Below are 288,358 nucleotides of genomic sequence, written 5' to 3' on the forward strand. Positions count from 1 at the left end.
AGCCGCTGGTTGCTAGCAATTCAGGACGCACTCGTGGCTCTACTCCCGCTGCTGGGGAGACAGTATCAGCACAGCGATGCGGTGAGATATCACTGCTGACACTTGGCCAAGATAGGGTTGTGCTGTAGCTCGGGTCTCGCTGTTGAAAAAAATTCTGTATAACGATACTGTGTGATATCGCTGCAGCTGTTAAGCCGCTGGTTGCTAGCGATTCAGGACACACTCGTGGATCTACTCCGGCTGCTGGGTAGAGAGTATCATCACAGCGACGCGGTGAGATATCACTGCTGACACTTAGCCACAATAGGGTTGTGCTGTAGCTCGGGTCTAGCTGTCGGGGAGAAAATCTCTGTGTAGCGATAATGTGTGATATTGCTGCAGCTGTTCAGTTGCTTCCAGGTCCGAGCAACGATCTCGGTCCCTGGATGTGTGATAAAACTGTAGTGAAAAAGTCTATTTATATGTCTAGATGACCCATTCACAAAGGTCAAGCTAGGCAACCTGGAGTGGGCTTGGGTAATAGAAATAAATATAAAAAAATAAAAATATAAAATACACTATTCAAGCTCCAATGAGCACTCCCTCCTTAGTCCTGGTGATACAGACACAACCTGCCACACAGGAGGGTATCTAAAATCACTGGGAATTGAAAAACACAATTGAGTAAAAACTACACAAAATATACACAAATAATAATATGCTTTAAAAAATAAAAAATAAATTGATAACAAATGAAATAAAATAGACAATCTCTTAGTGCAATTTAAAGGGGACATTGCATTAAAATTTCTTTCCCTATTTAATTGTCGGTTTCAATACTTATACTAGTTGAAGGCGACCCAACATACAAAACAGTCTTGCCCCCTTTCTTCTTTCCCCTACCTATAACTTTGTGTTCTGATTTGTGACACAATACATATTAGGAAGTTTATTTAATTTAGACATGGAGTATTAGTACAAAAATTTTGTATCCCTGGAAAATCCTTTAATGTACTTGTGGATGAGATTGATAGCAACGTGTCAGTTTTTGTTAAGGATACAAAACTTTGTAGGATACTTAAAACTCAGCTTGACTATAAAATATTACAGAAAGACCTAGATAAGCTGGCAGCATGAGCCAAAACATAACAGATGAAATTTAATGTTGATAAATGTAAAGTAATGCACCTAGTATGCAATAATAGTATTAATGTATACACATTAAATGTAATACAACTGGTGATAACGGAATAAGAGAAAGACCTGGGTATTCTGGTTACAAATAAGCTAAGCAGCAGCAATGTCAAGCAGCAGCTGCAAAAGCATATAGGATTTTAGGGTGTATAAAAAGAGATAAAAACCTGTGATTCAAATGTAATATTACCTCTCTATAAATCCCTTGTAAGACCACATCTTGAATATGGAATTCAGTTTTGGGATCCACATTGCAAAAAGGATATAGGAGAACTGGAGAGGGTTCAAAGGTGGGCAACTATATTATTAAATGGGATGGGAGGTATCGCTTATAATGAAAGACTAGAGAAATTGGGCTTGTTCAGCTTGGAAAAAAGATGCCTTAGAGGTGATCTTATTAACATGTATAAATATATGTGTGGTCACTACAGAGAACTAGCACATGATCTGTTCTTTCCAGGGACTCTACAAAGGACCAGGGGACATTCATAGCGTGTGGAAGAGAGACGTTTCAGACATCAATAAAGCAATGCGTTCTTTACAGTTGAAGTGGTCAAGCTATGGAATGCCCTACCCCAAAAGGTAGTGATGGCAGATACTACGCCAGAATTTAAAAAAATGCTTGATGATTACTTACTGACAAATGGCAATGGCGAGAAATTGATGGAGAAAGGTTGAACTTGATGGACCTGTGTCTTTTTCCAACCTATGTAACTATGTAAACTAAGAATTCTTGTGCATTAACTAATTTTTAAAAGTAATTGTTTAGCAAGTAGCCACTTGACTTAAAAATTTGCTCTTACAATGCATTTAGTTTGTAGAAAAAAAAGTGTTCTTAGAAAATTTTTCCTTGATGTCAACCATGTACTTCACATTCTATTCTGGACTCAAGGGGAAAATAAATTAGTGTAAAGTAATGTTTATTTGACGTGGAAAAGGATAGAACAAAACCAGCCAGAGATGGTTATAAAACAGCTTCTTGAACACTGAATATATTTTATAATGCACATGACCTTTGGCTAACTGTTCTCCTGTATGCCAAGTCTAAATATCTAGTAAATGTAGTCAATTTATTAATATGACAAATGCACGCTCACAGATATAATAAGCTGTATTTAGCCTCTTGGGAAAAAAATGAGCAATGAAATGCAACATTTAAGCATTGCTCAAGCACATTCTGCCCCAGGAGACCATTAATATTGTTTATTTGTAAAGCACCAGCCGTGGGTAACTTGTGGAAACTATGGTCAAAACTCAGATACATGCAGGGGGGATCACAAAGGAGACTTTTTGGTGGAGGAGGGGGTGTAAAAACAAAAGAAAAACACAATTTACATAATGTGTTCTGCATCCAGCCTAGATTACAATGCCGCCAGCGGATCTTGCATTGTTCATTAAACCACATAACAGTCACATTTTTGGGGGAATTCATACACTGTATAACTATAGGATAGTCATAAATATAGTTCTTTAATGCAATCTTAACCCCTTCCCTGACAGAAATCCAATTTTTTAAACAAAATTAACTGATCAAATAGAAAGAACATACAGGAAAACAGAGACATACAAACAGAGATTGGTGAATTTCAAAGCATCCAAATGAATAGTCTACTATAGGAGGAGCTGGACCCAGGAAATTGCTGAACCTTTTTAGACACAGGATCTCTCCTTCACACAGCAAATCACAGTGATGACCTCATTGGGTATCTTGTAATAGCAGCACACCAGTTATAAGTTCCATTTTCACAATATTGGCCCCTGAACCGGGCATAGCGTTTATAAATTTGTATAAATTTACACACTTCCAGCCTGTTTGGGGGGCATTCTAGTACAGAGTGGGGGACCCGAACGTTGGGAGGTATTAAATAACAATACTGTGGCTCTGCATTGTGCAATTTCTCTGTTGCTCAACTTAACAAGAGGGTGTTACCATTCATCTTGTCAAATGGGCAATTCCCTACACCGTCTGGCACTCTCAGAACTGATTGGACAGTGTCAATCTTTGTGGGGACTGCCTCCCAACTAGTAACACCCAGCTGTCAATTTATTCACAAATGTATAGCTGGAATAACAGATTAACAACACAATGCAGAATTGTAAGAAAAGATGCGCCAGAATTTTTATATTATGGGGTATGCAAGTATTTACTAAAACAGATATGTCAGGAGAGCGGACAGCTCCTCTTTAAATAGCGATCTCCAAATGGACTGGCTATATAGAGTTGGGAGAATAAATTCATATTCTATATGTTATACATTAATATCATATAGGTGGGCGACGGCAGCACAAATATAAAAATAAACATTGTTAAAAGAAAAATACACTGCTGCTGTCGCCACCGCCTTTTTTGCTTCAAGCTCTGACACTCCAGAAGAATATGCAGTAAAAGCTCAAGCCCCTTCTCCATGATCTCTGTAAAATCACTGGACTTTAGGAACCAGTCTTAATGTGTGAGGAAACAGGAAATGCCACAACATTTCTTTAAGAAAACATTTTGGACGGAAGACAAATTAGAAAAAAATAATCCTTGCTGTGCGAATAATCTAAAGTGACTTTTTTTGCACAATTCACTGCTACAGAAAATTATATAACAAATCATACCCCTAAATATAAAACATTTTTTGAACCCCTATATGCTAGCCCTGTAGATTTAACAGAAAAACAACTTGTTCAGAATCACATAACAAGTAGACCAGGGGTAGGCAACCTTGGCGAGGCAGAGATCTTGTCATGATCTGTGGGTATGTGGATCGTACCGCCGTAGTGGGATAGCAGCTGGCCAAACAGTGTACCAGGTAAAGTCTATAGTCCGAACAAGGGTACCTGTAGTAGTACAGACAGAAGCGATGGCTAGGCTCAGATGGGACCTTGGCAGCAGAAACCAGGCGTGATTTACACAACACGACTCTAACTCTATTAAGGCACAGGAACAAGTTTGCACGGGATACAGCATACAGGTAGCAGGAACACTGGGAACACGAAAACACTAATAGCCCCTTTGCTAGACTGACACGGGAAAACACAACAATACTCAGGCAATGAGTGAAGGGGAGGGCCCTTCTTAAAGTCCAGGGTGATTAGACAATTCTAAACATGTGTGTGCTGGCCCTTTAAGGCTGGGACTGAGCTCGCGTGTGCACCCCAGTGGTCACTGCAGGCCAGGACGACTGCATGTGCTGGCATCTCCGGGAAGGAAGGCATCAGCAGGATGAGAGGAGTCTGCGGTTGCGGACGTTACAGTATCCCCCCTCTTCTTGGGACCAGAGCGAGAGAGAAAATACTTAATGAGGCTAGGAGCATTGAGGTTCTCCTTTGGCTCCCAGGACATCTACTTTGGACCAAATCCCTTCCAATCCACTAGATAGAAGGTTCCTCCTCCTACTTTTTTGGTGTCCAGGATCTCCTTAACTTCAACTTGTGTGACGGCACCTTCAGCCAGATATTCCTAGAGGACAGCCAGACCTTGGTACCTGGAAGAAACTGAGGCGGCTCTCTTCTCCTTGTGTCCGCCTTAGGCTTCATGCGTTCGACCGCCAGCAGAACAGAGGATCGGGTTTGCTGCCAGATCTGCAGGAAGTTCCTGAATGCAGAGTTCGCTGCAGGTACCTGGGACGCAACTGCCACCGGGAGAGGAATTCATGGGTGTTGGCTGTAAACGATGAAGAACGGTGTGGCAGCAGTGGAATCGCTTGTGTGGTTGTTATAAGAGAACTGCGCCCTTGGAAGAAGCTGAACCCAGTCATCATGCAGCCTGGAGATGAAGTGTCGTAGGTAGTTCTCCATGATCTGATTGATCCTCTCAACTTGACCATTGGACTGGGGGTGGTAGGCTGAGGAAAAGTCCAACTTCACATCAAGGAGTTTACAGAGGGTTCTCCAGAACGTTGAGGTGAACTGAACGCTCGATCAGACACGATTTGCAGAGGTAAGCCGTGCAGGCGGAAGATGTGTTGGATGAAGAGGTTGGCCGGTTGAGAAGCAGAAAGTAGGCTGGTCAGTTGAACGAAATGAGCCATTTTCAAGAATCGGTCCACCACCACCCAGACCATGCTGCATCCAGCAGAGGGGGCAGGTCCGTTACAAAGTCCATTGCTATATGCTTCCAGGGGACATTGGGAACAGGCAGAGGCAGGAGCAGAGCAGCAGGCTTGGAGGAACCTTGTTAGCCGCGCACACCGTGCAGGACGAGACAAAGTCCACAATGTCTTTGGGCAGCGTGGGCCACCAGAACTGACAGGCAATCAGTTTTATGGACACCCGCGTGCCCCACCAGTTTGGAGCTGTGTCCCCAGTGAAGGATTCTCCTCCTGTCTGCCAAGCATACAAAAGTGCTCCGGGGATGTCTCTAACTTGCAGGGGATTAACAGAGATGATGCAGGACGGCTCAATGCTATTTTGCGGAGACTCCACGGTGTCCTCTGTCTCGAACGACCTGGACAAGGCATCGGCCCTCACATTTTTGTTGGCAGGGCGATAGTGGAGCACGAACTGGAACCGAACAAAGAGCAGCGACCACCTGGCTTGACGGGGGTTCAGCCGTTGGGCCCACTGGAGATAGGTGACGTTCTTGTGGTCAGTATATATCAGGATGGGGTGAGCTGCGCCCTCTAGTAGATGTCTTCACTCCTCCAAAGCCAATTTGATGGCCAATAACTCCCGATCTCCAATTGAGTAAATGCGCTCTGCGGAAGAAAAAAGTCTAGAATAATAGCCATATACCACTGCCTTCCCTTTGGAACCTTTCTGGAACAGAAGTGCGCCTGCACCAACAGAGGAGGTGTCCACCTCCAACGAAAACTGTAGAGATACATCAGGATGATGGACGGTTGAGGCAGACGTGAAGGCACTCTTAAGGCTATTAAATGCAGATTCTGCCTCTGGGGTCCCCACCTTGGCGTTCATACCTTTCTTAGTGAGGGTAGAGATGGGAGCCGTCAATGAAGAGAAATGTGGGATACACTGCCGGTAGAAGTTGGTGAATCTCAAAAATCACTGTATGGACCACAAGCCTTGAGGACATGGCCATTCCAGGATGGCCTTTACCGTCTCAGGGTCCATCTTGAGGCCTTGATCCAAGATGATGTAGCCCAGGAAGGGGAGAGAATTTTTATCAAACACGCACTTCTCCAGCTTGGCATACAAGCGATTCTCCCAAGGTCGCAGCAGAACTTGAGGGACATGTCTCCGATGAGTCGTCGGATCTGGAGAAAAAATTTAAATGTCATCAAGATAGACTACAACACAGACATAGAGTAGGTCTCGGAATATGTAATTGACAAATTCCTGGAAGACCGCGGGAGCGTTACACATACCGAAGGGCATCACCAGGTATTTGTAGTGCCCGTCTTGAGTGTTAAATGCCATCTTCCACTCATCACCTTGACGGATTCTAATCAAGTTGTAAGCCCCACACAAGTCCAGTTTAGAGAAGATATTGGCTCCTTGTATGCGGTCAAATAGTTCGGAGATTAGGGGTAACGGATATTTGTTTTTGACTGTGACTTGATTGAGACCACAGTAGTCAATGCAAGGCAGAAGAGATCCGTCTTTTTTCTTGACAATGAGGAACCCGGCCCCGGCCGGAGAGGAAGACTTCCATATGAAACCCCTCTCCAGATTGTCCTTGATGTAGATCGACATTTACTGAGTCTCTGGCAAGGAGAGAGGATATACCCGGCCATGGGTAGGGGACACATCTGGAACCAGTTCAATAGGGCAGTCATAATTCCGGTGTGGAGGGAGCGTCCCAGCTTCCTTCTTGCTGAACACATCCGCAAATTGAGAGTACCCAGGAGGCAATCTTGCCAATGACTGAGGCAAAGGAGACTGGACTGGATGGACCTGCAACAGACAGCGATTGCGACACTTGAGACCCCATTGGAGAACCTCTCCGGAATTCCAGTTCAGAGTATGTAGTCGAAGCCAAGGCAGACCCAGCAGCACAGGGTTAACGGCTTTGGGCAGAACGAGAAATGAGATTAGCTCAGAATGAAGGGCTCCAACTTTGGTTTGGTCTCAGCTACGATTGGGTCAGGAGGAGGCAGTCCGTTCACCGAGGCAACAGCCAAAGATGTCCCCAGGGGGACTGTGGGAAACTGAAGAAGATCCATCCACTAGGTCTTTCTGGATGAAGTTTGCTGCGGACCCTGAGTCCAGATATGCCGGGACCCGGTGCATCTTTCACCAGACACTATGGTCACGGGAATGGACAGGCTCGAGGAGAACTTTCTCCCTAGCGCCATTCCACCTAGGGTTGTCTCTACAACCAATCCTAGGCACCGGAGTTCCACCATTTTTTATAATCAGCCAGATACAACATAGCAGCAGCCTAGCATTGCCAGGATGGGAAGGGCTGTTTTTTTTGCCCTTCCCAGCCTAAGAATACCAGCCTGTGGCCGCCACAGTACCTGTCCATCCTAACAGATGGTCCGGTATTAGATTGTACCCGACTCTTCCCAGCACCGCTGGTGGCGGTGTGTAACGGGGTAATAATGGGGGTTACTGCTATCCCTTTTTCTGGCTCACACTAAGCCCTGCCTAAGTAATGGACGTTGCCAAATAGACAACTGCCATTATCAAGGCACTAATAAAGTATTAAAAAAACATAGACATAAGAAAATATTTTTATTGAAATAAAAACTCCCCCACACAATCATTGTTAACCATTTTATTAAAAAAATAAACGCAGATCATTGCAGTAGTCCAATAGGTCCAGTAGAACCTGCAAAACAAAAAATATATAAAGTTAGAAATATGAAAAATATAAATACTTATACTCGCCTACAGCGACTTCTGTCTTCTCCCCTGTGCCACAATAAATACTAGACGTCAATGAACTGTAGTTTCTATTGTGTCGCACGGGACCTAGATATGAGCCAGAAATATTAGTTATTAATAATTCTGCCGCATCATGGAGCTCCACCCTACATGCAATCGCTCTGCAAACCCACCCCACACACACAGACAGACAACACCCCTACACACACCCCCGCAAACCACCACACAACCCCCTCCACATACATCCCCGCATGTACCCACCACACACGCACGCTGCACACAATCCCCCCCATAGACACCCCCGTACGAGCACCCTGCACACAATCCCCCCACAAACACTCCAGTGCAAGCACGCCCCACACATTCCCCCGCAAACCACCACATAAACCCCCACAAGCACCCTGCATGCACCCCCCCTAAAACCACCACATAACCCCCCACAAGCACCATGCACGCACTCCCCAAACACCCCCACACAATCTGACACCCCAGCAAACCAACACATAACCCCCCCCCCCCACACAAGCAACCTGCACGCACTTGATAGATATGAGATATGTACAGTAGGGAGATAGATAGATATGAGACAGACAGACATGCAGACAGATACATGGATAGATATGGATAGATAGATATTTGAAAAAAATAAGTGTTTTATTATTACTATTACACTGTTCCCCCTCTCCTCCTCCTAGCAGGCTGTCTGGTTATAGCAGGTCTGCAGGGGGTCGTGACGGCCGGGGCAGTGCCGAGGGTGGGGCCGGGGTGCCACACACCGTGTCATTCCCATGGCCGCGGGCCGTCAGGTTTACTCACCTCCTGACGCCCGCCATGGAACTGTGAGCGCTAATCCCCAACCCCTCCTCAGGAGACGTCAGCGCTCACTTCTGCTTCTCCCGGCTGGGTCCCGTAGGGTGCACCTGAAATTAGTACTAAATTAGCCCATGAGCACCCTGGACTATAAGAAGGGCCCACCCCTTTCCTTCAATGCCTGAGCGTTGTTTTCGTACCCGAAATTTGTCTAAGTAAATGGTCTCCTAGTGTTTTCCAGTTCCCAGTGTTCCTGTACCCATGTCCTGTGCTATCCTGGTCAAGTGCCGTGCTGAAGTCGTGCTCTGTTGTATACCATGCCTGTCCTGCTACACCACGCCTGATGTCTGACTAGTCCCAGCCGAGCCTGTCTTGCCACTGTCCGAGCTGCCACAGGTACACTATACAAACTATAGACTGTGACCTGCGTCCTGTTGGCCAGCTGCCATACCGTCAAGGCGGTACGACCCAGTGGGTCCACATAGCCAATGTGACAGTAAGCTCAGGCCATGGACCCCGCTGGTCCATTCAAGACCAAAATGACGTCACAAGAGATGCGGGCGGATATGCTAGACCTCCGGTCTTAATAGGACCAACTCCTCCAGGCCTTGAACATTATCGCAAGTTGGCAAGAGGTGAAAGCTGCCGTTCCTCCTACACCTCCTGGCAGTGTTGATCCTCTCACTACACCTCCTGGCAGTGTTGATCCCCGATTTTCATTGCCACTTCCTGACTGTTATGATAGAGACGCAGGGACGTGTAGTGGATTTTTGAACCAGTGCCATATCCACTTCAGCCTGTATGCAAGGGCATTCTCGTCTGATGGCGCAAGGGTCGCTTTCATCATCTCTCGCCTCACTGGCAGGGCCCTTGAATGGGCGAATCCTATCTGGGAGAGACAAGGACCAGAGACCTGTGACTTCCAGGGGTATCTCTGGACATGTCGCACAGTGTTTGAGGAGCCTGGACGAGTCTGGTTTGCAGCCGCCTCCTTGCTGAACCTACGCCAAGGAGACACCTCTGTGGGCGAGTACGCCATCCACTTCCGCACCCTGGCGGGAGAACTGTTGTGGAACAATGAGGCCCTGGTGGCTACATTCTGGCAGGGACTGTCTCCTAAGATTAAGGACAAGCTTGCCGCCCGAGATCTACCGCCTACCCTGGATGACCTCATCCTTCTGGCTACGCAGATTTATATAAAGATCCGAGAACGGCTCCAAGAAGCTCGTTGGGAGGAAGGACTCCCTAGTCCGGTCCCTACTTTGCAGCAACCCCTGCTGTCCTCAGATGCCGATCCTCCTAAGGAGTCGGTGAGGATGGACCAGTTTAAGCTATCTACCCAGGAGAGACAATGCAGATGCATCTAGGGACTCTGTCTATATTGCGGCCTCGAAGGCCATCTTGTGCGTCTGTGTCCCCAAAAGCACCAGAGCCTAGGGTTGGTGGGAGAGACAACTTTGGGTAAAGAAGGACTTTCGTCTAAATTGTCCATTCCCGTGACCATAGTGTCCGGCGATAAAACGCATCGGGTCCCTGCGTATCTGGACTCTGGATCCGCTGCTAATTTAATTCGTAGAGACCTGATGGATCTTCTCCAATTGCCCACTACCCCTCTGGAGAGGCCGTTGATGGTTGCATCTGTAAATGGACTACCTCTGCCAGACCCAGTTATAACTGTGATCAAGCCGCTGAGGCTCCAAATGGGAGTCCTCCACTCCGAGCTCCTCTCGTTCTTTGTCCTGCCCAGGGCCGTCAATCTCGTGCTGCTGGGTTTGCCTTGGCTCCGACTACATGCCCCAGTTGTGGACTGGAATTCTGGAGAGGTTCTCCAGTGGGGCTCCGAGTGTCTGAACCATTGCCTGGTACAAATTTGTTCGGCTCAGCCTCCTCTGCCTCGGTCCTTGGCAGGATGGCCTGGTCATTATTCAGCATTTTCGAACGTCTCCAGCAAGAAAGAGGCGGAGACGCTGCCCCCACACCAGGCGTATGACTGTCCTATCGACCTAGTTCCTGGTGCTTCCCTTCCCCGTGGTAGGGTATATCCTCTTTCCTTGCCAGAGACTCTGTCCATGACCGCCTATGTTAAAGAGAACTTGGAGAGGGGCTTCATACGGAAGTCTTCCTCCCCGGCAGGAGCCGGGTTCTTCTTCGTCAAGAAAAAGGATGGATCTCTGCGTCCTTGCATCGACTACCGGGGTCTCAACCAGATCATGGTGAAAAATAGGTATCCGTTGCCATTGAGCTCTGAACTGTTTGATCGTATACGTGTTGCCAAGATTTTTTCTAAACTAGACATGCGTGGGGCTTACAACCTAATCCGGATTCGCCAGGGTGACGAATGGAAGACTGCATTTAACACCGTGACGGACATTATGAATATCTAGTAAAGCCCTTCGGCCTGTGTAATGCTCCCGCGGTCTTCCAGGTGTTCGTTAATGACATCTTCCGCGACCTCCTCTATGTTTGTGTTGTGGTCTATCTTGATGACATCTTGATTTTTTCTCCAGATCCAATGACTCATCGGAGATATGTCTGTCAAGTTTTGCTGCGGTTAAGGGAGGATCGCCTGTACGCCAAGTTGGAGAAGTGCGTATTTGAGAAAGATGCTCCACCCTTCCTGGGCTACATCTCGAATCAAGGTCTCAAGATGGATCCTGAAAAGGTAAAGTCCGTCCTGCAATGGTCACGCACTCAAGGCTTGAGGGCCATACAGCACTTCCTGGGATTCGCCAATTTCTGCAGACCGTTCATTCCAAACTTCTCCTTACTGACATTTCCTATCTCTAACCTCACCAAGAAAGGCATGAACACCAAGGTGTGGACATCAGAAGCAGAGTCCACATTTAATAGCCTGAAGAGTGCTTTCATGTCAACCTCTATCCTCCATCATCCAGATAATTCTCAACAGTTCTCATTGGAGGTGGACGCCTCATCTGTCGGTGCTGGTGCAATGGTATGTGGCTATTACTCTAAGCTCTTCTCTTACGCAGAACGCAACTACTCGATTGGGGATAGGGAATTACTGGCCATCAAATTGGCTCTGGAGGAGTGGAGACATCTATTAGAGGGCGCAGTTCATCCTATCTTGATATTTACGGACCACAAGAACCTCACTTATCTCCAGACGGCCCAACGACTGAATCCTTGTCAGGCCAGGTGGTCGCTGTTCTTTGCCCGGTTCCAGTTTGAGCTCCACTACCGTCCGGCCGACTAGAATGTGAGGGCCGATGCTTGCCCAGGTCATTCGAGACAGAGGATACTATGGAATCTCCACAGAGTATCATTAATCCATCCTGCATCATCCCTGTCAACCGTCTGTAAGTTAGAGACATTCCCCCGGGGAGGACTTTTGTTCGTCTGTCGGACAGAAAGAGAATCTTCCGCTGGGGACACAGTTCCAAATTGGCAGGTCCGTAAGACCTGAGACCTGATCGCTCATCAGTTCTGGTGGCTCGCGCTGCCCAAAGACATCACAGACTTTGTCTCCTCCTGCACGGTGTGTGCAGCAAATAAGGTTGCCCACTCCAAACCCACGGGCCTGCTCCAGCCATTGCCTGCGCCCGATGCCCCCTGGCAACATATTGTTATGAACTTTGTCACAGACCTGCCTCTCTCTGCTGGTTGCAGTACAGTCTGGGTGGTGGTGGACCGATTCTCCAAAATGGCTCATTTCGTTCCACTGACTGGCTGTCACGAAGGGTGTGTACCCACTGGGCCATACCGCCTTGGCGGTAAGGCAGCTGGCCAACAGGGAGCAGGTGAGGGTCTATAGGTACCTGTGGCAGCTCAGACAGCAGCAGGGCAGGCTCGGCTGGGACTAGGTAGCAGGCGGACGTCAGGCGAGGTGAAGCAGGTCAGACGTGGATGCAGCATGGCACGACTTTGTCACAGCACAGTGCTAGACCAGGAAGGTATGGATTGCTAGGAACAGGAACTGGAAACAGGTATAGGTACAGGGACTGGAACAGGAAACACACTAGGAGGCCATCACATAGACAAACTAGGGAACACAACAACGCTCAGGCATAGAACTAGGGGGCTGGACCCCTCTTATAGTCCTGGGTACTCACGGGTCAAAGTTCATCAACGAGGTCCTGTGTGCGCGCTGCCCCTTTAAGATCCCTACGGATCCGGCTAAGGTGAGTGGACACGAGCGCTGGCGTCTCCTGAGGAGGAGGCTGAGACCAGTGCTTGCCAACTCATGGCTGCGGCTGTCAGGGTGAGGTTGGAGCTGACAGCCCGCAGCCACGGACATTACACCGGCCTACTTTTGGCTTCCCGACTGGCCAATCTCTTCGTCCAACACATGTTCCGTATGCACGGCTTACCTCTACATATTGTATCGGATCGGGGGGTTTAGTTCACCTCGAGTTCTGGAGAGCCCTCTGTGTACTCCTTGGTGTGAAGTTGGACTTTTCCTTTGCCTACCATCCCCAGTCCAATGATCAAGTCGAGAGAATAAACCAGATTATGGAGAACTATCTACGACACTTTATCTCCAGGCAGGATGATGACTGACTGCAGCTGCTTCCCTGGGCTGAGTTCTCCTACAACAACCATACTAGTGAGTCCACTGCTAAGAGTCCATTCTTCATTGTCTATGGCCAACACCCTCGTATACCTCTTCATGTTTCCACTACGTCCCAGGTGCCTGCAGCTGACTCTGCATTCAAGGACGTTCTACAGATCTCGGAGCAGACTCGATCTTCTATTCTGCTGGCGGTCGACCGCATGAAGAGAAAGGCAAACACAAGAAGACGAGAGTCTCCCCAGTTCCTTCCAGGTACTAAGGTCTGGCTGTCCACTAGGAATATCCGGCTGAGGGTGCCATTGTACAAGTTTGTTCCCAGGTTCTTTGGACCCTTCAAGATTTTGCAACAAATCAACCCTGTTTCCTACAAGCTTCGGCTGCCTCCCTCAAGATGCCCAACTCCTTCCATGTCTCCCTGCTGAAGCCGGTGATCTTGAACCGCTACTCCAAGACTTCCACTCCTACAGTGGCTCCCAGCATTTCATCAGAGACTTTTGAGGTAAAGGAGATCCTGGACACCAAAGGAGTGGGTGGAAGAACCTTTTATTTGGTGGATTGGAAGGGGTTTGGTCCTGAAGAGAGGTCCTGGGAGTCAGAAGAGAACTTCAATGCCCCTACCTTCCTGAAGAAGTTCCCCTCTCGTTCTGGCCTCAAGAGGAGGGGGCGTAAGAGGGGGGATACTGTCATGCCCATGGCCACAGGCCGTCAGGTTCACTCACCTCCTGACGCCTGCAGCCATGGAACTGTGAGCGCTGGTCCCCATCTCCTCCTGAGGAGACACCAGCGCTCATTTCCGCTTCTCCCAGCCGGGTCCCGTAGGAAATTAGTACTAAATTAGCCCATGAGCACCCTGTAGTATAAGAAGGGCCGAGCCCTTTCCTGCAATGCCTGAGCGTTGTTGTCGTACCCAAATTTTGTCTAAGCAAATGGTCTCCTAGCGTTTTCCAGTTCTCTGTGTTCCCCGTTCCTGTAACCATGTCCCGTGCTATCTTGGTCAAGTGCCGTGTTGAGCTGAAGTCGTGCTGTGCTGTATACCACGCCTGACGTCTGCCTGCTGCCTAGTCCCAGCCGAACCTGTCTTGCCACTGTCCGAGCTGCCACAGGTACTCTATATGAACTATAGTCTGTGACCTGCATCCTGTTGGCCAGCTGCCATACCGTTAAGGCGGTACAGCCCAGTGGATCCACGTACCCAATGTGACACACCCCCTGCATGCATGCACACACACCTTACCTTAAGGTGGCGCCGGCTTTCCCCCACAAACCAGCTTCTACGCTGGTCACTGTGAACATGCACAGTTCAGAGTTAGAACATCAGAAGCATAGGATATAGGGACGGGAGCCGATCCTATGTCTTATGCCCAGTAGCTGCCGTAATGCATCTGTGTATGTGTCGTGAAGGGACACATAGACCGAAGCAATAAAAATGGCAGCGCCCATAAAAAAAAGTGTTAATAAAAAAAAAACTGCAATGTAAAAAAATATATAAATTAAATATAATATTAAAATAAATAAAAACACATAAAATAATAAAAATCATTTTTTTTAATGACACCTTTCCTTTAAAAAGGCTCTGTCACCAGATTATGAATTCCCTATCGCCTACGTAATCTGATCGGTGCTGTAATGTAGATAACAACAGTGTTTTTTATTTTGAAAAACTATCATTTTTGACCAAGTTATAAACAATTTTAGATTTATGCTAATTCGTTTCTTAATAGACAACTGGGCGTGTTTTTACTTTTTACCAAGTGGGCGTTGTAATGAGAAGTGTATGATGCTGACCAATCAGCGTCATACACTTCTCATTGTTCCAGCCCAGCTTCTTTCACTGCATAATCACGCTGTGCTGTGGATCATGCTGGGCTGGAACAATGAGAAGTGTATGACGCTGATTGGTCACTGATTGGTCAGCGTCATACACTTCGCTTCACAACGCCCAGTTGGTAAAAAGTAAAAACACGCCCTGTTGTTATTTACATTACAGCGCCGATCAGATTAGGTAGGCACTTAGAATTGATATGATGTAAATGTCATAACAGTATATCCATAATAGGGCATAGTCTGGGTATTAGAGGTGGCAGTTTGGATGAAGCTCTCTTGAAAAGAGAGAGTCAATGGATTTTCCGTATGAATTCTGTCAATCCCCATGGTCTGAATGAAAGCTTTAGTTTTGGTTGTTTTTTTGTAAACAGTTCATCATAATTCCACAAGTATTACTTATATCCCCTCTATTGGATATATTCATTCTCATTTTTCCACTTTTATTATATTTCTTTTAGTCTAATTTTTATTTTATTTGTTATATTTTATTCCTATATCTATTCAAGAAATAACAGAAAAAAAGCCTATAGGAGATTATTTTGTACTATAGCATTAAAATATTGCACTATTATATATTTTCAAATAAACATATATTATGGATATACTATTATGACATTTACATCATATCAATTCTAACCTAACAAATTTTAATACACAAGTGCTTTTCCATAGATCCATTGTAATTATTTTTTTTTTAACTCCTTTTGATTGGCCTGACAAACTGTCTATCACTCAGCTCACTTACACATCACACTGACACATCGTAATCCATTTATTCCTTCTTGATTGGCATGGTCACCTGTCAATCAAATAATACTCCTATTCGAGGGCCGCATGTTTGGCGGTCGTCACTCCTAGAAACTGGAAATGCCGGCGAAACGCGCATCGGGTGTTTCAAACACTTTTTAGTTTATCCAATGTCAATTCAACCTTAGCTCTAATCGTCCGGCTCTGTCAATCAGTGACACGCACCGTGTGCCTACTCCATACAGCAAGCCTAGCTTGTAGCCGTGTATGTAAATTCATTATATTCACCGGCGTTGCACTCCACGATTACCGCTACATGGGTTTTGTGGTGTAAGGTTGAATGCATCCAGAGCATACTCACCACTAGATCTGCTATTTCTGTTCTTTGCACTTACCCCAGCACAGATGATATTGTTACTGACTATGATCTCACTGCTGTCAGAGCGGAGTGCTCAATAGCACTTTTCGCTAGGTTCTTTACCTGCCATTCTCATTGTGCGCCCGAATACGGATGATACTGCTGCAGACAATGCATCCTATCACCTCACAGTGGGGCCTCTCCACTGCTGGGCTTTGATATTACAGCCCAGTGGAGAGACTTTGCTGCATTGCAGGCATCAGTTGCATGTTTGTTTATTATTTAAATGATGGAATAATTCAGCAATTCCTAGATGGTGTCAATGCATTTGTATACCAAGTGCTATGTCTCCAACCTAGTGCATGTACAGGATTTAGTTTTACAACACACTCTACAATATAGTGTCAATCCTAGGCAGGTCACATAAAAACTGACAATCAATACTGCATCTAATTCTAGATAGCCTCCAGGCTCTTTAGCTGTAGACAAGGGACCAAGATATTTTGACACTTGTTGAGTTGTGAAACTGGTTGACTTACGGAAGAGGTTCTGTTAAATTGGACTCACCAGTCCGTAGTGCAGAAATAGGGAACACCGTTTGACAATTGATATTTAATTGATTACAATAATAAAATATTTTATTTTGTGAGCCACACAATTTTCCCTCCTTTCCTCCCTTCCTTAATAAATTGATATAATCATTTTGGTGGTGTACACCCAGCGTGGCTCTTTCTGTTGCTATTTTTTATTCTATTTACTCTGAGGGCAGTTGCCTAGTTTATCAGTTTAACTTTATAGATGTAACACGACACAACTTGTTAGTACAGTAAATCATCTATTACAAAGTAATACTACTTCAAAGCCCTAATTTAATTAAGCGTACCTATCATTATAATATTTTTGCATAAAGCAGTAGTACATATGAATACATGAAGCATGCTATTATATATTACATGCAGTTACTCTTTCACTACCTGTTGAGAAACCTCCCCAGTCCCTTAAAACATATATAACAATACAAGAACTAGTAGAGAGGGAGGAAGGAGATGCATCTACAGTTTCTTTCTCTCCGTGATACGACTTGATGTGAGAGACATCTGGAGCAGTCCGTCCACTCAACACAGGTTAGACACATAGTAGGGAAATTATTAACAGCTTTATGGCATTTTTGTCGCGTTAAAAGTCACACGTTTTTGCAGCATATTTGCGCAATGATTTGCAACTTTTTGAAGTTTTATGCTTCTCGCCACTTCTGAAAAGTGGCCAGAAAAGTCAACGAGATTTAGCAGGAGGGGGCAATGTCTATTGATTGACAGATTTACTATAGTTTAAGACAGAAATTGGAGTGAATTATAGCGCAAATCTGCGCCTGCTCGTAGCATTCGTAGATTTGTTTTTCTGGCAAACGGAAAAGAAAAGATGCACCAAATGTATTAAGAGGAATGCATCGCTTAATAAATTTGGTGTATTTTACTCCGTCGCTTAGTTTAAGGTCGAAAGCGCACGTGGCAGATTTGGCTCATTGGTGTTGTTTTGGTGGAAAAGCACATGGATTTCTGCAAGTTACATTCAGGAGAATAGGCCACTGCCGCGTGTGAATTCAGCCTAATGGTATGTTCACACGCTTAGCAAAATACGTCTGAAAATACGGAGCCGTTTTCAAGGGAAAGCAGCACCTGATTTTCAGCCGTTTTTTTTAGCAACCCGCGTTTTTCGCTGCGTATTTTACGTCCGTTATTGGAGCTGTTTTTCAATGGAGTCAATGAAAAACGGCTCGAAAAACGTCCCAAGAAGTATCCTGCACTTCTTTTTTGCGGGCGTCTTTTTTACGTGCCATATTTTGACAGCGACGCGTAAAATTAAGCCTCGTGGGAACAGAACACCGTAAAACCCTTTGCAAGCAATGGGCAGATGTTTGGAGGCGTAATGGTGCCGTTTTTTCAGGCATAATTCGAGGCGTAAACGGCCCGAATTATGTCTGAAACCACTGTGTGTGAACATACTTTAAGACTGGTGTATAAAACAGCAGTCCTAGCAAATTCCCCCCCAAATTTCTTGCTGCACTACATTCAATATCCATCTACAGTTGACTTTTCTTATAATAGGAACACTTTAATGCTTTCCTGCCATGGAAAGGAATCAGTGTTTGCAGTCAAAGTCAATTTTGTACTAACTACAACACTCGATCACAGCTGAGGCTAGCACATTTAACTTGATCTGATTTAAAAGCCAAAAATTTTAACATTAAAATAAGGGAGCAATTTGGAGACCATGGGGCCAACGCTAGCTCCCATTAGGCTACCAAAGCAAAGAGTCACATAGCATTATAGCTCCCTCTTTCTGCTGCATGGGAGTTGGGATACGTTCTGTACACAGCGCAGGGACAGGATCATGGCCTGTGATGCTACATGTGAACTTATCCTTAGTAGTAATAGATTAGGTTTCAGGAATGGCAAGTATGTACTAACATTGGGAAAGTGTTGCCCTGGTACAATAATGGCGGCCTCTGTTCCAGCGTAGATTATGACAGTTTGGGGCAGATAGGATTGGCCCCTCTCCTTCCAGACTCCCAGATATTAGGGCATTGATAACACGTAAGCGCTATACAATGCCATCTATGCGATGTACACAGCCAGGTTTTTGTACCATGGGACATAGCCAGAGTATTGCTTAATATACAGCTTTTTCTCTAACCCCATATGCAGCACAAGGCCCTAAACGTCATCATCTCCACCTCATCTATGTTGTTAAGAAAATTATGACGTGGGTTTTGGGCAAAAAATTGCTGTACGCATAAATTACTGCTCTCAAAGGCTACCATTGGTGCGGTACAGATGGCAATGGAGGTCAATCCTTTTTAGCGATGAGCCTCGCTTTTGTCTCGGATGCAATGATAGATGGAGATTAGTCTGAAGACCACGTGGGCAACGCCATGAAGAGGCCTTCACAAGGGAACGCCACACTGGTCCTACTCCCGAGATTATGGTGTGGGGTGGCATAATGTACGGTAGCTGGACCCCTCTAATCTTCATTTCAGGTACACTAACAGCTCAGCATTACATTGATTTGGTCTTGGAACCAGTGGTACGGCCATTTCTCCAAAGAGTCCTAGAAGCCGTTTTCCAACAGGACGCCAGGCCACATATTGCTTGTGCTACTATGAGCAGCCTGCATGGCCTAAATGTGCGATCATGGCCTGGCGCGTCTCCGGACTTATCTCCCATTGAATAAATCTGGGACGTCATTGATCGGCAATTGCAAAGGGAGCTGCCAGCAGCCAATTTTGATGATTTGCGTGCCATAGTGCATTCAGCGTGGCATAACATTCCTCTGACAACTATTAATAACCTCATTGATAACATGTCAAGGCGTGTAAGTGTGTGTATTTCTGCGCGCGGCACTCATAGTTAATACTGAATAACTCAAGATGTCTGGAATATTTTATTTCCAATTTTTTTTTATCATTTACATATCATTAACAGGTCTATCAATCCTGTGATTTCCACAATTCCAAAACTTTCCCTTCTTTGTTGCAATTTCAGTGTTTCGGAGTATATATTGTGTGTGTGTGTATATATATATATATATATATATATATATATATATATACAGGGTGGGCCATTTATATGGATACACCTAAATAAAATGGGAATGGTTGGTGATATTAACTTCCTGTTTGTGGCACATTAGTATATGGGAGGGGGGAAACTTTTCAAGCTGGGTGTTGACCATGGCGACAATTTTGAAGTCGGCCATTTTTTATCCAACTTTAGTTTTTTCAATGGGAAGAGGGTCATGTGACACATCAAACTTATCGAGAATTTCACAAGAAAAACAATGATGTGCTTGGTTTTAACGTTACTTTATTCTTTCATGAGTTATTTACAAGTTTCTCTTTGTTTACAGCCATTGACATGTCGCAGAGGTTAACACGTGAGGAGCGGATAGAAATTGTGTTGATGTCTGGTGAACGCAGTACCCGCGTCATTGCAGCAGATTTCAATGCAGGACACCCTACGAGACCACCCATCTCCCATGCTACAGTTTCCAAACTGCTTGCCAAGTTTCGTGAAACTGGTTCAGTGTTGGATTTGCCCAAATGTGGACGCATGAAAACTGTCACTAATGAAGAAACATCAGTGGCTGTCCTAGCTTCATTCAGCAAGAGCCCACAGCGTAGCACTCGCCGCATGTCACTGGAGAGTGGCATCAGTCGAACATCCCTTCGGCGGATATTAGCTACTCACAAATGGCACCCTTACAAACTCCAGCTGCTGCAGCATCTCAACGAGGATGACCCAGATCGGCGCACTGAATTTGCAGAATGGGCAAAACAAAAATTGGAACAGGACCCTCAGTTTACACAGAACATTTTGTTCAGTGATGAGGCAAACATTTATGTGAATGGTGAAGTTAACAAACAAAACCACCGCTATTGGTCTGACACTAACCCACATTGGATAGATCCCTCCAAGACTGTTGGAACACAAAAATTGATGGTATGGTGTGGTATATGGGGTACAAAGATAGTGGGGCCATTCTTCATCAATGGAAACCTCAAGGCCACGGGATATCTGAAATTGATGATGATGATGTGTTTCCCTCTTTATGCACTGAAGCTGGCACGTTCCCTGAGTTTTTCCAGCAAGATGGTGCACCACCACATTATGGGTGTCAGGTCCGAGCATTCCTAGATGAAGTTTCCTGGAAAGTGGATTGGTCGTGGTGGGCCAGTTGAATGGCCCCCTAGGTCTCCCGATCTGACACCCTTAGACTTTTATCTTTGGGGTCATCTGAAGGCAATTGTCTATGCTGTGAAGATACGAGATGTACAGCAACTGAAACTACGGATACTGGAAGCCTGTGCTAGCATTTCTTCTGCGGTGTTGCTATCAGTGTGTGAAGAGTGGGAGAAGAGGGTTGCATTGACAATCCAACACAATGGGCAGCACTTTGAACACATTTTATAAGTGGTCAGAAACTTGTAAATAACTCATGAAAGAATAAAGTAACGTTAAAACCAAGCACACCATAGTTTTTCTTGTGAAATTCTCGATAAATTTGATGTCACATGACCCTCTTCCCATTGAAAAAACTAAGGTTGGATACAAAATGGCCGACTTCAAAATGGCCGCCATGGTCAACACCCAGCTTGAAGTTTCCCCCCTCCCATATACTAATGTGCCACAAGCAGGATGTTAATATCACCAACCATTCCCATTTTATTTAGGTGTATCCATATAAATGGCCCACCCTGTATATATATTTGGTTTTGGGGTACAGTCATTTTTTGGCTATTTATTCCCTTCCACATTGTTACTTTCTCCAAGTTGTATGACAGGATATGTCATAAATGTCAGATAGATGCGGGTCCTGTTATAAATATAAGATAGATGCGGGTCCCACCTCTGGGACTCGCACCTATCTCTAGAACGGAGCCCCTAAAGCCTGTTCTACCTCTGTGCGTGTTGGCTGATTTCCGAACATGAAGGTGAAAACAGCGTAGCTCGCTGAGATACGCTGTTTTCGTAAGCCCCATAGAACTTAATGGTTGGTACGGAGACAACGTAGCTCGCATGCTACGCTGTTTCAGTAACTGGTATTCACTACTATGGGAGCTACGGAAACAGGGTAGCTCAGCGGGCTACACTGTTTTTGTATCTCCCGAACATGATGTCAGGAAGTGGCTGGGAGTCCGTGATAGCAGACAAAGCTAGAACGGGGTTTAGGGGTCTAGAGATAGGTGCGGGTCCCAGAGGTGGGACCCGCATCTATCTGACATTTATGACATATCCTGTGGATATGTGATAAATGTCCCACGTGGGAAAACCCCTTTAAGTTTTATTTTCTCCTTTTTTTTTATTTTTATAAGGTGTTGCTTGTGAGTGCATGGCTCTGGGTAGCATTTTAACAATATGCAAGGTGCGAACTTTCAGAAAGTATGTGGGTGTAATATGATTTCTTTTTACTTTATAATTCAGGTTATTTGTCAGTCAGACACGTGAAAAATATTCCAGCTACCAGAGATGCAATATATGCTGAAACCACGGACAGCGAAAGGGTTAATCAGGGTCATTGCTCAGTTTCTTCACTATAGAGCACCAATCCTCCATTCTCCCAGACATTAGCTGATGAGGATTCTGATCTGTATACACTTGAATAAGGCTCCTACCAAGGTCAACAGGAACCATATAAAAACGAAGCAGAGCTGACTCTATTAGGGTATGTTCACACGTAAATGCAAAATACGTCTGAAATTACGGAACTGTTTTCAGGCGAAAACAGCTCCTGAATTTCAGACGTTTTTGCAAGTACTCACGTTTTTCGCGCCGTCCATTACAGACGTAATTGGAGCTTTTTTTCAATGGAGTCAATGAAAAATGGCTCCAAGAACGTCCAAAGAAGTGACATGCACTTCATTGACGCAGGCGTCTTTTTACGCGCCGTTTTTTGACAGAGACGCGTAAAATTACACCTCGTCTGAACAGAACATCGTAAAACCTATTCCAAGCAATGGGCAGATGGAGCCGTCTTTTCAGGCGTAATTCGAGGCGTAAAACGAGTGAATTACGTCTGAAAATAGGCCGTGTGAACATACCCTGAGGCTCGTCTCATGTCATTACAATGGGGGAGAGCAATACAAGTATGCTGTTTTTGTCATAATTGCAGAGAGAAAAAAATTGTGTTAAATGATCCCTACCACCAAAAAACGAGGAAGATGGGCTCTCCCAGTCAGTGTGCAATTTATAAGGGAAAATGTGGCAGCACAACCTGAGATTTATCAAAACTCGTGCACAGAAAAAGTGTAGTAGTTGTCCAAAGACAATAAGATTGCAGCTTTCATTAACCCCTACCCGACGTATACTAAGCCCACTCCATACAACACGGGTGTTGAATTTATGTTACAGCCGATACATCACGTTAAGGAGCGGGATCGAGGCATCTAAAGTGTTATAAAGAGGGTGGTGACCTCCTGACAGCCCCTCTGACATGATCGCGGTGTGCCAATAGTTAATATGGCAGCCTGGGGGCCTAATGAAGGCCCCCAAGTCTGCCATCTTTGTATTCCCCCGGCAGGGCTTAATGGGTGCCTGTCAAACACGATATACTGAAATACATCAGTATTGCAGTATATACACACTACCGGTCAAAAGTTTTAGAACACCTCAATTTTTCCAGTCATTTTTTAAATTAACAGTTCTAGTACAGCAAATAACGTGAAACAGTTCAAAGGTAAGCTGAAAACAAAAAATAAGAATTTTAACCTCAAACGCAAGTGTCTGAATTTCTGATTTTAACCAATGGGGTTTTTTCAGGGAAGACATCAAGGACAGCGGCTCTGCAGCACAGAAAGCAAATTATGGTTTGAAATTGGACACAAACCATTCCTACAGGTGTCCCAACTTTTGGGGATTACTTTCAAAATCTCTGATTCCATATAACCAGTGTTGGAACAGACTGCATTACAACACCTTGTAGGGCAGGATTCGGACAATTTTGCTCTTCAGGACAGAGCACATTTCTATCATAATGGCAAGAAAAAGACAATTAACAAAAGACACAGACAGAATTATAACCCTCAGGGTATGTGCACACGCACGGTTTTCAGACGTAATGGAGGCGTTTTACGCCTCGAATTACGCCTGAAAAGACGGCTCCATTACGTCGGCAAACATCTGCCCATTGCTTGCAAAGGGTGTTACGATGTTCTGTTCAGACAAGGTGTAATTTTACGCGTCGCTATCAAAAGATGGCACGTAAAAATACGCCCGCGTCAGTGCATGTCACTTCTTTGGAGCCGTTTTTCATTGATTCCATTGAAAAACAGCTCCAATTACGTCCGTAATGGATGCCGCAAAAAACGCGAGTACTTGCAAAAATGTCTGAAATTCAGGAGCTGTTTTTGCCTGAAAACAGCTCCGTATTTTCAGCCGTTTTTTGTTAAAGAGGCTCTGTCACCAGATTTTGCAACCCATATCTGCTATTGCAGCAGATAGGCGCTGCAATGTAGATTACAGTAACGTTTTAATTTAAAAAAAAACGAGCATTTTTGGCCAAGTTATGACCATTTTTGTATTTATGCAAATGAGGCTTGCAAAAGTACAACTGGGCGTGTTTAAAGTAAAAGTCCAACTGGGCGTGTATTATGTGCGTACATCGGGGCGTTTTTAATACTTTTACTAGCTGGGCGCTCTGACGAGAAGTATCATCCACTTCTCTTCAGAACGCCCAGCTTCTGCCAGATCACGCTGTGACATCACTCACAGGTCCTGCATCGTGTCGGACGAGCGAGGACACATCGGCACCAGAGGCTTTAGTTGATTCTGCATCAGCATCGGCGTTAGCAGGTAAGTCGATGTAGCTACTTACCTACAAACGCTGATGCTGCTGCAGAATCAACTGTAGCCTCTGGTGCCGATGTGTCCTCGCTCGTCTGACACGATGTAGGACCTGTGAGTGACGTCACAGCGTGATCTGGCAGAAGCTGGGCGTTCTGAAGAGAAGTGGATGATACTTCTCATCAGAACGCCCAGCTAGTAAAAGTATTAAAAACGCCCCGATGTACGTACATAATACACGCCCACTTGGACTTTTACACACACCCACTTGGACTTTTACTTTTAAACACACCCACTTGGACTTTTGCAAGCCTCATTTGCATAAATACAAAAATGGTCATAACTTGGCCAAAAATGCTCGTTTTTTAAAAATAAAAACGTTACTGTAATCTACATTGCAGCGCCTATCTGCTGCAATAGCAGATAGGGGTTGCAAAATCTGGTGACAGAGCCTCTTTAAGCATGTGAACATCGTCTTAGAAGTGTAGGTCTGTCCTACAGAGAAATTGCAGAGAAAGCCAAGGTGGCACTCAGTAATTTCCTATAACATCAAAAGGCACTTGGAAACATCACGCAGGGTTTTTGTATTTCGTCGAGCTCGTGAAAGGATGTATAACACCAACTGTCAAACATGAAGAAGGAAGCATGATTGTCTGGGGCTCTTTTGCTGAATCCAGAGATGGCAAGTTGCACAGGGTTACTGCCACACTGGACAAAAAGGGCTACCACAACATTTTGATGCGCAATACACTCTGGTTTATGCTTACTTGGTTAGGGTTTCATATTACAGCAATACCGATTCAAAACCTACTTCTAGATTACGTCAGAACTACCTAAGAAGACAAGAAGAAGCCGATAGGCTTCAAAGAATGGAATGGCCGGCACAGTCTCCAGACTTAAAAAACCCCATTGAGCTTGTTTGGCATGAACTGGACAGAAGGATGAAAGCAAAGCAGCCTCCAAGTGCAGCCCATTTGTGGGAACTTCTGCAACAACGTTGGGAAGAAATTTCTGAATGCAATTGTAGAAAGAATGCCTCGCTTGTGTGCAGTGGTTATATCAGCCAGTGGTGGCGACTTTGAAGATTCAAAAATAGAGATTTAATTTGTTGAAACAAAGTTAATCCATTATTTCTATTCATCTTAACTTGTTTATTTCTTCTATGCTTTCAATTCAAAGTACATTTGAGACATTAACCCCTTAATGGCCAGCCTTTTTGAACCCTTAATAACCAAGCTATTTTTTGCATTTTTCCATCATCGCATTAAAAGAGCTAGAACTTTTTTATTTTTGCATCGACATGGCTGTATAAGGTCTTGTTTTTTGCGGGACAAGTTGTATTTCTTAATAGCACCGTTTTGGGCTACATATAATTTATTGATTAACCTTGATTAACTGTTTTGGGGGGGTAATAGAAAAAAAAACACCATCCATTTCGCCACATTTTTTTGCGTCTTAGATTTACGCCGTTTATTCTGTGGTATAAACAACATAACTTTATTCAGTGAGTCATTACAATTGTGGTGATACCAAATTTATATAGATTTTTTACTACTTTTACACAGTAAAAACTTTTTTTTCAAAATTATTTGTTTTTGTGTCTCCATGTTTTAAGAGCCATAATTGTTTTATTTTTACGCCGATGCAGCTGTATCAGGGCTTGTTTTTTGCAGGACAACTTCTAGTTGTTACTGGCACCATTTTGGAGTACATGCGACATTTTGATCACTTATCACATTTTTTTTGAAGGCAGGATGAACAGAAAACAGCAATTCTGGCAGTTTTTTTATGGCGTTCACTGTGCGGGTTAAATAACGTAATCGCTTTACAAGTGGGGTCGTTACGGACGCAGCGATACCAAATATGTGTAATGTTCTAAAAAAATATTTAATTTGTTTTTTCGTATTATATAAGGGAAAAAGTGGGTTTTTCATTTTTTTTATTTGGTATTTTAATTTATTATTAACTTTATTTTTAGTCCCACTAGGGGACTTCACTATGTGATCTTCTGATCGCTTTTATAATACACTGCAATACTTCTATATTGCAGCGTATTATTGCCGGTCAGTGTAAAACGGACAGACACCTGCTCGGTCATCCCTCAGGCATGGCTTAGTAGGCATCTACCACAGGCAGACCTGGGGGCCTTTGTTAGGCCCCCGGCTGCCATAGAAGCCATTGGCACCCTGCGATTGCAGGGTGCCGATGGGGTGGGAGAGGGTGCTCCCTCCCTCCAAAACCACTTGGATGCGGCGCTTGCTATGGAGTGCAGCATCTAAGGGGTTAAACGGGCGAGATCGATATTGAAATCTATCCCACTCGTTAGAGCAGGTGTCCGGCTGTCTTCAGACCGTCCGACACCCGCTGTAGACGGCACAGGACACCTGTGCCGGGCCTATGTCAGTGCGCCGTGAAGAGGGGGCACTCTGGCATAAGTACCCTTAATGGCCACCGTGAAAAGGCGTATTGGCGGTCATTAAACTGTGTAAATATCAATAAAAACTGGAAAAATTGAGGCGGTCTAAAACGTGACCGGTAGTGTATGTAGTGCAAGCGATCGAATGGTACAAGCCCCCTAAGGGGACTAGTGTAAATGAAAAAAAAAATTAAAAAACGTAAAAATCAGTTAAAGGGGTTTTTTTTTAATGTAGAAAAAAAATATTAAAAAAAAAAAAAAGTTAAAAAACACTAAACTTTTCCCATTTTAAAACAAAAATAAACATAACTGACATCGCCATGTTCATAAAAGTCTGAACTATTACAATATAACTTTATTTAACACACTGAACGCTGTAAAAAAAAAAAAGTTAAAATGCCATATTTTTTTGGCCACATCCTCCCACAAACAAATATAATAAAAGAAAAACGACAATTTATGGCTCTCAGAATTTAGCTTTTCCCTTTTAAAAGTAGTAAAATATAAAACGACATAAATGTGTCATGGATGTAAGGGTATGTGCACACGTAGTGACCAAAAACGTCTGAAAATCCAGAGCTGTTTTCAAGGGAAAACAGACCCTGCTTTTCAGACGTTTTTTGACCAACTCGCATTTTTCGCGGCGTTTTCTACGTCCGTTTTTGGAGCTGTTTTCATTGGAGTCTATGAGAAAACAGCTCCAAAAACGTCCAAAGAAGTGTCCTGCACTTCTTTTGACGAGGCTGTAATTTTACGCGTCGTCGTTTGACAGCTGACGCGTAAATTACAGGTTGTCTGCACAGTACGTCGGCAAACCCATTCTAATGAATGGGCAGATGTTTGCCGACGTATTGTAGCCCTATTTTCAGACGTAAAACGAGGCATAATACGCCTCGTTTACGTCTGAAAATAGGTCGTGTGAACCCAGCCTAATTGTAATGACCCTTAGGCCTGATTCACAGGAACGCTGCGCATCTCGGACGTGAAAAAAGGCAGTTTTTCACGGCCGAGGTGTATCCGTGCTCAGCGCTGCGGGACGCGATGTCACGCATCCACCATAGTTGAGTCTATGGGGGGGATGCGTGAAAAGATAGGACACGTCCTCTTTTCCCACGGTCCATTGAAACATGTTTAATACGTTCGGGTGAATCAGGCCTTAGAATAAAGTTAGTCATTTTAATTGCACGGTGAATGCCACAAAAACAAAGCCCAAAAAACAACGGAGGAATGTTTTTTTTTTTTCACCCCACAAAGAAGTTTTTGCTGCTTGATAGTACATTATATGGTAAAATAAATGGCACCATAAAAAAATACAACTCGTCCCTCAAAAATTAAGTCCTCATAAAGCTATATAGACGGAATTTTTTTTTTCTTTATGACTTTTGGAAAGTGGGGAGGAAAAACCCGAAAATCTGAAAAATAGCTGCGACGGGAAAGAGTTAAATAAAGGGGACACTGAAAAGAGCTGGAAGCGGATTGGCTGCTATAGGCAACTGCGGCACTTTTCTTTTGCACCAGTTTTAATAAATCTTCAGCAGTGACGGCCATGTGCCCCATTGAGTTGTCACAGTGGTTTTCCCATAGTAAGAACTTTCCAAGGTGCATAAAAGAAACAGTTCAATGACACGGTCAGCTCTGCTACGCCTGTACATAGACAGCGCCACATAATAATTACTTATTATACATTAATTCAGCTACAGTAAGTAACCACACTGGCAGCTCTTGGCAGGCAATCCAGCAGCTGGCGGACATTGTCAGACCCCGGCGAGCCCTCGGCTGAGGTAACAAGTAGCTGACAGAGACCGGGCCGCGCATGCACGACGTGAGAGCGGCCCTGCGCGCCGCCTGGAAGAGGAGGAGGATTAAGAGGAAGGAGAGCGCCGGGTCCCCCCTCTCCCACCACCACCGTCTCCGCTGTTGTTGTTTCTAGCACCGCTGCCCTCGCAGTGACGCAGAACCCGGCTTGTCAGCTACTCCTTTTCTTCTGTCTGTGGTCGGAGCACACACCCGGAGCTGCCAGTGCCCGGCGAGTGGATGATGGGGGGGGAGGGAGGGTTTGGGGTGATTACCGGGGACAGGCTCAGCATGTAGTGCATTACTACAGCCTGGGAAGCGTTGGTTTCGTACGTGTACGTCCCCGGTTCTTGCACTTCAGGCAGATGAACACTCAGGACTAGACCGCAGAGAGTTCCACAAGAGAACACGGCGTAACCTGCCTGGAGCGCGCGAGGCGTGAATCCCGCACAAACAAGCAGGTCACGGCGTAATTACCAGTCTGGAACTCGTCTCCGCCCCCGTCCGGGCTGTGGAAGGGGCGGGTGTTTGGAGACTGGACTTGCTTTGACGGGGATGACGCTGCCCCCTGCGTCCCACATAAAGAAGAACGAAGAGAGTGAGGGAGAAGGAGAGCTGGACAGTCTAGAACTGGCAGTGGAAGGGAAAAGTTCTACTCGCAGACTTTAGGACCCTATACAGTAATATATAGGAGGTTATGACTTGTGCTAGCCATACTCCTGCGCTCTAGTGGAAGGGATCCCTATCTTATTGCAGGGTAAGTTGTTTTTGTTACCTAGGGTCCAAGGGTCACTGTCTAGTAGTTGGGTGACCAGGACTTCAGTTCTCTTATTATGTGGCTTCAAACTGGTGACCAGGATATACTGAGAACTGCTACCGGTGTGGACTGTAATGGTACCAAGGGGGAAGATATTGGGAAGGTTCTACCCACTATTGAGGTGTATTATTGGGGAGTTACTTATCACTGAGTTGGGCATACTATTGTGGGGGATAAAATCACTTACGGGGGTTCAATGAACTCTTCGACGATACATTCTAATCAATATGTATGTCCTAGTAGTGCACCCCAAGAAATGGCATGGTGGCCCGTTATTAGGAAGGTGCTATCTTAGACCATTCCTTGGGAAGGCAGTATACCAAAACATGGCACGTTATTGTACTTCAGTATGGTATAGTATTGGAATGGTATTATCCTGGTGCATTATTGGAAAGGTACTATCCCAATGCATTGTGTGTTATTGAAAAGATATCCTGGTGCCTTATTGGAAAGGTACAATCCTGGTGCATTACGTTATTGCAAAGATACTATCCTGGTGCGTTGTTGGAAAGGTACTATTCTGGTGCATTTTGTGTTATTAAAAAGGTGCTGTCACAGTGCATTGTGCGTTGCTGGAAAGGTACTATCCCGGTGCATTGTGTATTATTGGAAAGGTACTATCCCGGTGCATTGTATATTATTGGAAAGGTACTATCCCGGTGCATTGTGTATTATTGGAAAGGTACTATCCCGGTGCATTGTGTATTATTGGAAAGGTACTATCCCGGTGCATTGTATATTATTGGAAAGGTACTATCCCGGTGCATTGTGTATTATTGGAAAGGTACTATCCCGGTGCATTGTGCGTTGCTGGAAAGGTACTATCCCGTTGCATTGTGTATTATTGGAAAGGTACTATCCCGGTGCGTTGCTGGAAAGGTACTATCCTGGTGCACTGTGTATTATTGGAAAGGCACTATCTTGGATTGCACCATGTTATCAAGGAAGGTACCATAACTATTTAGGCTTGTATTTTAGCTTATTAGGTAGTTATGATCACTAAGTGGGGTAAATTGATCAGTTTCTGTCACAGGGCTTTGTTATTGACTCTTCTAAAACACCCCTTAATGCATGTACCTCATTCCAGAAGGTGACACCCCCCCCCCCCCCCTGCCCGATCAGTAAGCTAACCTACTGGTAATGCCCTCAACCCTCCGACTACTGAAAGTAACTCCACAATAATATGTAACTGTCCACGAATATGCCCCTCAGTGATAGGAATACCATCTATGAGGGATAGTGACTCCCCAATGATGGCCCCTGCGCAGCTATAAGTAACCACCATGAATGGGGCACACTACTGAGGTGTTACTATCGGAGATTGGGGTGTTTTGCTGGATAGTTGCTTATTGCTGAGTGAGAGCCAGCATGAAGTTACTGTAGTTTGTTGGGGTGTATGATTGTGTTACAGCCACTTATAGAGGTTTCTTATCGCCCCTCTTTTAGCCTGACCTGCATTGGTTATTGGCTTTATGATGTATTCATTGCTAGCTGTTCTGCAAATAGTATAAAATATCTAGTCTCCATGTACAAGCCATACAGTGGTTGTAGCCTGCTTAGCATGATCTATGATGTACCAAGTTCTTCGTGTCTCTATATAGTAGGACTTGTTCTGTCTAGTAGCATTTTCTATATCTGGGTTGTTCTTTCTGAGAATTTGGCTTAGGTTCTTATTCCTAACCTAGTCGGTAGGTTGGCTCCTATGAATAGTCCTGGGTGTTTGACTTGTCATTGTAAACCCTGCACATTATTGGAGAGATAAGGATCCAGACATAGAAGTCCCTGCTACAGAACAGAGTAGTTGACTTCCTCTTGTCCTATTCTCCCTGCCACATATACAGCTTCTTTCCCCGCGGTCTGTGTTTTGGTAATCATCTGGACAAGCGAGCCGGTTAGGGATTGTTACTTTGTATTGACTGGACGTCCTGCTTTCTTCTACTTATCTGCCCTGACAAGCCTTCCTCATATCCCCTATTCTAAGAAAAGTGTTTTATCCTGGACTTGTTACTGGAAAAGGAGAAGAACTGCTGAATGTAACCTAATGTGAGGGCTACAGTAGTTTATTTGGTCCCGTTTACCCTACACTCCTTACTAGATGTGACATTGTTGCGTTATTATTACTGACTGCCATACCATTGAGAAGTTCCGCGTGTGTTGCTGCTTTGTCAGGGAAGTCCAGGTGTCTAGGTGAGATACATGTGTACTTTATAGCCCAGGGCTGGACAAACCCCAGGGACCGGTACGCTTAGAAACCGGCTGTTTTTGGTTTTTTTTCTACTGTCTATTGAAAGTCTTGAAACTAGAACCAAGTACCTAGGGTGATATGTCTAATATTTGCAGGGAATGCAGAAAATAACATTTGTTTTGTGTTATACCTTACAACTAAAGACTATCCATCCCCACAAGACACTGCCAAGAATTCTCCAGACCGTCCCTTTTATAGTTACATATGTTTGGGCTGCACAGTGGTGCGAAAGTCTATTCATTTTCGTATTAAAATAAGGTGTTTGCTTATTGTGTGGACCTAATGAAGTAATGCAAATCGGTCGCTGAGGCTATCGGTGTGACCCTAAAGTTCTGTTCATTAAATCCTGTAGAATCGGATATCTTTCCTACTTCTTTTCTTGCAGTCTGGAGTGCATTCACATGTCTTGGTTTTCTTTAGTTGGCAAAGGGAATGCAGTATATGGTAGCGGTCTAAATAGTCTGCCCATGCAACCCAGCAGACTTTACTATGATGTCTATATGCCATAATGGGGCATATGAAAGTGTTGTGTTTTTTATTTATTTGTATTTATTTTTTTTATATAAGGTTAGGCGAGAAGAATTTCTGCCAGACTCCAGTTCCTTTAGGCCCTGTTCACACGGAGTTCTTTTGATATGTTTTTTTTTCCCCGGAAACCACAGCAAAAAATGGTCAAAATTGCGTCTAATTGTTTTCAATTGGTGGTGGAGGCATTTTTGTTTTTTCCCGCGAGCAGAAAAAAACGCTCACAGGGAAAAAAAAGCGGCATGCTGTATCTTGAGGCGTTTTCCACCTCAACAGCTCCTAGAAATAAATGGGAGACGGAAAAAACGCCACAAACGGCTGACGCGTTTTTTACGCGTTCTATGTCAAACCGCTCGCGGTTTTTCCCTTTGCCTGTTGAAGAAATAGGTTAAAAAAAAACCGCCTGTGGTGCAAAACCACATAAAAAAAACCAGAGCTGGGTTTTCCAGGCAGAATTTTCTTCTTGCAAAAAAACTCCATGTGGACACAGGTTTTTTTCAGGCAGAATTTCTGCCTCAAATTCCGTTTGGAAGTTTGAGGCAGATTTTCCTCTCCCTTCACGTCGATTTTTGCGTCGTTTTTTGCCCACGGACATTGACCACCGCGGGCATAAAAAGCCGCGAAATACGCTTTCTCCTCCTCCCATTGAAGTCAATGGGAGGTCAGAGGCGTAGACGCCCGAAGATAGGGCATGTCACTACTTTCTCCTGCGAGGCGGTTTTACCACTCGTGGGCAAAAAGATGCCTCCGCATCCCATTGAAATCAATGGGAGGCATTTTCGAGCTGTTTTTGACTAGTTTTGTGGCGCGGTTTCCGCGTAAAAAAACTTGTAAAAATACTCTGTGTGAACATAGCCTAAGGGGAACCGTGGCATTAGGCCTTAGATATCTTCTGCGTCTTAAGGACTGGCATGTAGCGTGTCCGGCTCCTTTAGTACAGAGACATACAGCCTCTGTACTGTAAGGCTGGGTTCACACGACCTATTTTCAGACGTAATGGAGGCGTTTTACGCCTCGAATTACGCCTGAAAAAACGGCTCCAATATGTCGGCAAACATCTGCCCATTACTTTCAATGGGCTTTACAATGTACTGTGCCGACGACCTGTCATTTTACGCATCGCTGTCAAAAGACGGCGCGTAAAATTACAGCCTCGTCAAAAACAGTGCAGGACACTTCTTGGGATGTAATTGGAGCCGTTTTTCATTGACTCCAATGAATAACAGCTCCAAATTACGTCCGTAAAAGACGCCCCGCAAAACGCCAGTACTTCAGAAATTTAGGAGCGTTTTTCTCCTGAAAACCTCCGTAATTGCAGTTATCGTGTGCTCATTCACACATTGCAGATTAGATCAGTATTTTGAAGTGTATGCAAAGAGTAGAACTATAAATCTTTCCATTATATTTCCCCTGTGTTTAGGATCCAGTCCTGGTTTTTGCATCAAAATGCGGATTCAAAATACTGATTAAATGCGCAGGGAGCGGACTGTTTCCTACTCTGCCGTAGTATTCAATTGTATCTATCCTGCGGACGTGGATACAAGTGAATATGGCAGTTGGCGGGACAGAAATTTGCCGGGACGTTGGCAACTGTGGAGGTTCCTGAAGTTGATTTCTTATTCGGCCCTGAAAAAGAAACTGGATGAATAAGAAACGCGCACCCCCTCTTCCTTTTCTTCGTTGTGCCCCGCCTGCCCCCCCTAACTACGCCCCTGCTCTGACACCAGATCCAGATAATAAAGATCGCATCTTATTTCATAACTCCGATGTGATCGATATTACCTACATCCTGCGTGTCAGAAACACACAGGACCCGCTCTCAGCTGGGCTAACAGCCCAGCTGACCTAAGGGGCCCCAGCTTTGACAGAAATATACAGCTTTTATGTATACAGGTTACATAAAAGGACAGATATCTTAAAGTAAAAAAAAAAAAAAATGTAAAAAGTGATTTGGAAAGTCCCTTAAAACACTAAATACATTCATTTAATAAAAAAAAAAAAACAATAATAAATGAAGGTGTACATAGCCTTTTAAAGAGGCTCTGTCACCAGATTTTGCAGCCCCTATCTGCTATTGCAGCAGATCGGCGCTGCAATGTAGATTACAGTAACGTTTTTATTTTTAAAAAACGAGCATTTTTGGCCAAGTTATGACCATTTTTGTATTTATGCAAATGAGGCTTGCAAAAGTCCAACTGGGCGTGTTTACAGTAAAAGTCCAACTGGGCGTGTATTATGTGCGTACATCGGGGCGTTTTTACTACTTTTACTAGCTGGGCGCTCTGATGAGAAGTATCATCCACTTCTCTACAGAACGCCCAGCTTCTGGCAGTGCAGACACAGCCGTGTTCTCGAGAGATCACGCTGTGACGTCACTCACAGGTCCTGCATAGTGTCAGACGAGCGAGGACACATCGGCACCAGAGGCTACAGTTGATTCTGCAGCAGCATCGGCGTTTGCAGGTAAGTCGATGTAGCTACTTACCTGCAAACGCTGATGCTGCTGCAGAATCCACTGTAGCCTCTGGTGCCGATGTGTCCTCGCTCGTCCGACACGATGCAGGACCTGGGGCAGGAAGTGAGTGACGTCAAAGCGTGATCTCTCGAACACGCTGTGTGTCTGCACTGCCAGAAGCTGGGCGTTGTGAAGAGAAGTGGATGATACTTCTCGTCAGAACGCCCAGCTAGTAAAAGAAGTAAAAACGCCCCGATGTACGCACATAATACACGCCCACTTGGACTTTTGCAAGCCTCATTTGCATAAATACAAAAATGGTCATAACTTGGCCAAAAATGCTTGTTTTTTAAAAATAAAAACGTTACTGTAATCTACATTGCAGCGCCGATCTGCTACAATAGCAGATAGGGGTTGCAAAATCTGGTGACAGAGGCTTTTTCAGGCCTGGTCATGAAGGGGTTAAACAATATGCCATTGTCCCATAAACAATGACTTGTAACAATATAACATCCTTTGATCGAGTTGAATCAGAATTAATGGCAGCATGTTCAATGGGCCTGTGTAAAATATTATGACGCCGTCCAAATACACTGAGCAATGTTTAAAAGTGGTGTGTCCATCCACCACTCGCAGTATTTATTATAATTTACGCTACAAAATGGTGTAAATTATAGTGGTGTTAGCTGGCATAGACTTCATTCAGTGGTGCATGGACAGCCGAAGATGTGAGAAAGATATTAAGAGGTGTGCTTGATTGTTATTAAGGCCCCATGCACACGACAGTATTTTAATCTGTTCCGAAATACTGTCCGTAAATACGGATCAGTAGGCATCTGTATTTCATCCGTATATATGGAAGGGTATCCATAAATACGGTCAGTATTGCATCCGTATATACGGATCCGTACAAAAAGAGGGAGGTTGCAAATGATGTCATCAACATGTTGCCTAGCAACGCTTCCGTAAATACGGATGCACAACAACAGCCGGCCGTATTTACGGAAGCTTCCATAGGCTTCTATGGGTGAGTCCTTGCTGTAATTACTGACAAGAATAGGACCGGTTCTATAATTTTTTCAGCACGGACACCCATCAGTAAAAATACTGAAAGGTGTCCGTGGGCAATAGAAATGAATGGGTCCGTAATTACTGATGAAAAATACTGTCGTGTGCATGGGGCCTCAGTCTTACGGCTTGTCCACAGAATTGCTGCAGAAATTCCGCAGTGGAAAAACCGCATTATTTCCTTAATTTTATTTTTTTTTTACTGCAGAAAATGGCGTGGATTTTGCGTTTTTCTCAATGCTGGGAGATGGTGACATCTCTGAAAAATGCAGCAATTCAGTCCACTTTCCGCAGCAGGAATTTACATGCTGCAGTACGAAAAATACGCACCAGAGGTGAATTTCTGCACGAAAGTTTTACGCAGCATATGGAGGAGACTTGTTAAATCTCACGCCCTTTTCTGCTGTCTAATTTCCGGACAGAAAATACACATAAATTCCGTTACGTGTGGACAAGCCCTTAATCTCCCTCATCGATCTGATCTTTTGATATTCTCCAACTTTGTACTGAATAGGGATAAGGACAAATAATGGAGGATTGATGAATCAGTCAATTAAAAGTTAATACAGTAGCATATAATATTCAGGCGCCTGCCCCAAAAGCAGATGCTACCCACGCACCTTGGCTGTAAATCCAAACATTTCAAGCTAGGTTTACACGACCTTTAGGAGTTCTGTTCGGCAGGACTGTCTGCCTAGCGAGTCGACTTTGTTTGCCTCACTTTTTTTCGACTTTGTTTCTCACTTTATACGCCAAACATTCGCCCCAAACGTGATGTGAATCTAGCTTAATATATATTCCTAATTGTATCTGTAAATGAAAAACATGCCAAGTAACTTGGGCTACACAGTTATTGATTTGTTTGTATTTCTATGTTAGAACGATTATGTTGTGGCCAGTGCTCCGATGTATTTGTGTCTGTCTCTTAACTTGTAATTATGGAAAAATGTCCTGTCTTTTAGGGGCTTGAAATAGTAAGTGGCTGAAAATCTGTTGCTCCTCTACTATTTGTCTGCGGTAATTGCATAAGAAAACACAGTCCTTGCTGTGTGTCAGGGTCTTTGTTGACCTTTTGTGTCTTGCAGCATATTTTCTGGGTTTCTTTCAGGTAATCTCCATGACAGCGCAGAAATAGTCCAATGGGAGACCTACTCTGTTCTGCACCTCCCATTTATTTATTTATTGTTGCAAAATACGTTTGACATGAAGTGCAGATTGTTCCAGTTTGTGTGTACTCCTCTTATCTGTTACACCACTTCAGCAGGATAGTGTTTCTGTGACCGCCATCTGCGTGTGTTCTTGCCCATTTTTATTTCTATTTTTATACTTTCCTTATGCAGTCTGTTGGTCTACTGCCAGTCAGTCGAATCTACTGGAGATAAGAAAATAAAAATCAAAAAACACCCCTCTAGACGTTAGCTGACTATGGCCAAAGATTAAAGTGGTCGTCCCAGAATTAAAAGCTATTGCCTGTCCTTAGGATAGGTGATAATTGCCTGATTGCTGGGAGCCCCATCAGTCATGAGAATGGGGGTCCTGACCCCCCCCTCTCCCCCCTGGTCCTCCATGCTAGACTGCAGTTCGGAGGACACTGAGTGGAGTGGGGGTCAAGCATGCGCACAGCCGCTCTATTCAGTCTGGAAATGACAAACAGCCGACTATTTTCATAGACATTGGAGCAGATTTACTAATCCGGTCTAAATTTTAGACCGCATTAAAGTGTAGCTACATGTTTGACAAACTTGTGACATGTCAGAAGTTTTGATTGGTGGGAGTCAGAGCATGGAGACCCCCAACAAATCGCTCAAATAAGCGGCAGAAGCGCTCGTGTGAGCGCCCAGCCGCTTCATGTGTGTTCAGCCTTTTCCGGAAAACCGATGTATCAGAGTACGGTCTTATTGACTTTCTATTGAGCCCGTACTCCGAAACATTGATTTCCGGGAAAAGCCGAACAGACATGAAGCGGCTGAGTGCTCACACAAGCTCTTCTTTCTACTGCTTTGTTTGAGGGATTGATGGGGGTCTGTGCTCGGACCCCCACTAATCAAAACTTCTGACATGTCACTATGAAATGTCAGAAGTTTGTCAAACTTTTAGTTACCCTTTAACTTAAACAAGGCAGTCAGAAAATGCGCCACATTTGTCATAGTGGTGCTTACAGTATGGTAAATTTGGCCCATATTTCTAGCAATGTTCCCTCTAAGGGGGGATTTACACGAGTGTGCGTTTTTGCCCCCCAAAAACAAGGCGTTTTGCGTGCGCAAAAGGTACTTAACAGCTCCGTGTGTCATCACATAGGATGTGCGGCTGCGTGATTTTCGCGCAGCTGCCGCCATCATTATGACACTCTGTTTGGATGTTTGTAAACAGAAAAGCACGTGGTGCTTTTCTGTTTGCAAACATACTTCTGACTGCTGTTGCGTGAATCACGCGCGTCCCACGGAAGTGCTTCCGTGTGGTGCGCATGATTTTCACGCACTCATTGACTTCAATGGGTGCGTGATGCGCGAAAAATATAGGACCTGTCGTGAGTTTTACGCAGCGGACTCACGCTGTCCAAAAATCGCTGACTATGCACTGCACCATAGACTGTTATAGGTCCGTGCGAGGCGCGTGAAAATCACGCGCATTGCACAAGCTTATATCACGCTCGTGTAAATCCTCCCTAAGGCTATGTTCACACGGAGTATTTTGCAGGAGGAATATCTGCCTCAAAATTCAGTTTGGAAGTTTGAGGCAGATTTTCCTCTCCCTGCACGCCGATTTTCGCGGAGTTTTTCGCCCACGGCCATTGAGCGCCGCGGGCATAAAACACAGTGAAATACGCTTTCTCTGCCTCTCATTGAAGTCAATGGGAGGTCAGAGGCGGAAACGCCCGAAGATAGGGCATGTCGTTTTTTGTTTTTTTTTCAATGGGAAGCGTTTTTGACGAGTTTTGTGACGCAGTTTCCGCGTCAAAAAACTCGTCAAAATACTCCGAGTGAACATAGCCTAAGGGTAGAAAATTCTGCCTGGAAAAATCGGCTCCGGTTTTTCACCACACGCAATCTTTGCCGCGTTTTTTTTTTAAGCTATCTCCAACATGAAGATGGATTACACGAGCGTTTTTTGCCGAAAAGTCTCCCATTGATTTCAATGGGGTATTTGAGTCGGAAAACGCCTCAAGATAGGGCATGTCGCTGCCTTTTACTGCAAGTGTTTTTTCTGCTCGCGGTAAAAAAAAAAGCCTCTGTTTGAACAGGGCCTAAGTCTTGGCAGCTCCTGAGCGGATCAGTCAGGCTGGATTCACACGAGCACATTACGTCCGTAATGGACGGAACGTATTTCGGCCGCAAGTCATCATAGTTATGTACGACGCTAGGAGTCCCTGACTCGCTGCGGGACAACTGTCCTGTACTGTAATCATGTTTTCAGTACAGGACAGTAGTTCCACGGAGAGGCAGGGACTCCTAGCATCGTACATAACTATGATGCTAGGAGCCCGGCTCCCTGCACTGAGTTCAGTCTATGACTTACGGCCGAAATACGTTCCGTCCATTACGGACGTAATGTGCTCGTGTGAATCTAGCCTTAGGGAGCAGGGCAAGTCTCCATCAATGGTGGGCGATCTAATTACCAATAGTAATACCCCCAGTAAACGCAAATATAGCGTACTAATTAAGAGAATAAGAAAATCTATTTTAAATTCGTTTTAATTACTTTTTTAAATACTATAATATTACAAGTCCAGCAGTAAAATAGACTGTTCTAAACACTAATTATAGGCATCAATGAAAGAATCCCTCGCTCACCACTGTCCCTATAGATAGGTATAGACCTACCTGTGTGTGGCGCTGTCTATGGGGGTGTGTGCGATGCGATCAACAGGGGCTGTGTGTGACCCCCATCAATAGCGCCACACACAGCTCTCCCCCTATCGTGGATAGCGCCGCACACAGTGGCCCCTCTTGTATATAGTGCCATACAGCTGACCCCCTTGTATATAGTGCCACACAGCAATCCCCCCCCCCCCCCCCCCCCAAAAAAAAAAAAAAAACAGATATAAGTGAATGTGGCTGTCGCAAGCACCGGGGCCCACTCTGGTGCTGGCGAAACCACTGGGACGCCCCTCATGATCTGTCCGTGACACTGTGCGGGCTTTAAAGTTTAGTGAGCGTGGGACCATGGAAGGTGCGCTGCCGTGCACCTTATAGGGAACACTGCTTGCTAGAGGCTCTTCTTTTCCTTATAGCACCTATTAGTTGACTTCGTTTCTGCCAATGTACGCCAGAATTCTGGCCCAATTTGATACAGCATTCTGGTGCATTTTTGAATGGTAAATCTGCCCCATCTAATGGAGGGGCGGGCGCATGCTCGTCCGCCGCTCATTCAAGCTCCTTCTCACTGTTTGGTGCAGTGAGGAGGAACGGGGGGCTTGGCAACCCTATTGTCGCGATTAGTAAGGGTCCCAACGATCAGACAATTATCGCCTGTCCTATGCTTTTTTTTTATTTTTACAAATTATGCACTTGGTTAATGGATTAGAAAACCGTTTGTAAAGAAATGTCTGTGGGTAAAGGTCATCCAGGTACTCCCTCATTATAAACTCACTATAGTGAGGAAGGTAAACACTTGCCTTGGTATGTATCATATCTGTAAGGGCGTATTTATGAGTCGTTTTTTGCTTCGTTATAATAATCTCTTGTTTATATAGCGCCAACATATGCCGCAGCTTTTTACAGTTCAGAGGGAACATGTACAGAAAATATCTGACTAATATATCCCACCCTTTGACAGATGCCGTCGTAACAAGGTAATCCATGTTTTACACTTAACCTGTCAGTGGTTTTAATGATATGGCTGAATGGTGTATTTTATTATATATATATATATATAATATTTTTTATTTTATTTTTTTTTCTTCTCTCGCAAAACGTGGAAGCTTTAAAGGGGTTGTCCGGACAGGGTGTTTTTTCATGATGACCTATTCACAGGATAGGTCTTTATCAGATGATCGGTAGGGGGTCCAACACCTGGACCCCGCTCCAATCAGAACTGCTTCTGGTGACCAGAGGCAGCTGGAACAGCTGATTGGTGCGGGGTCCAGGTGTTGGACCCCCACCGATCATATAATAAGGACCTATCCTATAGATTAGTAATCGGTAAAAAAAAAAAAACGCCCCAGCCCTGGACAATCCTTTTAAAGCTTCCATGTTTTTTGAGCAATAAAAAAAACTAAATCTACACGGTTCAGCCATATCATTAAAACCACTGACAGGTGAAGTGAATAACAGATTATCTTGTTACAATGGCTTCTGTCAAGGGGTGGGATATATTAGGCTACAAGTAACCAGTCGGATCTTAGGCCTAGTTCACACGTCTCTCAAAGAAACCGACGTGTAAGGGTGTCAAAAAAGTAGCGTCTTTGTAAAGCGCCTTTTAAAATACAGGTGTTTGACACGTAATTAGGTCTCCCATTGACTATTGGAATCGGCGCCACTGAATTGACCTGACTCCGCTTTTTTGTTGTAAAACATGTCGAATACGTGCCGTGTGAACAGGGCGCTGGGGTATGTTCACGCAGGGCGTATACGCTGTGTAAAAGTACACGCCCTGGGCTCCGTAGGGCATTCCGGCCGAAAGAATGCACCAAATTGTGGTGCGGTTTTTTTTGGCTCGAATATCTGCTGTGGAACACAGCAGGGAAAAGTCTGCTTACCCGTAGCCCCTCTGACGCCTTGCAGCCCAGCCTCCTGAGAGGAAGTTTCATCCAATGTGACCGCTGCAGCAGTCCCATGGGATGAAATATCGTCCCTGGAGGCTTGGCTGGACGCAGGAGCATAGAGATCTGTCTATCTTACAATTATTATTTTTTCCAGGGTTGCATTTTTTTTTGGACAGAATCGCAGCTTTTCTGCTGCAAAAAAAAAAATCGCAAAATCTATTTGTTGTGGACCTAACCCCCCCCCCCCCCCATTGAATTCAATGGGGAAAACCGGCAACAGAAAAGCAGCGATTCCACAGCATAAAAAAACATACCGCAAGTCAATTTATTAGCGGTTCTTCGAATATTTTTACGCTGCGTGTAGAGGAGTTATTCAAACGTCATCCACTCTGATTCTATTGTATTATGCTGTGGGTTTTCCGCACTGAAATACATTGCGGGAAATCCACAGTATTTACGCTACATGTAAACACGGCCTAACAGAGAGCGAGGCAAAAAATTGTACAATCTTGCTGGAAAACTGGGTTCCAGACTGATTTTGTGCCATTAGAGTTGCTCTTACACGCTGATTATTTTTCTCTCTGATTTTACAGCAATAATTTAAGTGTAAATTGGCAAAATGATTTACAAAAAGGAAATATTTCTGACCTGCTTGACAATCTCTTCAGCTATCGGCTAGGTTCTCATCTGTCGTGAGAACAGTATGTGCAATTGTTTTAATTTTGCTACAAATGAGTTTTCAAAATAAATAAATAAATCAAGACCTTTCTAAAGCATTTTCCTCCAACAGCAATATTATGCCAAAAAAATTGAAAAATCAAAACCGTAGGAAATTAAAACTATTCCCAGTCCAAACAATCTGAGACAAAGGCTAAAAGCTAAAGCACAAGTATGCGAGTTATTTTAAAAGTGTGTAAAATTGTTAATCCTGGCATGTCTGTACACGGTAAATGTGGTCTCCGACTGACTAATTGGGTAGTTAATACCATTAGGTCTCACTGGGTGCGGGGCCAGGGTCTCGTCCACACTGAAGGGTTCAAAGCTGGAGCACGGCTGCAATTTCCTTTCCTCTAGTCATTTCCTTACTTTCTAATTGCTACTTGGTGAACAGTTGTAATAGAACAGTTTTTTATTTCTATTGGTGTGATATATATTTGTGGCGCTCAGTGGCGGATTAAGTAAACCATGGGCCCTGGGCTGTTCCACAAGCTTGGGCCCCCTTCTCCACCACCGCCCTGCCACGTCATGTCTATATTAAACACCACCTTTCTGTGTGAGCATTGACAAATGAGTGCTACGATTCCCCTTGTCAAAGGGCTGTGTCCCTACACACTGACAGTCTCCAACCATCGCTGACAGTATCACACTGTGTAGGGACACTTCCTCCTGACAAGGGGAATGGTAACATGCATTTGTCTATTAGTCCTGGGTACACAAAGACTTTATGTGGAATACAAGGATTTCCGATAACAGACATGTCAGGAGAGGTGACAGATCTATAAATGCAATGACTCACAGGTGATGTCTTCACTGATGGGTCGTTCTCTTTTCTTCTCCATCTGACACAGACCGCTATGGTGACTTCTCCTGATGACTGCAGAGTTTCCTGATGATACATCTTTTCCCCTTGATTCTGTAGCCATTTTCAGCATCTATAGCAACATAAAAATTCAGAAATAAACACCATAAATTGTCTTATACCCCAGACCCCTAAGCAAATTAAGACCCAGGCCCATACATTAACTCAAACCAATAAATTCAGTCCCCAAGAGGTAACTAAACTTTTAAAAAACATTTGGCGTGTCATAGTGAGAGTGATATGTCAGAAGTTTTGATTGATGGGGGTCCCAGCATTGAGACCACCACCGATCACTAAAACAAAGCAGCGGGAGTGCCCGGGTGAGCGCTGTTTCACTTAATTTCTGACTGTCTTTTCTCGGCGCGGTGTACGGACTCATAGACTTTCTGTTGTGCCCATACACCGCATGCTCGGCTATCAGAGGAAAGACGATCAGAAACAAAGTGGTAAAGCACTCACCTGAGCGCTTCTGCCACTTTGTTTCAGCGATTGGTGGGGTCTCAGTGCCCGGACCCCCACCAATTAGAACATTTGACATGTCACTATGACATGTAATTTTTTAAAAATTTTCCGTTAGTTACCCTTTAAGCAGTCAGACACCCCTCCCCAGTGCATTTGACTGACTGCTGAGTGCCCTATGGGAGGGTCTAAGTGTCTGACACTTAGGGCGGATTTACATGAGCGTGTGCGCTTTGCGCACGCAAAAAATGTGGCGTTTTGCGCGCGCAAAAGGCACTTAACAGCTCCGTGTGTCATCACCATATGATGCGCGGCTGCGTTCCTTTCGCGCAGCCGCCATCATTATGACACTCTGTTTGTATGTTTGTAGCACGTGGTGCTTTTCTGTTTGCAATCATAGTTATACTGCCGTTGAGCAAATCACGCACATCCCACGGAGGTGCCTCCGTGTGGCATGCGTGATTTTCACGCACCCATTAACTTCAATGGGTGCGTGATGCGCAAAAAACGCAGAAATATAGGACATGTCGTCAGTTTTACACAGCGGACTCACGCTGCGCAAAAATCACTGACAGTCTGCACTGCCCCATATACTTGCATAGGTCCGTGCGACGCGCGTGAAAAGCACGCGCGTTGCACGGACGTATTACACGTTCGTGTAAATCCACCCTTATGGCTCTTGGGGGGGGGGCAGGAGTTATTCCCCTATAGAACCCTGAACAGTCAATCAAACGCTCTGACCCCCCCCCCCCCCCCCTGCAGTGTAATAACTACTGAGGGCTCCATGGGGGAGATTATACTGCAGGGGGGGGGGGGGTTCTGAGCATCTGACTATGGGTGGGAAATTATTTTGCACACAAAAAATGTTACATTAAACACCCTATATACAATTCACACTAACACCAAACACTATATATTCAAACCACACACACTATATAGACTTACATTATAGACACTATAAACACAGCACACACTATATACACAGCACACACTATATAGACTTACATTAACACACACACACACACACACACACACACTTACCAGCCTCTTCCTCTGCGGTGCTTGTCTCTGGCAGCCTCCAGGACCTTAATCATGTGACTGTGACGTCACCACAGGTCCTTCACCCTCTAGTTTCAGTTTTGCCGTTATCAGGCAGCTGCTGGAGGTTTAGACAGGAGGGAGAGTGCACAGCAGCACAGAGGAGCAGACTGTCAGGGAGACTCCAGCACCTGCCCATCACAATCTCTGACAGTCTGCTCTCTACAGCTGATGTGCTGTGCCCCTGTTCCCTGGCCGCAATTGACTCCCCCTGCACATTCCCCCCGCCGCAGCAGCAGCCCTGGAGAGTTTTGGTTCACTTGTGTGCGGTGTGGGAAGCTATGGGCCCCCTGCAAGCCTTGGGCCCCGGGCGACCGCCCGAAACGCCCATATGGGGATCCGCTACTGGTGGCGCTCATAAGATAGGAGTGGTGAATGGAATTCCTGTATACGTGATCATCCGAAGCAGCTTCCCATCGACAGGATGCAAGGGCCATAAGTTCTGTCAGGGGCATGGGGGAGGGGGGAGCAGCTGCAGGGAGTTGGACTTGCCTGCACCTCGTCTCTCCTATTAGCAGTATCAATCCTTAGGGTATGTGCACACGATGAGAGGCATTTACGTCTGAAAAGAGACTGTTTTCAGGAGAAAACAGCTGCCTCGTTTCAGACGTAATTGCTCCTCCCATTTTGCGAGGCTTCTCTGACAGCCGTCAATTTTGAGCTGTGCTTCATTGAGTTCAATGAACGGCTCAAATTACGTCTGAAAGAAGTGTCCTGCACTTCTTTTGACGAGGCAGTCAATTTACGCGTCGTAGTTTGACAGCTGTCAAACGACGACGCGTAAATGACAGGTCGTCTGCACAGTACGTCGGCAAACCCATTCAAATGAATGGGCAGATGTTTGCAGACGTATTGTAGACCTATTTTCAGGTGTAAAACGAGGCATAATACCCAGCCTTATTGTAAAGGACCGTTTTTGAGTTATAGGTTTTATATAGTATGTTTGACACCCCCCCCTCCCCCTCTCTACACATCTTACATATTGTTCACGCTGAATGACTTCTGACTTTTTTAAATAGAATGTCATATACGGCAAAAAAACTGTAGTAAACGGAATACATTTTTGCATTTATTTATATAAGGCTACACCCTTATCACCAGTAGGGGAAAACTTAACTTGTAGCACCACCTTTTTTTTTAGCAGTAGTAATTAGTACCAATGAAATAAATGCACTTGTAATTCAAAAACTGTTGGGCTCTGTTCACACAGGTGTTTTTTGTCTGTTATTCTCATCCATTGTTTTTACAGAAAATTGGGAATCTTTCCATTAACTGCCCAATTGAACAACTGATTTGCCGTTAAAAAAAAAACCCTATAGGCTTCAATTAGCCTCTGTTCTGTACGGTTTCCAGTCGTCTTGGTGAGCAGAATAGTGTAGTTTGTTATATTCTTCTTCCCAGTGGGGAAAAAAACCTGTAAATACATAAATGGAAAGCTAATGAACGCTACCAAGTGAGTTAAGGGTGTATTCACATGGGGTGGTTTGGCAAAGTTTTTGCCGCGTGGTTGCAAACCGCGCTGAAACGCATGCATTTTTACCATGATTTGCCGCCGGCCATGCAGTTACATTACAGAAAAAGCAATGCATGTTTGTTTTTAGGAGTGATTTTCGGCCGCGCAGCAAAAAACTTTGCAAAACCGCAGCACCTGAATACACCCTAACAGAGGAGTTTAGAAAGCAGGCAAATACTTTTTCACAGCGTTTTATTCAGGCGTTGCTGCGAGTGTATTTGTTGTAAGTACCGGGAACCGTTGTTGCCTCACCAACTGTACTGCCCAGCGTGCTCCTTGCTTTACAACTCTATTTTGTACAGTGCCACCATAGGGGTGCATGAGCTCTTTACTGTACCGGAGGCATGTCATTAGACTCCCTATGTATGGAGGTGTCCTCCTCTAGAAGCATTGCTGCGTACTAAAGGAGCCATACAGGGGCTGTGCTCAGGCCTCTGCCATTTGCATGAGCCCTAAACTATCACTGTTTTGAAGTGTCAAACCAGTCCTATCTTCCTCCTCCACTACGGAAGGTGTTTTGAGAAGAAAACCACTTATGGTGAGGCTACACCCCGTCATTTTAGGCTTTCTAATAACTGAAGAAAACTGTTCGCCTAAGGCTCTGTTTAAAGCATAGTGGTTGCTCAGAATGATTTTCCATTAGCAATGGAAAACTAAGGCTGGGTTCACACAAGCACATTAACGTCCGTAATGGACGGACGTATTTCGGCCGGAAGTCCCGGACCGAACTCAGTGCAGGGAGCCGGGCTCCTAGCATCGTAGTGATGTACGATGCTAGGAGTCCCTGCCTCTCCGTGGAACTACTGTCTCGTACTGAAAACATGATTACAGTACGGGACAGTAGTACCACGGAGAGGCAGGGACTCCTAGCATCGTACATAACTATGATGCTAGGAGCCCGGCTCCCTGCAGTGTGTTCGGTCCGGGATTAGCGGCCAAAATAGGTTCCGTCCATTACGGACGTAACATGGTCGTGTGTGAACCCAGCCTAACCATTGAAATCAATGGTAATGCTAACTGAAAGCTATGGTTTCCGTTGATGGAAAGAACCATGAACCGAACCTAACGCTGTTGTGAACAGGCCCTTATCCTATGCTCTTTCATCCCAAGCTCTTTATCTGCCTCTTCAAGGTTAAAACCTTCTGTTCGTGTAACTATTCTATTAGACGTCTTCATATAGGGATTTATTTTTGTTCATAGAACAATTTTTTAAATCTTTTTATTTCTGTTCTGTCAATCACTACACAACTGTATTGTACAGTTTCTAATGACTAAATATCCAGATTATTTTTGGGTCTATATAAAGCCATGTTCACACGTTCAGGATTTAGGCACGAGTTCCATGCATAAATCCTGAAAGAATCCGCTCGCATACCGCCGGCAATATTTAATATCTCAAGAATTCGGTGTTGAATTTCTGCTGCAGATTTTCTGATCATTCTTCGCTGGGTCGGCTTTGGGCTACTTTCATGCGCCAGTATTATGGTTCATTTTTTGCTTTAGTATCTCTAATCCAAAACATGGCAGAGGAGCAAATCTTCCCATTATACGGTTTTCTTCTTGGTTTAGGATCCACTCCTGGTTTTGGCTTACAGATACTGAAGCAAAATACTGCCTTGCAAAGCATGAAATCGGCGACCGCATGCCCTGAAGATGGAGATGCAGAGATAAATAAATAGATAATATATTTATTTATTTTTTGATACATACTGATTGGATTTTGAAAACCTATCCACGTCTATTGTACTGTAAATTGCTGCAGATTTTTGGTGTGGCGTTCATGGTTAGGCCTGCCTACTCATTGCTTGGTTATTTACTTGGCAAAAGTATGTTTATGTATAGTTTTGAGTGTCTACGTTTTGAGAAACCTACTTAACTCTTTCCCTACCTTTGCTGTAACTACGTCATAGCTGGCGAGTGGGAGTGTGGAGCGGGTTCATGGGCTAAGCCTGCTCTGTACTAGAGGGTGTCGGCTGTAAATTACAACTGACACTTCACTGTAAGGCTGGGTTCACACAACCTATTTTCAGACGTAATGGAGGCGTTTTACGCCTCGAATTACGTCTGAAAAAACGCCTCTAATACGTCGGCAAACATCTGCCCATTACTTTCAATGGGTTTGCCGACGTACTGTGCCGACGACCTGTCATTTTACGCGTCACTGTCAAAAGACGACGCGTAAAATAACAGCCTCGTCAAAGAAGTGCAGGACACTTCTTGGGATGTAATTGGAGCCGTTTTTCATTGCTTCAATGACGAACAGCTCCAAATTACGTCCGTAAAAGACGTGGCGAAAAACGCCAGTACATGCAATTACGTCTGAAATTCAGGAGCTGTTTTCTCCTGAAAACAGCTCCGTAATTTCAGACGTAAATGCAGTTATCGTGTGCACATACCCTTAGGCCTTATTGACATGAACGTTGATTACGTCCGTGTGGCGTCTGTTACACGGACCTATGTGTTTCAATGGGACCACTCAGTGTTTCAACAGGACATGTTTTATTTTTATGCGCTTCACGTGTCCCTCCATAGTCTGTAGTCTCCACTATCGCTGCAGTCTTGGGGTATGTTCACACGGCCTATTTTCAGGCTGAAAACGCCTGAAAAATGGCTGGAAAATCGGAAGCAGAACGCATCCAAACATCTGCCCATTGATTTCAATGGGAAAAACGGCGTTCTGTTACGACGGGCTGTTTTTTTTGGGGGTTTTTTTGCGCGGCTGTTTTTGAAAAACAGCCGAGAGAAAAAAAAATGTCCCCAGAAAAAAGTGCAGGTCACTTCTTGGGACGGTTTTTGGAGCAGCTTTTCATAGACTCCATTGACAACACCTCCAAAAACTGCCGAGAAAATCGGGAGCGGTTTAAACGTCTGAAAATCGGGAGCGGTTTTCCCTTGAACAGCTCCGTATTTTCAGACTTTTTTTTTTAGTCTAGCGTGTGAACATACCCTTATTGACCAGCAACATAAAACTAACGTATTGTTTTAGCCACACCACAAAACAATGGAGGAATCCATTCGGTTTTTTCCAAGACCACCCCATAAAGGAATTTTTTTTTTCTCCAGTTTCCCAGTACGTTAAATGGTGCCATTAAAAACTCGCCCTGCAAAAAAAAGTTCTCATATGGTTGTCAGCAGAAAAAAAATCTAAAGATACACCTTTTTGGAAGGTGTGGAGAAAAAAAAAAAATGTCTGCAGCTTCAGGTGTTAAATGACCACTTAATTGTGGCTAATGGGTAGGTGGGAGGCATGGAGCATTTCTCTATCTGCGCTTGTTTGTATGCAACCCCATTGCCCTCTGGGCTTAGTTTTGCAGGCTTTGCTATGACTAGCACAGAAGTGGTTAACCTCTTCCAGACCCCGGCATGTCGCTACCTGCATGAAGTAGAGACAGGCTGGCTGCGGTCCGTGCACGGTTTCCTGCACATGCTGTGACCTCATGCCACATGTGTACTAGAAAAGCCACGCAAGTTATAGTGGGGATCTGAACACCCTTCCCTGTGGTCAGCGGGGGTACAGTCTTGGTGAGGGGTCTATCAGGTCATCCGCTTATGGAGGCCTCTTAGATCAGCTAAATGATTCTGCTGAGAGCAGCTTTGGCCTGACATCTACTCCTATGACTTATCCTGATGGAACTTTCCCAGGGAGAGGTGTAGCTCATTGCTCTTCCTTAAATGACACATCAGTATTACCCAGTCTGGTGCGGTGTTCACACGACCTGAGGAGAGGACTTGTATATGTGGTCTTTAGTACTGAACACCCAGTCGCTCGTCAGCAATACCTATAGAGTGAACTTGCTGCCTTCATCAGTTACACATGAGCATGAGAGCATTAGAACTATTGTGTGACGTGAGTAAATATCTGTTCTTGGTGATGTTGCGTCTGGTTATTGTTCTCTCTGTATGACCTATCCAATAGAAAGCCCGTCATCGCTTGTTGGGGTGAAACTATTGTTGCTGTTGCTCTGGACATCTCCCTATTCTCAGTCTATTCGATCCACTCCTAAAGATCGTTTCTTGTGTATTTCTCCTTGGCAATAAAAAGGGTATGTTCTCGGTGTCCTAAACTGAACAAACAGCCGGTCATGTGCGTGTCACTTTATTAATTCTAGGAGTGCTGAACATGATGATTCTCCTCTTTAACCAATTAGGTGTCTAAAGCCGGATGCCGACAGGACTATTACATTGGGTAATTTACAATACCATATCACAATAGTAAATGGACAAGCTCCGTTCTTAATTGGGAGAAAGCTTACCCCTGTGAGGAGGCAGGTTTAACGTTGTTTTTTTATTGTCGTGTTTTTTTTTTTTTTTTTTTTTTTTAATGTTCCGGGCTGATAAGTTACATTTTATCTGCGAAAAGCTCTACTGACAGAGAAATACCGCAGAGAGTTTATTACAGGCTTACGATAAGCAACTGCACATGTGGAGATCAATTCATTTCCATAGGAAAAGTATGGTGAAGTCCTGTGAGTTTTCATACATTTTATAGAATTGGCTTTTTTTTTTGTTCTCCTAATAAAATAGGGCCGCAAAGTGTCCAGCTATTTCAAAACACAGAGGCTGCCAGACAAATTATTGGCAGCATAATCGGCTTGCTATGCCTGCTACATGTTAATGTTCTCATCTGTTTAATTTTTGCTTTATATTTTGAGGCTGCAGAGCTTCTCTGAGCTTACAGTATAACAAAATGCTAGAATTTATGTAGATGAACAGATATATATAATTTGTATGTATGTGTGTCTGTTTCTATTTATCACAGTAATACTTTGCAAAAATATTTACTCTGTTTTTTTTCTTTTTATAGGGCCAACTATGGACACTTTCCGGTCTAGAGAGCCTTCTGCTGCATAAGGAGGATTTTTTTTTTTTTTTTTTTTTTTCTTTTCTGCTAGCACTTAAAAATTTGCTCTAGGACCCCATGATCCCCAGGACTCAACTAAGTTCCTGCGTGGAGGAAGCAGGTTGTGTGGAGTCGGGGATCTGATCTGCTTTTATTCGTAGATTACATCGCATTTATCCAAGAGCATAAAGCTTTGTCATGGATCTGCGGCCTACTATTTTCTTTCTCTTCTGGACTTCCCTGTCATTACAATTGCAAGACTTGACTGGACATAAAGTATATACAAACACGTGGGCAGTCCATGTACCAAGTGGTCCTGCAGTGGCTGACCGGATATCCCAAAAACATGGCTTTATTAACCATGGGCAGGTGGGTAACTAGAGGAAACTAAAATACATTCATCTGCACAGATTACTGGTTCTCCTTCGTCTCCAGTGACATTGTTGTTAGGAGTTAAGTGCATTGTTTTATCATGTGCAACTAAGAAGCTTCCTCACTGGTACGTGTGTGTTGCGTGAGAATTGCTGCATGTAGTGTTTGTATAGAGCAAGTGCACTCATGTAAAAGGAATTCAGCATCTCCTATTGTACAGTTATTGTGGGACGGTAAACAAGTCTTTGAAGGCTGCATCTCTAGGGGAAGATGAGAATGGGAAAATCTGACTCGCTGCAAAAAAATGGCACTAGAACGTTATCAGTAATGTTCCCTTTAATCGTGGCTTTCTTGCAAAAATCAAATCCAGTGCTTCAGAGAATGGAACAACCCCTTCCCATGCTTGCCCAGCAGGAACGGTCAGCAGGCTGGACTTTAAATGGCATGTTGATAGGCTATGGTAAAACAACCTATACTTGCTGTCAGTTCTGCAGGGCAAGTGGGTGGAGTTCGCGTGTTTGCTGGAATGTTCCCGCAGGGGAGCATTTCTTATAATGTTCGGGAATAATGCTCTTTAAAGTGTCTTTACAAGATGCACTATATGGCCAAAAGTATTGGGACACCTCTTATTCTGGTGTTTTTATGCAGTCCCATTGCCACAGGTGTATAAAATCCAGCACCTAGCCACACAGTCTGCCTTTAGAACAACCCATTCTCTTACAAATGTTTGTAAAGAGCTCACTTAATTACAGTGCGGTACTGTAATAGGATTCCATGATTACAACAAGCCAGTTTGTGGAATATCTAGAAGGGAGGAAATTTCACAATCGACTGACTGCTATACACTTCAACTTTGCAATAATACCAACCACAGCAACTCTAACTCTACATGGTCTGCTACTTTGTGTCAAAGAGCGGGGTCACCGAGTGCTGAGGTTCATGGTACATAAGTTACCAACGCTCTGCTGACTCAATACTACAGAGCTGCCTAAACTTCTTCTGGCATCCACACAAACATTCCGCCGGGAGCCTTATGGCATGGGTTTCCATGGCTGAGCAGCAGCATGCAAGCCTTATGTCACCACGCTCAATGCCAAGCATCGGATGACTTGGTGTAAAGCACGCCGCCACTGGACTCTGGGGCAGTGGAAACATGTTCTGTGGAGTGACAAATCACGCTTCTCTATCTGGCGGTCTGACTGAAGAGTCTGGGTTTGGCAAATGCCAGGGGAATGTTACCTGCCTGACTGCATTATGCCAACTGTAATGTTAGTAGAGGGATAAAGTTATGGGTTTGTCTTTCAAGGGTTGGCCTAGGCCCCTTAGTTCCAGTGACTGAATCTTAATGCTTCAGCATACTAAGACATTTTGGACAATTGGTTTGCTTCTAACTTTATGGGAACAGTTTGGGGAAGGCCCTTTTCTATTCCAGCATGACTGTGCCCCAATGCACAAAGCAAGGTCCATAAAGCCATGGTTGGAGGAGTTTGGTGTGGAAGGACTAGACTGGCCCGCACAGAGCCCTGACCCCCCCCCCCCACCCCGTTGAGCACCTTTAGGATGGAGTACAATGGCGATTGCGAGCCAGGCCCCCTAGTCTAACACCCGTTAGCTGACCTCACAAATGCTGTTCTGGATGAATGGGCAAAAAAATCCCACAGACACTCAAGTCTTGTAGAAAGCCTTCTTAGACGAGTGGAAGCTGATTTAGCTGCAAAGTGGGGACCAACTCCATATTAATGCCAATGGATTAAGAATGGGATGTCATTCTAAAAGTTCCTGTAGGTGTCAAAATACTTTCATCCATATAGTGTATGTCCACCTTTTTAGGCCCTATTTTACAGTTTATGGAATTATTTGCAGAAATAGTTCAGTTACTTTGTAATACGTTGCATTACTTATTTTGTTGCATCCTAGTCCGGAGCTGCATTCCCAATTCTCCTGCCTTCAGACCTGAAATCTCCAATCATTCTTTGCTGGTTCATGTCTGTACAGTGCTTGCTCTGGTGATCTGTATTCTAGAAAGTGTCATTTTTTTTGCACCAAATCACTATACACTGCTCTGATTTTGGAAAAGTTGTCCCACTGCACTAAGGGGAGCTCAAATAAGTAGTCTGTCATTGGAAGAAGAAAGTTTGTCATCAACCAGTAGAATTGCCAATGCAGATTTATTATATTCTGGCTTCAACTCGAGATCTGTACAAGATAAGTTCATTTACAAAATTAGTCTATTTTATGCAGATTATAATTTTATATATGCTGTGAAATGGAGTCCAAAGGTGGTCACACCCTATGTGCAAGTAGTAAGTGTGCTATATGTGTGCATTTAATTTTGCTTATACACTAGATCAACCTTTTTTTTTTCTTCTTCCTGGAAGAAAACTGCCCTGTTTTTAAAGTGGTAAATGATCGATCGGTGTGGGTCGGGCTTCCGCACCATTCAGCCTCTATGGGAGTGATGGAAACTTTTGAATAGGTCATACATTTTGGGACTGGAAGACCCTTGTTAAGGCATACAGTGTTGAGGTGTTTTTTTGTTTTTTTTTGTAACTAGGCGTAGGACTTGCGTCCATTTTCTTTTAATGTGCATGGCCAGCTTTTGACCGAAATATTCATATTTTACGTGGCAACATCATATACATTTGTATCATAATCATATATTACAAATAAGAATTTTTTTTTTTTTTTTTTTTAACATTACTTTATTTTTTACTTCTTTATTTTTAAACTTTAATGTACTGGCATATATCTATATGCCAGTACATTAGCCTGTGTGCTTATAGTACACAGGCAGTTGTTAGTGCATACTTCGGTATGTCCTAACAGGAAATCTGGTCAGACACCTGGGGTCCTTCAATGGACCTTGGGCTGTCTGCCCATATATGGTATGTCCCTCGATCGTGTCACAGAGATTCCCTGTGATGTGATCCAAAGGGCATCCCCCTTCTCGTTTACCCCTTGAATGCAGTGGTCAGCTTTGATCGCAGCATTCAAGGGAATAGCGGAGGAGATGAGAGGTTTCTCTGATCTTCTCTGTTCTCAGCCATTGCCCCGCTCCTGACCAGAAACGTGTGCATGCAGTCAGCATAAGGTGATACGGCCGGCGCTGCACTAATGAACGGCGGCACGGTCACTGAAGACAGAACATTGGTGTGTTTTGTAGTGCGCCCACCATGTTCTGTCTTCAGTGCCGGCAATCATTAGTGCAGCACCGGCCGCATCGCCTCATGCTGACTGCGTGCTCACACTTGTCAGGAGTGGGGCATCGGCTGTATCACACAGCCGCAGCACCGCTCTAACAACTTTAATTTGTTACAATCTTTTTTGCTGTGCAGCGGCACAGCTTGCTATCGAAATACATGAATTAACGGTATTGAACCGTTTGAGGGAGCACGGTATTGAAACAAAATAAATAAATAAAGTTTTCGATGCATCGTGCAACCCTATAATAGACTATGGGTGACAGATGCCTCTGTTGGGCAGTGTTTTCTATTGTTTATTCTGGCAACCATTTAACCCCTTCCCGCTCCTTGACGTACTATTACGTCATGGCAGCTGTATCGTTCGCGCTCCATGCCGTAATAGTACGTCTCGGGAGTAACGGCCGTTTCGGCCGTCCTCCCGACACATACAGGAGCTGTGACGCTGCTGTCTTGTTCAGCAGCTGTCACAGCTCCTACAGCGGGGACCGATCGCTGTGTCCCCGCTGATTAACCCCTTAAAAGCCGCGTTCTATAGAGATCGCGGCTTTTTAGGGGTTAAGCTGCCATCGCCGGCCTGCTACGCGATAGCGGCCGGCGATGGTGACTATGGCAACCGGACACCAAACAATGGCGTCCGGCTATGCCATAGACGGAAGCCTAGTGGGTCCTGACAACGTCAGGACCCACTATGCTTGCTGTCAGTGAGTAGCTGACAGTTCTAATACACTGCACTACGCATGTAGTGCAGTGTATTAGAATAGCGATCAGGGCCTCCTGCCCTCATGTCCCCTAGTGGGACAAAGTAATAAAGTAAAAAAAAAGTTAAAAAAAGATGTGTAAAAATAAGAAAATAAAAGTTTTAAAAGTAATAAAAGTAAAAGTCCCACTTTTTCCCTTATCAGGCCTTTATTATTAATAAAAATATATAAACAAACAAATAAACTATACATAATTGGTATCGCCGCGTCCGTAACGGCCTGAACTACAAAATTATTTTGTTATTTATCCCGCACGGTGAACGCCGTAAAAAAAAAAATTAATAAACCGTACCACAATCACAATTGTTTGGTCACTTCACCTCCCAAAAAATGGAATAAAAAGAGATCAAAAAGTCGCATGTACCTAAAAATGGTACTGATGGAAAATACAGTTCGTTACGCAAAAAATAAGTCCTCGCACGGCTTTATTGATTGAAAAATAAAAACGTTATGGCTCTTAGAATAAGGTAACACAAAAAGTGAATGATTGTTTACAAAACGTATTTTATTGTGCAAACGCCATAAGACATAAAAAAAAACTATAAACATCTGGTATCGCCGTGATCGTATCGCCCCGCCGAATAAAGTTAATATATCATTTATAGCGCACGGTGAACGCTGTAAAAAAAAAAGTATACAAAAACAATAGTAGAATTGCTGTTTTTTAGTCACCACGCCACCTAAAAATGGAATAAAAACTGATCAAAAAGCCGCATGCACCCCATGAAAACTACAATGGATTCCTCAAGGGGTCTAGTTTCCAAATTGGGGTCACTTTTGGGGGGTTTCCAATGTTTTGGCACCACAAGACCTCTTCAAACCGGACATGGTGCCTAATAAAAAAGAGGGCTCAAAATCCGCTAGGTGCTCCTTTGCTTCGGAGGCCGGTGCTTCAGTCCATTACCGCCCGAGGGCCACATGTGGGATATTTCTCTAAACTGCAGAATCTGGGCAAGAAGTAAAGAGTTGCGTTTCTCTGATAAATCCTTTTGTGTTATAAAAAAAATGGTATAAAAAGAGTAAATGTCACCTCTACTTTGCTCTAAATTTCTGTGAAACACCTAAAGGGTTCATAAACTTTCTAAATGCTGTTGTGAATACTTTGAGGGGTCTAGTTTCTAAAATGGGGTGTTTGATAGGGGTTTCTAATATATGGGCCCCTCAAAGCAACTTCAGAAATGAACTGGAACCTAAAAAAATAAATAAATGAGGCAATACTTTGCTTCTTACATTATACTGATAATGAGCCGTGCCCACTCCGAGATGACCCCAGTTTTGACCGTTTGTATAAACGGAGACCCCTATTAGACCGTTCCAGTGCCCGGTTTTCCCAAGCATACACCCCCGAGAAGTGTTTTTCTATTGATGAGTCCCTGGTACATTTTAAAGGGAGGGTTCAATTCCGCCAGTACCTGCCAGGTAAGAGGGCAAGGTATGGCGTGAAGATGTATAAGCTGCGAGAGTGCATCAGGGTATACCTACAGATTTAGGATATATGAAGGAAAGGCCACCCCCAAACCAGACTGCATCCTGGACTACAATAGGTACATGGGAGGGATGGACTTGTCAAATCAAGTCCTGAAGCCCTACAGCGCCATGCGGTGAGGTATAAGAAGCTGGCCGGGCACATCATACAGATGGCTTTGTACAATGCGTATGTGCTACGTCGATGTGCAGGCCAGAGGGGAACTTTCCTGGAATTTCAAGATCTAATCTTTAGGGTCCAGGAAGGGGGGGCGCATCGTACCAGGGCAACACTTTCCAGGAGAAGGTCCCCAAACCGGTGGAAAGGGAAAGAGTCAAAAGAGGTGCAGAGTCTGCTATAAGAGGGGGATAAGGAAGAACACAATATACCAATGTGACACGTGTCCCGAAAAACCAGGGCTCTGTATAAAAGATTGTTTTAAAATGTATCATACATCCCTTGATTTTCAATTTACCCTGATGCACTCCGCACAGCTTACCCCCCTCATCTTTCCCTTCTGAGCCCTGCCGTATGCCCAGGCAGCTGATAACAGCCACATGTAGGGTATTGTCGTACCCAGGAGAACCCACATTACAATTTAAGGGGTGTATATCTCCGGTGGCGCATGCTGGGCACACTATATTGGACACTGAAATGGCATATACATATCTAAAATTGCAAATCTCACACTGCACCATCTGCTGCGCATTATCTTTTACACAGTACCTGTGGGGTCAAAATGCTCACTACACCTCTAGATGAATGTCTTAAGGGGTGTAGTTTTTAAAATGGGGTCACTTCTCGGGGGTTTCAACTGTACTGGTACCTCAGGGGCTTCTGCACACATGACTTAGCACCAGAAAAGCTCCAGTAGGCCAAATGGTGGTCCTTTCCTTCTGAGCCCTCCCATGGGCCCAAAGGGCAGTTTATCACCACAAATGGGGTATTGCCGCACTAAGGACAAATTGGGCAACAAAATGGGGTATGTTGTTCCCTGTGAAAATAAGAAAATTTGATCAAAAATGACATTTTATTGGAAAAAGTATCATTTTTTTCATTTCACAGCCCAATTCAAATAGGTGCTGTGAAAAAACTGTGCGGTCAAAATGATAACAAAAACCATAAATGAATTCCTTGAGAGGTGTAATTTCCAAAATGGGGTCACTTCTGGTGGGTTTCCATTGTTTTGATACCTCAACGCCTCTTCAAACCTGGCATGCTGCCTAAAATATATTCTAATAAAAAAGAGGCCTCAAAATGCACTAGGTGCTTCTTTGCTTCTAGGGCTTGTGTTTTAGTCCACGAGCGCAGTAGGGCCACATGTGGGACATTTCTAAAAACTGCAGAATCTGGACAATACATATTTAGTAGTGTTTCTCTGGTAAAACCTTCTCTGTTACTAAAAAAAAATTGAATAAAATTGAAATTCAGCAGAAAAAATGAAATTTGCAAATTTAATTTCCACTTTGCTTTAATTCCTGTGAAATGCCTGAAGGGTTAAAAAACTTTCTATATGCTGTTTTGAATACTTTGAGGGGTCTAGTTTTTAAAATGGGGTGTTTTATGGGGGTTTCTAACACATAGTCCCCTCAAATCCACTTCAGAACTGAACTGGCACCTTCAAAAAAAGGCTTTTGAAATTTTCTTAAGAATATGAGAAATTGCTGTTTATGTTCTAAGCCTTGTAACGTCCAAGAAAAATAAAAGAATGTTCAAAAAACGATGCCAATCAAAAGTAGACATATGGGAAATGTGAACTAGTAACTATTTTGGGTGGTATAACCGTCTGTTTTTCAAGCAGATGCATTTAAATTCTGAAAAATGCTATTTTTTGTAAATTTTCTCTAAATTTTGCAATTTTTCACAAATAAAGACTGAATATATCGACCAAATTTTACCACGAACATGAAGCCCAAAGTGTCACGAGAAAACAATCTCAGAATCGCTTGGATAGGTTTAAGCATTCCGACGTTATTCCCACATAAAGTGAAATATGTCAGATTTGAAAAATGGGCTCTGAGCCTTAAGGCCCAAACTAGGCTGCGTCCTTAAGGGGTTAAAGAGGCTCTGTCACCAGATTTTGCAACCCCTATCTGCTATTGCAGCAGATCGGCGCTGCAATGTAGATTACAGTAACGTTTTTATTTTTCAAAAACGAGCATTTTTGGCCAAGTTATGACCATTTTTGCATTTATGCAAATGAGGCTTGCAAAAGTCCAAGTGGGCGTGTATTATGTGCGTACATCGGGGCGTGTTTACTTCTTTTACTAGCTGGGCGTTCTGACGAGAAGTATCATCCACTTCTCTTCAGAACGCCCAGCTTCTGGCAGATCACGCTGTGACGTCACTTCCCCAGGTCCTGCATCGTGTCAGACGAGCGAGGACACATCGGCACCAGAGGCTACAGTTGATTCTGCAGCAGCATCAGCGTTTGCAGGTAAGTAGCTACATCGACTTACCTGCAAACGCCGATGCTGCTCCTAGCATCATAGTTATGTACGATGCTAGGAGTCCCTGCCTCTCCGTGGAACTACTGTCCCGTACTGAAAACATGATTACAGTACGGGACAGTTGTCCTGCAGAGAGGCAGGGACTCCTAGCATCGTACATAACTATGATGCTAGGAGCCCGGCTCCCTGCACTGAGTTCGGTCCGGGACTTCCGGCCGAAATACGTCCGTCCATTACGGACGTTAATGTGCTCGTGTGAACCCAGCCTTAGTTTCTTAAAGACCAACTGGGTGTGTTTTTACTTTTGACTAAGTGGGTGTTGTAAAGAAGTGTATGACGCTGACCAATCAGCATCATACACTTCTCATTGTTCCAGCCCAGCATGATCCACAGCACAGTGTGATTGTGCAGTGAAAGAAGCTGGAACAATGAGAAGTGTATGACGCTAATTAGTCACTGATTGGTCAGCGTCATACACTTCTTTACAACACCCACTTGGTCAAAAGTAAAAACCAATGCAGAACGCTCGTTGACGATAGACCTGTTAACAGGGCAATGATCAACCGATGAATGGGAAAACGCTTGTTCATCTGCTGATCGTATTGCCTTAAAAGTGAAAAATATCGTTATCGGCAGCACCTCTCCCTGTAAACAAGGAGACGCGCTGCCGACATGATACAAATGTATGGGGATGAGTGATCGGAGTAACGAGCGCTTATCCCCATACTAGCTCCTTGTGAAGGGAGCGAACTAGCGCCGCTCAACGAGCTGTCTAGTTGATCGGCGCTCGTTTACACCGCCCATGACGGGCTGTGTAGGAGGACCTTAGTTGATTGGCTCTGTGCTAACAACCGTGAACCTGGGGGGGGGGGGAGCAACTTGGATAGCCGTGTTATTTGCCATACGCTAGTGTGTTTTTTTTCTTTGGTATACTTCAAGGAATCATGACTTCTTACCTGTTATAATTCAGAAACTACTCCACTCGATCATCTGCTGATCGTATAGTTTTAAAAAAGTAAAATATTATCGTTGTCGGTAGCACATCTCCCTGTGTAAACCGGAAGACGCGCTGCCGACATGATGATAATGTATGGGGAGGAGCGATCGGAGTAACGAACGACTGCTCGTCCATAGCTCCTTGTGACCGGAGCAAATGAGCGCCGATCAACAAGGTCTCGTTTATCGGCCGGTGTAAGGGCCTATTCACATCAGCGTTGGTGTTCCGTCAGAGGTTTCTGCCGGGTGAACCCCGCAACGGAAAGTCAAACTGACCACCGCTTCGGTTTGTCGCCATAGATATCCATGGTGATGGAAACATTGCTAATGGTTTCCGTTCGTCACCATTCCGGCATATTTCCGTTTTTCCGATGGAATCAATAGCGCAGTCGACTGCGGAAAGCCAACGCTGATGTGAACAGGCCCTAATAGGTCCTTAACACTCCAGGAAAAACTGTTGCTGTTATCCTGGAATGTTTCTTTTAATTGCAACCCTTGTGCTTACTCTTAAGGGTATGTTCACACGCTTACTAAAAAAAAAACGTCTGAAAATAGGGAGCTGATTTTTAGACTTAGATTTTTAGACTTTTTCTATAGTCAATGAAACTGCTCAAGAAGTGACATGCACTTTTTACAGGGCGTCTTTTTACGCGGCAGTCTTTAAAAATGGCCACGTAAAGAAATGGCCCGTCGGAACCGAATGCCGTTTTTTTCCATTAAACTTAATGGGCAGATGTTTGGAGGCATTCTGCTTCCCATTTATTTATTTTTTGGCCCGAAAATAAGCCGTGTGAGCATACCCTAAGGGCGGATTCACACAAACATGATTTACGTCCGTACAGCCCGTGTGGTTTTCACGCGGTTCGCACGAACCTATCCAAGTCTATGGGGTAGTGCAGACTGTCTGATTTTTTTGCGCAGGGTGAGTCCGCTGCATAAAACTCACGACATGTTCTATATTTGAGCGTTTTTCACGCATCACGCACACATTGAAGTCAATGGGTGCGTGAAAATCATGTGCACCACACGGAACCACTTCCGTGAGACACGCGTTATTCGCGCAACACCAGTAAAAGAATGAATGTAAACGTGCTTTTTTGTTTACAAACATCCAAACTGAGTGTCATAATGATGGCGGCTGCGTGAAAAGCACGCAGCCGTGCATCCATATGAACATGGCACACGGAGCTATCGCTGCTGCCACGCGCGCAAAACGCAGCGTTTTTTGGGCGCGCAAAACGCTCACGTTCGTGTGAATCCGGCCTAAGAGTGCTGTTACATCTATGGTGTTGGTCAGCAGATCTTGTAAAGACCACATCCATGTTGTTGCAGTCTTTTTGTAAACCGCTGCTAAGACCACCTGTGGTGGGTTAAACCCACTCCTTGCATCAGCTTGGCCTGAGGAACTAAAAGGCTGCACGCGCCTGGTGATCCCTCATGTTCATTGTCCCAGGCACAGCAGGAGGCCATGCAGATCAGCTGCATTCACATGATGTATTCTGCTGGGAAAAGACAGACGCGAGTCATTAGTGTAATTCTGTGCTTGGGGTCCCCACACTACATTACATCCTACGCTGCCCCTCCTCAGAACCCTTGGAGCCAGTACTGCACGCATTTGTTTCTCCTTAAATTGTAACAGATTATCTGGTCTGCACTCTGTCTCTTCAGCTGTGAAACAACAACTCCCATAATGCCCAGCCTGCCATAGCAGAGCTACAGGTTGTGGACCACTAACTTTAGAGATAAAAATAGTGTGCTAAAATCAGGAAGTTCTGACTTGTGGTTTCTTTATTCCACCTTTAAATAAAAATCCAAAGCGGCTGCCCTTTCTTATTTATGTGAAGAACACGTCTGTTACCACCCACGTGCTGTGGGGATGAGCGGATTTTGGCCGCAGTTCTCTAACCACAGGTTCTGGTTTTAACTTTGGATATAATTTAAGGGTAAAACCCAAATAGCTATAGTAGTAACTCAAGGTGGGTGGGGCAAGGCCTGTGTTTTGATTCATGAAAACAATCCTTGTAGATCACTAGAAGCCATCTTCATTTTTCAGGAACTTTCTAGACTGTAGTCTGGATGTTCACCCTTGTACCATGGCGCAGGGTTTCTCTGATGCATTTGAGTTAGGGGGTACTTTGTTTAGAAACAAAGTACCTCCAAGGCTAAGATAATACACTTTGTTTCTTATTAAGGTCTAAGTGCCCACTAGAGACATGGCATGTACCACAGATTGAGAACCTAAGCTGTAACGTGTACTGCCACTTTGGAATCACAGATGAGCACATTTATGAGGTTTTTTTTAGTGCCCATTGCTTACGTACACATGTAGAGCTCTAATGCTGTTAACATTTGGCCCCCAAGTGCTGATCCTCAAGTGTGGCTCCTGCAAGATTGTATAGACCTTTTGATGCCCAACAGGTTCCTCTCTAACTGGGCAGAGCATTCAGAGACCACATGTGCTATTGCTAATGGGTTCTGTTTTCTCTCCCTCCTTCACCAAGAAATGGACAAAAATGGTGCCTCTCACTACTGCCTCTGGCATTCGGAGTATCTTCATCTTCGAAGAGGATTGGACAGCACCAGAACTTCAAGTGTTTCCATGTGACTGGTTATTATAGGGAAGCACAGTATTCCTGTGCCAAAACCCCCTACTCAAATAATTTACTTTGCAGTACCACCAAGTTTATGATCACACACTGTGCTCTGCCAATTCAAATCAAAGCACATAGGGTGGGTACCCCTCAGACATAGCTTGTATTCCCTGGTGTACAGGCCCCACAGGTTAAGAACCTAGGTGCTAGGGCATGGGCACATACACTTACCTGGTTTGTGCTGCTGGTTTTGCAGTCTGATTTGTATATAAATTTGCAAGAACAAGAGTAGATTGTTAGAAATAGAAAACCTTTAGGCTGAAGACAGAAGTAGTGTACATTTTGTGTTACGTGCTGATATTGCTGCCAGTTTCACCCCATGCAATGCTCAGTCCTGGCCCTGGCTAAACATGAAGTGTAGCTCTCATTTCTCAGGCCACATTGGAGGCCTTCATAAAGTATTTGTTTGGGCTTTAAACACCGCTCCGGAATTATGAACCGGTCACCAGCATTTCACCTATTGAACTTATCCCTCACTGGCCAGTGCTACGAAACGTTCATTGCCATTATCCCCTCTCCTTAACTTTTTTCCTCCGACTGTAAATAACGGCCTGCAAACATTTCACGCCTGTTATTGTAATAATACGGTGTACGTTTGTGCGCACACACCAGAAGAGGACATCCATTCACAAGCTCAGGATTTTGTGTGCTGGGGAAAGGCAAGGAGCTGTCAATCAAAAGTAAGGAGGCGGGGCAAACTCAAAGACTTGAATGAAGATATTACCCTTTTATGCGCCTTAGCATACGGTGTGGGAACACTAAAGAAGTGAATACTAAAGCCACAGAGCCGACTAAAGGCCATTATAGGTTTACATAGAAATAATTTTTTACCCACTACTATGAAATGCTGGTGACAGGTTCCCTTTAATGCATCTATGCAACACACACTTCTACACTTCCCTTTTTTTTTCAGAGCTGTGAAACCTATCCTAGTATTACGAGAGGGTATTATGGCTCACACTGAATAATCTTGAGTTTGTGTGGTTTCGTGATATGGGAGTTGATTTCAGTGTGTTACTTTAGAGTAGTACTGGATTTCTTGTAGTTTTGCTTTTTCTCACGGATGGCTATTGATTTTACGTCTGACTATACAGGTGTTTTTAACCAGGACTCAATATGCGAGCGGCATCTATTTGGCAGTCCATTAAAAGCCTGAATTTCTCTCTAGTTTGGAACTGTGACTGCGGCAGACTTCTGCTCCTGACTTTTGCAGTTTGATTTAAAGAGGCTCTGTCACCACATTATAAGTGCCCTATATTGTACATGATGTGATCGGCGCTGTAATGTAGATTACAGCAGTGTATTTTATTTAGAAAAACGATAATTTTTGACAGTTATGACCTGTATTAGCTTTATGCTAATGAGTTTCTCAATGGATAACAGCGTGTTTTTTTACTTTTTGGCCAAGTGGGCGTTGAGAGAAGTGTATGACGCTGACCAATCTACGTCATACGCTTCTCTCCATTCACTTACACAGCACATGGTGATCTAGCTAGATCACTATCTGCAGTCACTTACACATTAGCATTACTCAAAGTGTCCTGACAGTGAATATACATTACCTCCAGCCAGGACGTGATGTGTATTCACAATCCTGACACTTCTGTAGCGTCTGTGTGATATTTACAGCAAGGCAAGCGTAATCCCGCGAGATTACGATGTAACCTGTCATTTAAAACGAGATTATGCTTGATGTGCTGTAAATATCAGACGCTACAGAAGTGTTAGAATTCTGAATACACATCACGTTCTGGCTGGAGGTAATGTATATTCACTGTCGGAACACTTGAGTAACGTTAATATGCTGTGTAAATGAATGGGGAGAAATGTATGATGCTGATTGGTCCGCGTCATACACTTCTCTCCACAACGCCCACTTGGTCAAAAAGTAAAACACACCTTCAGATCTCCAAGATATATCCAGGGGCTAACGCGGAGTGCTGGAGGGGGTGTGGAGGGCTGGGGACCCTACATCATATATTTTGGGAATGTCCCATTATCGCTTCGGTGTGGGTTTCAGTGTTCAATCTGGCCTCCAGACTGTTGGAGGTTCAAGTGACACCAAATGCAGATCTAGCCCTTCTGTCTCTAAATATGGGAATAATTTCACCGGAAGATAGAGCCTTGTTTTGCCATATTTGTCTGTCGGTTAAACTATTGGTGGCCAGAAACTGGAAGTCCGTCTCGGTCCCGTCTTTGAGGGAAATTATAGAAGAAGTCTCATCCCATTGTGTATATGAAAGATTATTTGCACTCCGTCAGAATAGAATGAATAGATTCGAAGCTCAGTGGCAAAGGTGGACTGACATGTTCCCAGGTTAGGATAGACGAAGGTAAAATGGGGACTCACACGTGGGTTACAAAGCAATAAGAGGAGAAGGGGTTAATAATAATGGTGGAACACAATAAAGGATATGAGAATGTTCTGAGAAAGCCTTCCCTGTTTCCCTATCCCTCCCTTTCCTCCCCACCTTCCCTTACGAGATAATGTTTTCAGGTTGCCTACCTCAGTTGTACAGGATAATATTACTCTGTTTGGTGAACATCTTCTTGATGATATAATTTATTTGCTTCTGTACAAAAATGTTTTCTATGTTTAAAATCAATAAAAAATTTAATGTTGAAAAAAAAAAAAAAAAAAGTAAAACACACCCAAGTTGACCATTGACCATTAGCATAAAGCTAATATAGGTCATAACTCCGTCAAAAATGATCGTTTTTCTAAATAAAAAAACGCTGCTGTAATCTACATTACAGCGCCGATCACATTATGTACAAGATATGGCACCTATAATGTGGTGACCGAGACTCTGTGGTTTTAGTTTTCTCATTGTGAAGTCCGTTGTTTGATGGAATGTGATAAGCAGAGAATGGGGCAGATTTACTTTGATTTGTGGGTCTAAATTTTTTTTTAAAATGCGCACAATTTTGATGCAATATTGATTGCACCTCACTACCCCCTGTAGGGGGTATGGCTTAAGATGCGCTAAACACCCCCCCACACCCCCCACACACACACACACACACACACACACACACACACACACACACACAATTCTAGCGTAAAATAAGCCAATTCATAAGTAGTATGAAGACAAAATGTCTAACCGGTCATTCAAGGTGCACCACTAATTTTCGCACGTATTTTTTGCCTGTATGTTTACGTTGTCTATTTATTAGACCGCATTTGTAAATGTGGGCCATTATATGTGCATTTATAAATGTATCCCTACTTTAGGACCGTGCAAGTGTTGGGATTTCACAGCTCTACTGGGTGCATGTACTGGTAATGAAAAGGCTGAGTGTCATAAAGTTAATAGGGTGTATTCATTTTACTGCCATAAAGCTTCCAGTAGCCGCTTGTCTGCAACGTTGCACTTCTTTAGCAATTCTAGGTCATATTGGAGATCCCTGGAGCATGTCGTGTTTGTTCAGGTTAGTCTACTCTTCACTTGAAGAACAGTCCTATTGTTAAAGTCCAATCACTTAACGTTTTCATGACTTTGCAGTAACAAAATACACAATGTTAATAGTGTTTAATGGGGAAAATACATTTTTTTTAACTGCAGTAAGATCTAGAAAGCGTCATGCGACCAGTAGAAATAATTGTGCGTAACGTGACAATACGCTCCGCTTTCCAGGAGGAAGAAAAAGCTTTATTGTTTTCTGGTTCCAAGCTGCAGTTTATAATCTCTTCAATTTAAACTTTAAGTCTATACTGTGTCCTTATTTCGCTAATCTGTGATGCGGTATGTCTGCGTGGAGAAATCCCACCCGTCTGTCTGAAATGGGGAACGTTTACTGACCTGTCAAGGTTCTTTGCTTTGTAGGATTTTGACACTTTGCAAGTGTTTTGTTAAAGTGTTTGCAGCTCTGAGCCAATGCTGGGACTGTTCCAAGCCTTGTAGGTGCCAGGGAAGTGGCATAGAACATATAGTGACATTATCTGGTGTCCTAGAAAGCTGTAAGCTTGTTCTTCAGATGATAATGAGGCAGAATAGCTTGCAGACAGGGCAAACACTGTCCATTCTATCCTCCAGTACCCCACAGGAGTGCTAGTCCTTACCAGGACTGTGTGCCCGTATAGTACACTTTGCTTTATATTCTAAGTAATGTGATGCTAATGTTCGTACTTATGTAAAGATTGCAGCGTTAATGGTATTTGTGTAGGACTACATCATAGTTGTGGCACTAATATGGCAGCGTTACTTTCCTGGCAAGTCTGGAAGTCCTGTTGTAGCCAATGTCTTAAAGCACATATCTGCCCAAATAATAAAACTTTGTATTGTAAATGTATTCATGAATGTCCCTCTGTTGTTCCATAGCTGTTCCTCCTTTTATTGTAGGCAACCATTTTGCAGTTTGCCTTGCAGAACTCGACCAGGAGTTTTTAGGTTATCCCAATGTTTGTGTTGGTTTCCTCCCATACTCAAAATTATCAGTGTTTTTAAAGGGTTTCCCATGAAATAAGCGCCACTGTGTTGAATTGTGTGCCCCACTGGGGACCCCTGAATTAACTGGCGGGTCCATCTCTGTACAACACTGTGGAATATGTCGGGCTGGGAGCGCTACATCATTAGCCATTACGGCAGACCCGAGCCATCCATTAATTACATAGTACAGTTGAAAAAATACATATGTCAATCAAGTTTAATTAAGGGATGGGATATGTGGCTGAAGGGAATGGATATGGGTAAACTATAGAACTTTTTGTTTTTACTGCTCTCGATCCAGATAAAAGTAAGAAATCCATAAGGTATGAACCAATCTGCCCTGTAAGGATAGGAACACAGTGTTCAGGGCGTCAAGCTGCACATCCGAAAATCTGCACCACATTGTAGTGCAGAAAAGAAACATTAATACTTGTCCCCTCCCTCCTATTCTGTGCATTAACCGTTCTCCTGGGATGACGTTGCAGACAATGTGACCGCTGCAGCCTGTGACTGGCTGCAGTGGTCACATGGGATGACATGTCATCCCAAGAGACCAGACTGGAGAAGAAGCAGGGAACTCTGGGTAAGTAACTTTTTTCTGTCGCAACACACACCACTTTTTGTTGCAGGTTTAAGCCCCCCCCCCCATTGAATTCAATCGGGGAACACGCAACACGAGAGCAGCGATTCCGCAGCATTAATTGACATGTTGCGGCTGAAGAAACCGCACCGCAGGTCACTTTATGTGCGTTAGTTTTTCTGCTGCTTTTTTCCACTCCGTGTGGACCAGATTTGTTTGAAATCTCACCCACACTGCTGCTAGTGTAACACGCTGCGGATTTTCTGCAACTAATCCGTTGCAGAAAATCTGCAGTGTCTACGCCTAGTGTGTTCCTGCCCTAAAGGAAAATTTTTCCCTCCTGCTACCAAGTGGTGATCAGACTGGATCAACATTAAGACAACAATTCTAAACCTACTTGGGTGCTGATTTTTGTTTTTTTTTTTGTTTTCTGAGAAATTATCTAAGGCTATATTCACGTGAAAAAACTGGCCACTAAAATTTGTAGGCACACTGATTCAAAAAGTCCTTGAAATATGGACAGTTAAGTTTTTAATCAATTTGCCATCAGTTTTTCACCTCCCTTAAAAAGACAGGTAAATTTCATTTGACGGGGTGTTTTTTTGTTTTGTTTTTTTTTGCCTCCACCGCCTTCAAAATACCACATTTCCCATGTAGATAGCGCCTGTTCCTGCTCCGTTCTCTCCTCCAGCGATGCAGATCTTGTCTCTTCTGAACAGAACGACGCAGGCAGTGCAATGACTGTATCGCCGCGTGAATACACCCATAGAACTTCATTGTTCTGAAACTGGCTGTTTTTCACTGTGCGTTAAGCCTTGTGCATGAGACTGTAGCAGTGTGCACGGCCCGTTATTGCGGCACGGACGGCCGCGGAGTGTCCTCTGCTGGCCGGCCGCAAATCATGGGAAGTGCACACATTGCTTTCAATGAGCCCGGGCCGCAAATGACATGCCCTGTCTTTGCTGTCTGGGCTCCCAGCCAATGTACAGGCCATTTATATACTTTTACAAGTTAATCATGCCCCTGCACCCTTTAAAGAGGCTCTGTCACCAGATTTTGCAACCCCTATCTGCTATTTCAGCAGATCGGCGCTGCTATGTAGATTACAGTAACGTTTTTATTTTTAAAAAACGAGCATTGTTGGCCAAGTTATGACCATTTTTGTATTTATGCAAATGAGGCTTGCAAAAGTACAACTGGGCATGTATTATGTGCGTACATCGGGGCGTTTTTACTTCTTTTACTAGCTGGGCGTTCTGACGAGAAGTATCATCCACTTCTCTTCACAACGTCCAGCTTCTGGCAGATCACGCTGTGACGTCACTTCCCCAGGTCCTGCATCGTGTCAGACGAGCGAGGACACATCGGCACCAGAGGCTACAGTTGATTCTGCAGCAGCATCAGCGTTTGCAGGTAAGTAGCTACATTGACTTACCTGCAAACGCTGATGCTGCTGCAGAATCATCTGTAGCCTCTGGTGCCGATGTGTCCTCGCTCGTCTGACACGATGCAGGACCTGGGGAAATGACGTCACAGCGTGATCTGCCAGAAGCTGGGCGTTCTGAAGAGAAGTGGATGATACTTCTCGTCAGAACGCCCAGCTAGTAAAAGTAGTAAACACGCCCCGATGTACGCACATAATACACGCCCAGTTGTACTTTTACTTTTCAACACGCCCAGTTGTACTTTTGCAAGCCTCATTTGCATAAATACAAAAATGGTTATAACTTGGCCAAAAATGCTCGTTTTTTAAAAATAAAAACGTTACTGTAATTTACATAGCAGCGCCGATCTGCTGCAATAACAGATAGGGGTTGCAAAATCTGGTGACAGAGCCTTTTTAAAGGAACAGTGTCACCACAAAAAAAATTTTCATGTCAGTTTAATGTTAGTGTTTTATTAAAAACGTTTTTATTTATTTGTGTTACTTTTTTCTATTTTTTCACTTTTTTTTCTTCCCTATGGGGGCTGCCATTTTTTTTTCCATTTATGTATGTGTCGCTTAACGACACATACAGACATGGAATACGGCAGCCACAGTCTCATAGGGACTGCGAACGGGTCCCGTCCCATCCACTTCTGTGTACGCCGTCTGTGTGGGAACTGCGCATGCGCCGCTCCCACACAGTCCAATTTGAAATGCGCGCCATTTTCCTGTGGACCGGAAGTCGCGGCCGGACAGTAAGATTACTACTTCCGGTCGCGGCTTCCGGACTTGGACCAGCGGCAGCAGACGGAGCGGACGGGCCGGAGGGAGCCGCGGCGGCAGGAGCAGGTAAGAGATTTCTATGTATGTTCGTGTTTGTGTGTGTTTACTACTGTATGTAAACCTACTACACTGTGTGTTCGCTCAAAAAATGGCGACACACAGTGTAGGAGGTTAGACCGTTTAATCCCCTCGTTTATCCCGGCACTAGGGGGATTCTCAGAGCTCACTAGAGCGAGGGATTTTTTCCCAATTTTGCAGCAAAAAGCAATGTGGTTGCTTTACCACATGCAATTCTGCAATTTTGGGAATAGCTCCATCTAGTGACCAGCAATGGGAAATATTATAAATTAGAATCTAATTTATAATATTTCCTGACTCGTGAAAAAAATAAAAAAAATTTGAACAATGTTTAATCGCCTACACACTAAATGTTTAATTAAAAAAAAAAAACATGTTTTGCTGGCAACACATTCCCTTTAAACATCTTTTTTTAGAGTCTAAATAAATCTTTTAATCTTTCCTCAGTTGCTCATTCATTTTATTGGCCTGCATGTGATGCTGTATTGCCGCTATCCGCTTACTGCTGTAATGGCTATATTTTATAGAAGGGGTTGTCTGCCTGAGATGACGCCTTTTAAACTTGTTCACATTAGGAAGGCACTTTTTTTTTCATGTAGGTCACTTGTAGAAAAAACAATCTATTTGAATAACCGTACCATCAACAAAGTAGTAGCTTCTACTTTTTGGTGGTTTCATTGTAAACCTGTGACCTCATTATGACTTTATGGAATGCCCAGGGGCAGCGGAGACCTGTGTTTGTGGACATAATGGCTACTCCAGAAATTAGCCAAAAAATGTATATTTGGTACTGTTGTACATTTGGCCTATTATAGATGTGTCTGTCCTCACTTTCTCTCTATAGCTGACGTAAACAGAGATGTATGGTGCGAGATGTTAAAGAAACATAAGAAAAAAACAAACGTACACCTCCGATGAAAGTTGGCCGTGGACTCCTGTGTTTAAAAAAGTTATGCATCACAGCCATCCAGTAAAAAAAATGACATGCGTTACACGTACACGCTTCCCATGTGGAAAAAAGACATTTAACGTGTTTTGTTTTTGTTTTTTTGTTTTTGTTTTTTTTGTTTTTTTTCAAAAACTGGGTGGCGCTAGATTGAATTGGTATCATGAAAAATTTAATAACTTAATTCAATTCTAGAAAAAGTAAGGGTGGACATCTGTAGATATATTTTTGGGCAGTAAATTCTATTGATCCAACTGTGTTTGGCATGAATATGGAGGAATCGATGGCCTGGTCATGAATCGTATACATGCATTGAGCTAAAAAAAAAAAAAAAGTGGGTAATTACGCGTTCTGAACTTATTTTTATTTTTTTCTGGGATCTCTTTCGTTGTCTTAGCGTGTTCTATGAATATTTTTAGAATGACAAACACTGACCGAGCTGCTCTAAATTCTTGTCCCGCGGTTGATGCAAATGCCAGAAAAAAAACATACCTATCTTGTGTGTTTATAGCCCCCTTTTCTCCCACTTCTTCCCTTAGTCCCCAATGTTGACATCTTGCGTAGAAACATCTGTCTTTGCTTAGTAAAATAGATTTTATTTCATTATTTGTTTTTTTCTGTATTTCTGTAAAGCCTCTTACAAAGTCCCATTATTCTCTGAGCGCTCAAAGCCTTAAAAAAAATAAAAATGTGCAGATCCCTTGCCAATTCCCTGCAACATGTTAAAGCTAAGGAATCTTTGTGAAATCTAGTTTAATCCCCAGCTGTTCGTGGAAGCAGCAGCTGTACCTGGTGTACATGGACCCTCAGGTCCTGGGGCCCCCCTCTCTCAAATTTGAAACTGAATGGAAGCGGTGTCCTTTATTCACCCAATCTTCTGCATTTGGTGCTAGATACGCTGCCTTTATCAAGAGCATGGTAAAGCTGGAAAAAAAAAAGCTGACCTGCTGCTGTTACCTATTCCTTTACCCAGGCAAGAGCAAGTTGCCAGTGCATCTAGAAATTTACTGACCCCTAACTGGCAATTTTTTTCTTTTTTATGAAGTTCTCATTGGCAGACAACTAAAAAATGTTTTTTAAAAAAAAAAAAGCACAAAAGTCAGGGAGGGACACTTAATGGGATAAAAATAATAAAACAAAATAAAATGACACAATGCTGTGCTTCCAAAATAAGGTGTTGGCACGGGAGCTGCTGGTAGTTCAGAATCTTTTTTCACATGCAGTTAAAGAGCCTATGACCACATTATAAGTGCCCATTTCCTACATAAGGAGATGGGCACTGTAATGTCACTTACACTTACAGCAGTGCTTTTTATTTAAAAAAGCGATCTATTTTCACCACTTTATGAGCGATTTTTAGCTTTATTTTAATGACTTTCTTAATGCCCAAGTGGGCGTGTTTTTACTTTTAGACCAAGTGGGCGTTGTACAGAGGTGTGTGTGTCGCTGACCAATCAGCGTCATACACTTCTCTCCGTTCATTTATACAGTAATAGAGATATTGCTATGTGCAGCCACATAAACACACTATAACGTTACTGCAGTGTCCTGACAGTGAATATACATTACCTCCAGCCAGGACGTGATGTGTATTCAGAATCCTGACACTTCTGAATCTTTTCTGTGAGATTACAGCAAGGCAAATGTAATCTCGTTTGAAATGACAGGTTACATCGTAATCTCGCGAGATTACGTTTGTCTTGCTGTAAATATCACAGATGCTACAGTAGTGGTCAGGATTCTGAATACACATCACGTCCAGTTTGGAGGTCATGTATATTCATTGTCAGGACACTGCAGTAATGTTATAGTGTCTATGTAGCTGCACATAGCGATATAGCTATATCGCTATCTGCATTGTAAATGAATGGGGAGAAGTGTATGACGCTGATAGGCCAGCGTCATACACTCCTCTGTACAACGCTCACTTGGTCTAAAGTAAAACCCGCCCACTTGGGCATTAAGAAACTCATTATCATAAAGCTAAAATCGCTCAAAGTGGTAAAAATAGTTTTTCTAAATAAAAAAAACACTGCTGTCACCTACATTACAGCACCGATCTCCTTATATAGTAGATAGGGCACTTATAATGTGGTGACAGTCTCTTTAATAGTATCCACTGTGGTTGTCGTGTTTTTTTTTTTTTTGTTTGTTTTTTTTTTTTTTTTTACTTCTATAGACAGTTGTTCAGTTGCTGACGCCTCTTTGCTCTTCTTTTTTGAATTTTTTTTTATTTTTCTTTGCCTTTTTGAATGACCTAAAGGGGCTGGTGGAACGTGATCTTCTGTGACACATAGAACAGTCTCAAATAATTGCAGGTGTATTTTCAGGCTTGGCAGTACTGCCTCCCTCTGCAGGGATAAACAGTCTTCATGCTATGAATCCCACATTGATGAAAAGCCTCTATTTTGATCCTAAAAACAGGTTTTTCTTTGCGTGATGAATAGTGACATGTTGCTGTCGTCAGTTGCTCCCTCAAAATATACGAATACAATGAGAGCAGGAGGCAGGTGGGGGCCTTTGTAACATCAACCTGTTCTCTGCACACCAGGGAAAAACGAATGCTGTGAAATATAATACGTTTCCAACAGGATGCAGATCATAAAGTGCGTCTCTGGAGATTTGAATAACCAGGTCTTTTGTACAAAAATAAAAAACAATATGCCTTACTAAAGCACTGAAATGAGACAATCATACATTCAGAACCGAAATGGGAAATGGTAGCGTACAATTTTTTTTTTTTTTTTTTTAAATACATGCTTATTCAGATAGAATTGGTGTTTTTCAGTGTCCATACGTGGATGTGTCTGGATCGTAGAATAAAATAGTCTGCAGCAACATCCACAGTGAAAATGTACCTACTTGACCACTGTTTTGGTGACCACCATTGGCACTTCTATAATTCCATGAGTGATGTAGTTGCAGAAAGTTTTTTTTTGGTGTAAGTGTACATTTCGACTCCATAATGCACATGCTTTCTGTAAAAGTGATCTAATACAAGCCTGAGCGAAATGTATAAGAACATGCAGAGAAAAAACATACAAGGCAAAAAGATGCAGGAAGAATGATTGAAGCCTGTCTACTGTGAGGGAAGCTTGCGAGACGTTGTAAAGTTTTGAATCCGACATTTAATATAAAGTGTAAATCAATCTAAAAGTAGAAAGCACTTTGCAACGAAATGTCTATCTTCTATAGGTCTGGCATATTAGATCTTTACCTCTAAGGTACGTTAAGTTGGACTAAAGTTTGCATGACTAGCTTTTCTACTTTGCTGCTATGTTGTGGCTGACGTAGTCCAAATAATAGTGATGTGGGCTCCACATAAGTGAACTTTTGCCTATAAAGATCAGTACTGTAATCTGACAGCAGTTAAGTGGTCGATACAACGTCTAGTACAATGTGTTTAGCATGTAATTAGACATGGGAGACGGATTGACCTACAGTAAAAGGTCCGCTCGTACTTTAGAGCGAGGCAAATCTTCCTTTAACAGTAATGTATCGCAAAGGATGTGTTCCTGAGGTAATACATGTCTGTCCGGCTTTCTCCACCTGCTATTAGGTTCCCATCAATGGAGCTGTTTAAGCATTTGTCAGGCTTACAGACTTTTAAATACAGTAAATTGAGTTCTTGAAAGGGGCAAGTACAGGAGCGTGTCATATGTGTGATTTTAATAAAGGATCATAGACCCTGTTCACATGGAGGATTTTGCAGGCAGAAAGAATTTGCTTCAAAATTCCTTAATTTTGAGGCAGCTTTTTGACCTGCCTGCACTTTCTTGCCGCGGTTCTCGCTGTGGGATTTCCCAGCAGCCATTGAGGGCCACGGGCAAAAAAATGCTGTGAGAAGCTCTTGATCTGCCTCCCATTGACTTCTTTGGGAGATATGAGGCGGTACCGCGTCAAGAACATATATTTAAAAAATTGGTTTGTTTTTTTCCCGTGAGGGGCCAAAAGCCGCTGCTGAAAACCCCCAGGTTTATTTTGGCGCGGATTCCGACGCAGTTTCCGTGACAAAATCTGTGCCAAAACACTGCGCGGGAACTGCGCCTTAAAGTGGTTTGGCTAATGAATTTTTACAGTTGCTTTAAAGAGGACCTGTCCCATAGTGTAATCATGTTTTCAATACAGGACAGTAGTCCCGCGGGGAGGCAGTGACTCGCGGCAGCATGGTTGACTATGATGTTAGGGCCTGGCTTTCTCAACTATGTTGGATCCAGGAAAAGCGGGTGACACGGTCCGTATCTCCACACTGAACACCGCCATGGGAGTTAACCACGTAATTTCCCACACACATTAACCCAATCGTGTCCATTATAGTGTCTATAGTAAGTGATCCCATCAAGTACCTAGCTCACAGTTTTAATGGGCAACATTGGGTTAATGTGTGAGGTACATGATGGGGTTGTTAATGTGAGGCACATAGTTATTACATTCATAACACCATGTGCCCCACATTTAATACGCGACTTCATAATTTCCCTCGCATAATGGCATCATTGGGGTTAATGTGGGTCACATTAAGCCTAATGTTCCTCAATGCTGGCTGCGTAAAATACTAGTGCCTTTATTTCAGTCTTTTGCTCTGCTGTAATACCTGCCTGGGGCCGATCTGTCACTGTGTGCACTGCAGCGCGAGCGGCACGTCATCCGGAAACCAGTGCTGCTCGCGACAGTCCCCTCCCTCCTCTCTCACTTTCTCAGCTTATCAGTGGTGGCAGTAGAGAAAGTAAGGAGGAGCGTCCCCCCCCACTGTGATTTGGTCGGCACTAATGACGAGCGGGTCGGTTGCTGAAGGAAGAGTACAACTCTGGTGCTCTACAGTGTGCGCACCATGTTCAATTATTCCAATGTTAAGCTGTGTGCCCACATGGTTTTGAAAAGTTTCAGGGTGCACAGTGTCTAAATGTTGTTGAAATTTTGATGCTTCGTGCAACCCTCGGTACAGGTCCTCTTTAAGAATTGTAGAGCACTTGATCCATATTGTAGGTTGACGCTGGATTTCCCGTTTTTGTTTTTTTTTGCTAAATATTTTAACAGGGCTACAGTAGAATATTCGGTACACTGGTCAAGGTACTTTTACAATTACAGCGGTCTATACATGATATACAGAAATCGGGCACAATTTATAGATTTTACATATGATTTAGCTGATGGCTGTCTAGAAATATTCTGTGAATAAATGATCATGATGTCTAGTTGGAAACATCACATCGTTTCCAGCCAAAAATTTACTGCAATGGTCAGCGACCTTCGGCCCTCCAGCTGTTGCAGAACTACGATTTTCCGCAACGCGCTGACAGTCAGTCTTTATTTCAGCCAAAGCATGTCAGTGCGACCATGTAGAACTATTCTTCAGTTAGTTTTGTATGTGCTTTTAACTTGCCGTGCATTGTATTGTGCTGACCATGTAGGGAGGGTAGCCACTGACTTGTTCGATTCTCTTGGCCGGTGAGGAAGGGTAGACTTTCTTTCTAAGTTAGCCAACAACATTCGAGAGAAACACACACGCACTTTCTGATAGTTGGGTCATTGCATGCCAAGAGGGGAAATATACAGGGTGGACCATAATAGAATACCGGCATCTTCTCGCCAACTGCTTTACATGGCATTTGCACATTACAGATCAGATGTGGTTATGATGTTGGGCTAGTAGTAAAATCTTCTGGGATAACCAATTCTATTTTATTACTAGTAGTAAAGTTTGGATATGAAAATGCTGTAAAGGCCAATTACATTAAACTGCTCTACGATGCCTTTGACATAACCATTTCTTCAAGAACTCTACTGTTCTACATTTAATTAAGGTTTGCAGCTTGTCCGCATTCAGAGCATAGAAGGCTAGTGCAGACGGGCATGAGATGATGGGTTTTAGCAGTTCTGGTGATGTACTCTTGGGGCATTGTAATCCCTTATGTCTGTGCAGTTGTCTCGTATACATCTTACAAGCGAAACAAAGTCCTATACATAAAATGTAAGTTGTTCGAGCTAGTGAGTCGGTTTGCAAAATTGATGTGCATGGTTGAGGTTATTCCTTCCCTTTATCTAATGGTTGTCTTGTCAGAGCTCTGCTAAAGAATACATGCAACCGTTAATCAACCTGAAGAAATGTTAATGTGGCCATGGCTATAGTGGTAATTTTTTAGTTTTTCGGCATGACCGTTAGGAGATGCTGCTTACATGGTTGGTTAGGTTCCACGCTAATGTCTGCTACCCATTGACTTCAATGGGAAATCGGCGTCTCTGTTCAGACTTTGCGGAAATACACATTGCCGGTAAAAAAAAAAAAATATGACACATATGAACATTGCCTTATGTTAACACACTGCTTTTTTGTAGTTGTTTTTTTTTTTTAATTACTGAGAAAATTGTGTGATCTGTGGGTCTAAATGATGTAGTGTAGACTGTTGATGTTTGGTGAATGGTTGTGTTTCTTAGAACCTGATGGGAATGTTGGTGAGATTATGGACAAAGATTTCTAGCCATTCCAATGAAAGATACAAACACCTTCGTATTAGGACATAGTCTCTTATAATACCTAGAAATGGTGGTTGCGTGCACAGCCATCAGTTAGACTTTATAATCTGTCCTCCGCTCCATCCACATTACATCATGTCTTGTTATTACAGTGCTTTATTAATGGGCTGTGACATTCTGTGCCTCATCAATTGCTGATGTTGAAACGCTGGTGTCTTACTGTGAGGTTTTTATTAAATAAATCTGTTTTTATGGTTATAGATGCCAGAATTTGTTCTAAAACAGACCTTTCATACTGCACTGACACCGAAGGTTATATACAGTATGTGAACTTTATGAAACATACGGGTAGCCAAACAGCAGTGGCTAACTAAAATGCAGATGCTTGACTATAGGTTCCAGACTGCTCATTACAGTGGACACACATTTGTTTATTTTTTTTCCATACACCTCCTCCTCCTACCCATCCCTTCCACACTAATTTGCATTGCATGTTTGTCATTTGCTTAGTGAAATATGACTTCCTGCACATTTAACTATTCAAATTAGAAAACCTTAGTTGGCAAATAAAGCATGGATGCCTGGAAAAAATTGTGTATATGTATATATTAGGGTTGGGCAATTTATTGCAATTAATCAACGTCTTTTTGCAAATTTGTAGATTTTTTTTTTTAATTTTTTTTTGTGTTTAAATATTTTCTCCCGGTTTGAACTGTATCTGCATTTTCACGACACTGATACATTTGAATCCAATGGTAGAGCAGGGGACCGTGAGGTCCCTTGATAGATGTGAAGCAGTGACGTTATCGCGCCTGTCTGCGCAGAGCTGCACAGACCGTAGGACTGGAGGGATCTCCTCTACTCGTCATTAGAACAGGGTTAGGGGAGTGTGTATATCTTTATCTGGCACTATTCGGGGCAGCTGTGGGGGCATTAAACAGCGTGGGGGCAGCTATGGGGATCTTTATACTGTGTGGGGTGCAGTTATGGGGGCATCATACTATGTAGAGGCAGCTATGGAGGCATTATACTGTAAGGGAGGGCATTTATGGGTGGCATTATACTATGTGGCGGCAGCTATGGGGAGTATTATACTGTTTAGGGGCATTATACTGTGGGGGGTATCCTACTGTGTATAGAGCAACTATAGGGACATTACTGTGTGGAGTCAGTATAATGCCCCCATAGCTGCGTCGGGAGCAGTATGGGGCAATATACAGTGTGTGGCAGTGTCGGGGTATATTATATACAGTGGGATAAATATTCAATGGCGTAGCATGCAAATAGGGTAGTGTCATGCAAGGGGTGTGGCCTAAATCGATCCATCATAATCAAGGTTACATATTCACTTGATTTTGATTTAGGTCCTAATGGCCATAGACAAAATTGTTGGTAGCCTTCCGTTAAAGAGAATCCCACAATGGTCACTGAAATAACATGGAACTGACAAAAGTAATAATACATTTTAATTTACTGAAAATCAACCAATGTAAATCAGACATTGCTTATGAATTGTCCAACAGAAAATTGTTAAAGCAAACTTATGAAACTGGCCTGGACAAAAATGATACCCTTAACTTAATATTTTGTTACACAAATCGTATGTTTGAAGTGATTGCCTCAAAAGGTTGTGTAACTCTGAATGAGACTTCTGCGCCTGTCCACAGGTATTCTGGTCCACTCCTCGTGAGGACACTGCTCCAGCTGTCTCAGGTGTGAAGGTGCCTTCTCCAGACTGCATGTTTCAGCTCCTTTCACAGATGTTCAATAGGATTTACATCAGGGCTCATAGAAGCCACTTCAGAATAGTCCAATGCTTTGCTTTAGCCATTCTTGGATGGTTTTAAGCTGTGTTTTGGGTCATTATCCTGTTGGAGGACCCATGACCTGAGACTGAGACCAAGCTTTCTGACACTGGGCAGCACGTTTCTCTGCAGAATTCCTTGATAGTCTTTTGGATTTCATTTTACCCTGCACAGATTCAAGACCCTGTGCCAGATGCAGCAAAGCAGCCCCAAAACCTAACCGAGCCTCCCCCATGTTTCACAGTGGGTACAATGTTCTTTTCTTTGTATGCTTTCATTTTGCGTCTCTGAACATAGAGCTGATGGGACTTTCCAAGATGTTCCTGTTTTGTCATCTGTCCAAAGGACATTATCCCAGAAGCTTTGTGGCTTGTCAATATGCATTTTATCAAATTTGTCTTTTTTTTTATGATTTGCTTTCAACAGTGGTTTCCTCCTTCGGTCGGCTTCCATTAAGTCCACTTTGGCAAAGATCGCTATGGATGGTGGGATCTGACACTGATGTACCTTGACCTTGGAGTTCATCTCTAACCTCTCTTCCCTTGGGAAGTTGTTCTGAGCTCTTTGGTTACCATTCGTATGATCCGCCTCTTCAATTGGTCATCAATTTTCCTCTGGTTGGCTACTGACCTTAAACTTCTGAATAATATGTGCAACTGTAGTAGGGTTGCACGATGCATCAAAATTTCAATATGGTTTTGATACCGTGCACCCTCAAATGGTTTACTACCGTTAATTCATGTATATCGATACTAATCTGTGCGGCCGCACAGCTAAGTATAGTAACACGTGACTGTTGTTAGAGCGGGGCTGCGGTTGTGTAATACAGCCGTTGCCCCGCTCCTGAGTCCTGACAAGTGTGCGCACGCGGTCACCATGATTTGACCAGTGCTGCACTAATGATTGCAGACACTGAAGACAGAACGTGGCAGGTGCACTACAAAACACCCAGATGTTCTGCCTTCAGTGCCGGCAGCGCCACCGCTCGTTAGTGCAGTGCCGGCTGCATCACCTCATGCTGACCGTGTGCACACTTATTGTCAGGAGTGGGGCAATGGCTGTATTACACCGCTCCGCTCTAACGGCGAAGCGTAGAAACCTCTCCGCCGCTATTCCCCTGAATGCTAGGATCAAAGCTGACCGCAGCATTCAAGGGGAAAATGAGAACAAAGGGGTGCCCTTTGGATTGTGTCACAGGGATTCGATCGAGGGACATACCATATGTGGGCAGACAGCCCAGGGTCCATTGAAGGACCCCAGGGCTGTCTGACCATATGTTCTGTTAGGGCATGCTTGGGTAAGCCCTATCTGTACACAGGCTAATGTACTGGCATATAGATCTATGCCAGTGCATTAAAGTTTAAAAATAAAGTAAAAAACACACACACACACACACACACACACACACACACTATTAAAATAAGTCTCCATACATAAAACATACACATTCGGTATAGTCGTATCAGTAATAACAAATTTATAGCTTCATTTATGGTGTTCACGCGGTTATAAAATTGTTTTCTTTCACTTATTAATGTGAGGCATGAGGTATGCATTTTGAACCTCCAAGGGTGAAAAGTAGTTAGGGTATGTTCACACGCAGTCAATTTGCCTATTTAAAGTTTTAGGACACCTGTGGTGCCAATTACAGAACACACCTTAGTTTAACGTGTCCCTATGGTCACATTATTTTCAATCTCTTCTAGGGGTACAATCATTTTTGTCCAGGCCAGTTTCATTAATTTGCTTATAAATTGGGGTTCAACAGAATTTAAAAAAACAAACAAACATTGTCTGATTTACATTGGTTGATTTTTCAGTAACTTAAAATGTCTTCCTTTTGTCAGTTTCAAGTTATTTCCGTGGCCACTTTGGGTTTTTCTTTCTTTAACGGAAGGGTACCAACAATTTTGTCGACTACTACGGTATGTGTGTATAAAATATATATCTATAGCTTAGTACTGTAGCTAAAAGTAAACTACTTGTGCATTTGGCCTTACAGTTGTACAGGACATGCTAACACAAGACCACCGTATGCTGCACATTACAAAAAAAGTTAATGAGATTACAAGAAATCTCATCTACGTGTTGCAGATTTTTACTGTACGGAAATTGACCTGCGGTGTGTATTTTAAAATGAGCCAATGGAAAGTCTGCTTCAAAAAAGTGACCTGCTACTACTTTTTACGAGGCGTGTTTATTTTTTTAAATTCGGCAGTGTAAAAATACACCTCGCGAACAGCAATGTATTTTCCATTGAAATCATGTGAAACTGTTTGTAGGCGTTTATGCACAGATATACGCCTGAAAGAACTGTGTGAACATACCCCAAGGGCTTATTTAGACGAATGTGTAATATGTCCGTGCAACGCGTGTGATTTTCACGCGCCTCGCACGGACCTCTGTTAGTCTATGCGGCCGTGCAGACTGTCCGTGAGTTTCACGCAGCGTGTCCGCTGCGTAAAACTCACGACATGTCCGATATTTGTGCGTTGAAGTCAATGGGTGCATGAAAATGACGTGCAGCACACAGAAGCACTTCCGTGTGACGCGCGTGATTCGCGCAACAGCAGTAAAAAGTATGAATGAAAACAAAAGCACCACATGCTTTTCTGTTTACAAACATAGTGTCATAATGATGGCGGCTGCGCGAAAATCAGGCAGCCACGCATCATACGCGTCTGACACACGGAGCTGTTACCTTTTGCGCGCACAAAATGGCGAGTTTTTTGCGCGCGCAAAAAGCACACGCTCGTGTAAATCCGGCCTAACTTATAAATTTTCTAACGAACTCTAAGCTACAGAGCTTCGGATGTCTGTAGTGCTTTACTTGAAACCGTTGCCATGCCTGTAGTTAACCAGAATATGCCTTTCTCCTTACCATATCACACTTGCAAATATTATTTTAAAAAAAATACCTGATATACAAGGTGTTGTTTTGTGGGGTTCCAACTCTAGTTAGCTATGTGTGTGGCTCCCTCTATAATTTTTGCTCAATGTCCATGACTGAAAGAGTTGTGTAATGTGTTTTTCAAAATGTTGGGTCAAGTATGAATCTAAGGTTTTGTTGGTGAAGGAAAGCAATGTGGCTCTCCTCCAGAAGGAAGGAGACTCTCCCTAGGTCCCCTATAGGTCAATGTCTGACCCCTTATAGCCCCACTTTTTGTCTGAACCAGTTGCATACTTACAAGACACCCCTACCAACTGGATCTCTGCAAGAAGAGTCCGTACCATCTAAGAGTTCTTAGTCAAGGAAAGAAGACTACTAAGTATGTTTCCTACAGGTCACTGACCGGGACAAGTACAACGAAAGGGCCTTTTACACCTGCCAATATTCGGCCAGTGCAGGGAGCACCGATGTAACGAGACATCGTTGATCTGCGCCCGTTTGCTCCTGTCACACGGAGCTATGGATGGGGACGAGCGGTCGCTACTCCAATCGCTCGTCCCCATACATTATTATGTCGGCAGAGTCTCCCTGTTTACACAGGGAGATGTGCTGCCGACAACGATATTTCCCTTTTTTATAACTATACGATCGGCAGATGAACAAGTGTTTGCTCGTTCATCTGCTGATCGTTCCCCTCTTTACACAGGGCAATTATCGGGAACAAACGTTCTATAAATGCTCTTCTGCCCTATAATCACCCAGCGTAAAAGGGCTTTAAAAATCCTCTCCAGTGGGAGCGCTATACCAAACCACTTCACACGCAAAGGGTCCCAGATAGCTGAGATATGAAGATGAACATTGTGATTTAACTACAGGCATAATTGAATGTTCAGGTTCCTAAAGGTCTTGTGGACAATAGATTTTACCCCGTATTGTAAAAGAAAAACAAGAACCGGTTTTCATTGTTAGAATTGCTTTTAAAACTGTTTATATTTTCCATGGGCGATGCTGTATACAAAATGCATATTGGATGAGCGAAAACCTCAGCAATGCATGGAATTTGACTTTTTATAGTAAACTGTGCTCAGGATAAGGGTGGTATGTGTCTGCTGAGGGAGAGACTCCCCCAGATTGTATCTTGATGCCTTGTCTAGACTTTGCTTTGGTAAAACCAGCTTGAAGGCACGAGTTATTACCACTATTTATGTGCTTGCCTGCTCCATCTGTGCACATGTTTGAAGGTGAAGTGCTTTTCTATTTATTGAAGTTAGGACACTTTGACACCGCCTGGTCCTCATCCAGCAGATCCTTTTATTACCTCCTACATGTGGTCTAATTATCTTCATGGACTGTCATCCTTATGAAAGAACTATTATCCATTGTTTGTTAAGGAAGTTAATCATCTCTGAATTAAATTTATTCACTGATCAAGACCTTGGGGAATATACATGCAAATCGTGAAGAACTGGAAGTGTTTTGTTTTTTTTCCTGGGTTGATTTCCATAATTAGACATTTTACATGTTTACCGAGCATGAAAGTGGATAATGTGCTATGCAGGCTACCTCTCTAAGACTTATTAGCAGCCAAACTGAGGGACGTACATAGTCCTATTGGCCTTGGTTTCTGCTTAGGCAACACCGCTTTGTCATAAGACCAGTATAGAATACTCCGGTGATGCTAAAACCACTTATCAGTCAGGTCTGTGGGACTGACTGGGTCCAGTAAAAGCGGGTCCTGTATGTCTCTAACAAGCAGAATCCACCTATTATTCATCACATCTCCGTTATAAACTTGGATGTGCTCGATAGCGGCTTGACACGCAGGACCCACTGACCTGTATCTGTCAGGTCTGCAGGACTGACTAGTTTAGTGGTTTCAGTGTTGGATACTGCTGCTCTGTATACAGGATACAAAGCAGCTGTATCTCAAATCACCAATGCACCAATCGCATTGAGGTTTTTTTTTTTAGTTTTTTTTTACAAAAATGTATTTCTCACTCCCCCTACTTCTAGCAGCCATCAACCCTCTATACTCTCTACAGCTCCGGCTTTATTTGACCCTGATGGAGAAGTTCAGTCCCAGATTGACTCCGATGACACTACTGGTATGCCCTGCAGTCTGATGGAAGATACAGAGTGTCTTCTCAAAGCCATTCGGGCTACCATGAATATCGAGGATACTAGAAAACCTCTCTCCAGTCAGGATTCTATGTTCCAGGGCCTGGGAGAAAGGAGAAAACAAGCAATTCCTGTTCATAACGTCAAGAAACTAATATCTAAAGAATGGAAGGATCCTGAAAAGAGAACAACACTTTCCGACTCCTTCAAACACAAATATCCCTTTACAAAAGATGCCCCTGTAGCAGGTATCTCCAAGAAATCCTCACTTCCCTACGAGGATATGGGGTTACTTACGGACCCCATGGATAAGACAGCAAAAGCTCTTCTAAAGCGAACATGGGAAGCTTTCACAGCAATGTTTAGGCAAGGGATCTCGGCAAGCTGTACAGCGAGATCACGGTACCTCTGGATCTATCAACTGGGAACCCATCTTGCAGCTGGTACTCCCAGGGAAGACCATCTCATCCTTACCCATGTTGAAGAAAGCTGCCACCTACCTAGCAGATGCCTCAGCGGATTTAGTTAAGCTGTCAGCTAGATCTGCTGCATTATCTAAACCAGGTGGCCCTTCTTGCTGCGTAAGGATCTGGTCCGGGGATCCTCGTTCTAAGAATAAGCCCATAGGCATCCCCTGTGAAGGACTGTCTATTTGGATCTGGATTAGATGACCTCGTTGAAGTGGCAGAAATGAAAAAAGTTCCCAGTAGATCAGAAATTATTTTGGCAATGAAGATCCTTTCGTAACCAAAAAAAGGACCGTTATGGAGGAAGACAGAAGGAAGCAGGGATCATTTTAAGTTTCAACCTTACAGAGTCAAGCAAAAAAAATTCCTGTTCAACCGGGATAATCCGTCCAGTCAACCTTTACAGTGACGCCAGATGTCTAGTTGGAGGAACGTTAAAACCCTCTTTAGTAGCCTGGAAGAACATCTCACCTTCTTGGGTTCTAAACATAATTCATTGCGGCTACCAGCTAGAATTCCTTTCCTCCCCACCCCCCACAAATGTTCCTATCTGACTCTTTTCCACAGAGTCGGATAACTCTAAAAAAAAAAAATTTGACTCCTTCAGAAACGGGTCATCACTGGGTTGCCAAAATCCCAAGAAGGTCGGGGGTTCTATTCTTGTAAAAAAAAACAACAAAAAAAAACGATTGCTCAGCAAGAGTCATAATAAATCTAAAACCCTCAACCATTATTTAACACACAAATTCAAGATGGAGACTATAAAATCCACTATAAACCTTCTATCTCCAGGTTGTCATATGGTTACACTGGATTTGATGGACGCCTACTATCACGTTCTGATTCACCCAGAATCTCAGATGTTTGAGGACGGCCATATTTCTCAACAATACAATTCATAATTTTGAATTCAAATCTTTCCCATTCGTGAATTGTGGAAGTTACAGGGTTTCTCCATCTAAACGGGGTCCGGATAATTCCTTATCTAGATGACTTCCTTATCTCGGCCCCCTCTGCTTCACAACTGTTGCTGGATCTGAAACTTGTCCTTCGAACTTTCTCCTCCCTAGGCTGGTTGATAAATCACAGGAAATTGGACCTCTTCCCAAACCAGAAAAAGTGTTTCCTAGGGGTCCTTTTAAGTCTCTGAGAATGTCCTCATACCTTCCAGAAGAAACAAATTTCCATCCCATTGAAAATTTATTTTTTGCAGAAGACGTTCTCACTCCATTCGACAGGTTATGACTATCTTGGTCCTCCTAACCTCAACGATGACGACAAGCCCATTCAAGACCCTTGCAGCGGTTTCTCCTCTGTGTGGGACAAGAACCAATCCTCCCTGGACAGGACAGTCAAAGTTCCTTCAGGAGTAATGTTATCCCTGAACTGGTGGCTTATATCCGCTCAGCTCATCTCTCCCTTGGAGACCAAGCCCTCAACTAGTCATCACGACAGACGACAGTTGTCGGGGGTGGGGAGCCAACACATCCGCTTCTCTGTTTCAGGGCTTATGGGATCCTCTGATGGGACGCGCATCCTGCAATCTGAGAGCGACCGGCAGTAAAAGAGGCACTTCAGGCTTTACATTCTTCTCTGCAGGGCAGACCTATAAAGATCCGATCAGACAACGTAACCACCGTGGCATACCTAAACAAATGGGGGGACCAGAAGCAAGGTCCTGTACCAAGTAGCAGCTCAAATACTAATATGTGCAGAGAAAAACACCTAAGAGGAAATTAAAATATAATCAGTGGATTTTCTCAGCAGGGTGTCTGAGCGAAGAAGAAGAAGAAGAATGGAAATTAAATCATTCCATCTTCCGTCAGATTGCCAAAAAATGGGGGATGCCAGATCTAGACCTTCGCCTCAAAGGAGATACATCAAGTCCCAGTGTTTTTACTCCCTCTCTCACAGGGACGATCTGTGGAAAATAGATGCACGATCTCCGGTATGGCCGTGAAACCTTCTTTTATGCCTTTCCGACATGCCAAGGTGATTATGATTGCTCCTCATTGGGCCAGAAGATCTTGATTCCCTCTTCTCCTACAACTGGCAGCAGCGAATTACTGGCCTCTTCCTTCTGTACCAGATCTATCTCAAGGGCCGGTTTTGTCATCCGAACATCCCTCAACTTCATCTGATGGCTTGGATGTTGAACGAAGGATCCTAAGAAATATGGGATTCTCTGAGGGTGTTATTTTAACCATGTCCGATATATCTTGGAAGTGATTTTCTTCCTGCTCTCTAAGAGTTTGGGAGCAATTTATCTATTTTTCACAGGATAAATGGGATGGCTGTTCCAAACCTAGCATTGCATTAATATTAGACTTTTTACAAAAGGGTCCAGAAAAGGGCCTAAAAACCAGCACTCTTGGGATATGTGCACACGGTAGCAGGCTTTTACGTCTGAAAAGACTGTTTTCAGGAGAAAACAGCTCCCTCGTTTCAGACGTAAATGCTCCTCCTCGCATTTTGCGAGACTTCTCTGACAGCCGTAAATTTTGAGCTGTGCTTCATTGAGTTCAATGAACGGCTCAAATGACGTCTGAAAGAAATGTCCTGCACTTCTTTTGACGAGGCTGTATTTTTATGCGTCGTCGTTTGACAGCTGTCAAACGACGCGTAAATGACAGGTTGTCTGCACAGTACGTCGGCAAACCCATTCAGATGAATGGGCAGATGTTTGCTGACGTATTGTAGCTTTATTTTCAGACGTAAAACGAGGCATAATACGCCTCGTTTACGTCTGAAAATAGGTTGTGTGAACCCAGCCTTAGAGTGCATATATCCGCTCTAAATGCTTTTTTGGATGGCAAATTAGCTGAGAATTCTTTTGTTAGAAGGTTCATAAAGGGGTCTGAACGTCTACGTCCAATGGTCCACTCTTTAGTTTCCCCCTGGGACTTAAAGGGGTTGTCCGAGATACCATCATATTTTAAAAAAACGCTTTAATGTATGTAAATACATTTGTAATCTACTTTTTCAAAATCCTCCTAGAAGTGCCGTTGTGGAGGTCTATGGAAAATCCAATTACCGGTAAGAGTAATTGTCTGTTTTTTTTTATTTTTTTATTTACAGGCTAATAGATTTTTCACAAATTTCTAGACTGTATTTCTTCTCTGAGAAAGATCCAAAACTTAAACTGATATCTGTGTCGCGTAGGTGTCCAGGTTTGATGGATCTTAGTTGGCAGCACAATGCGGCTCATCAAATAAACCTGTCTTAAGTGTCAGTTCTGCATAATGGAAAGAGATGATATAAAGGCAGGCCTAAAAAATAAGTCGCCTACATCTTGACAAGCCAGAGCATAGAAATTCAATCTCCTATACTTATGTATAACTTCATCTGTCTTATGGCAACTGTAAGGATGTGCTCTGTTCTGTTGGTTATATAACATTGCTATTGTCACTCTGAATTGGGTTTATCTGTATTAGAGGCTCAGAAAAACAAAATTTGTTTGCTGTGCACGATAGATCCATAGTAACATGTCAGGTTGAATCACTTAGATTTTCTATTCTTATGTTCTTACCTGCATGAAAAGTCTATTCAATTCCTTGGAGAAAGCCATACAAAGCAGACCCCTTGCATCAGTCCTGGACAACCTAACTTGTATTTATAGAGGATGTTTTTCATAGGGTTATAAATGTAGTTCATAAAGAATAAAAATTGTGTAAGCAATCAAATTACGTCTTGATCCTTTAATACAGAAGTTAAGCCTAATCTTGGCAGTAGTACAGCGGGTAACTGTTAATACTGCTGCATTGTAGGTGTGCTTACCTGCCTCATGTCCCTAAGGCTTCATGCCCACTTCAGTCTTTTTCTTCAGGGTGCTAGCTGTTTTTCAGACGGCTAGCACCCTGACCCATTCAATTCAATGGGGCCATGCACACTTCAGTTTTTTTGACAGCCCTGTTTCTCCTTTCCGACAAAGGTAGAGCATGTCCTACTTTGGTCCGAGATTCCGTGACCGTGGGGCCATCAAAAAAACTGAAGGCACACGGAAGGCATCCGTGTGTGACGGAGCCGTTGCCTTACAACGGCCGGGCGGGCAGAGGTACACATAGACATATACTGCACGGCACTAATCGGCAGTCCCTTCTCGGTCAGCACTGATAGTGAGAAGAGGCTGCTGATTAGTGCTGGAACACAGTGATATTAAGAAAAATAAGTTCATACGTACCCCGCCCGTTGTCTTGGTGATGCGTCCCTCTTCTGACATCCAGTCCGACCTCCCTGGATGACGCGGGAGTCCATGTGACCGCTGCAGCCTGTGATTGACTGCAGCGGCCACATGGTCTGAAAGGTCATCTCAGGAGGCCGGACTTGAGGAAGAAGCAGGCAACCAGGGAGTTCTTGGTAAGTAGTAACTTTTTAATTTTTTTGCAGGTTTATTTTTAATGAACTATTAATCTATATTGAGTGCCACGCATGGTACTCACTGTCCAGCGGTAGTCTCTATTCAGGGTGCTGAAAGAGGGGCTGCACTGATTGGCAGTAACTCTTTCAGCACCCTGGACAGTGAGTACCGCTGGACAGGGAATAGCATGTGCGGCACTCACAAGATCGTGTACATAGTGTGAACGGGTTTCAGTTTCCTCTCGGAAACACGGAAGTCTACACGGAGTACACACGGGAAGCACACTGTTCCAATCACTGACACACGGATCCGTGAAAAACTGCCGTGAAAACGGTGATGGAAGTGTGCATGAGGCCTAATGAGGCAGCAAATTACAAGAGTTAGGAGATTATTTAGAAGGGGTAAATCTCATCAGAACTTCTCCAGCATATTTCATGCAAGCCAGTTGTCTAATTTCTGCGCTGTGCTGCCAGAATGCCGCTCACGAAGGGGATTAGCAACCTGTAAAAAAAGCAGATGTATCTGCATGCAAATACTGTTCTTCTAATATAACAAATGGTGTTAACCGTTTGTTTTCCAATTCTGCCTTTTATATACACAGAGGAATGAGGATGGAAATTGTCTTTGTAGCCTTGTGCAAATTTGGTGTGTGGTAAAACATGACGTTGAATGTCCATTTACATAGTATACTCCATGTTTTATTGCCAAGGTTTATCAAAGTGTATCCATTTTATACTTTTACCATCCCTACAAATTATTATACACTCTTCTGTCTTAGACACATCGGTATCTCCAAATTATACGGACAGAATATTTGGGTTAGTCTCAAAAACCGCTATGTACATACAAATCCACATTTATCAATGTATTTGCACCTTTTTTCGGCACTTTACTACAATATAGTGTCTAATTTGCTGTGACCTATATCTATTAATAATTTGCGCCAGACTTAAGAGCCATTTGCGCCATGCTCATCAAAATGTGATGCCTTTATTAAACCAAGGTGTAGAAAAAGTGGGGTAATGTTAGAGACTCTGTCACCACATTATAAGTGCCCTATCTCCTACATAAGGAGATGGGCGCTATAATGTAGGTGACAGTAATGCTTTTTATTTAAAAAAACCGATCTTTTTTTCACAAAGTTAGGAGCGATTTTGGTTTATGCTAATGAGCTTTCTTAATGCCCAAGTGGGCGTACTTTTACTTTCGACCAAGTGGGCGTTGTACAGAGGAGTGCATGACGCTGACCAATCGGCATCATGCACTCCTCTCCATTCATTTACACTGCACTAGCGATATAGATATATCGCTATGTGCAGCCTCATACACAAGCCCTAACATTACTACAGTGTCCTGATAATGAATACACATGAAATCCAGCCTGGACGTCATGTGTACTCAGAATCCTGACACTTCTGAATCTTTTCTGTGAGATTCCTGCAAGTGAAACCAAATCTCGCGAGATCACGGAGCTAAACGAGATTTGGTTTCACTTGCCGGAATCTCACAAAATAAAGATTCAGAAGTGTCAGGATTTTGAGTACACATGACGTCCAGGCTGGATTTCATGTGTATTCATTATCAGGACACTGTAGTAATGTTAGGGCTTGTGTATGAGGCTGCACATAGCGATATAACTATATCGCTAGTGCAGTGTAAATGAATGGAGAGGAGTGCATGATGCCGATTGGTCAGCGTCATGCACTCCTCTGTACAACGCCCACTTGGTCGAAAGTAAAAGTGCGCCCACTTGGGCATAAAGAAAGCTCATTAGCATAAACTAAAATCGCTCCTAACGTTGTGAAAAAAGATCGTTTTTTTAAATAAAAAGCACTGCTGTCACCTACATTACAGCGCCGATCTCCTTATGTAGGAGATAGGGCACTTATAATGTGGTGACAGAGTCTCTTTAAAGGCGATGTAAACCTTTTTGAAAGTTTTTTTTTTTTTATATATTTTTTTTTTTTTCTTCTTAATACAGTCAGTCAGTGTGATTGCAAGTCTGACACGCAGGATCCACCTGAAATTGATCACATATGTTTTATAAACTTAGATGTGATGGATAACCGGTGGATCCTGCGTGTCCGACACGCCGGACCCGTTTTCACAGAACTAGTCAGTCCCACTGACCTGATGGGTACAGGACTCGGCGAACGATACAGCTTCTCTATCTCAAAGTAAAGAATTTTTGCACCGAACACGGACATTTTTATAAAAAAAAAAAATAGCACTTCCAAAGGTTAACATAGCCTTTAACCACTTAACGCTCCATGACCTACTATTAGGTCATGCTAACTGTGACCTAATAGTAGGTCATGGGAATAACCGCCCCCCTCCCAGCACTTTTATGAGCTGTGACAACTGCTGTGACAACATGTTTCTAAACACATACATTAAATAAAAAAATATCTTCTATTAGACATTAACCCCAAAAATTTGTTTTTGCACTACAGCTTCCATGTATCCACTACACGTAGAAGCTGCATAACGCCGCTGCAACCTAAATCTGTCCGTCAGCTGGACTGACGGCTCGGCTGACAGCGACCTCTGTGTGCCTCGATCACTTAGGGCTTATTCAGACGAACGTAAAATACGCGCGTGCAACGCGCGTGATTTTCACGTGCGTTGCCCGTAGCTATATTAGACAATGGGGCCGTGCAGACATGGCAGCGTTTTTTGCGCAGCGTTGCTCAGTTGCAAAAACCTCACGACATGTCCGTTGATTCAGCGTTTTCAACGCATCACGCACCCATTGAAGTCAATGGGTGCGTGAAAACCACGCATGTCGCACGGAAGCACTTCCGTGCGAACTGCGTGTTTGCGCAACAGCTGTCAAAAGGATGAATGTAAACAGAAAAGCACCACGTGCTTTTCTGTTTCCGAACATCCAAACGGAGTGTCTTTGCGATTAGCGAACCCCGACAACCGAAGCTAACTTCACCGGGTTCGGCCAAACTCGTTTTGGCCGAACCCGGCAAAAAAATTTCCGGTCCGCGACGTCGGGAGACATTCACTGTGCATGGTGCTGAAAGAGTTAAACTGTTTCAGCACCATGGACAGTGACTTGCGATCCCAAAATACATGAACCTGTTAAAAAAAACGAAGTTCTAACTTACCGATTACTCCTGTCTCCTTCCTGCAGTCCGACCTCCCGGGATGACACTTCAGTTCAAGTGACAGCTCCAGCCAATCTCAGGCCAAGCACAGGCTGCAGCCAATCACAGGCTGCAGCGGTCACTTGGACTGCCGCGTCATCCAGGGAGGTGGGGCTCGATGTCAAGAGAGGCGCGTCACCAAGGACGCGTCACCAAGGCAACGGCCGGGAAGTTCTCGGTAAGTAGGAACTTTATCTTTTTTTGAACAGGTTTTTCGCTGTTCTGTTCGGCATTCACTGTCGAGGGTGCTGAAAGATTTAGCTCTTTCAGCACCTTGGACAGTGACGGGCGTCGACAAGCCTCATCTCTATGATGCCGGCTGCGCGAAAATCACGCAGCCGCGCATCAGACACGGATGACACTCGCAGCTGTCAAATAGTGTTTGCGCGCGCAAAAACGCAACGCTCGTGTGAATCCGGCCTTAATATGACCCAAATACCGATTTTAAATCTTAGTTGAACAGCTGGCCTCCGAGCTGTCAATCCAGCTCACTGATTCTGTTTACCTCGGCGTTATACAGAAATCCATGGTAATTCAAACGGAAGCAATGGTTTCCGTTCATTGGTTCCTCCGTCGGGAAGGTCTAACAAAACCCATGAACGGAAGGCCGACGCTGATGTGAACAGGGCCCTTACATAGCCTTTATTTGACCATTACCTCTGAATAAGGACTTGATGATCTTATATTGAATCATTTGCATGTCATGAATACTCTGCTTGGGGTGTTGGAATTGAAATGTAAAGCAGTTTTTTCCCATCATACTTTAGACCACCTCATCTATGTTCCTGCTCTGTACCCTTCCAAGGTGTAGGAATTTGGCTCAGTTTACATCTCATTTTGTGCACACAATTGGCCCCATTCGCACGCATCGTGTTTGTGCTATCCGCTGAGCATATACGTTTTTAAACACTGAAGTGTATAGGTCGGCGCATACATAGACTATAATGGGTCAATCTTAGACCAAAATAGCATCCGTTTGGCCCATGTTTGTCATGATTTACATTGGGATACGTTTTTATTTTTTTTAAGTACTGAAAAGTGTAGTCTGCTACTACACTATTCTCTACTTCAAAAAAGATATATCCGACGTAATGTGTTTATTTTTTTAAGCATTGATGTCAATGGACGACGTATGCAAACGTAATGCTATAAGTGTTTACACACAGTAAGGGTATGTTCATACGTGCACGTCCGTTACGGCTGAAATTACGGAGCGGTTTTCGGGCAAAAACCGCTCCTGAATTTCAGACGTAATGGCAAGTGCAGGCATTTTTAGCAGCGTCCATTACGGACGTAATTGGAGCTGTTTATCTATGGAGTCAATGGAAAACGGCTCAATTACGTCCCAAGAAGTGAAAGTGACAGGCACTTCTTTGACGCGGGCATCGGCGCGTAAAAAAATGACCGTCTGCACAGTACATCGTAAAACCCATTCAAATGAATGGGCATATGTTTGCCGACGCTTTCAAGCAGTATTTTCGGCCGTAATTCCAGGCGTAAAACGCCTGAATTACGTCCGGAAATAGTGCGTGTGAACATGCCCTAAATCTTTTTTTTTTTTTTTTTTTCTCTTTTCCATATTACTTTTTTAAGGTGAAACTTATACCGACGTATGAGCATACGCTAAACATACACGCTATAAGAAAACAGACTTAAAAATGTGGACCATTGAAAACATACAATATGGTTTATTAAAAAAACTTATACGCTCGGCGGATTGCAGACGCGATGTGAATGGGGCATTTGTGGTATACGACGACTTATACGTTTTTTAAATTTACAAAAACGTATGCATTTGCAATATATGCTTGTTTTTTGTAGTATACGTCTTATACGTTTGTCTATTTGTTTTAAAAACCTAAGACCTAAGGTGACCAAAAAAACAGCAATTTGCATGATCTAGATCTATATTTTTTAACGTTGTTTTAGGGAAAAAAAATGGGAAAAGGGGGGTTTTTGAAACGTAACTTTTTTTTTTTTGGAAACTTCTAAAAAAAAAAATCAAACTTTTTTTATTTATTTTTTATTAGTCCCCCTAGGGGACTTGTAGCAGCAATCGTTGGATCGCTTGCATGATATACTGCAATACTAATGTATTGCAGTATATCGGGATTCTGACCGTCTCCTTTGAAGCCCTTCAAAGGAGTACAAAGATAGCAGACCTGGGGGCCTTTATTATGCCCCCAGGCTGCCATAACCACTGTAAACGGCCAATAGCGCCGCGGGGCGAGCGATGGAGGGTTTTTAGGGGGTGCCCCTCTGATTCTAACCATTTTAAATGCCACAGTCATGATAAACCGGAGCATTTAAGGTGTTAAACGGGTGGAATCAAAGTGAACTTTGATTCCGCCCGTTGCAGTGGGGTGTTGGCTGTGTAACATAGCCGTCACCCGCTGTGTATGGAGCGCGCTCAACCTATGAGCCCGCTCCATACTTCCCCTTAACGGCTGCAGCGTACCAGTATGGGACATGTTGTTAAAGAGGCTCTGTCACCAGATTTTGCAACCCCTATCTGCTATTGCAGCAGATCGGCGCTGCAATGTAGATTACAGTAACGTTTTTATTCTTCAAAAACGAGCATTTTTGGCCAAGTTATGACCATTTTCGTATTTATTCAAATGAGGCTTGCAAAAGTACAACTGGGCGTGTTGAAAAGTAAAAGTACAACTGGGCGTGTATTATGTGCATACATTGGGGCGTGTTTACTACTTTTACTAGCTGGGTGTTGTGTATAGAAGTATCATCCACTTCTCTTCACAACGCCCAGCTTCTGGCAGTGCAGACAGCGTGTTCTCGAGAGATCACGCTGTGTCGTCACTCACAGGTCCTGCATCGTGTCAGACGAGCAAGGACACCGACACCAGAGGCTACAGATGATTCTGCAGCAGCATCGGCGTTTGCAGGTAAGTCGATGTAGCTACTTACCTGCAAACGCCGATGCTGCTGCAGAATCAACTGTAGCCTCTGGTGCCGACACGATGCAGGACCTGTGAGTGACGTCACAGATCTGCACTGCCAGAAGCTGGGCGTTCTGAAGAGAAGTGGATGATACTTCTCATCAGAAAGCCCAGCTAGTAAAAGTAGTAAACACGCCCCGATGTACGCACATAATACACGCCCAGTTGTACTTTTACTTTTCAACACGCCCAGTTGTACTTTTGCAAGCCTCATTTGCATAAATACAAAAATGGCCATAACTTGGCCAAAAATGCTCGTTTTTTAAAAATAAAAACGTTACTGTAATCTACATTGCAGCGCCTATCTGCTGCAATAGGAGATAGGGGTTGCAAAATCTGGTGACAGAGCCTCTTTAAGGGGTGAAGATTGAATATGTCACCATTGACTTCAATACAAATAAAAGCGTATAAGTTTTGGAAAAGCACTGAAAAGTAGACTACGCTTTTCTGGACCTTGGGAAAAAAAAGTATCGAACGTAAGCACACAACGTATGCACAAACTACACCTTCGGGGCATCTGTCCCGACCATAGGAATCTGTGTTCACGCTGTGGTACACGTTTGGCACGGTTTATGTCAAAACGTGCATGTCAAACGTACAGTAAAAACGAGATGTGAACTTATCATATTGGATATTTAATCCAGTTAAAGGCTAAGTTACATTGGCAATGCAAAATTCCTTTAACAGATGACCGATCAACAAACCTATGATGATCTAACTGGGGTAGAGGAGTTTGCCTGGAATATGGCAAAACACCCCCCACCCCCAAATGATATGTTTTAGAAAATGAGACCTCTAATATTTAAAAACTTAAACAAACACAAATGGTCTGACTTTTTTTTATTTTTTTTATTTTATATATATTTTTTTAATTAATTGTTTTATTTATTTTGTTGATGGTGGGCTGGGAGGCTTTGTTTGGGTATTTGGAAGCGTGAAATGTGTTTTTTAGCGAGCCAAAAAATAAAGTCTCTTGTGAAATGCTCATTGTGATGTATATCATGTTTTCGCCGTTACTTCCTCTAAACTGTGATTCATGCCGGCTATTATCACAGTAGTTTGTGTTTTTATGTTTGTATATAAGATGTCAACTTTCAATAAAAATAAGTTTGAAAACAAAAAAACAATTTAGAGACTATAAAACATTCCTGACCTGCAAACCCTCTATTCTCGCCATTTGTGTCCAGCTGAAACCTGCACATAGAAGTGTTTTCTACCTTAGCACTTCAGCCTCAACCCAATCATTAAGGCCTTATTCACACACCGAACTTCTTATTTTTTTTTTTGCCAATCGCAGCAAAATAAAAAGCAAATTGACATGTAAACACCGCCTGAACGTATATTTTTCTGATCAAGTTGTTGTTGTTGTTAATCACCGCATTGAACTAGTGTTGCCCATGGTAATATATCCCCCTTTACCAACATCTCATCGCTCTAACAGGAAAAAGGTTTTAAGATGTTTTCTCTCTAATGTATAGTTCAAGACCAATTTTGCATAAGTTCACACCCTAAATGCTTACCTCGGTTTTCTGCTGACGCAGGGAATGTCTTAAAGGTACATGAACTGTAGATGCTGACCCATGTACCACTTGATATATGAGAATGGAAAACTATTGTTACTTTTTCGCCTGAAACCTTGCCAGGCACAGGCCATGGATAAGAGTGGCGCTGTTGAGTTGAGGCAACCATATTTCTCTAATATCAAACTTCCCCTTTATCACACCAGATATCGCTTTCTGTTGAAGTACTTACTATGCAGCCACGGTTAAGGGTATGTTCACACGGCGGGGGTCCGTAACGGCTGAAATTACGGGGATGTTTCAGCCTGAAAACATCCCCGTAATTTCAGCCGTACCGGCAGGTGCAGGCGCTTGAACGCCGCGTCAATTACGGCCGTAATTAGCGCTGCTATTCATTGGAGTCAATGAATAGCGGCTCCAATTACGGCCAAAGAAGTGACAGGTCACTTCTTCTACGCGGGCGTCTATTTACGCGCCGTCATTTGACAGCGGCGCGTAAATATACGCCTCGTGTGAACAGACAAACGTCTGCCCATTGCTTTCAATGGGCAGATGTTTGTCAGCTCTATTGAGGCGCTATTTTCAGACATAATTCGGGGCAAAAACGCCCGAATTACGTCCGTAAATAGGCCGTGTGAAGATACCCTAAAGGTGGTTTTACACGTTCCGGTATCGCTTGTGTTTACCACCTTTAAAACAAGCGACTGAAAAAGCAAGTTGCTCGTTTGCTCCCTTCAAACAGAGTAATGATTGTTCGCCCCATACTGAAACGATCGTTCATCCCCATGAATTTGCATCCTGTCGGCAGCATGTCTCCTGTTTACAGAGGGAGATGTGCTGCGGACTAGTGACTATATTTTTATTTTTTAGCAGTTTTCCCCTAACTGTTATGTCTTCTATACACCACACACATAGAGGAGAATCATTCTCTCACTGTGCTCCTGCTCTCTCCCCCCACTCCCCTCCATAGACTTCTGTGGGCAACATCTAATCTCGTCTTCAGTGAGCGGAGAGCTTGTCTTGTGTAAGATAAGACTGACAGAAGTTAATTCAGAGTGAGGGAACAGTTTGGGGGGGGGGGGGGTGACTGATAAGTGGAAAGAGGCATTTTTCTCTAAAAATATACACTATATGGATAAAAGTATTGTGACACACAGCTTAAAGAGAACCTTTCACCTGTCCATACATGTGCAACATGTAATAGGCAGGGCTGTACAAACCCTGTCTCACTATATAAAAAAAAAATTCTTCTCATTCTCCGTTATATAGAGATCGGTGCTGTTATGTTTTGGCGCCCGATATTTAAATAACCCCCTGAAATGACAATGGGACATGTAATTGGCAAAGGGGCATGCAACATCGCTGTGACACTGTTAAATCCGCTGCGGACGGTGACACCGCAAGAGCTGGAGAGAGGAGAGCGTGTGCGCACGCACAGCTCCACTTCCACCACGGAATAGAGGAGGTGGTGAGTTCTTCAGTTACATTGCGGCGGGAGTATCTTCAGCTGCGGCATCTGAGCTGCACGCAATCACCCACTCTACAGCTCTTGGCAGACGACTGATCTCGAGAGAGAGAGATCAGTCTAGTCGTCCTTGTCTTTCGAGAGCTAAAGAGTGAGCGTGCTCCCACAGTCCCAAGCTGCGCGCACACGCTCTCCTCTCTCCAGCTCTTGCTGTGACACTGTCCGTAGCTGATTGGACAGTGTCACAGCGATGTTACATGCCCCCTTGCCAATTACACACCCCATTGACCGTTCAGGGGGTTATTGAAATATCGGGCGCCAAATATAACGGCACCGATATCTAACTAACGGAGGATAGGAACTTTTTTAAAGTGCCCAAGGGTTTGTGCAGCTCTGCTTATTACTTGCTGCACTCAGCTGCACATGTATGGGCAGGTGAAAGGTTCTCTATAATAATTTAATTTAGGGGTTTTATTCAGTCCCATTGTAACCGGTTTTTAAAATCCAGCACCTAGCCATGCAGTCTGCCTTTATAAACATTTGTGAAAGAATGGGTCATTCTGAAGAGCTCACTGAACTTCAGATGTGGTACTGTAATTTGTAACAGGTCCGTTTGTAAAATTTCTTTCCTCCTGGATATTCCACTACCAACTGTGAGTGATATTGCAAAGCGGAAGCGTTTAAAAACCACAGCAACTCCGCCACAAAGGAGTGCTCAGGTGCATAACGCATAGAAGTCCCAAAGCTCCGCATGACACAACCCCCTAAGGACACGGACAATTTTCATTTTTGTTCTGTTTTTTTTTTTTTCCTCCCCCGCTTTCCAAAAGCCATAATGTTTTTTAATTTTCCTTTGTTAAAATAGCTGTATGAGGGGCTGTTTGTTGTGGGACAAGCTGTAGTTTTTCATGGCACCATTTATTGTACCGTATAATGTACTGGGAAATTGAGAAAAAAATTATTTGTGGAGTGAAATTTAAAAAAAAAACGATTATGCCATTTTTTGGGGGGGGGTTTAGTTTTTATGGTGTCAATCAGGTGGTTAAAAACGACATGCTCACTTCTACGGGTTGATACGTTTGCGGTGGTCCCAAATGTATGTTGTGTGTGCTTTTTGTTTTTTTTTTAACCACTTTCATAAAAAGAAAAAAAACCATTTTGTTTTGCCACGTTCTAAGGCGAAATTCACAGGAGCGTTTGCGTTCGCAAAAAACGCTGCGTTTTTTGCGCGTTGCAGTTCCGTGTGGCATCAGTATTTGGTGCGTGGCCGCGTATGGCATCGTTATGACACGTGGTTTTTATGTTTATAAACAGAAACTAAGGAGGTAGTTTTATTATTCCCTTCATTTCTTCAACTGTAGCGCGGATCACGCGCGGCACACAAAGTGCGTCAGTGTGCCGTGTGCGGTTTTCACGCCCCCATTGACTTCAATGCGTGAAGTGCAAAAAACGCTAAAGTATAGGACATGCTGTGAGCTTCACGCAGCGGACACCGTTGCGTGAAAAACACGGAATATGTGAACGGCCCCATTGACTATCATAGGTCCGTGCGACGTGCATGAGTGTCACGCGCGTATCACTGATGTGAACTACACGTGTAAATAAGGCCAAAGAGCCATAACTTTTTTTTATTTTTATTTTTTTTTCGTTGATTTGAGTGATGTGATAGCTTATTTGCAGGACGAGCTGTAGTTTTTATTGGTGCCATTTTGGTGTACATGCTTTTTGACCGCTTTTTATTTTTATTTTTTTGGGGAGCTAGGATGACTAAAAAACAGCAATTTGGGTGTATCTTACATCTTTTAATATATAGATCTTCAACGCCGTTCACGCAGCGGGTTAAATGTTTCTATATCGTAGTAATTCTGACTTTTATCGACGTGGCGATACTGGTTACGTTAACTTTTATCTTTTAATATTTACTTTAGGGAAAAAATGGGAGAAGGTATTTAAAAGCATTTTGAATATATATATATATATATATATATATATATATATATATATATATATATATATAGATCCTACCATCCCCAGGCTTAGTCCCAGTTCTGGGTGTATGTGCAGTGTAGGTTCCCACCTTACAGAGGTCGCCTTGTCGTGGCAGGTGGGCTAACACTTTTTGATCAAAATGTGCACTAAGAACCTCCCTATTTGTAAGTAGATTTAGCTTTAGTGCATATTTATTTATATTTAGTGGTTTAGGTGGCATTAGTGTTGCAGGGTGCTGTCGCCATTTTTTGTCTGCTATATATATATATATATATATTTTGTAACAATCATGCTTCTAACAGTCTCCTTTGAAGCCCTGCTGGAGGCTGCCATGACAGCCAACAGTACCCCGCGATCACATTGCCCACCTCCCGTGCAATGTCTTAGAATAAGGGGGTAGCACCCTCAGATAACGCTTTAGATGCTGTGGTTGTGATTGACCACGGCATCTAAGGGGTTAAACAGGCGGAATCAAAGTAATCCTTGATTCAGCCCATTGCAGTGAGGTGTTGGCTGTGTTAGGGTATGTTCACACGGCCTATTTACGGACGTAATTCGGGCGTTTTTGCCCAGAATTACGTCCGAAAATAGCGCCTCAATAGCGCTGACAAACATCTGCCCATTGAAAGCAATGGGCAGAAGTTTTTCTGTTCACACGAGGCGTAATTTACGCGCCGCTGTCAAATGACGGCGCGTAAATACACGCCCGCGTCAAAGAAGTGACCTGTCACTACTTTGGCCGTAATTGGAGCCGTTATTCATTGACTCCAATGAATAGCAGCGGCAATTACGTCCGTAATTGACGCGGCGTTCAAGCGCCTGCACATGCCGGTACGGCTGAAATTACGGGGATGTTTTCAGGCTGAAACATCCCCGTAATTTCAGCCGTAACGGACGCCCTCGTGTGAACATACCCTTACACAGCCATCACGCATGAAGTTTGGAGCGAGCTCAGCCCATGAGCCCGCTCCATACTTCCCCCCTTAATGGCTGTATGTACGCTGTCTGTATGTTATTAACCCCCTAACATGTCGTTGGGGGTTAATAACTGCAGAGTTCCTATCCCCCTCTGGCATTAACAAACCGTGCACCGGGAGCCTTGTAGCATGGCTTTCCATGCCCGAGCAGCTGCATGTAAGCCTTACATCACATACATGGAGGGATAATGCGATGTGGTTTGTTTTTTTAGGGGTTGGCACAGGCGTCTTAGTTCCAGTGAAGGGAATTCTTAATTCTTCAGCATACCAAGACATGTTGGAGAATTGTTTGCTTCCAACTTGGTGGGAACAGTTTGGGGAAGGCCCTTTAATATTACAGCATGACTAAGGTCCATGAAACATGTTTGGGTGAGCTTGGTGTGGAAGAACTTGACTGGTCCACACAGAATAAAGGGAAACCACACCGTATTGATGTCTATGGATCTAGAACAGGATGCCCAAAAGCTCCTGTAAGCGTCCCACTACATTCGTCCACATAGTTTATACTCCAAAACTTTTTATATTCGCTTAGGGCCTATTCACATCTGCATTGGTGTCCTCTGTCACAGATACGGATGAATATACTGGAAACCATAGCGCAGCATGCTGCCTAATTGTTTCTAGTAAAACCACAGAAACCCGAGGGAACTCATTAAAGTCCATGGGTTTCATCAGACGCCGCTGTATGAAGGATACAGCGGAGACGGTGCTTCGGGTATTTTCGTTCTGCTCCTTCAGAGGAGCAGAACGACAAACATCAACGCAGGTGTGAACAGGCCCTTATACTATTGATTTATGCAAAGTTTAACGTATAGTGCCTATTTAAGTATTCTCTTCTTTACACAACAACCAGTAAAGTAATTACCATGCAAAAATGAGGCGGTGGACTTCAATTATAATAGGGATCAACAGAAACCAATGGATTACCCCAGCAGGCCTTTCCTTGGAAATTTTCCAAACAAATTATTAACAATGTTTTTTTTTTTTTTATGCGAAACCGTTGCTTATCAAGGCTGCCCTGCTGTTCATTCAGAGCTCTTAGAGACTTCCATTTAGTTTTGCACATCTGTGCCGGGGCCAGTTTCCTGAGGCCTAGAATTCTATTTCGTGCTTCAGGCTGAAGCTGGGGCTAGACCTAGACTTGTTTTCGTAGTTCGAGATAAATCGCTGTCCATAGGAATACATTAGACTAAAGTTACTGCAATAACACGGTCCATAGGATTGCATTAAGTCGTTTGTAAATGTCTTCAAAATAACTTCAGTTGAGATTTGCTGGAATTTTTTTTTGTAGTGAGATAAATACTGTGTGTAGCCCTACCCTAATTCATTCCTATGGACGGCGATTTTATTCGCTCGTTGCAAAACTAGTCTAGGTCTATCCCCAACCTAACCCTGTGGAATGTTGCCTTGCACTCGAATGTTAACCCTATAAATTAATTATACATAAGGGACACCTTTTTTAAAATATGCCATTTAAAACCTAATAGAGGTCGGCTGATGCGGACCTATTTATTAAAATGTCGATTTATCGGAGATGAGGTAAATAACATCTTTTACGTGCGGTAGAATCTGTAATCTGCTTGGCAAGACATTATTTCTGTTTATTTCCAGAGGGCAAATGTGAATATTTTGCATACGCAAGTACTGAATGTTCTGATAACTCCTCCAGGGTTCTCCACTAACCAGGTAGACTGACTGAGAAGTGATGAAATGTTTTTGGGTGTGGTTAAAGTAATGCGAGTGGCCCAATTACACTTGGTGGGATGCCAAACTTCTTTCAGCACACCCTAACGTTGTCGACAGTCCTACATCTGTGAAAATATGTAGAAAATGTTGATCTTTATTTTTAAGTGACCCTTAGGGACCATATTAAAGACTTTCAGCACTTCAATCTATTCAGTTCTTCAGTCATGCATCAATTGTTGTAAAAATCTAGTATATAGCTCAAGGTGGTATATCGCCAATGGGGACTTCCCCACAACTGGACCATAGGGTGGTGATAAACCAAGGAAAGGCTCTCGCGATCCTCATGCCACAGGAGGGTTAGGGTGGTTATTGGTCACTATGTAATCTGTTTGACTGGGTGAAGGCTAGACACATTCCTCTTAATAAATTGAACGCATCTTGGGCTATCCATGAGCCACTAACTGAAAACACTGCTGGTCATGACCTGGCGCAATTTCCATTTATATATGCCAATTTCTGGCGTAAATTTAAATTTGTCCGGCACTGGGTGACCCTACCACTGATGCTAACCACCTCCCCGCTTTTATAAAAAAAAATAGTGGCAAGAGTTGCGTAAAACTGACTGTCGCACATTTGTTTTGTACAAAACAGGCATGTGCCGAATTTATTTTTATTTTTCTGAACGCCATTAAAGTGGGCTAAACCTGTTTATTGAATTCTTCCTGTCATCATGGTGGAAAAATACAAAAAATTGGTTCGTGCTACATTATATATATATATATATATATATATATATATATATATATATATATATATATTTTTTTTATTTTTTTTTCAAGCAGGAACTTGCTTAAAGGGAACCTGTCACCAGCATTTCACCTATTAAACCAGCAATACCTGGTGGCAGTGGGTGGTAAATTCACTTCTATATAACCTATAATTGTCTTAGTCGGCTCTGTAGCTTTAGTATTCCGTTTTTTTTAGTGTTCCCATGTGCATAATGTTCTAATGTGCATAAGGGTATGTTCACACGCTAGACTAAAAACTTCTGAAAATACGGAGCTGTTTTCAAGGAAAACCGGTCCTAATTTTTAGACGTTTTTTTAAGCCACTCGTGATTTTCGCGGCGTTTTTTTACGAATGATTTTTGGAGCGGTTTTCCATAACCATGATAAACTGCTCTAAAAAACAACCCAAGAAGTGACCTGCACTTCTTTTAAGCAAGCATTTTTTTTTTTTTTTTTTTTATACGACCGCTTTTTAAAACTACAGCGTAAAAAAATAGCCCCTTTGAACAGCTCCATTTTTCCCATTGAAATCAATGGGCAGATGTTTGGAGACGTTCTGCTTCCGATTTTTTTATTTTTTATTTTTTTTTGCAGTTTACGGCCCGAAAAACGGCCGACAATAGGTCATGTAAACATATCCGAAGAGTCATATCTTTATTCCCCCAAGTCTTTCCGAGTTTACCCTGCCTTCTTACTTTTGATTGACAGCTCCTCTCCTTCCCCCAGCACACAGTATCCCGCGCTTGTGCATTGATGTTCTCTTCTGGTGTGTGCACAAAGGGACACCGGATTATTACCGTAAAAGGCGTGAAATGTTTGCAGACCGTTATTTACAGTCGGAGGAGGAGTCTAGGAGAGGGGATAACGGCAATGAACTGTTTATAGCAGCGGCCAGTGAGGGATAAGTAAAGCTCAATAGCTGAAATGCAGGTGACAGGTTCCCTTTAAACATTTTACACATTCTACAAGAAATCTAGAGACTTGAAGTATTTTTTAATAAGGATGCAGTTGGCAGATGAATTATACAGAAGTCTGTATTTGACAAGATAGACCACCGATGATCAATATGTATTGAGAGGAAGTAAAAAATGTTGTGGAAATATAAACACCCCCCCCCCCCTTCCTCTTTGTGATGAAATGTTATGTAATATTTAGACCATTTCTGCTGAATTTCCGTTGCTTGTTTCATCATAAAAGTGCTGTTGAACTCCCTGTAAACAGTGACACGTTTTCTGGTAACTGTAGTACCAATGAGAGGGAGACAAGCGTCTGCCAGGTTGTGAACCAATTTTCTTGCGTATGCATTCTTTCAGTGATCAGACCACAATTGTATGGCTTCATATTAGTAACCGGTTTGGTTACTTGTTTTCTATGTAATAGATGTTGTGGTGAAGGTAAAACCATATTGAGGCCCTTGTGAACAGAGCCCTTTTCAGTGTCCAGTACACTTACATTGGTGGCAGTGATAGCGCCCCCTATTTGATCTCTGGCCCGTATAGCTTTGGCCACCTTCTACAGCAAGCAATTGTAGACACGCATGCACTATTCTTCTACTTTTCCTTGCTCTGGTTCAGTGCTGCGCAGCAATCCCTCCTGGCGATGTGGCTTATTGAATCTACATATACACAGGCCCCCGTATATTGGTCACATCTACTTCAACTTGCTTTCTGATAGTCTTCTATTGTTGGGTCATGTTTTAAAGAAAATAAAATCTTTGAACAATAATCAGTGCCCCCTTCATGGTGCTTGCTCTCTTCCTCACGCTGCTGTCCTCCCTCTCCTGGATGGGCCAATTCACGACTTTGGATCGCATCCGGGAGAGGGAGGGCAGCGGGGTTAGGAGTTGTCTGCACCATGCATGATTACAAGCTGGTTATCCTTGAGTCATGTGGGGTCACAATTGTGCACCCACTCTACAGTTTGTCCAAGGAATTTTGTTTGTAAAAATAATACTCAATGGAAGATTATTATGGTATAAAGATGACTGTCTTCAAGTGGTTCTTTGCAGAGTGGCAGGAGCATCAGGTGGTGCTGCGCTGCTGCCCGCCTACAAGCCACCAACCGAGCAGGGAAAGCAGTGGGGCACAGGATCATGGGAGTGAAAAAGATAGTTACAAAAATTAAATGTTCAGTTTTTTTTATTTTTACGGCTTCTTTGTTTCAGGTGTATCCTGTTAGTGATTAGAGTTGTGGTGCTAAAAGCTGACCGGCTTGGGGCCTGTTCACATCAGCGTCAGAGTTCCGTTCAACTTTTCCATCAGAGGTACAGATGAATGGAAAGCCAATCGGAAACTAACGCTTCTGTCTCGGTTTGTTTCCATTCTGTAAAGTTTTTATTTTTTCATGGAAACAATAGTGCTGTCGCTTGCACTGGTTCTAGATGCTCATGTGATACTGTACTGAGGGAACATGGGGTTGATAGCAGAACATAGTAGCAGGACAAAATCTAAAAAAAAGTGTCTGATCAGAAGCCGACAATAGGCCGGACTGCAGGGAGTGAGTGCGATCTATGAAAAGTGCAGGGCATGATCAAACGAGATCACCCCCCCCCCCCCATCTAATGGTGTAAGATCATGGACTCCTGTTCTTGGTTTGATCTCACTGATGGTTTGTAACTCCTGCAAACAGCATTTCTTTTGTCTTTCTTTAGTGTCTGGAACCTTCAAACCTTATTTGTGGAGCTTGAAGTAGCTGATATAATGTTCACTGCAGTGAAAAACCGATAATGTCTGCAGATACACAGCGTCTCTGAAGAAGATGACTGTCTATACGTAGAGCTGACCGTTCTAGTGCTATAAATCCACGGCTCCCATTACCCTGTTTGTACTTTATATTGTATCGCTGCTATTCTATGAAATTGCGGTTTCCCTGTTCGGTGCCTGAGGAGTAAGTTATAACGCAAAGCCCTGTTCACACTGAGTTTTGTTTTTTTTTTTCAGGTGGAATAATCTGCCTCCATTCTTTCAGGAATTTTGAGGCAGATTTTGACCTGGCTGTACGCTGTTTGCCGTGTTTTTTCGCAGTGTTTTTTTGCCGCGGCCATTGAGCACCGCAGGCAAAATAATGCAGCGGAAACCATTTTCTCTGCCTCCCATTGATGTCAATGGGAGATCAGAGATGGAAACACCCGAAGATGGGGCACGTCGCTTCTTTTTCCCACAAGCGTTTTTTACCACTTGTGGGAAAAAACGCCTCCGTCTCCTATTGAAATCAATAAGCGTTTATTTTGGAGTGGTGTCCGACACGGCTTCCGCGTCAAACAGCCCCAAAGTACTCTGTGTGAACAGGGCCTAAGAGTTCAATTTTGCCATGTCCTTGGATGGCTGTTCTTTTTTTTATTTTTTTCTATCTTCAATTGCCTCCTCAATTTCCTGTGATGTCCGGTTAATATTATTGATCAGCGCAATATGGAAGACATGCACCGTACTTTTAAATGATGTTTACCCTTAAAACAAAAAACAAGGCTGTAGGAAAAAAGCATTTGTCATATAGAATTTTCTAGGAAATCATTGCATGTTTTTAGTGACTGCTACTTTTTTTAACTCTTTCCTGCTCGTTCTCTAGGGCATTGTTTCTCCGTGACAGTTAAGTTACCCCAACAGGTTATGTTTTAAGGTTTTCCGTAGTATTGAAAGCGTGAGATAAATATTGTAAGTGCAATATAAATTGTCACAGATTTCCTTTATGGCAAATCATGACTTGTTTGGTCTGACAGCGCTGAAGTACACCCAGCTTCTTAGGTTCCCACGTTGTGCAATGGCCACACGATTTTGCTGGACATACCAGTTTTACGGGCAGAATTGTGTGGCCGTTGACCATCCCATGTGGCAGTGTGTCCTGAAAGGTACAGACCCTCTCACAGGACCTGCTGGATGTGAGCAAAGCCTTATTTTTCTTAATGGAGCAATTTTCCTCAGACTACTTGTGCTGAAGGGTTTAAAGGCCTATACACGCTGCAGTTTTAGCTTTCAGCATCGCACCCTCTCGGCTCATAGGTTCAATCACGCTAGTAAAGTTTCCTACATACTGACTGTTAGATTCATGGTTTGTAGGTATTATTTTCTAACCTTAAGGTCCCATCTTCCGCATATATCTTTACATCTAGATAAGTAAAGGTAACCATATATCTTGCGCTTCCCCAATTTTGCTTGCATAGAAGATAGCTGGGCAACTGGGATACGTTAGGGCTTATTTAACAAAATCCATCAATGTGATCACATGCTGTGGCTAAGCTGTAAAGAAAATAAGCAATTCATTATGTCTCATGCACTCATCTGCTTTAGATTTAAGCCCAGGCAGCCATTCTACTTCAATTATTTTTTTTTTCATTGCTGCAATATGCAATGAAATTGTATGAGTATTTTGCTGCTGAAAGTGCTAGTATTGTATGTATATTTGTGTATATATATATTTGTGTGTGTGATGTGGAACCATAAAAATGCAAGCAAAGACTTTTTTGAAGGGGGAGGGCACCGATAACATCGGTCTATAACCTCTGACTGCAGTTGCATCACATTTGCTGCTAAAGTCGCAAATATGACTTTTTATTTTATTTATTTTTTCTTCCCTGTTCGTAGCATTTAACACAATTAATTTTTGTACGGATTCAGACAGTATTGGAACACCCGTGGGAGAAGCACACTGAAAAAACTGGGACTCAAATAGGATCTTGCAACAGTAGTTGTCACCCAGCCCTGGTGAAATAGGTTACACAACAGAAATATTAGGTCTTTGGTGTTTTAAAATAGGCAAATTTTGGCAATGACGACTTAATCTAAATATTTTACATTTAGTTAAGTATGCAGTCGGCATCCATTCGTGATTTTTTTTATATGGGTATGAACAACTTAGTCATTTCAACTCCTACCCATTGACTGAATTAAAGGGTTGTCCACGGTTAGAAAAAAGGGTTCGCCTGTCTTTCATAGCGGAAAATCTGCTTCAAATTCCGCATCAAAAGTGGCATGAGTGCCCTGCGGATTCTGGATCAGATTTAGTGCAGAATTTTCAACCACTAACCCCAACCGTGCTCCTAAGCTTGGAGACCTTCAGACCGGACAATAACTGCCTCGTCACCGGTCATGGATTTCCCATTGCTTATATAGAACCAACATAATTCAGTTCCGTACAGTGACACCATTCACATCCGTCTTTGTCACCAATGGGGCTCCAAATTCGTTTTCAACTTTTTTTTTTTTTACGCAGTTGGTTTGTCAAACAACAAAACAGTTGGTAAGCGCGGAGCTAGACAAACATTGCTAGCTTTATTTAAGAGACCAGCTTGCTCACGTCTGTCATTTGAAACTTCTTTTCTATTTATTTGCAGAATACAAACTAATTTATTATGCAACTTTACAAAGCGACTGCAATACAATACCGCAGATTCTCTGGACACATTGTTTAAAAGACTGTATGCAGTTTTCCAAGCGAACAATTATTCAGAATTAGAAACCTTCTGTATTCAAGGCTATGCAATACATCATTGCAGCTGAAAAAAACTGTTGAAAATCCGGTTTACATTGCCCGGCTCAGAATCCATGTGGGCTCGGTAGATGTAAACTGTTGATTTATTTATTTATTTTTTTTGATTTTTTTATTGATTTTTTTTTTTTTTTCTTTTAAAAATTTATCTGCAATAAGTGATCAAATGTACATCATTGTTACAAAAAGCAAAAGTATAATACATTTTCAGTGGGACATGCATTTTATGGTAATTTTAGGAAATGTTGGTAAAAAATGTAAGTACTATAGAATTTGGGTAGCATTCCTTTTCACATTTTCTTTTGGCTTTGTTTAATTGGTAATATTTCCTTTTGTGATTGTTATTCCTTGTGTTAAATGTCATTACTCCTTTGTTAGGTTCTGTTCACATCTGCATTGGAGACCCCTTTAGGGGCCTCTGTCACACATCCGGCAGAGATCACCGGAAACTCTATCGCAGCATCATGTGCTATTTTTGGTAAAACCACGGACATCCAAAAAGGAAAACTGATGGAACCCATTAAAGTCAATGGGTTCCATCGGCTGCCGGTGGGGTCCGTGGTGCAACGGAACCATTGCTTCCAGTTTTCCTTTTGTTCTGATGCTGTAGAACAGAAAGCAGCGACGCAGGTGTGAACTTAGTTGTATTTACATAGCAAATCACAAGTCCGGTGCGTCATCTTAACACTAAGTTTATTGAATACGTATGTAGTTGTAGAACTTGGAGAAGCCATTTTGAAACCATAGGACGGTCAATACTGGGCATTCTATCGGAAGCACCCAAATGAGGGCAAGCTTTTTTTTTAAAGTAAGAGGCCTTTTCCAGAAGTAGTGTGAGATTTCTGGTAAACAGCAGCTTTCTTGTTCACCGAACCCTAGAAGCTACAATTGTGACACAACGTGGCATGAAGGAAAACCGTTCTAGGGGACTTTGGACTCCCAAGGCAATTTGTAAATTGGCTTTCTGCTTAGCACATGTTAGAAGGGAGGGCAGAAATTACTATGCCGGAGAGCTGTACAACATATTGCTCTGCCATGAAGGAAGGATTAAGCTTCGTTTTAACACCCAGACAGTTGCTAGGTTTCCAGTCTAAACTCTTCATTTCAGTGGTTTTAGGGGGAGACCGTCTTTCACACAGCTTCTTGCCTAAATTACCCATCAGCTGCTGTGACTATCGAGCGAGCAGACCCACACCCCCGGATGATAAGATGTAATATTTATTTCTACGGCTTCTCAAAAATCGTTTTTTGTTATCATGTGCCCACATGCGTGATGGGTTAGCTATATATTTCTAAAGATGACGACCATTTATGCACTTTATTGCAGCAGATGTCCCCAGGCTTAGCATGAAATTGTATTAATAAGAATATTGCATTTGGGACACAAGTCATTGTTGCTGGCTGGGTTAAGGTAATAACCGTTGAATGGTGAGGTAAGCTGGAGGTCAGGCAGGCGTTTTGTCCGGTCTGTGGGAGATGGAGTGTGTTCTTGTCATCCATATTCAGCTGCACTGCAGATTGTTGCCATACACCTCCACGCCATCCCATAAATTACATCTAAAATCTGGATGTTCTCTTCTTTCTTCCTTGTAGGTGATGGCATGGTATAGAACTGTATATGCTGTTTGAGCAGATATGCCTATACATATTTTGCAACCGGCTAGAATCTGTTCACTTATCAGTTTTTGTATGATTTCTGTCCCTAACCGGTCTCTTTAAACTGAAAGGTGTGCCAACAGAGAGGGCACTCTGCCTCCACACTGCTCATCAATCACGGCTTTAGAATTGCATTGTGTTTCACGCTGCGGAGAGGTGAATAGGATTTTCTCGAAAGTGAGATGTATAATTTTTTTTATGGGCTTTTTTTCTTTTTTTTCTTTTACGTATGTCCTTGAATTGTTCTTCCATTATTGCTGTCAGCGCGGGAGATTTTAATTGGTAAATAATTGTCGCTTTTAAATAGCGAGCACTGGTAATAATTTGTGCACCTTTGCCCTCCACTGCTCCCCCCATTGCGCTCTGAAATGAGTTGGTTAAATCCCGTGAAGGATGAAGAATTTGTACCATGCTATTAACTCTGCTTAATGCTGGATTTCATAGTGTAACATCTCAACCCGCATGTCACGGCACTGGGCTCGATAATCGAAGAGAAAAAGCCGTCCTGGCTCAATTTGAACATCCAATCTTATCCTCATTTCAGACCGAATTACTCTCTGTTCTGCCTCAGTGCTTTTTGCATCCTGAGGTAAATAAATTTAAGATCTATTTATTTATTTTTTTCTTTTTCCTGCAAGAAAATAGTCAGGATGCCCGAGCTGCTTTAGTGAAGACACAAAATTCCATTAAATTCTTTATAAAAACAGACCCATCTCCCCCTCTGCCTGTCAGGCCGGGTTACTCCAGAGATGTTCAGCTGTTTTAAAATGTAAAATCTGTGTTTTTGTTTTTCATTTACAATAGTGTTCCTTATATCCCTACCCTCTCTATATAACCCACACACATACCTCACCGCAGACTGAGTAATGTCATGAACCATTGAAACGAACATCTGCAGCTGTTTGACGGCTGTAACCTTGTTTGCAGTGTTTACCAAAGACCCTTCAGTACTTAGTGAGCCACTGGGATTAGCAGGGTGGTGATCCAATCTTCTCCTTCTCTCGCTTTTATTTTTTATTTATTTGCTTTAAATGAAACGAAAATCCAACTCCCATTTTGAAGTCTGCACCTGGCGCGTTCATCAGTGTGACCAATGAGGATGCAGCCTCTAAGAAGCCACATAATAGGATCTCGTTTAGTCTGTACCTTTTTAAGGGATTTATGGCCTTCAACATTTTTTGAGGCATACAAATTTCTGATGGGCTTGTAAGATTCTGCAGCACTGTTTTTTTTTCTTTCTTGAAGTTGCTTTAGTAGCCTCCGAAAACTGTCAAACTTTCCTGGCGCAGCATCAGGAGGAGGCCTAATTTACGTAGCATGAATAATGAGATGTTTTACATCTGAGAGCAGAAAATAATTTACTGCAGGGAAAATGATGTTGGCCATTTGTAGTACACGTAGACGTCTGACTGGAGTAGTTAATGGGCAATGACATTTACAAGCAACTTATCAGAGATTTTAATCAAACCTGAACTCATTGAAGGTTTTGGAGTCCCTATGGTTCTAACTCTCCTCAACTGGATGGACAAAACATTATATGAACAAAGCCTATGGGGTCATAGTATAGATAATTTCCATCATTGTAGGGCTGCCAGATTCGGGGATACTGTTCTGTGCCTAAACTTGGACCATTGTGGACAATACTACAGACTACTTATATTTGTTCCATTGGTCAGAAGTACATATTAGTTATCTGTTAGGGCTCGTCCACACTGGAAAAGTCTCGTCCACAGTCTGGGAAAAAACGCAGCAGAATACAGTAGCAGCATAGTGGATGATTAACAAATCTCATCCACATGCTGCGTAAAATTTCCGAGCCGAAATTGACCTACGATGCGTATTTTTCGGACCACAGCATGTCAATTCCTGCTTCAGAAAATGTGCAGAATTGCTGCGTTGGGGAAGAACGCAACAATTTACGCGCTATTTTCTGCCGTATAGACCGCAGGAAATGGTGCGTTTTTGCCGTAGCGGAAAGCCTTTGACTTTCATTGGAATTGCTGCAGCAATTCCATTGTGTGTGGACAAGCCCTTTTACTTTACGTGCATAGCTATACAGGAATGTTCCTATCTGATAGCTACAATTGTAATAATATATTTTCCAGAATCTAATCCAGGTAATCTTACCTGTTCTTTTTCTCGCTGCTTCAATCACTTAATATCACACTGGGGCCGTTGCATAGCAAGTCTGAATCGGGATTCGGTGACACCCTTTTTCTTGAGTATTTTAACAGGAAGGGGATAACAACCCTGTGTGGTGCCGCTTTCCTAGTTCCTGTCGAAACATGACATTCACACACAACATTTTAGGGAGTTGTCTTTTTAGTTACTGCAGCTAGATCTTCCATTAAAGTTTATTCAAATATAAAATGCACTACAAACAACTGCCTTTTAGTCTGCACAGTTTAAAATGGCAGGAAAACTCTTTTGGGTGTTTTTTTTTTTTTTTTCGTGTGTTCTTACACCTAGCCCTCTTATTCATGAAGAAAAATAAGGCCACCTGCACACAAGACGGAAATGTTGCAGATTTGCAAACCGAAACTAAACCGATCTCCTTCACATGCTGTGCACCATTTTCTGCATGGAAATCTGAATATCTGGGGATTTTACTGTTTGCCTATCATAAAAGAATGAGCATGCTGCAGAGATGGGAGCAGCACTGTGGCAATGCAACCAAATACGGCAGGTGCTAAGCTAAAAATAAAAAATAAAAAAAGGTGACCACTCTTTTTATACGTTCGATATCAAAGAACAGAGCAGGGAAGCAGCACTCAAAAAATAGGAGTTTATTCACCAAACATCCACCAATGCAACGTTTCACCTCCTCAATGGAGGCATTTTCAAGCAAATTTTCTTTCCCCCATCATATGATGGAGTGAAATCCACAACAAAGTCTGCATGTATAAGATGTAGATTTTTCTGCTACGTGTGAATGTAACCTAAGAGGGCTAAGGCGCCATTCACATCCGTCGGATGTATACGTCAGGAATACCCCCGACTTATACCTCCTACTGTATACCATACGTTTGGGCCTCTTGTCTGATACGTCGCCCAAGCACTGGCCCTGGGAAAACTCCTGAAGTCACGGTCAATCTATGGACAGTGAAATCAGGAGCGGTAATGGAGTCTCCTATCTATCCTATGTATGTAACGTCAGGAGCTTTGCTCTGCCCTGGCACACCGGCCCTAGGAATCTACTTGCGCTTAGCCCAGGGACTTCAGCGCTATGGAAGCTCCTGACGTCGCTGTCCATATATGAACAGTGACGTCAGGAGCTACCATACATAGCACTGGAGTCCCCGGCAGAGCAACAGCTAACGCTCTATCCCCGGGACTCAAGGACTTCTCCTGAAGTCGCTCTCCACATATGGACAGTGATGTCAAGGGTTTCCTAAAGTGCTGCCAAAATAAAGTAAAGAGATTAAAATCTACATTTAATTTAAGTGTACAGTATATACAATTTTTATTTTTTTTTAAAAATGTCAGGTTTTGTACTTTTTTTTTTTCAAATTAACTTACACATCGTATCAGTCTACTTTTACCTAAAGTACAACCTGTGACGAAGAAACCATGTCAGAATTACTTGGATATGTAAAACTATTGCAGAGTTATTGTCTGTATGGACAGTGATGTCTGGAGCCCCCCGAGATATACGTTTAATGTATACCAGTGACAGATGCCATACAGTGGTATCATCACCTATAGGCTCCCATGTATAAAGTACCCTGTGTACTCAGAATTAAATGGCATAGTCTTCTATGCTATTCCATTCTTCAAAAAAAATGTATACCGGCTTTTATACCAGACAGACAGAGGCCCAAAGGACACTTGGTCTCTGTCGGAATAATGGAGACCTATGATGACGTTTATCTTGTCATTTAGGAATCTTCCCGACAAAGTTTAGAAGGACAATAACGTTATGTGAATGGGGCTTTACCCATGTTTTGACCTTAGCGCTGCAACGTGTAAATATTGCAGCAGCACTCTGATTCTTACGTGGCTAAGGCCCCCAGCCATGCTCACTCTATATACAGGTATCCCATATATCCTACAGTGTTTCCCACTTCAACCCGGTGACTGTATGAGACACGGCCGCAGCAGGGACAGTCTTTCTGTGCAAAGAGCGGGTGTCCCTTATATTGTGAGGGGGGGGGGGGGAGTGTGTGTGTAAAGGGGTGGTCTTGTATAGGTTCACACCACCCATGGAGATTGGGTAAGAGGGGTGTCTCCTTCTCCATTAACCCTATAAGGGACTACAGTGGTTGACTACATTTGACTTGATAATGCGTGATTACCTTTCTGTGTAGTCCGGACATTCTTTTTTTGACCCCTTAACGACCGGCGTATAGTCTTTATACGTCGGTCATTCGGGGTAGTTCTTAAGTGCCGCCCGCCTCTTCACGTCGGCACTTCAGAAGAACTTTTCCCTGGCTGTTGCTTACAGCCTCGGGCTTCAGGGCAACGATCGGAGATCGCTAGCGGTGGTCTCCGATCATATTTTAACCCCTGCGCCGCATCTGAGCGGTTTTAGAGTGAGGGAGCTCCCTCGCACCCCACATGCATTGTGGGGTGCTGATTAGTTTCTATGGCAGCCTGGGGTCCTAACAAAGACCCCCCCCTCCAGGTCTGTCTTTACTGATTGCTTGTTAGGCCATGCTGGGGGCACGGCCTAACTGATGCCTGTCAAAGTTACACGTATTTGGTATCGCCGCGTCCGTAACGCACCCAACTATAAAACGATGACCTAATTTTAACCTGCACGGTGAAGTCCTTATACAGCTATGTCGACGGATAAATAGTTATAGCTCTTTGAATGCGACGATGGAAAAACTTAAAAAATTGCCCGATCATTACGTTTTTAAAATACCTTCGGTATTAAGGGGTTAAGTACCGCATGGTAATCTGGCAAACTTTCTGTATACTCATTTAGAAACCTTCACTAACTGAATAATACAAGAGATGAGAATAAACCCAATGGAATTGAAAAGAACTTGTATTGCTAGAGATAAAAGCGCTGCAAAGCAGCTGTATGTGGGGCAGTTAACCCCTTCTCTAAGAGCTTAAGACCTTGTTGATGTCGCAGATGAAGTGCATGACTGTTAACTAGCACGTTTAGCTAGGAGTAAGCGCTGTGCTGTGTTCCCATGGAGCTGCTCTACAAATGTGGATGTATTTGGCATTCCGCTAAATTGTACTAACACGGTCACAAATCTCTTTAAGCTGTAGAGCCGGAAATCTCTTGATTTGTTCCTCATTTCCATCCTACCTAATCGAGAGCCGTGTAATTTCTAGAAGTCCCTCTTTCTTTGCGTGTGAAGTATGGCAACATAAATGTTGCTATTGGCCGTTTGCTGTTGTGCAAGGCTCTCACAGAGCTGCATTATGTATACGGAGCATAGATATATTCGCATAGGCGAAGTTTGTGGCAGCTACTTTTCACATTTGGCTTCTTGTTGTGACTGAAATGTTAAGCTTTAGGGCTTGTCCACACAGAACGGAATTGCTGCCAAAAATTTCTGCAGCAATTCAGTTAAGTCAAAGGCTTTCCGCTGTGGCAAAAAATGCACCATTTCTTGTGGTTTTTGCGGCAGAAAATGGTGCGTAAATTGCTGCGTTTTTCCCAACGTTAGGAGATGGAGACATCTCCTATGAAAAACACAGCAATTCTGCGCACTTTCCGTAGCAGGAATTTACATGCTGCGGTTCGAAAAATACGCATCGTAGGTCAATTTCGGCTTGGAAGCTTTACGCAGCATGTGGATAAAATTTGTTAAATCTCATCCACTATGCTGCTACTGTATTCCGCTGCATTTTTTTTTCCAGCCAGAAAACCAGTCCGGAAAAACCACAGCAATTCCGGAGCGTGTGGATGAGCCCTAAGAGTGCAAGAAATTGTTATGTTGCTTGAAGGGGTTGTCTGGTTTCAGCAAATTCTTATTTTTTATATAAATTAAGTCATACAAACTTTCAATATACTTTCTGTATTCCTCATGGTTTTCAAGATCTCTGCCTGTTATTCGATAGTAACATTCATTGTTTACTTCCAGTGGATGCAATTCTGTCCATGGTCATGTGATGGACAAACAGGTGCACGGCTCATTAGTGTGTCTATCAGAGCTGTGTCTTCTAAAGCTCCCAGCATTCTGCCATTCATCGGCCTTTACTGTATGTGCTTATGTGCAGCCTTCTAAAGGGCAACCAAAACTGATGTTCTGACATGTCAAAGGAACTGTCCTAGAGTCTCCTCTTGAAACTAGTGGTGGCCGAAGCTCAAAAGTGGCTGAAGGGCTCTGCGCCCAGTTTAGAGAGTAACTGGAAATATTATACAGAAATCTGAGCAAAATGAATGGGCCTTCTTTGTTTTAGAATATTGTGTCAAAGCTATCCAGTACTAGAAATCATCTGTGTGGCGGTCGAAAGTTTCACGGTTTTGTAAATTAACAATGTCTGAGCTAATCAACTACAAATGTGATCTGAAGATCACTGGCTTATCCTCTGAGCCGTAACTTATTTTAAATGATTACTGAATTTTCTCTGGAAAAGAAGAACTTAAACAAAAAAATTAAGCCTGACAAATGTGGTGTTGCCTTAAATGGACACTAAGTTTTCATACAACTTATGCTGATCTAATAGTATACCTGAGATTAGATCAACTTTGTAATTTTAATTAATGTTAAAATTGGGTTGTTTTTATCCATGAAGATTCTGTGTGAAGTTACTGCCACTAGGTGTCAACATTCTTGTAATCTGCTGTCCACATCCTGTTGTCAAGCAAAGTCTGTCCCTGATTACAGAGCAGAATTGACGGGCTGCAGAAGGTGGCCGTCGTGGTGGTGGGGTCTTTTCACTGCCTGTCAATAGAAGTCTATGGAGGGGGAGCAGCGAGAGAAACATGCTGCCTATACAAGTCTATGGAGAGGGTGGGGGGGGGGGGAGTAGGAGCAGAGTGAGAAACATTCTGGTGAGTTCCGTGTCGCCCTAGTGCTGGATTCTCTGCTACAATACTCATTAGGCTATGTTCACACAGAGTTTTTTGCAGGTGGAATTTCTGCCTCAAAATTTCCGTTTGGAAGTTTGAGGCAGATTTTCCTCTCCCTGCACGACGTTTTTCGCCCACGGCCATGACCGCCACGGGCATAAAACTTCTCGTAATACGCTTTCTGCCTCCCATTGAAGTTCATGGGAGGTCAGAGGCGTAACCGCCCGAAGATAGGGCATGTCCCTTCTTTCTCCCACGAGGCGGTTTTACCGCTCGCTGGAGAAAACCGCCCCCGCCTCCCATTGAAATCAATGGGAGGCATTTTAGGGCCATTTTTGACTAGTTTTGTGGCGCGGTTTCCTCGTCAAAAAACTCTGTGTGAACATAGCCTTACTGATGAATAATGTCCTCCATGATGCTGCAGCTTCTATATATAGGATAGAAAAGGAGTATCCTGCTCTCCTATGTGTGGCAGTGTATAGAAGACATGATAGCAGTTAGGCCCTGCCAACTAGCTGAGAGACCATTAAGAATTATAGAGGCTGCAAAGGGGAAAACTGTTAAATGCAGGATACAAGTCCTATAATGGCCATAAATCGTGTTATTCCTCATGTACACACGACCGCTTATTCTAAAAAGTTAGGTACTTTTTAAGAGGGATGCAATGAATAACTTATGTAGAGCTGCTGTATTGTCATTCGAGGGCTCTACACCAGGAATTCTCAAGCCTCCTGTATTGGGGCCTTACCAGCCAGAACATGGTGACACCTGGGCCCCACCAATGGCTGATGTTTATGTCAAAATTTAATATTTTACTCTATCTTTTTCATGAACCCAAATAAGAACAAAACCAGTTAATGTTTTTTTAAGGCCAGATTTTTTACATTAGCATAATACAAGCCCGGATAGCCAGTTTCACACACCGTGCTTTTCGTAGTTTTTTTTTTTTTTGCAAATCTGCATCCTTATGTTAGTGTGAAGTCTATAGTCAGATATTGTACAGTCTATCTACATACACCGCATTTTTGGTTTTCACTGGTGTTTTCCTTAAAAAGGTATAAGGGTGGGTATGTATGGTGGTTTATCCCCTTTAATGACCAGCCTATTTTAAACCTTATTGACCAAGCTATTTTTTTACGTTTTTCCATGGTCTCATTCCAAGAGCTCTAACTTTTTTATTTTTGCATCGACATGGCTGTATAAGGTCTTTTTTTTTGCGAGACGAGTTGTATTTTGGGCTACATATTTATTGATTAACTTTAACTTTTTTGGGGGGGGGAATACAAAGAAAACAAATTTTGCCACTCTTTTTGCATCTTAAATCTACGCCGTTTACCGCGTGGTATAAATAAAACCAACTTTATTCAGGGGGTTGTTACGATTGCAACGATACCAAATTTGTATATATTTTGTATGTTTAACTTTCACACAGTAAAAACCCTTTATTTTTTTTATTTTTTCTCAGATGCCGTTTACTGAGGGCTTTTTTTTTTTTTTTGCGGGACGACTTGTAATTTTTATTGGTACCATTTTTTGAGTAGATGCGACTTTCAGATCACTTTTTATCACACTTTCTTTTAAGGCAGGATTCACAGAAAACAGCAATTTTGCATTGTGTTTTTTTATTTTTTACGGCATTCACCGTGCGGGTTAAATGTTATGGCTTTATAGCCGGGGTCGTTACGGACGTAGCGATGCCAAATATGTCTAACTTTTTTGCTTTATTTTGTTTTTTTTTAATAGTAAAGCATTTTGTAAGGGGAAAAAGTGTTGTTTTTTTTTAAATCTTTTTTTATTAACTTTATTAATTTTTTTTTTACTAGTCCTACTAGGGCACTTTAATATGCGATCATCAGATCGCTTTTATAATACGCTGCAATACTTTTGAATTGCAGTGTATTATGCCTGTCCTTGTAAAACTGACAGGCATATGTTAGGTCATGCCTCTGGCATGACGTAGCAGGCATACACTACAGGCAGACCTGGGGGCCTTTAATTAGGACTTCGGCTGCCATCGGAGACAGACCCTCGGCGATCTTATCGCCGGATGTCAGTGGGATGAGAGGGAGCTCCCTCCCTCTCCAAAACCCCTCAGATGCGGCGCTCGCTAATGAACGCCGCATCTGAGGGGTTAAATGGGTGAGATCGATACTGATATCGATCTCACCCGTTCAAGCAGGGATGCCACCAGACCTCAGCCACCTCCTGGTAACTGAGCAGGGAGATTTAACGGCTCCCTACTCTGTTTATTCTGATACATACGCCTTTTCACGGTGCTGCATCAGAATAAATAAAGGCCATTAGTGGTCGCTGTGAGAAGGCATTTTGGCGGTCACTAACGGGTTTATTATTATTGTGTGGAGTTGTTCAGATAGCACTAGTTTTTCTCAGGTGCTCAGAATAGGGTCCCAAACCAGTTGAAGAAATAGAAAGAATTGTATTCAGCACACTCTTGGAAAGGTAAAGTGAATTTATTTTGTTTTTTTTGTTTTTTTTATCGTAATGCCAGTGGCTATATGTACAACGTTTCGGTCGTGAGACCTTCATCGGGCACTGAGCCGTACTGTGGACTGGTTTAAAGAAGCTGGCGCTGTGTAAATAATGGCGGCTTGCCGCTCTAGATGCCATTTATTATTATTATGATTTATTATATTTATTTTTATAAAAAATTTTTCTCAAGGCTTCTCTATCGAGCTACAAAAACACCAGGAAAAATGCATGTACAAAATGACAAACCTCAATATAAAATGCATGTTACATTTAAAAAATTCTGCAATTTTTTTTTCCATATTTTTTTTAATTTTTTCACACATTTTAAAATGGCAGACAAAAAAAATATACTTTTCTATGGTCGAAGTCTTAAATGCCCCAATATGTTTCCTGAAAAATTGTATTAATCTGTAAAATCTATTTATCTGGATCAACCTTACTGTAATTATTGCTCACTTCCACCTTGTGTGATCAAGTGTTGGGACACATTGAACTCAATGGGAGATGGAAAAGAATGCTGCGAATGGCCGCAGCTGTTTTTGAACAGTTTTATGGCAAAAGCCGCTTGCGTGTTTTTTCCTTTGCCTATTGAAGACAGAGGTAAAAAAAAAAAAGCCACAAAAAATGCGTCAACGCCTGGGGTGCAAAACAACTTTTTTTTTAAAAAAAAAACAGCCTGCAAAAGTGTGAACAGGGCCTTACACGTCTCCAAATTTTTTTGAACTTATTTATTGAAACCATTGTAGTTTTTACCAAAACATCAAAATAAAAATGGAATTGTGGTTGACTTGTAGTATATTTTTCAAACTGCTGCGACCTGTTTTGAGACATTTTGTGATGCTGAAGATACTTTGTTTACATAGTTACAAAGATTCCTTTTTTTTTAATTTATTTAGTTTTTACATAATTAAGAAAGCTGTGACAATAATAATGTAATACAGTCCGTTTGTAATAATTCATATGTGATCTAGATCGATCTCGACAGGTAAAAATAGGCAGATATCTTGTCTGCACCATGCGCGGTCTTAAAGGCTCAACTGCTAAGGCTCTTTTCACATACATTCATTCCATCATTGGATTAGTAAAGTGTTTCATGTGGCCACCGTGGAATGTAATTGCGTGACCATCTAATTGGACATTTCTGGTTTCTCATACATAGGATTTCCCTAATTACCCACATTATCCTCAATGAATACGTCTCTCTTTATTCTGCAGAAGATGGGTAGAGAATGGAGATACTGTACATTCTATGCACGATGCAATAGAATTGGGTTCCTTTTTGACCCTTTTCCAAGAGTGAAGTGAAATCTTGTCTTCGACCACAGCCCCACCACTAAAGAACAAACTAGCAACCTAAGCAGATTGTGTATAGTGGAATACAAGACCCCGCAAGTGACAAACATTTGTGTCGCGAAGGCTCAAAAATTAAACCAGTGATCTGACTGGTTACGATGGGCAACAATGGCTCTTATGCAGCATGCCCTTTTATGTCCAATATGGAGACAACTAGGGAGTTCTATCTTTTCAGCAAGGTCAGCAGTCACTTGGCGCCAATGACTTGGACGATCTGAAATGGTACCCACTTACTGACGCTCCTCAGTTGTAGCGCAGTCTTCTCCAATGGAAGGACAGTATATCAATTTTATTTTTTTTATAAATGGCAGGGCTAAGAATGGAAGAGTATCCTTTTTTTGGAACTTGATCTAGCTATATCATGGTTGTCTTGCCAGTCCTCTCCATCACCTTGTAAGAGCAACTTTGGTATTGCTTATGAATTTTGCCGATTTTGATCAGGTCTTATGTAGAGTTAATTTGGTGGATTGCTCACATCATGGATCAAAGGTGCTCTATTCATAACTGCCTTTACATGTACAGCTAGAATAAGGGTTCTATTGTATGTGTCCTACATATGTACATGTGTGCCCTCATAATGGCATAGATCCGTATTCTGCATCGCTGCTGCATATCCTCTGCAGGTACACGAGAACCTATGTAAGATGCATCGAAGGACAGCCGTGTTTTTTTAGTTTTTTTTAGTTTTTTTTTTTTTTTAAAACTTGACCTGAGAATGTGGAATCAGATGAAAGGATAGAACCACTTTAAAGACTAACTGCAGGCAAAATCTAAAAATAGTTTGCTTTGAGCGGTTCAGATAATACAAATCTATTCTGTGTGTGTATATATAGTTGACCAAATTTTTTTGGGTGATCTCATAAAACTTTTGAGTGACGCTGTAGCTACAGATGGTAAAGCACAAGGTTTTTACATCTCAAATGATTTTAAACCTTTTTGCCAGGACAGCTTTCACACCTTTTTGACAAACAAAATCGTTAATTATTAAAAATAATTTTATACCCTCCCCATACCCATATATTTTCTGGAAGTAGGCACCTGGCACATTGTGGAAAGTACCACCCAACTCATTACAATCATGGACGCATTCTTGCAATTTTGCATCAATACGTAACGTTTTGTAAAAAAAAGCATAACCATTATTTTGTGGTTAAAGTCTGACCCGAGCAGAGCCAGAGACTCACAACACCTCCTAAAAGTTCAAGATGTGCAGAGTTCATATATACCTCTAATGCCTATTGTATCTCTTACATATTCTTTTATATGTTCATCAGAACGTAATTTACACGCGCGCCACACGTGCGCCACACGCGCGCCACACGCACGCGCCACACGCACACGCCACACGCCACACGCCACCCACACACACGCCACACGCCACCCACACACACGCCACCCACACACACGCCACCCACACACACGCCACCCACACACACACGCCACACGCCACCCACACACACGCCACACGCCACCCACACACACGCCACACGCCACCCACACACACGCCACACGCCACCCACACACACGCCACACGCCACCCACACACACGCCACACGCCACCCACACACACGCCACACGCCACCCACACACACGCCACACGCCACCCACACACACGCCACACGCCACCCACACACACATACAATGTATTATATATCACAATGTGCATCTGAGTTTCCTTTCCAGATTTGTGCACATCTGTTAATGTGAAGCCCCTTTTATTATTTTTCTTTCTCTTCCTTTTCCACGTAATCTCTTTTTTGGCAATAAAGTGTAAGGCTGTAATCTCTGCTCCTCTGTGAGTGCTGGGTGATTGAAAGTCAGCAGGCACAGCTGTGGGATATGCTGGGAAATAGGAAGTGGCTGATCTTTCATAAGGGTTGACATTGTAATACACTTAGGGGTCATCCTATATGCAGCCGTGATTTGATACTGTCTGATACAAACTTTTATTGAGGCTGCCGTGCACAGAGCTGATGGAGTTTCCAGGAGGCATTTTTTAACTCTTTGCCTGCCACACTCTTCCCAGTTTCATACATAGCCGTTTATTTACGATGTAATAACAAGTTGGAAGTTTCGAACTTTGTTTCATACAGCGATTCCTAGATCGGTGAAGCAATAGGTTCTCCACCAACATAAACACAAGACCATTCACTGACACCCCTACTATCCGCACTCTGCTTCTCTATATTACATTACGCTTTTATTGCTTAAATTGTAAACCCGCTGTCCCATTTATGTACAGTGGCAGAATATTTTTGAATTATTTAATATTGAGAAATGAATAATAGATGCTTCTATGTATGCGCTTTTTAGTTTTTTATTTGATATCCTTCTGTATCTTAGTTTCTGAATAACGCTCTTGTCACATTCTTCGTCACATTTTTACTTTTGATCGGTGCTGTCTATTCAGCTGACTGAACCCTCTCTGACCGTCACCGCACTGAAAGCCTTTAAATGTAATCTGCTTTCTTTCATCAAGTAAAGGAGAGTATGTTTTTCACTTGCGCAACACACATCAATAATCTATGCTTGTATGGGAAACTTTAATTCTAATTCTTTCCAGATAAATGGTTATTGGTACATAAAAACGGTTCATTTCCTGGGGAGGGCGGCAAATGGAAATATTTGGTTAAGAAATAAAACCGATGCAATTGAACCAAAATGAGCCGTACTCTCATGCAAGTCTGTGTAAACCGCAACCCATTTATGACCAAAACCTGCAATCCCTGTCGTTTCTATTAAATTGTATAGTGGTTGACTACAGAAAAGCGAAGATGTCTCAGAAATCTGTTTGTTTACCTTTTGACTGTACTAATAGTTGTCTGAGTTTGCCTGGTATGTTGGGGCCTTTAGCCGATTTTGCAACCCACTCGCTGGTATTTTACTGCGTCTTAAAATCGAATCCATCTAAATATATCTTTCATTCTTTTATTACCCTACGCCGCTTGGGTTATAAACTCCACTCTACCGCTTGTATACAGACTATAATCCATGAACTAAGAAAGGATTAAGTGTTCATGTTCCATAGAATGCAAATAATCCTCTAGGCACCAGGATAATCCTCCGTTTTGGATTGCACCACCATTTCTGTATTGTAGTGTGTGCCTATTTACTCACTAACAGTCTTAGAATTTTTTAGACAAAATAAAACCCAGTGGCGAATAAAAGCATTCAAACTTCTATACTGTAAGAAGTGTTTACATGCCACTTGTAAGGCGATGTTCACACAGGTTGGATACACTGCGAAAAAAGTTGGCAGCATATCTGACCCAGAACACACACCCAAGGCTAAGTCGGCCAAATGTTCGCACCAAATGGGCCATATTGAGAACTGCGAAAAACTGCCTATAGTCTCCTCTGACTGCAGTGGTCACCTGTGATGAAGTGTCATCACAGGGGGCAGCCTGGACACATCAGCTGGAAGAGCAGGGAAGCATTGCTATTGCAGCATCACGAAAAGCTAAGGCTTTTTTTGTTTAACCTGCGGAATTCTGCAAACAATTGCATTTGTTGTGGAATTTGACACTTCGGTTGCACTCGATGGCGCAGAGAATCCCCAAAACAAGTCAGTTTATGCACTTATTCTGTGCAGGGTCTTTCCACAGCGTGTGAAAGAGATTTGTTAAAATCTCCTCATCCATTTTGCTGCTACTGTAGTATGCTGCGGAATTTCCTCCTGCAAATCTGGATGGAAAATTTTCAGCGTATAGATTGTGTGAACTTAGCCTTAGCCCTTATTCACACGACCGTGTTTCCCGGCCGGGTGACGGCCGTCCATAAAACATCCGTCACACGGCTGCAGTAGGAACGATAGACCCCTAATGGGGCTATTCACACGACCGGTTTTTTTTGTTTTTTTTTGATGGCCCGGGAAACCTGGCCGTCAAAAGATGTGACATGCCCAATTTTTCGGCAGTTTACCAGGCCGCCCGGCTCCTATTGAAGTCTATGGGGCCGGGTAATACACAGCCATCACCGGAATGTGTCCCGAGTGACGGCCGTGTCTTCTGTCGCTCGCGCTCTCTCCTCCTCACAGTGCAGAGTGCATGTGAGGAGGAGGAGGGTCTTTTTTTGCTCCCTGTAGGTCGGAATCCCCGGCCGGGAAACGGGGTTTCCGCTAGAGGAGAAGTGAGTAACTACACTGTCCATATATGGACACAGTGACGTCACTCACTTCTGAATCAGAATCCCCGACCCTGTAGACGGGGATTCCGCTACAGGAGAAGTGAGTGACAACACTGTCCATAAAAGGACACAGCGACGTCGCTCACTTCTGAAGCGGAATCCCCGACCCTCTGGGGATTTCGCTACAGGAGAAGTCAGTGACTACTCTGTCCATATATGGACATTGAAGTCAGTGACTTCTCCTGGAGGGGGGGGGGGGCTGTGTGGCATTACCTACAGGGGGCTTGGTGGCCTTGCATACAGGGGGCTGGGTGGCATTGCATACCGGGGGCCGGGTGGCATTACCTGCAGGGGGCTGGGTGGCATTCTCTACAGAGTGCTGTGTGTGGCAATAAATTCGATTTTAAAACGGACAGGGAAAAAAAACTGATGCAAAATGGGTCAAAATCGGCCGTTAAACACGGCCCGGAACGGATGCAAAACGGCCGGGAAAAACGGCCGTTTTTATCAGCCGACACTCGGACCCTGTCATGTGAATTAAGCCTTAATCACACGACAGGGTCCCGACCGAGCACGAGGGTCGGCCGTTTTTCATTTTGCATCCGTTCCGGGCCGGGCATATCTGGACAGTGACATCAGGGGCAATTCCTGAAGGGGAATGCCCATGTGGCTGGTGATTCCACTTCAGGAAAAGCCCCTGTCGTCTCTGTCCATTTATGGACACTGAACGTTACTGGCTTCGCCTGGTGTGGAATCCCCGGTCACAGAGTGTTCGGGGATTCCGCTTCAGGAGTTTCCCCTGATGTCACTGTCAAGATATGGACAGACACCAAGCGCTCTGTCCAGGAGCGGAATCCCCGAACACACGGGGATTCCGCTCCTTCAGGGAGCTAAAGTGGGGTTGGCACATAGCAGAGCAGGGAGATACCTGCTCTGCTATAGTGGCGTCGCTACAGCAGTAGCAGCAGCTGCTAGCGGCACCATCGACCATAGGAGGTGTCGCCGGTCCAGGGCACTTTTTAAAACAAGCAGGGGGAAGGGAACCAGCGCAGTGCTCCCTTCCACCTGCTGTACACCCGAGCCCTGCCACACAGTGCAGAAACTTACCTCCAGCGTACAGCCATTCGTCCGAATGGCATAAAGTCGTCCTCCTCACATGCACTCTGCGCTGTGAGGAGAGAGCGAGCGACGGTAGACACGGCCGTCACTCGTGACACATTCCGGTGATGGCCGCGTATTACCCGGCCCGATAGACTTCTATGGGGGCCGGGTGAACGGCCGAAAATAGGGCATGTCCCATTTTTTGACGGCCGGTTTTCCTGGCCCGTCAAAAAATCGGTCGTGTGAATAGCCCCATTAGGGGTCTATTGTTCCTACTGCAGCCGGGTGACAGCCGTTTTATGAACGGCCGTCAGCCGGCCGGGAAACCCTGTAGTGTGAATAAGGCTTTATGTTCTATTTTCATAGCTGTTTACCTAGTCTGTCCATAGAGCATTATCCATTAGGATAAATACTGTAGTAATGTAGCCATAGAAAGTGTGGCTGCCCCCGCACCTGAGACTCGGCTGACCAGAGGCAGCTTGCTTTTGATTAGTTGCGCCCACCCCATTAAACCGGTTTATACCACACTGTTCATTGCCATGGAAAATAGTTGCATTTTGCAATTTTATTAATTTGGGCATGTAGTGTGCGTGTGTGGTTTGTTTGTATTTTTTTTTTTATCTCTATCCATAACCATATCCATACATGACTTGGCAAAAAAAATCACCTGTCCTGTCGGCACATTACATGGGCTCAAACATTTTGTAAGTCCCACTTGACCAAAATGCATGCCCAACATGTTTCGCATAAAAAATACATAAGTCCTATTTTAGATTAAAAAATGATCATGTGAGAGCCTTTACTGTAGATACAGAATTAATTTCCTGCTGCGTGTCATAAGCGGTCACATTCGCGCTGGGAGTCATTAGCTACGTTCCAGAGCGATCATACTTTGTACCTTTTTTACAGTTTATGCCTGAAAGGGGTTATGGCCTCTCAAAATGTAAAAGCCTCTGATTAAAACTAAAAGGATACTGACTAAAAATATCAAGCGTTATCCCATTGTCTGTTCTTCTCTGTGAATTCTATTCACTGGAACCTGCTAGAGACCAGGCTTTGGCGTTCGTTGCTCTTACAGAGCGTTTGTTTATCTGTAGGTGTGGAATATATGTATGGAGAGCCTACAATTCTGTATGTTCCAGACGCATTACCGTGCAGGAGAAATGAACGTACATCGATTAGATACGTACGTTGGCCTTCACGATTCAAAGCTTGAAGGTCTCACAAAAGGCTCCTATCTTTAGGCACAATTGCTTCTGTCCTTGTTTTCAACCCCTGCCCAACTACCTCTTATTTTTTTTTTCTAATTATACAAAAAACAAAAAAAAAAACCTCAATGATAAACAAGGCGATGTATTGGGAAGTGTTCCTAAACATGCAAATATTCTCTGTCAGCCGAGCCTTTGTCATCGCCGCGTTGTTGAAAGATGTACTATTGTGGTGTTCTCATGTCAGTATAAAAAGGATTCTGCATGTGGCCGTAAATTTGCGGTGCAGCTTTCTCCCTCTTTTAGTTAGTATTTATGAGGCCTGTCACTTTGGAGAAGCACACCACTGTAGGAGTAGAGACAGGTATGGCATGTGTCTGATCCCATAGAACGCAGAACAGTCCTTGCCGCTGCTACCTATTGCGTCTTGTAAAAAGTATGGAGAACAGCACAGCCATTGAGGGGATTTACCTCATGTTTCCATTATGGAAGTTCTCTAAGCCTCCATAGATCTGAAGCATAACATGGGGAAGATGTGCGTGCACCTACAGGCAGAATTTCTGTTTTCCGGCCCTTTTAGTGTAGGGTCTGAATGGTTTTCTTTGGTTATTTTCATGTTTCCCGCAGGGTGATCCAGATTACCATAACTAGAAGCGTGCTTCTTGTATCTGCAACACGAAGCACAGGTTTTTTTTCCTCTTCCATCTGTAGATGTATCTTATGTATCATGTGCATCTCTTGTACCTTTCTTTCAATGTGCTGACGTAATTTTCCAAAGCTTATCGTCATCTAGCCACATTTTCTATTATTGTAGTAGAACATGTTTGCGTCCCATTATATGTAGTTTATGTATTTTTAATCTGTTGAAGTCTTCTACAAATCTCTCCTGATATTCTGCTTTAATTTTGCAGTTAGGTTTGCAACTTTCTTATGTTTATATTAGATAGAGCGAGATCTAGAGATTTTAGTTATTTGTTTTTTGTAAGTATGCTCCATAAGACTCTCTTCACACTACCAATAGGCTCCTTTCCATCAGGTTTCCGTTACTTTTTGATGCCAATAATAGTGTAGTACACTGCCAAAACCTGACTGATCCATAAGGCTGAATTCCCACGTGACAAATTTCTGGGACGTCCCATTCTTCTGAATAGGGCTTGAAGAGGTCCATGCGCATGCTGCAGAAACAATCCCATTCGGATTTATAAAATGGATTTGTTCAATAAACCTGCTGCACTTTTACAGTAAGTCCACATGTAGCGCACTTTTTGCGCTGCGGATTTTGACACAAACCCGTGTTTAAGGCTTCGTTAAAATCCGCGTCGGAGTTCTGTTTCGTGGGTTCAGTCAGACCTTTCAATCAGGGCAACCCACAAATGGAAATCAAAGGTAATGCTAACCGAAAGCTATGGTTTTCGTTCGTGGGCTCCCCTGACTGAAAGGTCTGACTGAACCCCAGCACAGATGTGATCGAAGCCTAATCCATATTTAAAATGTGAATTTTGCTGTACACTTCAACCTAAGCATTGCAAAGGGTAAAATCTGCGAATATTGATGTTGACCGATTTGAAGATCTGCCGCATACCCTAAAGTCCACGCATATTTTTTCCCCGCTATATGTGGATGGAGTTTTGAAAACCCCATCTACATGCATTGAACTAAATTGGTGCAGGATCCACATAAAAAAATCCATGACGTGTATTTAGGTAAGTTCCTACGTAGAGTATATACTGCGGATTTTCCGCAACTGGCTTAGTTGCGGAAAATTCGCAGCATAATATAGTAGTAGCAGAGTGGATGAGGTTTGAAATCTCATCCACATGCTGTGTAAAGGAGCAGAAAAAAACTGTTAGAAATTGACCTGCGGTGCGGTCTCTTAATCCGCAACATGTCAATTGTATTCGCGAAATCGCAGCTTTTGTGTTGCAGGTTTTCCCCATTGAATTCAATGGGAAGGTAAAATCTGCAACATATAGCAGATATTGCAATTTTTGTGGTGGAAAAGCAAAGATTCCAGCGCAAAAAAACGCAAACTCTTATACTTACACAGAATTCTGTGCTTCCTTGTCAAGGACAGCCTCCTGGGATGACGTTTCATCCCATGTGGTTGGCTGCAGCGGTCACATGGGATAAAACATTCCGCTGCAGGACGTCTGAGTGGAAGTATGTGGGGGGAGGGGTGTTTCTGTCCTTTTTTTTTTTTTTTTTTTTTTTTGTTTTTTTTTTGTTTTAAAATGTGCAGTTTCCCGCAGCGGACATTCTGGCCGAAAAACTGCACCACAATTTGGTGCGGTTTTTCGGCCAGAGCTTCGTGCACCTTTCGTACTGTGTACTTTTACACTGCGTATCCGCCCTGTGTGAACATACCCTTATGCGTTTACTCCGGTTCCTTCTACTAATGTTACAGTACAAAATACTTCACAACTTTTATATCCAGTGAGGTTTTATTTCCCTTTTCTTATGCATGTTAGCTGGAATAGAAAGAATCGTAATAAAATAACTGTATTGTAAATAAATTGCTCAAACAACCGTAGCACACAACCTTAAAAAAATCTCCGTAATTACCATATTACGGTCCGCAATTATGGACCCATTTAGTTCTAATGGCCGCGGACACCTTTCCGTATCACTACGGATATGTCCTTGCTGTAGAACTGTACCACAAAAGAACATGTCCTATCTCTTGCGTTTTATGGGCCGTGCTCCCATACTTTGCGGGCCAGAAATGTGTGCTGCGGCCGGCCGTGCCCGCAATCGCATGCCGTGATTTCGGGCACGGCCGTGTGCATGAGGCCTAAACCAGTTAGAAGCAAGTTATAACTTCAATAAAGATACATTAATAATAAAGGTTTGCGCAGCTCATGGTTTTAAGTGAAGTCACTAAATCGTCCTCCGCTAGCTTCTAAATAACCCTGTGGACGATTTAGTGACATCCCTTATTAATGAAATATCATTAAACCTGTAATGGTTTCTAAGTACCTGCTTCGATATGTGCACTATGTAAACTCATTAGCTTGTCTTTTTAAAGTGTTGGCTTTAGCAAAGTGACAAACTAGAGCCATAGCTTTTCCTATATATGGCTCCTACTTTTTGGGTGTAATAATGGAATAATTTTCTTGTATGACTGATGGTACTTGCTTGTGACTTTGTAATAAGGAGATCTGTATGTGTATATTAACAGTTTGCTTCTATCTCTCCTAGATTATTGGGGATTATTATCATTTTCATCATCGAGCTGTGGTAAAAAGATCCTTAACACCTCATAGAACCAGACATCTCCAGCTAAGCAGGGATCCTCAGGTAAGAGTTTGAAGAAAGCCTTTTTTAAGATACTTTCCAGAGGAGACTGTAGAACTCCATTTTCTGGAAAGCTGAAATAATGGACAGGGGGATAAATGGGAAGGATACGATGGTTGGATTCATATTGATTGACTTCTAATCCCCGCATGCAGGTTAGATTGTGCTGAACCTCTATCTAGTCGTTGCCAATTGCCGGGGTCTATAAATACAGTTGACCAATGTCTATCCATGGCTGATGCATGTCTGTGCATTTATTGTCTGTCCTTACGAATTAGACAAGTGTTGGGCTCTGTTCACATTAGTGTCATGCCTTCGATTTATTAAAGGATAACTAAGCTTATGAAAAACTTATGACATGTCCTAGTGACATGTCCGTGCTTGGACCCTCACCGATCGCTAAAACAAAGCCGCAGAAGTGCTCGGATGAGCACTGTCGCTTCATTGCCGATTGGAAAGCCGAATGAGCAGTGTATGGTCAGATAGAATTTCTTTTGAGCCCGTACACCGCTCCAAGGAAAGCCGATAAATGAGGTGGCACAGCACTCACCTGAGCACTTATACCACTTCGTTTTAGTGATCAGTGGAGGTCTAAGTGCTCGAACAACCACCAATCAAAATTTCTGACCTGTCACTATATGTAAACGTTTTTTAAAAGTCGTTACCCTTTAACGGAGCCAAGAGAGATTTTGAAATGTATCCTGTTCAATTCTAAAAGATCCCATTGAGTTATATGGTCGTTGGGTTACGATTTTTTGTAAGGCAAGAACAGCGCTATTCTTGACGTCAAAAAGCAAGTTTAAATATGACCCCATGACTCTTGTTTTATGTATATGGGCTGGGAGAGGATCAATCATTGTAGATATAAATGTTTTGTTGAATATATTGCATGGCAAGTCCGTATAACGGTAACCAAGTCCACTTGTCCTTTATAGAAGAGCAGAGAACATGAAATCACCGTTTAAGCCCACTAGATAAAGGGCACGCACAGGCTGTAGCTTGGCTTGCATTTGCAAGATTTAGCCTATTTTTATTATGTAACATCTGAATGATCTTTATAAATTGGAGCATAAACCTCCAGCATTTCCAAAAATAAGCGCTATTACAATTGTGTTCCTCATATTAATAGACGCATGAACGCTCTTGTAAAACCAGAATGCTCTTAGGGGAACGTGGTACATAGTGGAAGATTGCCACACAGATGGCGTGAGCCTGCATGACATGTGTAATGATCTGTTTCAAGGGTATTGGGAATTCTCTTATTTACGATCAACCACGCTACTTTTTCATCATAATCCATAGAGAAGTCTCTGACTACATGACATTAACTCAGCTGTCACTTTCACACTCCATGTGAAAGGGCAGGGGCATTGATTTCGTTTTCTGTAATCTGTTTATGCTCTGAAAACCGCCCCCTCTTCCTCCGCTCGGGGTGTTTTGTACCCCCATAGTGCTAGCTAGCGGTTGTGAGCAAACACACAGACTTTAGACCGATCCCGGCAAGAATCTGTCTTTGTTTATTTGTACATACACGTGTACTGTAAGGATCTTTTCCATTAGACTGCCAATTTGTACTTCCTGACCTCTTCCAAGAGGTCTTTATTCATTTATTTGTAATATCCTTTTTTTTTTTTTTTTTTTTGTGCCCGCCAAGGCAAGCAATAAGACTGCAATAAGTAATTTTGCTGATTAAAACTGACTTCCTCTCCGTTCTTGTTACATGAGAAGGTTTTGTTTTGAAAAGCTGTTCAGATTTTTCGCTTTTCTCTCCAGTGTTCTCATTCAGCTTTTATAAGGAATCGGCCCATATAAAGTAATGGGAGAAGGTTTTTAATCTCTGTAACACTGAATCCTGCTGGGAGTACATAAACTGTAGGTAATCGCTTTCCTGTTTAACCCTTCGTTCTGACTTGCCTAATGGCCAAAGCAACATTTTGGATCAATTTTTTTTTTATTTTTTTTTCATCAGCCTTTCGATGTAATTGACTCTAAAAAAAAATGCAATCGCCCTAAAGTAAAGGTCTTATTGATTTTAACAACCGTTGTAGTAGGTTTAACTGAAAGCGTATGTGTTTAATCTGATACCACAGATACTCATGTTTTTATGTATGATCTCATAATTGCTCAAGGAATCTGTGCTGGGAACTAGAACATACTTTTATCTCATTAGAAGATGATTTCAGGATTTTTCAGAGAATAGATGGCTGACTGGGAGACATGTCTGCATAGATAATGCTGTTATTCTGGTAGTGCATTGCACCAAGGGCGGTGGATATCTAGTTCACTGTATTTCTGTTACTACTTTACCCTAGTGAATATCCAAAGGGGGTTGTGTGACATCAGAAAAAAAGATCTGCAGAAAGATGGGGTCCTTTTACACCAGCCAATTTGTCACTCATTGATACGGCCAGATCAATGAGATCCCTCGTTGAGCGGTGCTAGTTTTTCTCCTTTCACAAGAAGCTATTATGTATGTGGATGCGCGATCATTACGAAGATCGCTTGTCACCATGCTTTACCATCATGTCGGCAGCACGTCTCCTTGTTTACACAGGGAGATGTGCTGCCGACAACAATAGTATTTTCTGCTGCATAAATGATACGATCAGCCGATGAACGCTCGTTTACCCAGTCATTGGCCTGCGTAAAAGGGTCTGTTCAGCTGCACAGGGGCCCAGAATTGGGAGGGGGACCCACTCTGGCCACAGGGTTTAAAAACCAGTATCCTGCCTCTCTCTCTCTCTCATCTCCGCCACACTTTTTACAGGACTCCTAGATTCCCTAGACACTGCATCATCTCACAGCCGCAGATTGTCTGAGCTGCTCTCTGATTGGCTGATGATAATGGATCTGTGTGTCTGAGCATTCTGCAGGTACAGATGAAGGAGCAAGAGGAAGGCGTCCTGCAGCCTTTAGTACAGGGAGTTACCCCCTTCACTACACTGCCATAGACTACCAGGGATGTTACCGATCACCCCTTCACTGCCCTATCCCTTCAGGGATGTTGCCTATCTCTGCGCAGGGAATGTGGCACTGATTAAAATGACACACTATTTCTACACCTGGATCTGTGTGGAGTAGAGATTCGACTTTTAGAAGTCCTGTTTCAGAAATGTCTAAATCCTGACCAAGCAGTAAGCTACACTTATTTTCACAAACTGCCATGGATTGCGCAAATACCACTAAATTCTGGCTCAAATTGTTGATCGATATGTCACGCAACAGATACTATGGCTATGTTGGAGTAAAATGCCTCAAGGTTTAGAGACTATAATGCTGAAAAACTGGTCGTAAATATGGCCTAAAATTCAGATTTAATTTTCATTTAAAGGGAATCTGTCATCCGTTCTGAGGCCTCAAAACTGCTGACAGAACGATATAGGGTCAGGGAAGGGCATTGTAAACATACACTTTGTTTTCTTGTCATGCAACTTGCATAACCGAGACAATGTTTGATTCTCCTGGAGCGGCAGTCGCAAGTGCCACTCTCTCCTCTGAGTGACAGCTCTAGCAGCCAATTACTCTGAGGGGTGGGGCTGGCAAGGAGCACTTCCACATCAAGTACCTGCCACAGTGGCACTTGTGACCACGGCGACGGGGGAAATTAAACCTAGATGTCGCAGTAATGCATTGCCCTCCTCTATATTGCTCTGTCTGCAGTTTTGAAAAATTGCTGAAGCTGAACAGACCAAGAATAATACCAGGTACTTAGCCCCAAACACTTCAAAAAGGCAAGAAACAAGACTGTCAGGGGAAACAATTGATTCTACGCAATATTTTAAAATAATGTAAGTAAATAGGACTTTTAAAATGTTCATGCAATGTTCACAAAAAAGACCACGTTTAGGCCCTGTTCACACAGTTATTTTACAGGCCGAAAAAAATCGGACTCAAAATTCCTTCAGGAATTTTGAGGCCGAATTTTTTTTTATTTTTTTTTGCCGCGACTATCTCAGTGTTTTTTCGCTGTTTTTTACCCGTGGCGCCGAAATATGCGTTCTCTGCCTCCTATTGATTTGAAGAGCTGCAGAAAAAAAACGACACTGCCTCCTATTGAAATCAATTCAGTGTCAAAATCGGCGTAAAAAAAATACTGTCAACTGGGCCTTATAGTTCAGTAAAATTAAGTGATTGCCCTGCTCATCTGAAATGCGACTCCAATACTGAAATACGAGCCCAAAAGATTGATATAGTGTCCTCCGTGCAAGAGACTTCCCAGCACCGTGTCTGGCACAGTCAAGAAGTTGCTATCTTATAACTGAATGGATTCCATAGCAAAAAACATAAATTCCTTGGTAGCCGCATTTTCCATATTTCAGACTCTGATAATGCGTCCCAGCGAGTGATCTGTGCTATGAACACGGCTACGGTAACATCATTAAGTGTGCTGTTTATCTCCAATGAAAAGATGGTACCTTATAACAAATGTATTGGTTTGTTTTTTATGTTTATACTTTTAAACGTTTGAGGCTTTTCCCACATAACCCTTATAGAGGGGCCTGGACAAAGCGATTTTGATGCACATTTAAAAGAAAAGTGACAAAAACATCCAGCAGCCTCGCCTTACACATAGCTGGAGATCTCTAGATCTCTTAGCCCCTCCCCCCCCCATCCATAGTCTTAATATAGCTCTTTGGTAGTCCCACCAAGGTCTCAGCCCCCCCCCCCATGTACTCCGCTCCCGCGATGCACCCTCTTCTATCGGAAAGCTTTCTAGAAGCAGCCCATCACCGGTTGCTGTATATATTTAGAGCAGTGGCAATAGACAGAATTTGATTGAAAAAAATAATTTCATAGTAGATTCTATTTGCCAGCGGAATCCAATAAGAATACTAGTGGAATACCTTGTGCTCTTTTCAGTCTAAGGTGCCCATTAGAAGCTCTTCATTCCCTTGAAATTGTAAAATTGTTAAAATTTGAGTGATGGCAGCAGATTATTTTGTTCTTGAATTTTAGGTGTGTGAAAAAGGACTAGAAGCCTTGTATTAGTTTTTTGTTATTTTCTTAAAGCGAATTTGTTCTCATAGTATGCTGCTCTGTTTCAGGTCACAGGACACCTCTATTAGTCCAAAAGTCACAAAAACCCTCTCGCCAGTGACTGACTGTTACCTTGTATCTGCATGTATACACAGCGGATGTCTGTCCCTTGTGAGGGGGATGGAAATAGACGTGGGGAGCATTCCCCTCATGAATACAGAGAGCTCATAATTGGGAGTCTGGTGTATTCTTTGTTGGGTGCTATTAGCCAAATGGCACAATTTTTATTTATTTATTTTTCTACCTTTTTGCAGTACTACTGGAGCGGACCTGTCCCTTGTTTATTTTTTTTAATATGCTGCCTTTTTAAATAAGGCCATATATTCAGGGGACATCTTTTAAGGGTTGTCTAGGATTAGAAAGTGTCTGCTTATGCATGGGCTTTGTCTGTTATTGCAACTCCTATCCATTCAAGCAAATGGACACAGCCCATGTACAAGCGTTACACTGTTTCCAGAAAGAAAAGCAGACTCTTAATTTTTATTTTGGACGAATCCTAAATGCCTTTTTAGCCTTGCCCATCTTGGCTAACATTTGGCTAGTTGGTAAACAGAATTATGTCCTATGTTCCGCCAGAATCACGGACTCCAGGGGATTGTAGGAGGGGTCCAGCACTACCACTCCACCATCCTAATGGACAACAATGTGATCATTGCTTTGTAAGCGTAAATCACTTTGCATTACCCATAAACCGTGGGGGGCTTTGAGGTTTTTTTCTAGGATAAATGCTAGATATTTCTTGAGGTTGGTGTGGAGGAGCTCCCTTATTCCACAGAATAAATTTACTAACCAGTTTGGTTGGTCTGAAATAATACTTTTGGTAAACAGGCTACAGCTATATCAGACATTTTAAACGTGCTAGAGTTCTACTTTATTGGCTTGTAGTAACTTTAGTCAAACCAGTGGGCATTGTGGTTTCATGCTCCATTCTAACCTGTTGCAGCACTTGAGAAATGTAGCCAGATACAAGAGGGAAGGTAAAGGAGAACTGAACTTGTTGGATGCTGTATAGGGTCATTTATCTTCTGCTGCAACACCTAAATGTCTGTTTGGTTGTTTTTTTTTTTTGTTTTTTTTATTGAGCCTTAGTTGTCATGCGCTGCTGCTTCCTTTTAAGTTATGCCAGAGCACTAATTATGAATGAACTGTTACAAGCTTTTAAAGAGGAATGCCAAAAACCCCTGCAGTGATACTGGTCCTCGGTCTTACCTGCCAAAGGACTATGCCCAGAAATATTAGACTGCATGGCACGAGAAATGACACCTGCTCTTCCGATCTCCAGGCTTGTAGTTCTTTTATGTAAGTAATTGTCATGTGGGTATAATTCTATACCAATTGCCTTCATAAACCGGGCATTCAGCAGAGTATGCACAATTACAGATCAAAGAGCCTCCACCACAAAAGTCCTTTGTGCCGCTACTCATTAGATGTTCATAGATGTGACAATATCTGACAAGTGCTAGTGGCAGCATCTCCGCCGTAGGCATCAGTGACATGTTGTAAAACTTCAGCTTGTTTTTCAAAAGCCGCGTGCCTCCCTTCAATTGTGTGGTGTAAGATTTTTTTCGATCTTCTCCCAAAAAACAGTGATGGTACTACGACGGTTTGTATACTTTTAGTGCCATTTATTAAGTGACTTGTTCTAACAATCTTCTCTGGATATAAATATGCACAATAGGCCGACCATATAAAATGACATATGCTGGAAGGTAACAGCATCAAGAGTCATAGCAATTCTTACATGGAACTAGGACACTATTGATGGCCGTACATCCTCTATACATATTCCGTTTGTTTCCTTTCCATCTGACAGTGGCGAATACTGTTTTGTCCAGTGGAGGTGGTAATTTAATATGATTTTAATTTATCCATTTTATTTTTTTGTTCTTAAGCATTTTTTACAGTAATCGCCCTCTTCCCTACCTGAAATTGCTGATAACTGGGAACAATAGAATGTATTCGTGTCAACAGTAAACACAGATTACATATTTTAGGTGTAGAGTTCATTTAAAGGGGCTCTGTCACCACATTATAAGTGCCCGATATCATACCCTAATCTGATCGGCGCTGTAATGTAGATAACAGTGGGTTTTATTTTGAAAAACAATAATTTTTTTAGCAATTTATGAACAATTTTAGACTTATTCTAATGACTTTCTTAATGCCCAACTGGTCAAAAGTTTAAAAACGCTCAAGTGGCCGTTGTAAAGAGGTGTATGACGCTGATCAATCCGCGTCATACACTTCTCTCCATTCATGTCCATCTGTACTCACAGCGCAGCGTCCCATACACCCACAGTAACTCCGGTAAAGTTACTGTGGGAGTATGTGACTGCACAGGGTGATCTTGCGAGATCACTCTGTGCTGTCATTCATGTCCATCTGTACTCACAGCACAGCGTGATCTCGCAAGATCGCACTGTACTGTGTGAGTAAGTCCCACAGAAGCATTACCGAAGTGTCGGGAGTGTGAATAGACATCGCATCCTGGCTGGAAGCAATGTCTATTCACTCTCAAGTCACTTCTGTAACGTTACTATGGGTGTATGTGACAGCACAGTGTGATCTCGTGAGATCACGCTGTGCTGCGAGTACAGATGGACATGAATGGAGAGAAGTGTATGACGCTGATTGGTCAGCGTCTTACATTTTTCTCTTTACAACGCTCACTTGGTCAAAAGTTTAAAAACTCCCAGTTGGGCATTCAGAAACTAATTAGCATAAATATAAAATTGTTCATAACTTGCTCAAAAATGATCGTTTTTCAAAATAAAAACCACTGTTCTCTACATTACAGCGCCGATCAGTTTATGTAGAAGATAGGGCACTTATAATCTGGTGACAGAGCCTCTTTAAACAATGTTATTACCAGTTCAATACAGCAACAAAACGATTTTGTATTTGCTAAACAAATGTTACACAAAGCCTAACATTAAAAATGTTGTAATAAAAACACTGTAATAAAGTATCACCGTGCTTTTAATAGCAAATAATAACCCAGTTAAATGCCATTATACTGCTACTTAATGACTGGATTTTTTTTCCGCCAGTTTCTCTTTATCCCAGCATACTGGTTGTTTGCCGCTAATGGTAGCCTGCGTGCAGTGCGGCCTCTCTATGAATGAGTGTTTCGGTACTTTCTAGCGCATCCAGCAATCATGTCATACATCGTTGCAGCTCCCACGACTGTATCCAGCAATAAGCAGAACTGTTCTGCCTGACTTGCTGGTTCTAGGAAATAAAAGATGTCCACAGCACAGTAATGTGAATGTAATGGCACATCACTGAATCTTCAGCTTCGTTCCCAATAGGAAAAATAGCTTACAGCTTCTCGTGGGACATGCATCTACTTCACAACATTAAAATTGGACAGTGGTTCACTGAAAGTCCGTGCCAAAGCAGATGAAGAATCGGTCTTCTAATGTGCAAAGGATCGGAAGCTACATTCTCTTAACAAATGTTTGGTTCAAATGTCTACATGCAGGTTCATATTATGTGTTACCAGATTCATCCATCCATTTATAGTTCTGGTCTGTGACTTTGAAAATTGTAAAAGAAAATAATCTTGGTTTCTGTGAAAAGGTAGATTGCCAGACGGGGAGATGTGCAAGCGGAGAAGCTCAGGGCCAGTTTATTCATTTTTCCCTTCGCTTAAAAAGCGCCAACGTAATCGACCAAGATGCACAAAGATGTTTAGTTCACATCAGTTCCTGCCCCCCATGGTGCTCACAACCTAATTTCTTTCTCTTGGAGTATGTGCACACACAAAATCAAAAACGTCTGAAAATACGGAGCTGTTTTGAAGAGAAAACCGCTCCTGATTTCAAATGTTTTTTTTATCAACTCGCGTTTTTTTATGGCCATTTTTGGAGCGGTTTTTATATGGATTCAATGAAAAAACGCTCCAAAAACGGCTCAAGAAGTGACATACACTTATTTGCAGGCTTTTTTTTTACGCGGTAGTTTTTCAAAACGGCCACGTAAAAAACGGCCCGTCTGAACAGAACGTAGTTTTTCCCATTGAAATTAATGAGCAGATGTTTGTAGGCGCTCTGCTTCCGATATTTTTCGGCCATTTACGGCCCGAAAAATGGCCGAAAATAGTCTGTGTGAACATACCCTTTACAAGTAAACCCATAGAAACCTCATGTAAATGTTGCCCTTGATTGGATTTGAACCCAGAATCACAGTGCTGCAAGGTAAGGGTATGTGCACACACAAAATCAAAAACTTCTGAAAATACGGAGCTGTTCTCAAGGGAAAACCATTTCTGATTTTCAGACGTTTTTTTAATCCGTTGCGTTTTTTACTGAGTTTTTAACGGCCGTTTTTGGAGCTGTTTTTCTATAGTAGATGAAAAACGGCTCCAAAAACAGTTGAAGTGATATGCGCTTCTTCGCGGCCGTTTTGAACAGAGCGCCGTTTTTCCCATTTGAAATTAATGAGCAGCTGTTTGGAGGCGTTCTGTTTCCGATCTTTTTCAGCTGTTTCGGGGACGTTTACGGCCCGAAAAACTGCTGAAAACACTCCTTGTGAACATACCCTAACTGTGCTTACCACAGAAAAAGAAATGTAGTTGCATCTTTGGTGCTCCTACTATTTGAGAATGATAGAGGGCTGACATAAGTGCTGTTTGGGCATGGGCAAAGAAACCGAAGGTCAAACAGTGACCAAATATAAAATCTTAATAGAGTATAATATTACACAACCTGCCTGACACACACAGAACCACAACTCTCTCGCTCAGATTTGTTAACCATGCAAGTCCCTACATAAAGGGGTTGTCAGACGACAAAAAAACACTATGGTGTCACTATGTGAAATAAACCAAGTTACTAATGTAATGATATTTTCAACTGCTTGGATCGCCTGATTGCAGCCACGGTGACACAGCTGTGTCAGTCAAAAGAAGAGGGGGCTCTCTTAGCTAATGAATTGAGCCAGGCAGCCCCCCTTCATCACGTCACTGGTAATGTGCTGACACACAGTGGGTTCGAGCTCACTGCTACCTAAGCTGTAATGCAGCGTCCGTCTTATCTGAAAGCCTCCAAACTTCCGGGACCACTTGATTGCCGCTGCAATCGGGCTACCACTACAGGTTTGAAAATACGTTTTACACTAAACATTGTTTTTTTTTGTTCAACCAAAAAATATATATATTAAGTCATGCGAATAGTACATAAATATATGGTCAAATAGCGTGGTACCTGTGTCATTACCCATTAATCTACCCGTTGCCTTTTGATGGCACGATGCACTTCGGCTGCCTGATATTGTATTGTGACTGGAAATCATTCACGGTCACTAAAATACCCTGAACACAGCGCTCCTATTGGTTGAGGTTACTGAATGCAGAAGCACTCCTTTTGTATTTGGGTAGTTGCTAGGGAACGCCATGACATCACTAATTCTGACACAAGGATTCCCACTGCAAAGGGGGCTCAGGGCCATGCAAAGAAGAGATGATTTGAATAAATACATATAGTAAGTAATAAAATATAAAATTATTTTAGAAAAAATAATTTAAAAAAAAGGCCTCTCATCCCAGCAAAAAAGTTGCACACCTCTTTAAACCCACAGACCCCAGTAGATATGCATTCTGCATGACACCAACATTTTGCATTTTCATCAGTTGCTTAGGCATTAATACATTCGCATTGTTAGGTTATCCTAAGCATACAATAATTATTCCCGGCCACCGTTTTTTTTTCAGTAGGCTTTCTCAGCGCTATAGCAGTGTACACATATATGGCACTCAATTCACTGGAGATTTTAGAGTATTCATTAGTGTGTCAATATTATTCGTAGATCCTTATGTGTTACACAAAATAAGAGGACAAAAAAGAGGGTATACTAAGAAATATAAAGTTTACCTTTTAGAGTCTATTCACACTTTTGTCAAGTCACGTTTATTTGGCAAGTTTTTCACATAATGCTGCAAACAAAACTCACTATTACCGCCACGTGTGAGTAGACCAGCAATCACGGACCATGATTACGGGCAGGGTCGTGTGCATGGGGCCTTAGAGCCATTATTGACAAACCAATCTAAACTATTTTTAGATCTATCAAATTGCTCAAATGTTTCCAAGAGGTTGAATTTTGACGCAGCACCATTTATAGAGGCTTATGAAAGTCCTAAGGACCAGGTCAAAATCACAGCCAGTAAATGTGAAAAATATCAGTTCCATCAATATGAACTTATGCTGGTATCACGGCAGTTACTGTCAAGACATTCTAGTTTCATTGATTCATTCATTTCTGAACATATTGCCAAGATTCCCGTTTTATCTTTCAGTATAGACAGGAAAGTCCAATCGTGTATGTATGTATTACACAGTGGTTTTAATGTTAAGGCTGAACTGACAGGTGAAGTGAATAACATTGATTATCTCGTTGCAATGGCACCTGTCAAGGGGTGGGATAAAGTAGGTGGCAAGTGAACGGTCCGTTTTTTAAATTGAATGTGTTGCATGTAGAAAAAATGGTCAAACGTAAGGAACTAAGTTACAACTTGGTCCTTGTCGGACTACTGGGTCAGAGCATCTCCAAGATGGCTTGTGAGGGGTTCCCGATATGCAGTGGTTAGACTAATTTTGGTAGGTGCTGAGTAAGGAAAACCAGCGATCCGGCAAGAAGGTTATGGACACCTAAGGCTCTTTGTCGCACATTGGGAGCGAAGGCTATCATGTCTGGTTCGATTCCACAATAGAAATCTTTGTTTTTTAAATCTGAGCAATAGGTTGGTTTTGTTTTTTTTTTGTTTTTTTTCGTTTTTTTCCCTCCGGTGTTTTCCCGCAGGCTTCTCTCAAGAAAAAGAAAGCCACCTAAAACCGCTTGTAAAAAAATGCATGGGGCTTTTTTACAAGGCCAATAAAAGCACCACACAACGATGTGTGATGGAAGCCTTAAAGGATCTGCTACTAACGTCTTGGTGCCAGATAATTTTAGATCTTGTGGAGTCCATGCCTCGACAGGTCAGCTGTTTTTGCAGCGCTACACAGTATTAAACAGGTGGCTTAGATGTTATGGCCGATTGTGTGTTAGCAGCATACCTTCCGCAGGAACAAAGGATTAGGCGTGTTGAAACTTGACATGCCAGATCCCGTTCTCCCAACTTCCGCCACTTTTGGACATTAGGTAGGCTCCCATACACATGAGATTGGCATAGGAGTCTGCTGTAATTGACTTTTTCGTGTACGACCAGTTTTTAGGGCAGTAGGGGGGGGGGGATAGGAGCCTTGCGGTTCTCAAACTTCCCTTTTCTTAATAGCTCAAACATCTTTTATTTCTGTAAACCTCTTGAGGGTAGGTTCACACGGCTTATTTTCGGGCCATAAACTGCCGAAAAATCGGAAGCAGAACGCCTCCAAACATCTGCCCGTTGATTTCAATGGGAAATACAGCGTTCTGTTCCAATGGGCTGTTTTGTTGTTATTTTTTTACACGCCCGTTTTGAAAAATGGCCACGTAAAAAAGCGCCCATGAAAAAGAAGTGCATGTCACTTCTTGAGCCGTTTTTCATACTCTATAGAAAAACCACTTCAAAAACGGCCGGAAAAAAACGGCTGAAAATCAGGAACGGTTTTCCTTTGAAAACGGCTCCGTATTTTCAGACGTTATTTAGTATGCAGATCCAATCTGTGGCACTCTGCAAAATGGTCTGGGTGCTGTAGGTAGGGTTCCCACCCCGTCAATATTCATACGATAAAACTCAAGCACTCCTTGTTAAATATGCAGAGAAAATATTAAATTTTCGGATCAGGCAATGTAATAGAGAAATATGTAACGTTTCGGCCACAATCCGGCCTTTGTCAAAACTCTATTTCCGCTGGTCAATAGAAAAAGTTGCTGGAGCGCTATAGGAAAAGGTCGCTTGTACCATGGAGAAATGCGTGGATAGCGGCAATAGAGTTTTGACAAAGGCCAGATTGTGGCCGAAACATTACATATTTTCTCTATTACATTGCCTGATCCGAAAATTTAATATTTGCTTTGCATATTTAACCAGAGGAGCATGTTTTAATATGCGTGTGACCATACCTGCGATATGCAGAGATGGTCTTGGTGATTTGATGTTGCCATTACTTGAGAGAACTGCTTCCCACCCTTCACACTTCTATTCGATGCCAGCACGGATTTCTCCTGGAGCAGGTGGACAGAGCTTGGTGATGTAATTCACCAACGTTTGCACTCAACACTGAAGTGAACTACAGTCCAGGAGATTAGATGGTTTCTTTCAAAAGTAATGGTTACCATACGTAAGCACTTACAGTGCAGTGGCGGTATCTTCAAACAATGAAAGATCCTTCACTTTGAGGGGTTTTTTGGATTTGTGTTTTTTTTTTTTTTTTTTTTATATATTCCTTTAATTCCTGTGACCTGTGTATATTTTATCTCTGACAATTCACCTCGTTATACTTGAGATTTTATTCTACATTACTAATGCTCTGTCACCCTAGCAATATGAAAAATGGTTAAGTGCATCTGCAGGCTGTCAAAGTAGAAGACTTCTCCGGTAATGCAGTCATATGCAAAAAATGTGTTTGGTTATTAAAGTGCGGGTGAACATTTTCTCCTTGGAAACCCTTTCTAGCTAATGTAGCACCACCGTGTCATTTATTTTAGAACGTTCACATTTCTTGTATTTCCCTTGTTAAACGAGTCATTTAAATGGTCACATGTAAAAGCCTGCTTTTTATATAGTGCACGGCTCAATAGCCCTTTGTTAGAACTCACATATAATACATCTGCCGATAAGGAACATTAATAATGCTGATGGGAATATTGTTAAATCATAATCGAAGCAGTCAGTCTCCTTTTCTAACTTCACCCATGAGATTTCTATTGATTTTTAACCCTATCCTCCAAGCCAGTTCTTGTCTGTATACTATTAAAGGAACATTAAACAAACCGTAATCCTCCCTTAAAATTCTCTCTTCAAAACAGGGAGGAATACATAAATACGTTTGGTGTGTCCCAGGAGATTTGCCATTTTCACAATTTATACTTGCAAATCTCAGACCAGACCTGTCCCTGACTGTAAGGCAACTGGCTACAGCAGAAGCCCTCCCCCCGCCGCTCTGTCTAAAATGAGAGATCAAGCCCGTATAGTCCAGCCCCTGTAGTCATGTCACCCGAAAATTGCAGGGACCATGAGTAAACCTACAAATCTTGCAGCGAACACAGGGTTTAAAGTCTTCGGGCACTTTTAGGCTATTTTTGTTCATCGACTGATCGCATCTTTATTCTGCCCAAAAAATAGTTGCTACTTGGCAGCACATCTTCCTGTGTAAATAAGATGCAAATGTTCACGCACTCTGGTCTTAGACAAGGTGGACAAAGCAGTAAATACAGACGGGCTATCCGCTCACTGAGAGATTAGAATACAGTTTCCATAGAAGTCTATGAAGAGGGGAGGGGGAGAAGGAGAGCAGAAGCAAAGTGAGAGAGAGAGGAGAACACCACATACGTGCTGCATCTTCCTTGTAAGGCCCTATTCAGACAGCCTTATTCGGTTTGTGATATATGGACGGTGTGTCGGCCGTATTTCCCCAAGTCATCTGGGGGTTTGAGTGCTTCTTTTTATTCGGATGTGAAGGAGATTGGAGTGTCATCTGTCACTTTCCCGTTCTAGCATCATAGTTATCTATTTTGTTTCCGCAGGAATACTGTCCCATACTAAAAACATGATTACAGTACAGGACACTATTCCTGCGGAGAGGCAGGGACTCCTAGCATTATAGATTACTATGATGCTAGAAGCCCGACTCCCTGAACTATGGTTGTTCTGGGAAATATCACGGAGCGAACACTATCTGAATAAGGCCTAATTGTTCTCACCCCAGTGCTAGACTCTCAGCTACACTTCTCATTACTGCTGTATAATCTCTCTGCGGCTGTGGTTTCTATATATGTGATAGATGGATAGATAGATGGATAGGAGAGCAAGGTTCTCCTCTTTGTGTGCTGTGCATAGAAGATTTGAAAGCCGTCAGGCTCTGCACACTAGCACAGACAACTGAGAATTAGAGCGCCTATAGAGGGGAAAACTGCTTAAAAATGCAGGCTACAAGTCATAATTGTCAGAAATCGTGTCATACCGCATGTACACACATATGACCAAGTCATCTGAAAGTGTAGGTACGCTTTAAGGTTTTTGATGGAAAGCTACTGAAAGAGGCTGTACATTTCCCATTCTAAAAGTTCTGAAGTTCGTGTAATATGCCCAATTAACAAGTGCGACCCTTCTAATGAATCTCGGAGCTTTGATGGCCAAGAATGGGTCCCACTACTGATTTAGATGAGATGTCCATCCGGGTGGAGCAGCCTGAGGAAACGCAGCCAAAAATGTCCCAGATGGTCACAAGATCACATTGATGTACTCCACTAGCTCAGAGCAACAGTAATTTAGAGAATGAAGGGACTGTAATGCTGAATAGATTGCCCATACCCCTATGTCCCTGTTTGAGATTTCAGTTTCTAGTATTCAGCGACACAACCTTCTAAACAAAGCTTTATTGGTTTAAATGGCTGTTTCCTTCTAAAATCTCTAGTGCTAAAATAGTCCCTGATCAATGCTGAAAGTGTTTAGATGCTCTCTAATTTTGGAAATTGGTGCAGGTCCGAGTAAATATATTGCACGGATGTGCCTGTGATATCTCAGAAGTTCACCTTCGGTTGTGTATTCCCTTTAAATTACCCTAGCACTTTAATTTGTAAAATTGTTGAACAACTGAAAAAAGTTAGTTCTCTTACTGGGGGATGAACGTTCCAAGATTAACATTACCCGAATAATGCGTTTTAACATAATATAGCTATAATATATAGCCTTGCCAATATATTACCCTAATGACTATTTTGTTCTGGAGTGTCTAAACCTTTGGGGTTTTATGTGTTTTTAAGGCATAAACTGCCATCTATTTCAAGTGCTGGGCAAGTCATCTGGGGGTTTGAGTGCTTCTTTTTATTCGGATGTGAAGGAGATTGGAGTGTCATCTGTCACTTTAGTGTCTATAAAACAAATGACTCTTCCTAACAAATGTACTTTGTGTGCTACCCTCACGCACTCTTGAGTCATAGCCCGCCTGATAAACTTAATGGCCTTTCAAATGTGGCTTTAATTTTGGAAGTTTATCATAGTCTATTTTGCTGACCTCGGCGATGAAAAGCTCATCTGATCATCACAAGTCTGAGTTAGCCTGCGGGAGGTTGTCTGAGTGGGCAGCTTCTGTCTCAGAATACTGGACTCCCAGAAAGCCCTTATGTATAAAGTTCTTGTACAAAATGAAGCTTTGTTAGCCGGGTTCTGCTGACTTTTTTTTTAAATTTTTTTTAATTTTTGTTTTATTACAACAGTTTAACGTTGATTATCAGTATAGGTAAAAAATAGTCTGGCTAAAAGAAATGAAGTAAACAATTTGCTAAATTTTAGATTATTAATCCATCGATAACATTTGCAGAATCTTATAAATAAGAGTTTATATTCGTATGTAATATGGTAATCGGTGCGTCCCACCGTCTTCATCTAATTTTGCATTGATCGGAAATAAAGTAATCCAACTCTTAACGTTTTATGTTAATAATCGCCTTTTGTCATATCCAGAATTTTTCTGGGATCTGCTGAAAACCTAATGCCTGTAGCATAGATAGTTTTGATGGGATCTGCTGATGATCTGTCTGGATCTGTCAAGCTGTAATGCCTGTGGATGCCAACCTATCCTACTACTCTAAAATGTGAATGTGATTACCAGTCCTAGCTTATGTTTCTCTTTAATGGTAGTTCACTAGAATTTTCAGTCACATGATACTGTAGCTTTTATAGAATACATTTACCTGGCTCGCAACCCACGTTTCCGTTTTGTGTCTGTTCAATTCTAGAATCTGGTTTTGCTCTACTAATAATTTCCCGAGAGGTTTTCTGCTTGGAGATCATCTTCCTCCAGGAAGCTCCTGGATGAAAGGACTGTAGTGTATTGGAAATGATTAACAATCTGTTATTTTTACCCTTCCTTACTTGTGGGCGTTTGTATGATTTTTTTATTTTCTTTTTTTATGCTACCAATTTGCAGTTGTATAAAGAGATGCAATTTGTGAGCTTATGTATAATATCTGTATATGCATAGCGGATTGTAGCGTGTATGTACCTATGTACTACAGATTATCCACACAAGTGTATGTTTGTGTTCGCAAATAGAAAGGGTGGAATGTGCGCTACATGTTTGAAATGTGAAGGTTTTCTTTTGAAATCTAGTGGTTTCATGTATTTGACTTATTGTTTCCATGGTAATGAAAACTTTCCTTTTTTGATCTATGTATCACAAGTTCTAAGACTTGAATACTCTTTTGTGTGTGTTCCCTTTAGCTATGTAATGAAGAGTGGGTGTTTTTTTTCGGCATTGCAGTTTAAAGCGGATCGGTCATGTTACCCTGTTTGAGCAACATGGGATGTATGGGGAGATGTTTATCTCGGAGATGCATCGTTCTCTATGATTTGATTCAGTATTTTCATATAAAAAGCTGTTTAAATGCTTCCAGGACTCTCCTAGTCAGAGTCCTGCTCCCCCCGCCCACACAGAATGATTGACAGCTCTCCCTGTATACAAACTAGTACAAGAAAAGCTGTCAATCACTATGGGTGAAGGGTGCAGGCTTTCTCTGTGCCCTGGCAGCATTGGAACAGCTTTTTACATAAAAATTCTGAGTCAAATCCTAGAACCCCCCCCCCTGGTCATTCTATGCAGTTCAGATACGTAGGGTAGCATAGGTGACCTCACAGAGCCACTTTAACATTGCACTCTTTTTGGATATTTATATTAAATTGGCTCATCAGAACAGAAAGTGGATGTGGCGTTTGAACATTCACCTCCCATATGGCCCTCCGTCGTATTTTGGTATGGCTTATGTCTGCAGTTGAGCTTGTCCCTGCAGAACACAGGACACACTTGATAAAATCTCATCAAAGTTCTCAGGCTCCAGCGTGCAGAGAAATTTACTGACCAGGCTGCCAGACACAGATGAGCTGGTATAGTTAGTGTCTTCATTTCTCTTCTTCATTGCGGTTTCTTTCATTCAAATTACTCTATAAATGACAGCCCTCACAAAGAACAGAGCATTTTATCTTCATGCAAGAGGACGGTACTCTTTCCTCCAACTTACACCATTCTAGAGAGAAATAACTGAATGATTGTCCTGGAACTTAGCTGCTTCCATGAATTCTAGACTACCATGACATCATATGGCCATCATTTGTGTACAAGGACACATTCATTGTGCTCTTATAAACCTTCGTGTAGTACTCTTCAGTTCGTAATGGGAATAAAAAGATGATGGTAATATCCGCACACCTTATGCTGAAATAACGTCCATCTATGAGGACCGCTACTTCTACGGAAAAGTGAATGTGCAGTTGTTAGCACGGACTAGTAATATAAGGTTGTGCAGATATTCCATATGGAAGTCTGTCTAGAATTGTAGCTTCCATCTCCGATACAAGCGCAGATGTAATCTCTGGGTTTCTTGATGGTGCTTGTTTACATTGGGATCGGTTAGATGTCCTTTCACGTGAAACAGTCTTACGAAGGTTTAGACGGTTTTTAAGGTTAAATTTAATTCACCTTCTGACTGCCTGGTCCATCACGTGAGTGCAATGCTGTATCATACATTTGGTGCATCTAGCTAGGGTTGCTAGATGTATTACAAATTCAGGCAGCACTCTGAAAACCTGGGTGAAAAAAAAGTGTGGTACTTTTATATATCCAGAAGTCCAATGCAATGTTTCAGCTATTCCAGAAACTATACATAATTGGTATCGCCGCGTCCGTAACGGCCTGAACTACAAATGTATTTTGTGATTTATTCCGCATGGTGAACGCCCTAAAAGAAAATTAATAATAAACCATACCAGAATGACCATTTTTGGTGCCTTCATCTCCCAAAAAATTGAATAAAAAGAGATCAAAAAGTCGCATGCACCTAAAAATGTTTCTGATCGAAACTGCAGTTCGTTACGCAAAAAACCTCCTCACACGGCTTTCTTGATGGAAAAATAAGTTATTGCTCTTAGAATAAGGCAACACAAAAAGTAAATGATTTTTTTATAACCAGTATTTTATCTCCGTAATCGTATCGCCCTGCAAAATAAAGTGAATGTCATTTATATCACATGGGGGAATGCTGTAAAAAAATAAATGTAGAATTGCTGTTCTTTAGTCACCACACCTCTTAAAAATAGAATAAAAACTGATCAAAAAGTTGCAGCACCCCATGAAAACTACAATAAATTTCTAAAGGGGTCTAGTTTCCAAAATGGGGTCACTTTTCAGAGGTTTCCCCTGTTCTGGTACCTCAGAAGCTCTACAAATGCGACATGGCGCCCAGATACCAATCCAGCAAAATCTACATGCCAAATAGCGCTCCTTCCCTTCTCCGCTCTGCCGTTTTTCCAACCAGCAGTTTCTGACCACATATGGGGTATTGCCGTAATCGGGAGAAATTGCTTTAAAAATTTATACTACAGCTTGCCCTGCAAAAATTAAGCCCTCATCGCTAAATTGATGGAAAAATGAAAAAGTTATGGCTCTCAGAACATGGCCACATAATCGCAGTTTTTTTCGCATTTCACCCCACAAATATTTTTTCTGCTTCCCAGTACATTATACGGTACATTAAATGGTGCCATGACAAACGACAACTTGTCCTGCAAAAACCAAGCGCTCATACGGCTATATCGAAGAAAAAACAGAGGTTATGGCTTTTGGAAGGCAGGGAGGAATAAATGAACATGAAAAAAATCAAATTGGCGTGTCGAATTATACAAAGTGATTAATAACTGTTACAGTGATAAAACCTCATATAGCACAACACAAAATACGTATAGCTTACAGACTTGCTAGACGCAAAAAAAAATTCTCCTCCTTATGCCACCTTTGATTTGGCTTAATTTGCGATCATTTTAAGCCACCCCCCTTTTTATTAAACCCCATCCTTTTTGGAACTTTATTTTTTTAAGTGTCTAGATAGGTGCAAACATTTCTTAAATTAAATGCGCCGAACTGTGGTGCATTTTTCGAAACATTCTAGGTGCAGACACCTTGGTAGATCTTCCCTAGTGTCTTTTTATAGCTTCATCAGGTAAAGTCTTTCTGCAAAGTGTTGGATCAAGGTTTGAATCGCACAGTTCTGTGGAATAAAATTTTGTCTTCACTAGAACTCCAGGCCCACCACAAATTAGGAAAAATAGCATCAGACCATTAAGGCTACATTCACACGAACGTGACCGGTTTATGTGCGTCAAACACATTCTATTCTAATTCTTCAAAGTAATTTTAACCCTTAGAGTTCAACAATAAGCTTTCAGGATTACACAAAACGCCAGTTCCCCATCATTGCCCCATGTATTTGTCTGCAAAAGGCCGCCTGCCTATTGACTAGCCTGTGATCCTGTCGGTGGCTCTGTAGAGAATCAAGATTCGCTGGGGCTTCCATGCTATTTTATCAGGACTTTGCTTCTAAAGGGAGTGATTTCATAAATTGCGCTATATACAAATCAATAAATAGCTATATTTTGAACAAAGCTCTAAAATTATAAGAGAATTTTGCTTCTGTGCGGAGCCGAGTTATTGAATTTTTTTCAGGCCACATCTTTTTGATGAGTATATTGCTCTTTTGAGATGCCGGTCTTTAGCTTTCATTGAAAGTATTGCTTTATCTTTTTAGTACTCTCCTGTTTCACCAGAGCATTTTTTTTTGGTATTTTTTTTTTTCTATGTCTAGTGTTAAGCAGTCTGTTGTACATAAAAATGTATTCAGTCATGCATTAAAATAAGTTTGTCTGAAGGTGCAAATATCTCTTAAAAGAAGCGCATCTTCGATAATTGAGCCTCTGCTTCTTACAAGCTATTGATTTTAACATTAAAGAAAATAATCCACCCCTTCTAAATGTTCTCTAGTTATATTCTTCTTTAACATTTTTCAGGTGCACTGGGCTGAACAACAGGTGGCAAAGAAAAGAAAGAAAAGAGATATTTTTACAGAACCAACAGACCCAAAATTTCCCCTGCAGTGGTATTTGGTAAGTACATGAAGACTTTGCCATTTAAATCCAAGAAATATGTTCATTTCTGCTGTGTGAAAGGTTTTTACCGAGACCACCACATAAAAATTCACCTTGTACACGATCATCCCTGCAGCAATGCTTTGTTCTAGTAAGCATTGCTAGAATCCTGTCTCTTGTGTTTAACACACGTACACGGTAATACGAACCCACGTGAGTTACTTGGTGCATTCCTCACTGTAGACTGGTTTTGGTGGTACCTGTGTCTGCTTGTCACGTGGAGGAGAATGAGTGGTCACCTGTGATATTCTTTCACCGACTAGCAAAGTGCCTCTAGCGGATGGTCCAAAATACGACTACTAGTTTGGAGCAATGGTGACCACAATACTGTGCGACATACAGTTCCTTCTGCACACTAGCTAAGGCCTCACTCACTTGTGTATTGAAATATGGGTTGTTTTGTCTGGATTTATGTCAGTATTTCCTTTTTGAAGGAATTGTTTTGTAAAGACAACCCCAGTCTCTATGCCTTAGAAGGATATATAGATGTCATCTGTGGAGACAACCACCATTAAGTTTGTAGTCCATGTTGTCATTATTAAAAGTCTATGCAATACAGATGTAAAATAAGTCCGTCTTATGACGTTAAGGCCCTGTTCACATGGAGTCTTTTTTTACACGTTTTTTGGCGCGGAAGCCGTGTCGGAAAATGCGCCAAAATACGTCCGAAAATGCCTCCCATTGATTTCAGTGGGAGTTGGAGGCGTTTTTTTTCACGCAAACAGAAAAACCGTCTCGCGGGAAAAAGACTTGCCCTATCTTCGGGCGTTTTACGTCTCTGACCTCCCATTGACATCAACAGGAGGCAGAGAAAGCGTATTTGGCAGCGTTTTTTGCCCACAGCGACATGCCCTATCTTCGAAAAATGGAAGAGGCACCACTCCAAAGATCGTATCAAATGAGATTAATTTATTCACCCATAAGTGCAGAAGGATGCAACGTTTCAGCTGGTCAATGCAGCCTTTGTCAAGCAATATAACAGACGGTTCAGTGCATTTATACAACCCACAGTGGGAGGAGTTAGCATCAAAATTTACATCTGATAAAAGTTTTTAAGTGAACAGTCGACCCGATCATACATAATCAATAGTGTCAGTGTCATAATATTTGTAAACATACATATAAGTGAAAATATAATAAAAAGTGACAAAACAAAAAAGACCTCACCGTTCTCTAAATCAGTCAATATTATACAGCAGCTGTGAACTTCAGGTATTAGGAAGTAATTCAAATCATATATAATCACTGACACTCACCCAAAGCGAAGGAACATAGCGCCCATGGATGTAATGCGTCACACCAGGACGACAACTCCAGCATCTATGAAAACAGAAAGCGCATGCCTAGTAATTGGTCATGTGATAAAAGTATCACATGATTGGCTGTCAAGACAGCCCAGTGTTCGCGTCTTGGCAACCCAATGTAAAATTGGCCTCGCATGCGCAAAGGAGAGCCGTAAGTAAGTTAAAGACACCAGAGGATAGACTACGAAATGACCATCCGGTAATTTCCTTGTGCCAAGTCCCTCACCATCAACGGATTTCATTGACCTGACATTCAATGCTCAATCCAGGCACAAGTCTGATAACTTAGTATAAGCTTTATAGCGTGAGTTTCTCATCACTATATCTTGCTAAGATCATAAAGGGTTCTATTGATCTGAAAAATAAAGGTGGACAAATCTAAACAGATATACCAATATCACAAGTGCAACCCCATAATAACCTGACAAAAAGTTGATGCTAATCAATATATTATTCTGCCTGTGTAAACGTTTTAAAATAAGTTTTAATTCACAAAAATTTTCATTAAAATTAGTAGGGCATAAAGTGCCAAAAGATCCAGATACAGGTGCTGGCAAACAGATCCAGATTGCAAACGGGAGCTATCGCAGTATGGACACACCGCAAGCACCTATTCACAAGTGCCCGATATGTCAGCTATACGTTGTAACATTATCTTGCCACGTGTGCTGACAAATATTCAAATGAATCTGATTGCCACAGATATAACAGACACACTTCCCAACGCGTTTCTGCACCACATAGGGGAGCGTCCTCAGGGGTATAATTTTGTCTGATTTATTTTGTTTCTATTAACAAAGTGCCGGTCAGCATGTATTATGCTGTTCATTCAATTTTCGGAGCGCACAAGACAACTGATATCGGTCCTAGTACGCGCCGGGGAAATACTGAAGTCTTATACACCTCAGACCCCACCTCCCAGGCTTCGAACAGGACCAAGCCAAACCAATGGGATCTTGCAACGTCTAAACCGACGCCCATCCAACCGGCCGGCTCCCTAGTGACCACACAGCCAATGGGATCGATGCGTGCCGCATCCTTGGTAACTGGGGGGAGCTACAGGCGGCCAAACATACTAAGCCGACACAGCACCGAAGTGGACGCTGTGCGACCGCAAGGAGAGAGCCAATCAAGTAAAACCACTAAAATCGATAGACGCAGGAACAGATACCCGCCAGCAGATAACCCACCTTAAAGTGCCAAAGTCAGACATCAAGCAACAGCACATTGAAATGCCGGCAAACAACCCATTGTGAAAAGGCCATCCAAACGGAGTACCATCATCAAACAAAGATTGCTGCCAAATGACGTAGACCCGCCACACAAAGACCATCCAGACGGAATGTCATAGTCCAATAAGGATTGTTGCTGCATCACACTGACACAGCAGAGTGATATAACCATCAAATACAATGCCATCCCGGCATAGTGATAAAGCATAACTCGTCATGAACAAGGCACTCCAAAGGGAGTGTCATAATCCCGCAAGACATACCAATGGATTGAAATAATTACGAATAGCGCAATTGGCATAAATGCAGCCTTATAGTACAGCAATCATCAGAGGTGCTGAGCAGCAGTGGTATATAGATCTTGGCAATGCAATGAGACCCCCAATATATTAGAGAAATGGAAGATAGATCGATTCATTAAGGCCCAGTGGTTTAACAGTTTGCATCCTAAAAATCCACTGGCCCTCCTTCTGTAGGATACGTCTATCCCAATCACCTCCCCTTCTTGGTGCTTTTACAAGTTCCATGCCTTGAAATTTAATGACAGAAGAATCTCCCGAATGACTCCTTGAACTCCACTGTCGTACCCGACCATAGAATGAAGACGTCATCAATGAATCTTATCCATAATACAATGGAAGAGACAAATCTCTCCATTTCATCGCAGAACACAAATTCCCTCTCCCACCAACCCAGATAGAGATTGGCATAAGTAGGAGCACAGGGGCTACCCATAGCCACTCCTCTGAGCTGGTGGAAGAACTTGCGCTCAAAGACGAAGAAATTATGCTCAAGCACAAACTGCCTTACAAAAGGGGTAGTACTTGCGGCTGTGGGTTGCAATATGTGGGTAAAACAAAAAGAGAATTCAGACGAAGAATTCGCAACCACATTTGTGACACTAATGGCAGAATTGACACTACTGTCTCGAATGTCTGGGACTGTCATTCGGGAGATTCTTCTGTCATTAAATTTCAAGGCATGGAACTTGTAAAAGCACCAAGAAGGGGAGGTGATTGGGATAGACGTATCCTACAGAAGGAGGGCCAGTGGATTTTTAGGATGCAAACTGTTAAACCACTGGGCCTTAATGAATCGATCTATCTTCCATTTCTCTAATATATTGGGGGTCTCATTGCATTGCCAAGATCTATGTACCACTGCTGCTCAGCACCTCTGATGATTGCTGTACTATAAGGCTGCATTTATGCCAATTGCGCTATTCTTAATTATTTCAATCCATTGGTATGTCTTGCGGGATTATGACACTCCCTTTGGAGTGCCTTGTTAATGACGAGTTATGCTTTATCACTATGCCGGGATGGCATTGTATTTGATGGTTATATCACTCTGCTGTGTCAGTGTGATGCAGCAACAATCCTTATTGGACTATGACACTCCGTCTGGATAGTCTTTGTGTGGCGGGTCTTCGTCATTTGGCAGCAATCTTTGTTTGAGGATGGTACTCCGTTTGGATGGCCTTTTCACAACGGGTTGTTTGCCGGCATTTCAATATGCTGTTGCGTGATGTCTGACTTTGGCACTTTAATGTGGGTTATCTGCTGGCGGGTATCTGTTCCTGCGTCTATCGTTCGCGATTTTAGTGGTTTTACTTGATTGGCTCTCTCCTTACTGTCGCACAGCGTCCACTTCGGTGCTGTATCGGCTTAGTATGTTTGGCCTCCTGTAGCTCCCCCCAGTTACCAAGGATGCGGCACGCATCGATCCCATTGGCTGTGTGGTCACTAGGGAGCCGGCCGGTTGGATGGGCGTCGGTTTAGACGTTACAAGATCCCATTGGTTTGGCTTGGTCCTGTTCGAAGCCTGGGAGGTGGGGTCTGAGGTGTATAAGACTTCAGTATTTCCCCGGCGAGAAAATAGGACCGATATCAGATGTCTTGTGCGCGCTGAAAATTGAATGAACAGCATAATACATGCTGACCGGCACTTTGTTAATAGAAACTAAATAATCAGACAAAATTATACCCCTGAGGACGCTCGCCTATGTGGTGCAGAAACGTGTTGGGAAGTGTGTCTGTTATATCTGTGGCAAACCGATTCATTTGAATATTTGTCAGCACACGTGGCAAGATAATGTTACAACGTATATCTGACATATCGGGCACTTGTGAATAGGTGCTTGCGGTGTGTCCATACTGCGATAGCTCTCGTGTGCAATCTGGATCTGATTGCCAACGCCTGTATCTGGATCTTTTGGCACTTTATGCCCTACTAATTTTAATAATTTTTGTGAATTAAAACTTCTTTTAAAACGTTTACACAGGCAGAATAATTACATCCTAATAAAGATAAACGTATACCTATTACACTGCTATTTTTTGAATATAACCCTCAACTCCGATGTGTCCCTCGGTTTGGGCTAGTGTTAAGCGGAGAAATTCAATTCCAATTAGATTTAGACAAACCTACAGAATAAAAAAATAATAAAAAATGAGAGCAGGAGTATTCAAAAAAGGTGTAAGGTCTAACAAAGATGCCATATAAAAAGTACAAGCAAGTGTACATAAACCCCTAATAAAAAAAAAATACAATAAACCTTACTACTTAAAGGTAATGTGTCGCTAGAAAATATTTTTTTTTTAGTTCAACAGTTAGTGTATGGGTGATTAAACATTGTTCTAATTTTTTTAATTTTTTCACGAGTCAGGAAATATTATAAATTAGATTCTAATTTATAATATTTCCCAGCGCTGGTCACTAGATGGAGCAATTCCCAAAATTGCAGCATTGCATGTGGTAAAGCAACCACATTGCTTTATGCTGCAAAATTTTAGAAAACTCACTCGCTCTAGTGAGCTCTCAGAATCCCCCCTCCTTTATCCTGGCTAGTGTCTGGAGAAACGAGGGGATTGAACGGTCAAACCTCCTACACTGTGTGTCGCCATTTTTTGAGCTAACACACAGTGTAGTAGGTTAACATACAGTAGTAAACACACAGTAAAACACGTACATACACAGACCTAACTAACCTGCTCCTGCCGCCGCTCCCTCCGGTCCCTCCGCTCCGTCTGCTACCTCCGCTCCAAGTGCACAAGTCTGGAAGCCGCGACCGGAAGTAGTAATCTTACTGTCCGGCCGCGACTTCCAGTCCACAAGAAAATGGCGCCGGACGTCACACAGTTCAATTTGGACTGTGTGGGCATGCGCCGTTCCCACACAGACGGCGTACAGCATAGTGGATGGAACGGGCCCCGTTCGCATTCACTATGGGACTGTAGCTGCCGTATTCCATGTCTGTATGTGTCGTTAATCGACACATACAGAGATGGAAAAAAAAATGGCAGCCCCCATGGACAAGAAAAAGTGAAAAAATAAAAAAAAAGTAAAACACAAACACACAAATATTTATTTTTTTTAATAAAACACTAAAAGCAAATTGATCTAAAAAATTTTTTTCCCGTGACACTGCTCCTTTAAGGGGACAATATAGAATGTCAATGAATGGTAATCAGGAGAGTAACTACATCTCTTGTCCACCAAGAAAAAACATCTTGCAAAAACACTAAGATTATACTCAAAATTGAGTCCATTGGGTTGTAACGTATTGAATTTACTAATCCACTCAGCCTCACTTCTTTTGAGCAATTTCTCCTACTCTCCTAAGTCGGGGTATATGGTCAATAATCCAGAAACTGAGCTGATTAACCCCATAGTGGGCTTCACAGAAGTGTCTGGGAATCGGTAGTTTGATCTTCTTTGTATTAATAGTAGATTTATGTGCATTGAGCCTAATCCTACATTCAGTGGTCATCTCCCCAACGTATAGAAGTTTACACTGGCACATAAGAATATAAATAACAAAATCCGATCTACAGGTCAAGTAATGCCTAATCCTATAGGTCCTACCAGTAGTTGGATGTGTAAAGGAATCTCCCTTATACATCAAGCCACAGTTGGCACAGCCCAAACAGGGGTAACAACCACTGGGGCAATAAAATCCTGCCTACTGTACCTACCACTGCCTTAGGGCTTATATCCGTCTTCACCGATCTGTCCTTCAAATTAGATGATCTCCTATAAGAGAATAGGGGGGGGGGGGATTTTAAATGAAGGAATATCCTAGACATTTTCCAGCATGGGCCAACATCTAGGTATAACCTGCATAATTTGTGAGCTATGTACATCATAAGTGGTGACACAGGGAATACGCTTTTCCTTATTAGACCATGTGGTAATCCTATCCTGTCCTTCAATGTTCTTTACACTGGCAATGTGAGATCTAATTCGTTTATCGGGATAACCCCAGAACCGGAATTTACTTCCCATGTCGTTCAACCGATAAGTCATAGTACACTCGTCATCGACAATCCTTAAGATCTCTTCCATTTAGTCAAATGTTGATAATTAAACCATTTTTCTTGGATGTTGGCTTTCCTATCCTAACAGACTATTTCGATCTGTAGTTTTTATGAAAGGATCTGTCACTAGACGGTCATTTTTAACAAAAACAGTAGTATCTAGAAATAGTATGGACTCCGTAGAGCTAACCATAGTGAATTTAATATCGTGATCCATTCTATTCCGATCTACAAAAAAATCAAGTAGAGAATCCTGTGTGTCAGTCCAAATGAGGAATATGTCGTCTATGTATCGCCACCATCCCAAAATATTGGAAAAATGGTGGGACACAGACGACAGATTCCTCAAGGTCCGCCATATAAATGTTGGCATAAGTGGGGGCCATATTAGACCCCATGGCGGTACCTTTTAATTGAACAAAAAAATGATCACCAAATAAAGTAATTGCAAGTAAGAATAGTTTCCTATAGTCCAAAGAGCAAATTCCTTACAATCAGGAGAGTAGTCTGGTATCCAAGGCTTTTTTGACACACAATAATCCCCTCTCATGGTTAATGGAGGTATATAATGAAGTCACATCAAATGAAACTAAAATGGCTCCCTTCGGTATAATTAAGTTATGAATTTTAGACAAAAAATCAGCTGTCCCTAACGTAAGACTTGGCTACCGTGGCTGAATTTCTTAGGAGTTTATCCCCAAAAATTACTGAAGGACTGAATATAGAATTTCTCCCTGATGCATAATCCACCAGGGCCTTCGATTGTAAGTCATTGTGTATCTTCGGGAGGCAGTATATAAGGGGGGTAACTGGATGTTTAGGTAATAAGAAATCCTGTAACTCTTTATCTACCAGGTCAAGCGCATAAGCCTTATCAACTAAATATTTAAGCTTCCTCATGAACTCAAATTTTGGGTCTCCATTAACTTTCCTATAAACCTCAGGATCATGTGTTTTTTTTTTCTCCAGTTCATCAACATATAACGGACGGTCCATAACGACTATCCCACCGGACCAGCTCCTGCAATGCCGCAATCTATTCTCGTGTGAAGTTAGGGCAAATCAAAGGTTCACCATTGCTCAACACGCTTGTCTTCAATGTGCAAATCTTTTTTTAACAGAAGAGATAAAACCATCTAATACATCAGAATAAACCACAGGTGTAAAATCGGTCTTAATAAAGAGCCCAAATTTCTTTAAACAGAGTTCTGGTGTTGGAGAAAACACTAGATTCGAAGGTTGTTTCTCAGAGAACCACAATTTGAGTTTAAGCGACCTAAAAAAAAAAGTGTAAGTCAATGTCAAGTTGACACCAGTCTGTGGCTGACACTGGACAAAAGGAAAGTCTTTTCCCCAATAGGGACATTTGTGTAGTGGATAAAGTGCACGAAGATATATTTACTACCAATGACTGCTGTATTGCATCTATTTCTTCTGTGCTCCCACATATTTCGTGGACCTTCCGCTTCTTGTGCTCTGATTTTCGGCGGAGGCGTCTCCCGCCCCTTCTGGTACGGCATTTCTCTCTGATGTAACAGTCATTGGCACGTCTAAAAAAAAAATAAAAAATCAACGGTTGACTGAATCACCTTCTTATTTCTAGTAGATATTTTATTGCCATCATTATTTGTGTTCATATTTTTATTATCCTTGTCCTGCCAGTTGTAAACCTGTCCAGAGTTCTAATCCTTATGGTCCCGGTGCCATTTATGTCTTTTAGCCTCTTCCTGTTCAGATTGAAATTTGGCCATCTGTTGTGTTACTCAATATTTATAATCGAGTAATTCACTCGGTTCCATAACTAACGTTCGCTTCTGTTCACACACGTTGAGTTTAAGAGTTAGTCTAATCTCCTTCTGTAGGAACTCAATATCTTCTGGCGTTTACGTCTCTGACCTCCCATTGACATCCATGGAAGGCAGAGAAAGCGTTTTTGCCCGCGGCGCTCAATGGCCGCGGGTGATAAACGTTGCGCCAAATGGCGTGCAGGCAGATCAAATTCTGCCTCAAAATTCCAGATGGAATTTTGAGGCAGAATTTTCTGCCTGCAAAAAACTGTGTGAACAGGGCCTAACTGAAGCAAGTGGTTTATAAAAAGCAAGCAATTCACTTTAAAGTGTTTTTTGGGACTATGTTACTGAAGACCTATCCTTAGGATAGGTCTTTAATCTCCGATCGGTGGCGGTTCGAACTCCTGACACCCCCACCGATGAACTGATTAAAGTAGCCGTGGCACTGCGGCCTCTTTATTGCTTACCAGGCTTGGGGCCTGTTCACATCAGCGTTGGCTTTCCGTTCCGGGGTTCCGTCGGAGGTTTCCGTCGGGTGAACCCTGCAACGGAAAGTCAAATTGAAACCACCGCTTCCATTTCAGTCACCATTGTGCTATTGATTCCGTCGTTAAAACGTAAACCTGCCTGAATGGTGACAAACGGAAACCATTAGCAATGTTTCCATCACCATTGATATCAATGGTGACTGAAACGGAAGCTGTGGTTTCAGTTTGACTTTCGGTTGCGGGGTTTACCCGACGGAGAACTCTGACGGAACCCTGGAACGGAAAGCCAACGCTGATGTGAACAGGCCCTTAACGCTGTGTATTCGGTAGTGGCTTTGACTGGTATTGTAGCTCAGTCCCATTTACTACAAAATGTACAGCGCTGTGCCTAGTAAGCAATGAAGAGGCCGCATCGCTCACTGGAGCACTTCAGCCCCTTCAATCATCTGATCAGTTGGAGTCTCCTGGGAGTCGGACCCCCACAGATTTGATACTAATGACTTCTCCATAGAATAGAAAACTGGTTGTCCACAGCACTCGATCGGAAAATGACTACTCAGTTTCAGCGGGATGCAAATTCCAAGTCCACAGATCCCTTCTGGCCAATCAATTGCTACAAAAAACTTGAGGACAGCATCCGTATGGCAAAAGTAAAAAAGTGTTTGATATTGGGTTGTCTTAATAAAGTGCTTTGATATTGGGATGTGTTAATAAATACTTTTTTACTTTTGCCATATGGATGCTGTCCTCAAGTTTTGTCCTTAAAATAGGTCATTGTTACCAAAGTCCTGGGAAAACCCTTTGACATTAAAAAATATTTCTTAGGATTATTTCAGTTGTTTTCTACCAATCTATACCATAGCGCTCATACACATATCTCACATTGGATCATGCAATGGAATAAATGGGTTAAAATGTTGCCTTCTAAAAGAGTGCTGATCTAATAAATGAAGTCGTGTGACCACATTAAATACCAGAATTGCTGGTCTCTTATGTTTCCACATGTTAATTTCTCGCTTCTACAAGACTAGGTTGAGTTATGTGCCCTGACCTACAATTTCGAACAAAGTAGCAGAAATGTAACTCTCAAAGGTTGAACTCTAAACCTAGTAGGCATCTTATGATTTGTGAAAAGTCTACAAACCACTGACTTTGCACTTGTGCTGCCAAAAATATTGCTTATGAGAAATATGCGTATTCCCTCAGACGACCGAGCCATTGAATGTACGTTTTATTTTTAAGTTTTTCCCATTAAAATAAAATTGCGCTTTGTGCCTGATCCTTGGTGATTACTATGCCAACATTGTAAGCTTTCCTAGGAGAACTGAAAACATCTGGCTTGCAGAGACGTCAGGTTAAATTAGGTTACTGCAAGTTTCATTCAAAGTGGTATGTAGAAAAAAAAAAATCCTGCTACTACATATACTAGTGTTGATGTGTATAGTCAAGTACTGCCAATTTGTAGGCCATTGATATTTCTTAATCCTTTACGATTTTTCAATACTTATGTAAACTTATCGTTGTCTAATACCCCACTGTGAGTAGTGTTAGCTAATTTATGGTTGGTGATATTACATATTTGCAACATAAAGGAGAACATACACTCACGACTATTTTTCACAATAGGTTTGCGCTTTTGTTGACCTTAACTGATGTCCTACTAACTTTTTTGTACTTTTTAAAGTATGAACAATTCTAAAATGTTATAGATTCCCAATGCATGAGGGCCCTGGCTCTAGGGGACATGGTGCCTGGCATTAAAGTGCATTTAAAAATTCATACCCCAGTTTATGAAGCGTGAATTTGAAGTTTGCTTGCTCAGCAGCTTTTCTCCTATTTAGAAATACATTCATATTAAGAGTACTATTAACTTAATGTTCAAGATGACTCCCTCCAGCAGTAATGGGATTAAAATATGTTCTGTATCTGTGATGAGCATGACATGTTTTAATAAATGTAACCCAGATGGTGAAATTTTAAACTAAAATCTTTCACTGACCTTGGAAAAATAATGTAGCACTATATTTTCCATCTATTTATTACATATTGAGTATAATCACAAAGCTTTTGGCTAACATTTCACCTTGATTCTAGATGAATGGTTCCCAAAGTTTGAGGCTGGTACGCGCTTTTAGCCGAGACTTTTGTTTGTGACCCCTACTACCGTACTTGGCCCCAGTTCGTCTGACAAATGTCAACATCATTCGTAGTTAGATGCCGGTACTTAGCTCAATTCCAAAAATAAGTCCCTGCAACATTGAAAACGGCAATTGTGCAGGCGGAGGATGTGGCGGGCCCAATGTATCTTGCTGCTATGCGTCGCTGAGTACCCGACTATGGCTACTGATGGTGGGTCATGTGACCCGACCCGTCCATTAGTGGCCTTCCTAAGTGTGGCTGTGGGTTTAGCACAGGGGGTGAAACACATTTGAGGGGGCCCCACACAGGATAATGCCCCTATAGCTGCCCCCTTTCAGTAAAATGCCCCCATAGCTGCCCTCCACACAGTATAAAGCCTCCCATAGCTGCTACCTCACAGCATAATGCCGCACAGCTGCCTCCAAGCAGCCCCAATAGTACTGAATAAAATACAGACTCTCCTATGCCCATTCCCACAACTGGTGGAGGAGATCCTTCTTCTCTTCCGGTCTGCGTAGTGTGTGGCTCAGTTCAAACCGGCACGATGACATCATTACATCGCACCTGTCTGCTCCAAGCCGCTCTGGGCAAAGTGAATTCTGGAGCAAGGAGCCATCGGCTCCTTGCTCCAGCATTGAATTCAACTGTATCTGTGTCCTGAAGACGCAGATACAGTTGAAACCGGGACATCGTGAATGACTCACGACTGCCCGGAGGTCTTCAAACGACCCCCCCAGGAGGTTGCAACCCACAGTTGATCTAGAACAGTGTTTGCCCATTTGATAAAAAAACAAAACATTTGCTTTTGGGCTACAAATCTTGTTTTAAAGAGGGCCTGTCATCTCTCCTGACATGTCTGTTTTAGTAAATACTTGTATTCCCCATGAAATAACAAGTCTGGAATATATTTTCATAGAAACCTGCGTTGTGCCATTCCTCTGTTATAACTCCTAGAAATGTATGAATGAATTGACAACTGGGTGTTACTATTCCCCATGTCGAAGGGGCGTGTCCTTAGTCTCACTCTGACAGCACCGATTGTACAATGTCAGTCTGTGTAGGAACACCCCCACAACTGGTAACACCCAGTTGTGAATGTATCCCTAACTTTCTTGGAGAATAATAGAGGAACAGCATAACAGAGTTCTAGGTAAAGATGTCTCAGAATTGTTGTTTAATGGGGAATACAAATCTTTCCTAAAATAGACATGTTAGGAGAGGTGACATTCCCTCTTTAACCTGCAACCAAAATATAGTTTTCTCTAACATGCATTTATAATGTGTGTCCTATCCAGCTACTTGTTTAAACATATTAAAAGTGCAATAATCTGTCACTTTTAGGACCAGCAGAATTAGAATTTGTAGATATTTTATTCTTAAGGAAGCTTTAAAGGGAACTTGTCACCAGCATTTCACCTGTTAAACCAGCAGTTTTTGCAGATTCCACAACTGAATTGTCAAATCAAATTGGAAGTGGGTGAAAAATCATTTTTATGTAACATATAATCTTCTAAGTCAGCTCTGTACTTTTTAGTATTCCATTCTTTAGTGTTCCTGTGCCGTATGCTAATGAGCATAAGTCATATCTTAGTTTCTTAAGCCTTTCAGAGTTAACCCCGCCTCCTTACTTTTGATTGACAGCTCCTCGCCTCTCCCCAGCACACACTCTTTTTCATCTATGTCCTGTTCTAGTGCATGCGCATAACGGGACACCATAACAGCGCATGTGCAGTAACTAGATTTGAGGCCCGGACGAAGCAGGGAAGGGCCCTCATACATAACGGGCGCATGCGCGCTATCTCAGACGAGATTTTGACATTCGGGGCGGGCGAGTTTTCGGCGGTGGGCAGGCATAAGAGGAGCGAATGAGACGGCCGGATTATTACCATAAAAGGCATAAAATGTTGTCAGACTGTCATATGGTCGGAGGAGGAGTTTAGGAGAGGGGATAATGGTAATGAACTTTTGACAGCAGCAGCCAGCGAGGGGTGAGGAGTTCAATAGGTGAAATGCTGGTGCCAGGTTCCCTTTTAATGACTAAAGTGAATTCAGGATTTTGGTGAATTCAGGACCTCATTTGAAAACCTTACAAGTCCTCCTATGAATATTTCATTGCATTATTACTTTAGACCTGAGTTTTGTTATACCGTTTTTTATTTTTCAGTATGATGCAAGCCGTCATGATTTACACGTGAAAGAAGCTTGGTCTCAAGGTTTCACTGGTAAAGGCATCGTGGTCTCTATCCTGGATGACGGCATTGAAAAGAACCATCCGGACTTGCAAGGAAATTATGTGAGTGTATGCTGTAAATGATATCTGATGTTGAAGTAATCACATGATCATGTTATACGATTACATATGACACTTCAGGTATCCAAGGCAACAGAACATAGACTAGCTAAACCGCTATCTGCAGCACAGCTACCTCTGCTCCTAAACCACGTATTCCCTACGTTTCTCAGAATTGTTTTTCCTTTTCTGACTTGAGTATTTTTTAAGGGAGAGATATTGCAACCCATAATTGTCATATTTATTTATTTATTTTTTTTTCCACCTAGATCTGTTCAGTATTATAAAGGGGTTTTCCCATGAAAGACATTTATAAAATATCCACATGATATGTCCTAAATGTCAGATGCGGATCCCACCTCTCTAGAACGGGGCCCCCTAAACCCTGTTCTGCCGCGCTCTGTAGTCTGTAGTCTACGCTATTGTTTCCGTGAAAAAAAAAACGGAAACTGTACGGAACGGAAACAAAACAAACTGCAACAGAAGCATTACCATTGAAATCCATGGTAATAAACAGAAGCTAGAGTTTCTGTTCGGCTGAACCAGACGCTGATGTGAACAGGCCCTTACTCAGTAGTAGTCCAGCAGATGTTCACATATGCTTGTCTCTAACAGCATCTAGCAGATACACAGGTATAGTTCTGTATTTGTGGTGCGTCCATAGAATCTGGACATGTATGTGTAAATTCCTTTACATACAATAAAGCGTTGAGATTTCAGCTTGTGGAATAAATGCTGCATTGTGTACATTACATATGGGCATAACTTTTTGTCCTCTGTTCTTTAAGCCTGGGCTCAGAGTACAGAAGCACTTTCTACAGCAGCGCTTTGTTACATCCTGTACGCTCTCTCCTCACTCACAAGTAAACGTCGGACAGGGCGGTGAGGAGGTGGCGGTCTGGACCTTCGTCCTGTAGCTCGGCCCGACGGCGCCATTATTAATCCGATTCAATGATTGTCTAAACCCGAAATAGTCAGAGGCTTCAAAGACGAATTAATCAAATTAATTTGATCGCCCAGCCCTAATCACAAGTAACCGCAGTAGTCAAAAATTGATACTTGTACAAAAAAGTCAGTGACTACAAGAAGTTCAGCCATATTGCTTGTCACTTTTGAATTGGCTTTTCAGAAACGGACTATGAACTGTCCTTTTTATTGGGGTCCCATTAAATTGGATCTGCTGGTAACTACAGTACATCATGACAGAATCTCAATGTTAGTAATCGAACGTCACAAGGTCTAGTAAACCTGAGAAACTGTTGTATAAATGCATAAATCAGACTGTACTTGAAATCCACCTATGAATGGAAGAGTTGGTAAGAAATACTTAGCATAGCCGCTAATGTGGGCAGAAAATGCAGACGGTTATCAAGTGCATGGGCTTTTTCTCCACAGCCCAGACTGTGAAATTGGTTTTATTGTTACTTTGACCTATAGTAGTAAATATACAGACGTTTACTAGACTTCTTGTTGTAATTTATTTTCTCAGCATGTTTGTTTAATGAAGAGTTGAATAATGCATGGTTAAACATTCATCTGCTTGGTAAGAAAACAGCCGGAAAAAAAAAAAGGGGTTGATTATTGATCTCTATAAACTATTCTATAGAGGTATTTGTCGCAGTGCACTTGAAATTTGTTAGGAAGGAGCCATTAGGTTGATGGAAAAACTGAATGCTCTTGGATATCTTGATTCTTTTAAACCAGTCGGCTGAAAAAAACAACAAATGAGCCGGTGGAGAGCTGATAAGAGGAAGTGATGTATACGCTTGTCACTTTAATTGACAATGATTCTATTGTGTATATATTTTTTTATCTTTTACAATTGTCTTTTTATTCAGGATCCAGCTGCCAGCTATGATGTCAATGACCAAGATCCGGATCCGCAGCCTCGATATACTCAGCTCAATGATAACAGGTAGGTCTGTGTGTGACTGTACAAGTTAAGGCCCTTTTACTATGGGCGATTATCGTGCAGACTAGTGTTCATAGAACGCTCGTTTCCGATAATTGCCCTGTGTAAACAGGGCAGCGATCAGCAGATGAACGAGAGAACGCTTGATCTGCTGTTCGCCTCCTTATGAATTACTTCTAATCGAGAATGTCGCCACTATAGGGCGCAGCGCGGCTGCACCATATGACCGCACACTTGAGTGCCCATGGCTCCATAGTACAGGGACTCTTGGTCTTTGTCCAATCTCTGTGTACATGAGGCTTTGAATGGATTATATGGGAAGTTTCACATTTTACAGGAGGACAGGCAGGGTATAAAATAAGTGAACAAGTACTTGCTGTTTGAAATGGGCCCCCACTCCAGCGCTGACACCCCAATGCAATGCCGCTCTGGTCTCTGAAGCTCCAGAAATGGTCACGCGCTAATGCAGCTAATCACTGGCCTCAGCCAGTGATTGGTTGCAGAGGCACATGACCGTTGAATGGCAAGTTACCACTGCTGGACCTTCCAGGACCAGAGTGGCGGCAACTGGGGTGTAAGCACTGGAGCAGCAGACCATTTCAAAGGGTGAGTATATGTTAGTTCATTATTGTATGCCCTCCTGTATTATTTGATAACTCCTTTTTTAAACTTGGTCTCACAAATGCCAAGTTCACCATCCTGTCTTTTTATAACTTTTTATTTTGTACATAACTCTTTGGAAACTTTCCCATGTTTAAAATATTATGGAAAAAATGTAAACCTTTAAAAATCTTTTTTACTGATGTATTGAATTTGCAAAAAATATCTCCCAGCTGTTGTTTATGTTTTAGGTAGTATTTCTATACATCTAGTTTGCAGTTCAGCCAGAACAAATCATCATCATAACTGAATATATTAATTAAAATGGCTGTTCTGTTTAGTTTCTGAGTTTAACCTGCACAACTATTTTACATATTAAGGCCCTGTTCACACTGAGTATTTTGCAGGCGGAAGAATCTGACGGCAGAACACATTTGCTGCGTTTTTTGGCCATGGCCATTGAGCACCGTGGGCAGAAATCGATGCGAAAAATGCGCTCTCTGCCTCCCATTGATGTCAATGGGAGGTTAGAGATGGAAACGCCAGAATAGCATGTCGCTTCTTTGTCCCGGGAGCGGGGAAAAAACGCCTCCGCCTCCCATTGAAATCAATGGGAGGTGATTTTGGCCGTTTTTTGCCGCGCCTTCTGTTTCTCCTGTTGAGGTACAATTTTTGATACATGGGTACATATATTTATTTACTAATTGCAACCAGTGTTCCAGACTTGGACACGTAGTGGCTTTCCACGCCACAATCATAACCTTCCTAGCACAAAGCAAAACGAAGCGGAAAAAGATTTTATCATAATAGCCTTGTACAATCTCATTCATAATACCCAAGAGGCACACCTGAGGGTCGAGAACCCGAGGAAATTCAAATTTATCATGAAGGAACTCCACTACCTCAGACCAAAATGGCGAAATCTTCGGACATAACCATATACAGTGGTGGTATGTGCCGACATCCGATTGACACCTAAAACAGCTGACCCATTCATTTTTATAGGCCACAGACACACTTCCGTATATTTACGTATATATATCCGGGCCATAGAAATGATTTGCAAAATATAGAACATGTCTTTTTCTTGTCTCACCCGTAGAAGTCTATGGGCGCTTCCGCAATTGCGGATGGCTACGGATGTGCATCTGTATTTGTAGACATTAAAAATCCTTACGGTCATGTGCATGAGGCCTTACCAACCATCCTCACCCTACGTGGCTGTTGTCAAAGCAACTACAAGTGCTGGCAGCCCTGATCATAGTTTCTACTGGCTAATAAATGATTAGTTATAGAGCAATGTTCAACAAAATCTCTGGATCATGCGTCCAGTTATAAAGCCAAAGTGAAGAAGCCCCCAAATCACAGCAGCGTGAGCCTCAAGCATGTTAGACTTCGAGTGGTTGGAGAATACTCAAAACTACACACACGTTTAAGGTGAAGTTATTCGATAGTTTCATCATTCAAATTTCCCAAACGGTTTGTGCAATTAACAATCGGAGGATTTTTGGGAGCTGAATTCACTTTTATATTTTGCTACTATATTTTGTTCTTAGCGTTACTGAAACACGTTACCTTCCTGATAAAGTGCAGTTCGTTATAAATATTTTTTTTTCTTCATTTTGTCTTGCATCTTCAACTGAAGAGCGCTTTTGATAATCTATGTATATATAACGGTTTCATCAAGTCTCGTTACATCGTTTGTTTTAAGGCGGATCTAAGACTGCCCTGAAAAAATCGAAACCTTCTGAATGTGCTTTTTATGTTGCACGGTGAATGATAAAACAGACATTGCTATTACCCATTATATTCAGTGTGCATACTATACCTGCTCTCAGAATTCTCTTTGGGCAAGTGCTAGGGTCTTAAATCAAAAGGAAACAAAAATTAATTCTGGCAAACTTCAGGTAGACACCTCCAATAATTTACCGCTTTGAGTAAATAAAGATTGTGCACGTCAAATCCCCCCTAAGACGAGTTTAGAATTTGTATAGTTGGACAAACCAGAATGTTGATGGTGTGGGGGTTTTCCCTAAGTGACTTGTTATACAGGTAAGCACACACTAAATTTTCCAAATCCTTTAAATGTAGAATGTTTTTATACTTGCCACTACAAAAGATGTAAAACCGGTTACAGGAGGCAGAACTGGAATAAAATGTAGAGTTCTTTTTATTTAAGTAGGTGCAGTTCAATGAATAGGACAGTGATTGGAGATCTTGCGTATGCTGATTTGACTACTAAATTCTCACCCTGCCCCCATTTTTGTGTAATTTATAGGTATTTTCTGGTTCAATATAAATAGTTAGATTAAGAGCAAAGTTTGTTATTAAACTAGTGATGTTATGTAGAAAATCTGTCTGTGACCGTATAGAATCAGGCGATCAGTGTGTCAAAAAGGTATTGCAGGAGGCTGGTTAAGAAAACGCAAAAATATAAATTACTCTGTTAAATATAAATGTTTGCACATGATACTATTGTAAAGTAATTGATAGAAAAGAGGACAGTATTCTATTACAAATGGTTCTTGAGAAGTTGGCTTAGGCAGAGAACTGGCACGTTAAGTTTAACACTGAATAAATATAAGGTTATGCATTTGAGAAGGGAAAATACATTACATAATAAATGGGACAACTTTGGGTAAAATTAACATCATGGAAAAGAACTAAGGAATTGTAGCTAAAATTAACTGTACCGACCAGTGTCAGACAGCTGCTGCCAAGGCGAATAAGATTTTGGGGTTCATCAAAAGGGGCATAGATGCACGTGATAAGAACATAGATCTACTAGCTTACAAGTCACTAGTCAGACCGCACATGGATTTTTGGGGGAGATGTATCAACACTGGTACAAAGGAAAAATTGAGTAGTTGACTATGGCAACCAATCAGATTCCACTTCTCATTTTTCAGAGGCCTTTTGGAAAATGAAAGCAGCAAACTGATTGTTTGCCATAGGCAACTACTCTACTTTTCCTTTGCACCAGTTTTGATATATCTCCACCATTTGTGTGCGGTTTTGGGCACCAGTGGAGACCTAGAATTTCGAGTGGGTTCAAAAGCGGGTTACCAAAGTAATAAATGGAATGAGTGGGCTGCAGTATCCAGAAAGAGTAGCTGTTTTTTGTTGTTTTTTTTTAAACTAAATAACCCAAACCTTGATAAAATAGTAGCCTAATATATATTCAAATATTTCAAAAAGGCCAATAGATTTGTAAAATGGTCTATTTAGACTCACGACAGTAATTTTTAACAGCAGAGCATCCACTACATACAAATGTTTCAATACCAACATAGAAGGGGATTCTTTACTGTAAGAGCAGGAGAGGCTATTTCATTCTCTGTCAGAGGAAGGTGTCCTGGTTAGTTCACTGAAAGAATTTAAAAACAGTAAAAGAGTAAAAAAACAGTGTTCTTGAAGATTAAAAGCATTCCAAGGTCTGACCTAGTTTTAATTTAGAAAAAAATGGACAGTGCATTTATACCGTATATATAAAGAGTGTCCTTATTTTTCTTTCCCCTCATGCAAGAATCCTTCATTTTTGGAACAAGTGCTAGAATTACAGATAACAAATCTTTTTTTTGTTTGTTTTAACGTACTTTCTGAAATATGTAATAAGCTACCAGACTAGACTTAAATATGAAATTGGATGGGGAATTCGGCTTAGTCAGGGGAATCAATGTTCCCTTGCACGCTTCACTTCCTGTAAAGGCCCCTGGTCAAAAAACACTTAAGAAGTTGCAGTAAGAATTGAAAGAAAATTACTTTCCATAACATGATGGTGACCTTTTCAGATATTGTGGGGTTTTCTCTGCATTAATATGGTGTTCTCTCAGAAGCGGCTCAATTCTCTCCTATTTTATTTTATTTAATTTTTTTAAGGAACTCTTAACTGTCTTATATCACGGTCTCTGATTGATTTATTATTTTAATCTTTACCCTTCACACATGACTGCACTCCTAAAAGAGTTTGTTTTTTAACTCTCCAGAAGACTTCTCCCCAAACACCTCAGTACAGGTTTCCAGTCATGTTCTAAGAATAGTTAATAGAATATATACTTCTGACTAGGAGGATTATACTACATGGGATAGATCCGCTAAACTGAACACCTCAGTAGATGAGATTTCCAGATGATCCTCCCTTTTCTTGCCGGAAATGTGCTTCCTAACCCACCCTTTGGATACAAAACAAACAAACCTGGGAATCTTACAGCTTACTACTCAAGTGTTCTTATTATTGCTTCAAACCTTTCACTTCCGGGCAAAAACCTCTAAAATAGAACATTGAATATATTTCCGGTATAAAAATAAACCATACCAACTCAATTTAGCAAAAAAAAAAGAAACTCAGTGATTCAAAATAATTTTGGGTTACGCCACCGTGTCAAGTTAATGTAATCAGGCATAATACCAGCTCCGTATTGTGGCGTAATTAACAATAAAAAAAAGTGTGTGGGGGGGATTCATACACCCTGGGGTCTATCTGTACAATCTGTATTAACCTTAATATGACCCTAAAATAAAATGCCCTCAGAACAGCAGAATGATCCTTGTGAAGAAGCAGCCCAACTCTAGAATCTCCTATATTGTCCTACTGCACCCTATTGTGTATTCTAGCTACACTAAGGGTCAGTTCACACAGTTATTTGGCGCTGACTTTGACACAGAAACCGCATCGGAATCAGCGCCAAAAACAGCCAAAATTGCCCCCCATTGATTTCAATGGAAGACAGTGTTTTGTTTTGTTTTGTTTTTCCCCGGGCGGCTACTGGCCTCTCGCAGTTTCTGCCTATGACCTCCCATTGAAATCAATGGGAGGCAGGAAAAAACACTGCTCTAGTTTCTGAGCGTTTTTTGTGGCTATTTTATTCCCCCTGGTCCTTGCATTAGATTCAATGGCCACGGGGGTGGGGGTGGGGGGGTGACGCTGCAGGAAAAAAAAGCATTTACACCATGCAGGCAGTTCAAAATCTGCCTCCAAAAGGGCAGATTTTTTTCTGCTTACAAGAAACTGTATGAATAGGGCCTAATCGTTACCAACAATACCAGATGTTATTGATGAGGAGAAAACAAGCGTGCAAACAATGTCCCATCAACAAGTATATACAAGATCCCAGAAAATGTGTGAATCTTGTCCTGATGAGTTTTCCCAATTACTTTGTTCATCAGGGGACAATATCCTTGATGGGGATTGGCACAACAATTTTCTCCAAGTGGCCACCAGATGGTTGGTCACTGTTGCCACAATAGACAAAAGTGGACCAGAATGGTCAGAAGACCTAGCTAAAAGGTGATGGACCCCATGTAACTCACGGTTACAGTATCAATGGAAGAAATAAATGGGATGTGGGGAGGTGATCCAAAGTGCGTGCCGCTGCAGTCCAGATCCCGCACTTCTCATCTGAACGATAGAAATGTCTGGATGAAGTACTGACTGGAGCAGGAACACTACAGCAGCAGAAGGGTTTTTAAGCAGGTACTACTACTCCCCGACCAATAGGAGGTGACCAGGAGGCCTACATGAGTGATGCACGCACGCAGGAGTATGGAGTAGAGGGATTACCTCCTTTCTCCATAGTAATCAAATGCCTTGCTGTGTACACAACACTACCCCAACACCCTGTCATCATGAGCTACGAGGAAGTAGAGATCAGGCAGTACCATGCAAACAAATATATAAATTCCAGTTCCCTCTCCCATGATACTATTAATTCAATCATAGTTCTAAGACTTGGATGTCTTCCTATTGGATATCTCGTTTTTGCAATTGTGTACAATAATGTTTAAAAAAATAATAATAATTATGCCACTTAAGCCAGAATGTCTATTCTATGGCATACATAGATTAAAAAAATAATGGTATGAGGTGGGTCATTGAAAGTACTATTCCAGATCTCCCTTACAACAGACGCCAGCCCCTAGGTTTGGTGGGCCCACTTGCATTTTTTAGTGTAATCAGGACTTATGGCAGACATCTTCCAATTTCAAGGAGCATTTGGCCATACTACTTACCGTATCTTCAGGAGACTCTTCCACAATTCAAATATTATGATGTGAAACTCTTTGGACAAATTCTGCAGCAGTCTTAGGTCAACAAATTAGTGCAACCGTGTCAACTACGCTTATGAATATTGCAAGACAATGCCTTGTACGAGTGAAGAAGCCTTTCTCCTTTTTGGCAGGTAATGTAAAGGGTCACATCTGTAAGAAGCTAGTAGACCGTGTCGTCAGGAGATGAAATTGGAAGAGTTCTGCCTGAATCGGAAAACTTTCCAGATCTCAGATCTGTAAGGCAGCCATTCCGTAGATGTTGTGACCAGGAGAAACCAGTTAGGGAGTTAGGTTATGGCTCACTTTCCTAATGCACAATTTCCATGGTATGTAAACAAGTCATAGAAGACTAAACATTGATCATTCTCATTGCTTCATCTTGATCAGAGGCAATTGATCTCATGGCAAAGGAAGTTGTCGATAGCTCAACTCCACAGTAGAAAGAGCATTATTTTTTTTATTACAGAGCCACCTGGTCCATCCTCCAATAAAAATAAATAAATGACTAAATAAAATAAAAGCCTTAACAGCATGGAGATTGAACGATTAATCCTAAGGAGGAGAGGTGCTAGTGACAGTTTAAAGAGGCTCTGTCACCAGATTTTGCAGCCCCTATCTGCTATTGCAGCAGATAGGCGCTGCAATGTAGATTACAGTAACGTTTTTATTTTTAAAAAACGAGCATTTTTGGCCAAGTTATGACCATTTTCGTATTTATGCAAATGAGGTTTGCAAAAGTACAACTGGGCGTGTTGAAAAGTAAAAGTACAACTGGGCGTGTATTATGTGCGTACATCGGGGCGTGTTTACTACTTTTGCTAGCTGGGCTTTCTGATGAGAAGTATCATCCACTTCTCTTCAGAACGCCCAGCTTCTGGCAGTGCAGATCTGTGACGTCACTCACAGGTCCTGCATCGTGTCGGCCACATCGGCACCAGAGGCTACAGTTGATTCTGCAGCAGCATCAGCATTTGCAGGTAAGTAGCTACATCGACTTACCTGCAAACGCCGATGCTGCTGCAGAATCATCTGTAGCCTCTGGTGCCGATGTGTCCCCGCTCGTCTGACACGATGCAGGACCTGTGAGTGACGTCACAGCGTGATCTCTGTAGAACACGCTGTGTCTGCACTGCCAGAAGCTGGGCGTTGTGAAGAGAAGTGGATGACACTTCTATACACAACGCCCAGCTAGTAAAAGTAGTAAACACGCCCCGATGTACGCACATAATACACGCCCAGTTGTACTTTTACTTTTCAACACGCCCAGTTGTACTTTTGCAAGCCTCATTTGCATAAATACGAAAATGGTCATAACTTGGCCAAAAATGCTCGTTTTTTAAAAATAAAAACGTTACTGTAATCTACATTGCAGCGCCTATCTGCTGCAATAGCAGATAGGGGTTGCAAAATCTGGTGACAGAGCCTCTTTAAGTTATTTCCACCTTATTAGTGTGCAAAAAGCTATTATGACATCTGACATTTACCTGAGGGTATGGAAGACCTTTTAACAACTTTGCAGAGTCTGAGCAGGATCCCTCAGGTAAGCCCATCCTCTTTTTGTGGATCTCCTCAAGGCAGGGCTTGACAAGAATCTTAAAGGTGCAGATTTCAGCATTAAGCATGTTTTTGTGCTAAAGAGGCTCTGTCACCAGATTTTCAAACCCCTATCTCCTATTGCCTCAGATCGGCGCTGCAATGTAGATAACAGTGACTTTTTTTTTTTTTAAAAAACGAGCATTTTTGGCCAAGTTATGACCATTTTTGTAGTTATGCAAATGAGGCTTGCAAAAGTCCAAGTGGGTGTGTTTAAAAGTAAAAGTCCAAGTGGGCGTGTATTATGTGCGTACATCGGGGCGTTTTTAATACTTTTACTAGCTGGGCGCTCTGATGAGAAGTATCAGCCACTTCTCTTCAGAACGCCCAGCTTCTGCCAGATCACGCTGTGACGTCACTCACAGGTCCTGCATCGTGTCAGACGAGCGAGGACACATCGGCACCAGAGGCTACAGTTGATTCTGCAGCAGCATCAGCGTTTGCAGGTAAGTAGCTACATCGACTTACCTGCTAACGCCGATGCTGCTGCAGAATCCACTGAAGCCTCTGGTGCCGGTGTCCTCGCTCGTCTGACCCGATGCAGGACCTGTGAGTGACGTCACAGCGTGATCTCTCGAACACGCTGTGTCTGCACTGCCAGAAGCTGGGCGTTCTGAAGAGAAGTGGATGATACTTCTCATCAGAGCGCCCAGCTAGTAAAAGTATTAAAAACGCCCCGATTTACTTACATAATACACGCCCACTTGGACTTTTACTTTTAAACACGCCCACTTGGACTTTTGCAAGCCTCATTTGCATAACTACAAAAATGGTCATAACTTGGCCAAAAATGCTCGTTTTTTAAAAATAAAAACGTTACTGTAATCTACATTGCAGCGCCGATCTGCTGCAATAGCAGATAGGGGTTGCAAAATCTGGTGACAGAGCCTCTTTAAGTACAACTGGGCGTGTTTAAAGTTATGTCCAAGTGGGCGTGTATTGGCAGTTCAGACACACAGCGTGTCCTCGCTCATCCGACGCGATGAAGTTCCTGTGGGAGGAAGTGAGTGACGTCACAGCGTGATCTCGCGAGGACACGCTGTGTGTCTGTGCACTGCCAGAAGCTGGGTGGTAACGAAGAGAAGTGCATGATGCTGATTCGTCAGCATCATACACTTCTATTCACAATGCCCAGCTAGTAAAAGAAGTAAAAACGCCCAGATGTACACACACAATACACGCCCACTTGGACATCACTTTAAACACGCCCAGTTGTACTTAAGAAAGGCTCATTTGCATAAATATAAAAATGCTCATAACTTGGCCAAAAATGCTCGTTTTTGAAAAAAAAAACACGTTACGGTTATCTACATTGCAGCGCCGATCTGCTGCAATAGGAGATAGGGGTATGAAAATCTGGTGACAGAGCCTCTTTAAGTTACAGTAGTAGATCATCCCTGGTAAGATAAATATTGACAAACCTCCTTAGGCTTAAAAGAATATTCTGGTTTTCGCAAATAAAAGCTCATTAATTTTATAATAAAGTTATGCAATTTTCATATACTTTCTATATTTTTCAATGTTTTCAAGATCTCTGCTTGCAAACTTTCAATAGGAACTGTCATTGTTTATTTTCAGTAGATAAAAATCAGCCCTGCTCATGTGATAAACACACTGGTGCAAAGCTTGTAAGAGTTAAAGGTTAACTAAACGTTCAACAAACTTCTGACATGTCATAGTGACCTGTCAGATATTTTGAATAGTGCGGGTCCGAGCACTGAGATCTGCATCAATTGCTAAAATGAAGCAGTAGAAGCGCTCGTGTGAGCGCTCAGCTTCTTGGTTTCTGCTTCGGCGTTTTCCGGAATTCGGTGTACGGGCTCAATACAAAGTCTGAGCCCGTACACTGCTACATTGGCTTTCAGGAAAGAGCCGCAGAGGAACAAAGCGGCTGAGCGCGCACACGAGCGCTTCTGCCTCTTCGTTTTAGCGATTGGTGGGGGTCTGACCACGGAGACCCGCACCAATCAAAACTTCTAACGTGTCACTATGACACGTCAGAAGTTTATACGTTTAGTTACCGATTTTGAACGTCCAAAAAGGCCGATTTTTAGACTATTTTCTGCTGTCTTTTTTTCGTGCCACGAGTGAGCGTGACAGACCCCTATTGGCAGAGATCGTTTAGCAATTTGCTGGTTTAAGTTATGGTCCAAAATTAAATTCTTGCCAGACCAAAAGTGAATGACAAGTTGTTCAAAAAACGTCTGTCTGATATCCCTAATGTACGGGCAGATCTACAGTACACTTTTGTGATCAGAGCTGTGTACAGTTTTGCACCTGTGTAATCCCCTTTTATGAGCAGTCAGCAAAAATCTATACTGGAAGTAAATAGCAGTGGTGCCTATGAAATAACAGCAAGCAGAACTTAAAAAAAAAAAACTGCAGGGAATTTATAGAAAAAGCATTTTGCAAAAAGCTAACTCCATTATATAAAGAAGAACCTTTTTTATTTGCTAAAACTGGAATACCTCTTTAAACCTATTTTTTTCCCTTTTTTTGCTGCCTGATTTTCACATGCGACAGTGACATTATTGTTGCCTTTCATTTTCCGAATGTTATTCGGTTTTAAGAATCTACTAAAGACCCTTTATTGCCTGTAAGGGTATGTTCACACGCAGAGTTTTAACGCTTATTTCGGGGCATAAACAAAATACACCTGAAAAACGCTAGCTAAATGCCTACAAACATCTGATCATTGAATTAAAAAAGGAGCATGTCACTTCTTGAGCTGTTTTTGGAGCTGGTTTTCATTGTGTCAATGGAAAAACCACTCCAAAAACAGCTTAAAAAAATGCCTCAAATGTTTTCGGCTACAAAAACGGCTGAAAATCAGAGGCCGGTTTCCTTTGAAAACCGCTCCGTAATTTTCGGCCGTTTTTGATCTGCGTGTGAACATACCCTAATAGGACCATTAGGAGATTGAGAATCGTAGGCCAAATGGATAGCTTGTTATCTGTCTCTTGTTCCTCCTAGAGGCTTCAGTGCAGGTTCTACTTAATCAATTTCTACTTCCTGGGGCTGAAAGATTAGATGCCTTAATAGGGGATCTGTAAATCTGCTACCTAGAGTTCTCCATACACACCTGCAGACCCGCTCTAACGGCGGAGATCAGGGCAACCTCTTCTCTTCACGTTGATCACGGCATACAAGGGCAGAGACATGGATGGGGGGGTAAGCCCCTTTGATCATGTCACAGAGAATCCCTATGACGCGATTGGTGCCCATACCATGTTTGTACAGAGAAAACCCAATAAAGAAAAAAATAAATCCGTTAACACTTTATTTTTATTTTTTTAAACCTTTGTTTATTGTTTTATATATTTGATGATAAAAAAAAGTGTTTTCTGCATTTTTACGAAAATAAAAGTTAAAAGGCTAATGAATAGGTACCAAATAAAGTACAACTTGTCCTACAAAAAACATTCCTCTTACAGATACATCAACTTAAAAATAAAAGTTATGACCTCTGGAATGCAAAGGGGAAAAAGGGATTAGCGGCAATAGGTGGATGGGTGACCTTTTTCAGTGGTGCTGTAAAGTGACACCTGTAAAAGCCTTTTATTTGTCTACTTTGAACACCAACTACTTCTAGGGTTTCACTGTTGGTTGTCCTATAGCCTAAACAAGTCTTATGCGTTCTGTACTTTTACATAAGACCCAGTTTTACTGTTTTCAGAAATGGTATTGTGTAATAGAAGTGATTTTTAGTCTTTTGAATATATTATCAGCACATTGATGAATTTAAAATGTGGATTGATATGTAATTAACATTTTAGCTTTTTTGATCTGTAAGTTCTATTTCATCCACATGAATCGAATGACTTGAAATGAAGAATGAATGCTTCGTATGGATGTGTGAAGCACCTGGCTGACTGCACCTCGGATCATAGTCTTACTGTAGATTAAGTTGCGAACCTAGTGTAAGACTTTCACGTATGAATTAACTTTGCTTACTGTGTTTATTTTGGGGACATTTTTTGGATGTGGCTTCTATTTTGTCAATCTTTTAAAATGTTGAAATTGCTTATGCTATGCAGTATACAGGTGTTTAGACTTATATTTCCCCTTGCTTTCTAGCTAGTGTGGGATTTAATGTAGCATTAAGTGCACATTTTCTTTCATGGTCCAGTAAACCTGCTGCTTTAAAGGTTGATTTATAAGCTTTTCCCGAACACTGTCCACTTGTAAAATTTGTAGGACTATAACCATGCAGGAATTCTGCAGCTACAAATGATACTCGGGAGAACTGCAATTGAGAAGAAACCTGCGCTGTGCAGTTTTATGTGGGGTAGGCAGCATTCTTGTTAGGTTTGCGGCCCCTTAGGATATGCCGTTCACAGTACTTGACTTTTTATGCTATGACTTAAAAGTGCTGACTACTTGGGTCATCCTTAAATGATGGCAGTTTTGTATATTTTACAGCCTATTGTTTTGTAACGTTGTTGTACTTTACATGAAAAACTCAGATAAATGGTTAAAACCAAATGCTTTTTTTTTTTATTCATCTTTATTAGTAGTTTGTTTGTCCTGTGACCCAACATTTAGTAACTCCATTTATTTTGGATGATAACACAGCCATATTATGGTGATTGTTGTAAATGCATCTGATACCCTACAGTACCCAACTTTCTTGGCTTCAATGTTTTTCTGGTACATGATTTCGTTTTTATTTAGAGATGGAGATTTTGATTGGTTTTAGCGCCACCTGCAGGTTTTAACCTTGATCGGAGAACCAGGGGATCTGTGAAGGGTTAAACAGACGGATGGTCCCTTGGCACACCAAAGATGCTTCTGCTAAACCCATGTACTTTTTAGTGTTTGCCTTCCAGAACTGTGGATCCTGCCTATGGTACAAGATGTAGTAGACAAATAAGATTAATGTCCTGTCTGCACAATGCCCTACTTCATTCACCTGAAGAATCTGTCCAAGTCTCAGTTTGGTGTGAAAGACAAGTCCTAATATGGTGCCAAGAACTTGCGTCTTGCCTCTCTGGGAATTGGTGCAGAATGAAGGAGTCCGTATGAACGCCTCGTATATGTAAATAGTTAAACATGATGGTTTAATATAAAGAGTAATAGTCTCGGGAACATATATACTTGTATTTTTTCAGGATGCAACATTAGAACCTGAGCATTTAAAATAAAAAAAATTTTTGTTTTTTTTAAAATCCCTATATAAAAAAATATCTTGTATCTGCGCTATGAACAGGAGGAGTTGGCATTTGTATAAATAAAGTTCTTGCCTTATAAAAATATAACTTCTCTTATTTAGGAGATTAGTCTCAAATGTAAAAGCATAATACCTTGCAAGAAATGATCTTTTTCAGCTTCACATCTATTAAATGCTTTGGATTGTTACAAGTTTTTATTAAAATATGTATGTGTTTGGTTGGTTTTTTTTAGGCATGGAACACGCTGTGCAGGAGAAGTGGCTGCAGTGGCAAATAATGGAATATGTGGTGTTGGAGTAGCTTATAATGCCAAGATTGGAGGTAAGGATATTTCCGCCTATTTTGATATTCGTGGTTACTTTTATATAAAGATTATCTAAGTTCATAAAACATTAATTTGTGCCATTTACAAATGTACATTATTTTTTTTAAATATTTGTTGCAACTCTATTATTGAAGACCCCTTCTGTCCGTGTAAACACTATGAACTTTGAAGGCCGACGGCCTCCACGTCCATAGGCTACATTATGGCAGTGATCACATGATATGCCAAGGTGACTACTTCCTCAGCTGTTAGTGGCTGCGCCTGTTTCTGCGTGCATGGGCGGTAGAAGTATCTTATGACTGCCGCCATATTTCAACCTGTGGAGCCCGCCAACGTCCAATCTTTGAAGACCTGCCGTCTGTGTAGTTACAAATCTACAGTCATTTATACCTGATGTTCGTTTTTGTAAGTGGTGCAAATTCCCAGTGAACAACCTTTTAGCAAATCTCTTCAAGGCCAACCTTTTTAAGTGAAGACTAATTCTACAAATACAAATTTAAAGTTTCTGGCCAATATATTTACTGCGCAAGTTTTCATTGCTAGAATAAGTGGCCAGACTATATTCCAATAAACTCTTGCTCAAAGCAGTCAGATTTCTTCTAGTAGTTCTAGGGCTTGCTAGTTGGCTACACACAAGTCAAAATGTGTATTTTGTGGGTATCTTTGTTGCTTTTGTTGTCAGAAAATGGTAAACGTTTTATATTTACATTCAGTGTGGTGCATGGATTTTTTCTCCTCTGCAAAAAGAATCAATATGGCACCAATATGATGGCATGGACACTTGCTTAAGAGGAACTGTAGTTTTAAAAAAAATAATTTTTTTGCTTTTGAAGGGTGTGGCTAATAATTCAGCATAATCACCATCTTTCTTTGATAGGTGTTCGGATGTTGGATGGTGAAGTAACTGATGCAGTTGAAGCACGATCACTAGGGCTTAACCCCAACCACGTTGACATATACAGTGCCAGCTGGGGACCGGAAGATGATGGGAAAACTGTGGATGGCCCAGCCCGTTTTGCAAATGAGGCCTTCCTCAGAGGAGTGACCCAAGTATGTATTAACTTGTTTTATTCAAGGAGCAGGAGGACCTGCATACTCTATTGTCATAGATGGTGGAAACCCCTGTTTTCATTTAAAACCTTTTATTGTAATCCTTCCTGTGATGACATGACGATTGATCCTGCCCCCAGTGTACTCCGCACCAGATGAAAAGTGATATATACAAAACTAGAAGTGACAGCCTATTGCAAATGCTCAGTGTACAATATGAACATTGCAATATTCCATAGATTGTAACACAAAATGAAACATTTTTTTTTTTTTTTTTTAATCTTTTTATTAGTGTGTTTTGTTCTTGTGACATTCCATGGCAGGCAGAGGGGAAACCCTTTAAGCCTTTGCTATAGCTCAACAAATTTTCCTTTTAATAGATACTACAGGTTTTTTTTCTGCACTTAAAGGCTATGGTCACCTTTTTGCCCCTTTTTTTTCCTTTTTAATGGAATGTATATATTTATAGCTTAAAAAGCACTTTTGTAGCTTGCTTTTTAATGATATTGAATCATTTCACTTCTGCAGCTTTTATCACTGTACATAGAAGTTGCCATCACAGAGCGGGTCGGTCTGCAACTGCTTCTGTGTGCTCCTGAGCAATCCTCTTCACAGAAGACTAATTAAATCAAAGTTAACAACGCCATTCTGTAGCTTCTATGTACAGTGATACATAGAAGCTGCAGAAATCAAACGGTGGAACATTTTTAATAAAAGCAAATGACAAGTGCTGCTTATGCCAAAACATGTATTTCACACAAACAAAAAAAATAAATATATCATAGGCGTTGAACCAGAATAAATAATTATCCCCTATCCACAGGATAGGGGATAATTGTCTGATCACTGGGCCCCCACTGATAGCGAGAACTAAGGTGCTGAACCCCCATTCCACCTCACTGCATTTACCGCAGTAAGAAGTTGCTTGAATGGAACAGCAGTCGAGCATGTGCCTGCTTCTCCATTCCAGGTCTATGGGATTGACCGTAACAGTCAAGTACTGTACTCTACTGTTTCCGTGATGTTAATAGACTTTAAAAGGAGCGGCAGCGCCCATGTTCGAACGTTGCTCCATTCAAGGGTTCGAGACCCTTGTTCTGATGATTGGTGTGGGTCCCCCAGCGATTACACCATAGTCCAAAGAATGGCTGCTGAAAAGGGCTGAACTCATTACCCTGGGGCCAAATGGAACATCAATTTTCCCTGCAGTTGTATCAATACGAAACCAAGATTTTAGTGCTGGCTTTATGAATGTTTGCCTACTTCACTTCCTTGCAGGGTCGTAATGGTTTGGGCTCTATATATGTGTGGGCATCTGGGAATGGTGGGAGAGAACACGACAGCTGCAATTGTGATGGATATACAAACAGCATCTATACATTGTCCATTAGCAGCACCACCCAGCTTGGCAATGTACCATGGTACAGCGAGGCCTGTTCCTCTACACTAGCAACCACATACAGCAGTGGCAACCAGAATGAGAAGCAGATTGTGAGTATTGTAAATATAATGTGCCATTTCTCACTTCACAGTGCAATGACAGAAACCATTTCCTTTTTTCTCATTTGACTTATTGATCATGACAAACACAAACCTCTCGAGTTCGGGTCACTGTTAAGCTGCAGAACAGACCTAATGTCTATTAAATCAGCTTTGCATAATAAACTGTAAATCTGATAAACCATTTATAAGATACATTGCTTTAGTTTGTCTGCCTCAGGCTCTGTTCACACTAGCATTCTTTTTCTTTTAAATTATTATTTTTTTGACAGATACAAGTGACTTGGATATACATTGCATAAGAAATAATGACAGGACGTGTCCTAATAAAAGGCAATGGAGAAACGTTTCAAACATCAGAAAAAAGACCATTCCCAAGCTGAGCTAAAAGGAGAGGGAAATAGGAACGGTGGGGGAGGGAAGGGGAAGAAGGAGGAGTAGAGAAAGCGTTACAATATTTCCAGTCCAATAGTAGAAGAATGAACTGCTTGAACATTAATCCAGACATTTTGCTGTGTAATCTGAAGAGGTTCGAAACATCACCCATAGCTTCCAAATTTTCGGGAAAAAGCTGTGAGTTCGAGTTTCCATGGCCTATAATTCCTCCTTGTGGTCTATTTTAAGTAGCCACTGTGCGGCTGTTGGGGGTAGAAGGCTGATTCCAGGAGGGATCCGTGCTTTAGCTGCTGCTGTGAGCATATAGAACAATTTCAGGATATGTTTTAACCTTCGCGGTAGTTGAATTTTCAGAAATAGCTTTATCCGCATGGGGATAGCATCAAGTGCACACATTTTTTGAATGAGCATAGAGACCTCTTACAGTACGGTTTTGATGATTGGACAAATCCACCTCATGCGGAGAGAAGTTCCGGGTTCTGCATGGCACCTCCAACCTTCATCTAAATTAACACTTTTCATTGTCTTAAGGCTCGAAGGGGTGAGATACCAAACTCCAGGTGTCTAAGTAAAACCTTGGATGTAGAGGGGGGTGGTAACCACAAGAACACATTGAAGGATAATAAGCATCCTGGAAGCAGTCCAGCCAACCAGTTGTATGGTGTAGTAAAGGTTCAGTACCTAATTGACACCTTATCTAGGGGATTAAGTGTGGGGTTATATATAAAAACATTGCTGCAGATACTACTCTAGCCTTAAAGTCCGCTCAATATGGTGCAATGGTTTTGGAGCATAGTTAGAAATTTACTCAATGTCTAAACACTGCAAAATGTGCAAACAATAGGGTACTTAATAATTTTTCTGACTTAATGTAAAAACTTATAACAATATACTAAAGGCAAAGAAGTAATATTATGACAAAAACAGTGATTATGTCACTTAGGGCCTGTTCACATCAGCGTTGGCTTTCCGTTCAGGGGTTTCCGTCGGAGGGTTTCCGTTGGGTGAACCCCTCAACGGAAAGTCAAACGGAAACCTTAACTTCCATTTCATCACCATTGATAGCAATGTTTCCGTCACCATTGCTAATGGTTTTCGTTTGTCTCCATTCTGGCAGGTTTCCGTTTTTCCAACGGAATCAATAGCTCAGCCTACTGCGTAGATGGAAACCTTCCGGAATGGTGACCAACGGAAACCATTAGCAATGTTTTCGTCACCATTGATATCGATGGTGATGCAAACGGAAGCTAAGGTTTCCGTTAGGGTTTCCGTTGTGTGAACCCCTCAACCGAAAGTCAAAGACAGAACCCCCTCAACGGAAAGCCAGCGCTGATGTGAACCGGCCCTATCCTGTACAAGGAACAGTCTCACCGCTGTGGAATTTCTGGGAGGGTTCCGCTCCGTTTCTCAAAAATAGTTAGGTCAGTCCCTCTTTGTTCGGGTCCATCAGAGTTTTCTGCAGACAATAACTGTCCTTAAAGGATTTGGGAGTAGTGATCCAAGCTTGAATATCAGGTAGTGGAGGAAGAGCATTAGAAGGTTTCACCTGTCGCCAGTCTGAGATTGCATCGAGGCGGAATTCTAGATCTTTGCAAGCATTTTCTGCGTCACAAGGAGAATAAATGTTGTATTGTTTACCTTTACCTGTGAAAATCCTTTCAATGGGGAAGAGCTATTTAAATTGCAATTGGTTTTCTGAGTTAATCTGTAAATGGCTTTAGCACGTGACGTTTGTAAAGTGTGGACCCAGCCAAATCCTAGTAGAATTGTATGGCTCCTTTTTAATATTCTAACTGGCTGGCTTCTCTTGACTTCCTCAGTAGTTGTTGTTTAGTCTGGTAGCATAACCGCTTACAGATGACGTTTCTTGGGAGGGGGGTGGTCAGTATGTTTACGCCGTAAAACCCTGTGGGCCCACTCAATTGAGACGTCTGGGAGGTCCTCCAGTTGTAGCAGGTTGACAAAGATCTCTCAAGGCTTTAGACTACATGCACACAACAATTTGTTGTTTACGGGCCGCAAAATACAGTTGTACACATGCAGCCTTAGGAAGAGCTTCAGCAGAGAAGGACTCAGGGAGGAGTTTTATTTCATATTTTCGTGGTATTCAAGGATTGCATATAGATTATTCATGTGACCCTCGTGTTCATTCAAGCACTGTGAAGTAGCTACTTCGTGATCCTTGATAGATGCTGTATGATTTTTTGAAATTTCTACTCTCTGGTCCACCAATCTCAGGTCTTTGTTAACGTCTGTTAACTTTTGGGCATTTGGCTGTAAAGCTTTGGTTAGGATTCTTCTAATAAAGGTTATAGAGACCAGCAGGTCTGGTTGTTGTTCGGACACCTCTATATTTGAACACTCTTCATAAGTCCTCTATCCGCTGAGGGGGTCTTCCTCCATTGCATCGGCTGCAAGTTTGTGTCTTTTAGGTGTAGAAGTCTCAGGTTTTATTCAGCACCTTCCCATCTCCACGGTCTGTACTCCACTATACCCTACTCCATTCTCAGATCACATCCCCTTTCTGTTTTATATGCTGAATCATTTCTCTGCCAATCCCCACCATCCAGTGGCGTAGCTATAAGGATCGCAGCGGTCGCACTTGCAACCGGGCCCCGAAGCCAGGGGCTTGTCGCCCCCTGCACCGTGTCTGTTAACTTACTATAGTAATTGACTGTATACTTACCCTCCTCATTCCAGAGCGCAGCGGAGTTATAATTATTATTAGTATTATTGTTAGGCTGGGAAAGCCCAAAAGCAGTGGGCCTTCCCACTCTGGTAATGCCAGCCTGCTGCTGCTATGTTGTAGCTGGCTGGGTATAAAATATTGGGGGGACCCCACGTCATTTTTAAAAAAGAAATAAATAATTGGGGAAAAAACGATGTGGGGTTCCCCTATTTTTCATAACCAGCCAGATACAATATAGCAGCAGCAGGCTAGCTTTATCAGGGTGGGAAGAGCCACGGTTTCTGTCCTTTCCCAGTCTAATAATACCAGCCTGTGCCCCGCCTCCCCAGTGCCCGACCATCGCTGCAGATGGTTGGGTACTGGATCACACCTGGCTCTTCCCAGTACCCCTGGTGGCGGTGGGTAATGGGGTTAGTGCTAGCCTTTTCACTGGCTAACATTAAGCCCTGCCTTAGTAATGGACGCTGTCAATCAGCCAGCGGACATTACTAAAGCAGTAGTAATAAAGTTTTAAAAAAATACAAGGACGTAGAAAAAATATTTTATTGAAATAAAAAAACCCCCACACAACCTGGGTTAACCATTTTATTGAGAATAAAAAACGCCGTCATTGAAGTAGTCCTCGAATACGAAGTAGTCCAATAACCACTTGTAAAAAAAACAACTAAAAAAAGCAAAGCAATTCTTATACTTGTCTTTCCAGGGTCCAGTACTGGAGCCGCAATGTCACTGAGCTGGGCCCTATGTCTAAGCCTATCATATGTGATAGTCTGCTGAGTCACTTTAAAAAAGTAAAAGGATTAGATGTATTGGGGCTATTGCCTCTAACGGTTTAAGACCTTAGTGACGCCCCTGGTTGCTAGTGCTGCAGCATTGGGTCACTTAGGAGACCCAGCGATGCAGCTGAAAGCTGCAGGACCATTGGCCATGGGAAGAAACTATGGGGGGGGGGGGGCCTTTTGCACTAGGGCTCGTGAGCCTTTAGCCATGCCCCTGCCACTATCCACTATAGGTCAGTACACCACCAGCACACTCAATCACCCCGTAAACAATACTTTATTCCATCTCACATCCTCCCCCCCCTTACTTTCAATATTTCACTTGTCTACAACCAGTTCTCCACCATACTCAATTTTCCACTGTACATCAATATACTCTTGATTGCCAGATTATGCATATAAGATTTTCTCATAAGCCGCCAGCTCATATTCTCCCCAAACCATGGACCCACGTGCGTGTCCCCACATAGTGTCCCTTCCATCACAGAGGGAAACCACGCCCTCAGTATTCCAACCTCTTTCCTACATAACTGCCCGCATACACCACTATGTATTCAGGCTCTTTATTTTCACTCCTACAATTGACTAACTTCATGTTGGCCCAAACAACTGTTCCGAAGCTGCACTGGGACCACCACAGGCATAACCGCTGCAATCCACGCCCAGCCTCCAGCTAATATTACTCTGCCCCACTGTATCATTACAGCACAACGTCACAAACTTTCACCTCTCCAGGCCTCCTTACCTACTCCTCCAGGATCCATGTTAATGTGAAAGTGGTATATCCATTGCACTATACACAAATATCGCTGTATACACGCGTTCTGCACCCCTGTTTAACATAAGTTTCTTTCTTTCTACTGCAAGTTAACCCCTACCCGCACCAGGACGTAACTGTACGTCGTTGCGGGAAGTTACTTCCCGCACGAGGACGTACAGTTACTGAGTTAATCCCGGTGCACACTGTCGGCGACAGTGTGCACCGGGAACCAGGAGGTCAGCTGTCGCCGACAGCTGACACTCCCCTCTTGCCGGCCAGCGGTCCTTTGCCGCTGATTTCGGCGCATTAACCCCTTAAATTCGGCGATCGGGTGCAATCGCCGAATTTTAGGGGTTTCTAACATATCGGCAGACCCCCGTCCGAAATCGCGGGGTCTGCCGATAGTTAGTATGGCAAACGGAAGCCAAACAATGGCTTCCGGGTCTGCCATGGACAGAAGCCCATCAGGACCAACCTTCGGCTGGTCCTGATAGGCTTCCTGTCAGAGTGACAGAAAGTCACTGTGCCGTTCCCGATGCACACTGTCGGCGACAGTGTGCATCGGGAACTTGGAGATCAGCTGTCCCCGACAGCTGACACTCTCCAGTGTTGCCGATCAGCGGCTCATCGCCGCTGATTTCGGCAATTAACCCGTTACATGCGGGGCTCGATTGCGATCTCCGCATGTAGCGGGTTTGTAGCGCATCAGCAGCCCCCATGCAATCGTGGGGGCTTCTGATGCTTGTGATGGCACCCGGGGGCCAGACAACGGCCCCCAGGTCTGCCATGTATGTCAGCCTATGAGGATCAGCCTCTGCTGATCCTCGTAGACCAACTGTCAGAGTGACTGTGACGTCACACTGACAGTTTTAATACGTTACACTACCTAGGTAGTGTAATGTATTCCAGCAGCGATCAGAGCTGCAGGTCAAAAAAGAAAGTGTAAAAAGTAAAAGAAAGGTTAATAAACAAAAATATAAAGTGTAAAAAGTAAAAAAAAGTTAATAAAAATGTTTTATAAAAGTGTAAAAATAAAAGGTTTTGTTTTCCTATAATAAGTCATTTATTATAGGGAAAAAATGAAAACGTTAAAAAAAAGTACACATATTTGGTATCGCCGCGTTCGTAACGACCCAATCTATGAAACTATAATGTTAATTTTTCCGCACGGTGAACGCCGCAAACAAAATAAACGGAAAACTGTCAGCATCGCTATTTTTTGGTCACCACCCCTCCCAAGATATAGAATAAAAAGTGATCAAAAAGTCGCATTTACCCCAAAATGGTACCAATAAAAACTACAACCCGTCCCGCAAAAAACAAGACCTCCCACAGCTTTTTTGCCGAAAAAATAAAAACGTTACGGCTCAAAATAGCGTGTCCCAGAAAATAAATTATTTTATAGAAACTTAATTTTATTGTGCAAACGCTGCAAAACGTAAAAAAATCTATACACATATGGTATCGCCATAATCGTACCGACCGGCAGAATAAATTAAAACGTAATTTATTGCGCACGGTGAACGCTGTAATAAATAAAGAATTTAAAGCGCCAAAATCGCTGTTTTTTGGTCACCTTAGCTCTAAAAAAGATCCTGAGGGGCCAAAATCTCACTATACCCCTAGAAAAATTCCTTGAGGGGTGTAGATTCCAAAATGGGGTCACTTTTGGGGGGTTTACACTGTTTTGGTCCCTCCGGGGCGTTGCAAACCCGACATGGCACTGAAAACCAATCCAGCAAAATCTGCGCTCCAAAATCCAAAAGGCGCTCCCTCCCTCCTGAGCCTTGCTGTGGGTTCAAACATCAGTTTACGACCACATATGGGGTATTGCCGTAATCGGGAGAAATTGCTTTACAAATTTTGGGGTGCTTTTTCTCCTTTATTCCTTGTAAAAATGAAAAAATTCTATGTTTCCACAGAAAAATAGGTGATTTTCATCTTCACAGACTAATTCCACTAAATTCTGCAAAAAAACTGTGGGGTCAATATGCTATCTATACCCCTAGAAAAATGCCTTGAGGGGTGTAGTTTCCAAAATGGGGTCACTTTGGAGGGGTTTCGGCTGTTTAGGTACCACAAGACCGCCTCAAACCTGACATGGTGCCTAAAATATATTCCTAAAAAAAGGAGGCCCCGAAATCCACTAGCTGCTCCTTTGCTTCTGAGGCCTGTGTTTCAGTCCATTAGGACACTAGGGCCACATGTTGGATATTTCTAAAATCTGCAGAATCTGGGCAATAAATATTGAGTTGCGTTTCCCTGGTAAAACCTTCTGTGTTACAGATTTTTTTTTATTACAAATGAATTTCGGCAAAAAAAATGAAATTTGTAAATTTCACCTCTACTTTGCCTTAATTCCTGTGAAACGCCTAAAGGGTTAAAATATTTTCTGAATGTGGTTTTGAATACCTTGAGGGGTGCAGTTTTCAAAATGGGGTGATTTATGGGGACTTTCTAATATATAAGGCCCTCAAAGCCACTTCAGAACTGAACTGGTCCCTGAAAAAATAGCCTTTTGAAATTTTATTGAAAATATGAGAAATTGCTGCTAAAGTTCTAAGCCTTGTAACGTCCTAGAAAAATAAAAGTACGTGAAAAAAAATGATGCAAACATAAAGTAGACATATAGGGGATGTTAACTAGTAACTATTTTGTGTGGTATTACTATCTGTTTCACAAGCAAATACATTTAAATTTAGAAAAATGCAAATTTTTGCAAATTTTTGCTAAAATTTGAAGTTTTTCACAAATAAATATTGAATTTATCGACCAAATTTTTTCACTAACATAAAGTACAATATGTCACGAGAAAACAATCTCAGAATCGCTTGGATAGGTAAAAGCATTCCGGAGTTATTACCACATAAAGTGACACATGTCAGATTTGAAAAAATAGGCTGTGTCCACAAGGCCAAAACAGGCTGTGTCCTAAAGGGGTTAATGTGTTCCATGTATGTAAATACTGCTTGTAGTTGTATGTACTTTACTTGTATTTCTTGTTCAGTACTGCGTAAACAGCAGACATCAGCAGATGGACAGCACAAAATAAAAAGCCTGCCCTCCTCTTTTTTTAATGTTTTTTTTTCCCCTGCACTTTTTGTCTGTATTTAAATAGCTGCACCCTGCAGCCAGGCCAGATGATATTTCCCTGATGAAGGGACTGGTTTAGTCCCGAAACCACTCGGATCCATTTTATATAATTTGATAATGTCCTTAGCAAGTTATGCTTTCCAAGCTCTATTTTGTTTTTTATTTAAAAAAATAAATAAAAAGACTTCTATTTATACCACCTGCCCAAAGTGGAGTTTTATTACTAGTGGCGCTCCGAAAAGCTCACTTTTTTTCTTACAATTACTCAGATTTTTTTCATGTATTTTTCAAAGTCAATTTGAGTGTTGCGTTTTGCAATAGACAGATGTGAGCGCACCCTTCCCATCACTAACCACGTTTGCCTTTTTGAGGTCTCTCTTGCAACCTTAGTCGGCTGGAACACATAAATCGAAGTTTAACCACATATGGCTCTAGGTTAAATTATTTAGACAGCATCTGTTTCCAAACACATTGGGAAGGGGGTCCCTCTAGAGGCTTGAATAATTCTTAGTAGGTGTGTTGCAGAATAGAACCGATTCAATTCTGGAGAAAAAAATTCAGGCATTTCCTGTAAAATATGAGGGTAGTTCCCCCTTTAAAAAGAATACTCGTAGACCTCCATCAGTGGGTCCAGAAAAAATTAGAGCAGAGCACTTAGCTAATAAAAGTTTTTGGGACACTGCCTGTGATATAAGGCCTGTGGGTCAGTACTTTCAAATGTCACTACTCGTTGCCTCTGGTGTGTAGGGATTAATAGTGGCCTTTGACTAGGTTGGTGAGGCCCCGGGGGCCTGCAGACGTAGTGGTTTTGCAGCCATTAATTTAGGCCAGGGAAATCGGGTCGCATAAAGGCCTCAGCTGTATAGAAGCCCTCTGTTGCCGAAATCTGCTGTTTTCAGGCTAGTGAGTAGTGGTATGTGCCTGTGTCGGGGCTGCGATATCAGGCCAAGGATAATTTAGGCCGCAGGTAACCACCTGGATGTAGGGATCGGTGGGATCTGACGTAATCGCTTCTGCATCAGGGGCCGATTAGAGGTAAATCTGCACAAATTACTGCACTTCCCGATGGTCCTGGGAGACCCTCAGTAATGCCCCAGTATAAAGAGGCCTCTGCCGCCATGGATGTGCTGGCAATAGTTTGCGGCTTTACTGGCAACAGATGCTAAGGTGCTAGGAAGTGCTCGGTTCACCCCTCAAATCACCTGGCAGTACCAGCCAACAGCAGGAAAGTTAATTTTATTGCAAATAGGACGGTTATAGCTACGGATGCCTCCAGATTAGGGCTATGTCAGCACAGCATGCAACTTCTCTCCACTATGCGTAGACACGCACCCACACTAGTGTTCCTTTCCATCATATTTACATTGCTTTTTAAAATTGAGTAGTATTGCATGCAACAATATTCTATCCAGTGTGTAAAAAAAAAAAATTTAAACTTGATAAACCTAATATAAATCAGTTCAGTACCAGTGTGAACAGAGCCTTACCCTCATCTCCAATTTAAAACTTTTTTTTTTTCTTCAAAGCATGGTGAGGCTTAATGACTGACAAAATGGCAATTCTTTGGTGAACCTATTGATTACTTTTGTTTCTGTGTTTAAATTCCTGTGCTGATCATGCCATAATATACCTTTATAGGAGCCAGTGCCAATCTAGGTACATGTTAAAAGGGTTTTCTGAGTTATACCAAAAAGTGGCAGAGGTTCGGAGGGATGCATTAAAGAAAAAAAAACACGAGCCATTACTTACCTCACAGATTCCCGGTGTTCCAGGGCTGCCGGTTTGGTCCTCCCCACCGCTGTTTGACATGGCTGCAGTGATGATGTGCTTGTATACCCACATGATCAATGCAGTCAATCGCTGGTCTCAGTGGGTATATGGCACAGTATTGCTGAGGCCAGTGATTGGCTGCAGCGATCACGTGGGTATACAGACACGTAATCACTGCCGCTAATATTAATAAAAAAGTGGTGGGGAGGACCTGAGCTTTGGCGCTATGACACTGTGTGTGTGTATATGCACGTGTGTGTGTGTGTGTGTGTGTGTGTGTGTATATATATATATATGTATGTATGTATGTAATCCCACAGCACTCCAAAAAAAGCGTGTAGTTTTAGTCCGTCAACAGCTGCAACGTTTCATCCTGCTATAGGACCTTTTTCAAGCATGCTTGAAAAAGGTCCTATAACAGGATATATATAATTTTTATTTTTTTTATTAGTATTTTGGAATAACGCGGAAAACCCCTTTTAAGTAACCGGTAGCATCTATTCAATTCTTTGCTACAAATAGCTTATAGTACAATAATTAGGCTGAATTGTTAAAGTTCTATTCTGGCTTCAGCAAATGTTGTTTTGTATAATACAAAGTACTGTTTTCTAATATACTTGTGTTTTACTTTCTTACGGTTTTCAAGATCTTTGCTTGCTGTCATTCAATTGAAACATTCATTGCTTACGCCCTGGAGATAACATTCTGTCCTGGTCATGTGATTGACACACAGGTGTACGGCTCGTCACAAGACACCCCTCTGATGACTGTAATACAACTATAATCAGTCCTGCACCTCTGTGTCCATCACATGACCAGGACAGAATGCTGTCCCCTGGCAGTAACCCTGACTATTCCTATTGCAAACAAAGATCTTGAGAACGTATTGATACTGAAAGTGAATTGGAAAATGTTATAACTTTTCACTATACAGAGAATAACCTTTTATTTGCTGAAACAGGAGTACCCCTTTTAAGTATTATATTGACATTGCTTATAATAAAGACTGCTTGTGTCTACTTACACAACATACATAATGCAGGCCAGGTAGAGCTGGACCATATCCATTTTCTGGCTGCTCTGTACCAAGTGTGTTCTTTTCTGTTTGCCTTTCAGCTTACATTGCTTTTTTAACATTTACAATATACAGCTGGAACAAAGAGTGTTTGTTTTCTCTGGCCCCATTCCATTCTGTTTCAGGAAAAGCTAAGGGTGGTTAGTTTTTAATATTTCTTTTTAATAAAAAATTTTTAACACGTGTTTGAGGTTGATAACTGATTTTGAGGACATAAAGCGAGAGGAAGTTGTGTACACATTGGCTTGTTTGATTTTAATCTGTTTTCTTGACTCTTCTTATTTTATTTCCACTTGCCTATCTAATTTTAATCTGATTTTACACTTTTTGCTTTGATGTAGTTTGTTTTATTCTGAATATAATCTGTCTAACCTGTCCTCAACCGATAGACCATTTTCCTACAGCTCCTATACAGACCTACATTATGCATTCCCGTGGTAAAGGACTACAAGCAAACCTTATGGGTAGTCTGATCCTACAGCCATACACTTTTTTTTTTTTCAATCTATCCCCTTCTTGCTAATATACACAATGTGAGTTAGCAAAAAGTAGGAGACAGACGGTAGAGACTATAACTGCATAGTCAATGGTCTGCATAAGAGATAAGAGCTGAATAAACAAATCAATAGGAAACGTTTAATCAAGACTATTTGCAAAAAGAAAAAAAAAAATGTCTGAAGGTGTACCTAGTCTTTAGCGCAATTGATGGACGCTTGCAGTAATCTGCAGCTTTGTCACTACTTGAAGTTTGTTAATTGTAGCGCAACTCTGGGGTTGCTGCGCTTATATGTAAAGCTGGAAATTCTCTGGTAGACTTCAGGACAGATCGAAGTGTGAGGACTTTTGAATAAAGTTCATGACTATCTCCTATTTGGGTTTCTGCTATGAATTGGGAGAAGGCGAGGAACGGCACGATTTATAAATTGTACGCGTGGTCACATGAATACTTTGAAATTGCTGGCAAAGCTCCTTTGATACCCAAAGCAATTGAAATTATATCTGTAGCTCCAAACTAACACTTTAAAACTGATCTGACTGATTGTTTTTTCTATTCTAACATTTCTGTCTAGTTTGGTGGTCCTACTGTTTGTAACTGGCAATGCTCAGAAATTCCATATCCAGATTAGTGATAGAGCGTCAAGTGGTGTAAAACAAGAATTAAAAATTCATGCAAAAATAATCCTGCTGTCAGTCACCACAACAATAATTGTTTCCCAGAAATATTATATGACCATCTACAGCTGATGTTGAGCTGCTATCGTTTGCATATATTTACAAGACGTGCTAGGGCCTAAAGTTTGACCTCAGTTGTAGCATTGTAGGTAACAAGATGGATAAAACAAATTCATGAATCCTAGACAACCCCATAGAGTGTACCCAGCCTTGCATTTAGCTAGAACACTTCATGGCAAACAACCATGCACCTACCTGGAGATGGGAATTTGTAGTTGGCTGGCAGCTATGTTGGATGTTTTCTGATTCAGATTTCTTATTCTTTCAGGTAACAACTGATTTAAGACAAAAATGCACAGATACTCATACAGGAACATCTGCGTCCGCACCCCTGGCTGCTGGAATCATTGCTCTTGCTCTGGAAGCAAAGTATGTATTAAAGTCTGGAGCCATTGTGCATTGACTGCAGCATCAGTGTTACATTGCAATACTGCTAAATCTTTTCTTATGTCTGATATGTAACAAAACTAGTAGTCCATTAACACCGTTTTACCTGTTAACGAAAAAAATAAATTATCGTCCATTTTAAATGAATAAAGGGTACAAAAATTGGTGGAGTGGGAGGATACAAAGTTTTGGTTCAAACTGAAAGGTATTTGCGGAAGGCTAGCAAACGGTTGTGGTCAGAATGATGTAATAACACACAGTGGGCATGTGAAAGAACAATAAAAATGGTCTATAGATTTGTCAGACTTACCAGGTTTAATAACTTATTTTTTTTTTTCTTTAAAGAGGATCGGTTACCACTTACTTTGCCCCTTATTGGAATGGAGTGTACTTTAGTAGAAACCTACTTATCAAACAACTTATGCTAATCTCATAGTATACCTCATCTAGATCAACTTTGTAATTTACTTACTGTTAAAATTTTGTTTGTTTATCCATGCAAATTCTGTATTAAGTTACTGCCACTAGGTGTCTCCCTTCCTGTAATCTGCTGTCCACCACATGTTGAGCAAAATCTGTCTTTAGTTACAGAGCAGAGGAGACAGACTGCAGGAAGTGGGGGAGGTGCCTCTTCACGGCCTGCCAGTAGAAGTCTATGTAGAGGGGAGGGGAGCAGAAAGAGACAGACACTCTGCCCATAGAAGTCTATATAGGCAATAGAAGAGGAGAATCCTGCTCTCAAATCTTTGTGCAATGTATAGAAGACATGATAACCATCAGGCTCCGCCCACTAGCTCAGGGAAAACTGAGAATTAGAGTTGTTGACTCTTCTCGGTGTGGTATGGTACTCCTAATAGAGTAATTTGCGTATGCGTAATCTGTGCATGCTTTTATCATATACTATTATGCATGTGGGTTGCCCTTATTAGCTGCCTTACAGGCTATGTACACTTTTTTAAATATTTTTTTATTAAAAAAAAAAAATGTTTCAGTGTATTTTGTACAACTTTCAAAATACTTTTTATTAAAAATGAATTTTAGTTTTTGAGATGCAGCTGTATCGAACGCTGAAACCTGTATCCGTCAGGTCAGTGACTGGTTCAGTGACAGCGGGTCACGCAGGATCGAGCTGTTACTGATCACATCCATGTTCATAATTTAGATGCGACTCATAACAGGTGGATCCCGCTGACACGGCACCCGTCAGTGCCACTGACCTGATGGATTTAGGTCTCTGCGCATGATACAGCTGCTCTGTATACAGGATACAAAGCAGCTGTATCCCAGAGGAAGATTTTTTTTTTTTTTAAATAATAAGCATATAGAAAGTTGCACAAAATACACTGATTTTTGTTTTTTTAAATAAAAAAAAGTCTAACTATCAAAAGTGTGTATATAGCCTTTAACTTCATACTTCCAATTAAAACAGTGAATAGATGGATGAATGGATAAAATTGAGTTGGTTTATCTCAGAGCAAAACAGATAAAAACAAGGGGACATATAACACAAAAACACCGAAAGAAGACCATAGTTACAAATGGACACAGCGAGGTCAGAAACGCAGATGAAGGGGAGTGAGCAGGTGCTTTAAATAATAACCACCCCCACTAGTCTTGAGGGGAGTGGCGTGTGGTGCATGGGATGTGTAGTAAAAAATAACAAATGAATAGTGTATGTGCAAGTGATAATAGGGGTGAAATATAGGGGGCAGTAATGAGTAAAGTGCATGGAGGGATAGTGTGTAGGTCATGAGGCGCAGCGTGTATATCCAGGTAGAAGCCTATTTGTGACTCCTTGATAATTCATAGAGCGGGCTACCCTGCTTACTATGCCAAACAGCAGCACACCAGACTCTCCTAGCATCAAAGACCAGGCTGTGTCCAAAAGAAGCAAATATAAGTAAGAATGAAAAATACCTGGGGTATTGGTAATCATTTTGGCCAAAAGGACGCAAACTCGCAATCCACGACGAGGATCCCCAGTCTTGCGAGTCCCTAAATAGAACTAAATGTTCCTGATACACAAACAAAACCGATAAAAACAAGGGTACATATAACACAAAAACACAGAAAGAAGGCCATACTTACAAATGGAGTGGTTATTATTATTTAAAGCACCTGCTCACTCCCCTTCATCAGCGTTTCTGACCTGTCCATTTGTAAGTATGGCACTTTACTCATTACTGCCCCCTATATTTCACCCCTATTATCACTTGCACATACACTATTCATTCATTATGTTTTACTACACATCCCATGCACCACATGCCACTCCCCTCAAGACTAGTGGGATTGGTTATTATTATTTAAAGCACCTGCTCACTCCCCTTCATCAGCGTTTGTGACCTGGCTGTGTCCATTTGTAAGTATGGCCTTCTTTCGTTGTTTTCTTTTTTTTTTTATCTCAGAGCAGTAAAACAATGTCTATATAGTTGTTTTCTGTTTCTGTACTCTAATAACATTGACGTATTTAAGAACGCTTGATGGCTGTTAATTTGTGGTTGCTGTCAGTCTTCTCTATACTGTAGTGATTAAAAGCCGAATTGAAAACAAAAATGATGTAAAGTGAATTTTATAAATGTATTTGAGTCATTTGAGAATAATAGGTTAAATATTTAAATGTCTGTCAGTGGCCTTGACCATAATAAATCTGTCAGATAAGAGCAGCTTTTTATAGAGCATGGGCTGTTTCTATGACAACATGATTACTATCATTTAAAAAAAATATATGGAGTTGCAAACTAGTTTTATGCATAGAAGTTGCTGTCCGGAAGGGCAGATGTTTGCCAGTGTAATGATTATACATCCCATTTCTAAATTTTGATGTTCACACGCCACTTACTGTTTTTTGCCCCTCTAAAAAAAATGTTTTTACATTTATTTATAGTAATAATCTCACGTGGAGAGACATGCAACATCTAGTGGTACGGACCTCAAACCCAGCGAATCTTAACACAAATGACTGGATCACAAATGGAATTTCTCGGAAAGGTATTACAAGTAGACTCAGCTGCCATACTTTACTATTGCAGTCAGGTCTCATTCAACGGCCTGTTATCTGAATGTAACACTACCCCCACGGCTCTACTAAACCCTAGGGGACTGTTGTGCTATAAGTTCGATTAAAAAGTACCGGAGGGGTTCAATCTGGTGCACGAGTACAGTACACCTGTTTGAATGAGGCCTCAATCTTATTTGGTGGTGATGGCTGTGTTTTTTAACTCCTTTTTATAATTGTCTTGAAATACTGTAACACAGTTGTAGATTTGTGTGGGTTCTCAAATTAATGCCATACAGAATTCTAAAAGAGCTATAGAACCTCACCTTAAAGGGGTGGTCTGCTTTAAACAATGCATACTTGTTAGAATGGTCCTTTGACAATAAGATCACAAAGTGTTCCCCTTCTTGACCCCCCAGTTAGCAGCTGTTATCTTTAGGGAAATCTGGCAGTGTTTCATTTCCCTGCAGTGACACCACAGGGAAAATTAAGCATTACACGTTGCTCATTTAAGTCAATAGGATTTCCACTTCAAGAGAGGAGGATCTCGAAAAATGCCTTCCCTCTATTATCTTGGAATTCCCTAACTGGATATATGAAAATGGGTTTTCTACATTAAACAACCCCTTTTAAAGTCCGTAGTGGATATACAGCTACAAGTCCCAACGTAGCAGCAATACATTGAGGTAATTCAGAAAAGAAACCCCTTTTTACAGAAGTACAAAATGAGCAGCGTTAACAGCTGCACATGGCAGAGAGCAGCCCTCCAAACTTCCTGGGATATGGTTTTACCCTTTTGAATTAGTAGCTGGTGCAAAAAAAAAAAAATGGACTGATGCCCAATCTATTTTTGCAGTGTCTGTTAAAGATCTATTCACCCAAACTCCAATATAGACATGCACATTCAGCTTTGATCAGACATGTTGAAATGCAGCATTCCCCATTCTTTCCCCTGACATCTGCCACTGTGGGAGAGTCGAGAGAACTCCCTTTACCTTTAGATCGTCGGCCAATCCTGCCGACCTTTTATTTAATGTGTATGGCCGGGATTAGTCTAACGCTCAGTATATGTTCATGGTAGACAAAAAGAAGATGTACTTATCTGCTCCTTCTTGAATTCATGCAGGATGAAACTATTAACCTGAGCCATGTACTCTGGTACAGTCCCATTAGGACTTGTTAGAACTTGTTTTATAAGACGCGCTATTACGCAATGCTAGGCCTTTTTACTAATACTGCTTGTTTTTCTTTTGTCTTACCTTTTTACCATTTGATGATCGTGTATTCTAGTCAGCCATTCTTACGGATATGGGCTACTGGATGCTGGCGCCATGGTTACTCTGGCTAAAAACTGGACCACCGTGGGACCTCAGAGAAAATGTGTTATTGACATTCTCACAGAACCCAAGTGAGTAATGCCGATTTTTGATCCCTTTTCTTTCAAGCCTTCTGGACTCACCGAAGGAATGGTTGGCTGTAATGGTAATGTTACAGATTTGAAATGTGTATACAGAAAGCTTGTACTGCTTGTTCGATGCTGTGGATGAATCAAAATGAGGTTGTAAAATAAAATATAGCAGTAATCCTCAACCTTTGCACCACTGGGAACCCCTGGAAAAAATCATCCCGAGGTACCTCTGACTACATTATCCCCTCTATAAACGTAAAAGCTCTTACAGTTTTCCAGGTTTCCCCTTATTGGGTTCCAAGTAACACCTAGTCACCAACCACTATATTAATGCAGTTCTGAGACGGACACCCCCCTCCCCAAGTCCTTGTCACTTTAAAAGAAACTTGTAGAATTTTTTAGATGTTGTAATGCTAATTTTAAACTCACGGTACAATGCTGCGCTTTTAAGTATAGCTGTATTAATTTATGATGTGTGTCAAAAGATAGATTATCCAATGAATAAAACGAGAGTTTATTGTGAGCCATGGAACTGTGCCTGCGACCGCAAGCATTTATAAGCTAAATTTGTGGTCTGCTACGCCTCAGAATCCCAGCACATTTGTTGTGGGTCTTTACAACTGTACTCCAAACTGCACAGTAGTCTTGTTCATGTACACTGGCCCGTTTTATGGGGTCAGCACGATCTCCTTGTGATGGTGCGTGTCATTTACCGCTGCACACTATACGCTAATTACTGGTAGAGCCAGTGTATGGGCATCAGGGCAGAGGTGCCTCACCATTGGCAGTCTAATTGTAAGTACTGAGGTCTGCTCTCTGATTGTCATGCCACTTAGGGGTAGACTGCGATTATAATAAATGGTCTGCAAGCTAGACTATTGCTCTCAAGTACTTGGCTGGTGTGCAGAATGGAATTAAAGGCAGGCTATTACCATTACTACTACTAAATCATACAGAACTGATCTGAACATTTTCTGTCTTCTGCAAGTTTACATCGCTTAGCAAAATGTATCCTGTGGTTAAATCATGTAAGTCAGGTCCCGTAATCTGCTTTTTTTAAATTTTATTTTTAGCTGTCAAAAGCAGTGAATAAAATAAATTGCCACTACAGTCTTATACGAGCCAGGGCATGACTGGCTTAAATGACAATACTGTGAAAATCTGACCTTTTTAAATCGTGAAGTTCAGATGTACCTATTCTGCGCTGCAAGAGGCTTTTATTCTTTGACATTTCCCAAAAAGGACAATATATCACTTTGTAGTTTCTGTGCAGGACACATGTAAATGGATACAGTTCCTGCTGTTATTGCTAACGTTGCTCCTCACTAAGATATAAATGCTCAGTCAGTCCTGGGAACAAACCGTGCATTACCTGGATTTGGCTCTTTGGGGGATTTAGACACACAAACTATTCACACCTCACTGGGTCAAAGCCAGAGGTTCAATGAGGCTTCTGTGCAACGGAGCATGAATGAAGCCCTGCAGGGCAAAACCGCTGCTGCTCTATCTCCTGTTCTGCTTGTGCTTGGGGTTAATCTGACTGATTCCAATAACCTTTTAGAGGTTTTATTTTATTTCTCCCATCTGTTCCTGGAGATATCCACAACAGATATGTGTCCTCTAGAGCCCCAGGAACGTTACTTCTGTTCCCTGAAACCCGGTGTCTTTGCATGTTTATTTCTGAATTGATTTGTAATACGGAATATATTGCCTTCTATCGTTCCCTATAGTTCATGTTGTTGTTTTTTACAGGATTGTAAAGGATACGTGTTGTACTATTATATTAAACAATGAACAGTGAGATGTGTTATATAAACACCTGGTTCATTGGCAGGTGTTCTGTTCTGCTGTCTCTGCCCCAACAGCATTTGGGCAGAGTATGCCCAATTTTGGCAACCGCGGTACCTACTGGCAAATCAGCAGTGCACAGTATCATTCTATCCACTATTGCATGTCCGGTGTCTTGATCGGTCTTTGTCTAGAGATGGATTGGTATCCAGAAGGGAGGATGAACCTCTGACATGTAATTGTAGCTAAACCCGTTATGAAATTTTCTCGTGTGCTTGTTCATTCAGCCGAGTATTTTTTTTTATTTTTTATTCAGTTTCAAAGCTGTATTCCGACTTGTTTAAAGATCCATTGTTTATTTCTTCCTGTTAATGAGCGACTGATCGCAATTGACCTAAATAATTCACTTTTTATTTCATTTGGCAAGTATGATCGCTAATTGGCATAAATGAATGCTGTTCTGATTCCTAGGGACATAGGGAAGCGATTGGAAGTCAAGCGAAAAGTAGAACCCTGCACTGGGATGTCCAATTACATCAGCACTTTGGAGCATGTTCAAGCCAGGCTAACCTTGTCCTACAATCGCAGAGGAGACCTCGCCATCTATCTGACAAGTCCTATGGGCACCCGCTCGTGTCTGCTGGCGCCAAGGTAACCACATTGCCAAAACAAGATGTTTCAGGGGACTATTATGTGACACTGTGCATTTCTCCACATATTGAAAAATAGAATTGTGTTTTTAGATTTATATATTTTTTTTTATTTTTTTTTTGCACTGAACTGTGGGAATGTGATCCACACAAAATGGTTAATATGAAGTCCGATTACAAGTACGTTATTATAACAAGGATATTAAGCCTTTTAAAGAAGTTTGTCAGTTTGATATTGTGTTGGTGATATCGCATATTGACTTGGAATGCTTAGTGTTACCAAGCATCATCATGTAGGGCATGCAATGGTTTCAGTGTTTTAAATTAACCATGTGATTTTGTTTTCTTATATTTTGTGAGTTTTACATAAGTGGTAGAACAAGGGCTCTGTGTTTTGGACAGGCAGGGAAGGTGTAGTTTGTATAGTGGTTTTCCTAGATTAATAGAACCCAACTTTAATAATTTAATAATTATATTCAAACTTTAAAAAAAAATGGCAGGTTGGATTCCAGAAGTACATCTAGCTAGTTTAACCCCTTAGTGTCTAAGCCTGTTTTGGCCTTCAGGACCAGCCCCATTTTTGCAAATCTGACTTGTGTCACTTTATGTGGTAATAACTCCAGAATGCTTTTACCTATCCTAGCGATTCTGGGATTGTTTTCTCGTGACATGTTGTACTTTATGATACTGAAAAAACTTTGTCGTTAAATTCAATATTTATTGGTAAGAAACGCCAAGATTTAGGGAAAATTAGCAAAAATTAGCATTTTTCTAAATTTTTATGTATTTACTTGTAAAACAGATAGTAATACCACACAAAATACTTACTAGTTTATATTTCCCATATGTCTACTTTATGTTTGCGTCTTTTTTTGAACATTCTTTTATTTTTCTAGGACATCACAAGGCTTAGAACTTTAGCAGCAATTTCTCATATTTTTATGAAAATTTCAAAAGGCTATTTTTTCAGGGACCAGTTCAGTTCTGAAATGGCTTTGAGGGCCTTATATATTAGAAAGTCCCCAGAAGTCACCCCATTTTGAAAACTGCACCCATCAAAGTATTCAAAACAGCATTCACAAAGTGTTTTAGCCCTTTAGGCTTTTCACAGGAATTAAAGCAAAGTAGAGGTGAAATTTACAAATTTCATTTTTTTCTTCAAAAATTAATTTCTAATACATTTTTTATGTACCGCAGAAGGTTTTACCCAAGAAATGCAACTCAATATTTATTGCCCAGATTCTGCAGTTTTTAGAAATATCCCACATGTGGCCCTAGTATGCTAATGGACTGAAACACAGGCCTCAGAAGCAAAGGAGCACCTAGTGGATTTTGGGCCTCCTTTTTTTAGAATATATTTTAGGTACCATGTCAGGTTTGAGGAGTTCTTGTGCTGCCAAAACAGTGGAAACCCCCCAAAAGTGACCCCATTTTGGAAACTATATCCCTCAATGAATTTATCTATGGGTATAGTTAGCATTTTGAACCCACAGTTTTTTTGCTAAATTTATTTGAATTAGTAGTAGAAAAAACACCCCAACATATGTAAAGCAATTTCTTCCGATTATAGCAATACCCCATATGTGGTAATAAACTGCTGTTTGGACCCACAGCAGGCCTCAGAAGAGAAGGAGCACCATTTGGATTTCTGATTTTGCTGGAATAGTTTTCAGTGCCGTGTCGCGTTTGCAATGCACTGGAGGGATGAAAACCATGGAAACCCCCCAATAGTGACCCCATTTTGGAAGCTACACGCCTCAGGGCATTTTTCTAGGGGTAAAGTTAGCATTTTGACCCCACAGTTGTTTTGCTGAATTCATTGGAATTAGTCTGTAAAGGTAAAAATCTACTTTTTTTTTTTCTGAAAAAAGGTAGCCATTTTTAATTTTTACAAGGAATAAAGGAGAAAAAGCACCGCAACATTTGTAAAACAATTTCTCCTGATTACGTAAATACCCCATATGTGGTAATAAACTGCTGTTTGGACCCACACTGGGGCTTAGAAGGGAAGGAGCGCTATTTGGCTTTTGGAGCTCAAATTTAGCTGGAATCGTTTTTGGGTGTCATGTCGAATTTGCAAAGCCCCTGAGAGACCGAAACAGTGGAAGCCCCCCAAACGTAACCCCATTTGGGAAACTACACCACTTAAGGAATCTATCTAGGGATATAGTGAGCATTTAGGCCCCACACGTCTTTTGCAGAATTTATTAGAATTAGGGCGTGAAAATTAATATCAACATTATTTCCACTAAAATGTTGATTTTTTTCAATTTCACAAAGGATAAAGGAGAAAATGCACCCCAACATTTGTAAAGCAATTTCTCCCAAGTACGGCTATACCCCACATGTGGTCATAAAAGTTTTTTCATTCGAAAGTAATTAACCCTTTACGAACTGATTCATGTTTTGCTTTTTCGTTTTTCCTCCCCGCTTTCCGAGAGCCACTACTTTTTTATTTTTCTGTCAATAGAGTGGTGTGAGGGCATATTTTTTGCGGGACGAGCTGTAGTTTTTATTGGTACCATTTTGGGGTACATGAGATTTTGTTGATCACTTTTTATTCAATTTTTCGGCAAGCCAGGTGACCAAAAACCATCAATTCTGACAATGATTTTTATTTATTTTTGACGGCGTTTACCCTGGGCTATAAATGACTATTATACTTTATTCTGCGGGTCGGTACGATTACGGCGATACCATATGTATATAAGTTTTTTATGTTTTGCAGCGTTTGCGCAATAAAATAACTTATTTAGAAAATAATTTATTTTCTGTGTCACCAGATTCTGAGAGCCGTAACTTTTTTATTTTTCAGTCAAAAAAGCTGTGTAAGGGCTTGTTTTTTGCGGGACGGGTTGTAGTTTTTATCGGTACTATTTTGGCGTACATGCGACTTTTTGATCACTTTTTATTGTATATTTTGGGAGGGGTGGTGACCAAAAAATAGTGATTCTGGCATTGTTTTTCGTTTATTTTTTTTGCGGTGTTTACCGTGCGGGAAAAATAATATTATAGTTTTATAGTTGGGGTCGTTACGAACGCGGTGATACCAAATATGTGTACTTTTTTTTTACGTACATATTTTTTTTCCTATAATAAAAGACTTATAATAGGAAAAAAAGCAGTTCTTGTTTATGTCACTTATAACTTTTATTTTTACACTTTTTTTAAAACATTTTTATCCTTTTTTTTACTTTTTTCACTTGTCCCACTAGAGGACACTTAGACTTGCAGCTCTGATCGCTGCTGGAATACATTACACTACACACGTAGTGTAATGCATTCCAACTGTCATTGTGACGTGACAGTCACACTGACAGGAAGCCTACGACGACCACCCTCGGGGTGGTCCTCATAGGCTTCTGTACATGGCAACCCGGAAGCCATTGTCTGGCGTCCGGTTGCCATGGGTACCATCGCCAGCCCCCGTGATTTCACATGGGGGCTGCCGATCGGCGCTAAAGACCTTAATTGTGGCGTTCAAAATCGAGCGCCGCAATTAAGGGGTTAACTGCCGATATCAGCGGCGACAGGCCGCTGATCGGTAACGGGGAGAGCAGGGCTGACACCCTGCACAGTTAACCGCCGCTGCGGTGTAGCGCCGCGCGGCGGTTAACTGTCAAAGCACTGACGTAACTGTACGTCAAGGTGCGCAAACTTACTGCTCACCTTGACGTACAGTTACGTCATGGTGCGTTAAGGGGTTAAGGTCTTGAAGTACCCTTGTATTTTATTGAGAATATTCCCTATGTTATCGAAAAACATTAATATAAATGTGTACATAGCAAAAATCTTGGCTTTTCTGACATTGGCTATTGTGTTGCACATCTCTCTAAAGAAAAAGAAATTCAGAAGTAGCGATTTAATACCTTAAAGAATAACTGCGCTTTCAGCAAACATTTGATATGTCCTAGAGACATATCAAAAGTTTGGATTGGGGGGGGGGGGGCCGGGTGCTGATACCCCCACCATCGCTAAAACGAAGATGCAGAAGCGCTCTGCTGAGCACCCTGCACCTATGGCTGAGATCAGCGCTCATTGATAGGCTGAAACGGCTTACGTAGAACTTCTATAAGCCTGTCTTCAGCCTGACAGGGGGTGCGGATCACAGCCAGAGATGCAGAGGGGTCTGCGAAGCGCTTCTGCACCTTTTGTTCATCACCCAGGCCCCATCAATCCAAACGTTTGATAGGTCTCTGTGACAAATCAAACGTTTGCTGATCATGCAGTTATTCCTTAATGACTATTTTATGCCAAATTTCACCTAAAGAGATCTGTAAATATTAACCTACATAGAAACAGAAGTTGTATAAAGACATACCTTTAAACTTCTACCTGTTATCATGTAGTATTGATCCCTGTGAGACCGTAACCAATTTTCATCAGGGTAAAGTTCCTGACTTCCTTGATCAACTCCCATGCCCCGCAATCTAGTACACAACTCTCTTATTTTTAACACGTTAACAATAACTACATTCTATGGCAGAGAAGTTCTTGCGGCTTATGTCTCTTACAAAGAAACCCCTCCTACAGCATGCAGATGCAGAAACCTTTCTTCTAGATGTATTGTTCTATTTAGGGGCCGGGGTCTATAGAGATCATTCGACAAAGCTCTGTATTGAGAACGAGGATCTCTTGTCCCCTCGTTTGAATGGAGCAATATTCGGACATGTGTGCTGCCGCTCCATTCAACACTATTGGACTGACCGTGATAACAGAGCGCTGTACTCGGGACCCCTAGGACACGAGACCACTGTGTTGTTCGTGGGAAAACCCCTTTTAAGTCTTTTCTTTCCAAACTAAAGCTAAATTTTAATTATGTACATAGGATTGCAATTTGACCCTCTAGAATATTTGGTGTATAATTGCTTGTGTAGATGCACAAGTTATACTTTAAAGATGCATACAAGATAACTGCTTGTGCATTTTAGGGTATGTTCACACGGCCAAATTTCAGACGTTTACGAGGCGTATTATGCCTCGTTTTACGTCTGAAAATATGGCTACAATACGTCGGCAAACATCTGCCCATTCATTTGAATGGGTTTGCCGACGTACTGTGCAGACGACCTGTTATTTACGCGTCGTCGTTTGACAGCTGTCAAACGACGACTCGTAAAAATACAGCCTCGTCAAAAGAAGTGCAGGACACTTCTTTCAGACGTTTTTGGAGCTGTTTTCTCATAGACTCCAATGAAAACAGCTCCAAAAACGAGTTGGTAAAAAAATGAGTTGGTAAAAATGCGAGTTGGTAAAAAACGTCTGAAAAGCAGGGTCTGTTTTCCCTTGAAAACAGCTCTGGATTTTCAGACGTTTTGGTTGACTACGTGTGAACATACCCTTAGTCTTCCGAAACCCTTACTCATAACATGGTTTCAGTGTAAAACTACAAGCCTTCGTATAGTAATAGAAATTAAAAACAACAAATAAGATTTGGACAACCCAGAGAAGCAGGGAGTTGATCTGTGTCCTTGAGGCACGCAATAGACCGTTTTCCCTTTAGTTGTACTCTTCTGTGGATAATGTCTTTTCAGAACACATATTGTTGTCCTCTAAGAAGAATGTACTCATAGTTTTGTATCTGGGGTAATGACATTTATTTCTTGATTATATTTTATTACCGCTTCAGGCCCCACGATTATTCTGGTGATGGTTTTAATGACTGGGCTTTCATGACCACACATTCTTGGGATGAGGACCCTGCAGGAGAGTGGGTACTGGAGATTGAAAATGCAAGTGGCAACAATGACTATGGTAAGTTTTCCATTAAAGAGACTGATTCCTTCCAAATTTTTATTGAACTTCAAATAATCGTTCTCCGTTTTGAATCTCTTGAGCATGTTGTGATGTAACTTAGCTCACCTATACAAGAACTATAGATTTTTAGTGCAGCTCTACTAAAATTGCTTTAGTTTGCCTATTGGTTTTATTTGCTTCTCTAATAGAATTGATAGACTACAGAGATTATGAGCCCTAATTTGTTGTCACCTTGACACCGTTTCATGGTCTTGTTTTAGTCCCCAGGAGGCCACCATTTATAGCGCATTAGGAAAATCTTCAGACCCTTTCACTTTTTTCACAATGACAAATTGCAAACTTATTAAAAATGTAAATTTCGCGTAGACCTAAGTATTCAGACCCTTTGCTATGACGCTTGAAATTTAGCTCTGGTGGCCTCATATTTCTCTAGATAATCTTTCAAATGTTTCTACACCTTGATTGGAGTCCACCTGTGGTAAATTCATTTGATTGGATGTGATTTGGAAAGACACACCCCGGTCTATATAAGGTCTCACAGCTGACCATGCATATTGGAGCAAAAACCAAGCCATGAGGAGGAAAGAACTGCCTGTGGAGCTCAGATAAAGGATTGTACAAAGAACTTTCTGCTGCACAGAAAGTTCCCAAGAGCACCGTGGCCTCCATAATTCTTAAATGGAAGAAGTTTGGAACAACCAGGACTCTTCCTAGAGCTGCCCCCCCCCCCCCCACCAAACTAAGTAATCGGGGGAGAAGGGCCTTGGAAAAAGAGGTGACCAAGAACCCAATGGTCACTCTGGCTGAGCTCCAAAGATCCAGTGTGCAGATAGGAGAAACTTCCAGAAGGTCAACCATCACTGCAGTACTCCACCAATCTGGGCTTCATGGCAGAGTGGCCAGAAAGAAGCCCCTCTAGTAAAAGACACATGGAGGCCCACCTGGAGTCTGTAAAGAAAGCAGCTAAAGGACTAAGACTGTGATAAACAAGATTCTGCGGTCTAATGATTAAACTTTTTGACCTCCATTCTACGCGTCATGTCTTGAGGAAACCAATCACTGCTCATAACCTGCCCAATACCATCCCTAAAGTGAAGCATGGTGGTGGCAGCATCATGCTGTGGAGTGTTTTTCTGCAGCTGGGACAAGACGACTGGTCAGGGTTTTCCAAAATAGTTTTTATTGGATTTTTCGGGAAGTTGAAAGATATAAACATTGTACAAAGACAATAACAGGTACACTAGAATCCGTAAACAAAAAATGTGTGATTGTCAAGAAGTATTAGCGAGATTATACAGTAAACAATCAAATAAAATCAAACTGTATAGCTTAGGTAGTACAGCATACAGAGTCAAGGCGAAAGAAGCTTAAAGAAATTAGGGCTAAACTTCGAGACCACAACGTCGAGTCACTAATATTTTCAAATATTAACATAATAACAAATTATATCTGAGACAAGTGGAGCTGAGCATACCAATGTTCTGCCAGACCCGCCTCAAAACACAAAAAATAAGAAAACATTAAGTACATAAAACATCTATGGACCCATGTGTAGAGTGCATCTTTAAAAAAAAAAAAATCTGGATTCCAAGAAGCCCAGCGTTTTTTTACTTTCTCATAGACTAAGGTGTACGCTGCATACTGTAACTCCATTTTGTATGCTATGTTGACAAAGGTCCAAACCTCCATGTGGGAAGGAATTTTTGAATCCTTCCAAGATTTAGCAATTACACTTCTGGCAGCCAGAATTATATGCGATCAGTTTGACCATGAGTAGGTAGAGTATCTAGTAGAAACAAAAGTAGAGGATCCAGCGCAATCAATCCAAAATAGAACGCAGTTCCAATTCTATTTGAATGACTTAAAACAAGATCATTCCCGAATGCAAAGATAGATATAAATAGGTGCCTACGCGTTTCAGACGCACACCACATCCTTCCTCATTGCTTTCTTGCTGGATAACACAATACCAGAAAGAGGTTTATGTTAATGATAACCATTTTAACCTGAAATTTACCCACTCTTTGCAAAAAGATACTATCCAGTTCTTGGATCTAGAACTCACAGGACAAGTAGGGGAAATAATCAACACTAAAACCTACCGGAAGCCCATCTCCGGGAATACCATCCTGCATGCAACAAGTAGTCACCCTAGACAAACCATATCATCAATCCCAGTGGGTGAGATGTATCGGGCAAAAAGAAATTGCAGTAATGATCTTAATTACCGGGTAGAACAACAACAAATCTGTAGGAGATTACGAAAGAGGGGGTATCCAGAGTGGAGCCTTAAAAGAGCAACCTCTATTGTAGATAATAAATCCCGAGATTTACTTCTAGAACCAAAATATAACAAAAATACTGGTCGAAATATACCTACCTTGGTGTTACAGCACAGTAGCCAATTTAATCAAATAAAGAAAATTGTTCACAAAAACCTAGTTATTTTGATGGAAGACTAAGTCTTGTCAGACATTTTGAAAGATGGGTGCCAGGTAATATCCAGAAAAGCTCCTTCTTTAGGTGACATACTATCTCCCTCTTTACTTTCCTCAAATACCCCTAAATCAACATGGCTTCATTATACGGGCTTCTTTAGATGCGGCTCACATCCATGTATGGTCTGCTCATATGCTAAGCCCACCAAAACCTTCAGAGATTCAGACAACACAACAAACTTCTCAATTCAAAGTTAAATTAATTGCAACAGTGAAGCAGTAATATACATTATAGTGTACTGAATGCAATCTAATGTATATAGGATGCACTAGCCGCAAGTTCAAAACTAGAATATTAGAACACTTGGGTTATATAAAAAATCCTAATATTGCAAATATTTCCAACGTTGCAAGGCATTTTATAAATCTCCACAAACTATCAACTACAAGTTTGGCATGTTATGCCATAGAGAAGGTCAAAATTCCAATCAGAGGGGGAAACACTAAACAAAATCCTATCACGAGAAGCTTACTGGATATTTACCTTAAAAACTAGGGTTCCCAAAGGCCTGAACCTAAGAAAAGAAATGATGTTTCACTACTACCGTGTTTCCCCGATAGTAAGACACCCCCGATTGTAAGACGTATCGGGGGTTTCAGGGGGGTCGGCTAATATAAGCCGTACCCCGAAAGTAAGACATATGTCTTACTTTCGGGGAAACACGGGGGTATTGCCGCCTCCTGCCCACTTCCGCGCCGCCCCCCTCTCCATACGTCACCGCGCCGGATATATCCGTCCTCAGCAGCTGCTAGTTCCCGCAGGAGGACGGATATATCCGTCCTGTGATGGCGCGGGTACTGTCACTGTACCCACGCGATCAGCGGCAGGAGCACGGCTGTTATACACAGCCTGGCTCCTGCTGCAACTGCCGGAATCGAAGCGCGCGCCGATTCCGGCAGTTTAACCCATTAAATGCCGCTGTCAATAGTGACAGCGGCATTTAATGTGTTTGACAGAGGGAGGGAGCTCCCTCTGTCACCCGATCGGCGCCCCCGCAAACAAATCGCGGGTCGCCGTCGGGTTTCCATGACAGCCGGGGGTCTAACAAAGACCCCCAGGTCTGCCTTCAGCATCTGCCTGTTAGGCGATGCCGGAGGCATGACCTAATAGGTTGCCTGTCAGTTTTACACTGACAGGCAATAATGCTTCGGTATACTAAGTATACCAAAGCATTATATATGCGATCGGCACATCGCATAGTGAAGTCCCCTGGTGGGACTAAAAAAAAAAAATGTAAAACGGTTAAATAAAGTTTGTGAAAAAAATAAAAATAAATAATTCGACAATTTTTTCCCAATATAAGACATACCCCGAAAGTTAAACATAGTGGGGCTTTTGGGGATAAAAAGAAAGTAAGACACTGTCTTACTTTCGGGGAAACACGGTAGTATAATAATCTAAGACACTATGGGTTAATAGTAAAAATAAATAACAACCAAAAAATTAAGAGAATAATAAACTAATCGTAGAGTATTGAGTACTGGTGTAATATTCTCAAAAAGAATAATACTTAATCGCTCATAATAAAATGTTGTTCTTTCCTTATATTTTATAGCCACATGGTTTGTGGGAAATTTTCCTATACCTAAAAATTATCTTTAAATAATAATCTTTTCCAGTTCATACATTGTCTGTCTTAAATTGTTCATATGTTGTATTTTTTAGTGTATTGTCTGTTTTTAACATCTCGATGTGAGTAATATAGAGGTTCATATCCGACAGTCCAACAAACAGAATGGAATACTATTATCCTATACATCACATATTTGATGAAAATTGAGTCAGTCTTTATATTCCTTACTTTTTCTATTTTCATTACTGTCAATTATCATAGTAATATTATTATATACATTTCAATTACCATTAGCTGAATAATACTGTTACCGGTCTTCTGTTTCAGCACCCTCCTGCTGGTCAGCTCCACCGTGCTGGATAGCTTTTCATTCACAGACGATCGATGTTTGCTGGGCGTTTTCCCAGTTTAACATTGCTATGCTGGACAGCATCACCTTGCTGAATCAGCCCTAATTTCCACCTGTTGGCAACCGGATATAAACCTCTTTCTGGTATTGTGTTATCCAGCAAGAAAGCCATGAGGAAGGACGTGGTGTGCGTCTGAAACGCGTAGGCACCTATTTATATCTCTATCTTTGCATTCGGGAATGATCTTGTTTTAAGTCATTAAAATAGAATTGGATCTGCGTTCTATTTTGGATTTATTGCGCTGGATCCTCTACTTTTGTTTCTACGGTCTACAACACCGTGAGCCGTCACGGAGATCCGGGCGCAAAGCGCAGAAAATCTGCATCCAAGGTGAGCTGGAGGATCCCTCCCACAGTTTGTATGGGTAGAGTATCTGTATGTAAAAAAACACTGTCAATGCTGGCGACAAAGGTATGGAGGTCGACAGGAGCTTATTAAGGGCGTCAAAAATCGTGGACCAAAATGGCATCAAGACAGGACAGAACCACAATGCATGGAGATATGTGCCTCGGAGGCCACATCGCGACTGGTCAGGGTTGATGTAAAGATGAATGGAGCAAAGTACAGAGGTATTCTTATTGAAAACTTGATTGAGCGCTCTGGACCTCAGACTGTCTTGTTGGAAGGTGAACCTTCAGCTCAATGACCCTAAGCACACAGCCAAAGATAACACAGGAGTGGCTTAGGGACAACTCTGTAAATGTCCTTCAGTGGCCCAGCCAGAGCCCTGACATTAACCCATTCGAACATCTCTGGAGAGACCTGAAAATGACTGTCCACCGATGGTCCCCATCCAACCTGACAGAGCTTCAGAGGATCTGCAGAGAAGAATGGTAGAAAAATCCCCATATCCAGGTGTGCAAACCTTGTGGCATCATACTCAAGAAAACTGGAGGCTGTTATCGCTGTCAAAGGTGCTTCAACTAAGTACTGAGTAAAGGGTCGCAATATTATAGTCCAAAAATGTGGCAAAAAACGCCTGTGTTGCAAAACCACTTCAAAAGAAACAGAGCTCATTTTTCCGGGCAGAATTTTTTGCCAGCAAAAGAACTGTGTGAACAGGGCCTTAGGCTACATTCACACGAGCGTATCAGATTCACGCGCGTGAATTTGGTCCGTGTGTGTTGCATTATGCATCAGTGTGCTTGGCAAGTGGCATGCGTTATTCACGTACATATTAAATTATTTTTTTTAATCGAATTGATGCGCAAATCACACACCGCACATTAATTTGTATCCGTGTGCGGTGCGTGGTTTCCACCACCCATTGACTTCACTGGACGCATAGGTGCGTAAAAACGCACCAATATAGGACATGCAGTGAGTTTCACGCAGCGGACTCTCTCTGCGTCAAAACTAACGCATGTGTGAACGGCCCCATTGAAATCAATGGGTCCATGTGCTGTGCGTGGTTTCCATACGCGGCACACAGACGTTATTTACGTTTGTGCGAATGGGCCCTTAGGTAGGGTTCCTTGTGACTCCACAACACTTGCCTAAAACTAGGAGTGCAGTAGGGAATAGAAGGAGACAAAAATTTTGTTTTTACACCCTCTTACCTTTTTGATCTCTCATGCCCCATATCCCAACTAGTTTTAGGCTTCAAAAACACGCACTTTGTATTTGTTTTCTTCTATGGAAGGTTCCTGCATTGTTTTATCTGAGAAGGATGAAACCTTTCCAGCACACATGGAACAAATTTCCTGGAATGTTTTTTCCTGAACTTGAAAAAGCTCTAATATTCGTTTTTCAATTCCTTGATCATTCTAGGGCAGTAAATCCTGCATATAAACATAAAGCAGATATTTCAAAACAAAATGACATCCTATTGGTGGGTACGTGGCAGGCTGTCAGTGCTTTACAGTAGTGGTTTCATTCACGCACCAGATATAAACTGTCAGCTTTAGCCATTTGCATAGAATGAAATTTTGTAGGCTGCAGATCTTAAACTGTTGATGTATAGCAGGTAAATTTTCTTGAAATATAAAATGTAGGATGTCACTTAGATGTTTTTACATAACCTTTATTCAATGGGGATTTACAGCTAAAATGTATTTCATAGCGGTTCACACTTCATCCCCATAGAAATACAGCATTAGAGATAAATGCTAGAAGTAATGGCAGATCAAGAGTACAGTGGTTCAAAAGGAGTAGATTGCCAGGTTGTCCAGTAGCAACTTGTCCAGTGACTATCTGCAATGCTTACCTCCTATTTATATTCCTCAGTGCCCGGCTGCTTTAGGGTGGGGCTGGACTCTCATAGGATAGAAATGCTGCAGATTTTTTGGTGCGGAAAATAAACAGCGAATTAGACCCAGCCGTGTGGATCCGATTGAAACAAATCTGCTACACATGCTGCTGAACGTTTTCTGGATGAAAATCAGAGCATTCTGTGGACTTTCAAAACTGCAGCATTCTTGTTCTGTTTTGGATGTTCACTGCGGATTTCAACTTTCTCAATGTAGATGGGTTATAATCCGCAGCAAATTACGCACATAAAACATAAGTAATTTGCTGCAGAAACACCCGCTGAATTTCCGTCCCGTGTGAATCCGGGCTAGAGCTTTAGATATTTGATTACATCTTGGCTACACTACCTAAATAAGGCAGCAATCCGGTGTCCGTGAAAAAATCAAACACAAAGTTTCCACCCTACTCGGGCCTTGAGTACGCCTTTAATTCCTAAAACATTTTCCTGCTCGTGGTAGATTTTTTTTTTTTTTCATAATTTAGATTTTTATTGCAAAGTTTACAAACACACGAGAACAAGAATAAAGTGCGTGAATACATTCATAATCGACCAGAACAGAACATATCAAATCAAAACAAATCCTATCATCTAGATAGAAGCAAACGCTTATGTACATCAATATCCTTGTTACTCCGGGGCAGTTGTCACCTGCATTTCGAAAAATATACTGTCGGGCACTTGGCACATGAGGTAGAGAATGCCTCTCTATTTTTGCAAGGCACATATTCCCTGACTTGACACACATTATGAAAAGTGACCCACCCCCTGAACAGGTAAGAAGAGAAAAGATTGAGACAAACCAAAAGAAGACAAAAGGAAAGGGAAGAGAAGACGGACAAAAGAAGAGCAAGGGAAAGAAAATGAGGGATCTTAATGAGTGCTGGGAGCGGAGACATTACCACAAGAGGAATATTGTACCGCCTCCATTTCTGATGAAGCCCAATCGGGACCTAGCTATATAGACCACCATATGGAATACTCTCGCTCAACCAGTCTGCAAAATGAGGACCAGATTTGAAGGATGACCATGCGTTCCACAGATAAAGAACCGCGTCATAGCTGCCTCTGCTCGTGGTTGATTTTAAAGCGTTCTATATATATATTTGCGTATTCTACATTGGTGCATCCATATTGGTTGGTTCTCTTAACTTTTATTTATTGTAATGATGTGCTGTTTTAGTGTAAAGGTGTGAACTTCTAATATACTATATTGTGTTTTTTATATGCTCATGTGTTTATACCTGCATAATATCTTCAGCATAATTGATCCTGACATTTTGGCAATGCAGTTAATTTACCTTGTCGGCTCAGTGCTGCATTTCAGAGACGTGGGCCTATCTGTCTCGCTCTGTGTGCAGAGTTTGTGTATTCATGGTGCGTGGGCAAGATAAGAAAAAAATAGGTTATTTATTTACTACATTTTGTCAGCTGTGTGATGGATTGAAACCACTCGATTTGATTTGACTTGTTACATTAGGCAACCCAGCACGTGGAACAGTGTGGAGAGGGAAAGCGTGAGGAGAGGGATAGGCAAGTTGTTATCACACAGACACAGATGGGTCACCCAGTACTAAGCTCTAGTTTGCATTTGAATATTAAGCAGCTGTGTCCTGTCTGCACACCAGACACTTCCCTATACCTGAATAAGAGGATTGTTAGTGACAGGAGCTGTGGTTCAGCAGAACACAGACTTGCCAGTGTGCTGTGAGCCGTCATCCTGGCTCTTCATAAAATATAGTCTAGTTTACTGCTTACTCTGACTCATTACTGCCCTGCGGGAGACCAGATCTGCCAATCAGGCTGCCCACAAATATCCGTGGTCACTGTACGTACTTTCTTTCTTTTTCTAGAAACTGGCATAATAGTATTTGTGCCAATTGTCTTTGACTTTTTTCCTCAGCTTGACAGATCTTCATTCCAGTCATTTTGGTATAAAAAGTAACAATCGACAATTCTCATTTGCCTGTTTTAAATGAAAAATTAGACCCCTATCTAAAAATACAGTCCCTGCATTGCCGTTTTTCCATTTTTTTTTTTTTATTTTTTTTTCTTTGTTTCGTTGTTAATTTAGAGGTGCCAATAATCACCACAGATTTAAAATTCCCATAGGGCTGGCCAGCCAGTTATACCATTAATTGTTCAAGAGCCTTGAAAAGATAGACCACCTCTGCTTCTGTTGGAGCTGTGGAGGCACCATTTTTATTGTCCTTTAGCCTTCCTAGAAACAGATGTAACTAATGAAGATAAAATACTACACATAAAGAGAACGCCATTCCAAAGGCTGGATTCGCACACAGTTTACTAGTTATTTTCTGTGTTTTTTTCCTCAGGACTTTTTGCACTTTGATATTTTGACTTTAGACTGTCACTTTAGGATAAAAGAAAAAAAAAAGCCTACATACACAGCGTGTATTGGGGTCAGTGCAGCTTTCTTTTTTATTTTTAAAGCGCAGCTTGCTCTAGACTTTATTTCACTGGCTTCTCTATAGTACTTATAAAAAAAAAAACACCAGGAAAACGCTTGTACTAAATTGCACTAAATAAAAAGCCATGTTACATTATAAAAAAAAAAAAGCTAGCATTTTTACTTGCGGTTTTTCATGCAGTTTACAACATCTGACAAAAAAGAGGCCTAAGTTGTCCATTCCAGACATTGCGGATGAGGTGCGGTTAAAACTGCATCCGTTTTTACCGCAAGTTGATTCTTTTTTCGATGCGGTTGCGTTTTTGTATCGAAACCACAACTCATTGGAAAAATGCATGCAATTTTCAGATGCGTTTTTTTTTCAGATAGGGTACATTCGGAGGTTATGGTGCTGTTCAAACCAAGTCTAATGAGAAGACCCCACAAAGCGGCATTGAGTGCTGTTTGGCGCAGTTGTCAAATTTATTTCTACGTAAAACTGCTGGTTACCTGCTAAATTGTGCGGCCATAAGGGTCTATTCATTAATGGCCGTGCGATTTTTGCAGGAAAACAGCAGTTTTACCCACAACTCCGCGCAGCCATCAACAACAAATTTTACAGTGCTGAACAGCGTGCCAGTTCGGTATTCAGCCGGGTCAGTGCCCCTGCGAATGCCCCTTTTGATCCTAAAGGAGGAAACAAAAATCTATAAAATATGAACAACTTTTTCACAAAAGAGGAAAAAATTCCTTTCTGATAAAGCCAAACAGAGAAACCATAGCTTCCGTTGATTTCAATGGTAATGCTTTCGTGGCAAGTTGTTTCCGAGTTTTGTTTTTTTTTAGTCGACTGCGCTATTGTTTCATCTAAAAAAAGGTAAAAGCTAGATAAACAACATCACAGGCTTTTTTTTTTCTGTGTTGGAGAAGGTCATCGTAAGGTTTCAGCTTTTTTTTTTTTGCGGGAACAGCGCAAAAAAAACGAAACCATTTCCAACGGAAGCATTACCACTGAAATCCATGGTAATGCAAACGGAAGCTATGGTTTCCATTTGGCTTTCCGTTCATCAGCTCCTCTGAATGGATGAAGGGAAATACCAAACGGAACCAAGCGCTGATGTGAACGAGGCCTTCAACATATCTTTTATATTTTCAGCTTAATAAACCGTAAAAGCATTACAGATCTTTATTCGTGAAGTCTAAGGAGAATTTAGGTGTCTGAAGTCACTTGTATTATACTGACCACAATAGGGTGGAAATCCTTCAGTATGCTTTTAACAAAACTTGTGTCAGCAATGATGTCTGGAAATCTTATGACAAGTTACAGGTAGAAATCGTTGGTTTGCTTGGGTAACCTGATCCGGCAATACAGAGGAGCAGTATTCAGTTGTTACTAACTGTAAGGTATATCCTGGATTTCACAGGTCAATTATTTCAAATCTGTTTGACATATAAGCAAAGGCCATGAAAAACAAAAGCTTGTTCTGTAGTGGATATACATTTGAGCATCGATGAATGTACCATTTGTCAGGTTTCTGATGACCATGATATAATTATTGTGAAATAAAATACCAGGTCTTTATTTTTCTTAGGAACATTGACGCAGTTTGTCCTGGTATTGTACGGCACAGCCTCTGATCCTCAAAGAATTTCCAACCAAGTTGATGGTGGTGGGTGTAGAACCGTTGCATCAGGCCAGTCCTGTGTCGGTAAGTATTCCGTTGACTTCTATGATTCGAGATCCTGTGCACAGCAGAGAGGACTAGCTAAATCCTAGCCATAGTGAATGTTGTATGTTCAGATTTAGTTTAAAACGGCAGTAAAAGTTTTGCCCAACCTTTCCCTAAAATGTGGTGGACTAAAGGGAGAACTGTTTGCCATTGCTTATATTTATTTAAAAAAAATTCTGTATACCACATGGTATACGTTTTCTTTTTTGAATACTGTTGTATTAAAAAGTGCAGTTGACTGCTTTTCAGTTTCGTTGGGGCTGCGGGATCCCAACATATCTTGGCCAAATCCATATGCCAAAAGGACACCTTTTTGTCTTAATTTACCCACTAAAGGTTATGGGCACACCGGTGTATACATCAGGAGATCTTCCTAGCATTTTTATGCCAACCTTACACCACAGGCGTGGTGTAAATTGAAGCCAAGCCATTCATGTGTCCTCTCAGTAGCCCCGTTGAAACCGCAGCAATGTGCCGATCCTTCCTTTTTTCCATAAGAAACAGGGAGGATTGTTAGCAATGTATTGAAATATTCCCAGAGTGATGACAAGCACTCATGATAGTAAGAACTGATCACTCCCTGCCCCCTACACAGCCAGATCATTGTCCGATCTGTTTGATCAGGCAGAAATATTGGGCCGTGTGTTGCTGACTCCTCTATCAGGGAGGGTCATTGCTCCCCTCTCCATGCCCTGCACATACTTAAAATTCTAGAATTTTTATTTTTTACTTTCTGTCCTAGTAGGGGGGATGTACACTACCTTGGGCCATTAATGGCTATTACAAAAGAGAAAGGCTGCCTGCAAGCAGCCAAGCCCAATTTCCCAACTACAGATTTTAGTAGAATAAAAAATACCTTTATTGGGCTACGTATAGCCAGACAGACCACATAAATTGGAGTTAAAATTGTCACTACCTAGAAGCCGGACTAAATGTAGAGTACCGGCTTCTAGGTAGTGACAATTTTAACTCCAATTTATGTGGTCTGTCTGGCTATACGTAGCCCAATAAAGGTATTTTTTATTTTTATTCTACTAAAATCTGTAGTTGGGAAATTGGGCTTGGCTGCTTGCAGGCAGCCTTTCTTTTTTGCAATTGTTGATGTGCCCGCCAACTACTAAGGGTCCTATCTATTTTCTATATTCCATTAATGGCTATTAATCTCTTCTTAGTCTTAGGTGTTGACTAGCAACATCTCAATCTCTGACCTCCATTCTCCTCTACCATGAATAAAAGGCTTTTAGTGATACGTCTAAGGACAGCCCAGTTTAATATTGCAGCAGGTGGTCAGTATAGGGTTCAGGAGAACCTGTCCTCTCATGTACAGTTGATTTCTAAAATTACCTGTTTTTTTCTGTTTTTCCTGTATAATCGTTCCTACTAAAGGACTATTAGTCAAAGATATTAAGATCACACAGATACAATCTGTTAACCGCTCGCTGATGAGCAAAGGGTTAACAATTTTGACTGGAGGACTTTGCGGCTCTGACATTTGGTGATTAAGGCTTCTAGGAGCTCTGTGTATACTTAACTAGGAGCGTGTAATCTGCAGCAAAATGTCACCAGGTTGTCCAAAAGCAAACCTCTTGAGCGTTCTCGAACATTTCATAGAAATTATTTCTTTAACCTATCCTCTTGCAAAGTCTATTACCCATCCGCATGAAAGCATATTATAGCCATTTCTCCTGAGAAAATCCATAATAGACTCCTTCCAAATGAAGAGCTTTCAGATCACCGGTGAGGAGCCATCCTCTCCGTGCTAATGAGACGCTCCAGTCTAATTAAGGAGTAAACGAGGGCTTGATTTCCACTAATGAAACAGTTTTCTGTGGAATGGGTCAGGTAAAGTGACTGCACACCACATGTTGGTATACAGATTCATGTTGTGTTTGGCAAGTATTTCCTTGTTTATGTCTATCTAAGGGTCTCTATGAGCCCTGATTCCACTTACTGCCTCCTAAGAACCCATTGTAACTTTACTCATTGCATTCTGCCCAATGCCTGCTGGTAAGAATCAGTCTAACACTCAAGTGGACTGCACTAAATCTTTCACTAAGTGCTGCTGTGGAATTATCCAAACTGCTTTTAAGCATGGATAACAGATGGCCTGCATATGAAATAGATGTAAGTCCTGTTAAACAATGAAGCGAAGGTGAATGATCTAAAATTAATTCTGGGTAAAGCATGGAATTTTTTTTTTTACTGTCTGTAGTCAGATGTAAGCACAGCCTGATAAATGATAGTTTCCTAACAATTTTATCTACATTACATATAATTTGAATATATATATATATATATATATATATATATATATATATATATATACATACATCCATCCAGGGTCCACCAGATCGTGGGTCACTTTTTGTAAGCGGCTCTCCAGTCAGTGACGTCCATATGCCCTCATGGTCTTTGAGACGACCCCTTGTAAAGTTTAAAATGCAAAATGTTACTTTTATATGCAGATCCATGTTTATTCAGTACTCGTTCACTGCCTTATTTCCACAAAACTCCTCTGAATATACAGATATCTACTAGCTCTATATACCTGTGTAGATAGAAAGTGTTGTTCATGACAAAGTATATGTGTTATTGATGTACAGTAAAAGGATTATTGTCCTGTTTTGATGCCATGGTCTTATGTTCTTGTGCAGTTTGTGACGAAGGCTTTTACCTGCATCAGAAGACCTGTGTGAAGTCTTGTCCTCCTGGTTTCACTGCCAGCGTCGAAAGTATCCAATACACACTGGAGAACAGCATAGAGCCGCTTCTGGCCAACGTTTGCGTCGCATGCCATCCTTCGTGTTCTACCTGCAAGGGCACTAGTGCAAATGACTGTCTCAGTTGCCCTGCACACTCGCACTACAATGAGCTGCACTTCTCCTGTTCACACCAGGTTCAGATTAGCAGAGAATCACCACCATTGAAAGAGACGGTTGAAGAAGCCGCTGCCGTAATCTCAAGCTTGCCAATGATCGTGGCCAGCCTAAGCTGCGTTATGATTGTTGTCGTGTTTGTCTCAGTCTTTTTGTTCCTTCAAGTGCGCTCCGGGGTTATCCTGGGCAGGAAGAAATTATACATGTTGGACAGTGGGATTATCTCTTATAAAGGGATCCCATCAGACATATGGCATGAAGAAGGATTCTCAGAGTCTGAAATAGAGGAGTGTGATCCTCGCAATGAGAGAACTGCTTTTATAAAGCAACAGAGTGCCCTTTGATGACGGTTATCACCTCATACCATGATACAGACTCCATTTCGGTTTCCTTCCAACACTGGACCGGTCTGTGTAGATACTGAGGTAAACATCGGTGTTAAGATTATTCCATCCAGTGCTCTGGCTAAAGCCCAGGAAACGTCTAAAACTTATTTTCTCATGGTTTTTTTTTTGTTTTTTTTTGTTCTCCATTTCTTACATCTTCATCCCCTTGCTGACTTGTCTGTGTGGGTTTGTATCGGTTTGGTCTTTTTTTTTTTCTTTTTAAAACATCACTTATTTCCCAGGCTTATGGTTTTATTATTACAGTGCCTATGAAATATCCATATTAGTCTCTGTTTTTATACATATATATATATATATATTGTTTTTGTTTGCCTGCTTTACTTTGAGGCCGGTACTGTGAACCCTTTCAGTGCCAGAATGGGGACGTAGTCTATAAGAACGTTTTGGTGCTATGATTTGTACCGGCGAGTAAGTACAATGCGAGGAATTTTGAAAGCATAGAAAATGAATAGCCTCGCTGACAGGAATCTCCTTGTAGGTTGTAAACCATTACACAAGAAGACAGTACATCAAAGTCTCCGTTCTGGATCGGTAATCTATGTAGAGAACCAAGGTCATGTCTAATACTCTGGAATATTCCTCTGCCAATCCTAGGCAGACGATCTTATTAGTCAACACGCTGAGGAATGTTAATGTGCTTCATAGAGTAGCTTGCATTGCTGCAGTTTGTACGACACATGGACGGGTAGTCCCATTTTAGGAGCACACACCGTTATAGGAGGTCTTTTTGTAAACAGGATTTTCACTATTAAAAAAAAATAATAATAATGCCTTGCTCATACTTAAATCTGGCTTGGAGCGAGGCCTGTTAAGCTGTGTTTTGTTTCTCAGCTCTTCACGTTCACAGGGGTTATGGGTAGATTCCTGCAATTTATGTGAAGATTTGTTCTTGACTGCCCACCTCAATGCACTACTGATTTTAATCACAGACTGAGGAGGAACCACACAGCATAGTTTTATGGATACACGTATAGGGAATATTGTCCAGAACGTATTATGGATGGCAAAAGGAAGATCATTGCTGCTGCTTAGAATGTACACCAAATTACTTCTCTATTGTGGGAAATGCTGCTATATCTTTCAAAGAGGTGGAGAAGGCCAGGGTTAGTTCTTTAAATGCAACTCGGTTAAAAACGCCAAAGCAGACCTCTATAATGTCCCGACCCTGTATTGCTGTAAGATAAACCGAATGTATCAGATTTGATTGTGAAGATTATTTTTGTCGGAACATTGTCAAGGTCCTATTACACCGGCCTATAATCAGCCAGTGCAGCGAGCGTTGATCAACGAAACATCGTTGATCAGCGCTCGTTTGCTCCTATAACAAGGGGCTGTGTATGGGGACAAGCGGTCGTTACTCCGATCTCTCGTCCCCATAAATTATCATGTCGGCAGCACTTCTCTCTGTTTACACAGGGAGATGTGCTACCGACAACGAAAATATTTAACTTTTTTAAAACTATACGATCAGCAGATAATTGAGCGTTTGCTTGTTCACCTGCTTATCGCTGCCCTGTTTACACAGGGCAATTATCGGCAACGAACCTTTTATGAACGCTTGTCTGCCCGATAATTACCCATTGTAAAACCCCCTTAAGGGGGAGGTGAACAATATTTGGCTAGGTCTTTCAGTCTGTCTCTTCTTTGCCAAGCTAGGTTGCCTCGTATTTCCGTGTCCTAAAAATACGCTGCAGAAAACTACAATGTATGCTAATGGACAAAATATTCTGCAACTCAGACCGATTGCTTTAGTTATTTCTTTGTAGAATATTTTTCTCATAGGCTTACATTGTAAAGTTTTCGCTGCGGAAATGCAAAGCAAGTATGCCATGTGTGACTGTACCCTAAATCTCTGGTTCTCCATGGCTAAACCTTCCAGATTGTTTAATGCTTATGCCTTGTCAATATAATGTGGATAATAAGTGCTCTATTAATCCATTACACATGATGAACCACCTATGACAGACTTACTATTTGGACATCTTTTGGGGATGCCAGCTTTTAGTAGAACTACTTTTTGTATTTAAACCATTGAAAATGCTGATCAAGACAAAATTAAGTATTCCTATATATTCGCACACTTCTCATTCCACTTTTAGAAACAGCATGGCGCAAATTATTAATAAACGTCACACAGCAGATTACAGAATATTTTGGATTAAAATGCGCCAAATAAAGGCACAAACACATTGATAAATGTAGGCCTTTGTGTGGCCCCAAATCACCATGCACATCAATGTCCCTATAACAATGCTGATCATATATACATTCTATATGGGGTACTACAACTGCTTGCTATATGCCTATAAATACAGATAACGCAGCAGAAAAAAAGGTAAGCTATTCACCTGCTTCACATTTTTCACATACATTAATGGGCTTATTAGCTAATCTTTCTGGGAGATCACTTTTAGGCCTTGTTCACATAGTTCAGATTTGCTGCAGATTTTGCATGCATTTTTTAAGCCAAGACCAGAATTGAATGCAGTAGAGCAGACCACTAAGGCCTTCCTTTATATATTTCTTCTGTTTTAGGTTCAGTTCCTGGTTTTGACTTAAAGTCCTGTACGTGTAAAATCTGTAGCAAATTTGCACTGTGTAATCAAGGCTTTAAAGGGTAACGAAACTTTCAGAAAACTTCTGACATGTCATAGTGACATGTCAGAAGTTTTCATTGGTGGGGGACTGAGACCCCTCCCGATCGCTAAGACGAAGTGGCAGAAGCGCTCAAGTGATCGCTGAACCGCTTGGTTTCGAATCTGCTTTTCTGGGAAAGGCGATGTAACAGTGTATGGACTCAATAGAAAGTCTGAGCCCATACACCAACTGCTCGTCTTTCCGAGAAAATCAGATCAGAAACTAAGCAGCTCAGTGCTCAGCCGAGCGCTTCTTTCTAGCGATCAGTGGGGGTATCAGCGCTTGGACCCCCACTGATCAAAACTTCTGACAGGTCATTATAAAATAAAAAAATACTTGGTGACCGCATCCATTTTGGCAAAAACAATTTAGTGTTTATTAACACATCCCAATGTACAGCTACGTTTCGACCCACTAGGAGTATTTATCAAGCATAAAAAAAAAATGGTGAACCATGCTGGTATAAATAGTATACCTCCATGGTTCACAATTACTATTTTTTTTTTATGCTTGATAAAAAAAAAATAGTTTTTGCCTAAATGGATGTTGTCACCAAGTCTCTTTTTAATATATAAGTAGGTGTGAAACTGGATTTTTGGACACAATTTTGCATCCAGCTATTTTCGGTGGGAAGTTCATTTTGGTGAGTGCTGTGGAATTTTTGCACTATATGTCACTATGACATGTCAGAAGTTTTCTGAAAGTTTAGTTACCGTTTAATGTAGTTTCAGACTGGATCTTCATTTTTATATGATGGGGGAGCTGAATAATGTTACAAATACGCTGAAACAATGAGGGTATTACAGTACCTATGACCTGCTCCAACACACAAGAAACCTGCACGTTGTTGTTTTTGTTTATCCAGCTCTTATGATGACTTATCTGACCTGTACATACCCGACCTCGGTTCTTGTTCAGCTGCTACTAAAGGAAATGGATCCACCCGGTCAGTCTGGGTCTGAGTCATTCCTGCAGAGCTGCCATGTAATAAGAGGCATAGTCACCAAGGTTAATATGGGCCACTGCCTGCAAGTATGATGACTTCTGTAGTAACAATAAGGGCTTGTCCACACAACGGAATTGCTGCAGAAAATTTCTGCAGCAATTCCGTAGAAAGTCAAAGACTTTCCGCTGCGGCAAAAAACGCACCATTTCCTGCAGTATTTAGGGCAGAAAATGGTCCGTAAATTGCTGCCTTTTTCCCAATGTTAGGAGATGGAGACCTCTCCCCTGAAAAATGCAGCAATTCTGGACACTTTCCGCAGCAGGAATTGAAAAATACACACCGCTGGTCCATTTCAACTCTGAATTTTTACACAGCATGTGGGTGAGATTTGTTAAATCTCATCCACTATGCCGCTATTGTATTCTGCGGCGTTTTTTTTCTGGTCGTAAAAAAACTGGACAGTTCCGCAGCGTGTGGACGAGCCCTAAGATTGTATTCATTCAAGCAGGTTTGGAGGCGTTTTGGCACAAAACCGTCTTGCGTGAATACGTTCTAAACAAAATATTTGTTGAATAAATATTTGAAGTGATCTCCATAATCCATCACCTATTACTGACTTTAAAGGCTATATACATTTTTTTAGGGTCCTCTTTTTATTTTTTCTTATTGAAATACATTTATTTAGTGATTTTAAATCACTTTTGTAGTGTACTTTTTATTTAAAAAAAAAAATTAATTCAGTTTCACTTCTGCAGCTTCTGTGTATCAGAATACACACAGAAGCTGTAGAAAGACGTTCTGAGCCGAATCTGTCAATGAGCTGCCCTGACTGCTCAGCTGACAGAAATTCGCTCTGGGGCTGCTAAGTTCAGTCCCAAAGTGGATCCAGGTGTCGCTATAAGCCAAGCCATCAGTCCAGCACACTGACTGATTCCGCTGACTGACGATATGCAGCTTCTATGTCCTGTGCTACATAGAAGCTGTAATTATAAAACTTAAAGGGAAAGCGTCGCTAGAAAAAAATGTTTTTTTTTTTTTTAGTTAAACAATTAGTGTATAGATGATTAAACATTGTTCTAATTTTTTTCACGAGTCAGGAAACATTATAAATTAGATTCTAATTTATAATATTTCCCAGCGCTGGTCACTAGATGGAGCAATTCCCAAAATTGCAGCATTGCATGTGGTAAAGCAACCACATTGCTTTATGCTGCAAAATTTGAGAAAACTCACTCGCTCTAGAGAGCTCTCAGAATCCCCCCCTCCTTTATCCTGGCTAGTGCCGGGAGAAACGAGGGGATTGAACGGTCAAACCTCCTACACTGTGTCTCGCCATTTTTTGAGCTAACACACAGTGTAGTAGGTTAACATACAGTAGTAAACACACACTAACACACGAACATACATAGAAATAATTTACCTGCTCCTGCCGCCGCCGCTCACTCCGGTCCGTCCGCTCCGTCTGCTACCTCCGCTCCAAGTGCACAAGTCCGGAAGCCGCGACCGGAAGTAATCTTACTGTCCGGCCGCGACTTCCGGTCCACAGGAAAATGGCGCCGGACGTCGAACAGTTCAAGTTGGACTGTGTGGGAGCGGCGCATGCGCCGTTCCCACACAGACGGCGTACAGCATAGTGGATGTAACGGGCCCCGTTCACATTCACTATGGGACTGTATGTGCCGTATTCCATGTCTGTATGTGTCGTTAATCGACACATACAGAGATGGAAAAAAAAATGGCATCCCCCATGGACAAGAAAAAGTTAAAAAATAAAAAAAAGTAAAACACAAACACACAAATAAAAAAATGTTTAATAAAACACTCAAATCAAATTGATCTAAAAAAAAATTGCTTTTCGTTAAAGGGGTATTCCTGTTTCAGCAAATGTTCTTTTTTTTGTATAATGAAAAGTTATACAATTTTATCATTTGTATTTCTCTATGAATACCTCACAGTTGTCAAGATCTCTAGTTTTTATCCATTGGACGTAAACAATGACGTTTCCTATTGAATGACTGCAAGCAGAAATCTTGACAACTGTAAGGAATCTATGCAGAATGTATATTGTAAAATTGTATAACTTTTCATTTGTTGAAAGTGGACAACCCCTTTTAATGGGTTGTATGATCTTGTGTCTGACCAGTCCATGCTAAGGGGAAAAAAATCTACAAGTTTTAAGGAGTTTAGTGCAGGCAAACTTTGATCACCCCGGTTAATAATTTTCTCAAGTGCTAGAACATGCTGTACTAAGCTTAAAAGGCCCTGTACAGTGGAGTTTGCATCATTCCCTTGTGATGTATTGAACAGGCAGAAATATCAACATGTAGTCCATTTTGTGGCACAGATTATTCTGTGATCGTGTTGTAAACCTACGTTGTCATGTGGACACAGTGGTACAGATGTGTATATCCTTTCAGAAGTTGCAATGGTTATTTTGAAAGCATTATTTACAAAGAAAAATAACTCCTGTTAATCACTGGAGAAGATAATACAGATGTAGCAGAACTGAAATTGTAATTTTACTCTATAGGGCAATATTGTTAACTCCTAGTTAAAGGGGATCTAGTCTTAAAAAACAAACAAAAAAAAACAAAAATATTCTGGTTGGCAAGGATAAATGTATATATACTTTATTTATATTTAATATATAGGTTTAGGATCTGTTCACACTACCATCACCGCTTTCATTCATAAAGTATCCACAATCAGCATGATGGATCTGCTTCGTAGTGATCCCAGTGAATCCTGACAGAACCAATTGACTTCTAATGGGGTTTGCCAGGTTTCCCTCTAGGTTCCGGTGGTTTTTACAGCCATAATAGCGCTGCTGACTTGGAACTGAACCCAGCACAAGTATGATCAGAGCATTACCTGCACTACATCTGCATGTGTAAACCATATAACCATCTAATCTCCCCAGGATTCTTAGTAATTCTCATTAAAAAAAAAAAAAAAGTGTATATATTAATTTCAGGATCTTTTTGCTCCTTTTTGTTTTTCGTCTCCCCCTTTCCTTACGTTGGTGTGGATAATACAATTGCTTTCGCTGTCCACATTCTCACAAGTCCATTCTTGCTAGACAGGAAACACCTGGTGTGTATTATGATCCAGAATAGGAACTGAAATATCCTGTTATAATTGCAAAAAACTTTGAAATTCCCAACATTTATTAGCCTTTCCTGCGGTGCACATGAATTGGAACTCTAGTCGCATATATTCTAGCAAGTAACAATTCTAGTCACAGGAGAATCTGCTCACAAGGACTTGGCACAATTCGGTTTAATCCTGTATTTCTTTTATTATAACATCAGAAAGATGGGATATTTATATACACCTTCAAGGATGATCTCCTTCTATGATCTTGTGTTATAGGTTATTATGATTGTTCATCCCCATTGCATCATATCGGCAGCACATCTTCGGGAGATGTGCTGCCAACTAGCGACCGTTTTTTTTCGCCGCATAAAAGGTACAATCAGTTGAATGAGCCTTTGCCCATAGCCTTTAGGGTGGATTCACACGCGGCAGTTTTGTTTTTTGCAAACTATTTCTGCTACTAAAAATCTGTTCTATTCATCTGAATGGAGTGGTTTCTGCAGCAGGTGCATGGATTTCTGGAAGTTCCATTTAGATGAGTGGGACAGATTTTCAGTCACAGAAGATTTCTGTAACCAATTCTGCCGTGTGTGACGGCATCCTTAAGGGGCACATTACATGCCGTTTGTCCGACTACTTACTAGATTATGGCTAGGGCTACACGGCGAATTTGGCTTAAAAAGAATGCGGTCACCCTGCCTGCATTGCAAGTAGTAAAAGTCAATGTTGCTGCACTGCGACCCTGTGCTGTGACCAACACGACAGTCGCAAAATATCCAGCAGGTTCGGATTTCTTGCGATTGTTGTGTCGTGGCAAACCGCGGGTCACAACGTGGTCACATTGAATTTCATTACCTGCGATGCATGCAGGACGACACCGCAATCTTTGTCTGTGTGACCAGTGTCGCAGCCAAAGTTGCCATGTAGCCCTAGGCTTCACTATCATGGACACCGCAAAACCATGTGCATTAGGATGTAAGGTGGCACACAGATGCCATATCATGCACCATGTGGGGTGGTGTCCCTGAGGCCTAAAGGCCACAGATTTTAGAGGACTATAGCGTGACCTATTCTGTTTTCGAAGGATCATACATTAGTCTTTGTTTCTATAGGGGTTAGTAGATGCTTCAAGCCGCCTGAAGTCGGGACAAATAGCGCAGCTGATTTGCATTTTTGCTTTCAGCTGCTTTTTGTCCCACCAAGAGACTGGTTGAAGCAGTCTGGTGATCTAAACCTAGGTTCTACCATGAACACATTTCTGGTGAGATATATTTTGGCTGTTTTAACCCAAACAGCTATGTAATGTCTGGTGATTTTTACACTAAAAAAAGGGAACATACTGATGTCTAGTAAAAGGCTGCAAACCACATATTTGTAAATGCTTATTATCTGCTCTTTGTTAGTAGTCACCGCAGTGGTAACATTTACAGCTATGGTGCACTGCATCAGAAGGAATATAAACCTACAAAAAAGTCTGTCACTGAAGGGGTTAACATTACAACTAAATGTAAAATTGGAACTGAAATTGGGGTCCATTCACACGTTGAGGTGTGTTTAGAACCGCATCCGTAAACCGCATGCACTTTTACTGAGATTTGAGTTTTTCGATGTGGTTGCAATAAAAATGCAACTGCCTTAAAACGTGGTAAAACTGCATGCAGTTGTTGAAGGTTTTTTTTTTTTATTTATTTTTTGGGTGCGGTTCTAATCGCACCTCAGCCGCAACATGTGAATGGACCCTTAGGAGCAGGCACTGAAGACTCGAGCATTGTTTTTATTGACCTATTGTAAACACTTTGCTAATGGCAAGTAGTGGTTGTGTCTAAAACATCTCATTTGTCCTCACTGTTTTGGTGTGTTTTTGTTCTTTGGCATGCTACATGACATAGTTTAGGGGTTTGTTTGTTTGTGTGTGTGTGGATCTATTTTATTTTTAAACATCTTCATCCTGTCAAAAGCACCGATTTTAAGGAATCGTAAAATACTCGCGTGCCTTCTCCCCATTTCTGTTAAGATTTATTAGAAATCTCGCTGCATGTCTGAAAATTTCAGCACAAATCTGTCAGTGGTCTGAGAACAGCATCACCACAAAATGCGGCTAAATGAGCAATAAAATGGTGTTCTCTGCTGTGACAGTTGGGCGCTGAGGGCATGCCTTGTCTAAGGATACCCGAAGAATGTCATTTTACATGTGTTGTATAGGGACTTACTGATCAAGGTCTGGAGACATCCTTCAAATGTATTTTTCTAGAGTAATGTCACACAATTTCTGAAATGGAGTCGGTTACGCTGAAGTTCAGCAGAAATGCTGCCACATAAGACTATTTATACAATCCTCTCCTGCAAAATAGAAGAATATCCGTTTTCTATATGGATTGTAAAACTCTACTTCGAAAGTGGGATCACTTGTATGTGCAAAAGGACAATTTACGTTGTGAGGAGAAAAAAATCAAATGGAAAACTATTTTTGTATATTTTTTGTGCACAGTAAATTTTCTTGTAATTTAAACAATACGAATTGCTTCTGACAATTTTTTATTTAATGGATGTTGATATAATGTTGACTAGAAAAATTTAAAGTTATTAAATATTCAAAAACTATGCAACTTATAGGAGGTATCTGTGTCTTCTTTACCATGAATAAACTGTGGGTAAAAAAAATATGGTCAGGACCAAGTGCCATTTTTTAAATGGCTCAGGATGTTTTGTTTTTTTCCTATGTGTATGCAGCATTTTTCCACAACTGCCTAAAACTTTTGCACAGTACTGTGTATATGTACAAAGTAAGAATGCTTTCAAAAACAGACGTTTTAATTGTATTTTGTTAATTGATAAAAAAAAACAATTAAGTGAATAAAAAGAGAAATCTAAATCAAATCAATATTTGCTGTGATCACCCTGTGTCTCCAAAACAGCATCAATTATTCCAGGTACACTTGTGTTAGGAAACACCCATCCCTTTAAGATTACCCTGACTACTAGTCTAGCTTCTGGTCGGGTCTGGTTTTAATTGTTGAGCCTACCCCACTTATCTGATTTTCTTCCTATCGGATTGAAGGGTGGGGTATTTAAAGCTGGGTTGGTTCTGTTTTCTTTGCTTGTGAATCTCCTTGCTGCATGTGTTTGATCAAGCTTCTGACTATACCCTGTACCTTTTTGACTTTTTGGAACTCTTCCTCGGCTTGTCTCTTGATTACCCTTTGCTTACTGATTTGGACTTTCTCTTCCTGGTTGGTTTTGACCCCTGCAATTCCTGATATCCCCTAGCTTTGTTATTTGGACTTTGTTTACCCTTTGGTTGTCTTATCTGTTCTGGTTTTGCCTGCATTGCACCTCTTCTGCAACACCGAACTCTGATAAAGCAACCTGGGTTCTATGCTGCAAAAACCAACCTGCCTTGCGGTGGGCTCTGGCAAACTATAGAGTAGTCTTGTAGATCAGAGTTTTGATGGATTTGGGGTTGCGGATTTACTTGCAAGTTCATTCCTGACAGTCTCCAGCAGTCTTTGGGGAATCGCTCACATAGAAATTCCATAAACTCCCTCCTTGGGAATTGCTCAACTGGCAATCCCATAACAACTTGCACAAAGTCATGGATTTTGTAGGATTATATCAGGTAAATAATGATCATCCTTTTCATGTGGGTTGAAACAATCATCAACTGTAAAAGAAACAACTGTGTAGGAGGCATAAAACTCAGTGAGGAACAGCCAAACTCTGCTACAAAGTTGAGATTGTGGAAGACTGTTTCCTGTCACAGGTTCACCATGACAAAACTGAGCACAGAAAAAAAGACTCAAGTAGTTATACTGCATCAGCAAGGTCTCTCCCAGGCAAAGATTACAAAGCAGACTGGGGTTTCAATATGTGCTTTTCAAGATCTTTTAAAGAAGCACAATGAAACAGAAAACGTTGAGGGCCATAGACACAGCGGTCGGGCAAGGAAACTTCGTGCAGAGGATCAAAGACACATCATTCTTCCCTTTGAATGTCCAGCAGTGCCATCAGCTCCGAACTGGCAGAAACCAGTGGAACTCAGGTACACCAATCTACTGTTCGGAAAAGTCTGGCCAGAAATTATCTTCATGGAAGAATTGTGGCAAAAAGCCATACCTTCGATGTGGATACAAGGCCAAGCGACATAACTGTTCATGAAAACATTGGAACTGGGGCCATGCATACGACCGTAGTTTTTACGGTCTGTGCATGGCCCGGGAGCCCGCACCGCAGAAAGAACGGACATGTCTTATTACGCCCGTCTTCTGCGGTCCGGGCTCATTGAAAATAATGGCCATGTGCATTGCCAGCGATTTGTGGGCGGCTTGCGGCTGACAGCCTGCTGCTGGCCAACCTGAAAATCACTGCTACGGTCGTGTGCATGAGGCCTTACTGTTGGAGTCGCTTGTGCATATTGATTACAGCTTTTGGATGAATGCTTCTACATGTCCCCTAGCAGGACAAAAAAAATTTAAATTAAGTTTTTGATCGTTTTTAATAAATTAAGTGCTCCCTTCCAAAAAAAATAACATGTTTTCATTATTTATTTATTTTTAAAAATCGTTAACCTTAAAAAAAAAAATATATATATATATTTGGTACCACCGCAATCCTAATGACCTATAGAAGAAAGTTAACATGTACTTTTTACTACACGTAGAGCGCGAGAAAAAAAATGCTAAATATAATGGTGGAAATGCTAGTTCTTCCAAAGACTTTTTAAAAAAAATAATAAATTATATGTAGCCCAAAATTTGCACCAATAAAAACTCATCCTGCAAAAATCAAGCCCTCATACAGTTATTTCAACAGAAAAAGAAAGTTTATGGCTCTTGAAATGTGGCGATGAAATAATTGCTTGGTTCCTTAACCCCTTAGCGTCATCTGCCATACATGTACGGCGGATGTGCGCACTAATAGAGTTGTACGCGCTCTGGAGATACCATAAACATTGTTCGTTTTGCCATGTCTGAAAATGTCTTCGCTTAAAATATATTATTTAGACCACATGGTGCACGCTATAGGAAAAATCACCTCCACCCACTGATAATCTGGTGAAGCACGCGTCTGGTATGTGGTGGGTAGTCCTGGACTTGGTACTTTTTTGGTTTGGTTATTCCCGTGGTAACATTGCTACGCATGTACAGTATGTCTCCTGTATGTGGACTATCATGACTTTTAGGCCGTAGATCCCCCCACCCCGTGTGTTCCCCCTAAAAAAAAAAATTGTATACCATTTTTGAGGCTTGACACTATACACCCAGGTTACACACATGTCTTTTACTCCTCCTATTGTAAAGTTTTCTGTTTTAATCCAATAATCATTAAAGTTTTTTATAACGTGTGTGTACGATTAAATAAACTTTGCAACGATCATTGGTCGTTTTGTTTATATAGTTTTGTTTATGACCTTGCTTCCCCCATAAAAAAAATTAATAAAGTGATCAGTCATTTGTACCCCAAAATGATACCAATAAAAACTACACCCCTCAAAAAACAAGCCTACACATACTGTAGCTCTAGTGACAGAAAAATGGGTCTCAGAATATGGCAACACAAGCAAAAAAAAACGATCAATTTTGTATCACCGTAGTCCTACTGACTCGCTGAATAAAGTTAACATGTAATTTTTACCGCACAGTGAACCGTGTAAAAAAAAAACTAAACCCAAAAAACAAAGGCGAAATTGCAACTATTTTTTATTTTATCCCCAATTTTTTTATGATTTCTTAATGTGCACCTAACTTTTCAGGTTACTTTTCAAAATAAGCTCTGTGTATATGAGGTATAACACCATTTCTGGCCATTATATTACTTGTATTCTGCATTTATTTTAGCAGCTTTACCCTTAATTCTGTTTTTATTGAAAGTTTTAGGCAACCTGCAAATGTAGGGAAATTGCTGTGGATTTTCCATGCAGTGTTTTACAGTAGCATCAAAGTGGATTTGATTTAGAAAATCTCATCCAGAAACTGTGGAAATTTTTAATGCAGAAATTGACCTGTATTGCGGATGGAAAGGTTGTGTATTTGTTGCAGATTTCTCACATTGCGTTCAATAGGGAACTGAAAATCTCTATATACAGGATACAAAGCAGCTGTATCTCAAAAAGAAAAATGATTTTTAATAAAAATTATTTAGAAAGTTGCACCAATCACAGTGATAGACATTTAAAAACACTATTTCAAAAGCGCACATAGCCTTTAGAGAGTGTCAAGATTGTCTCACCCCCTATATTGTATATTGTAAGTTAGGAGAGGGAAGTGGAAAACTACATCATGAGGGAAGTGAAGAAGGCGTTAGGAGGAGGGAGTCCGGGGCTGCATTCACATCTGCGTCAGGGCTGACTGACACAAATGGAAACCAGAGGTTTCCGTTTCCATCGCCATTGATTTCAAATGGTTTCCATTTGTGTCCGTTGTGCAGGGGTTCCGTCGTTTTGACGGAATGAATAGCGCAGTCGACTACGGTATTCATTCTGTCAAAACGACGGAACCCCTGCACGATGGAGACAAATGGAAACCATTTGCACCGGATCAGTCACCATTGAACTCGACGATGGAAACGGAAACCTCTGGTTTCTGTTTGTATCGGTCAGGGCTCCGTTCTGGTGGAAACTTTAGACGTAACGTTGGAACAAAGCCCTAGCGCAGATGTGAACGAATCCTAAGGACAGTATACTGGATAGCTGTATAACTAGGAGAGTAGAGGGGCTCTGAAATAATTGTATGCAGATGGAGGGGAGGTGTTACGGCCGCGGTCACGGACCGCGACTTCCACTTACCTGCCTAGCGCAAATCTTTCTCTTCCTGCCGTTGTCTACCAGCCCCGGAGACACCGGCACATGCGTCCGCTCTGTCCCGTAGTGCTCACTAGAGGGTGCGTGCTGGTTCCCGGCCTTAATGGGCCAGCGCGCATATGTAAATAATGAATTATTCCCAGATCACCCTGAACTATAAAAAGGGCCCTGCCCTTCTGATCCTTGCCTGAGCGTTGTTTGTAATACCCATGTTAGTCTTAGCTAATGGCCCCTTAGTTTTATCCTGTTCCTGTACCCTGCTACCTGTTTCCCATGCTGTGTTATTGTTTCTGAACCTGTTTAGTGATTTGGAGTCGTGGCGGAGGGCAACGGGTTGGACACGTCTGGTGCAACCTGCTGCACCTACCATCCGTGCCAGAGCCCCTGCCACCATCTGGACTATTCCAGGTACCCTTGTGCTACGAACTTGTATGGACTTTTGCATAGACTGTGACTTGGTCAGTTGCCTCTCCGCTACGGCGGAGCGGCCTATTGGGTCCACATACCCCTAGATCATGACAGTACGCTCAGGCCATGGAACCCGCTGGCCAGCCCAAGACTAAATGGATACAGACGGAGATGCGTGACCGACGGACACGTCAGGATCAACTCCTTGATGCTGTAAATTCCATCATGGCCCGTATGGAACAACTCCCTGTCCCATCTACGGTTCTTCCTCCAAAGACTGTTGCTTTTCCACTGCCCGTTGCTCTTCCTGTTTGTTACGGATCCACAGTTTCACTGCCTCTTCCTCCTCGCTATGACGGTGATCCCAGAGCCTGTAGAGGGTTCATCAACCACTGCACTGTTCATTTTAGGCTACGAGCTCATCTCTTCCCCCTCTGAGGAGGCCAAAGTAGTGTTTATTATTTCCCTCCTCACTGGCAAGGCCCTTGCATGGGCGAATCCCTTCTTGGAACAACAGGGACCTGAATCCTCGGGCTTAGCCTTGTTCCTGTACTCTTTCCGTACCGTGTTTGAGGAGCGGGGCCAAACATCTGTCGCAGCCACTCTGCTAACCCTCAAGCAAGGGGGTTGTACAGTAGGAGAGTATGCTATCTCCATCCGGACCCTGGCAGCAGAGTTGACATGGAACAATGAGGCATTGGTGGCGACCTTTTGGCAGGGACTGTCCTCACACATCAAGGACGAGCTTGCAGCCCGTGACCTTCCTTCTACCTTGGATCCCCTCATCCTGTTGGCCACTCGGGTTGACATGAGGATCCGGGAGCACACTCCGGAGGTGCGATAGGAGAGTCGGTTTCACAGACTAGCACCCTTGGTCCAGAGATCACTATTGCCTTCCCCTAGTGTGCTACCTGAAGAACCTATGCAGGTAGACAGAGTCCGGCTGTCTGAACAGGAGAAACCGCACAGACGTTCTTCTGGTTTATGTCTGTATTGTGGCCTTAGGGTATGTTCACACGGCTTATTTATGGACTTAATTCGGGCGTTTTCCGCCTCGATTTACGTCCGAAAATGCGGCTTGATAGCGTTGGCAAACATATGCCCATTCATTTGAATGGGTCTTACGATGTTCTGTTCCGACGGTCATTTTTTTTACGCCCCGCTGTCATAAGGCAGGGCGTAAATAGACGCCCGCGTCAAAGAAGTGCCTGTCACTTCTTCAGACATTAAATGGAGCCGTTGACTCCATGGAAAAACAGCTCCATTTACGTCCGTAATTGACGCAGCGAAAAAGCACCTCAACATGCCATGACGGCTGAAATTTCAGGAGAAATCAGCTCCGTAAACAGCCCCATAATTTCAGCCATAACGGACGCTGCCGTGTGAACATACCCTTAAGGGTCATTTCGGTTGCCAAAGTCCACAGAAGCCGGGAAACTCCAGCACCTAGGGTTGGTTGGAGAGGCAACTCTAGGGGGGATGTCTCCAAACGTCAAATCCTCTTCCAAACTATCCATTCCTGTGACCGTTCCCTGTGAATGGTCTACCATTGCCCGATCCAATTGTGTTAATCACGGACCCATTAACACTACAAGTTGGAGTTCTTCACTCCGAACAGATCGCCTTCCTTGTATTGCTTAAAGCTATCAACCCTATTCTGCTGGGCCTGCCATGGCTTTGTCTGCACGCTCCGGTTCTCGACTGGAGTTCTGGAGAAGTCCTCCAATGGGGCCCAAAATGTCTTAACCGCTGCCTGCTACAATTTCGTCCAATTTTGCCTCCACTGCCTCAGTCACTCTCCAATCTACCCTCACACTATTCCAGTTTTTCGGATGTTTTCCGCAAAAAGGAGGCAGAGACTCTTCCTCCCCATCGCAGCTACGATTGCCCAGTAGAGTTACTTCCTGACGCCTCACCACCCCGTGGGCAAGTCTATCCCCTCTCTCTGCCAGAGACCCTAGCCATGTCTGCCTACATTAAGGAGAATCTGGAGAGAGGGTTCATCCGGAAGTCTTCCTCCCCGGCCGGAGCCGAATTATTCTTTGTGAAAAAGAAGGATGGATTTCTTCGTCCTTGTATAGATTACCGTTGTTTGAACCAAATCACGGTCAAGAATAAATACCCTTTCCGCTCATTTCTGAAATCTTCGATTGAATTTGCGTGGCCATGTTGTTCACGAAGCTGGATCTACACGGGGCCTATAACTTGATCCATATCCGCAAGGTGACTAGTGGAAAACTTCATTCAACACCCGAGACGGTCACTACGAATATCTCGTAATGCCCTTTCGACTGTGCAATGCTCCAGCTGTGTTCCAGGAGTTCGTGAATGACATCTTCCGGGATCTGCTGTATGTCTGTGTGGTGGTCTATCTGCACGACATCCTGATCTACTCACCTGATTTGACGACGCACCAGAGGCTTGTTTGCCAAGTTCTGTCTCGATTTAAGGGGGAATCTCCTGTATTCTAAACTCGAAGTGTGTGTTTAAAAGGGATCTAGGTCTTCCCCGGGTAATTATAGACCAGTAAGCTTAACATTCATCGTGGGGAAAATGTTTGAGGGGCTATTGAGGGACTATATACAGGATTATGTGACAATAAATAGCATTATAAGTGACAGCCAGCACGGTTTTACTAAGGACAGAAGTTGTCAAACTAACCTAATCTGTTTTTATGAGCAGAAGTCTAGACAGAGGGGCCACTGTGGATTTAGTGTTTTTGGACTTTGCAAAGGCATTTGACACTGTCCCCCATAGACACCTAATGGGTAAATTAAGGACTATAGGTTTAGAAAATATAGTTTGTAATTGGATTGAGAATTGGCTCAAGGACCGTATCCAGAGAGTTGTGGTCAATGATTCCTACTCTGAATGGTCCCCGGTAATAAGTGGTGTACCCCAGGGTTCAGTGCTGGGACCACTATTATTCAACTTATTTATTAATGATATAGAAGATGGGATTAATAGCACTATTTCTATTTTTACAGATGACACCAAGCTATGTAATATAGTTCAGTCTATGGAAGATGTTCATGAATTGCAGGCAGATTTAAACAAACTAAGTGTTTGGGCGTCCACTTGGCAGATGAAGTTTAATGTAGATAAATGTAAAGTTATGCATCTGGGTACCAACAACCTGCATGCATCATATGTCCTAGGGGGAGCTACACTGGCGGATTCACTTGTTGAGAAGGATCTGGGTGTTCTTGTAAATCATAAACTCAATAACAGCATGCAGTGTCAATCAGCTGCTTCAAAGGCCAGCAGGATATTGTCGTGTATTAAAAGAGGCATGGACTCACGGGACAGGGATGTAATATTGCCACTTTACAAAGCATTAGTGAGGCCTCATCTAGAATATGCAGTTCAGTTCTGGGCTCCAGTTCATAGAAAGGATGCCCTGGAGTTGGAAAAAATACAAAGAAGAGCAACGAAGCTAATTAGGGGCATGGAGAATTTAAGTTATGAGGAAAGATTGAAAGAATTAAACCTATTTAGCCTTGAAAAAAGACGACTAAGGGGGGACATGATTAACTTATATAAATATATTAATGGCACATACAAAAAATATGGTGAAATCCTGTTCCTTGTAAAACCACCTCAAAAAACAAGGGGGCACTCCCTCCGTCTGGAGAAAAAAAGGTTCAAGCTGCAGAGGCGACAAGGCTTCTTTACCGTGAGAACTGTGAATCTATGGAATAGCCTACCGCAGGAGCTGGTCACAGCAGGGACAGTAGATGGCTTTAAAAAAGGGTTAGATAATTTCCTAGAACAAAAAAATATTAGCTCCTATGTGTAGAAATTTTTCCTTCCCTTTTCCCGTCCCTTGGTTGAACTTGATGGACATGTGTCTTTTTTCAGCCGTACTAACTATGTAACTATGTAACCCTCTGCCCTTCCTGGGTTACATAGTGTCCGACCGTGGACTCAAGATGGATCCAGAGAAGGTGAAATCCGACTTAGAGTGGCCACGTCCACAAGGGCTTTGGTCCATAAGATTTCTAGCATTCGCAAACTTCTATCTGCAATTTATCCCGAACTTCTCGTCTCTGACTTCCCCAATCTCCGCCATCACCAAGAAGGGGGTGAACGCCAGGGTTTGGCCTCTGGAGGCAGAGTCCGCATTTATAAACCTCAAGAACGCTTTCACCTCCGCCTCCGTTCTTCATCACCCTGATGCATCTCGGCAGTTCTTTCTGGAGGTGGACGCATCCTCCGTTGGTGCTGGAGCACTACTATGTCAAAAAAACCTCTAAGGGCAAGATGGTGGTTTGTGGCTTCTTTTTGAAACTATTCTCTCCGACTGAACGTACTTACTCCATCGGGGAGCGGGAGTTGCTGGCCGTCAAGTTGGCATTAGAGGAGTGGAGACTCTTGCTGGAGGGCGCAGTTCACCCTATTACCATTTATACAGATCACAAGGACCTCACATACCTACAATCAGTGCAGCGAATCCTCGCCAAGCCAGGTGGTCGTTCTTCGCCTGATTTCTATTCTTGATTCACTTCTGTCCTGCTGATAAGAATATGAAGGCTGATGGCCTGTACCAATCATTTGAGACTAGTGACTCTGAGGAGATTCCTCAATATATTATAGATCCTTCTAGGATTATTACCGCTAACCCTTTGCAAATTAGAGACATTCCGCCTGGACAGACTTTTGTTCGGCTTTCAGACAGGAGTGGAATTCTCTGCTGGGGACACAGCTCCAAACTGGTGGGGCACTGTGGTGTTCGAAAGACTCAGGACTTGATAGCTCGTCATTACTGTTTGCCCACGCTGCCTAGAGATGTTGCGGATTACGTCTCTTCATGTACAAACTGTGCCTCGAACAAGTCCACCCGCTCCAAACCTGCTGGTCTGCTCCTACCCCTGCCTGTCCCTGATACCCCTTGGCAGCATATCACTATGGACTTTATTACAGACCTTCCCTCCTCAGCTGGATGTACTGTGGTCTGGGTAGTAGTGGATCGTTTCTCTAAAATGGCACATTTTATTCCGTTGACTGGTCTTCCGTCTACTTCCGTCACATTGTCTCGGATCGGGGTGTACAGTTCACGTCCAAGTTCTGGAGGGCCCTGTGCAACCTGCTAGATGTTAAGCTGGACTTCTCTTCCGCCTACCATCCACAGTCCAATGGCCAGGTGGAGAGGACCAATCAAATTTTGGAGAACTATCTTCATCATTTTGTTTCCACCCAACATGACAATTGGGTACAACTTCTGCCTTGGGCGGAATTCTCATACAACAATTACACTAGTGAGTCTACTACTTCGTCTCCCTTCTACATTGTGTACAGCCAGCATCCTTGAGTTCCTCTACCTGTGCCAGCCATGACTCAAGTACTGGCAGCTAACTCTTCATTTGGGACTTTTGTTTACATCTGGCAGCAGACGAAGTCTGCCATTCTCCAATCTGTGGCCCGCATGAAAAAGCAGGCTGACAAAAAAATAAAAGTTCTTCCTTGATTCTCTCCTGGAGTCAAAGTCTGCCTGTCCTCGTGAAACATTAGACTCAAGATTCCTTCCCACAAATTCGCTCCCACGTTCCTCGGTTCTTTCAAAATCCTGCAAAGGATAAACCCTGTATCCTATAAATTTCGGTTGCCCCCTACACTCAGGATTCGCAACTCTTTCCACGTGTCCCTCCTTAAATCTGTGTGGTCCTGAACTGCTACAGCAAAGGTAGACCACAGGACGCTCCTGGTCCTGTGGCTGCTCCCAGTGGTTCAACTGATGTGTTTGAGGTGAAGGAGATCCTGGTCAGCAAGAGGGTAGGAGGATGGATTTTCTATTTGGTGGACTGGAGAGGGTTTGGTACCGAGGAGAGATCCTGGGAGCCAGAGGAGAACCTCAATGCCCCTACCCTTATTAAAAAATTCCTCTCTCGCTCTGGACCCAAAAAGAGAGGGCGTCACAGACCGTGACCGCCACTTACCTGCCTCCCGCTTCCTCACCCTCCCATAGATGCCGGCACATGCATCCACTCTGTCCCGTAGTGCTCATTAGAGGGAGCGCGAGTGCTGGTTCCAGGGCCAGCGCGCGCATATGTAAAGAATTATTCCCAGATCATCCTGAACTATAAAAAGGGTCTTACTACACCCGTTGCCCTCCGCCACATCTGGCACAACCTACTGCACCCGTTGTCATCCGCCACGTCTGGTGCAACCTACTGCTCCTGCGGTCATCTGCCATGTCTGGCGCAACCTGCCACACCTACTACCATCCGTGCCAGAGCCCCTGCCACCATCTGGACTATTCCAGGTACCCTTGTGCTACGAACTTGTATAGACTTTTGCATAGACTGGCGGAGCGGCCCAGTGGACCCACATACTTCTAGATCGTGACAGGAGGAAGGAGGGAGTTGGGAATAATCTGTACCTTGGAGCAGAGGTTCTCCGCATGTGAAGTGAAGTTCAGGAGGAGATGTTGTTGCATAGTATGTACCCTCCCCCACGTTTTGGCGATTTTTTTTGTTTTATACACGTTCAGCCTGTGAGGAGAGGCATTCCCTCCTCCTTTTCTGTCTTGTTTTAGTAGCTCTACATATGGTTTCCCTCATCCTTGCCCAAACCAAGCTAGTTAGTGCAGTGAGGAGAAAGCCATTACATTATGTAGGCAGGGCAAGAACAGACAACACTGTCCAGCAGCATCAGGGCTTCAGTGTAACAGGCAGCCCAGCCTCTCCATCACGGCGCGGGGTGTGGACCCACTGGGCCGTAGCGGCATAGCAGCTGGCCAAACAGGTACAGTACAAAGTTTTTAGTCCAGAAAGGGTACCTGAGGCAATGCAGACAGTAGCGGTGATTCAGGCTGAAGATAAGGCTCCAGCAGTAGACGGACACCCGGCGGGGTGGGACGTAGTAGATTCAGCAGAAGACACAACTTGACTTCGACTCTAGACGGCACAGAGGCACGGTAGCACAGGGTACAGGCAGCAGGAACGGCTAACACTGGGAACTGGAAAACACTAGGAGACCATTTGCACAACAAACTTTAGGTACACCACAACGCTCAAGCACTGATCAAGAGGGCAGAGCCCTTTTTATAGTTCAGCAGCACTATGGATTTGATTGCAGATTTCCTGCAATTGTGCGCGCACTGGCCCTTTAAGGCCGTGCGCGGTCGCACGCGTGCCCTGCGGGAGACAATCTCAGATCCAGGAAGTGAGTGCCGGCGTATGACAGGAGGAAGACGCTGCAGGGAACTCACGTGTCCATGGCCACGGCCGTCGGCGGGTAAGTCCGATCGGCGGGCCGCGGCCATAGACGTTACACTCTACTTCCTGTGCTAGCAACGTCTACCGCTGCCTCTTCTCATAAGTTATATCATTACAGTTTTAACAGCTGTCACCTTTTGGGCTAGTCTCCCAGGTATTTCCCAAATGATCAACCTGCCTCTTCCTAAAACACCACCACTGCTAAAGAGTGAGCAACTGTGAGCCTTCAGCACCAGCAGGAGCACATTACTAGTGGGCAGAGTCTGGACTGGGGAAGTGCCGTCACCAGCGGCAGTAACTGGCTGCATTTATGATAGCAGGAGAGTCGGGCCCACCGGAGAATCCACCAGTTTTCCGGTTGGCCAGGCCGGCACTGCACCCTGATACCCCTTGTGTATATAGCGCCACCCTGCTCCTCCCTTGTATACAGTGCCACACAGCCCCTGCTTGTATATAGTGCCAACCTGCTCCCCCCCCTTGTATATAGTTCCACCCTGCTCCCCCCTTTGTATATAGTGCCACCCTGCTCCCCTCCCCCTTTGTATACGGTGTCATAAACCCCCCCCCCCCCCCAAATAAAAAAATAAATAAAAAATTTGTACTTACCGTGCCCTGTTTCCGTGACTGACGCTCCGTCGGGACGCATGTGCAGACCAGCGTGATTCAGTGACATCATCACGCCGGCCTGCGCAGGGAGTCTTTTCAGTGCCTTATAGGCTGCAGGCCTAACGTGGCCTGTTGCCTATAGTATTCATATTTATCTGTGTCCTGAAGACGCAGATACATGTGAATGTGGCTGTAGCGATTACTGGGGCCACCCACCGGTACTAGTGACGCCACCGGGCCTCATGCCGTGGGCCCCGTAGCAGCCGCTACGGCTGCTACAGCGGTAGTTATGCAACTATATTTGGATAGGGGTTGTGTGTATAAGACTATCAAAAGCAGATAAGCATTAGCCAAATATATACATTTATATGAAATCTGTATGAATGAAAGTGGGGTTCATGTAATTCGGGACCACCACACCAAATTGGCTTGCTGGATCAATAATCCAATTACAACTCTGTGTTAATGACTAAACAAGTTTCTTTTTTTTTTTTTATGTTTAGTTTATCTTCTCAATCATTACTGTATCCTCTGCCTTTGTCATATATATATTTATTTTTTTGTATAACTTTTAGTAGTATTGTATTTTATTCTATTTTATTTTTGTATGACAGGCACTGAAATTAGACTTTTTTTTATGTAAATTTATTGTTTAGCTTAGCCGATTTGCCTTCAGGATGTCTGGGGTAATCTAAAACCTGGGGCTACCCACACACGTAGCAGATTTTTTGCAGTTTCTTCTGCAGCGAAATCCGCGTGTTAGGCCTGATTCAGATGAACGTTGTTTACATCCGTGTGCTGTCCGTTTAAACAACGGACAGCACATGGACTTATGCAATTTAATGGCGCTATTCAGACATGCGTGATTTTTCACGCAGCATGTTTCTGCTGCGTGAAACTCACTGCATGTCTTATTCTAGTCCGTTTTTTGCAGAGCAAGCGTCCATCATCTATGGGTGCGTGGAAATCACGGACAGCACACGAACGTCATCTGTGTGCTGTCCGTGTTTCACGCAACAGTTGGTAAAGAGAGGCTGAGAAAAAAAATGTGCTCCAACACGGACATAAAAAACTGATGGCACTCGGAACTGCAATGCATTAAAACGGTAAAAATTAGATGGGTCGCGGGCGCCCGTCGCATCTGTTGTGTGTCCTGTCACGGTGTGGGGGAGGGTGGTGAGCCGGCGGTGGTTAGGCAATTCCAGGTCACGGATGCGATAGCGGGCTCTGCAGGGGGTGTTGCGGTTTCAGTTCAGACAGATTCCCAACAGGACGGGGATAGGGGTGAAGTTTGTGTGCTTTGAAGGCCCTCTGGGGGCGCATCTAAAGCAGGAGGTTTGTGAGCGTATTTGGAAGGGCGAATACGTGGAAGTATTTTCTCTCCTGCCCCTGGCGAAGTTTAATTTGGATAAGGGAAAACGGAATGAGAGTAAGGCCCTGTTCACACTGAGTATTTTGATGAGCTTTTTGGCGCGGAAACCACTCCGCAAAACTCATCAAAAACCGGCCGAAAATGCCTCCCATTGATTTCAATGAAGGGACATGCCCTATCTTCGCGCGGTTACACCTCTGACCTCCCATTGACATCAATGGGAGGCAGAGAAAGCGTATTTAGCTGAGTTTTTTTGCCCGTAGCACTCAATGGGCACGAGCGAAAATCGCGGCAAATACCGTGCAGGAAAGTCCAAATCTGCCTCAAAATCCCAAACGGAATTTTGAGGAAGAATTTTTCCTGCAAAAAACTCTGTGTGAACAAGGCCTAAGAAGGAGGATGAGGAATGTCTGCGTTATCGGCTCATTCCGCAGAATTTTGTCAACTGGCTGCAGGCTTTCGCTATATTGGCTAGCATGATGGGGGAGAAGGCGCCAGAGAACTGTTCCGCCCTTTTCTGTTATTTGGAGTCTATTGGTGAGGCACATCGAGTTTATGGGGGCAGGCGTAGTTACGTTACGACGAGCAGTTTGGTCAGTGGAAGGCTGTTCGGCCAAGCATTAGGTGGGACCAGAAGGATGTCGCTTTGTGGTTGCGAGTAACTGTTTCGGTTAAGCCGAGTCAGTCCTTTCCAGGGAACGGAGGATCTGCAGGGCAGGTCGGCCAATCCGGACACGGTTCCAGCTCAAAACTCTGCTTTTGTTGGCAGTTTAATGAAGGCCAATGTAAATTTGGAGCCACGTCCAAGTACGTTTGTTCAAATTGCAACGGGCCTTCCCATGGAGCTCCCAAGTGCTTGCGAAAAGGCAAGAGAGGGGGAAGTCAGTCGGGCTCAGCTGGTCAAGGGGGTGACGCCGGTGAGGTTGGAAAAGATGGCCCCCTTTCTAAGTAGATATCCAGATAGGGCAGGAGCGAATTTAATTTACAAACGTTTTTGTTTGGGTTATGTTATCCCCCCTCACTCGTCGCAATCTTCGTTCTGCTTACCAGCATTCTGACGTGGTGTCTGACAAACTTCGGAAAGGAAGTGTCGTTGGGTCCGTTTTCGGTCCCGCCTGTGGCTGATCTCGTGGTTTCCCCGTTGGGCGTGGTGCGTAAGTGAGAGCCGAACAAGTTCTGTTTGATCCATCATCTCCGTTTGATCCATCATCTCTCTTTTACCAAGGGTTCGTCAATTAATGACCGTATAGATCCTGATTTGTGTTTGGTGGTGTACGCGTCTTTTGATAAGGCCGTGGGGTTAGATAGGGCAGCAGGGGCGGGAGCCCTGTTAGCAAAAACTGATATCAAGGCGGTGTTCTGGTTGCTACTGGTGCATCCTGATAGCCAACGGCTATTTGGGTTGTTTCTGGGAAGGGGAGTTTTATGTCGATCTTTGCTTGCCCATGGGCTGTTCTTTGTCTTGTGCATACTTTGAGGCATTTAGCGCCTTTTTGGAATGGGCGACGCGCGAGGTTGCGGGGGGTGAATGCCTTAATTCACTACCTCGATTATTTTTTTTTAGGCGTCGGTCCTGGTAGTTCCTCGGTGTGCGCTAATTTCCTGTATGCCTTGTAAGGGGTCATGGGGGACTTTGGGGTCCCTTTTGGCACCCGATAAAACTGAGGGGCCGGTTACTTTTATTCGTTTTCTGGGGATAAACTGGGGGCTCTTTGTCTATAGCTGCAGAGGACATGTCATCTAAAAAAAGATCATGTTGCGCAGCTTGCAGTCCTTATTGGGGAATCTGAATTTCGCGTTTCGCATTATGCCCATGGGTAGGGTGTTTTGTAGGTGGTTGGCAGCTGCGACAGCTGGTGTGCAAGCGCTGCATCACATCGTGCGTTTAAGCGCTGACTGTCGGGCGGACTTGAGGGTGTGGGATAGCTTTTTTGGGCAATACAGTGGTCTGTCTCTCTGGATGTCGGGGGTCCTCAACTCCGTGGACTTGGACCTCTTTACTGATGCAGCAGGTGGGGGTGTATTGCGGTGGTCAGTGGTGTGCCGGGGGATGGCCGTCCGAATGGGTGGAATGTGGTCTTACTAGGAACCTGACCCTGCTCTAGTGGTTTCCCATCGTGGTCACTGTGACCATTTGGGGGGACAGGCTCAGGGACAAGAAGGTTAGTTTTCACTGTGACAACCTTGGCATGGTACTGGCTATTTATAATATATCAGCGTGGTTTGGAACAGGGTTTTACCCGAATTTCAGACGTATGCACATTTGGACCGTGTTCCTGAGATCCTAGTGCTGCAGGTCGGTGTAAACTATTTGGGTGTACGCCCATTGAGGGATTTGGTGAGAGACATGAAGCATGACTTGCTGTGCTTATGGGCTTTACACCTGGGCTTTGTCACAGTATGGTCGTATATTGTGCCCAGAAAAACTTGGCGTTATGCCCGTTCTGTGGATAGAATCAATAAGGCCCGAATTAAGGTTAATAGGGCGATTTCTGCATTCGTTGCAAAGAACGCAGGAGTGGTTGTTAGACACAGAGATATGGAGTCAGGGGAGGGTTGCTTTTGGAGACAGGACGGAGTGCATTTAAATGAGGATGGGATGGATTTATGGAGTTTGGCTCTGGCAGAGGGGATTGAAAGAGAGGTGTTGGTGTGGAGGAGCTCACAGGCTTGAGGCGTGAGTCCTTGAGGTTGATCAGTAAAAACTGGTGGGGGGGGGGGTCGCATCAGGGGTATGCGTCCCCCAAAAATATTTGGGAGGCTTCTTGGGGTGTTATCCCTTTGAAGTGCTTTACGGGCAAAGCCATCTGCAGAGGTGAGCGATGCCTTCGAGCCGGGTTACGGCTGGAGGTAAAACAAGTGGTGGTGGCAGATGGCTATTCTAATTTTTCAATAACTTCAAGGATATCCCCTGGTTATTTTATGTTCATTTTTTGAGTATTATGTTTATTATTGATCTTTACTGAGATGTTTTTTTTATATATTGACCCTCTTAGGGTCAGTGCCTGTGAATATGGAATAATTCCATTTTGGGGAATTCTAGGTTTATATGATGTTTTTGTTTATGGAATTTTTACTTTCTGTAAATCAATAATAAACGGCTGCTGTGGCCATTAAAATCCAACCTCTGTTTCATGTGTTGTTTCTTTCTTAAGCTGGAGTAGAGAAGGGGTTAAGGTAAGGACTACATCACACGACTCTACTTATCCAAGTCAAGTAACTGTCTTCCATATGAGACAAATGTGAACCTTTTCAAAGGGGGGTGCTGGAGAACCACTATAACTATATAATTATGTTAAAGAAGTTAAAAGGCTATGTAGACCTTGTGAAATTGTTGATATAAAAAAAAGTCTGTTTTTTGTGTGCAACTTTCTAAATACTTTTTATTAAAAATGATTTTAACTTTTTGAGATACCGCTGCTTTGTATCCTGTTTACAGAGCAGCTGTATCGTGCGCTGGGGTCTGTATACTCAGGTCAGTGTCACTGATAGGTTCAGTGACAGCGGGTACTGCGTGCATCTGTTATCGATCACATCTAAATTTAATTCTTGGATGTGATCGAGAACAGGTGGCATACAGATGTCATAGAGGGGGGGGGGCACCACACGGGAACGCTTAATTGATGCAATCTCTTCAAAAGAACTTACTTGTGAACGTCCAAAGCAAAAAAAACATTAAAAATTAATGAAAACCCCGGCAAATTTCAAACTGATTAATATAAGAATTAGTGACGGAGGCTAAAGTAGACTGTAAACTGAACAGTATTCGATAAGACTGCAGAAGATCATAAAACAGGTAGAGGGTTTTTATAGACCGTTTTATCCTTGGATATCTGAATGATTTTATTGTTGAATCCGTATTACTATATAAAATAATTACTATTACCATAGTGTAACCGGCAGAATTTCTGTAATCCTGTAGTGCCCTCTGGTGTTGAATGATTAGTATATCCTGTACAAAAATATATTGTTGGAATTTTATATATATATTTATATATAGATAAACATGCGCAGACATAACATTCATATTTAGCAGAGCCATTTGTGTACATTCGTGGGTGAATCCCCCCCCCCCCCTGGAAAGCTGATGGCTGAACAATTATCCATGTGACAATTATCATGCTAAACTTCATGGAACAAGGTGGGGTTTGTGTTCTGAATTTCCTGCTTTGGGCACCAAGAGAGCTTGTCTATCAGGAATACAGGATACAATAAATAGTTCACAATGCCCCACAACAACCGTGCAGGAAATTCCATATCTTTTTGCCGTGATTGCAGTTTTATCATGGATATTTTTCCTATCAAGGAGACAAGGCACCACAAAGATATGACAGATAGGGTTTAAATATACTGCAGTAACTACTGTAAAAAGATTTAAGGATATTTATTAAGCCTATATTCGGGCTCAATTTGCGCCTCAAAAAGCAGGCGTACATGCCTTGTTCCTGATTTATTTTGTGTTTGACACTTTTTGCATCTCCAATAGACTGTATTAAAGTGTGTCTAGAAAAAGGCGTGGCTTAGAGAAAAGGAGTGTGGCTTAAAATGCATTAAAATTTTGCCAACATTTTGAATCTAAATATTGGTGTAAAGCATGGGTCTCAAACACGCGGCCCGCGGGCCCCATGCGGCCCCTGAGACTGTCACCTGTGGCCTGCGGGGCACCATAGCTCCCTCGGGAGAGGAGAGCAGGCCGAAGGAGGAGAGCGTCAGCGCTCCTTCGTGCTGTCACACAGCCCCCTGAAGATAGTGCTATAGCATATACTAGCGCTCTGCTCTGGGACTCTGGCTCTGGGGTTTCACCTGACATCACTGTCCATATATGGACAGTGATGTCAGGAGCAGAGCTGGAGCCCCAGGCGGTGTGCTAGTAGCGCACAGCCCGGGACTCCTGCTCTAGAGTTGCCCCTGATTTCACATTCAGGTCCAGGAGGATCCCCTGACGTCACTGTGTATGGATAGTGACATCAGGGGCTCCTCCAGCAGAGAAATCCCTGGCTGGCGATTCCACTCATGGAGGGAGCCCCAATAGAGCTAACTACAGGGGGTGTGTGTGTGCGGCACTTTCCACAGGGGGTCTGTGTGGCTGTAAAGGATCTGCCAGACACAGCTTCTGTGTCGACGCCCGTGGTTAATCAGTCTGCATCTGCTCCTAGGTCTGATAGTGACTCGATCTGCTACCACTCAGGCTGGTAGGCTGAGGAGTGGGAGAACCTATCACAGCCTGACCAGACGGTTCTAACTCCCGCCCTCGGTCTATGTATACCTTAATTTGCTTCTTGTCTTTGCCTGTGATTCTTTCTCTTGTTTCCTGGCTCTGCTGTTCCAGCTATTACTATTGACCTCTGCTCCATATTGACCCTGGCTTTACTGACTACGCTCCTGCTCTGCATTTGGTACCTCGTACACTCCTGGTTTGACTTGGCTCGTTCACTACTCTTGTTGCTCACGGTGTTGCCGTGGGCAACTGCCCCATTTCCCTTAGCTTCTGTGTACCCTTGTCTGTTTGAATGTCGTGCACATATTGAGCGTAGGGACAGTCGCCCAGTTGTACGCCGTCGCCTAGGACGGGTCGTGCAAGTAGGCAGGGACTGAGTGGCGGGTAGATTAGGGCTCACCTGTCTGTCTCCCTACCCCGTCATTACAGTGGCACTATCTACAGAGGGGGTTGTGGCACTATCTACAGAGGGCACTGTGGCACTATCTACAGAGGGCACTGTGGCACTAAGAAGGGGCTGCCCAATCTTGACATTCTTGTGTCTGCCAAGTGCTGCCAACTGCATTTAGCGACACTTAAACTGGAAAACTGGATTGTTAAAATACCTGTGGAAAAAACTTGCACGTTTTCAGAAAGTTTAAACGAATGGTATTATTATAGTAATGTAGTATTGTTATAGTACTGTGGTATTATAGTAATGTAGTAATGTTATAGTAGTTCAAATAAATTGATTAACAATAGTTTTGTATTGTATCAAGTTTGAATGTAATGCGGCCCATCAACTTCAGATTTTTTCTATGTGCGGCCCATTTACCTGGATGAGTTTGAGACCCCTGGTCTAAAGTAAGGTGGCATACGGAAGAGAAAAGTGTCTAATGGCCTGTTCACATCAGCATTTGCCTTCCGTTTGGGCTTTCCTATCTTCTGTTCCATCAGAAGAACAGATGATCGCAAAGACAAACGGAAAGTGTTGTTTCCGTTTGCAATACCATTGATTTCAATGGTATTTTTTTGTTTCAGTTTGCATCTGTCTCACTAGGTTTCCGTTTTTTTTTTTTCACGGAAACAATAGTGTATTGTGCTGTGAACAGGCCCTAACATGTCTAGCAAGTAGCGCCAAATTTATAATATAGCATGTACAACTGTGATAAATTTGTGTTTTCTGCCTGCCTGGTCCAGTTTTAAGTTGTCCAAGTGAAAGACCATAATAATAAATTTGGCCGTTTGTGTTTTCAAAATATTTAGATGTGGATAATGTTTTCTCAATTCACATTCATGTATCACTTGACTGCTGTGTTTGTTGTGCTGTAAAAATGCAGAGGAATAAAATAGTCAGGTATGAACTGGCCTTATGCCAGTTTATAGCTTATTGTGCTCTGTTCACGTCTTCTCTTTTCCGTCTATAATGGAAACAAGGGCACAGTTTGTTGGGTCCCGCTATGGTGTGTAATGTTTTGACTGGAAGATTAGCCCTGCATGCAGTGCTATTCCTCCCATCAAATCTGATGGAATCTGTGACAGAGCCTCTGATGTCGGTTTTGAACAGAGCCAAACACAATGATCTGCTTCTTCTTTTGTGTTTTTGATACATTTTGTATCTAGTGAATATTCAACTTTTGAGGATAAACTTCACTTTCAAACAATTTAACATTCTGCAGTTTATAAAACTTCCTATAATATTAAAGAGGCTCTGTCACCAGATTCTCAAATCCCTATCTCCTATTGCATGGGATCGGCGCTGCAATGTAGATAACAGTAACGTTTTTTGTTTTTTTTTAAATCTTTCATTTTTGGCCAAGTTATGAGCTATTTTATATATATATATGCAAATGAGGTTTGAAATGGACAACTGGGCGTTTTTTTTCGTTATGTCCAACTGGGCGTGTATTGTGTTTTTAACTGGGCGTGTTTATGTGTATGACGCTGACCAATCCGTGACCAGTCAGCGTCATACACTCCTCTACATTCATTTACAAGCAGCACAGCGTTCTTACTAGAACGATGTGCAGCCACATACACAAGTGTCCTGATAATGAATACACATGAAATCCAGCCTGGACGTCATGTGTACTCAGAATCCTGACACTTCTGAACCTTTTCTGTGAGATTGCAGCAAGCCACTCGTAATCTCGCGAGATTACGAGGTAAACGAGATTTCGTTTCTCTTGCTGGAAATCTCAGAGAAAAGAGAAGAGTCAGAAGTGTCAGGATTCTCAATACACATGACGTCCAGGCTGGATGGTCATGTGTATTCATTATCCGGACACTTGATTAACGTTAATCTAGTGTCCTGATAATGAATACACATGACCATCCAGCCTGGACGTCATGTGTATTGAGAATCCTGACACTTCTGACTCGCAATAGAAACAAAATCTCGTTTACCTCGTAATCTCGCGAGATTACGAGTGGCTTGCTGCAATCTCAAAGAAAAGAGTCAGAAGTGTCAGGATTCTGAGTACACATGACGTCCAGGCTGGATTTCATGTGTATTCATTATCAGGACACTTGTGTATGTGGCTGCACATCGTTCTAGTAAGAACGCTGTGCTGCTTGTAAATTAATGTAGAGTAGTGTATGACGCTGACTGGTCACGGATTGGTCAGCGTCATACACATAAACACGCCCAGTTAAAAACACACTACACGCCCAGTTGGACATAACGAAAAAAAACGTCCAGTTGTCCATTTCAAAGCTCATTTGCATATATAGAAAGTAGCTCATAACTTGGCCAAAAATGAACGTTTTTAAAAAAACAAAACGTTACTGTTATCTACATTGCAGCGCCGATCACATGCAATAGGAGATAAGGATTTGAGAATCTGGTGACAGAGCCTCTTTAAGTAACAATAATTCCTTTACTTCCCTTGTAGTGTCAATTTAATCGTGCTTTCTTCTCCATTCATGTTAAAATGTCCCTCTAAAGTTACTTTCCTGCCCGATCTGACTTCGGGCATGGAGAGCCGTAACTGCACGCTGGGTGGTACAGTTGGCGAGTGAGTATCATGCCTAGGTCCTATAATTAAAATAGGACCCATGCACGATGCTTGTTGGTGGGTGTTTTATGGTTACCTCGGCAACTATACCGCCGAGCCTGCAGTTACGCTCTCCATGCCCGAAGTCCGATCAGGCTTGTGAGTAACTTGGTGGGACACTTTAAAATTCAATACTCTGCTGCAGTGAATTGTGGGGATTCAGATGAAAATTACACAAAATGATGCTGGTATGTCATATGATTGACTACAAAGTAATGAACCATCAATTATTTCCAAGAGAGAGAGAACAAACGTGAAATATGAGGCAAACCATTTTCAAATTTTTTGAAAACAGAAAGTTGTTGTTGCTTGGTCACCATCAATACAATATTTTTTTTTAGCATATTTAAACACTCTACTTCCTGTTTATCCCTATTATTATAGCATCAAACTAAATGGACAGTTGTAAAATCCCTCCCCTGTTACCGATCTTTTTAACCTCTTAACAACCGACCTCTGTCTTTTGATGAGGGCGTTGCAAGTCCTTAGTTTACAGCGACGTCTCTGACCAGGAGGTGTAGCTCTTGTATTTACAGCAGCCTGCTAAATGCAGCTGGTATTAGAAAAAAACTTCTTCCCCAGCTGTTGAACCCCTTTGATCGCCGTAGTCCGGTGATGTAATCAGAAACTGGGGGAATGGGGAACCCCAGAGGTGTAGCTAGGAGTTTAGCACAGGAGGGGGGCAAAACATATCTGAGTGGGCCCCAGCCATCATCTCTGTATATAACCCCCATCATCCATGTGTATACCAGCCTGGCTATTATATAAAGGTATGATGGTTGTTATATACAGGGATGATGGCTGGTATACACAGGGATGATGGCTGGACTATCCATCAGCCCTGTATATAACAACCATCATCCCTGTATATACCAGCCAGGCTACACCCGCCGTATAGGTTTGTACGGCATGAAACTACTGCTCCCAGCATGACCCGAACAATGGTAAAGTTGCTGTTTCACAAAAAATAAATCATACCACCCATAATCTTCCTGCAGATAATACAATGACTACAGTACTGATTTAGAAGCAGAATAAACATTTACATTAAGAGACTCACCGTTGACATTTTTTCAGATTCTAGTTGTTGTTTTTCTCTTTTCTCCATCCGGTCCAGACCTCTATGAGGATTTCTCCCGCCCACATCTCGTTTCTGCAGTTTGCCGCTCAGATTTCTTCAGCTTCTCACTTTTCAATCATTTCTGCACCTATAAACGAAGATAAAATTCTCACACTACGCACCTAAATATAATAGCGCCATACACTGCACCTCTAATTATAATAGCACAATACACTGTGCCCGGATTATAATCGTACCATACACTGTGTCCCTGATTATAAAAACACCATATACTGTGTCCCACACACAGTGCTCTCTGTAGATAGTGCCTCCATAGAGCCCCCTGTAAGTACCCACATACAGCCCCCTGTAGGTAGTGCCCCACATTTAGCCCCCCTGTAGATAGTGCCCAACATAAAGCCCCCTGTAGATAGCGCTCTACATATAGCCTCTCCTGTAGAAAGTGCCCTACATATAGCCCCCTGTATATAGTGTCCCACATATAGCACCCCCTGTATATAGTGCACCACATATATAACCCCCCTATATATAGTGCCCCCTGTAGATAGTGCCCCACATATAGCCCCCTGTAGATTGCGCTCTACATATAGTCCCCCCTGTAGATAGAACTCTACATATAGCCCCCCTGTAGATAGTGTCCCACATATCGCTCCCCCCGTAGATAATGGCACTTTTAATTGAAAAAAAGTTACATACCGCGATCACATCCCAGAGCCGTCCAGGGTCAATGCTGGCCTGCTCTCTTCTGAGTAGGGCTGCTGAGGCTGAACGACGCTTGCGTCGTTGAAGGGCGCTGATTGGCAGGCAGAATGACTTGCCCCGCCAATCATTGCCTTTCAACAACGGAAGCGATATCGTCGAAAGGCGCTGATTGGCGGGGCAAGTCATTCTGCCCTGCGAATCAGCGTCCTTGTCAGGCGCTGAATGGTTGGGGGCGGTCGCGGTGGGCCCCACCATCTCAGTGGGCCAGAAGCCACCGCCCCCCCTGCCTCACACTAGTTACGCTACTGGGGAACACCCCGCAGTCAGCCCTAACAGCAGCCTGTGTCAAAGTGCACCGTGTAATGTATTAGCACACAAGAGTATGTTAATACATTAGAAGTACAAAATAAAGTTGTAATTTAACCCCTTCCCGCTGAATCACGTACAGTAACGTGATTAAAACTGGTCTCTTACCGCATTTTCACGTTACTGTACGTGATGGAGATGAAGCTGGCTCAGGAGCTGAGCCAGCGACATCACCGCCGGGTGACAGCTGTATGTTACAGCTGGCACCCTGAGGTATCGGTCAGGACCGGAGCTAGCCTCCGATCCGACCGATTAACCCCTCACATGCTGCGTTCAATAGAGATCGCAGCATGTGAGGAGTTTATAGCCACCGGCACCCCAGCAACGTGATCGCTTGGTTCCCGGTGGCTGCAAAGGCGATCGGAGGGCTAATACTTACCTCCCGGTCTGCCAGTAACGGAATCCTCCTATGCCCCGTCGGCGGCGGGGCCCAGGAGGCTTCCGGTACCATCGGCAAGATGGCGCCGGCTCAGAAGCTGAGCCGGCGTCATCAGCAGTGGGTGTCCGCTGTATGTTACAGCGGACACCCCTATCTATCGCCAGGAACCGGAGCTAGCTCTGATTCCTGGCATTAACCCCTCGATGCAGCGATCCATTGTGATTGCTGCATCCTAGAGGTATGTAGCAAATCGGCAGCCTTGCCATGCAATGGCAAGGCTGTTGACTGTTACTATGGCAACAGGAGCCCTAACAATGGACTCCTGTCTACCATTACGTAAGTTGATTAGGCCCCACCCAGAGGCAGAGCCTGATCAGCTTGCTGTCAGTGAACAACTGACAGTTCCAATACATTGCACTACATAGGTAGTGCAATGTATTAGAACATCAAACAAACAGTTGGACATTCAAGTCCCCTAAGTGGGACTAAATAAAAGTGTAAAAAAAGTAAAAATAAAAGTTGTAAAACATACAATAAAAGTTTCAAGTAATAAAATAAAACAAAACACAATCGCCCTTTTTCCCTTATCAAGTCACTTATTATTGAAAAAAATAATAAAGCCATACATACTTGGTATCACTGCGACCATAACGACCTGAACTATAAAAATATTATGTTATTTATCCAGCACAGTGAACGCCGTAAAAAAAAAACTCAAAAACACTGCCATAATTACTGTTTTTTTGGTCACTGTCTTCCAAAAATTGAAATAAAAAGTGATCAAAAAGTCGCATGTATCCAAAAATGGTACCTATAAAATCTATACCTCGTCTCGCAAAAAATAAGCCCTCACACAGCTCCATCGACGAAAAAATTTAAAAGTTATGGCTCTCACAACATGGCGACAGAAAAAATACATTCTCTTTCCAAAAGTTATAAAGAAGTTCTATAAATTAGGTATCGCCTGAATCGTACTGACCCGCAGAATAAAGGTAACATGTAGTTTATAACGCATGGTGAACGCTGTATAAAAAAAACAAAACTAAAAAACTATGGCAGAATTGCTGTTTTTTTGTCAACTTGCCTCCCAAAAAAAGGATAACAAGTGATCAAAAAGTCGCATGTACCCCAATATGGTACCAATAAAAGCTACAGCTCGTCCCGTAAAAAAAGAGCCCTCATACCACTACGTCTATGAAAAAATAAAATAAGTTAAGGCTCCAATAAGTCAGGAAAGAAAAATATCCAGTTGTGCCGGCCCGAGGGGTACATTTCTTTTATTTCAAAAGGCGATGTATCAAGGCACTAAAATTAGGGAACCAGGAAGGGGAGAGCCAAAACATATCTGCTGGAAGCGAGGGCGCCCGTATTATACCAGGACAACACTTTCCCGGCACAATTCCCCAAACTGCAAAGGTGCGGAGTGTGGACCAAAAGGGGGATAAGGAAGGACATTTATCAGTGCGACACCGGCCTGTGCAGAAAGGATCGATCACAGCGTAACACACATCTACGGATCATTTTATTATTTTTTTTTACCTTATTATTATACCACCTAACTATGCCCCTGATGTACTCTGCCGAGCTCACATATGCCCCACATTATAAACGTAAACATTAGTGATACTCCAAACAAAACTATTACCAAGCAAATTCCTCGCTCCAAAAGCCAAATGGCGCTCCCACCCATCTGAGCCCTACAGCATGCCCAAACAGCTGTTTACTTCCACATATATGGCATCGCCATACCCGGGAGCACCCTTTTAACAATTTTTGGGTGTGTGTCCCCAGTGGCACAAGCTGGGCACGACATATTTGACACTGAATTGGCATATCTAGGGAAACATTTTAATTTGTACCTTCCGCAGCGCAATCATTTATGGAAAAGACACGTGGGGTGAAAATGCTCACTACACCCCTTAATAAATGCCTTGAGGGGTGCAGTTTCCAAAATAGGGTCACTTCTCAGGGGTTTCTTTTATTATTTCAAAGTATCTGCAATTTTGAACCAATACTTTATATGTCGTCAAATTAGGCCTCAATTTTGCATTGTGCTCTTTCACTCCTGAGCCCTGTCGAATGTCCAGGCAAAAGATTAGTGCCACATGTAGGGTGATTCTAAAACAGGGAAACACTGCATAATAATTGAGAGCTATCTTGTTATGGTGGCACAAGCTGGGCACCACATATTGGCGTATCTATGGAAAAATTCCCATTTTCACTCTCCCACATCGTGTGCACACGAATTTCTGCAAAACACCTGTGGGGTTAACATGCTCACTACACCCCTAGGTGAATACCTTGAGGGTGTTGTTTCCAAAATGGGGTCAATTCTGGGGGGATCCACTGTTTTGGTCCCACATGGACTTTGCAAATGCAACATAGCGACCAGAAACCAAATGCAGCAAAATCTGTACACCAAAAGCAAATGGCGCTCCTTCCCTTCTGAGCCCTGCCATGTGTCCAAACAGCAGTTTATGACCACGTGTGGGGTATTGCTGTACTCCAGAGTAGTTGCTTTACAAATGTTGGGGTTCTTTTTTTCCTTTATTTGTTGAAAAAATTAAAAATTTGGAGCTAAAGCTATGTCTTTTTGAAGAAAAAGGATTTTTTTATTTTCACTGCCCAATTCTAATAAAATCTATGAAACACCTGTGGGGGCAAAATGCTCACTACTCCCCTAGATGGATTCCTCAAGGGGTGTAGTTTTCTCAATGGAGTAACTTTTTTGGCGTTTTCACTGTTTTGGTCCCTTAGGGGCTTTGCAAATGCGACATGGCCTCCGCAAACCATTCCTGCTAAATTTGAGCTCCAAAAGCCAAATAGCGCTCTTTCCCTTCTAAGCCCTGCCGTGTGTCCAAACAGCCGTTTATGACCACATGTGGGGTATTGTTTTACTCGGGAGAAATTGATTTACAAATGTTGTGGTGCTTTTTCTCCTTTAGTTCTTGTGGAAATTAGAAAAATTAGCTAAACCTACATTTTCTTTGAAAGAATGTAGATTTTCATTTTCATGGCCCATTTTCAATAATTTATGCAAAAAGCTGCGGGGTCAAAATGCTCACTACACCCCTAGATGGATTCCTCAAGGGGTGTGGTTTTCTCAATGGAGTAACTCTTTTGGCGTTTTCACTGTTCTGGTCCCTTAGGGGCTTTGCAAATGCGACATGGCCTCCGCAAACCTTTTCTGCTGAATTTGAGCTCCAAAAGCCAAATGGCGCTCTTTCCCTTCTAAGCTCCGCCATGGGTCCAAACAGCCATTTATTACCACATGTGAGGTATTGTTTTCCTCGGGAGAAATTGCTTTACAAATGTTGTGATGCTTTTTTTCCTTTAGTCCTTGTGGAAATTAGAGAAAATTAGCTAAACCTACATTTTCTTTGAAAGAATGTCGATTTTCATTTTCACGGCCTACTTCCAATAATTTCTGCAAAAAACCTGCGGGGTCAAAATGCTCACTATACCCCTAGATAATTTCCTCAAGGGGTGTAGTTTCCCAAATGGGGTCACTTTTGGTGGATTTCCACTGTTTTGGCACCGAAAGAGCCCTTGAAACCTGACATGGTGCCTAAAATATTTTCTAATAAAAAGGAGGCCCAAAATCCACTATGTGCTCCTTTGCTTCGGAGGCTGGTGCTTCAGTCCATTACCACACTAGGGCCACATGTGGGATATTTCTAAAAACTGCAGAATCTGGGCAATAAATATTGAGTTGCATTTCTCTGGTAAAAACTTCTGTGTTACAAAAAAAATAGATTAAAAATGAATTTCTGCAAAAAAAAAAATGAAATTTGAAAATTTCACCTCTATGTTGCTTTAATTCCTGTGAAACGTTTAAAGGGTTAAGAAACTTTCTAAATGCTGTTTTGAATACTTTGAGGGGTGAAGTTTTTAAAATGGGGTGACTTTTTGGCGGTTTCTAATATATAAGGCCCTAAAAGCCGCTTCACAACTGAACTGGCCCCTGTAAAAATAGTCTTTTGAAATTTTCTTGAAAATGGGAGAAATTTCTGCTAAAGTTCTAAGCCTTGTAACGCCCTAGAAAAATAAAAGGACGTTCAAAAAACAATGCCAATCTAAAGTAGACATGTGGGGATGTTAATTAGCAACAATTTTGTGTGGTATAAGCATGTGTCTTACAAGCAGATACATTTACATTTAGAAAAATGCTAATTTTTGCAATTTTTCACAAAATTTTGGTGTTTTTCACTGGTAAATATTGAATTTATCGACCACATTTTTCCACTATCATAAAGTCCAATGTGTCACGAGAAAACAATCTCAGAATCGCTTTGATAGGTAAAAGCATTCCGGAGTTATTACCACATAAAGTAAAATATGTCAGATTTGAAAAAATGGGTCTGCTCCTGAAGGCCAAAATGAGCTTGGTCCTGAAGGGGTTAAATTATCCCTTCATGAGATTCAAACAAAATGTAACAAAAAATAAATAAAAAAAAAGTTATTATTTGGCATCAATTATATTTTATTGACCACACATTAAAACAAAAAACCTACACATATTAGGTATGTACACAGTTATAATAACATGAAAAATTCATTTAACAGGTTATTTAGCGTGAAACCTGAATTGGATAAACATAAACAAAAAAAAAACATGGTCATTAACCCCTTAATGACCGCCGATTAGCCTTTTCACGGCGGTCATTAATGGGCTTTATTCTACAGCGCCGCTATTCCAATAAGCGCTGCATTAGAATAAAGTAAACAGAGCAGGGAGCTGTCAAATCTCCCTGCTCTCAGCTGCCAGAGGGCTGGGGGCGTCCCTGCTCTGCCGGGTGAGATCGATATTAGTATCGATCTCACCCGTTTAACCCCTCAGATGCGGTGCTGAATAGCGTGCGCCGCATCTGAGTGGTTTTGGAGAGAGGGAGGGAGCTCCCTCTCATCCCACTGACACCCGGCGATAAAATCGCCGAGTGTCTGTGTCTCCGATGGCAGCCGGGGGCCTAATAAAGGCCCCCAGGTCTGCCTGAAGTGAATGCCTGCTAGGTCATGCCGGAGGCATGACCTAGCAGATGCCTGTCCATGTTAAACGGACAGGCAGTAATACATTGCAATACAAAAGTATTGCAGTGTATTATAATAGTGATCGGAGGATCGCATAGTGAAGTCCCCTAGTGGGACTAGTAAAAAAGTTTAAAAAAATTGAATAAAGTTAATTTAAAAAAATGTGAAAAATAAATAAAATGAAAAACCCACTTTTTCCCCTTACAAACTGCTTTACTATTAAAAAACCCCACAATAAAGCAAAAAAGTTGCACATATTTGGTATCGCCACGTCCGTAAAGACCCCGACTATAAATCGATTACATTATTTAACCCGCACTGTGAACGCCGTAAAAAATAAAATAAAAAACTATGGAAGAATTGCGGTTTTCTGTTAATCCTGACTTGATAAAAAGTGATCAAAAAGTCGCATCTACTCTCAAATGGTACCAATAAAAACTACAAGTCGTCCCGCAAAAAACAAGACCTTATACAGCTATGTCGACGCAAAAATAAAAAAGTTATAGCTCTTCGAATGTGACAATGGAAAAATGTAGAAAATGGCTTGGCCATTAGGGCCCAGAATGCAAGCAGGGGGAAGGGGTTAAGGGGATAATGTATGCAAGTTAGTTCCTATTTAGGCCTTATTTACACGAGCGTGCTAAACGCCCGTGTGACGGCCGTTGAAACAACGGCCGTCCCACGGACCTTTGTAATTCAATGTGGCCGTTCACACAGCCGCCGTTTCAACGGACCGTGTGAAGGGTCCGTGAGAAAATAGGACATGTCCTATTTTTTCACGCATCCCTCCATAGATTCTCATCTATGGGGGATGCGAGACATCGCGTCCCGCAGTACAGAGCACGGATGCACCTCGGACGTGAAAAACTGCAGTTTTTCATGTCCGAGATGCGTCACGCTCGTGTAAATAAGTACTAAGGAGGAGGAAAACTTGCATACCTTTTTCCCATGGCATACTGCCTGTCAGACTCCATACCAGCTGTGTCTCTTTAACCCCTTCCCGCTGTGGCCACTTTTGACCTTCCTTACAGAGCCTTATTTTTCAAATCTGACATGTTTCACATTATGTGGTAATAACTTTGGAATACTTTTACTTATCGAAGCGATTCTGAGATTGTTTTCTCGTGACATATTGGACTTTGTTAGTGAAAAAAATGTAGTCGATAAATTCAATATTTATTTGTAAAAAACACAAACATTTTGAGGAAATTTGCAAAAATTAGCATTTTTCTAAGTTTTAATGTATCTGCTTGTGAAACCGATCATAATACCACATCAAATAGTTACTAGTTAACATTTCCCATATGTCTACTTTATGTTGGCATCGTTTCTTGAACATCCTTTTATTTTTCTAGGACATTACAAGGCTTAGAACTTTAGCAGCAATTTCTCACATTTTCAAGAAAATTTAAAGTCTGTTTTTTCATGAACCAGTTCAGTTCTGAAGTAGTTTTGAGGGCCCTATATATTAGAAATCGCACATAAATAACCCCATTTTTTAAATTGCACCCCTCAAAGTATTTAAAACAGCATTTAGAAAGTTTCTTAACCCTTTAGGCGTTTCACAAGAATTAAAGCAAAGTAGAGGTGAAATTTACAAGAGAAGCACAACTAAATGTTTATTGCCCAGATTCTGCAGTTTTTAGAAATATCCCACGTGTGGCCCTAGTGTGCAAATGTACTGAAACACAGGCCTCCGAAGCAAATGCGCACCTAGTGGATTTTGGGGCCTTCTTTTTATTAGATTATATTTTAGGCACCATGTCAGGTTTGATGAGGTCTTGTGATGCCAAAACAAAGGAAACACCCCAAAAAAAACAAATCCATTTTGCAAACCACACCCCACAAGGAACTCATCTAGGGGTGTAGTGATCATTTTGACCCCACAGGTGTTTCATAGTTTTTATTAGAATTAGGCAGTGAAAATAAACAAATTTTTTTTTTCATTAAAATGTAGTTTTAGCTCAAAATTTTTCCTTTTCTTAACAAATAAAAGGAGAAACAGCACCCCAACATTTTTAAGGCAATTTCTCCCAAGTACGGCAATACCCCATATGTGGTCATAAACTGCTGTTTTGGGTACACAGTAGGGCTTAGAAGGGAAGGAGCGCCATTTGGCTTTTGGAGCGCAGATTTTGCTGGATTGGTTTCTGGGCGCTATGTCGCATTCGCAAAGCCCCTGAGGGACCAAAACATTGGAAGTGACCCCATTTTGGAAACTATACCCCTCAAGGTATTCACCTAAGGGTGTAGTGAGCATTGTTAACCCCGAAGGTGTTATCCAGAAATTAGTGTGCACTTGATGTTGCAGAGTGAAAATGGCAATTTTTCCATAGATATGCCAATATGTGGTGCCCAACATGTGCCACCATGAAAAGACATCTCTCTAATTATTATGCTGTGTTTCCTGGTGTAAGAAACACCCTACATGTGGCCCTAATCTTTTGATCGACAGGGCTCAGGAGTAGAAGAGTACCATGCGAAATTGAGGCCTAATTTGGCGATTTACAAAGTATTGGTTCACAATTGCAGGGCTCTGATGTGAAATAATAAAATAAACCCCTGAGAAGTGAAGCCATTTTGAAAACTACACCCCTCAAGGCATTTATTAAGGGGTGTAGTGAGCATTTTCACCCAACAGGTCTTTTCCATAAATGATTGTGCTGCGGATGGTGCATTGTAAAAATAGCAATTTTTCCATAGATTTGCCATTTCCGTGGCAAATATGTCGTGTCCAGCTTATGCCACTGGAGACACACCCCATAAATTGTTAAAGGGGTTCTCCCCGTTTTAGCGATGCCATATAGGAAGTAAACTGCAGTTTGGGCACACTGTAGGGTTCAGAAGGGAGCAAGCGCTATTTGGCTTTTGGAGCGTGGATTTTGCTTGGTAGTAGTTTTGTTTGGCGTTTTACATGTAAACTGGGCAGAGTATATAAGGGGCATAGTCAGGTGGTATAATAATGGGGTAATATGATCCATAGATGTGTGTTACACTGTGAAGCAATTCCTTATGCACAGGCCAGTGTCGCACTGATAAATGGTGTCGTTCCTTATGCCCCTTTTGGTCCACACTCTGCGCCTTTGTAGTATTTTATTTTTTCATAGACACAGTAGTTTGAGGGCTGTTTTTTTGCTAGACAACCTGTAGTTATTATTGGTACCATGTTGGGGTACATGCGACTTTTTGATCACTTTTTATCCTTTCTTTGGGATGCACGGTGACCAAAAACCAGCAGTTCTGGCATAGTTTTTATAGGTTTTTTTTTGTATAGCGTCAAAAATTACATGTTAGCTTTGTTCTGCGGATCAGTACGATTCCGGCGATACCAAATTTATACCACTTTTTTATAAAATTCATTTTGTAAAAAGAATGTATTTTTTTTTTGTCGCCATTTTGTGAGAATCATAACTTTTTCATTTTTTCATCAACTGAGCTGTATGAGGGCTTTTTTTTTGCAAGACAAGCTATAGTTTTTATAGGTAACATTTTTGGATACATACAACTTGATCACTTTTTATTCCAATTTTTGTAGGGCAAAGTGACCAAAAAAACAAAATTCTGTCAATTGTTTTTTACGCAGTTCACCGCGTGGAATAAATAGCATAATAATGTTATCGTTCAGGCCGTTACAGACGCGGCAATACCAAATATGTATGGTTTATTTATTTTTTTCAATAATAAAGGACTTGATAAGGGGAAAAGGGCGATTGTGTTTTATTTTGTTACTTTAAACTTTTCTAGATGTTTTTACAACTTTTTTTACACTTTTTATTTTTATTATTTTTTACACTTTTCTTTAGTCCCACTAGGGGACTTGAAGGTCCAACTGTCAGATTATTTTTGTAATACATTGCACTATCTGTGTAGTGCAATGTATTAGATCTGTCAGTCATTCACTGATAGCAAGCTGATTAGGCTTCGCCTCCGGGTGAAGCCTAATCGGCTTCCATCATGTCCGAGCAGCAGTCAGCAGCCCTGCTATAAGATGGCAAGGCTGCCGATTCAATTTTTGGAAGTGACAAAAAAAAACAGCAATTCTGGCAATGTTTTTTAGTTTTTGTTTTAGTTTTTGTTTTACAGCGTTCACGGCGCGGGATTAAAACATAACATGTGTATGGTTTTATTAATTTTTTTCAATAATAAATGACTTGATAAGGGAAACAGGGCGATTGTGTTTTATTTTATTACTTGAAAGTTTTTATTTCTTACAACTTTTATTTTTACTTTTTTTCCACTTTTTTTTTTTAGTCCTACTAGGGGACTTGAAGGTCCACCTGTTTGATTGATGTTCAAATACATTGCACTATGACAGCAAGCCAATAAGGCTCAGCCTCTGGGCGGGGCCTAACCTGCTTCCGTAATAGCAGACCAGGAGGCCATTGTTAGGCCTCCTGTTGCCATAGTAGCAGTCGGCAGCCCTGCTACAAACCACTTTGATGCAGCGATTGCTTTTGATCGCTGCATCTAAGGGGTTAATGGCAAGGATCGGAGCTAGCTCCGGTTCCTGCCGTTACAGCACACACCTACTGCTGATGATGCCGACTCCGCTTCTGAGCCTGAAGATGAGCCGGCACCATCTTGCAATTGGTACAGGAAGCCTTTTAGGCCCTGACTCCGAGCAAGGCATAGCAGGCTTCCGTTGCTGGAAGACCAGGAGGCCAGTATTATGCCTCCGGTTGCCATTGCAGCCACCAGGAACCCAGCTATCACATTGCTGGGGTGCCGGTGGCTAAAAACACCTCATCTCTATTGAACGCAGCAACTGAGGGGTTAATCGGCCGGATCGGAGGTTCGCTCCGGTCCTGGCCATTACATTTGGGTGTCGGCTGTAACATACAGCTGGCACCCGGCAGTGATGGTGCGGGCTCCACTCCAAGTCCGCACTATCACTGCGACGTTATAGTACTGCGGTTTGCAGGAACTCCTGCCCGACATACGGCGGATGTCGGGAAAGGGTTAAGGAGAACCAGCCCACCCCTTGCGGGATCTTCTTAAAGAGACATTTGTAGTATTCCAATTTTCTGGCAGGTGGCGTTTGGCTGCTGAATCAGCCGTCTGCCTCGTGACTGGTTACAGTTGAGTTGTTAGAATAAATGCAACATGAGAAATAACATTATTTCTGTCCATTACATGACTTGTATTTTGCATTTTTTAGCAGTTTTCCCATCTGCAGGATTTCTCTCTAATTCTCAGTTTTCTCTAAGCTAGTGGACGGAGCAAAACTATTATGTCTTCTATACACTGCACACATAGGAGAGTAGAATTATCCTCTTCTATCTCTATCACATATATATATATATATATATATATATATATACATACACACAAACTGCGGTAGCATGGAGGAGATTGCACCGCAATACTAAGCAGTGCAGCTGAGAATCCAGCACTTGTGTAAGATAGAACTCTTACCAGCAGCTACATACAGCATGATTGTCCGTGTCTCTCTCATTCTGATCCCTCTTCCTGCATCCCCTTCCCCTCTCTATAGATTTCTATGGGCAGCATCTGTGTTTCTCTCACTCTTCTCCCCCTCCCTCTCCATAGTTTTTTATGGGCAGCAAGTTTGTGTGTGTCTACCTCTCTCTGCTCCTGGTCCCTCCTAGTGCTCCACCTCCCCTCTCCACAGACTTCTATGTGCTTTTCTGCTCTCTCCCCCTGCCTCTTGATAGACTTCTAAGGGCAGTGTATCTTTGTCTCTGCTCCTGTTCACCCATTTCCATGGATTTCTATGGTCAGGCTGTGAAAAGAGACGTCCCCACTTTCTGTAGTCCATCTTCTCTGCTTGGTAACTAGAGATGGATTTTGCTTGACGACAAGGAATAGACACACGTCCGATTTTAGCTTTTCTGCTGCCTGAGGCACAAATTTAAATGGGATGTTCTACATCAGTAGCAGCCTCGACCAACTCTTACGGATGCGCCGTTGCCATGTACTCCCCTGGCATGTGCAGTGCAGCAATGAAGCTGGGCAGAGTGCACCTCACTGCTAAGTGTGTGCCAATGCAATGGCCCATCCGAGAAAGTTGGAGGCGACTGGTAGTGATGTATAACAGCCAAAGGGATGTCAATCAAGCATGGAAAGGTGGGCTTGGATGCAGGACTAAGTGACTCTTCAGGATAGCGGCACTGCCCTGTGACCCTTTAATGAGTAATTATCATATAGTGTGCGCCATTTTAAAAGTTGATTTTATAGATTTTGCTGCATCTGAAAAAAACATACAAGGGAATGTTTGGAAATATTGTCAGGTCATGTATTACCGCATGGTGGCAGTTCAAGGAGTTAAAACTACCTGACAGGTTCCCATTAAATATACAATGAATTGCAACAATTCCATCTGCCCTGCAATTTTGTTATTATAAATATATCCTATATAATTACAGCTCCAAAACCAAGCTCTGACATGTATACAGTACAGCAACCAAGCTCAATACCTATACAGCTCCATAACCAAGCTCAGTACATAAATACAGCTCCATAACCAAGCTCAGTACATAAATACAGCACCAGAACAAATGTCAATAGATAAATACAGCACCAGCACAAATACAGCTCAATTTAGTGCAACCCCTGCCGTCAGGGGCGTAGCTAGAGGCTCATGGGCCCCGATGCAAAAATTCTTACTGGGCCCCCCCCCCCCCGCAAACTTCTCATGGCCGACGGTCCGCAGCTTTCAGCTGCATCGCTGGGTCTCCTAAGTGACCCAACAATGCAGCACTAGCAGCCGGGGCGTCACTATGGCTGGGTTCACACACACTATTTACGGACGTAATTCGGGCGTTTTAGCATTGAATTTCGTCCGAAAATGCGCCTCAAAAGCGTCGGCAAACATCTGCCCATTCATTTGAATGGGTCTTACGATGTTCTGTGCCGACGGTCATTTTTTTTTACGCGCCGCTGTCAAAAGGCGGCGCGTAAAAAAGTGCCTGTCACTTCTTCAGACGTAAATGGAGCCGTTTTCCATGGACTCCATGGAAAACCAGCTTCAATTACTTCCGTAATGGACGCAGCGAAAGACGCCTGCACATGCCATTACGGCTGAAATTACGGTGCTGTTTTCTCCTGAAAACAGCACAGTAATTTCAGCCGTAACAGACGCTGCCGTGTGAACATACCCTCAGGGCTTAAAATGTCCGGGAAATAGCCCCAATACATATGTGTCCGCCCCCAAAAAAAGTGTGTATATGAGACAGCATAGCATATCTATAGCACTACGACCCTATAAACTATGGATAGGATTAGATACAGTGGCTGAGCAGACGGTATCACACATGATAGGATTAGAAACAGTGGCTCAGCAGACAGTATCACACATGATAGGATTAGATACAGTGGCTCAGAAGGCAGTATCACACATGATAGGATTAGATACACAGCTCAGCAGACAGTATCACACATGATAGGATTAGATACAGTGGCCCAGCAGACAGTATCACACATGATAGGATTAGATACAGTGGCTCAGCAGACAGTACCACAAGATAGGATTAGATACAGTGGCTCAGCAGACAGTACCACACATGATAGGATTAGATACAGTGGCTCAGCAGACAGTATCACACATGATAGGATTAGATACAGTGGCTCAGCAGACAGTACCACACATGATAGGATTAGATACAGTGGCTCAGCAGACAGTATCACACATGATCGGATTAGATATAGGGCCCAGCAGACAGTATCATACATGATTGGATTAGATACACAGCTCAGCAGACTGTATCACACATGATAGGATTAGATACAGGGCCCAGCTCGCTGACATTGCGTCTCCAGCGCTGGACCCAGGATAGGTAAGAATAATAATTTTGCTTCTTTATGTGTTACTGATTATTTTTGTGTTTGGGTTTTTTTTTACAGGTTCGGTTGTTGGACTTCGGATTCGAGGACTTCAATGACGGCGTTTTTTTTTATTCTTAATAAAATGGTTAATGAGGGTTTTGTTTTTTTATTTCAATAAAATATTTTTTCTATGTGCTTGTATCTTTTTAAACTTTATTATCACCGCCTTAGTAATGGCCGCTGGCTGATTGACAACCTCCATTACTAAGGCGGGGCTTAATGTTAGCAGGTGCAGAGGCTACACTAACCCCCATTATTACCCCGGTACCGACCGCCACCAGGGGTACTGGGAAGAGCCGGGTACGAATCAGTACCCGACCATCTGTAGTGACGGGCAGGCACCGGGGCTGCCGCAGGCTGGTAGTATTAGGCTGGGGAAGGCCAAAAACAGTGGCCCTTCCCACCCTTGTAATGCTGCCTGCTGCTGCTGCTGTGTTGTATCTGGCTGGTTATGAAAATTGGGGGGGACCTGACATCGTTCTTTCCAATTATTATTTTTTTTTTAAATGACGTGGGGTCCCCCCCCATTTTCATAACCAGCCAGATACAATAAAGCAGCAGCAGCCTAGCATCACCAGGGTAGGAAGGGCCACTGTTTTTGGCCTTTCCCCTCCTGATAATACCAGCCTGCGGCCACCCCAGTGGCCGACCATCACTACAGATGGTCAGGTACTGGATGGTACCCGGCTCTTCCCAGCACCCCTGGTGGCGGTGGGTACCGGGGTAATAAAGGGGGTTAGTGTTAGCCCCTGCATTCGCTAACACTAAGCCCCGTCTTAGCAATGGATGCTGTCAATCAGCCGGCGGCCATTACTAAGGCGGTAGTAATATAGTTTAAAAAAAAACCACAAAGACATAGAAAAAATATTTTATTGAAATAAAAAAAAAACCCCACACAACCCTCATTAACCATTTTATTGACAATAAAAAAAAAGCTGTCATCGAAGTAGTCCTGGAATCCGCCGTAGTCCAACGACCGAACCTATAAGAAAACACACAAAAAATGATTAGTAACACATGTCTTAGGGTATGTGCACACACACTAATTACGTCCGTAATTGACGGACGTATTTCGGCCGCAAGTACCGGACCGAACACAGTGCAGGGAGCCGGGCTCCTAGCATCATACTTATGTACGATGCTAGGAGTCCCTGCCTCGCTGCCGGACAACTGTCCCGTACTGAAAACATGATTACAGTACGGGACAGTTGTCCTGCAGCGAGGCAGGGACTCCTAGCATCGTACATAACTATAATGCTAGGAGCCCGGCTCCCTGCACTGTGTTCGGTCCGGTACTTGCGGCCGAAATACGTCCGTCAATTATGGACGTAATTAGTGTGTGTGCACATACCCTAAGGCTTAGATACAGGGCCCATGTGTGATACTGTCTGTGGGACCCTGTATCTAAGCCTACCACAGGGTAGGCTTAGATACAGGGTCCAGCAGACCGTAATCTTATACAGTATAAGATTACTGTGTGCTGGGGCCCTGTATCTAAACCTACAGTGTGGTAGGCTTAGATACAGGGCCCAGCATACAGGATCACGCATGGGCCATGTATCTAAGCCTACCATGTGATTGGCTTAGATACAGGGCCCAGCAGACAGGATCACACAATCTGTGATCCTGTCTCATGGGCCCCCTAAGCCTGCTACATCGTAGGCTTAGGGGTTGTGCAGTCCCTAAACATTGATGGCCTATCCACAGGATAGGCCATCAATAGCTGATGTGTCGCCCGGGACCCGCAAATCAGCTGTTTTGAAGGGGCCGCAGCACTCGTACGAGAGCTGCTTCCCCTTCATTTCACTACTCGCCCACACTGTGAATCGCCGACACGGATTCACAGTGTGACCGGAATGAAGTGACAGGAATGAAGGGGAGCAGCTCTCGTACGAGTGCTGCGGCCCCTTCAAAACAGCTGATTGGCGGGTCCCGGGAGTCGGACCCCGCCAGTCAGGGCTACTCTTACCTTCCTCTTCGGCCGCGGCGGGAGTTCTGTAGTCTCGATGCTGTGCGCGGCGGCATAGCGCTGTGACGTCATGCGCTGCGCACAGCGCTTGACGTCAGGACCTCCGCTGCGATCCGGAACCAGGAAGGTAAGTAAAGTATGTTACTATAGTAACAGGGGCCCGCGGCCCGAGTTACTATAGTAACTTTTTATTGATGTGGTGCGGGGGGCTGTGGGCCCCCCTGGCTTTGGGGCCCGGTCGCAATTGCGACCGCTGCGACCCCTATAGCTACGCCAGTGCCTGCCGTATAGGGTTGTACAGCGTAAAACTACATCTCCCAGGGTGGCCTGAACAATGTTAAGGATATGCTGGGAGTTGCTGTTTCACAAAAAAAGTCATACCACCCATCATCTCGCTGCAGATAATACAGTGACTACAGTACTGATTAGAGGCAGAATAAACATTTACATTAAGTGACTCACAGGTGAGCTCTTCTCAGATTCTAGTTGTTCTTTTTGCACCCCACATAGAGCCCCCTGTAGATAGTGCCCCACATACATAGTGCCTCCTATAGAGCCTCCTGTAGATAGTGCCCCACATATAGCCCCCTCTGTGGATAGTGCCCACATATAGCCCCCCCTGTAGATAGTGCGCAACATACTTTGAGGCTGAACGATGCAAGCGGCGCGATGACGTCATCACGCCGCTTGCGTCACTGAAAGTTGCTGAATGGCAGGGCAAGGCATTCTGCCCTGCCAATCAGTGCCTTTCAATGATGCAAGCGGCGCGATGCATCATTAAAAGGTGTTGAATGGCAGCACTTATAGATGCAGGTACAATTATAGTGCAGAAGGGGGTGGACTTTTGCCTCTGAGAAGCAGCAGTCCGCCACCTGAGGCGAGATGCTCATCTCGCCTCTTGGTTGGTGCGGCCCTGGGTAGACAGCAGATTACAGGGCAGTAACTTCACACAGAATTTTCATGGATAAAGCATCTACATTTTAACAGAAAGTAATCTACAAAATTGATATATATCATTTATACTATTAGATTAGCATAAATTGTTTGAAAAGCTAGTATTTATTTAAACTGTGTGTGCTACACTAAATTATTTCTCTGCTTGGCTCTATTTTGTCTAGGGTTGATTAGTGCTTACTTTACAATACATTTAACCACCGTGGTGCCTTTTGACCCCATACTGATTAAATAAAAATTAACTACCATTCAGCTTCCCTTGATGCCAAATGGGGATCATTGTAATTTTACCTACTTGGAGTCTTAATTACATCGCTTATTTTTTCGAATATATTATTTTCTTTTTAAATATTATTACTTTTTTTTCCTGTTTTAAATATGTATTTACGTATGGAAGTATGCTTAGAAGTCATAAGTGGCAAATGCCCAGTTTATACCTTTTTAGGTGGTGGATACAGTGTATGACTATGCTCTAAAAAAAATATATAAATACATTTGCATTGTTTGCTTATCATCAGAAACAATCTGATCCTGACTCTCCTGACAGTATAATGTGGTGCTATACAATTGCTGATCCATTCTTCTTGAACCGCTGTTTGAGATACAGTATATACACTTCATTTTGGTCATACAAATATCTCTATATTTTGTATATAAATTGCTATTTACACATTACATTGCTTAGTAAAAATAGAACTAGACTGTCTCCATGTACAGTATATGTTTTGTAAACATAATGACATCCGTTTTAAAACAATAGGGAGATACAAAAGTAACTGGCAACATAAACAAGGAGTTAAATGTGCGGACAATTAAGGAATAATGAATAAGGCCTCATTTACACGAGCGTATTATACGCGCGTGCGACGCGCGTGCTTTTCACGCGTGTCGTACGCACCTATAATAGTCTATGGGGCTGTTTAGACGATGCGTGAATTTTGCGCTGCGTGAGTGCGTTGCGTAAAACTCACGACATGTTCTATATTCTTGCGTTTTTCACGCAACACGCACCCATTGACTTCAATGGGTGCGTGAAAACAACGCATGCCACACTGACGGTCCTGCGTTGCATGCGCGAAAATCACGCAAGAGCTGTCAAACTCCTGAATGTAAACAGAAAAGCACCACGTGCTTTTCTGGTTACAAACATCCAAACGGAGTGTCAAATTCGAGATGAGCGCACCGAACTTCACCGGGTTCGGCCAAACTCGTTTTGACCGAAATCGGTAAAAAATGTTCGGGTACGCGACGTCAGGAGACAGTCACTGTCCACGGTGCTGAAAGCGTTAAACTGGTTCAGCACCATGGACAGTGACTTCCGCTCCGAAAATCCATGAACCTGTAAAAAAAAAAAAAAGTTCTGACTTACCGATAACTCCGGTCCGACCTCCCGGGATGACAGTTAAGTCCAAGTGACAGCTGCAGCCAATCACAGGCCAAGCACAGGCTGCAGCCAATCACAGGCTGCAGCGGTCTCATGGACTGCGGCGTCATCCTGGGAGGTGGGGCCGGATGACAAGAGAGGGACGCGTCACCAAGGCAACGGCCGGGAGCCCGGACTGGGGGAAGCAGGAAGTTCTTGGTAAGTATGAAAGTCTTTTTTTATTCACAGGTTGGTGTATATTGTGTTCGGCATTCACTGTCGAGGGTGCTGAAAGAGTTACTGCCGATCAGTTAGCTCTTTCAGCACCTTGGACAGTGACGGGCGTCGACTAGCCTCATCTCTATGATGGCGGCTGCGCGAAAATCACGCAGCCGCGCATCATACACGGATGACACACGGAGCTGCCAAGTGCCTTTTGCGCGCGCAAAACGCAGCGTTTTTTGCGCGCGCAAAACGCACACGCTCGTGTAAATGAGGCCTAACTGTGTGTTTGGCTATAGGTAGGTAAAACAATCAGCTTCCAATGGTGTACATACCATAGAAGCAGACTATGCGGCTGCTATAGGGCTATTGGAGAGAAGGGGCCCAGCCCTGGTTGGTCCCATTCCCTTTGCTACTGGGAAGCAAGAGCCTGTGCAGGATTCCACTCTCCAGACAAACTGCACTGTTAGCAATCAATGGGTGAGGACTTGGCCCAAAGATCTTGGAAGGGGAGTGTGGTGGAGGAATCGTACACCAGATCCTTTTGTCCTGTATGTAAAAACCCAACACCATAATAGGAGGATATTGGGGTTTGATCGTTGCCATTGGACAGCTGTCTCTGCTATAAAGTCCACTGTCTGCTTCATTAATGTAAATGAATCAAGTAGTTTAATTAACCATCCATCATGACAGCAGTTTTTTTAGGACGATTTTGAATTTATCAGTGATTGGTACACATTGGTTTACTGATTATACAGGTTTTATTTGATCTATGATTTCTGTCTTTTTTAACTACATAAAAATAAAGGTTAAAGCAAACAAAGAAAAGTTTTTCTAAGGTATAGTCTTAATATTGGTTCCCCAACATCTGACATTTATTTGTAAATATAACATTTATAGGGCACTATTTTGGGTTTAATGGGCTACAGATGGGAATAGATGGGGGGATGATATGTAGCAGGTCTTCGGCATAATCGAGAACCCACACAATGCAACTTGACAACAAAAAGTCTGCACCCACAAAATGGAGCAATATTTTAATACCACAGGCCACCTCGGCATCTGGGCCCCAGAGTAGCTGCTATGGCTGTAAATACACCCGTGCCAAAGTAAAACTGCCCTGCTGGACCACAATTGTTACATTCAGAGCTTTTCTGGACCCAGCAGCTTTCTCTTTGCTGTATTGCACGGTGCCAGTGATCCCATGATCTCCAGGATTAATGCAGGAAACTTCTCATGTAGACCACTAAAATGAGTAACGTATATTATCAAGTTTCAGAATGTAATGTCCAAGCTGCAACTCAACTATATGATATGCTTCAGAGTAAATCCAGGAAAAATAATAATGCTACCATTGAGGATACAGATCTAGCATTTGAAGGGAGTCTATGTTTGTGTCTGCCTTATTTTGCATCTTTACATTAGGTAACATACATACCCAAACCAATTATCAAGTCCTGTATCCACTTGATGGACTTGATGCCAAGAAGGTTATTGACCATTACTCTATGCAGCCAGGACCTGACCTAAAAACCACAGGAGGCTACTGTAGCATGGTGACTTAGTGGTTAGCACTCTTTCCTTGCTGCACTGGGGTCCTGGGTTTGAAGCCAACCAAGTGCAACTTCTGTGTTTGCGTGGGTTCCCCCTGGGTGCTATGGTTCCCTCCCACTCTCCAAAAACATACTAATACAGAATTTAGACTGTAAGCCCCACTGGGGACAGTAACTCATGACAACTTCTGTACAGCACTGCAGAATCTGTTGATGCTATATAAATAATAATAAAAATCTTGAAATGTACCTCCTGCCCATAAGAACTTACACACCTTAAAAAATATTTACATATTTCATAATTTTAAAGTTTTTTAGTTTGTTTGTCGACACTTGCTGGGGACCCAATTTTTGTCAATTATTAAAATAAATGCTCATCTGGTGATAACATCTACATGCTCTATAAAAATAGTTCAATAAAAGTGACAAGCCCTTAAACTAAATCAAACAAACACCTTCATTAAAAAAACAAAACACTTTACTCTGTCCCACTGGACGGGGCATCTAGAAAATGTGTAGCTACTGGGTACATTTTATTTGCACTAGGTGTTACACTTTTCAGCAGGATTTGTACCTTGATCTGAGCTGATTCCCTGTGACAGCACCTACCCTCAGAAATATTCACAGATACTATACATTTTATCTAACAACATAAACCGATTGGTACATGCAGGAGGAAGGTCTAATTAGTGTACATATGTTAATGTGTGCTACACTAGTGCCTATATATAAAGGCTAGACCTCAATAAAGCCAAGTAAACCTTGGTGTATTGCCCTGAATAACCAATAAAGAACCTATAAAGTGTAGGGCGCAATTAACACAAATATTTGAAAAAGAATGTATAAATTTTATTGAATGTCACAACATTAAAAGATAGGTCATACAGAGCATGAACAAAGAGACGTCTAACAATGCAGAGGACATACAAGGAACAGTAACTGACAATGTCATGGGTAGTATATCAGATTACTTCCAGGTTGATTTAGCATGATTCAGTCAATGATACAAAAAAACCCTTGTGGAAGAGAGACTGCAGAAAAATAGCTACAAACAGCGCAAGTGTGACTGCAAATGCAGAGCTTAATGTTGAAATCCAATGTGTGGTCCACACAGTGCCTGAAGTGTATGATATAGAAAGTTCAAATGAAATGAAACCCGGAAGATAGAAAGTATGACATACCCATTGTATTCCTCTGCAAGGAGAGAACGTCAGTCCCGACGCGCATGTAGCTACTTACCTGCAAACGCTGATGCTGCTGCAGAATCAACTGTAGCCTCTGGTGCCGATGTGTCCTCGCTCATCCGACACGATGCAGGACCTGGGGCAGGAAGTGAGTGACGTCACAGCGTGATCTCTCGAGAACACGCTGTGTGTCTGCACTGCCAGAAGCTGGGCGTTGTGAAGACAAGTGGATGATACCTCTCTTCACAACGCCCAGCTAGTAAAAGAAGTAAACTCGCCCAGATGTAACGAACACAATACACGCCCAGTTGTACTTTAACTTTAAACACGCCCAGTTGTACTTTAGAAAGCCTCATTTACATAAATATAAAAATGGTCATAACTTGGCCAAAAATGCTCGTTTAAAAAAAAAACAAAAAAACGTTACTCTTATCTACATTGCAGCGCCGATCTGCTGCAATAGGAGATAGGGGTTGCAAAATCTGGTGACAGAGCCTCTTTAAGTAAACTACTAGCTGATAGATTGTCCAGGGTCATAAAAGATGTTCTTTATTCGGATCAATCAGAGTTTATTCCTGGTAAGTCCACCTCCGATAGCATACGTAGAGCTCAGGTGGTCGCTAAGATTGGGTGGTGGGAGCAGCAGGACTAGGCCTTGGCCTCATTAGATGCGGCCAAGGCGTTTGATTCTGTTGAGTGGCCCTATCGCTTTGCAGTTCTCAGGAGATTTGGATTTGGCACCAATTTTATTAAATGGATTACGGTTTTATATAAAGATCCTCGCGCTTCTGTGGTGGTCAATGGGATCATGTCCCCTTCCTTTTGCCTTCATAGGGGCACAAGACAGGGGTGCTCATTGTCACCTCTATTATTTGCGGTGGCTATAGAACTCTTGGCTATCCGATCTGTCAGGACGCGGCTTTTCACTGTATTCGTATAGGGCCACGTGAGGATTACATAGGATTATTTACTGATGATATGTTACTCTTTTTGGCTAATCCGAATGCGTCTTTACACAGGGCTATGGTGTTGATGGACGCGTTTAGTAGATTCTCAGGCTTAGATATAAATTGGAGCAAATCGGATCTCATGCCTCTTCACTCAAATAATTGCGGTTAGGATTCGCAGTTTCACGGTCTGCAGGTAGTCCAGAGTTTTAAATATCTGGGTATTTGGATTTCTAGAGATAGTACACACTCTTATGACAATGTTTATCGCTTACTATCGTATTTAAAGGATAAATTTGCAGTATGGAAGTTGATCCCCCTGTCGGTAGCAGGTAGGATCAACTTACTTAAAATGATCGTGCTTCCTAAGATGTTATATATCTTGGAGCATGCTGACACACTGGTTCCTAAACGTTTTTTTAATTTGGTGAACTCTTTATTCTCTCCCTTTATCTTGGGCCCGGGGAGCAGGGCCGCCATCAGGGGGGTATTACTGGTAGTCCCGTCAGGGGCCCGGCCACATGGATGAAGTAAAAGGGGCCCGCCGGGCTGCCGTCGCCCACCCCCCCCCCCCCTCGGACTGTTGCCCCCCCCTCGCAACGCTCACGGGCCCCACTCGCAATGCTCACGGGCCCCCCTCGCAACGCCCGCGGCACCCCCCTAGCGACACCCCCCTAGCGACACTCCCCTAGCAACACTCGCGGCAGCCCCTGCATACCTGTTGTAGCTTCACTGGAGGGGAAGATGCAGCATGTGCTGAAGCTGCGTGTGGAGATCCCGCCCCCCAGCTCCTCTACACTGCAGACCGGACCTGCAGGCTGGTGAGTATGTTCCCCTATCCATCCTGATTCCCATCCCCCTGACCCCATTTGTAGATTGTATAAATTTGGTTAAAAAGTTTTTTGGTATTTTTTCGTTTTCCTAGCGCTTTTTTGCCGCGATTTTCGTAATCGCGGCAAAAATGGCGCAGTTTTGCCGCGATTATATAAAAATCGCGGCAAAACCGCGTGATTTGTGCCGCAATTACGAAAATTGCATAAAAAAAAGATACAAAACATGAAAAGTGCTGTTAGGCTATGTTCTCACAGTGCGGTCAAGTCACGTTTTTTTGCAAAAATTGTGGCAAAAAAATGGGATTTCACCGCACTGTGTAACTAGACTAAGGCCTTATTCAGACGGCCGCATTCGGTCCGTGACATACGGAGCGTGTTTCGGCTGTATCTCACAGGCTGACCACAATTCATGGAGCCGGACTCCTTACATCATAGTTATCAGTGTTGCTGGGAGTCCCTGCCTCTCTGCGGGAATACTGTCCCATATTGTAATGATGCTTTCAGTATGGGACCGGGGACAGTATTCCCACGGGAAGGGAGGGACTGTGATCATAGATAACTGTGATGCTAGAAACCCGGCTCCCTGAACTGTGGTCGGTCCGGGAAATATGGCCGATACACGGTCCTTATATCACAGACCGAACATGGACATCTGAATAAGCCACTTACTTGCCTCCTATTTTTGGTGCGGATTGTGCACTGAAAATTCACTACAAATGACAATATAAGGCCTTATTCACACGAATGTGTTATACGTCCGTGATACTTATTACGTCGCACGGACTTATGTTAGTGAATGGGGCCGTTCAGACTGTCAGTGAATTTCACGCAGCGTGTGTGCGCTGTGTAAAACTCACGACATGTCATATACTTGCCCGTGTTTTGCGCAACACGCACCCATTGAAGTCATTGGGTGCGTGCAAATCGTGCACGGCACACGGAAGCACTTCCGGGTGACGCGCGTGATTCGCGCTACACAGGGCCGGTATTAGGGGTACTAATGTAGGGGGCACGGCCAAACTTAATTGAAACACCGCCGTGAGCTGCGGGCCCCCCTCTCATCACCGCCGCGAAACACCGCTTGCGCGCGCGAACGACCGCAAGCTCGCACCCGCGCGCGCATGACCGCAAGCGCGCGCCAACGACCAGGCGCGCCGCCGAGAGGGAGGCGGTGCGCCCGCAACACAAGTCCGATCTACGGGGAAGGAAAGCCACACAGGGACAGCGGCGCAAAGTTTACTTACCTGCTGGCCCGCCTCCAACTCCGCCTCTTCGTCCTCCGCCTCCTCGTCGTCCGACTCCTCCTCGTTCGACTCCGCCTCGTCCTCCTCGTTCGACTCCGCCTCGTCCGACTCCGCCTCGTCCTCCTCGTCCGACTCCGCCTCGTCCTCCTTCTCCAGAGCGTAGCTGCGTAAGGAAAGGGGGAGGAGTCTAGTTGTTGCGCGGCGGCAGGAGTTCTACGATCCCCGCCATTTTCTGGAGCCTGGAGGTCGAGGACGACATCTGGACCGAAGACATCGCCTGAAGAGGACTGGAGTGGGAGCAGCAGCTCTTCTGACACAGTGAGTAAAGTGTCTCAAAGTGCTGTTTAAGTATGGCCCTGTTCACACAGAGTATTTTGCAGGCAGAAAAAAATCTGACCTGCCCACACTATCTTGCCGCGTTTTTTGCTGCGTTTTTTGCCCGCGGCGATTGAGGACAGCAGACAAAAAACGCAGCGAAAAATGCATTTTCTGCCTCCCATTGATTTCGATGGCAGGTCAGAGGCGGAACCGCGGCAAGAAAGGACGTGCTGCTTTTTCTTTTTTCCGCGACTGGCTCCCATTGATTTCAGATTAAAATAATGGGAGGCGGTTTTGGAAGTTTTTTGGTGCTGATTCTGACGCAGCGTCCGAGTCAATATCAAGGCCCAAAAACTCTGTGAACTGGGCCTTATTGTTAGGGCTTATTCAGACGAACGTGTAATACATTCGTGCAACGCGCGTGATTTTCACGTGCCTCGCATGGACCTATGTTACTCTATGGGGCCGTGCAGACTGTCAGTGATTTTCACTCTGCTGCGACTGTAATACGCTGCGGATTTTCCACAATAAAATGTGTTGCATAAAATCCGCAGCGTTCATGCCTAGTGTGTTCCTACCCTAAGGCCGGATTCACACGAGCGTGTGCTTTTTGCGTGCGCAAAAACATGGCGTTTTGCGCATGCAAAAGGTCCATAACAGCTCCGTGTGTCAGCAGCGTATGATGCGCGGTTGCGTGATTTTCGCGCAGCCGCCATCATTATGACACTCTGTTTGTATGTTTGTAGCACGTGGTGCTTTTCTGTTTTCATTCATAGTTTATACGGCTGCGGAAGTGCTGGCCGTCATTTTCACGCACCCATTGACTTCAATGGGTGCGTGATGCGCGAACAATGCACAAATATCGGACATGTCGTGAGTTTTACGCAGCGGACACACGGACACACGCTGCGTGAAAATCACTGACAGTCTGAACGGCCCCATAGAGTAACATAGGTCCGTGCGAGGCGTGTGAAAATCACTGACAGTCTGCACGGCCCCATAGAGTAACATAGGTCCGTGCGAGGCGCGTGAAAATCACGCGCGTTGCACGGACGTATTATACATTCGTCTGAATAAGCCCTAACAATAAGGCCCAGTTCACAGAGTTTTTGGGCCTTGATATTGACTCGGACACTGCGTCAGAATCAGCACCAAACAACTTCCAAAACCGCCTCCCATTGATTTAATCTGAAATCCACCGGAGCCAGTCGCGGAAAAAAGAAAAAGCAGCACGTCCTTTCTTGTCGCGGTTCCGCCTCTGACCTCCCATCTAAATCAATGGGAGGCAGAAAATGCATTTTTCCCTGCGTTTTTTGTCTGTTGTCCTCAATCGCCGCGGGCAAAAAACGCGGCAAGATAGTTTGGGCAGGTCAAAATCTGCCTCAAAATTCGGTGCGCAGTTCGTGGGTGCGCATGCGCGGGAGTTTGCGGGTGCGCGCGATCGGTCGCACGGGCGGCAGTGTTTGACGGCCCCCATGACGACCCCCATGCTACCCAGGGCCGCCATCAGGGGGGGTATTAGGGGTACTGATGTGAGAGGCCCGGCCAAACCTAATTGAAAGGCGGGCCCGCAGCTCACGACATTCTTTTGGTGAAAAAAACAAGCCCCATTGCAGGGGTTTTTTTTTTTTTTTCTACCAAAGGCAAGTCGCGGCAGTTGCCGGGCCCCCCTTTCAATTAGGTTTGGCTGGGCCTCTCACATCAGTACCCCTAATATCCCCCCTGATGGCAGCCCTGGGTACCATGATATGGTGCTGGACGGAGTACCGTTAACAGGCGGTGCCACGGTAGGGGGGCCCAGAAAATTTAGCTGTAGGGGGCCCTGAAATTCCTGATGGCGGCCCTGCCGGGGAGGCATAAACACAAGCTCATTACTTTGCAGAGACCTAAAAAATTAGCCGGGGAGGCCCTTCCAGCCGTGTTTATTATTTAGCCGGTCAGCTGCGGTTTATCCAGATATGGATCTCGAATGCTCCTTTATCCAATGCCGAGCATCATATAGCTCACTTCCTACGCGTCCCCTGTTTATGGCCTATTTTAGAACCTCATGACTTTAGCCCTAGACATTCCCTTCCCATAATTAAGCTAGCAAAGCAGGTTTGGACACATGCCAAAAAACTGTTAACCTGTTGCGGACACAGGATGAGAATGCTCGTCCTGAGCGGCGGGTACTTCGCGCATTAGGACGAACATTCTCGTCCTGTGTGACAGCTGTCTGTGCGCGCGATCGAGAGCGGGGCAACGGCTGTGATACACAACCACGGCCCCGCTCTGACAGCGGAGAGAAGTGAAACATCTTCTCTCCGCCATTAACCCTTTGAATGCCACGATGAAAGCTGATCAAGGCGTTTAAGCAAGGGGGACTGCACTTTGATCGCGTCACAGAAAATAACTGTGACGCGATCAGAGCCCATAACTTGTATGGCCAGACAGCCCAGGGTCCATTGAAGGACCCCAGGGCTGTCTGAACATATTTCCTGTTGTTAGGGCATACTGAGGTATGCCCTAACAACTGCCTGTGTACAATTAGTACACTGGCTAATGTACTGGCATATAGATTAATGGCAGTACATTAGTTAAAAAATAAAAATGAAAAATCCCTTTATGGGATTAAAAAAAAAGTTCAATGAATGTAAAAAAAAAATAATGATAAATAAAAAGTTAAAAAATACACAAACACACTTTTTTTTAATAATAAATAAACTTCTTAAAATATAAGTCCCAAAACAACATGAAATAATCTAGACATATTTGGTATCGTCATGACCGTAGCAACCTGTACAACAAATGTATAACATTATTTATGATGATCGGTGTATGGTGTAAAGAAAAAAATATTAAAACTGCAGCGGAACTGCTTTTTTCTGCATTTTCGCCAAAATAAAAATGTATATAAATTAAACGATAATGTATTTGTACTAAAAAATGGTACCTACATAAAGTACACCTCTTACCGCAAAAAACAAAGTCTCATACAACTACGTCGTACAAAAAATAAAAAAGTTATGAGCGTCGGGATGCAAAGAGGGAAATATAAAAAAATTGTTCTGTCCTTAAGAGGATAAATTACTCCGATATTGTTGCTGAAATGCCTATTTGCTCTAATCACGGTCTGTCTCACTTCCTGGGCTTACATGATCCCGCCTTTTGGGAAGCCTTGGGGGTGACGCGATTGCTACATTTGATAAATGGCGAGGGTCGCACTTTATCAGCGAGGGAAATTCAGGATACGTTCCAGGTTCCCGAAAGGGATATATTTAGATGTGTACAATTGAGACGTGTTGTGCTCTTCCAATTTAGGGGGACTCGGGGTCCCATCTCCTCGTTGCCGCTTATAGGGATACTTAGGACTCAATGCCCAAGGGGGCTGGTATCTGTTATATATACATTCCTGTTGTCTCAGAGGATCGCTCACGCTGAATTTACGGTAGAATCCCGCTGTAGGGGGCTCATCACCTACCCTGTCAGAGGGGGAATGGAGGGATGTTATGGCTTCACATCTTTTAGTTTCGCCTGCGGCGAGCAATAGAATGACTCAATTGTATATCACTCACAGATGTTAGACTACTCCCACTAGATTAATGCATATGGGCAGAGTTTCCTCTGCAAATTGTATTAGATCATATGTTGTGGCCTTGTCCGGTGATTGCAACCTTTTGGAGAGAAGTAATACTGGCCAGACGGGTACCCTGTGAACCTGGTATATGTCTATTGGGCCTGCTGTCATTGGATTCTTGGTCTCATTATGAAGGTATTTTCTTACGTGAGGCCTTGTTCCAAGCCAGGAAAGCTCTTGCTACCCGATGGATGGTATACCTTTCCCCCATAATTTCTCAATGGCGGAGAATGGTGAATTCTGTGCTCTCATATGAAAATTTAGTGTACAAACATCGAGGTTGCCAACATAAGTTTGAGTGTCTGGGGTGGGTGGTGTTCGTCTCCTCATACATCTTTTGGCGTGAGCGACCCTAGGGCTTCCTTACCACAAGATATAATATCTGACGGTAGATATTGCTTGTATCCTGTTTTATTTTATTGTATGGTATTCCGATTTCTATGTATCCTGTTAGTATCATCATAATGTATAGTTTGCAATACCCGCCTGCGTGCGGGGATTAGACCTGGAATGTATTGCTATGTTCTCTTTTCTTGGACCTTTTATATTTTCTGACATGTATCTTTGATTTCTATCTCATGCTTTATTTGCGCAAGGAGATCAATGCTATTCTTATGTTCCTGTTTCTTAAAGAATGGGTTTCTTGTATCTCACACAGTATGTTCTGTTTATCCTGTCTGTGATATACTTTTTTGCAATAAACCGAGTTTAAAAAAATAAGGTGGGAGTGGTCTCTGGATGATTTACCTCGTGCATCGTGACTACGCGTATCCGGTCTTGTACATACTGTATATGATGAAGTATCTCTGCATTAGAAATTTACATTAGAAACCCATGTTGCATATGGATAAACTATTGTTCAAAACAGTGGACACTTATTTATTTTTAAAAATAGAAAACTAAATTTTATATACTGCTCCACACTCCTCTGATAATCCAGAACACTTGAGAATCCCACCTGATCCGGTCCTGTGAATGCCTGATTAATACCACATACTAAAAATGATTTAAATAATTAAATAAAATCTGGGATAAAACTAACAATGTTCAGGTAATTTTCACCACCTTCCCATCCAGGGGCGTAGCTAAAGGCTCATGGGCCCCGATGCAAAGGTTTTCCTCTCCCCCCCCCCCCAACTTCTCATGGTCGACGGCCCGTAGCTTTCAGCTGCATCGCTTGGTCTCCTAAGTCACCCAACGATGCAGCACTAGCAGCCAGGTGGCGTCGCTAAAGTCCTGAAACGTCAGGGGAAATAGCCACAATACATATGTCCCCCCCCCAAAAAAAATGTGTGTATGTGTACATAGGAGACAGCATATCTATAGCACTATGACACTATAGCTATGGATAGGATTAGATACAGTGGCTCAGCAGACAGTATTACACATATTAGGATTAGATATAAGGCTCAGCAGACCGTATCACACATATTAGGATTAGATATAAGGCCCAGATAAGGCCCAGCAGACCGTGTCACACATGATGGGATTAGATACAGTGGCCCAGCAGACCGTATCACACATGATTAGATTAGATAAAGTAGCTCAGCAGACAGTGTCACACATGATGGGATTAGATATAAGGCCCAGTAGACAGTATCACACATGATGGGATTAGATATAAGGCCCAGTAGACAGTATCACACATGATGGGATTAGATACAGTGGCTCAGCACACAGTATCACACATGATAGGATTAGATATAGGGCCCAGCTCGCGGACATTGCGGCAACAGCGCTGGACCCAGGAAAAGTAAGAATAATAATTGTTTTGCTTTTTTATGTGTTACTAATTACTAGTCCTTCTCAATGAATTAGAATATCATCAAAAAGTATTTATTTTACTAATTCAATTCAAAAATTTAGACTCTATATTATATAGATTCAATACACACAGAGTGATTTATTTCCAGCATTTTTTTCTTCTAATGTTGATGAGTATAGCGAACAGTTAATGAAAACCCAAAATTTAGTGTCTCAGAAAATTAGAACATTATATAAGCCCAATTTAAAAAATAATTTTTAATGCTGAAATATTGGCCTACTGAAAGTATGTACAGTATATGCACTCAATACTTGGTCGGGGCTCCTTTTGCATGAATTACTGCATCAATGCGGCGTGGCATGGGGGTGATCATCCTGTGGCACTGCTGAGGTGTTATGGAAGCCCAGGTTGTATGATAGCGACCTTCAGCTCATCTGCATTGTTGGGTCTTGTGTCTCATCTTCCTCTTGACAATACCCCATAGATTCTCTATGGGGTTTAGGTCAGGCGAGTTTTCTGGCCAATCAAGCACAGTATTACTGTGGTTATTAAACCAGGTATTGGTACTTTTGGCAGTGTGGGCAGGTGCCTAGTCCTGCTGGAAAATGAAATCAGCATCTCCATAAAGCTTGTCAGCAGAGGGAAGCATGAAGTGCTCTAAATTTATTGGTAGACGGCTACGCTGTCAATCAGCCAGCAGCTATAAATAATGCTTTAAAAAAATACAAAGACATAGAAAAAAAAGGTTTATTGGAATGAAAAATCCACACGCAATCCTCATTAACCATTTTATTGATAATAAAAATAAAACAGTCATTGAAGTAGTCCTCGAATCCAAAGACGGAACACAAAAAAAAAAAAGCATTAGTAAGGCCCTGTTTACATCACCACTGCCCTTCCATCTGAGGTTTCCGTCGGGTAACCCCTCGCGAGATCACGCTTGCTGTCATTAAGTCCCACACAAACGTTACCGAAGTGTCGGGATTGTGAATGGACACCGCATCCTGGCTGGAAGCGATGTCTATTCACTCTCAAGACACTTCAGTAACGTTAATGTGTGAGTAAGTGACAGCACATCGTGAACAATGCAAGATCACTATGTGCAGAATACATACATGGAGAGAAGTGTATTACGATGATTGGTCACTGATTGGTCAGCGTCATACACTTCTCTTTACAACGCCCACTTGGTCAAAAGCTAAAAAAAACGCCCAGTTGGTCATTAAGAAAGTCATTAGCATAAATCTAAAATAGGTCGTAACTTGGTCAAAATTGATCGCTTTTCTAAATAAAAAACACTGCTGTAATCTACATTACAGCGCCGATCTCATTATGTAGAAGATAGGGCACTTATAATGTGGTGACAGAGCCTCTTTAACTCCTGGTCATTCAACTATCACTTTGTTCATCTTTTCACAAACTCCTTCCATTTATCACGTGCAAGCAACCAAGCAAAATATTAGCTCCTATGTATAGAAAATATTAGCTCCTATGTGTAGAAATTTATACCTTCCCTTTTCCCATCCCTTGTTTGAACTTGATGGACATGTGTCTTTTTTCAACCGTACTATGTAACCCTCTTCCGGCATGCCACCCTTTTTAAACAATATTTTTCCACAGTTTGTTATAGCGTCCCTGCCTGCCCTGTTTGTCCCAATTTCTTTGGCTGTACACCACGGAGTTCCCCCTGTCATTCTGCCCTCTGAGTTCTCCCTTTATCAGGACTTAACCACAGAAGTTCTTGGAATACTTCTGGTACTACCTACAGGATATTACCTATGAATTTCCAACCTCTCTGTCACCTACGGACAGGGGCGGATTGGCCATTGTAACTACCGGGAAGATTCTCGGTGGGCTGCTCATTTATGAGACATAGTGGGCTGCCTGGCCCAAACATCCTTCCTCTCCACTCGCATTCATTTCCCTGCCCGGTTAGGCACACAATGTCCTGGCCAGTGTGAGAGCATTGTGGGTGGCGGGCGGCCGTTGTGCAATTTACGTCCTGACGCTGGCCAGGCCAGCATCACGACGTTCTGTGCGGAGCTAGCCCTGCCCGGCTGTCAGACTCAGAGACAATTTGCTCAATGTCATCAAGGTACACTACAAGAAATACCCCCAGGTATTCTCTTAAAATCTCATTTATGAAATTCTGGAAGACCGCTGGAGCATTACACAACCCAAAGGGCATGACGAGGTATTCGAAATGACCTTCGGGCGTGTTAAACGCAGTCTTCCACTCATCCCCCTCTCTGATGCGGATAAGGT

At 42.5% G+C, this 288,358-nt stretch overlaps 1 protein-coding gene across 2 annotated transcripts; it reads left to right on the forward strand.

Annotated features, from left to right (window-relative positions):
* Positions 1-29,048: 29,048 nt before the first annotated feature.
* Positions 29,049-232,682, forward strand: FURIN (furin, paired basic amino acid cleaving enzyme). 2 transcript variants are annotated; one of them, XM_075858119.1, is made up of 16 exons: positions 29,049-29,526; positions 51,037-51,441; positions 131,453-131,551; positions 152,562-152,657; positions 166,136-166,264; positions 168,100-168,176; positions 181,818-181,906; positions 182,788-182,960; positions 184,239-184,451; positions 196,524-196,624; positions 199,530-199,633; positions 200,931-201,048; positions 203,308-203,487; positions 209,116-209,240; positions 219,973-220,089; positions 222,765-232,682. In XM_075858119.1, exons 2-16 carry the CDS (start codon positions 51,271-51,273, stop codon positions 223,328-223,330), a joined length of 2,358 nt encoding a protein of 785 aa, XP_075714234.1. In that variant the 5' UTR covers positions 29,049-29,526; positions 51,037-51,270; the 3' UTR covers positions 223,331-232,682. The 2 variants fall into 2 exon arrangements, with proteins under 2 accessions (XP_075714234.1, XP_075714235.1); XM_075858120.1 differs by lacking the exon at positions 29,049-29,526 and adding an exon at positions 45,167-45,251.
* The last annotated feature ends 55,676 nt before the right edge of the window (positions 232,683-288,358 follow it).

This window comes from Rhinoderma darwinii, chromosome 3 (genome assembly GCF_050947455.1).
Source record: "Rhinoderma darwinii isolate aRhiDar2 chromosome 3, aRhiDar2.hap1, whole genome shotgun sequence".
In the NCBI taxonomy this organism is placed as follows: domain Eukaryota; kingdom Metazoa; phylum Chordata; class Amphibia; order Anura; family Rhinodermatidae; genus Rhinoderma; species Rhinoderma darwinii.

Excerpts from the sequence above, each read along its gene's own strand:
- FURIN (XM_075858119.1), top strand. The coding sequence starts at position 51,271 with ATGGATCTGCGGCCTACTATTTTCTTTCTCTTCTGGACTTCCCTGTCA. Across the intron at positions 184,452-196,523 it reads ACCAGAATGAGAAGCAGATT|GTAACAACTGATTTAAGACA; the intron begins GTGAGTATTGTA and ends TTATTCTTTCAG. Across the intron at positions 209,241-219,972 it reads AAGTGGCAACAATGACTATG|GAACATTGACGCAGTTTGTC; the intron begins GTAAGTTTTCCA and ends TATTTTTCTTAG.